Source organism: Lithobates pipiens, unplaced genomic scaffold, assembly GCF_037356315.1.
Source record: "Lithobates pipiens isolate NorthernLeopardFrog02 unplaced genomic scaffold, aLitPip1_a1.2 Scaffold_10, whole genome shotgun sequence".
NCBI lineage: Eukaryota > Metazoa > Chordata > Amphibia > Anura > Ranidae > Lithobates > Lithobates pipiens.
The window spans coordinates 193,310,597-193,598,954 of record NW_027507686.1 but is presented as its reverse complement, the minus strand read 5'-3'; the positions used below and the strand labels follow the sequence as shown (position 1 = coordinate 193,598,954).

Genomic DNA, 288,358 nt, shown 5'->3' with positions numbered 1-288,358 from the left:
GTCTGAAAGATCGTGGGCATTCCCGGGTGCGTGCCCCAGGGGGAATGCGAGGGGGTGCGATTCTGAGAGGACGTTATATGATGCCCTCCCAGAGTTATTCGACCACGCTGTAGCCATCATTCAGCCATGGCCTGCTCGGCAAATGGTTAAGGTAAAAAAAATGTCTCAGTAGTTATATGGCCCCCCACTGCCCTTTATACTCCTGAGTTCTATCTTGATCCAGCGCTGTGCCCATCTGCAGCGGCACAGTTCTCTGATCCTCTCCTCACAGGACACAGTGGCATCAACAGGGCCTATTGGCTCCTAATGTTGTAATCTAAATCCTGTAAGAATGGATGAGGGGGGCAGGGCCGAGCCATGCTGCCTAGGTCTATGGACACACACAACAGGATTCGGGAGATTGCCCGCTTGTGTGCCTCCATAACACACAGAAGAGGAGGAGACAAGAGCACCTTCAGGTAACTCCAGAAGAGGAGGCAAGGGACAACCCTGTGCAGGTAAGTATACCAGAGGGACAACTCTGTGCGGGTAAGTATATTTTAGGGAAAAAAAATAAGCCTTTGTAGCGCTACCCCCATAGAAGCCAATTGTTAGAATGGGTGCTCTGTTCTTTGCCTCAATTTCTTTAAGAACTTCAGTCCCTCTGACACACCAGGTTGTGTGTACAAAGTATGCAATTTCACAGAAAATCCTTGAAAGTAATGCTTAGTACCTAGTAGCAGTACTATATGAAAGGAAACAGGCACCGAACCAGTTAGTAAGACCCCTTTCATACTGAGGGTGTTTTGCAGGCGCTATAGCGTTAAAAATTACGCCTGCAAAATGCCCTAAAACAGCTGCTCCATGCACTCCAGTGTGAAAGCCCGAGGCCACTGAAATAAATGGGGCAGCGCTACGATACCGCCGGCAAAACGGTGCTCCGGCTGCATTTTGTGGGTGGATTTGACCCCTTTTCAGCCACTAAAACGATGGTAAAGCTAGTAAAAGCTAAAAATAGCACCACTTTACCACTGACACCCTAGGCGGTGCAGTGTGAAAGGGCTCTAAATGCAAACGTAATACATTGGTAATTAAGTAAGCATAGAAATTGATTAACGATGGCAATAACACAATTTAGCAGGGTGATTAAGCAGTATTAAACCCAAAAGCAAACATTATATTGCAGATTACGAATTCTTAGATGTGATGGCTGCATTCGTTTTATTAAAATAGATTTCTTCTATTTTCTAAAACTCAAGCTCCCCAGCAGAATGTATCAATTTACATGGATAAGACAAACCATTTAATACTGGCACGGGTCGTAAAAATGATCACCTTTTATTTATTCATGCAAAATCTTTATCCCAAAAACAATGCTTGCTGTAACTGATTATAAAGTGTTACCTGGAGTTTGGCTTCAATTAGTAAATTTAAAGTGGTTGTAAAGCTTCTAGGTTTTTTTACCTTCATGCATGAAGGTAAAAAAAACTTCTGTGTGCAACAGCCCCCCTAATACTTACCTGAGCCCCATCTCAAACCAGTGATGTGTATGAGAGCCTTGGCTCTCCAGGAACTCTCCCTCCTCATTGGCTGAGACAGCAGCAGGAGCCATTGGCTCCCACTGCTGTCAATCACAGCCAGTGGGCCAATGAGGAGTGAGAGGGGTAAGGGGAGAGCTGCAGCTCTGTGTGTGAATGGACAAGCAGAGCCGTGGCTCGGGAGCGAGCCTGCTCAGATGTTCTTTGCAAGCTGCTTGCTCTGGGGGCACTCGGCAGGAGGGAGTGGTCAAGAGCGTCAGTGGGGGACCAGAAGAGGAAGTTTGGGCTTCTCTGTGACATGTTTGTTATTAAAAAATTAAATAAAAATACCATTAATATCACTTTAAATCTGATAATACATTTACCCCCCCCCCCCCCCGCCTCCTGTGCTTATTCAAGGGTGTCTCGCTAATACAGGAGGTGTATTACTGGCCAGATGATCAGGCCCAAACAGAGGTAAAAAGTCAAAGAAAAGAAAACTGTTGCAGCCACCATATATAATGACCTGTAAGCGGCAATATATAACATTTTTAGTTTTTGGGTTTAATACTGTTTTAGTAATAAGAAATAAGCGTAAGATGACACTTGGTATCCAGATCAGCCTAAACAGTAGCAATGTCACACAAAATACAGTAGTGGGCAGTAATAAAGCTTTTTTTAACGAACACAGGAACTATACTGCCAAAGTGCATTAATGGCGACATTGCTAGGCCTAGACCAACTGAATGTACACTGTGTAGAGAAATTAAGAGAAGGGGACAAAGGAGATTTGCAGGATGGTTTTACAGGAGGAGCAGTCCTTATGTTGTTACTCTGCCAGCCATCATTGGAGCCCTTTAAGAAGCGTTGGTGCACCTAACAACAGTTCTAGTAAACCCGCGTACAGTATAGGTGCAGTGAAGATGTAGAAAAGTTGTGATATAGGTACAGTATGGGTGTCATACAGTTGCAGTGTATAGATGGCATGAAGATGCAGTAAAGGTGCAGTATACTTAATGTCATGCCTCCAGTATCTCAGTCCCTTCTAGGAGTTTGAACAATAGGCAGTGAGCCCTCTCACCAGTCCCTGTGGTGCAGCTGTGAACTCTCGCTGTAGAAAGGGGCCCCCCTCAGTCTCTCCATAGAATGCCTCCAGTGATCAGTGGTGGGAAGAAGAGGGTGAGGCAACAATGCAGATGTGATCGCTGTAGTCTGTGCTGCATTGCCTGGGGTGTTTCTGCCCCTAGGTCTCAGTCTCTGGTCATTCATGTTCACCAGGACCTGTGTACATCTTGGTTTCCGCGCTGCACAGAGATTTCCAGTGTAGTCTGGCAAAAGCTGTTCCACCAGTACCCTTCCTCCTCAATGTTTTATGGGAACTGTATTGTAAAGTCCATAAGTCCCATTCTGTGATTAATGTTTCAGACTACAATTCTTATGATACTCAGTGTCATGAGATAGAAGTCCATAGGCTTTTCTGGCTATAGTTCTCCCTCTGCTGACTGGAAGAGATGCACTGTGCAACACAACAGCCAACATACTAGGCAGAAAGTGAAAGTAAACTGATAGTAAAGAGGGACATTTTTCCTTCTCCGTGTTTCTGTAGTCCGGCACCTGGCTTCACCTTTACAATTGATTTACAATTGATTTACGCTCATTTAACATTCAATGAAATTAAGCATATTTGTAACCTTTTACCTCTTTCCATCTACTGCTGTTCACAAGGAGCTTGGCTGGAAACCTCAATGCACTTGCAAGTTCAAATATCAAATCTGAAGGCTGCTCTGTGGATATCTTCAAACAGTGGTGGAGTCATGTCACATTATACAATCCCAGAATTCTTAGATATGAATTCCCTAAATCCCTAGTTCGGGGAGGAGCAAATAAACAAGAACATCAAGAGAGTTTCATGAATGCTGTATAGGTATGAGCCCATGGTTCGACTCGAACATCGAGTGTTCATTTGTTCTATAATGAACCGAACATATGGGACATTCGTGTAAAATTTGAGCGCTGAGGAACACCCCATAATGCAAGATCACAGTGCATTGCTGGATGATGATTGGCCAAAGCATGCACCTGACCTGCATGCTTTGGCCAATCACAGCGCACTTTGCTGAGAAAGCCATAATTGGCCAAAGGCAAGGTGCCTTTGGCCAATTATGGCTCAGGGGGACTAAGTCAACGCCCCACACTATATAAGGCTGCTTACATAGTGGCCATGTGTAGTGTTGTTGATGTGGACAGAGAGATAGCTTGAGTTAGATTAAGCAGGCAGGTTATTGAGTTAGTGGCAGTGTAGTTGATATATATATATATATATATATATATATATACACACATATATACAGTCAGTCTAGTGTATATATATATATATATATATATATATATATATATATATATATATATATACACACACACACACACACTTCAGGCAGTGTATTAATATATTAATATATATTATATGCATTCAGTTCAGCCTATATATATATATATATATATGTGTGTGTATGTATTCCATAGTGTACAGTTGCTAATACAGTGCAGGCGGTGTACACAGTATCTAATACAGTGTGTACACTTTCTACTACACTTCTGGTGGTGTAAACAGTATACAATACAGTGCAGCCATTGTACAGTTGTTAATACAGTGCAGACAGGGTACACAGTATCTAATACAGTCAGGGCAGGACTTAGGGTGGTGGGGGCCCCTGGGCTTGAGTCACTTTCGGGCCCTACCTTCTATACATTATCGTATTTATCGGCGTACAACACGAGCCGGCATATAACACGCACCCCAAGTTTAGGCCGCAATTTTAAGGAGAAAAACTTTTAGGAGGGAAGTTTGAGTAAAACTTACATTTAAATGCCCATCAATGCAGCTTGATCAGCATCCATCTGCAGCCTTGCCCATCCATCTGCAGCCTTGTCAGTGTCATTTGCAGCCTTGTAAGTGTAGCCTTGTCATTTACAGCCTTGCCCCAGTGTCATTTGCAGGTTGTCATTGCATTCTTGAAGTTTAATGGCACCGCCGAGATACAGAGTCCTGTGAATCTCGGCAGCTCTTGGGTCCTCTCGGCGGCTCTAGGGTCCTCTTGGTGGCTCTCGGGTCCTCTCGCAGTCCCGAGCGGAGCTAAGAGTAGTATACTCGGCTCGGCTGACAGTCACGCCCAGTCCCTGTCCATGTGTTATGTCCATCATAGGGCGGGACTAGGCGTGACTGTGAGCAGAGCTGAGCCGAGTGCACTCGGCTATGTATCTCGGAGGGGCCCCCTATTGGGCGGGGCCCATGGGCTTGAGCCCAGTCAAGCCCAATGGTAAGTCCTGCCCTGAATACAGTGTGTACACTTTCTAATAGATGGGCGTGTATTCATTTATACACAGTCTAGTATATACATATATACTCTGCATTCAGTGTAGCCTATATCTACAGTACATTCTGTGGTGTACTGTTTCTAATACACTTCAGGCAGTGTACACAGTATGTACAATTTCTACTATACTTCTGGTGGTGTGCACAGTATACAATACAGTGCGGCCATTGTACACTTTCTAATACACTTCAGGTGGTGTACACAGTATCTAATACAGTGTAGCGGGGTGTTGCAAAACAATCAATGCATCATGTCCGGAAGGCCACCAAGAAGAGGTAGATGCTCACAGGCCACTAAAAGAGGGAAAGCAGCCTCTGTGTCTACAGTAGAGATGAGCTTCGAGTTTGAATCAAACTCATTGCCTGTTCGCCTGTTCGCCGAACAGTGAACAATTTGGGGTGTTCGTGGCAAATTCGAAAAGCCGCAGAACACCCTGTACAAGTCTATGTGAGAAATCGAAAGTGCTAATTTTAAAGGCTAATATGCAAGTTACTGTCCTAAAAAGTGTTTGGGGACCTGGGTCCTGCCCCAGGGGACATGGATCAATGCAAAAAAAAGTTTTAAAAAGGTCCATTTTTTTGGAGCAGTGATTTTAATAATGATTAAAGTGAAACAATAAAAATGTAATATTCCTTTAAATTTCGTACCTGGGAGGTGTGTATAGTATGCCTGTAAAGGGGTGCATGTTTCCCATGCTTAGAACTGTCCCTGCACAAAGTGTAATTTCTGCAGGAAAAAAAAGTCATTTAAAATCACTCGTGGCTATAATGAATTGTCGGCTCCCGTAATACAGAGATCACTCATTGAAAGTCATTGATAAAAATTTTTTTAAAAAGTGTGGGGTTCCCCCAAATTCAATTACCAGGCCCTTCAGGTCTAGTATGAATATTAAGGGGTACCCCCACGTCAAATTTAAAGAAAAATTGCAGTGGGGGTCCCCCTAAAAATCCATACCAGACCCTTTATTCAAGCACGCAACCTGGCAGGCCACAGGAAAAGAGGGGGGGCGAGAGAGCCCCCCCCTCCTGAACTATATCAGGCCACATGTTGATGGGGACAAGGGCCTCATCCCCACAACCCTGGCCGGTGGTTGTGGGGGTCTGCGTGCGGGGGGCTTATCAGAATATGGAAGCCCCCTTTAACAAGGGGACCCCCAGATCCCAGCCCCCCTGTTTGAAATGGTAAGGGGGTACAAAAGTACCCCTACCATTTCACAAAGAAAGTGTAAGAAATAGTTAAATAAGACAAACACACTTTTGAAAAAACCCTTTATTAAAAATAAAAAAAGATTCCAGTGGTGGTAATCCACTCTTGCTATCCAGCGACAGGTGATCATCTCTCCGGGGTCCAGCAATGGCTGATCTGATCCAGCGATGCGTGATCTCTCAGTCCAGCGCAGCAAATCCATCTTCTGTTTCCACGGAGGAGACACTGCGGGATCCCAGCGGCCTGACGTTTCTTATATGAGGAGGGCAGGGCCAACCGTCACCTGACCCCGCCCCCTCTGACGCAGATGGGGAAGCCGGGCTTCCCCAATGATGTGTGGGTGACCCCGCCCCCCTCTGATGTAACGCAGGTTTCCTTGTTAAAGGGGGCTTCCAGATTCTGATAAGCCCCCCGCCCCCAGACCCCCACAGCCACTGGCCAGGGTTGTGGGGATGAGGCCCTTGTCCCCATCAACATGGGGACATGGTGCTTTGGGGGGACCCCAAAGCATCCTCCCAATGTTGAGGGCATGTGGCCTGGTATGGTTCAGGAGGGGGGGCGCTCTTGCCCCCCCTCTTTTCCTGCGGCCTGCCAGGTTGCATGCTCGGATAAAGGGTCTGGTATGGATTTTTAGGGGGACCCCCACATCAATTTCTTTTTAAAATTTGATGCAGGGTTCCCCTTAATATCCATACCAGACCTGAAAGGCCTGGTAATGGAATTTGGGGGACCCCCACCCTTTTTTATTTTATTTATTTTTTTATCAATGACTTTCAATTAGTGTTCTCTGTATTACGGGAGCCGACAATTAATTATAGCTGCAAGTGATTTTAAATGACTCTTTTTCCTGCAGAAATGACACTTTGTGCAGGGACAGTTCTAAGCATGGGAGTTTTACATTTTGGAACTTGAAATATTTTACTGCCTCTACTCCCTAAGTAGTCATCAATTTCAAATTTCACATTTTAAATTTACCTAGTAATAGTTTCAAAATTTTTTCAAAGGTAAAACTATTACCGGTAGCCCTTGTACACACGGTCGGACATTCCGACAACAAAATCCGTCAGATTTTGTCCGAAACTTGTGTTGCATACACACGGTCGGGCAAAGCTGTAGGAAAATCCGATCGTACGTAACGTGATGACGTTATTTCCTTATGACGGGACTACGTTCAGGCTAGTAGCCAATAGCTTTGGTCTGGGAATTTGATCTGAGCATGCGTGACACTTTGTCCGATCAGAATTCTCTACACACAATCGGACAAAGCCCACACACAGTCGGATTATCCGACAACACGGTCCGATCGGACATTTTCCGTCAGAATGTCCGACCGTGTGTACAAGGGCAAAGGGCTAAAACAGATTTGCAATAGGATGCATTGTGGTTACTGAAACATACATGTTTCACCCTGCGACAATTCATACCTTTAAAAACTTTAAAAACTGTTGTGGAGTGTTGTACAGTTTAATATTTTCTTAGACCTCAATGCCATCTAGTGGTACAATTGCAATAAAGCATGGCAATATTTGGTTCAATCTATTTTATTAGAAATATATATTTTTCCAAAATACAGGAAAACAAAAATACAATGTTGCAAAGGCAGTGGAATCATTCTATCAGCAATCATGTAACCATTGCAACTGACACAATATACAAAGGGAAGGTATCTCAAGATCCCATTTCAAAACATATTATAAGATGATGCATCCCAAAGGTGAGAAGTGATATAGCAAAAAAGATCATTCATCAAGAAAAATATCACTTGGTATATTGTAATGACTAGATAATTCACAGTCTGTGTAAAGAGTGAATGGAAAGACTCTCAATGTCAAAGTCTATTCAAAAAATTGCCAAAGGGTATAATAAAGGGAAATTATATATATATATATATATATATATATATATATATATATATATATATATATAAAATAAAGTATCCCACAAAAGTAAGTACAGCCCTCACATTTTTGTAAATATTTTATTATACCTTTACATGTGACAACACTGAAGAAATGACACTTTGCTACAATGTAAAGTAGTGAATGTACAGCTTGTATAACAGTGTAAATTTGCTGTCCCCTCAGAATAACGCAACACACAGCCATTTATGTCTAAACCGCTGGCAATAAGTAGTAGTAGTAGTGAACCCTTAAGGGAAAATGTCCAAATTGGGCCCAGTTAGGCATGTGACTCGTTAGTGTTACAAGGTCTCAGGTGTGAATGTGGAGCAGGTGTGTTAAATTTGGTATTATCGCTCTCACTCTCTCATACTGGTCTTTGGAAGTTCAATATGGCAACTCATGGCAAAGTACTCTCTGAGGATCTGAAAAAAAGAATTGTTGCGCTACATAAAGATGGCTTAGGCTATAAAAAGATTGCCAAGACCCTGAAACTGAGCTGCAGCACTGTGGCCAAGACCATACAGCGGTTTAACAGGACAGGTTCCCCTCAGAACAAGCCTCGCCATGGTCGACCAAAGAAGCTGAGTGCACGTGCTCAGCGTCGTATCCAGAGGTTGTCTTTGGGAACTAGATGTATGAGTGCTGCCAGCATTACTGCAGAGGTTAAAGGGGCGGGGGCAGCCTGTCAGTGCTCAGACCATACGCCACACACTGCATCAAATTGGTCTGCATGGCTGCCATCCCAGAAGGAAGCCTCCTCTAAAGATGATGCCCAGGAAAGGCCGCAAACAGTTTGCTGAAGACAAGCAGACTAAGGACGTGGATTACTGGAACCATGTCCTGTTGTCTGATGAGACCAAGATAAACTTATTTGGTTCAGATGGTGTCAAGCGTGTGTGGCGGCAACCAGTTGAGGAGTACAAAGACAAGTGTGTCTTGCCTACAGTAAAGCATGGTGGTGGGAATGTCATGGTCTGGGGCTGCATGAGTGCTGTCGGCACTGGGAAGCTACAGTTCACTGTGGGAACCAAGAATGCCAACATGTACTGTGACATACTGAAGCAGAACATGATCCCCTCCCTTTTAGAGACTGGGACGCAGGGCAGCATTCCAACATGATAACATGACAACCACTGCCTTGCTAAAGACGATGAAGGTAAAGGTAATGGACTGGCAAAGCACGTGTCCAGACCTAAACCCTATTGAATATCTGTGGGGCATCCTCAAACGGAAGGTGGAGGAGCGCAAGGTTTCTAACATTCACCATCTCCGTGATGTCGTCATGGAGGAGTTGAAGAGGACTCCAGTGGCAAACTGTGAAGCTCTGCATAGATACTGTATAGTGGGGAAAAGTGGGTTCGAAATACACTAGAATGCATAAGAGAGAGAAGCAGAAAAGAGAGGGAAACACAGAGGATTGAGGGAAGCTAAGAAATTATCACCTAGAGCACTGAAAGAGCACTGAAAAAGATTAGGGCAGATACATTAGGCATTTACTTACAGAGAAAGTCCTTAAACTCTTGTGATTCTCTAAATACCTTCTGGGAAATCCAGGCTCTACAGTAACATTTATAGGTTCCCATTAATTGGGCCAAGAGTGTAAGAAAATGTTGCAACACGCCTCTCTTAGCTTTTTTTATGGCGCCAGAAAGCATAGACAAGAGTACCACCTGTAGGAACAGAAACTCGGTGACCTTAGTATAAAGCTGAATGATCTGGGTGCAAAAAGCTGTATTGCGGGAGCAACTCCACCATATATGAACCAAAGTGCATGCATGAAGAGGGTAGCACCAACATTGATACAACATAGATGGGTAGATTAAATGAAAAAGAACCAGACTCCTGCACCGGCAGGTTCGATGTTTAACACTAGTCCTGTAGGCCTTGCTAGATAGGGAAAGACAAGAGGTTAATATGAAACATTTAATTTCCCAATCCTCAGTCAAATAAGTGGCATCAAGTTCAGCAGCTCATTTATCGACGTATTCCAGTAAATTGAGGTGTACTTGAGATAAAAATTGAATTTTCACCTATTTGATCCAATATATTGAGAAGGTGTTGCGTCATCAATAGGGAAACGGATTGTGATGAACTCCAAGAAAGAGTTCAATCCAGGGAAGCTCCTTAAAGTGGAGCTCCAGGCTCCTTCTGAAAAGAATGAAAAGTCAGCATCTACAAATACCTTGCGGCTTCACAGCCAGCTCCCTATTACACATGTGCAAAGCACGCTGTGCTTTGTAAATGGACCGGCGGGTGGGGAAGGGGGCCGAACTTCCAGATAAGTTTGCCGAACTGAAGTCAGCCAGAAATGTGAGCGGGCACCTGTCAAAACCAGATACCCACTTCCCCCCTCCCCCTAAAAGTGGCCAAATGTAATAGCAGAGGGGGGAGGCAGATAAGCGGAGCTTCCCCTTTTAGGTGGAGCTCCACTTTAAGGTCAAATGTACTGTAAGTAGAGTCTGTTCTATAGCTACGCATTGTTTAGATTGGACATGGTGAAACCAATTAACTAATCTGGTCAAAAGAGCATCTGTATGATACAAAAAAAGGTGGGGAGCTAGAGCACCGCCTTTGAACTTAGGTAGAGACAGGACAGTTCTGAGTGTTGTCGCAAGCTTCTCATCCCTGAACAAGAGTGTATGAGCTTGGGGAGAAGTGGCTGTAAAAGGGATGTTAACATATCAGAGAAATGGGAACTGGAACAGTTTAGAGGGAGCCTTACCAGTGGTGGTGCGCCCATAAGGGTGCATGGGCACTGCCCCCTCTGTTATGCCACCCTTCTATATGTAAAATGGATAGATTCATGCATTGCAATGAATCTTTCCATGGTGGCTGTAGCCACCCCCTATTCAGGCATCTGGCCCCTTTTCGGATGCCAGGCGCCTGAATTCCAGCGGCGGGGGGGGGGTGTTTTTGAAGCACATGGCTGATTAGAGCCATAGGCTTTGAAAAAGGTTGACTTGTGGTGCGGAGCATTGCGCTACGCGCCCACCAAGGTGTGTTAGCAAAGCAAATGAATATTTGCTTTGCTAACACTAAACTGCCTCTCAGCTCAGGTCTAATACTCGTCACCTGATTGGCTGAAGGACACCTAGTGAAATGGAAGAGGAGACACACAGGAACCATGGAGGATGCAGGAGCAGTCACCTGCCCATTCCACAGCTTGCCACGGATGGGGTAAGTGCCGATCTGATGGCGGGCGAGCAGGGGGGGTCACAGTAACTGCATATTATGGGCACAGACGCTGCATATGGTGGGAACAGAGGCTGCATATGAGGAGCACAGGCTGCATCTGATGGGCACAGGAGCTGCATATGGTGGGCACAGAGGCTGCATATGATGGACACAGAAGCTGCATATGGTGGTGTTACCCGTTTACTATATTTGAGATTTAATATCTCTCAGAAATTATTTGGGTTAAATGAGAGAGTATATAGTATATAGTAAAGTATGCCTAGACTAATACACAGCAATCTATCTACCATATTTATCAGTGTATAACACATGCCGGCGTATAACACGCACCCCAAGTTTAGGAGGGAATTTAAAAGAAAAAAAACTTTTAGGAGAGAAGTTTAAGGAAAAAAACTTACATTTAAATGCCCATCAATGCAGCCTTAGGATCCTTTCACACGGGGCGGATCAGTGCTGATCCGCCAAGTGGATATCCGCTTGCTCATCAGGGATCGCTGGAGCGATCTCCGCTGAGCAGGAAGATGACAGGTCCATCTCTGCACACTGTACAGGGATGGACCTGTCACAGTGCCGCTCTCCCCTATGGGAGATCGGGTGACGACAGACCGCAGTGTCCGTTGTCACCCGATCCGATCTGATGATGGATGGAAAAATAGCTTTTTCCTCCGTCACACTTTTTCGGATCGGAGCGGGTCGGATGTCAGCGGACTTGTCACCGCTGACATCCGACACTCCATAGACCTCTATGGAGCATCCATTCAGGTCCGGCTGAATAACTGACATGGGGACCTGAACGGATCGTCCGTGTGAAAGGGGCCTTATCAGTGTCATTTGCAGCCTTGCATTGCAGCCTTGTCAGTCATTTGCAGCCTTGTCAGTCGTATGCAGCCTTTTATTTGCAGCCTTGTCAGTCGTTTGCAGCCTTGTCAGTCATTTGCAGCCTTGCATTTGCAGCCTTGTCAGTCATTTGCAGCCTTGCATTTGTAGCCTTGTCAGTCATTTGCCTTTTAAAAATGGCGCCGGTAGTTCTCGGCCGTTCTCAGACGCTTTTGGGTATTTTCGTCCGCACTCGGCCGCTCTCGGCTATTTTCGGCCACACTCGGCCATTCTCGGCGGCTTTGTGCGGCCGAAGATAGCCGAGAATGGCTGAAGATAGCCGAGAACGGCCGAAGATAGCCGCGAGCGGCCGAGTGCGGCCAAAAATACACGGAAGCCGCAGATAGCGGCAGAAAGCCCTAGCAACAGCGGTGGATCGGCGTATAACACGCACCCCCGATTTCCCCCTGATTTTAGGGGGGAAAAAGTGCGTGTTATACTCTGATAAATACGGTAATTGTACAGAAAAAAGGGTAAAAATCATGGATCACATGAAGGAATACAAAGTATATTCCTTAAAACATTAATCTACAAACAGTAGGACAGAAAAGACATAAGATAAACATATTTAGTTCCAATAGTTACCAAGCTATGACCCACAAAGGTTCCATTCGGGTGATCGCTCCACCAGCGAGTGTGTGTTTCCCTCCCATCTAGTCTGTGTAGATCATTACAGGCTGATACCTCATTGGTTGGCATGGCGTGGCTCTGATTGGTGGGATATTCTAATCCTGGGAAAGGACTGTCTACATCTCCAATCCCTATACTTTGCATAAGTCAGCCCCCTTTAATGCAAATCGTTGTCCCAGACTATTTGGAGCAGGAAATTTAACCTTGTAAGTAGATAGAATTTTCAGGGAAATTAAGTATACATGATGGACTGGCCATGGCCCTTGATTGGATATTTAAACGTGGGATCCTTTGAAGTGAGTATGTGTAGAACAATGAAGTTTGGGCACAGAGGCTGCATATGGTGGACACAGGCTGCATATGATGGGCACAGAGGCTGCATATTATAGGCACAGTGCTGCATATGTGGGGCACAGTGGCTGCATTTTATGGGCACAGCGATGTTTCAATTGATGGCACAGTGAGGTTACAATTGATGTTTTTTTTCTCAGTGTTTTTCAGAATTTTTTGTTTGCGCCCCCAACATTTTTTTTGATCTTTACCTAGATTGTGCCACCCATTTCCAGGTTGTGCTTTCTGGCGCACCCGTGACCTTGGGACGTTATTTCTTTCTGGCTCCCTGCTGTCCACACAGCTTTGGTGGCCACGTCCACTGGTTGGGATGACTACCGTGTCGGGGGGTTCCGAGTGCATGGCGTTGCCCTGCACACCACTCCCCTCCTCTATGGGGCAGTGTGGGGCAACACCGTGCACTCCATTCCCGGAGGATTGACCATAACTGCGCCTTCATTGGCCCTGAGGATGGCAGGGAACTGTTTAGGTGAAGCTTCCCTCCCCCTTCCTCATTAGTAGCGGCTCCAATTGACACAGAGGTGTCTCTATATATACTGTATACATACTTTCTCCTCCCTTCCCCTCCCTCTACATTAGGTGATCCCTGTGCACCCCACGTGGTTTGCCTTCAAGCCAAGAGGATTTCATACTTTTCTGCATATTTGTATTATCCTGACTGGATTCATTACAAATATTGTTTTTACCATTGGTTGATCATGCGCTCTGCATCTATGCCCAGGCACTGTGAGTATTTCCTGTCATGTTTCTCCTTCCCCACCCCTTTCCTTTTCTGTTCTTATCATGCTATGCCACCTATGATCAGCAATGAATGCTCTACTATGTGTTCTGTTATAGACTGTATTTGTCAAGATTGTTAAAACCTTCCCTGAATAAGGAGCTCAAAGGACTCTGAAACGTGTTGATGTTTGGTTTTCTGTATCAATCTCCAGTACCACCATTGAGTGTCTTCATTTCTGTCCCGTGGCTTTTGACCAGTCATTTGTAACTGTGTACCTGTAATATTTTATATCTTTTAAACTACTATTGATAATAATAAATACTTTATATTCATACCTTGTTTTCTCCATGTTTGTACATTCCTCAGAGCCCTAAAAGTCCCAATTGCTAGGGGAATTCTTTTTCTCTCAATCTACCAGGGATGTGGCCAATTTTTAGCAGATTTCAAACCTCTTTTTTTCATACCTAGATTAGGAAGCAGTGGGATCTGAGCTACAAGGGTCTGGGGTAAAATTTTCCACTAAAATCGAACCGTGAGTAAGAAGGGTACAAGGATTTTTGGTTGAAGCCAAGTCTTTTACCAGCTGGAGTAAATGTGATATTATATATATATATATATTATTACTGTGCTTATAGAATGCAGTGATACTATTACTAACTACGCACCACTATGATAGGATGCAATAAAGTGAAAAAAAGTTAGTGAAAAGGATAAATAATAAAAGTACATGTAGCAAGGTCCTGGTCCCCCAGAGGCCTAATGGTGACTTCTGTGCAGAGTGGGTTACGATGCATGTAGTGCAAGGTAGATTGATGGGTGCCAGACACTTCTTGAATGCAAAGAGATTTATTGTCTCTTAAACAGAACTGGAGAGAGGGTTAAGGCCAGGACATCCTTTAGTAGTTGCAATGTTAATTGGCAGACTCCGAGACCTCTGTAAGCAGACAGCCATGCAGGGAAAGGCATCCAACTAGACACCACATCTGCATGAGTAGGACCGCTGTCTCCTACGGCAACAATCTTGTAACAGTTTCTAACAAAGGTTGCTCCTTCACTTGAACTTCACTACGCTGAGCTCCCAGTCTTTTACTAGACTAACAGATCCACTGGATCTCCTGAGCTCTTCCAATCTTCTCAAGTATATTCCTCATTCCATTTTCCTGATGATATGTGCATGAGCGTGAAATGCATTGAAAGTGAAGCTTGACACACATGATACATGAGCTCTTCACTTCCATTGTACCAGCTGAGACGCACGCCACACTTTTCGATTCACTCACTAGTGATGGACCGGCCTCTGCCTTTCTTTCCTAGCTGTGCTACATCCTGCTGTACTTACACAAGATTTGTAAGTAGTTTTAGGGTCCTTTCACAGGGGGCGGATCAGTGCTGATCCGCCCCGTGGATATCCACTTGCTCAGCGGGGATCGCTGGAGCGATCTCCGCTGAGCAGGAAGATGACAGGTCCATCTCTGCACACTGCGCAGGGAGGGACCTGTTACAGCGCCGCTCTTCCCTATGGGAGATCGGGTGACGACGGACCGCAGTGTCCGTCATCACCCGATCCGATGACGGATGGAAAAATAGCTTGTTCCTCCTTCACACGTTTTCAGATCGGAGTGGGTCGGATGTCAGCGGACTTGACACCGCTGACATCCGGCGCTCCATAGACCTCTATGGAGCATCCGTTCAGGTCTGCCTGAAAAACTGACAGGTGGACCTGAACGGATCGTCCGTGTGAAAGGGGCCTTAAAGTTGTTGTAAAGGTAAATATTTTTTCACCTTAATGCATTCTATGCATTAAGGTGAAAAAACATCTCACAGTGCTGGTGCCCCCAGTCCCCCCATTTTACTTACCTGACCCCTCGAAAGTCCCGCGCTCGCCCCCAACATCCTCTTCACCTCTCACCCTGGCCACTGATTGGCTGGAGTGGATGGATTCAAAGCAGTGCAGCCATTGGCTCGCACTGCTGTCAATCACATCCAATGATGCGGCACGCCGGAGGCGGGGCCGAGTGATATAGCGAGCGGCTATAGCCGCTCGCTGTATCACGGGAGCACGCCCGCAAGTGCTTCTCACCATGCTAGGGAGCTTGCATGAACGTGAGAAGTACTTGCGGGAGGAAGCCGAGACAGCCGCCGAGGGACCCCAGAAGAGCAGGTTCAGGGCCACTCTGTGCAAAACGAGCTGCACAGCGGAGGTAAGTATAACATGTTTGTTATTTAAAAAATAAAATAACTTTACAACCCCTTTAAGCTATTAAAGATTATACTACACTATCTATGCTTTTCTGTGGCTCATTTATGGTCGAGCCATATTTCACAGATTAAGTAGAAGGGAGCTGAGGATATATATTCAAGATTATATCTGAATTAAGATCCTACTATTTGATGCCATTTATGATTGGATTGAGATCTGGGCTAATTTCTGGAAGCAGTTGGATAAAGCTGTGTGTCCTGAAGGAACTTAGCCAATGGAGGAAGGAATCCTTTGATTTATATGCCTGGGGGTCACTTTGTGGCCAAAGACATCTGGTGAGCACATTAATTTGTCACTTCGGGTGAAGCACTTTTTTTTCAAGATTTGAAACACATTGCACTTTAGGAGGCACGGTGCTGGAGTTTACATAATAAGACCAGATTTAATACACTGCTATATATTTTAATATTTTGGCTTGTTGTTGGACACATACATATGTTTGAATAGATGATAAGATTTAATATGCATGAATGTCTTGGCACCCACAGATACTTCTCAAGTGTCACCCCGCGGGCTTGCTTGGTCCCTGGCTTTGCACACAAAAATGCTCTGCAAGCGTCACCTCCACTGGCTGGGTCCCTGGCTTGGCACTTGCTGAAGTTTTCCCAATTCTTTGCCATCCCCGGCTGGTGAGAATACTGCTCTGGTACTTGCTTCAACTACTCACAGTGGTCCCCAGTAACAAGGTGGATGGTCTGACCACAACTGGTACTCCGGCCAGCAGAACCGTTACTTATGGTTGGACTGCAAGCCAGTATCCATCAGTATTAAAGAGTCAATCTGCCCAAAAGTTACAGTATATTTTAATTAAAGTGTATGTCCATTCAAAACATTTTTTTCTTAGTTTTAGTAAGATTGGGGAAGGATTAGAACCATTGTCAGGTTTTTACTGCTATTGGGGGTGGGGCTACAGGCTGGGTAGAGGGTTAAAAGAGAAGCATGGGCTTTTTTTGCAGAATCATACTTACCTAAGTGGATGCCACATTGGTCCAATGTTGCATCCTACCCCTACCGGCTCTAACACTGAGAACCAAGTGATCAAACACCACCAATCGCTCGGTTCTTAGAGCTCTGTGAGCAGAGAGCTGGTGACTGTCACTCACCGCTCTTTCTGCTCTGTCCCCGCCCTTGCTCACTGGAGTGCTAGGCTGTGGAAGGGGAAGGAGTGGTCGGCGCAGTCTCTCAGCGGCTCCCTGAGAGGCTAAGCCAGCTGCCAGTCCAGGCATGTGGGCGGATGCCTTGCCTGAGCCTGGACCAGCTCTGTGACATCAGCCGACAATGGGCTTCAGCTCGCTGTCAACTAAAAAAAAGGGGTCACAGGAGTGCAGAATGAGTGCAGTTTTGGCTGTACTTCCCCTTTAAGTGTTTCTTGCTCAGTTACTGGGCTTTTGGTCCTAGGCAGTCTACTTGTACTATAAAAAGAGGATGGCTGAGGTCCAAAAAGGCAGGTAGTGGAGGGTCCAGGAGTTCCAGTATCACCTGTGAGTGCAGTCGTGGGCACTATCAAAGAACTGGGATTAGCAGAGAACATCCAAGTCATGGACAATGCCGTAATGGACTCTCACCTCATGGAGGTATGCCTGGGCTGGGCCACTATGTTATCCTATTTAGGATTAGAGAAAGGACGTTGTTCTTATTGAACTGTATGCCGTCTCATGTTTAGTAAAGTTACATTCACCATTCTAAGCCTGGTCTGAGGTTACTCAAAGGGGTTCATGTTGGTTCTGGCGTACGCCAAAGAATCTATGTCTGTAAAGCGCTACAGGATATGAAGTAACACTACTACAAAAGGTTAACTCAGTAAGGCAAGAAGAGGAGAGTAATTGCTATGGGTAATCAAGTGAAAGAACAAGCTGCAAGCAACCAGACGTTAAGCGTAGTACCTGGTGAAGGTGACAGGTCCTCCAGTAGTGAGGAGATCGATGTTCTGGCTCCCTCCCTAGCAGTTGGTATCCAATAGCAGCCAGATCAGAACCTGTGTTACAGAGATCCAAGGCGTGGTCACGGTACGGAAGGAAATATTTAAGTGAGAGTACGCATGAGGGTCATGCTAGGTGCTCAGCGGAACCCAATTTTGTTCCTGGTAGTGAGGTAACAGAATTACATTAAGTCAGGAGAGTCGGCGCAAGCTCAGCACGTCTCTTCTAATGCAAACATACAATTTACAATGTGTAGTGGCATGGGATGAATTGCTGTTAAAAGGAACTCTGTATTATTGCTGTACACAGTGAGGCCGCGTACACACGGGCGGACTGTTCGCCCAACTTTGTCCGCTGAACAGTGTTTCAGCGGACAGTCCGCTCGTGTGTGGGCTTTCAGCGGACAGTTTCAGCGGACAGTCTGACGAACAAAGTTTTTCGCAATTTCCGTAAAACTGTCCGCTGAAACTTGGTTTGAGCGAACAGTCCGCCCGTGTGTAGGCTTGTTCGTCAAACTAAGTTCCGCGCATACTCAGAAAGAATTTACAGGGCGGAAGCGCTCGGTCTTGTAAAACTAGTGTTCGTATTGAAGCTAGCATATTCGTCATGCTGCTAATTTTGTGTTTTTTTTTAATATAGCCCGTTCTTTTCTTCTTTGTAATGCAAGAAAAGTGAAGTAGCTTTGCTGCTTATATTCACACAGAGTTATACTACATGTTTTTATTCATCCTCATCCTATGATTAATCTTCCAATTATAGCAAAAATATATTCCCAATTTATATAAAAAAAAAAACAACCCAAAAAAATAAAAATAAAAATTATATATATATATATATATATATATATATATATATTTATTTCAGAAAAAAAAATAAAAAACTATTACTATATATTTTTGGAACTACTATTGTTTTTTTTTTTTTTTTTTTTTTTTTTTTTTTGGGTGGGGGGTTTGAAACAAGATGGACTTGCATTTTTTTGGGCCAAGCAGGACTATGCAAGTAGAGATAGATAGATAGATAGATAGATAGATAGATAGATAGATAGATACCCAAACCATCATTTTAGCCTACACATGATTGCATGTTCAAAATCAGCAGAGCTTCCCCTCATTTCAAATGTTAAGCCTCAAATTTACAGCGAATGCACTTCCAAGTGCACTTGCAGTGCTTTAAAAATTGCACTTGAAGTTAGCATATTTACATGAACATGTGTTTTGTAAATAATCCCCAGAGTCTTTTGACATGTATCTGCCTACTCACAAATAAACTTTGTTTTTTTAACCCAAAATTATACAAAAATATTGATAAAAAAAAAAAAAAAAGAAAACATACAAGATTTTTTTGAAATAATAAATTTTTATTTTTCCTCAGAACCAAAAACAAAAAACAAAAGGGAGGCAACACTGGAGACAATTTTGACGTTTGTGAAGCCTTTTGTCCCCCAGGCACACATCAAGTGAGTGGACACCAAAATTCCGAACCTGCGTAGCATGTACATAGGGAGCACAACCAGGTCCTAGAATCCCAAAGACCAGGAACAGCAGCAGATGAGATCTATGTCCCCAGACTGTGGTACTACAACAGCCTGCGTCTTCTTTCAGAGCAGACTGAAGCCAGGCAGTCACTTGTGACTCTTCCGTCTAGCCTTCCTTCCACGCTTCGCTGGAGGCTGTGCCTCTGGTGGTGGAGTTGTGGTAGGAGGAGGAGGAGGAGGAGCAGTAGGGTCTGTTTTGTAGAGCTTCGTGGTGGGTGTGAGCTCACCCTTCAGACCCAGTTGTATGGCATCAAAGAAGATTGCCTCACACATGTTTCTTTGGGGTTTGTCCATTTCTTGGAGCTTGCTAGCCAGATAAGTGGCATAGGCCTCCTGCGGATTGGGGGGTTTGGACAAAATCTGGGTGGCTTGCCGTATCAGCACCAAGGACTCCTCCTCTGTACGGCCCATCCTCCTGGGCCTTTTGCTGGCTAGGCGGAGGGGAGGGACCTGGCTTTCGGTCCGACTCCTGCTGGGCCCAGCTAGCTCCTGCGTGTGGCTGGTCCCGGCCTCCTCCTCCATACCACTGGTCCCGGCCTCCTCCTGGGTGAGCTCATCCTGTGTAAAAAAACAAAGCAATCAATAACTAAAATATGTCTATATTTAGAAATCATCAATCACTAACAATTTTACAGTTCTCACTTGCAAATACATTTGTCTTGAAATACAAAAGGCTATCATTTTGACACCATCATTTTTCCATCAGTTCATTAAGATTTGAGCCACATTTGTGTAAACTACTGTATCCTTCTATCTAATTTAATTTGTGATGAAATCCGAGATTTGGAAGCAATTCAAACATTGAACTTGACATCATTAATATTTGAGCAATCCAAACGTTAGAAACTAAAATATACCTGGCTCCAGCTGGGCGCATCAACCTCGTCCAGCAAGGAAGGGTCTGGATCTTCCAGGGATGGCTCACCTGAGGCGGAGGGAAGGGTGGAGGGAAGGGTAGACGGAAGAGTCGAAAGTGACGGCCTGGCTTCTGACGTGTCATCCAGAAAACGCAGCCTGTCATAATACCACAGCCTAGGTACATAGACCTGACCTGCTGCTGCTCCTGATGTTTGGGACTCTAGGATCTTTCTTTGCTCCCGCCTATACGCGCTACGCAGGTTCTGAATTTTGGCATTCACAAAGACAGTGTCTGCCTGGGGGACTCGGGTTTTCACAAACGCCAAAACTGTCTCCAGTGTCTTCTTCCGGGCAGCACGGATTGGGTATTGGGGGTGTTTTGTATCCCACAGATTGCTGTGGGACTCCACTAGATCTATAAAGGTGGAGAGGAAGGCCTCCTCTTTAAAGGGGTCTGCACTATACTTTTGCATTTTCTGAAAAGAAAAAAAAAAAAAAAAAAGTCAGACCAAATGCACACTATATTGTGACAATGTAGGCGAGACACACACTACTACACATGCTACCCCCCCCCCCCCCACACACACACACACACACACACACACACACACACACACACACTACCCCTCCCACACACACAAACACTCCCCCCCCCCACACACACACACTACCCCTCCCACACACACAAACACTCCCCCCCCCACACACACACACACACACACACTACCCCTCCCACACACACAAACACTCCCCCCCCCACACACACACACACACACACTACCCCTCCCACACACACAAACACTCCCCCCCCCCCACACACACACACACACACACACACTACCCCTCCCACACACACAAACACTCCCCCCCCCCACACACACACACACACACACTACCCCTCCCACACACACAAACACTCCCCCCCCCCCCACACACACTACCCCTCCCACACACACAAACACTCCCCCCCCCCCCCACACACACACACACACACACACACACACACACACACACACTACCCCTCCCACACACACAAACACTCCCCCCCCCCCCCACACACACACAACACACACACACACACACTACCCCTCCCACACACACAAACACTCCCCCCCCCCACACACACACACACACACACACACTACCCCTCCCACACACACAAACACTCCCCCCCCCCCACACACACACACACACACACACACACACACCCACACACACCCCCACACACACCCCCACACACACACCCCCACACACACTAGCCCCACCCCCTATACACCCACCCCCACACTACCACACAAAACACCAAGCCCACTCAACCACCAACCCACATAGAAATCAATTAAACATCAATAAGAATAAAATTCAATATGGATATCCCTAACGCAGGCTTTAAATTAACCGAAAATAAAATGATAACTATCTTACCGTCGCGTGTAGCACTCGCTGCTCCCGTTCGGACAACCGTACGGCCTCGTGGTACCGCTTTATATACGGCGCATGCGCTCAGGCTCCGCCTGCGTCGCCCGCCCCTGACGTTCCTTGCGACCGTGTTTCCCCGCCCCTTTTACCCTCCTTCCGCTGTGGGTGTATGAGAGTGGAAAATGGCGGATGCAAGTTCAATTAGCAGCGTGAGCAGCGCGGAGGAAAGCCATGGGCCCCAAGCAAGGAGGAGATATAAGGCCACCAATATGGCGTTCGAAGAGATGGTGGAGATGGTAGCTATCCTTAAGAGGGATGATTATGATGGGGAACATGGCCCTTACCCAAAACCAAATATAAGGAAAAGCGCCATCTTGGACGAGGTGGTCACAGCCTTGGAGTCAAAATTCGGGGTACGGAGAGGAAAGGACCAGCTGCGGAAAAGATGGTCGGACATCAAGTCCAGGGAGCCGGACCAATATGACCGCATCAAAAAGGTCCTGAAAAAAAGTGAGTAAACTCCGCGTTTCTCGTGACTGTCGGACATAATCGTTTGATTTGATCGTAATCGTTCGTGTAGATAGTGTATGTAAAACTGGCGGATTTGATCGTAATCGTACGTGTAGATAGTGTATGTAAAACTGGCGGATTTGATCGTAATCGTTCATGTAGATAGTGACTGGAAATCTGGCGGATTTATATTAATCGTTCGTGTAGGCGGTTTAAATCTGGTGGATTAGATCGTAATCGTTCGTGTAGGTAGTTTATGAAAATATGGCGCATATGGTTGTTCGTATATGTGGGCGTAAATAGCATGAATTTGTGTATGGTGTAAATTTATCTGGTGTTGGATTAGATTTTAATTAGTTATTTTTTTTTTTGTTCATGATAAACTGAATTGTCACGCTCAGTTTAAAGGATATAAATTTTTAATAAAGTTTCATAAATGTATTCAGTGCAATGTAGACTCAATTAAAAAAAATAGATAGATAGATAGATAAAATGCTGGTTCAACATCTGGACTAGGAAACATTTATAAGTGTAGTTTGGGCCTTCATAGAACATTTTTGACATAATCACACACAGGTACTCCAGGCGTTGATTCGAGTGTGTCCGTCTGTGAAACTTGGACAAAAGATATACAGTATCACAGTTTGGTTAAAGGCTAGGTTCACATTGCTGCAATGTACGAGATCAAATGTGATTTGCACCGCACTGCAGTGCAAATCACATGTGATCTCTGTGTGATGCGATTTCAGCCATGCATGTAGTATGGCTGAATTTACATCGCATCCGGACCAAACTTGTACATGGCCCTTTTTTTAGTCCACAGCCGAATCGGATCACATGGGTGTTCACACCATGTGGTCCGATTCCTGTCCGAGTTTAAAGATTGCACTGTGAAATGATAACTAATTTGGAGGTGTCAATAAAACTTTACACTGATACTCCCAGCAGGTCACATAGGGCAGTGCGAACTCCGCATGCGATGCGTGAAACCACAGTAGATTTGCAGCGTTCACACATCGCAGCAGTCTGAACACAGCCTAACTAAAAAAAAGTCATTTTAAGGATGTATTAAACTAGGATCTTGTAATAACCAGCTAATAATTTTACACCACTTCAAACCAATGTTTCATATTCAAATTTCTGAACTCAAATATCACTATGCTTAAAAGTATTTTTTTTCTTTTTTTTTTTTTTTTTCATTCTCATAGGGAAACAAAGACTCAGACAAGAGGCGGAGCAGCCCAGGACCCCCCGACCTCGCCAGCCTGATTGGGCAATTAGCCCCAGCCCCAGCCCCAGCCCCGTGTCGGTGATGGAGCCATCCAGCCCCGCGCCAGTATTGGAGCTGCCCAGCCCAGTGTCCTCGAGGGAGCAGCCAAGCTCGGTATCCTCCGCTGGACCAAGCTCCGTAGCTCCACTGGATGAGCCCAGCCCAGGGCTAGATGTGGAGGAGGAAGAGCAGGTGGCGTTACACACCCCACAAAGTGAAAGTGAGTGTCTGACAACCAAGCTTAAGGTAAACAATTAATGGCTGTATATTTTAACCAATTTTTTATCTACACATGTTTTTAGGTGATGATCTGGTGGTGGTAGGAGAAGCTGCGGAGCCCTTTTCAGCGGACAGTGCCCAGAGGCTGATAGGGCAGATCATGGCCTGGAATGCCAGGATCGACTTAATGGAGAGCAACATCCAGGCCATGCAACAACAAATCCTGGGCATTCAACAACAGCTGGTCCCTATGAGGCAGGAAATGAAGGACATGATCGATGTTTTAGGGAGACTATAAGCCCCTTTTCCCCTAAACCACAATCGATCATGTCCTTCATTTCCTTGCCCAAAAGTTTTTAAGGTTTTTACAAGATTTTTAGAGGCCAAATTTTGAAGATGCACACGGTGTGTCAACATGTGCTATGTGCCATCAGAGGATCGCAATGGACGCATTTGGTGTTTGCAAACCCTTCCTCCTTCTAGTATGAGAGAGGAAGGGATTGCACACACCAAACACGTCCATTGATCACTCATGATGGTACATAGCACATGTTGACATTACCAATTTTTGGTGTGCATCTTCAAAATTTGGCTTTACCCCTTGTTTTATGTAAATAGTTAAAAATCAGATTTTATTATTTTAAATTTTTGTGATAATTGTATTTTTGATATATTTATATATTTCTATGTTTACCAAAAAAAAAAAAAAAAAATTTTTAAAAACAAAAAAATATATAAAAAAAAATAATTTTTAAAAACCAATTTCACAAAAAAAAAAAAAAAAAAATTAAAAAAAAAAAACACAAAAAAAAGATCTAAATAAGAGCCACTGGTTGTAATGTGCACTATTAAAAAATCAAAAAAAAAAATAAACAAATGTGTGTGTCTACTTCTTTCAATACTCAATACCAGTTTGTAAAGTCATTTTGTGTTTTCTGTCACAAAGGGCCTTATTTCCTATTGTCAAAAACCACTTTGCTATACAAATGCACTAGGACAGGAATATGCAATTAGTGGAAATCCAGCTGTTGCAGAACTACAAGTCCCATGAAGCATAGCAAGACTGACAGCCACAAGCATGAGACCCAGAGGCATGATTGACTTGTAGTTTTGCACCAGCCGGAGGTTGGCCAATTGCATATCCCTGAATTAGGTCAATGTAGGATACAAGCAACGTGAAAAGCAAACAAGAACCAAACTTAAAAATTTGAACAGACAAGACATATTTCAAGAAAAAGATTTTTTTTATTGGTCAGCTGGCATTGGAATAGCCCCCCTACCATTAAAATAGCTGACATAGCGGTCACGCACCTCACGTGCTGTTTGGGGGGCTAAGCCAGGAAGGGCATGATCCAGCCCTGTCAGTTCTGGAAGCCTGAGTCCGGCCTCAGGCCCAATAGGCTGCAGGTACTGGTTACCAGAAAATTTCCTTAAAAAATTGTGAAGAATGCAGCAGCACATAATAACATAGTTGAGTTTATATTCTGCCAGGTTGATGGCTGTCAGCAACAGACGGAACCGGCTGGCCATAATGCCAAAGGCACTCTCCACAACCCTTCTTGCTCTGGCCAGCCGGTAATTAAAAATCCTCCTCTCCGGGGTGAGGGTCCTTTGGGGGAAGGGTCTCATGAGATGTTCACTCAGACCAAACGCTTCATCAGCCAGAAAAACAAACGGGAGCCCCTCCACATTTTCGGCATCTGGTGGCAAGTCCAGGCCACCAGTGGTAAGACGGTGGCAGAACTCGGTCTGCCTAAAGACTCCTCCGTCAGACATCCAGCCGTTCTTCCCCACATCCACATAAAGGAAGTCAAATTGTGCCGACACCACCGCCATTAGCACCACACTATGGAACCCCTTATAATTCCAATAGTAGGACCCCAAATGGGGTGGGGCCACAATCCTCACATGTTTCCCGTCGATGGCCCCTCCGCAGTTGGGGAAGTCCCAACGGGCAGCGAACTGGGAAGCCACAGTCTGCCATTCCTGTGGCGTTGAAGGAAGCTGAAACAAAAAAAAAAAAAAAAATTAGTCATTAAAGAAAAACAATTCATAACAAAGAAAATTCAAAAACATTTTGGAACAACAGTTAAACAGAAATCTTGCTAATTTGTTTTCTGCAAAGAAAAAAAAAAAGTAGGCGGACCAATTCACAGATTAATCAGCCCTCTGATGGACCAGGGGACATAAATTAGGTGGGTAAGTGGGGTGGGGGGGGACTAATTACTAAGTATACAACACATGAACCTAATTTGAGTGGGGTGGGGACTAATTACTAAGTATACAACACATGAACCTAATTTGAGTGGGGTGGGGACTAATTACTAAGTATACAACACATGAACCTAATTTGAGTGGGGTGGGGACTAATTACTAAGTATACAACACATGAACCTAATTTGAGTGGGGGGAATAATTAATGAGTTGACAATCCATATCTCTCTCTATATATCTCTCTCTATATATCTCTCTCTATATTTCTCTCTCTATATATCTCTCTCTATATCTCTCTCTCTCTCTCCACACAGGGTGTATACACAAAAAAGGTAAAAAGCTAAAAAAAAAAAATGACACAAAAAAAAAAAAAAACACATTTAAAGAAAAAAAAAATGACACAAAACAAAAAAACATTTAAAGAAAAAAAAAAAAGTAGGCGGACCAATTCACAGATTAATCAGCCCTCTGATGGACCAGGGGACATAAATTAGGTGGGTAAGTGGGGTGGGGGGGGACTAATTACCAAGTATACAACACATGAACCAAATTTGAGTGGGGGGAATAATTAAATTAATGAGTTGACAATCCATATCTCTATCTATATATCTATATCTATATATCTCTCTCTATATATCTATATATCTCTCTCTATATATCTATCTATCTCTCTCTATATATCTATCTATCTCTCTCTATATATCTATCTATCTCTCTCTATATATCTATCTATCTCTCTCTATATATCTATATCTATATATCTATCTATCTCTCTCTATATATCTATATCTATATATCTATCTATCTCTCTCTATATATCTATATCTATATATCTATCTATCTCTCTCTATATATCTATATCTATATATCTATCTATCTCTCTCTATATATCTATATCTATATATCTATCTATCTCTCTCTATATATCTATATCTATATATCTATCTATCTCTCTCTATATATCTATATCTATATATCTATCTATCTCTCTCTATATATCTATATCTATATATCTATCTATCTCTCTCTATATATCTATATCTATATATCTATCTATCTCTCTCTATATATCTATATCTATATATCTATCTATCTCTCTCTATATATCTATCTATCTCTCTCTATATATCTATATATCTCTCTCTCTATATCTCTCTCTCTCTCTATATCTCTCTATATCTCTCTCTCTATATCTCTCTATATCTCTCTCTATATCTCTCTCTCTATATCTCTCTATATCTCTCTCTCTATATCTCTCTCTCTATATCTCTCTCTCTCTCTCTCTCTCTCTCTCTCTCTCTCTCTCTCTCTCTCTCTCTCTCTCTCTCTCTCTCTCTCTCTCCACACACAGGATGTATACACAAAAAAAAAGGTAAAATGCTAAAAAAATTACACAAAAAAAAAATAATAAATACATTTAAAGAAAAAAAAATGACACCAAAAAAAAAAATATAAAAAAAAAAGTGCATGCATTCATATAAAGGGGACATTCACATCATATTCCTGTCATGGATATTAAAAGTCATGATGAAATTAATACAAACATACAATGCAATATTAAAATAACAAACTTACCTTAATATAGTCCTTCTGCAGGACCCGAATAATGGCAGAACAGGTCTCTGGAATAATGATCCCCAGAGCCTGGGGGGAGATGCCTGTCGAGAACTTGAGGTCCTGAAGGCTTCTCCCTGTCGCCAAGTAGCGCAACGTGGCGACGAGCCTCTGCTCCGGAGTGATGGCTTGCCGCATGCAGGTATCCTGCCTGCTGATATAAGGGGTCAGCAAAGCCAGCAGACGGTGAAAAATGGGGTCCGTCATCCTGAGATAATTCCTGAAATCATCAGGATTATTCTCACGGATCTCACGGAGTAAAGACATATGAGAGAATTGGTCACGCTGGCGCAACCAATTCTTTGTCCATGAACTCCTCCTCACCCTGTTCACAGACTGGGCTCGGGTCAAAGTATTAACCCCAACACCAAGCCCCCATATAGCACGAACTCGTTCCCGAGTACGTCCACACTCCATGGCTTTGAAACGGTCGGCTGGACAGACAAGCTCAACTGAACGCACTGAAGAACAGCCAGACCTATGAAGAACGACCTGAAACCCAGAAACGAGCGGACCAGAAGCGCCTAATAACAGGTACAACTGATCCACGCGTACCGAAAGACAGATACAAACCTCACAGGTAGACTGCGCCGCAGTAAACGGACAAATTAAGCTGAAGTCTGAAAAGCGCGAATCGTCTCTAACCAAACTTCTACTAACGCAAAGTCAGCAGAAGGAGCCCAAAGGGTGCTTTGCTGTGTCTTGGACCTCCTATTTCTAGTCCCGTCGTATGTGACATACGTCATCGCGCACGGTTTCAGCAAACTGTTCGTTCGTCGTGTGTGGCCATGTCCGTCCATGCTAAGTTTGAGCGGACTGTTTGCCGAAACTGTTTGACGGACAAAGTTGGGCGAACAGTCCCCGCGTGTGTACGCGGCCTCAGGGAACTGCCATAATGTTAGATTTTTCACATAACTGCAGTCTCCGCCTGTTCCCAGGCATTCACGAGTGCGGTCCACGTGTGAGGTACCCCCATGTGCACGGGCTCAGATGACCCTACCCAACAACTTGGTAAAGTCAGCTGGAAACACCCACTTCATGCACTTGAAGACCACCCCTACAGAGACCATGGCTGTTTAGTTTGTTTCTAGAACTTGCTCAGAGATTAAAAACGTGACTCCTGCTCTGTGCTTTGGATTGGCTGCCCAGATCTCCACTTGGTTTGCTACTCCTCAGCGTTACCGTATCGTAAAAATTTTGTCCTGGAAGAAACCGATTCCCGTGCTGGTCACAGGCCTTGTGTACTGGCCTTCACAGGATTTGCCCAATGTAGGGTGCGAGGAAGAGATGAGCTATGGGTCATCTGCCCATCTTGCCTCCCTCAATGCAAGGAGTATTACATTTGGACTACTTTCTTAGGTTGTGGCTCCCATATTATTTATATTAATATTTATATTACCGATTGGAAGGAACGGAGGAACAATCCCATCTCAGCTCTGATGAACTGTCAATCTCTCGGTTGTGACTCCTTCCAGCACCTTCATCTCTACAAGGGTGTCAGAAACCATGAAATCAGACCGAGACAGATGTACAGTTAAATCACACTAGTTTAATAATAAAAGTAAATAGAACAAACGTAGTCAAAACATAGCCAATAGTTCTGTAACTGGAACGGATAGTCATCCAAACCAGTTCAGGGATCAGTGTAGTGAAACAGCAAGCAGAATCTGGAGCCAGAAGGGATGTCAGCTAAGCAAGTCTTTAAACAGGAATGCAGGAGATAGTGTCTGTGATGTTGACCAAGATGAAGGCAGAGATCCTCTGGGCTGGACGGCTTAAGTAGGCAGGACTGACGAGCAGGATATCATCAACAGCTGAGTAACTGTATAGAGATAGGAGCTGGCAATTAGCCGACAGCTGAGCAGCCAGCTTAGAGAAGGAAGTGCTGAGCCCAGCCCTGACAAAGGGTTCTGAGCCCACCTGCCTTGCTCACCTCTGATGTTGGCCAGAAAGCATCTGGGTTGGCCTTCCCCAAGGTACCCGGAGTTGAGCTGCCAACTGATCCACCCGTTGCAGGACAACTGCCCATCCAGGCTGCAGAACAGTCTACCACCTGTCTGTAGGAATCTGCCAGCACTTCTGCCGCTGCTCTCTTGGAGCCTACAGTGGCAGCGATACCTTCTGAGTCACTCCTGGATGTCACCAGCACTGTGGTCACGCAGAACGCTGACAAAGACGTGCCATTACCGCTACTCCCAGAAGCTCCGCCTGCTGCAACTTCACCAGGAGTTTCCTCAGCCTTCATCTTCTCGCCCAGGGAAGTTTTAAGGTATCCTGGCGCACTCCCATGTTTGACAGTATAAGAAACTTCCCTCATCCCCTGAGGCTGTCATGTGCTTGCCAATGCCTTGGGTCCCCGAGCCAGCTGCAGCTCCAAAATCAACTGTTCCTACCTCACGGAGCAATTGGCCTTCCAAAAAAACACACATTCCTCCCTCCTAATACAAAGTTACAGTGTGTAGTGACATGGGATAAGTTTCAAAGGAACTCTGTATTGTTGCTGCACACAGTGAAGGCTCATCTCAAAGTCAGGGAACTGCCTTAATGTTAAGCCTACTACACACGATCAGAAAATCGAATGAAAAATACATCTTTTGAAGCGATTGTGTGATAATCTGACCATTAGTAAACAGCTTTTGAGAGTCGACCACAACAGTTCATACGAAATTATTTGAAGGAACAAACACAAACATTTTTATCGTACGATACCAGATCATATGATTTTCGCTTATTCAGTACAGTTTTCATCCGAAAATACATTACAAATACAGTGCAATACATTACATCATTTCTGAATTTTTATGCTTTCGTATGGGAATATTCGTAACTTTAGTCACTTCTTCAATTTCGATATGAGACTAGCTGTGCCAAGGAGGAGACCCAGGGGAGGCCTCTGCTGGAGAGAGCCAGGAAGAAGGCTGGTTTCTCAGAAGGGTCTGGTGACTCACTTAGAGGACGCACTGAAATTTGGGAACGCGCTTACAGTGTTGCCAGGTCAGCTGAAAGGTTATGACACTGTAGCTGAACATTGATCTGGACCTGGAGAGTCTCGTACACACTATAAGAAAATCGGGTGAACATTTTCGTCCAAAGAATTTTTGTACGATTTTCGTATAGTGTGCACTCAACTTTCGACAGCCAATTTCTGAATTTCCGTATGGAAATTCTTGAAGGGACAAACTCCAAAAATGTTCTCCTACGGGAACAGAACAAATGACTTTCAGTTAATGTGTACCGTTTTCGGACGATTTTCGTACAAGAAAAATCTGAGAAGAAAGACTATGCATGATCACAAACAATAAGTGAAAAAAAAAAGCCTTTGGCATATGAGAATTTTCATTCATCAGTTCTGATTTCCTGTAAAGCATTGAGAAAAATTGGACGAACATTCGTCCAATTGTATTATTGTGTGTACAGCACTTAAAGTGGGGTGCCACCTAAAAAAAAACTTTAAAAGTCAGCAGCTACAAATACTGCAGTTGCTGACCTTTAATAATCGTACACTTACCCATCCCAGGGTCCAGCGATGCGGGAGAACAAAGCCCCCCCCCCTCGTTCCCCGCTTCGCTCGCGGCGCCGGCATTCTTACTGTAGGCACCTGGCTGTGGCTTCACAGCCGGGCACCCACTGCGCATGCGCGATCAGCACGTGACAGGTCCCAGATGACTGTGCGGCGCGAGGGGAAGTGATGTCACTAGCCCGGGCATTAAAGAAGGCAGACCACGAGGGACCCCCCAGCAACAGGCGAGTAAAAATTATTATTTTTTTCCAATTACTTATTTATTTATTTTTTTAATGAATTTTCAGCTTTTTTTTTTTTTTTTGGTGGCAACACCACTTTAAGTGATCTGCTATGGTATCTGGGACCCCTAGCCCTCAGCTACTTAAAGTGGAACTACATTCAGACCCTAACTAACTCTAAACCTACTCTCTACCACATTTTAAGCCCAATCTATCTAACCCTGTAAAGCAAAAATCGCTGTACTTACCTATAGCGTCTGCGGTTCAGTCCCAAGTATTTATAATTGAAGGTTGAGTTTAATGCATGTATGTTAATTATTATATACAGTATATTCACAATAAAAGAGCTGGCTTTGATGTGGCCCTGCAGTTTATGCATATTTGCATATGTGTGCAAACTAAGCACCTGATTTAAACAAACTTTTAAAAGGACAATTCAGTTTGTTGCAGACTGGTTGGTAAGTGAGATGGGATTTTTTCCTTGTTGTTTTTTGACATGCATCTGCTTCATGTGCTCCATGCTGCAGAGACGACTAATAGGTGGAGATGAATATTAGTCAGTGGCAGCTGGTGCTCAAAATTTTTGGGGGGGCTCAAACAAACTGAAAAAAAAAACATAAATTGCAGCCACTGTGCCATCAAATGCAGCTATTATGCCCATAAATCGCCATTATTGTGCCATCAACGCAGCTACTGTGCCCATAAATTGCCGTCACTGTGCCCATCAAGCGCAGCCACTGTGCCCATCAAACGCAGTCACTGTGCCATCAAACGCAGCCACTGTGCCATCAAACGCAGCCACTGTGCCATCAAACGCTGCCACTGTGCCCATCAAAGCAGCCACTGTGCCATCAAACGCAGCCACTGTGCCCATCAAACGCAGCCACTGTGCCATCAAACGCAGCTACTGTACCCATTAATTGCTGCCAGTGTGCCCATGAATTGCCACTACTGTGCCCCCTCAAATGCTGCCAGTGTGCTCATCAATTGCCGCTACTGTGTCATCAAACGCAGCCACTGTGCCCATCAAACGCAGCAACTGTGCCCATCAAATGCTGCCACTGTGCCATCAAACGTAGCCACTGTGCCATCAAACACAGCCACTGTGCCATCAAATGCAGCTACTGTACCCATAAATTGCTGCAAGCGTGCCCATCAATTTCCGCTACTGTGTCCTCACAAATGCTGCCAGTGTGCTCATCAATTGCCGCTACTGTGCCCCATCAAATGCTGCCAGTGTGCCCATCAATTGCCGCTACTGTGCCATATCAATTACTGACAGTGTGCCCATCAATTGCCGCTACTGTTCCATATCAAATGCTGCCAGTGTGCCCATAAATTTCCGCTACTGTGCCCCATCCAATGCTGCCAGTGTGTCCATCGATTGCCGCTACTGTCCGAGACTTACCTGTCTCGCAGCGGGTCAGCAGCGGTGTCCTGCACGCTCCTCAATGTCTTCTTCCGTCCTCTCTATCAGGCATCCAATCAGAGCACCTGACGTTTCAGCCAATCAGCTGACAGGTAACAGACTCGAACACCTGATTGACTGAGAGGCGGTTCAGTGTTAGCAAAGCTAATTCCTTTGCTTTGCCAATGACACAGCTGTGTGAACAACGAATGCACAGCATTTTGCCCGCTGTTCATCTTTTTGGGCGACTAATCAGGCGCCGCTGTAATTCAAGTGCCCGGCGCCTGAAAAGGTCCTGGACACCTGAATAGGGGGTGTCAGCAGCAACCATAGATAGATTCATGCAATGCATGAATCTATCTATGGTGATAGAGCAGTGCCAGGAGAGAGGGTGCGGCGCTCCTGCGCCCTTTATGGACACATCGCCACTGTTGTTGGTACTGTTGGTGAATTGGTGAGGAGACACACTGGATACCTTTGCTGCCATTGTGGTGATATTGCTGGTGTCTAGTGAGTTCCTATAAGGGGTGGGCTCCCTTCAGGCAAACCTGCCCTCAATCTATCCATTATTATATATCTGCTCCGACTTTTGGTGGTTCTCAAAATGTATAAAGTTAGGACTGCAGTACTCTAGGGTGCCGTGAAGTGGCCCTGCAGCTTACGCATATATTTGCAAATGTGTGCAAAATAAACCCCTAGCTCTAATGTGAACTATTAGCCCTTGTACACACGGTCGGAGATTCCGTCAGAATGTGTCCGATCGGAGCGTTTTGTCGGATATTCCGACTGTGTGTGGTCTGCATCGGACTGTTTTTCAACTTTTCCAACTTGCCGGAAATATTTTCCGACAAAATGCTCCGATCGGACATACTCCGATCATGTGTAGAGAATTCCGATCGGACAAAGTGCCACGCATGCTCAGATCAAATTCCTACACCAAAGCTATTGGCTACTAGCGTGAACATAGTCCCGTCGTAACGAAATAACGTCATCACGTCGGATTTCCGACAACTTTGTCCAACCGTGTGTATACACAACAGTTTCGGACAAAATCAGTCGGACAAAATCAGTCGGACAAAATCTGACGGATTTGGTTGTCGGAATCTCCGACCGTGTGTACAAGGGCTTAGATAGGACAATTAGGTTTGTTGCAGGCTGGTTGGTAAGTGTATAGGTAAAAGAAAGCTGGCAGCTTGATCTACTATGGATGAGTTTATTATTCCAGGTGTAGTACAAAATAATACAGGGCTTGGGAAGATACAACAGATATGTTCTGCATTATTTATGGTTGGTTAGAGAGCTGGGAATTTTTCCTTGTTTTTTGTTGTTGTATATTAATGAATTTATATACATATATATATATATATATATATATATATATATATATATATATATATATATTTTTTTTTTTTTTTTTTTTTTTTTTTTTTTTACTTAATAATTTTTTTATTCATTTATCTAATAATTTAACACCAAGACCATAGCAATAACAGAAATTACAGTATAAAAAAATAGCAATTATGAAAAATACTTTCTTCACAACATAAATGTTACAATATTCTAAATTATATCAGATAACAATACTATTTCCTCAGCTACCCAAACCCTCCCACCCTCTTCCTAACTTCCCCCCCATTCCTGCACCATATAAGTGTACTTATATCCACTAAATATATTTTTTTGCTGTGAGCCGGGTCATTCCTGCTACTCATCCTGCCTCTTTGTTTACGTTAGCTGTGGGGCAGGAAAGACTGGTGTCCTATCATATAAGGTCCCCCATCGGATAGTGTCTGCTGTGTACTGCGCATGCGCAGTACACAGCAACACAGATTCCGAAAATAGCTGAGGATGAACGGCGCCTGCGCCATGAGTCCAGGTTCTATCCCCACCATCCAAGTGAACATAGAGCAGGAATATAAAAGAGCTGAGCGCAGCGAGGCCGAGCCCGAAGCGTGGCGAGTGAAGCTCGTCTGCGAGGGGCCCTCTAATTTTCCCAACCCTATGTCCGCTTGGATGGTGGGGCTACCACCTCCACTGACGGCGCAGGCGCCATTCAGCTTTGGAGATTTTCCGAAGCTTCTTCTGCCCCGTACTGCGGACACTATATGATGGCAGGACACTATCTGCCAGAACACCGGCCCTCAGATAATTAAAAAAAAAATAGGGCAAGTTCAGCTAGAGGTGAATTTGGAGGACACCCAAGTTCATTTCTAGTCCTTAGGAGAGGAATTCAAGTGTACTCTACAGAGTGCACAGCCTAGCCACTCAATTTTTAATCCAGCCATTGCTATACTACATCAGTCTACTCACTTCCCTTTGTTGGCAATCTTGTGATCTGGAAGTCCCTTTTGCCTATGTATGTGTAATACATAAGGGCCTTCCCAATCAGATTTAAAAGAGAAGTATGGCCAAACCTTTTTTGGCCCTATGTCTCCTATGGATCACAGGAGTGAAGCTCATTCTGCACTCCTGTGATCCAGTTGCAGCTGACAGTGGGCTAAAGCCCATTGTCAGCTGATGTTACTCAGCCAGCCCAGGCTAGGGAAATGCCTGGACCGGCAGCTGGCATAGCGTTTCAACAGAGCCAGCCACTCTATTCCCTCCCCAGCCTAGTGCTCCAATGAAAGCTGGAGGGACAGAGCAGAGAAATGGTGACCAGTGCCAGGACAAGGTCAACCAGTGCCCAAGGCAAAGATGCCAAACTGTGCCCCACCCCTCCCTGTTCATTATGTGGAATCTAAGGGGATCCTACACCCAGAGGTCACTCACTAATTAAAATACCTGCTTCTGTCACTACCCTGTCAGCCTTGCAACAAATTGAAGGCACTCCCAGTAAACCATTGCACCCAGAGCAGCTGCCCCTCCCACCCGCCCCTTGTTCGGGCCCTGCCAGTAAATGACAGTTATGGCTCTCTGCTCAAAGCAGAGGGAGAACTAATCAATCAGTGGTGTTTGATCGCTCAGTTCTCAGTGCAGAATCGGTGGGGGACAGATGCAGCCTTGGATCAATGCTACATTTACCTAAGTGAGTGTAAGGTTTGTTTGTCTTTTTTGTTAACCCCATACTTCACTTTAAAATGTGCCTTGTAATTTTAAATAAGATTTCTGTTACAGCAAGAAGAAAGAGAAAGAAAGCATGGGCTTTAGTATGAAGATGCCTTACCTCCTCATGTACAGAGTCCTCTAGAATTTGGCAGCAGTTGAATAGAAATAAATCTAATTATTTAAAGAGGAAGTAAACCCTGATGGGTTTACTTCCTCTTTGATTCCCTGCAAAGGTAAAGCATAATGGACTACTATGCATCGCATAGTAGTCCATTATGTGTCACTTACCTGACACAGGAGCCAGCGAAGTCACCGCTGTCCCCTGTAGTTCCGACCGTCCATCTTCTTGGTGGGTCTCTGTGGGTCTCGCTGCTCCGGCACTGTGATTCGCCAGAGCAGCGATGACGTCACTCCCGCGCATGTGCATGGGAGCCGACACTCGCGGCATATCGCCGCAATCTGCTGCTTACCCAGTGCGCCTGCGCGCACTGTAGACAGCGGTGGCTGCCTTCAGGTAAATATCTCCTAAACCGTATAGGTTTAGGAGATATTTCTTGGACCTACAGGTAAGCCTTAATCTAGGCTTACCTGTAGGTCAAAGTGGTTTGTAAGGGTTTACAACCACTTTAAAGGGTTGGTTTATCTTTTCACAAAAAAATGGCAAGGTGTAATAACTCGCAACAACCTCTCCCTCGCTCTCGTCCCAGAAAATAGAAGGTTCAGAAGGGATTCCCAGTGGTCCATTCTTCACCAAAGTGCACTCACCACTGCAAGCATTATGTTGCTGCATAGCCCCTGGGGCTGTGCAATAAAGTTTTCAAGTGTCAGGACCATTACACAGGCTGGTATGAGTGACAGGAGATGGTCATCACAGCAACTAAGTGCAGTGAGACTCTTTCCGAGCGTTAATCTCCCAATGATTTGCCTTGTTTGTTTCTTTTCACTTTTGGTGACTTTTCGGGCACTTCTCAGATAGTTCACCCCCCCCCCCCCATTTTCTTCCCTCTATCTCATCTCTCTATTTGCGCACGTTCAAATGCTTTGGTTACAGCAAAATCTAAGTAAATGCAAGCAACGTAAATGCATTTGCATAGATTGAACGGGCGCACCTCTAAACTTGACTTTGATGAGTTTTTTTAAGGATATTTGCACACAGGTCATGTTAGCATTAGGGATGAGCCGGCAATACATATAAAAGTCCATTGTTAAAAAAACAGCATTAAGAATAAAAACAAAATTAAGAAAAAAAAAATGCGTGGGGGTGCCCCGAAATTCCATACCTTGCCCTTCAGGTCTGGCATGGATTTTAAGGGGAACCTCGTACCAAATTTTTTTTAAAAATGGCATGGGGTCCCCATCAAAATCCATACCAAACCCTTATCCGAGCAGGCAACCTGGCAGGCCGCAGAAAAAGAGGGGGGGGGCGAGAGAGCGCACCCCCCTCCTGAACCTACCAGGCCACATGCCCTCAACATTGGGAGGGTGCTTTGGGGGTAGCCCCCCAAAGCACCTTGTCCTCATGTTGATGGGGACAAGGGCCTCATCCCCGCAGCCCTTGCCCAGTGTTGTGGGGGTCTTATCGGAATCTGGAAGCCCCCCTGTGTGAAATGGCAAGGGGGTACATAAGTACCCCTAACATTTCACAAAAAAGTGTCAAAAATGTTAAAAATGACAAGAGCCAGTTCTTCACAATTCCTTTATTTAAAGTCTTCTTCTTTCCATCTTCTTCGGGTCTTCTTCCTTCCTTCATCCTTTGGTTTCTTCCTCCATCTTCTTCCTCTGCTTCTTCCTCTGATCCTCTGCTTCTTGCTCCGGTGTTCTCGCCCGGCATCTTCCTCCGCGGCGTCTTCTTCCTCGCTTCGTTCTTGGGCCACTCCGCATCAATGCGAGGCTCCCGCTGTGTGACGCTTCTCTTCTTCTGACATTTTTATAACAGAACCGTGCGCCAGAGCGGGCGGGGTCGCCCTCCGTTATATATGAACTGTCAGAAGAAGAGAAGCGTCACGCAGCGCCGGTTCACACGCTCAATTAATGATTTATCTGGCGCACCAATTAAGGTATGAACCGGCAAAGCGCATTCATCTTAGTAAATGACCCCCACTGTGTATTTAAAGGGATAAAACATGGGAAATGTGCATGTATTGCAAAGATGTACTCCATATGTTTATTTTTATTAATTTTTTATTTTGCCCAAACATGCACTTATGTGCTGGTTAGAGAGCTGCTCTATTTGCTTATTATTTATATAATATATTCATTAAATATGACATTTATATCTACACTTACTTAATAAACAGTGTGCTGCATACATCAATATAAAAATATCTTCCTTAATTAAATACGTTTATCACCAGGAAGATTACTTATTAACAAAATGGAAATAAAACAGTTGATTGACAGGTGACATGATGAGTTTACAAGATTACCTGAGCATTGACCTTGGCAGTGATGCTGAAGAGTGGCATTATAGCTTTGATTATATAGAGTAATTTTTCCCCAACAGGGAATTTCCCAGCAGCAAAATATTATTTTTAAAAACATTATCCTCCGGGGGCGTCGCGGGATTTTCGAGGGGTCCGGTAAGTAAAACGGGGGACTGGGGGCACAGGCAGTGTCAGATGTTTTTTCACCTTAATGCATAGAATGCATTAGGCTGGGTTCACACTGCTGCGGGGGGAGATCCGGATGTGATTCGCACCGCACTGCAGTGCAAATCACATCCGATCTCCGTAGCGATGCGAGTTCAGCCATACAGATAGTATGGCTGAATTCGCATCGCTCCCGCAGCAAACTCGCACGGGACCCTTTTTTTGGTCCGCAGCAGAATCGGATCGCATGGGTGTTCACACCATCCGATTCCTGTGCGAGTGTGCAGATCGCACTGCGATATGCGGACGGATCTGGGGGTGTCATTAACATATCATTGACACTCCCAGCCGTCCGCATAGGGCAGTGTGAACTGCCGGCGGGAGGTATGCGATGCGGGAAAACGCCGCGGATTTGCGGCGTTCCCGCATCGCTATAGTGTGAACCTAGCCTTAAGGTGAAAAGACATTTACCTTTACGACCCCTTTAATTTTAGGTAAGTTTCACAGAATGCATACTAGCACTTGCATAAGGAATTTGTTTGCTTGTTTGTTCGTTTACTGCTTTAACCACTTGACCTCCAGAAGATTTAACCCCCTTCCTGACCAGGCCATTTTTTGCGATACGTCACTGCGTTACTTTAACTAAAAATTGCGTGGTCATGCAACACTGTACCCAAATAAAATTTATGTCCTTTTTTTCCCACAAATAGAGCATTTTTTCTTTTGGTGGTATTTGATCATCTCTGCGTTTTTTTTTGTTTTTGTTTTTTTTTGCTCAATACACAAAAAAAGGCAGACAATTTTGAAATTTTTTAAAATAATTTTACTTTCTGCTATAAAACATATCCAATAACAAAAAATTGGGAAAATCAAATGTCTTCATAATATGTATTCAGCTACATATTTTTGTTAAAAAAAAATCCCAATAAGTATATAGTGATTGGTTTGCGCACTGAGGCTGCATCTGATGGGACAGTGAGGCACTGAGGCTGCATTTGATGGGACAGCGAGGCACTGAGGCTGCATTTGAAGGAGAGTGAGGCACTGAGGCTGCATTTGATTGGACAGTGAGGCGCTGAGGCTGCATTTGATGGGACAGTGAGGCGCTGAGGTTGCATTTGATGGGACAGTGAGGCACTGAGGCTGCATTTGATGGGACAGTGAGGCACTGAGACTGCATTTGATTGGACAGTGTGGCACTGAGGCTGCATTTGATGGGACAGTGAGGCACTGAGGCTGCATTTGATGGAACAGTGAGGCACTGAGGCTGCATTTGATGGGACAGTGAGGCAATGAGGCTGCATTTGATGGGTCAGTGAGGCACTGAGGCTGCATTTGATGAGACAGTGAGGCACCGAGGCTGAATTTGATGGGACAGTGAGGCTGCATTTGATGGGACAGTGAGGGAGTGAGGCTGCATTTGATGGGACAGTGAGGCACTGATGCTGCATTCGATGGGACAGTGAGGCACTGAGGCTGCGTTTGATGGGACAGTGAGGCTGCATTTTACGGGACAGTGAGGCACTGAGGCTGTATTTGATGGGACAGTGAGGCACTGAGGCTGCAATTGATGGGACATGGAGGCTGCATTTGATGAGACAGTGAGGTACTGAAGTTGCATTTGATGGGACAGTGAGGCTGCATTTGATGGGACAGTGAGGCACTGAGGCTGCATTTGATGGGACAGTGAGGCACTGAGGCTAAAATTGATAGGACAGTGAGACTGAGGCTGTATTTGATAGGACAGTGAGGCACTGAGGCTGCATTTGATGGAACAGTGAGGCACTGAGATGTCATTTTATGGGACAGTGAGGCACTAAGGCTGCATTTGATGGGACAGTAAGGCTCTGAGGCTGCATTGATGGGACAGTAAGGCACTGAGGCTGCGTTTGATGGGACAGTGAGGCTGCATTTTATGGGACAGTGAGGCACTGAGGCTGCATTTGATGGGACAGTGAGGCTGCATTTGATGGGACAGTGAGGCACTGAAGTTGCACTTGATGGGACAGTGAGGCTGCATTTGATGGGACACTGAGGCTGCATTTGATGGGACACAGTGAGGCTGCATTTGATGGGGCACAGTGAGGCTGCATTTGATGGGGCACAGTGAGGCTGCATTTGATGGGGCACAGTGAGGCTGCATTTGATGAGGCACAGTGAGGCTGCATTTGATGGGGCATAGTGAGGCTGCATTTGATGGGGCACAGTGAGCAGGACCGTGTTTAAGGCAGGGCAAAAGGGGCAGCTGCCCTGGCCCCTGTCATTGTTGTGGGGCCCAAAGCAGCTGCCTCATACCTGCCAACTATCCCAGTGAAAATTCCCCTGTCCCTTGAAGTTTTAGTCCTGTACTGTGTCCTGATATGATATCTGATATCCCGATTTGAAGTGATGGTACTAATGCTGCCCAGCTCTGCCTTATTGTTGTGTAGAGGTGACTCACCTGCAGACCCTGTGTTTACATGTAAATAACCGGCATTCATATGTAAATATTGGCAGCATTACTAAGTAAATATATCTGCCTGTCAGCATTGATATGTAAATGAAGGTGGCATTCATATGTGTATCATGCTCCCCTGCAGTGAGGAGATGATATGCTGTAACCTCTAAAAATCAATCAGTGAGCAGTATTACTTAACGGTAATCTCTAGCAACCAATTAACAAGCAGAACTCATTTGCTGTAACCTCTAGCAACTAATCAGTGAGCCTTAATGTGTGCTGTAACCTCTAGCAACCAGTCATTAAGCAGTAATGATATGCTGTAACCACTGGCAACCAATCGTAATTTCTAGATGATCTGATACAGTAAACTGATTTTAAGTCTAGCTGCTATTTATTGTATGTCTCAGAGCAGGTGGAGAACAAAATTGCATGGGGGGGGGGCCAAAAATTTTTTTGCCCAGGGTCCAATCAATATTAAAGACGGCCCTGAGAGTGAGGCTCCATTTAATGAGGCACAGTGAGGCTGCACTTGATGGGCACAGTGGCTGCATTTGATGGGCACAGTGGCTGAAATTGGTGGCACAGTGGCTGCATTTTATCGGCACAGTGGCTGCGTTTGATCGGCACAGTGGCTGCATTTGATCGGCACAGTGGCTGCATTTGATCGGCACAGTGGCTGCATTTGATCGGCACAGTGGCTGTGTTTGATGGGCACAGTGGCTGTGTTTGATGGGCACAGTGGCTGCATTTGCTGGCACAGTGACTGCGATTGATGGGGGTTTTTTTCTGAATTTTTCCGGTTTGTTTGTGCCCCCTCCAAAAAAAATTTAGCACCAGCCGCCCCTGGAGCTGAGGCTGTCATTTACAGGCTCCTGCTAAAGATTCATCCCTGTCACTCTTTTCTCTTGGTGTCAGGAAAACTTGTCAAAAGTGACTCATGCTGATAGCAGAGGAACAAGAGAGCAGACAGAAATAACACTTAGTCCTTTGGATTGAGACAAGAACACACTATAGAGGGATATGCTTTGTTTAGAGGTTTACAAACACTTTAAAGTGGAATTAAACTCCACTTTTGAACTTGATCCTGCAGGTAAACCTATAATAAGGCAAAGTGAATATCTCCTAAATTTAAAAACAACATGCAGCCGATGATGTCACCGGCGCATATGCTCTGAAGGGACGGCATACCATGCCAGACCTTCAGAGCTCCGTGCTGGATCTGAGGGTTCCCGTGCGCATGCACGGAAGTGCTGTCATCGCAGCCCCAGCCAAACATACAACCGGAACCTGCAAACCCAGAAGGCAGACGAGGTGAAGATGGCGGTACTAGGGAGCTGTGACAGCGCTACGTGTACAGGTAAGTCTGTCATAATGTGCTAGTATGCTGCATACTAGTTCATTATGACCCAAACCTGTAAGGGGGCCCATTTTTTAAAACATTTCTGGCAGTTTACTACTGCTTTAAAGATGAATTCCAAGTGCATACCTCCCAACTTTTTGAGATGGGAATGAGGGACACCTATCAGAAAAAGTATGCAGGCATAGGACACACCCCTTGCCACGCTCCCTTAACTGCTTAAGGACAGCCTCCTGCACATATACGTCGGCAGAATGGCACAGCTGGGCACAATCACGTACCTGTACGTGGCTTTTTAAGTGCCCAGCCATGGGTCGGGAGCTCGGTACTGAGCTCCGTGACCGTGGCCGCGGGACCAGCAGGCCCAATTGCCGCTGGTGTCCCGCGATCGGGTCACAGAGCTGAAGAACGAGGAGAGGCCTGTGTAAACAAACCTCTCCCCGTGCTTCCTACGGTGGCTGTCACCGATCGTCTGTTCCCTGTTATACACACATAACCCCTCCTCGCCCCCTAGTGGTTAACTCCTTCACTGCCAGTGTAATTTACACAGGAATTAGTGCATTTAAATAGCACTGATTGCTGTATAAATGACAATGGTCCCATAAATGTGTCAAAAATGTCCGATGTGTCCGCCGTAATGTCGCAGTCATAATAAAAATCGCTGATCGCCGCCATTACTAGTAAAAAAAAAAATTATAAAAATGCTATAAAACTATCCCCTATTTTGTAAACGCTATAACTTTTGCGCAAACCAATCAATAATTGCTAATTGTGATTTTTTTTACCAAAAATATGTAGAAAAATACGTATCAGCCTAAACTGAGGGAAAAAATTTTTTTTATATATTTTTGGGGACATTTATTATAGCAAAAAGATATTGCATTTTTTTTTCAAATTTGTCACTCTATTTTTGTTTATAGCGCAAAAAATAAAAACCGCAGAGGTGATAAAATACCACCAAAAGAAAGCTCTATTTGTGGGAAAAAAAGGATGCCAATTTTGTTTGGAAGCCACATCGCACGACCGCGCAGTTTTCAGTTAAAGCGATGCAGTGCCGAATCGTAAAAAGGGGCTTGGTCCGTTGGCTGCAAATTTGTCCGGGGCTTAAGTGGTTAAAGGAGAATTGTACAAAAAAACAAGATTGGTTAAATCAAAAAGTGTTTTTTTTTTACCATTACTATTCCTTTATATTTATATTGGCTTTTGGAATTTACAAATGCAGCAATTTAGAAATCAGATAAAAGGTTTAGCGCTGGAAAACACTTTTTGATAGATAAAAAGTACATTTTATATACATCTATATAGATCAGACCAATGAGGGACAAATGAGGAGGACTGAGGGACAGAGAGACATTGCTCAAAATCAGGGACAGTTGGGAGCTATGAGGGTGTGATATATTTTGTATCCTTACTTAGGGGCCAGCATGTTCCAATGTAAGTATGCCTATGTGATATCCAACTGGCCTCCATGGAAGCTGTAGCACTATTTCTATGAATGAAGGAGGGGGCAGAAAAGGTGGGCATAGTTGACATTCTTGATGAGTGCCCAAGAGGGACCAGGAGCGCTAGTGAGGGACCCAAGAAGAGGAAGATCTGGGCTACTCTATGCAAAACCAGTGTACAAGCAAGTAAGAATAACATGTTTGAAAAAAAATAGAAAAAAATAGAAAAAAAAAACTAGACTTTAGTATCACTTTAATCCCTAATAGCACTGGAAGATTTACCACCAGGGGTATGGGGGGGGGGGGGGGGCAGAGTACAAAAGATTTCAACTAACACAGAAGCCACCAGCACATAGGACACTCTGTTATATGTAAATTCCAACCCTGATGCTGATTTAAAAAAAAACAAAAAAAAAAAAACTTAAAGGGGTTGTAAACCCTCGCGTTTTTTTCACCTTAATGCATCCTTTGCATTAAGGTGAAAAAACTTCTTCTAGTGACTGGCCCCCCCAGGCCCCTCATTTTACTCACCTGAGCCCTGTAATTCCCACGCCAGAGACATGCTCTTCCTCTGCCCAGGGAAGATTGGATAGATTGATAGCATTGGCTTCCGCTGCTGTCAATCATATCCAATTACGCGGGGCAGGGCCGAGTCCGGCTTTCTGCATTTATGGACGCAAATGCTGGACTCGGAAACGGACCCACAAGGTAACCCCCAGGGGGAGAACTTCTCCTAGGGGGTTATACGATCTGGGGAGGAGCTACCAGCGCCGCCGGGGAACCCCAGAAGAGGACGTTCGGGGCCACACTGTGCAAAATGAACTGCACAGTGGAGGTAGGTACGACATGTTTGTTATTTATTTATTTTTTTAAACATGAAGCTTTAATCATTTACAAGGGTGTAAATGAAAGTGAAACTACAGCAGAAATAGATCAGGTCTGGTAAAACTTGAGACTGGAGGGACATAACTACAAACCACTTGACAAGTAAAACAGCTAGCTCTCATTCATATATTTCATCTGTGTAGTAAAGTGGAACTAAAGTTGGAAAAAAATTCAAAACAACCTGGCTTTTTATTGCAGAAAAGACATGCAATGTCTCTTCTGCAATAAAATACACTTACCTGCCTGTTACTAATACCCTGAAAAGTGTACATGGAGCTGCGCCAGGATGACTGTAGTCCTATGGGAGTACATTATTCTGCACTGGCCAATCAAAATGACTGAAGACCGGCGCTTGGGCACACCCTGAGAGAAGACGAGGGACCTCGCAGGCATCGGACAGTTAGGGTTGCCACCTGTCCAGGTTTCACCCGGACAGTTTGGGTTTGGAATCATGTGTTCGGGTTTCAGACCGCCTGAAACCTGGACACATTATGTAGACTGGACTATGGCTTCCCAGCAGGGTTGCTGGCTTCAGTTGTCTAAGCTGAGAGTGTCTATTACACTCTTTCACACTGCCCAAAGCCAGCACTAACAATTCCCCTCCCCCCCCCAAACACACAGAGATGGGAGAGAAGAGAGGGCTCGACCTGCACCTCTTCCCCCCACCCCTACCCCTCTGTGTCTTCCCACACTCCAATCCCTGGTGCTGTGCCTCAGAAAAGGAAAGTTGGGTCCGGAAATTTAAATCCACCAGGCTCAGATACATCTGGATTAGAGATGCTGACTGCCAAGGGGTGAGTGAGCTCACCATCCATCCCTGTCTGTGACTGAAGTCTCCTCTCTTCTCTCACCTGCCTCTGAGTGAGTACACTAAGGTAAATCAGGGTTTTCAGAGCACCCCTTTACATCAGAGTTCCCCTTTACACCAGAGGCCAGTGTTTCCCCTTACATCAGGGTTCCCAGAGGATGTGAGAATTATGTTAGAGTCCCCAGAGTTCTCCCTTACTTTAGAGTCTGCAGAGCCTCCCTTACTTTGAAAGGGAGCTCTGCAAGTTCAGATGTAAAAGGGGAACTCTGTGGACTCTGATGTAAAGGGGAACTCTGTGGACTCTGATGTAAAATGTGATCTCTGTGGACTCCGAAGTAAAGAGGGACTCTTGTTATTAACTTCATATGATTAGAAATGTTATTTAATAGCAAAATATATGTATAGTTTACACTATATATAAAAAAAATGATGCGCTGCTAAAGTGTTCGGGTTTGACTTGAAGAAAAGGTGGCAACCCTACGGACAGTTGGAATAGACGTATTACCGCCTTTAGTTCAGCTTTAAGCGGTTTGCCTAGAAATCAAATTATTAATATTATTATTATACAGTATTTATAAAGCACATGTTAGCACAGAGATTATTACAAAATAAAGGAAGGCACTAAAGTTACCGTACAAGCCAAGACAGTAAGATTATGAGGACCTTGCTCATAAAAGCTTACAATCTAGAATGCAAGTTTTAAAGCTGAAAAAAGCTTTGATTACACAAACATTCATGATATAGGGCAACCAACCTGAGAAAACTATTAATTGTACCTGTTAAGCATTTTTTAGGGTCAGTCCACTTTTGCCTAGTGCTTAAAAGAGGCAATCCTAATTTTATATATAATGTATAAATATTTATTGAGCCTCGTTAAAAAAAAATATTAATGGCAGAAAAAGAGGAAAAGTATAAATGACATTTTCCGAGCCAAAAACTGGTGCACTGATAGCGGAACATGAACCTCACACTTGTAATATCATAGTTTGCCATGACAACAGTCTACAAACTTTGAAAGGTAACCAAGCAACAGCAAGCCAATAACAATGATCTAATAGGATGAGTTAGCAACCAGATAAACAAACCCTTATTGTAAACAGCATATTACACATTTGCTATAATCCCACCACAGGAAATTGCATCTATCAAAACATAAAATATTTTATTTCATGTCCTTTTAGTTGGCATGATTTGTTATTTATGTCATAATCAGATTCAAAAGGAAGTTTGGTATTTGATTGTGGTTGCTAGCAATCAGTAAACTTTCGGATGGGAAAATAGAGAAGTGTTCCTTTTCAGTACAAAGAAACAAACAAAAACAAGGCTGCTTATACAATACAATGTAAAACACAAGTATCACGCATGTAGGACTGTTTTATTTCAAAGCAGAACTCAACTGTTTTCTGAGCACCACAAGCTGATAACATTAATCTATTCATTTTTAATATTCGTGTTGTGTATTTACTAAGATTGGAGAGTGCAAAATCTGGTGCAGCTCTGCATAGAAATCAGCTTTCATTTTTTTTTTTTTTTGCCAAAGCTTAATTGAGCAAGCTTTTTGGGAAAAATGTTCAAGAATTAAAAAAAAAAAGCAGTAAAGTTAGCCCAATTTTTTTGTATAATGTGAAAGACGATGTTACGCTGAGTAAATAGTTACCTAACATGTCTCATGGAATGGCGCCAAGATGAAAAATCTCCATAGGCGTGTCTTTAAATTTTTTATAGGTTACATGTTTAGAGTTACAGAGGAGATCTTGGGCTAGAATTGTTGCTTTTACTCTAACGCACGCGGCGATAGCATGCATGTGTGATTTGAAAGCCGATTACACATGTGGGCATGACTTATGTATGCGTTCGCTTCTGTGCGGGGACAGGGGCGCTTTCAATTTTTTTATTTTTTATTATTCTTTATTTTACTTTTTTTTTTTTTTTTTTTTTTTACACTTTCTCTTTAAAAACAAATTTTGTGATCACTTTTATTCCTATTACAGGGAATGTAAACATCCCTCGTAATAGGAATAGTGTTTGACAGGTCCTCTTTATGTAGAGATGTCGGGTCAAAAAGACCCCACATTTCTCCTTCAGGCTGGAAAGGCTGAGATCAAAAAATAAATAAACTCTTTCGGCCTTTCCAGCCGCATCTTTGGCTTTGTTTACTTCTGCCGGCCCAGATGTGACATCATAACGTCACGCCCAGGCCTCCGAAGGTCATAGAGCTGACTGGGGACCATGCGGTCCCCAGAAATCTTTATGTTAAACTTCTGGCGGTGACTGGTTCTTTCTCCGGGTCGTAGATCGCAGGGGCGAGCCGGGAGAAGCACCGGAGGGTGGTGGGAGGGATTTCCCCTCCCACCGCCTGTAAGAATGATCATACGGCTGAACTGCCGCTATGATTGTTCTTACAGTGCACAGAATCACTTACTGAAAAAGATGATACCTGGATGATGCCTGTAGCTGCAGGCATTATTCAGATATCCCCACTATTCAGATATGTTGTTGAGGATTCACTTTGAAAAATACCCCTTGGCATTTCTAGCCATGGCCACCTTGGCCACCAACAAATAATTTAAAGTGAAAAATAAAATAAAAAAGTGGGTAAAAAATGAACTGTCCCTGATTTCAAGGGACTGTCCCTGATTTGGAACAATGTCCCTCTGTCCCTCTTCCCCAGCATTTGTCCCTCATTTTGGTCTGATCTATATAGCTGTATATAAAATGCACATTTTTTTATTTCTAAAAGTGTTTCCCAGTGCTAAAACTTTCATCCAATTTCTAAATTGCTGCATTTGTACATTTTAAAAGCCAATATAAAGGAATAGCAGTGGTAAAAAAAAGTCCTTGTGGATTTGATTAACCTTTTTTTTTGTTAATCCTCCTTGAAGGGGGTGTGGCGGGGGGTGTGTCCTATGCCTACATACTTTTGTTAGTAGGTGTCCCTCATGCCCATCTCAAAATGTTGGGAGGTATAGGTTTTGTATATACTGAAAACAGACAGAGAGCTTAAAATAGAAGATTATGAAAGTGGTTGTAAACCCTTACAGATCACTTTGACCTACAGGTAAGCCTAGATCAAGGCTCACCTGTAGGTCCAAGAAATATCTCCTAAACCTACACGGTTTAGGAGATATTTGCAAAAAGACAGGCACCGCTGTCATCAAACAAATGTTGGATGACAGGCTTTAAAAGTTTCCATGGACAAATGTCTGTTGTCAGATTTTCCGAGCGTGGGTACATAAGTCCGTCGGACAAAAGTGAAAAGTACAAACACACATGAGAGATGGGACATAGTAGGAAAGGCACATCGTGCCTAGGAAAAATTAGACCAGCTTTGGTCTCCAAAGGTTTTTCTTTTTATGTTTTTTTCTGTTTAAGTCTTGTGGTATGTTTAAGTGCTGTCGGTGTTAATTGCAATATAACAGAGATCTTGCTGCTTATAGGGTACTCCCGGGTATGCCCCCAATTACATCCTTGTTTTTCCTTGCCCTCCTTGCTTAATAAAAAAACCATGGATACAGCGAATACATGCTATATACTCTACCTATGCTAGGGGTGTTTTGATTCTTATCCATAAAAACTTCCCATGTACAATTGAAGAAATCCATACTGATCCCCTGGGGAAATTTGCAATAGTAGTGTTCACCCTATGGTCCCAAAGATACGTTGTAATTAACCTATACATCTCCCCTCCTTTTTCACAAGCTATATTGTATGATGTATTAGAAAAAAATCGCACCTTTCTGCCCAGGGAAGGTTTTGCTGATAGGTGATTTTAATGCCACCTTGTCGCCGGACCTAGATAGGCCTACAACGTCTAAAAAACAGTGTACAGACCTCTCTGCCTGGGCTCAGTCGATGGGTCTGGTGGAGGTTTGGAGGTGGGGACACCCCGACACAAGGGCTTATTCCTGTTTTTCAGCATCTTACAAAACGGCATCACGGATAGATTTCGCTTTCTCCAACCCCGCACTGTTAGCGGACGTATTGGAGTCATCCTATCTTTCCAGTGGGCTGTCGGATCATAGCCCTCTGGTGGTGGTGTTTTGCTCTCCGGCTTCCCGGAGTGCTGCGCTTTGGAGGTTGGGCACGCATTGGGTCTCTCACCCTGATCTCTCCGACAAATTACCAACCCTGCTGGCTGAGTATTGGGAAAAGAATGTAGGGTCCTCCTCTCCTGATTATGTCTGAGATGCCTTTAAAGCCTTCACCAGGGGACAGTACATTTCCTGTATTGCGGACATTAAAAAGAAACAATTGAACACGACTCAAATACTGCAACAAAAAATAGCTGAACACACTGACACATACGATGCAGACCCCACCCCCGCCCATTTTGATCTGCTGATGGCAGCTCAAAGGGAACTACAGTTACATCTGAAGTCACACGACTTGAAATGTACAAGGGGAAGCAGAGGGCTTTTGAGCAGGGGGACAGGAATGGTTGCCTGCTGGCCATGTTGGCTCAGCACGACCAGCCTCTTACTCTTGTGTCTACCCTGCGGACCCCAGGAGGTGGAACAGTGTCCTCCCCCTCAGACATTCTACGGACATTTAACACATTCTATGAGACCCTATACTCCTCTAGCCTGCTCTCTGACTTCCAACCAGAAACGCTTGACAGTCTACTAGACCCGTTGGCGCTTGGGTGACTGTCTGACCCTGAAAGGGAGACCCTGGTTCAACCGTTTATGGCTTTGGAGGTCGTTAAGGCCATCCGTCCTTCCCTCCCAGGACAGCCCGTGACCTGACGGGCTCCCGATTGACTTTTATAAGGCTCACGAGGACCTCCTAGCTTCACAACTAGCACAACTGTATACCACATGCCAGGCAGCTGGAGGCTTACCTGCATCCATGTGCCATGCCTATTTGACATTGATCTATAAGGCCCCCAAAGACCATACTTCTTGTGCATCATACCGGCCCATAGCATTGCTCAATTCTGACTTTAAAATCGTGACCAAACTTCTGGCTCTTAGGCTCTATTCCATGCTGCCCTGACCAGACTGGTTTTATGCCCCGTAGATCAATAGATGTAAACCTCAGACGACTTTATACTAACTTACATGCTCAACACTTAAACATGGGAACACGAGCAGGGGCCTCTCTGGATGTGGAAAAGGCCTTTGATACGGTCGAGTGGCCCTTCCTGTGGGAAACATTATGCAGGATGGGTTTCCCTCTGCTTTTTATCAATTGGCTCCATGTAATTTACAGAAGCCCTAGCCCTACCTCGGTGCACTTGGGGGGGGTCTGTCTACACCCTTCAGGCTCTTCAGGGGGACCAGGCAGGGCTGCCCTCTTTCTCCAACTTTATTTGCCCTTGCTATCGAACCAGTGACCTCACCATATGTCAAGGGCCTTCGTATTGGGCTGCTGGAGGAGAGGGTGGCCCTATATGTAGAAGACATGCTGCTTTTTCTTAATGATGCCAGCCCATCATTACAGGGGGGCGCTGACAATCATGGACACTTTCGCTGAGGTCACTGGTCTTAGGGTAAACTGGTCCAAGTCCCTCCTGTTCCCGATTGATCAATCGGCAAAATCTACATCCTTCCCCAACAATCCCCTCACATGGGTAGACTCCTTTAGATACCTAGATACATTTCTATTTCGGCATCAGATTTTGTAACATTAAATCTTACCCCCGTACTCCTAGAGGCCCAAACAAATTTTAAATCATTGAGTAACCTACCATTGTCAGTATGGGGATGAGTAAACCTTCTTAAAATTAAGATTGTTCCCAAGCTCACTTACCTTTTCCGCCATTCCCCACAATGGATACCCAAATTGTTTTTTTTTAAACGGAATCAGGCTTTCTCCCCTTTCATATGGGGCCCCCTACCACCCAGATACCATTCGACAACCTTAATGAGACCACGAACACAGGGGGGTATGGCATTCCCAGACTGCTACAAGTACTACCTTTCTGCACAGTTGGTGACAGCGGCCTGGTGGCTACAACCGGAAAAAACAAACTCATCCACCGTGCTGGAAGCTACGGTTGTTGGTTCCTTAGAAGCTCTCCAGTATCTTCTCTATCGGGGGCCTTGGGCCCCCTACCCACTGACCTCCTCCATGCTTACTACTCTGCGAGCATGGCGGGCAGGACTAGCCATTGAAAAATGTAAACAAAGTGAAATTTCCCCAAATGCCCCGATTTGGTTGAACCCTAGTCTACCTCATATATATAAGATCCCTGACCTATACATATGGACAAGATATGGTATCAAACTCATGTCCCATATAGTGTCACAAAACTCCCTACTTCCCTTCTCTCACCTGTCCTCCCAATATAATTTGCCAAATCACTACCTATTCCAGTATATCCAATTATCTCATGCATTTGCTGTGCAATTCCCACACTCCTCGTGTATCATGGCACAGTTGGAACTGGAGAAGACACTTAGATCTAACTGTGCTGACAAACCCACCTCACATTTATATTCACACCTAATTTACGTGTCGCTACCGACCCTTGACAAACTTTGGACTAGCTGGCAGACTGATATTCCCACACTAGACAATGACGACTGGGATGATGTGTAGGACCTCCCAATGCCTTAGTCTCCATTCATGACCTATTAGTACAATATAAAATCGCCCATAGGGCTTACTATACCCCGCACCGACTTCACAAGATGAACCCCTCCTATTCTCCGGAGTGTTGGCAATGCGGTGCCTTACCTGGAGACTTCCTGCACATTTTTTGGCGATGCCCAATGGTCCAGAAGTACTGGGTAATGGTCCTAAGAGCTAATCAGCAAGGTCACCTTGATCACGGTGCCTTTGGCTATGGAAGTCTGCATACTGGGACTCATAGAAACCATAGTGCCATCAGCTTCCAAGCACACGATGATTAGCCTGCTGCTTTTCTACGCACGTAAGAATATTGCTATGCGATGAACAAAGTCGGAGCCCCCTTCCATAGTGCAATGGAAGTGCCTGGTGAACAGTCTCCCATTATACAAAGAAACACACTCGCACAGGGGCTGCCCACTGAAATATGACAAAGTCTGGCGCACTTGGTTAGATGAGCCCGAAACGGCATGAACAGTTGTGGGTAACTGGGACAAATGCCGGAGTTTCGCCCCCTTCTCCACCACTGAGGGCCCCGAACATATCCAATTTTAGTTGGTCTCCGCAGGGGATTACAGGCCATCTCGCATCAGCTTGAACTGGGGCAATACGAGGTATACCCTAATAATGCAATATATTGTATTGTAACATCTGTTTGCTTTGCAGAAGTCTATTACTCTCTTACAATGTTCCTTGTCCACTTTAAGCACTTAACCCCCGTGGCGGTATTCCCGAGTCTGGCTCGGGGTGGAAGTTCTATACCAAAAACGGTAACCCCGAGCCAGACTCGGGACCGCATTGCTGTATGCAGGAGGAGGTTTACTTACCTTCTCTCCTGGATACAGCGATGTCCCCGCGCTGTACGAGTGGCTCGTCCTCCGCTCGATACATCACAGAGCCGATCTCCGTTCCCTGCAAGCATTGCGACGCACGGGGACGGAGATCGGCACCAAATTCAAAAAGTGAAACACTCACTATACATACAGTATAATGTAATCTTACAGATTACATTGCTGTATGTAATCATTTCACATCCCCTTTGTCCCTAGTGTCCCAGTGTCCTGCATGCAGTTTTATAATATAAAAACTGTTCTTTATGCCTGGAAACTGGAGATTGTCCATAGCAACCAAAACTGTCACTTTACATCAAAAATTATTTTAGACCAGCTAGAAAACAGCGATAATAAATTGGAATCACTCGCAGAATTGAGGGATAGCGATTTGTGGGGAGATCCGTCATCAAATATTGAAAATTAATGACAGTGACAATTCTGCAACTGAGCAAATTTCTGTGTTTTTGATTTGATTACATTATTGAATAATTTTTATAATTGTTATATTATTATTTGGTAAAATTATTTATAGTTATTTATTATATTATAATTTATGATTTCATTTTTCAAACTTTATCATACCCGGGATGTCTGCTAGACTCTCGTTTGGATAGATTTAAGTGAGTTATTCCTAAGAATTACAGGCCTACAATATAAAACGCCAAATTTTCATGCAAAATAATTGTACCGCTTTCAGCACCTAAAATCTGAAATAATCATACCGCCAGGGAGGTTAAGCTGTGTATGTTCTATGTGATGTTAAAACTTAAATAAAAACAATTATATATAAAAAAAATACAAACACGCATGCTCGGAAGCAAGAACAAGCCAGAAACGGTCCGTCTTGTAAACTAGCGTTTGTAATGGGGAATTAACATTCGTGATGTGGCAAATTATTAAATCTCAAAATGCAGCGCACAATTCTCTTTTTCTTTCTTACTGCTTCAGCCCCGGAAGATTTAACCCCCTTCCTGACCAGAGCCTTTTTGCGATTCGGCACTGTGTCGCTTTAACTGACAATTGCACACTCATGCGACGTGGCTCCCAAACAAAATTGATGTCCTTTTTTCCCCACAAATAGAGTTTTCTGGTATTTGATCACCCCTGCATTTTTTATTTTTTGCGCTATAAAAAAAGAGCAACAATTTTGAAAAAAAAAACACATTATTTTTTTACATTTTTCTATAATAAATATCCCCCAAAAATATATATAAAAAAAGTTTTTTTTCCTCAGTTTAGGCTGATACATATTCTTCTACATATTTTTGGTAAAAGAAAATCGCAATTAGCGTTTATTGATTAGTTTGCGCAAAAGTTATAGCGTTTACAAAATAGGGGATAGTTTTATGGCATTTTTATTAATATATATATATATTTTTTTACTACTGGTACTAATGGCGGCCATCTGTAATTTTTATCCTGACTGCGACATTATGGCAGACACATCGGACATTTTTGGGACCATTGTCATTTATACAGCAATCAGTGCTATACAAATGCACTGATTCCTGTGTAAATGACACTTGCAGTGAAGGGATTAACCACTAGGGGCAGTGTAATGGTTAAGTGTGTTCTGGGGAGTGTTTCTAACTGTGGGGGCGTGGCTATGTGTGACACGTCACTGATCTCTGCTCCTGATCACAGGCAGCAGAGATCACTGATATTGTCACTAGACAGAACGGGGAAATGTTTGTTTACATTAGCACCTCCCCGTTCTTCCTCTCCATGAGGCTATCGTGGGTATCCCCACGGCTATCGACTCCGCAGGACCCGCAACCCGACTCACGGAGGACCCGGCCATCGCACACACGTGATGGCACGGTGGCAAATTTAAAGGGACGTACAGGTACGCCCATTTGCCCAGCCATGCCATTCTGCCAACGTACATCAGCGTGCGCCGGTTGGGAACCGGTTAATGGGATAATAATGAAGCTGCTTTGCTGGTGACACTGATGGAGTTCTGCCAAACGTATTTTAAAAGGCTTTTTTTTCTAGTGATATCAAGAATATTATTATGCTTGTTATTTTATTTTTTTGGTGCAAGTTACCACAGCACCATTATCCCGTAGTTTTTAAGATCAAACATACAACTATGTTGGTGTCCCTTGTTAGTTTTGCATTGTGTTTTTTTAAATGTAACTGCCTACTCCCAAACTGTCATTTGAAGTAAAACACATAGCCAAGTATTATTCTACACAATTTTTTTATTGTGCATTAAAAAAAAAAATTAGACATGCTATCTGCTAATAGAACTTAACCAAAAAGTGCATTCTATGCATCCAAAAATATAGAAAATATACCAAATCAAATCATTATTCAACCAAAAAATAAAATAAAAGCTTCATGCATGTGTCTTGCTACTTAATATAGGGGGTAAACAATGCCAAGAGTTGGTGAGGGGGTCCGTCACCTGGAGATAATTCAGAAAATCATCTGGGTTATTCTCCTGGAGCTCCCGCAGCAAAGGCATATGACATAATTGGTCACAATTAATAAAGCAACCAATTTTGGGTCCAAGAACTCCTCCTCCTCCTGTTCCTGGACTGGACTTGGGTCAAAGCAATAACTCCAAGGTCAATAATAAATAACACGTTATCTCCCCCGATACCATAACATGTCTGGTTGACGAATAGCCGTTCAGAAACAAAATGAAAAGCGCAAATCAACACTCACCAAACTTCTACTAACACAAAATTAGCAGAAAGAGCACAAAGGGTGACACCTGACAAATGGATTTCCTTTTTTTCAGCTCGTAGTACGTCTATTACATCACTACATTCATGTTTGTTGGCCGACAATTGTGTACCTTTTGTATGCAAGACGAAATCCAGGCGCACGCCTTCGGACAAAAGTCTGAGGTTTTGTCTGCAGAAAATAAGATTGTGTGTACGAGGCTTTAGTATCAGATTTGTCCGCCAAAAAAAATAGCTGATTGCCACCATAACTAGTAAAAACAATAAAAAAAAAAAAAAAAATTCCATATAAAATCCCATAGTTTGTAGACGCTAGAACTTTTTCGCAAACCAATTAATATACACTTATTGGGATTTTTTTGTTTACCACAAACATGTAGCAGAATACATATTGGCCTAAACTGATGACAAAATTCGATTTTTTACATTTTTTTATTGGATATGTTTTATAGCAGAAAGTAAAACATATTAGGGCTGTTACTGATTAAAATTTTCGTGTTCGATTAATCGTGGACGGAATGTCCGGCCGTGTGTACAGGGCATAAGATTACATTTTTGTGTTCAAACACAAACTACTCACATAAATATGATAAATACACAGCATGTAAAGCCAACAATCGTGTTAGTTCCGTAGGGCAGCAGCGGGTGATGTCATGCGTCGCTCCTCCCCGCTACGTGTTATGTTCTATCAGAACTTCACCACCACTGGGGGAGGAGTCCAGTGACATCGATGTCCGTGACGTCACTGGATCTCCGACGGAACTCCCAGAAGACCCGGAAGCCAGCGGAGAGGTGAGTACCGATTAAAAGAATTTGGATCGATCAAAAAAAATTTATTGATTAATCAAGGAATTAATCTTTAATTTCCACAGCCCTACAGTGTCGCACGACAACGCAATTGTCAGCTAAAATAATGCAGCGCTGTATCGCAAAAAAAATGGCCTGATCACAAAGGGGGGGAGGGGTAATAACCTTCTGGAGCTGTGGGGGTACTTTTTCCTGTAAATTCGTGTTTAGGACATGGCTGCGCAAATATTAAGTGACAGTAAAAAAAAAAAATTGAAGCAGCCACCATTTTATTCTCCAGGGCCTCTGCTTTCAGAAACTATAAAATGTTGGGGGGGGGGGGGTCTAAGTTATCTTCTAGCAAAATATGCTGTATGTGAGAAAGGTCAAAACCAGCCTGGACAGCAAGGGGTTAATCTAAAAAAGTTTGTGTAATATATCTACAGAATAGGAAATGGCTAAAATAAAATAACTGTATTTATGAAGTTTTTTTTTTTTTTTTTACAATTATCACATTATGAAGCCTCATTTAGACAAAAACATAAAAAAACACAAATCCTAATAAAATAAATATAAAAAAAGACTTGGAGAATGCGGGCATCGATCCCGCTACCTCTCGCATGCTAAGCGAGCGCTCTACCATCTGAGCTAATTCCCCGCACTGTAGTTCTCGGAGTGGACCAATCAGACCACGGTATTCCTCATACATTCGATTCACCAGATTATCATCGTCAACCTTCCTTTTCTAGAGAGGAATGGAATACGCGTGTATAATAATAGAATACAGACGTCATTTTGCTCCATAGTGACCATAAAGCTTTATTACTGCCCGGCCTCACGATGAATAAAGCGTTGTCTCACAGCGACCATTCAAGCGGTGATGAAGCGACCCTCACCATCCCCCTTCACTTCTGCCCCGAAACAAGGCAGCCACAGTCCCGCCCTCCCGTCATTTCATTCGCCTACATCCACATCCGGCCGCTAAGCGCCCATTGGACAAGCGCCCCGAGTCTCCCTCGCCCATTGGCTCCTCCAAATGTCAATCCGTGTGACGCACATTTGTTGCTAAGGCCTAGGAGGCTGTAGCTGCGCCAGCCCCAGCCCTTCATTGGAAGAGTTGAAGTTGCACTCCGTGGAAGTTCAACCAATCCTGAGGCGGTGCTTTTTAGTAACGCAACTTTCTTGACGGACGGCCAGGCCGCCCAACCGCGAGCCGAGCTGGGAGCACAATAAGGCGTGCTTTAGAGGATGACAACCGTGTCACCCAATCAGCTCCCTCCATGGTTAAACGAAGGCCTTATGTGTACGCCGATTGGCTGAAGGCTTCTCCTGAAGGAGGAGGGGGAGGTTTGGAAGAGTTGATATGTCCACCATCTTGAAAAGTCGCTTATAGTGCTGAGCAATTTTCCCGCCTGACTGGATTGGGTTGTTTCCCCGATATCAGGTAAAGCTTGTGGGGTGGTGAAGTGTGAGCGGCGATCCGCGGGTCCGGAGGTGGGGCGGGGGCCCGGCGGCGGCCTTTTGTGAGCGGGCGCTGTGCAGGCCGTGGAAGTTGTCCTGTGAGGGGCGCAGGGCTCGGTTTCGGTAGTGGTGCTGGGTATGGAGGCGGAGGGAGGCTTGCCTCTAACGCAGCCAGTGAGGAGCCATTCTTTCCTGTGTGTGGGAGCGCTACTAGGCCTCACTTCAGGGAAGGGACCTCCTGCTGGGTCACAGGTCACCCCCGGCCCACTCTCTGCACTCGACTCCCCGGCCTGGCCTACTCACAGGCCTACCTCACACCTGAGCTCTACAAGGGGCCCTCATTCACCATACCTGACAAAGAACTGTCTGCCCTCACTGCTCACAGCCAATCACAATAAAGCTGCTCTTGTCAGGTGACTGCAGGACTTCAGTAGATCTAAAGACAACTTTCTGTATTAGAAGTATTGTTTATTATTAATAGCTGGAGCAGGAAAGGGTTAAACCTGTCTGTGTTTTTATTTTCTTTATTTTTTATTATTTTGTGTCCCATTGAGAAGATTTTCCTTCAAGTTATAGAACGCTGCAAAAACTGTTGGCACCATATAACTCCTGTATATTAAAGCGGAGGTTCACACAAAAATGGAACCTCCGCTTTTTGGAACCCCCCTTCGTGTCACATTTGGCACCTTACAGGGGGTGAGGGGTGCGGATACCTGTATAAGAAAGGTATTTGCACCCACACGCCTCTACCCCCCCCCCCCCTCCCCGGGCTTTTTGCTGGGAAACATAGGGGTGCCAGAGACAGCAGGGACCACCCTGATTGCGCAGCGTAACTCGCTCATGCGCGGTAGGGAACCAGGAAGTGAATCCACAAGGCTTGACTTCCTGATTCCCTTACCGAAGACAGTGGCAGCGCTAGAGAGCCGAGCAACAGATCGTCTTCGGGCGCTGACATCGTGGGTGCCCTCGTCAGGTAAGTGTCCATATTTTATTTGTAGCTGCTGACTTAAAAAAATAAATGGTGGACCTCCGCTTTAATAGGCTTCATTCTTCGGGGTATAAATAAGAGGTTAAAGCAGTTGTAAACCCTTACATATACCCAGTGATGGGACTTTCCTCAGGTTATACACAGGGAACAAATCCTCCTACATCAGGCCCCTTTCACACTTGTGCGACTCAGGACTTCGAAGCGTGTCACCCCCCCCCCCCCCCCCCCCCCCACATGATTTCCAGTGAGTGCCATTCAGCTCTGTGCCAATCCCTGTACTACTTTGGTCTGACTTTGATGCAAGTTGAGGTCTATAGACCACGTTTACACAGGCTTTCTCTGAAATTGCAGGCAAAAATCATGTGACTTAAGTCACAGCAGTGTGAAAGGGGCCTAAGGTGTACCTGTTTATCTGCAGTCTTCTCTGCATCTCTTAAAAACGAAGAATTTTTATAAAGCTTGTCTGAGATGTCAGAAAAAATAAAAGGGTGATGGAGAGCTGAAGTTGCGCTGCTGAGCTCAGAGGAGAGCTAATTGTAGGGAGAGACGCACACCCCCCTCCACCAAGGAACAGAGCTGATGCTGTCAATCTGCTGGAGGTCCCTCTCCTGTCAATGTTTTTTCTGTTGGTGTCAGGAGTTACTCATGCAGATAAATGACTTAGCCTGGGCTCATGCTAGTGCATGCGGAACACAGCAATGCAATTTCCACAGGAATCAAACATGTACTTGCCTGATTTTGTTTAGTGGTTTTGCATGGAGCACGTCCGATCCACCTCTTCTTGGGTCCCTGGCATGAACTCCTGGCCCCTCCCTCCTTTTTATTCCCCTACAGCAAGCCCAAGCTCCGTGTATGTATTCAGACAGAGCTGTGGTCTGGCCCCTCTCTCTCCTGATTGACTAACTTGAGTTTAACAGCAGCGGGAGCCAATGGCACCGCTGCTGTGTCTCAGCCAATCAAGAGAGAGTTCAGGGTGGCTGAGGCGCTCATGCACATTGCTGGACAGAGATGGGGCTGAGGAGACAAACTGAAGGTTTTTTTTTTTTCTCTGTGCATAGAATGCATGCAGATAAACCACCTGCCTTTTAAAATTCCTCATTTTTTTTTTTTTTAATGTGGTTGTTGGGGGCGTCTTGTGTGGGGTTTTTTTTTTTTTTTTTTCCCTCCTAAACGCCCCTGTATGTTGGGCTGTGTCCATGTACACCTAGGCGTTTAGAGGCAGAACGCTCCCCCCAAACCCCCCCGGCAGCATATTCATGAGCAGTAGATTTTTGGCAGGAAAAAACGTGATGTGTCTAAACGTGTTAATGCTAGGTGTGTTAAGAGCATGAGTGTTAATTTTGGTGGTCAGAATAAATTATTGTGGTGAATTAAAGTCCAAGAGCTTGACACACCTATATTCATTTACAAATGTGTGTTTTATTTTTATTTATTTTTTTGTTTTGTTTTTCTGCCAAAACGCTGCTGCCAGGATGAAAGGCATCTAGCAGAGGTGGGCAAACGTTCAGGGTGCGTGTGGCCTTCCACGTAACCTGTCCTGGACAGAGTAGTCCCTTCCCTTCCTTCTGTCAGATTCTCTGGATGCCCCCTCAGCAAGCTGGGTGCTAAGGGAGCGCACTCCTAGTCCAGGCTGTGTACGTCCATAGGCGCAGACAGTGCAGCTTGGCCGCTCTTCCCGCTCCCTCGTCAGATTTTACTGACAGCTGGGAAAGTCTATGGCCCCCGCTGCTCTGTGTCTCCTGTTAAAGGGGGTGGAAAACCAGTACAACAGAATGCATTAAGGTAAAAAAAAAAAAAACTTGGACAACCACTTTCACTTCCTGTCTTATAGAAACAAGTGATGGGGTATCTACTTAACAAGGGGGACCCCCTCTTGGACAGTGGCCTCATTTTAGAAAATCCCCCTCTTCCTGCTCTGGCATTGGCTGCAGTATTCAGGTTTTTCCTCATTTTTAGTCCCGGTGCCAGTGATCACCAGAACGAATAAAGAGTGCGTTTCCCAAAGACAGCAATAAAAACCTGATGGGGTTCTAGCCTCTCATCACTCTAAAACAAATGAAACAAAAATTGACCCAGGGCCCTGTCAGGTCCACCTGCCTGTTTTTGAAGGCAGACCTGATTGGAAGCTTGCTGTAGATGTATGGGCAGGCTCATGTGAATGGACTACTGCCAAGTTCGTCCAGGTCAAGTGAAAGGAACGGCATCCTTTTTTTGCTTTTCCGGCTCTAAAAGTTATGTATCGGAGGTACCCTGGTGTAAACAAACGCTAATCTGTTTACATCTGGCCACTCGAGCTATCATGGGTAAGGATGAGCTTGAGCGTGTTCGTAACCACACATGGAGAGCCCTCCAGGAAGTCGGCACATCGCTAATCGCAGGCAGTGAGGCATTTCCCGATCTCTGCAGATTGGGAAAAATGTCTCCCTGCTTGTGATGAGCGCTCTGCAGTGCTGACTTCCTGGGGGACTCTGAATCTGTGGTTGCGAACACGCTCAAGCTCATCCCAAAGATTTCAGCAGGGGCATTTGCATAAAAATAACCTTTGCATTGGGGGCCAAAGGGTTAAAGGCTCACTAAAACCAGCCATAGACAGTGTTTTTTCTTTCCCCCGTGGAATCATCATTAGTGCTAGCATCTATAACACCCGCTAGCAATATTTATATGTAAAATCCAGCAAGCTGGTTGTACCCAAGCTAATTGATCAACTTGGGTACATTCAGCCTGCCCAAACATGGTTCCAATCTTAGCTGGTTCCCACTGGAGCCGGCCAAGATTTGAACCGTCTATGGCTGATTTTACTCCAGGGATAGAGGAATAAGGCGTAAAGCCTAGTACACACAGGATGAATGTCGGCTGCTTCATTAGAAACCGATAAATTAATTTAAGGGAAAAGGGGGGAAAAAAAGTGCAAGTTTGTCCACTAATAAAGGATCGCTTTCATTTGACCACAATTGAGTCATTCATCCTTAATTAAGGTATTGGTACCGTAACCTAATGGCATATAGAAAAAAACGCAGTTCGATAGACACGGACTGCAAAAGGGGTTACTTTGGGCACCAAAAAATATTTCAGAATAAGGTTAATTCATTCAAAAATTGTATTTTTATTTTTATATGTTTAATTTCATTATTAACCACAATTAAATTAATAAAAACCAAGAGCAATTCATAAAGAATATCCATATATAGACCATACATATACCATAGTACACACACAACAAACACAAAAATGACGCTGGTCCGGTGTTCTGGCAGATGGTGTCCTGCCATCATATAGCGTCCGCCCCGTACTGCGCATGGGCAGTACGGGTCAGAAGAAGCTTCGGAAAATCTCTGAAGCTGAACAGCGCCTGCGCAGTGAGTGGAGGTGGTAGCCCGACCATCCAAGCGAAAATAGGTCTGTGAAAATTAGACGGCCCCTCGCGGGCAAGATTTGCTCGCCACGCTTCGGGGCTTGGCCTCGCTGTGCTCGGCTCTTTTTTTATTCCTACTGTGTCCACTTGGATGGTGGGGCTAGAACCTGGACTCACGACACAGGCGCCCTTCATCCTCGGCTATTTTCAGAATCTGTGTTGCTGTGTACTGCGCATGCGCAGTACACAGCGGACACTATCTGATGGGGGACCTTATATGATGGGATACCGGACCAATTGCTGTTGGCTGCTGTAACCGATCAATATATATTATTAAACATTGAGAAATACTCAATTGTCTTATTTACCAAGCAGTCAACAGCAAGCTAGGGGGAGAAATGGGTAATTATGCTACATCTGTTGCTATCAGCCTGGTTTCTAACTAGATTTGTAGCAAAGTGTTCATTTACTATGTATAAATATAAGGTGCAAGTTGATTCACCGGCATTAATTTGCCCAAGTCCTGTTTTAATATATTTTCCGTTTAAACCATGCTACTTTGTTTCAAAGAGTTTTCCATGCAAATGTCAGTTCCTACTAGCAGGCTATAACTAAAGCCACACAAGACAAGTGTATTGCAATCAGACAGTCCTTTTCGAACCAGGAGGCTATCGATTTCAATTAAGTCTATAGATGCCGCTATATCCAAATGATTTATCAGCAGATTTTAGCTATTCAAATATGTATCCAATACGTTGCCACAGCTCTCCAGGACGCTATTGTCTGATTCTCTGTTAGGATAAAAAGATCCGGCCATTCAGAACTCGCTCCAGCGGGCATATCGTAAGCGCTATGATCCAATACTTAGCAAAGTCCGCTAAGTGTGCCCCACACAGGCCAACCGCGATCTTCTTGTCCGAGAAGAAGCTACGCTAATAGCCAACGAAACGCGTTAACGTCACACCGTGACGCTGGACGAGCCTTGCATAGGTGGAGATAGGGTATGCAGCTTGGATAGCAGAGTGTTCTTTTCCATAAACCGGCTACAAAGTATCCCATCTCTAAACAGATGACCGGAGCTTCTGACGGCTCATGCGGAGCATATTCAGTGAACTTTGACTACACAGGAATATAGTGCTGATGAAAGCAATCCACTCTGGAAATAAGCGACCGGCGTCACGGTCGGCCTGTGTGGGGCACACTTAGTGGACTTTGCTAAGTATTGGATCATAGCGCTTGCGATATGCCCACTGAGCGAGTTCTGAATGGCTGGATCTTTTTATCCTAACAGAGAATCGGACAATGGTGTCCTGGAGAGCTGTGGTAACGTATTGGATACATAATTTAATAGCTAAAATCTGCCGATAAATCATTTGGATATTGCGGCGTCTATAGACTTAATTGAAATCGATAGCCTCCTGGTTCGGAAAGGACTGTCTGATTGCAATACACTTGTCTTGTGTGGCTTTAGTTATAGCCTGCTAGTAGGAACTGACATTTGCATGGAAAACTCTTTGAAACAAAGTAGCCTGGTTTAAACGGAACTTGGGCAAATTAATGCCGGTGTCCCATCATATAAGGTCCCCCATCAGATAGTGTCCGCTGTGTACTGCGCATGCGCAGCACACAGATTCCGAAAATAGCTGAGGATGAACGGCGCCTGAGCCGTGAGTCCAGGTTCTATCCCCACCATCCAAGTGGCCATAGAGTAGGAATAAAAGAGCCGAGCTCAGCGAGGCTGAGCCCGAAGCATGGCGAGCGAGGGGCCCTCTAATTTTCCCAACCCTATGTCTGCTTGGATGGTGGGGCTACCACCTCCACTCACGGCGCAGGCGCCGTTCAGCTTCGGAAATTTTCCGAAGCTTCTTCTGCCCCGTACTGCACATGCCCACTATCTGCCAGAACACCGGTGAATGAACTTGCACCTTATATTTATACATAGTAAATGAACACTTTGCTACAAATCTAGTTAGAAACCAGGCTAATGGCAACAGATGTAGCATAATTACCTATTTCTCCCCCTAGCTTGCTGTTGACTGCTTGGTAAATGTTAAAAGACAATTTTGAGTATTTTTCAATGTTTAATAATGTATATTGATCGGTTACAGCAGCCAACAGCAATTGGTCCAGACCAGCGTCATTTTTATGTTTGTGTGTGTTTACTATTTATGTATGTCCTGTTGGTAGTCTGTCTTTTATGGTATATGTACTGTCTATTTTATATATGGATATTCTTTATGAATTGCTCTTGGTTTTTATTTATTTAATTGTGGTTAATAATGAAATTAAACATATAAAAATACAATTTTTGAATGAAATTAACTTTATTCTGAAATATTTTTTGGTGCCCAAAGTAACCCCTTTTGCAGTCCGTGTCTAACTGCGTTTTTTCTTTTTCATTAGAAACCGGCTGACATTCGGCCCATATGTACTGCAGCTGGTCTGAAAAAAAGCTGTCTGAAGAGGGCGTGACTTAAAAAAGGTCTGCTGAACAGCACTCCCCTGTCAGAACACAATAGTACAGCAGGGGAGACCACTATATTAACATTGCTTAGTACATCTGCTCCTCTTGCACTGTTAAGTATTTTTTATTTTTTTTGTTTCAGCGCTACAGGCTTAAAGTAATAGTAAACTGCATTATTTTTTTTCCTTTAACCCTATGTCATGGCATAATGTGCTAGTATGCATTGCATGCTAGCACATAATGAAATGCTTACCTTAGAACGAAGCCCTCCTGTGGTACGCTGTCAGTGCTGAAGGCATTTCAATCTTCACCTGGTCTTCCAGGTTTGTTTGTTTTTGTGAAAGTAATTATCGCAAATAGGGAAAACAGGCAATAGACTCCAAACAATTGAGGTTTACGGTGTCGCATGAAAAGGCAAACTTGACCCAACTAAAGAAACCTTAAGGGCGCTTTCACACTGAGGCGATGGCTGCATTAGCGGTAAAGTGCAGCTTGTTTTAACTGTGCTTTTCGTCCTCTAGAGGGGCACTTTTAACCCCTGATAGTGGCCTAAAAAGAGTTGGAAGCGCTTTGCAGGTGCTTTGGCAAATCTTGCCTTTGATTTCAATGATAGGGCGGTTTAGGAGCACTAAATGCAGTGCCCCTCCGCACCTCCCCGAAGATGTCCTGCCCTACAAGTGCATTGTGAAAGCACTTAGGTTTTCACACTGGGGCTTCAGAAGATGCATGTTCACAGGTGATTTTTATTTATTTTTTTTTTTTTTTTTTGCGCAAACGCACCTGTAAAATGCCTGTGTGAAAGTAGATGGATGTTTTATTAACTTATTCCTCCATACACACTATGGATCCTTCCGGCTTGTATTCTGACAGCAGGTACTCTGTGCTGTCAAACGCTGATCCAAGAGAAGAATTCCAACAATCCTTTTTGACAGAAGTCAATCGTTGGATCAACTTTGAGCGGGAACGGCCACAACATGGTTTTAAATTCAGCCAGTCCCTGCTGAAACGGACAAATTTCGGTCCAGCTATTACTAGAAGAGAACTATAGGCCCTTCTTGCTAAGAACTTTAGCGGGATTATAGTTTTGTTCGGTAACCTTGTAGCCCATGTTTTTATGATTGTGTACAGAAGTGATCATTTTGGTGTAGTTCTTTTTATGTACAGTGCATGGAGTAGTATAATGTATGGGTGCATTTCTGCATCCTGAGGATCCCTGGATGTTACAGGACCTTCTAATCATAGCATGTCTGACAGATATCTGAAAGTTGCTGGGACTTGCAGCGCTGCAGTAGCCAAAAACCTGAAGAGGGTCTTAAGAAGCCAAAGCCAATTTATTTGTATAAAAATAAGAGTTTTATACTTAACCTGCTCTGTGAAACAGTATTGCACAGATCAGCCCCTCACCTCTTTAGTGGTCACCTGCTGGTGCTGTCTGCATCTTCTTCCTGTGGGTGCCCCATAACAAGCTGTGTTATGGAGGCACACATGGACAGCTTGGCAATGCTCCCTCCTCACAGGATTTGACCGACAATAGGAGCATGGCTACCAATGCTACCTGAGGCTCCCGTGAGAGCAGCAAATGACGGAAGAAGACCTGCAGCTGAGACGGTGCTGGAATAGTCGGAGGAGAGGGGTAAGTGTTTGGGTGTAGGGGAGGATAGAGAAGGTGGCTAAACATGTTTTACCTTTTTTAACCACTTGCCGATCACTGCACGCTGATATAAGGCATGCCGTGGGAAAATGGGCGTACCTGTACGTCCCCTTTACGAGGCAGGAAACCGACGGACTTGATGTTCCCGGCAATCGTATCTCTGAGCCACAAAATTGTCACTCCTTTTTTGTTTACAGCGCAAAAAATAAACTGCAGAGGTAATCAAACGCCAAAAGAAAGCTCAATTTATGGGGGGGGGGGGGGAAGTACTTCAATTATGTTTGGGTACAACATCGCACGACTGTGCAATTGTCTGTTAAAGTGACGCAGTGCTGAATCGCAAAAAGTGCTCTGGTCAGGAAGAGGGTAAAATCTTTCCTGGGGCTGAAGCTGTGAAAGAGGAGCTTCAGCCTCTTGACAGCCCGTTCACACCTGAACGTTTTGTAGCCCTACGCCTGAAGCTACAAAACGCTGGAGGGGAAAAAAATCCATTATTCTCAATGGAGGTGGTTCACATCTCCACTCCATGTCGCCTGAAGCTCAAACAAGTTCCGGGCCCTTTTTTGTCGCGTGAATTGGGCTGATTTGGGCGTTTTCATTCCCATAGAAACTAATGGAAACGCTCGATTCGAGCGTTTAGCGCGACAACGAGCGTTTCTACGGGCGTTTTGACGCTGTATCTGCTTAAGAAAAAAATAAGCAGATGAAAAATATTTTTCCTATTGGCTGAAAAAAAACGCCAAAGTTAAACGCTCGTTGTCGCGCGTTGTAGTGTGACAAAACGCTCGTTGTCGCGCGACAAAACGCCGGTAAAAACGTTCAAACACGCTACGCTCAGGTGTGAATGCAGCTAAGTGAACATTGAAAAGTTGGCAGCTACAGAAACTTTTTTTTTTTTTTTTTTTTTTTTTTTTTTTTTTTTGTTAGCCACTCACCTTTCCCACAGTCCAGCAGTGTGCTCACCTCAGCCACTTTCTCCCCTTGTCCACTGTTCTCTCTCTCCCCAGCATATTTGCTATGTGACTGCTTGTGGCTTTACAGTTGGGTGCCCACTGTGCATGCGTGAGTGGCATCGTGAATGGTCCTGCAGTCTTTTGGGACCTGTGATGTGCCTAGATGGTGGGAACGGGTACCTGTCAAAATCTGGTAAACTGGGGCCCCCCTTTTCCTCCCCAAAAGCTTTCACAAGCTGGAGTGGGGAGGAGGCCTTAAAGCAGGACTTTAATGCAACGCATGCATTACCCACTTGCTCTTCGAAAGATTTTACTTCCTTCGTGACCAGGCCTTTTTATTTTATTTATTTATTTTTTTAAGCAATGCTGCTCTGCGCTACTTTAATTGGTAATTTGCGTGGTCCTACAACTGACATCACCAGTGACATACAGTGATTCAATATGCTGTCACTGTACTGACACTAGCTGGAAAGGGGTTAACATCTAGGGTGACCAAGGGGTTATCAGTGCCTAACTGTAATTTTGCAGGGATACAGAGCTCTGATTGCACATAGCTGATCATGATGTGCTGGACAGTGAGTCACTTGCTGGCAGGCTCCCACTGTGTACAATCGCAACAGGAGCAGTGTGCGCCGTATACCCGGAAAGCGGTTGTGACATACGGGTACGTCGCCACAGTACTATACATGTCAGGTGAACAGGCAAGGATAACAAAGTTCATAATTTAGAACCACTTTAAAATCAGAAGCATAACACAAACTGAATCAAAATGTGAAATGTAGAGAGATTTGATCATAAATGTGTCTTTTAGCGGTATTTGACTTTGAGTATGTTTGTCAGATCAGATTATATGACGGATCTAATATTTAAGACATCCCTGTATTAGCTGGCTGTTTTGGTTGCAATGTGTGGAGGTGTTGTGTGAAATGTACAATCCAAACGAGAAACTAGAAGAAATAGTAACATGGCTGCTGTAAAGTCTTAAGGCCAGTGAATGCGATCCAAAAATCGGATCAAAAATACCAACGTGATCATACGATAATCGGATCGTTGGTGCAGAGCTTTTTGAGAGCCAATCACTATGATTAATCCGGAAAAAATTATTTTATTTTTTTAGATTGGACAAGCTCAAATTTTTCCTCTTGCGATACCAGAGCGTATGATTTTCGTTTTGGTCAGTACACTTGTCCGAAAATACAAATACATTACTACACATGACGTCACTTCCGATTCTTGTTTTTTGGCCGTCGTACAAGAATTATCCTGAGTTTAGTAACCTATTAAATTTCTACTTGAGTCTATTAAGCGAAAAAAGTCATACGATATTTGGATTGTGTGTACGGCCATTATTTGCAGTTGCTCTCATGCTGCAGTCATTTGACATTGTTGTGCTAGTTTCAGGTGTTTGTGTTCAGTTTTGCCCGCACATGTGATTGCATTTTATTTTTTTTATTTTTTTCGCCAAGTGTTATTGCTCTTGTAAGGCTGGATTCACACCTATGCATTTTTAGTGATTTTTGTATCTTGTGGATTTGCACTACAGTCCATTTAACATGGCTTCCTATGGAACACGTTTTTGTAGTGCAAATCTGCAAAATGCAAAAAACCCTAAATGCATAAGTGTGAATCCAGCCTAAGACCCCTTTCACACCACACCGTGGGCGGTAAAACGCCACTATTTTTAGTGGCGTTTTACCGCCGGATTTGTGGCGCATTTCGGCAGCTAGCGAGGCGCTTTTACCCCGCTAGCGGCCGAGAGGGTTAAAACCGGCGGCAATACGCCGCAATGGCGGCGTTTTGCCGGCGGTATTACAGCGCTGCCCCTTTGATTTCAATGGGGAGAAGTGGTGGAGGAGCGGTAAATGCACCGCTCCAAAGAAGCTGCTGGCAGGACTTTTCCCTGACATTCTGCCAGCGCACTGCTGTAGTGTGAAAGCCCTCGGGGCTTTCACACTACATACAATGGTGCAGCTTTTTTAGGGCGGATTGCAGGCGCTATTTCTAACGCTATAGCGCCTGCAAAACGCCCTGGTTTGAAAGAGGTCTAAGTCATGGGTGGCTGTTTTGCTTGTCTATCTAGCAAGGTTACTTTGCAGTATATGCAAGAAAGCTGAGACCTCTGCCTTGCGTAAATGTGCTTTTACTGAACAAAAATGCTGTACATACAAAAATATTACCTTTTCTGACCGCTCTACCAGCGCACCGCTCCAGTGTGAAAGACCTGGAGTGACTAGAGCCACATGTGTGTGTCTGTCTGTCTGCTGGTCCACTGTGTTTCATCAAGTCCAAATCAGAGTAGCTCGATGGATACTAGATTCCATAACTTTTTACACAGACTAAATATATTCTGATTGGTAGTACAAAAGATTTGTAGCAGAACCCCCTTTTTTTTTTTTTTTTTTTTTTTTCCGTTTTTATATAACACACAAAATATGCTAAAAATTTAATTTGGGTACGTTGTTTTATGCCTGAATAATTGTCGTTCAAAGTGTGACAGAGCTGAGAGATGTAAATTGAGCATTTGGTGCATTACGGTGGTTATGCATTCAGTGAATTAAGATAAAGATCCTTCTGTAACCAGTCACTGCCATATGGCTCACGGCTTGACAAATGCCAGGTCGCAGTTGCGACTAGAAAATGCGGCCTGGCATCTGTGATGTTGTCAGCCCCAGTGACTAGCATGGAGCGTGCAACGTTGCCGGGCGGCCGGGAAGTGTTTTCTGATGCCAGGCATGGAGAATTGCAGTCTCCTCCCTCCCCCGCTGGATACAGGTCTATCGAGCTGTGTGGGGAGATTCCCTGCAGCAGGAACTGATGGCTCTGAATGGACGCAGCAGTAGCACCAAGCCGGTTACTGTATTGCAGAGGATCCCCCCCCTTCCGAGTCAGGTCTACACTTTCTATAACCAATATGTATTTAGAAAAAAATAAAATCCCAGTGGTGATTAATGATGTCATTTGGGTACAGCGTCGCATGACCGCACAATTGTCATTCAAAATGTGACGGTGCTTAAAGACCAAAATTTTTGTCCGGGGCAGGAAGGGGATGATGGTAATCAGCAGGCAAAAAAACTGGCCCCTAACTTTTATTTTTTTTTTTTTTTTTTTTTTGTCTGGCTCCTAGATTCAAAGAATTTGTCTAGCCCTGCCTCTAGCCCAATCTCCATCCAGCACTGTGCTTATAAGCCACAGTGCTTCTCTGTCCCTCTGTCCCTGCAAGAGGCAGGAGCCATTGGCTCCTGCTGCTGTTGATCGCACTTCCAGTGCACTACCACCATAACCATTTATTAAAAACTTTAAATATTTTACTTGCACAAAGTAGAAAAATAAGTAGTAAAATAAAGCTTTTCAAATGTATGGCTCCAGCAGGCAGGACTGGCATCTGCATCTGATGCTACAGTGAAGAAGCTTGCATGTTTTTAGGGGGGTAGGCCCCCCTTAGAGGCATCGGATGAGGATACCTGTCCCAGGAACCCACACAGATGTCAGTCAAATAACCCTTGAAGTCAGACTGGATTGCCGGTTTGAAATCGTGCGAGTTCAACTGAACCCGTACAGTTTCTAACCTGCAGTCAGTGGGAACCTAGGCTGGGTCTGCACATGTCTAGTGCGACTAGTATGTCAGTTTTTTTTCACTGCAAATAAAGCATTTGTTCAATGGTTCTGATGCAAATTTGCAAGGCTCAGGACTGGATTTGTCACAGCATCGATTTTTCGTGCTGGCCAATGCATAGTAGGTAAAGGGTGTCAACTCCTGTAGTAGGAGAGCAAAAATGCACCTGAAATGCTGAACATGGTTCTTCTCACTGTACTTGTGTGAACCCAGCCTTAACCACTTCAATACCAGGCACTTATGCACCTTCCTGCCCAGACCAATTTTCAGCTTTCAGCACTCTCACAATTTGAAAGACAATTACCCAGTCATGTTACACTGTATCCAAACAAAATTGTTATCATTTTCTTCTCGCAAATGGCTTTCTTTGGGTGGTATTTAATCGCCACTTTTTTTTTTTTTTTTTTGTTTCTATTGTAAAATTTTGCAAATAATTTTTCTTCATAAATTTGTGCCAACATTTATACTAGTACATATATTTGGTAAAACCCAAATTGGTGTATATTTGGTCTTTGTGAAAGTTAGTCTACAAACTATGGTGCCAATCACTGAAAATTGATCACACCTGATGTACTGAAGGCCTATGGCCTTTTTCACACGGACTGTGCGTTCAGATCGGCCTGTCAGGTATTTTATTTTATTTTTGCGGACCTGAGCGGACACTCCATAGACCTCTATGGAGCGTTGGATCTGGTGAGGACGGACTCTACGGTCCGACCGTATCCGATTCCCCCAATAGGTAGAGTGGCGCTCTGACAGGTCCGTCCCTGCACTGTATGCAGAGATGGACCTGTCATCTGTCTGCTCAGAGGGGATCCACTGAGCTATACCCCGTTTTACACAAACTGGGCATATTAACAGGTTATTGCTCACGCAGCGTATGCATAATTGCAACTACAGCCCAAAATGCATTCTGCTACTCCTGAGTATGGCGATACCACATGTGTGAGACTTTTACACAGCCTAGCCACAGACAAAGGCCCAACATTGAAGTAGCACTTTCAGGCGTTCTACAAACATAAATTGCACATATCCTTTCTCAACCACCTATTGCACTTTTGAAGGCCCTGGAGCACCAGGACAATAGACTTGTCCACAAAATGACCCCATTTTGGAAAGCGCACACCCTGATGTATAATCTGAGGCATAAGGAGTCTTCTGAACGTGTTTATTTATTTTTTGCACAGTTGTCCATTCATAAGATATTTCTAACACATAGCATGTACATGGCAAAATATGACACCCCAAAATACATTCTGCTACTCTTCCCGAGTCTGCCGATACCACGTGTTCGAGACTTTTACACAGCCTGGCCACATACAGAGGCCCAACATCCAAGTAGCACCTCAAGGCATTCTAGCAGCGTTAATTACACACAACATTTTCTGACTACCAATCACATTTTTGAAGGCCTTTTATATTTCTAACACATAGCAGGTACATACCAAATAACAAAATATTACTTGTGGTCCACAGAGGAGCGTATCAGTCCAGGCAGCAGGCAGGAATGAGGTCAGCAACGGCAATCATCCAGGCAGGAATGCTGTCAGCACAGCAAAGCACAGGTCCAGGTAGCGGTGTCCCTGCAGAAATAGCACTGATTGCTGTATAAGTGACAATGGTCCCAAAAATGTCCGATATGTCTTCCATAATGTTGCATTCACAATAAAAATCGCTGATCGCCACCATTTAACCACTTAAGGACTGCCTTATGCCGATATACGTGGGCAGAAGCACGTACATGTACATTGCCCTTTAAGAGCCCAGCCGTGGGTCGCGCACGTGGCGGCGCATTCACAAACCGGTCCTGAGCTCCAGGCCCCTGTTTGCCTGCGGTGTCTCACGATCGGGTCACAGAGCTCAAGAGCGGGGAGAGGTAAGTGTAAATAAACCTCTCCCCGTGCTTCCTAGTGAGCTTGTCCCTGATCGTCTGTTCCTTGTCATAGGTACGACGATCAGTGACGTCACATGCCAAGTCACGCCCCCTACAGTAAAAAAAACACATTGGGTCACACTTAACCCCTACACTGCCCCCTAGTGGTAACCCCTTCACTGCCAGTGACATTTTTACAGTAAATGCATTTTTAATCACTGTATTAATGCCAATGGTCCCAAAAATGTGCCGCCATTACTAGTAAAAACAAATTATTAATAAAAATGCCATAAAACTATCCCCTATTTTGTAGATGCTATAACTTTTGCGCAAACCAATCAACAAATGCTTATTGCCATTTTTTTTTTTTTTCCCCCCAAAAAAATATGTAGAAGAATACGTATCTGCCTAAACTGAGGAAGAAAAGGGAGAGATAAAAATTTGGGGATTTATTATAGCAAAATGTTAAAGCATATACATTTTTTTTTTTTTTTATAGCGCAAAAAATTAAAACCGCAGGGGTGATGCAATACCACCAAAAAGCTCTATTTGTGGGGAAACAAAGGAAGTCAATTTTGTTTGGGAGCCACGTTGCATGACTGTGCAATTGTCAGTTAAAGCGACGCATTGCTGGATCAAAAAGTGCTCTGGTCAGGAAGGGGGTTAATTCTACCAGGGCTGAAGTGGTTAAAATGGAAATGAAAGGCAAAACCTTTTATGTATAGATAAAAAAGAATAAAATCGTATTTATTTTTAGTGATCACATTCCCTCTGTTTTCAGCTGGGGAGGAGAAACTGCAGCACACGGAGCGGGGAGTGTCAGGGCAAGTCTGATTATTGCACCCTGGGTTCCCAGCAAGCACAGCTAGAGAACTAACCATGGTGTGCTCTCCTGCTTGGAGTGGTCAGGTGTGTTTTTTTGTTTTGTTTTGTTTTTGTTTTTTTTTATATAGGAAAGCAGAGGGACTGGCAGGGACTTTGCTAGGTCTACAAAATATCTGGGGCTATATTCCAATGCTGAGAACCTACACGTAGTACAACGTTTGAACGCAGTCCTCTTAAGGGAGATTCTCTCCTTTTGGTCTTGCTCATTGGTCAGATCTATGGTTTTTGCTGGTTTAGAAGTTTCCCTCATTGTTCCGGTGAAACTACAGGATTAAACAGGAGCACCCGAAATGGTATCTCCATTTATGTACAAAAAATGTTTAACCACTTACCGACCGCCGCGTGATGATGTACGTCCCCTTTTAATTTTATTTTTTTATTATTTTTATTTTTATTTTTTTTGAACAGGGATTTCTCCGTAACGGAAGCAGCTGCTGCCACAACCATTTCATCCATCTCTTCAGTAAACGATAATGGTGGTCTCTGCGGCGAATGCGCGAGGCGATCGGGTCCTGGCGCTTCCTTGGTATGGAGACGAGTGAGGCTAAGATGGCCCCCACCCGTCTCCATACCATAGCAGGGCGGAAGCGACATCAAAACGTCACTTCCGCCCATGCCTCTTAAAGAGGAAGTAAACCCTGATGAGTTTATTTCCTCTTTCATTCCCTGCAAAGGTGAAGCATAATGGATTACTATGCATCGCATAGTAGCCCATTATGTGTCACTTACCTGACCCAGGAGCCAGCGAAGTCACCGCTGTCCCCTGTAGTCCGGTGCATCCATTTTCTCTGTGGGTCTTGTTGCTCCGCCATGACGTCACTCAATCGCATGGGAGCCGCCACGCATGGCATATTTGCCGTTGATGGTGCCGCGCTCAGTGTGCCTGTGTGCCGCTGTCTATGGCGCATGCACTGTAGACAGCGGTGCCTGTCTTTTGGCAAATTTCTCCTAAACCGTGTAGGAGATATTTCTTGGACCTATAGTTAAGCCCTAATCTAGGCTTACCTGTAGGTCAAAGTGTTGTAAGGGTTTACAACCACTTTAACCACTGGAGATCCGCGCTATAGCTGAATGACGGCTACAGCATGGACCTGCTTTGCCGGGGCTACGTCTATTGACGTCCCGTGCACGAGCGGTGTGCTCTGTGATCAGAGAGTGAGACTCGCCTGATCACGGATCTGAGCAAGGGGTTGATCCCGACCCCTTACCACGTGATCAGCTGTCAGCCAATGATTATGTGACACAACAGAGCCGGTAATCGGCTATATATTTTCTCTATCTCTCTCGCCCCTAGTAGCTCGGGTGCAGAAGTGAACACATACGTGAGTAGTGCCCGCATATAAAACTGGTGGTCAAACCTCACATGTAAGATATCGCCGCAATCTTTAGAGCAACAGCCCTAGACCTCCTCTAACTCAAAACATGCAACCTGTAGCATTTTTTTAAGGGTAAAAGTTTGACGCCATTCCACGAGCGGGTGCAATTTTGAAGCGTGACATGTCGGGTATCAATTTACTTGGAGTAACATTATTTTTCACAATATAAAAAAATAAAAATAAATTGGGCTAACTTTACTGTTGTGTTTAAAAAAAAAAAAAAGTAAATTGTTTCCAAAAGTGCGCTTGTAAGACCACTGCGCAGATATGGTGTGACAAAGTATTGCAATGACTGCCATTTTATTCTCTAGGGTGTTAGAAAAAAAAAAGTGTTTGCAGGTTCTAACAAATGTTCTAGCAAAATAGTGTTTTTAACTTGTAAACACGGAGTCTGAAAAAGAGGCCCAGTCCTTAACCACTACAATACAGGGCACTTTCACCCCCTTCCTTCCCAGCCCAATTTTCAGCTTTCATCGCTCTAGCACTTTCAATAACAATTGCGCGGTCATGCTACACTGTACCCAAATGAAATTTTTATCATTTTTGTTCGCACAAATAGAGCTTTATTTTGGTGGTATTTATTCACAACTCCGTTTTTTTTTTTTTTTTTTTTTTGCGATAAGCGCAAAAAAAGCGGAAATTTGGAAAACTATTTTCTTTTTCCATTTTAAAAGAAATCCAATAAAATCTAATTTTGTCATAAATTTAAGCCAAAATGTATTCTGCTACATGTTTTTGGTAAAATAAATTCCATTAAGTGTATAATAATTGGTGTTTGTGATCACGGACATATGTACACAAATGATCATGTACATATGGTGTGCAGGTGATCACGTACATTTGTGTGCAGATAATCATTGGAACATGTGATTTTAGTGGGACATATGTGTGGGGACGTGTGTGTTTACACTGTAGGTTTACACTAGACTGGTGATCAGTTAGTAAAAAGCTTTAAAAAAAACAGCTCACACTCACTGATCACCAGCCGGCTGCAGCGATCTGCTCTCCTCTCCTCAGCGACGACTTCCGTGTGAGGAGAGCCGATTGCCTAGCAACCGGCTGTTTGTTTTAGGGCTGAAACAACGAATCGATTATGAAAATAGTAATCGATTAATTTCATAATCGATTAATCGGCCAGTAACAAAATGGGGTTAAAGTTAATGAGTCTGATGATATTTACCAGATTGACCCTTTAACCACTTTCAGACCGGACCAATTTGCTGGTCAAAGACCAGACCACTTTTTGCGATTCGGCACTGCGTCGCTTTATCTGACAATTGCGCGGTCGTGCGACTTGGCTCCCAAACAAAATTGACGTCCTTTTTTTCCCACAAATAGAGCTTTCTTTTGGTGGTATTTGATCACCCCTGCGGTTTTTATTTTTTGCGCTATAAACAAAAATAGAGCGACAATTTTGAAAAAAACGCATTATTTTTTACTTTTTGTTATAATAAATATCCCCCAAAAATATATAAAACATTTTTTTCCCTCAATTTAGGCCGATACGTATTCTTCTACATATTTTTGGTAAAAAAAATCGCAATAAGCGATTATTGATTGGTTTGCGCAAAAGTTATAGTGTTTACAAAATAGGGATAGTTTTATAGCATTTTTATTAATAATTTTTTATTTTATTTTTTACTAGTAATGGCGGCGATCTGCAATTTTTATTGTGACTGCGACATTGTGGGGGACCCATCGGACATTTTTGACACATTTTTGACACATTTTTGGGACCATTGTAATTTATACAGTAATCACTGCTATATAAATGCAGTGATTCCTGTGTAAATGACACTGGCAGTGAAAGGGTTAACCAGTGGGTGGCAGTGTAGGGGTTAAGTGTTCCTAGGGGTGTGTTACTAACTGTGGGGGGGTTGGGCTTTCATTTAGTGTACACTGATCTCTGCTCCAATCACATGGAGCAGAGATCAGCGTCACTAGTTGCTAGGCAGAATGGAAAAATGTTGTTTATACAGCATTTCCTCCATTCGGCCGCTCCGTGAGACGATCGCGGGGATGCCCGCGGCGATCGAGTCCGCGGGTCCCGCGACCGGACTCACGGGGGTCCCGACCAGCGCGGGAGCGCGCCCCCGGCGGCGCGCTCCCGATGGCAGGGCGGCATCGAATATTGGACGTACATGTACGCCAATATGCCTGCCCGTGCCATTCTGTCGACTTACATCGTCGTGCGCTGGTCGGGAAGTGGTTAATAGTATATCTCTCCTCTAATAGTATATACATTATATTGCTCCTCTCAGTGCTCGACAAAACCCGGTCGCCAGGTCGCATTGGCGACTAGAATCAGCGACCTTGCGCCTGGGGCAGCATAGCTGGGGGTATCCCGTCTCCGTGGACCCCCCCCCCGCGCGATCGCGTCGGGCCGCGCCGCAGGTGGCCGGTAATTGAGCCCCCGGCTTTGAGGCCTTCTGTGATCCTATGGTTCCTTCTGGAATCTGGCGCCCTCTTGTGGTGGCCGTTGGAATTACAACCAACAATGCTAATGGGATTGCCTGCCAGTCTTTCTCCATCCCTTTACTTAGAACCCCTAAACAAAACAAAAAAAAAAAAAAATATATATATATATATATATATATATATATATATATAACACCCTAGAGAGTAAAATGGTGGTCTTGCAATACTGTCTGTCACACCGTATTTGCACAGCGGACTTACAAGCGCACTTTTTTTTGGGGAAAAATTTTTTATTTAATAAAAAAAAAGACAACAGTAAAGTTAGCCCAATTTTTTTTTTTTTTAGATTGTGAAAGATAATGTTACGCCGAATAAATCGATACCCAACATGTCACGCTTCAAAATTGCGCCCGCTCATGGAATGGCGACAAACTTTTACCCTTTAAAATCTCCATAGGCGACGTTTAAAAAATTCTATAGGTTGCACATTTTGAGTTAGAGAGGAGCTCTGGGGCTAGAATTATTGCTCTTACTCTACCGATCGCAGCGATACCTCACATGTGTGGTTTGAACACCGCTTTCATATATGCGTTCGCTTCTGCACGCAAGCTTGGCGAGACAGGGCGCATTTAAAACATTTTTTTTTCTTATTTTAACTTTTATTTTTATTTTTTTCACTGTTCTTTTAAAAAATAAAATAAAAATGTGTGTCACTTTTATTCCTATTACAAGGAATGTAAAAATCCCTTGTAATAGAAAAAAGCATGACAGGTCCTCTTATATATGAGATCTGGGGTCAGAGAGACCTCACATCTCATATTTACACTAAAATGCAATTTAAAAATGTCCCTCTAAGAGCTATGGGCAATGACTTGGAGACAGGTGGGGGGATGGGGGCTATCTTCCCCTCACTCGTCTCCATGTCAGGCCAGGGACAGGTCCAGATTGCCGTCACGGACCTGGCTCCTAACTTTTTTAGCTGGCTCCTAGATTCCAAGCAAATTTGTCAACCCCTGGCTCCTCTAATGGTATATACAGTATATCGCTCCTCTAATAGTATATACACTATATCTCTCTTCTAATGGTATATACAGTATATCTCTAATAGTATATACAGTATATATCCCCTCTAATATATACAGTATATCTCTTCTGTCTGTTATTCTCAGAGTGGATTAGATATTTTGCTCCCTAACCCAGGGCTTGACAAATTAGCTTGGAATCTAGGAGCCAGCTTAAAAAGTTAGGAGCCAGGTCGGTAACGGCGATCCGGACCTGTCCCTGGCCTGACATGGAGACGAGTGAGGGGAAGATAGCGCCGCAGCCCCCCCCCCCCCCCCCCCCCCCTTTTTTTTTTTTTCCTTAATTAAAATAAATTTTTTTTTTACTTTTTACAAAAATTTATATATATATATATATATATATATATATATATATATATATATATATATATATATATATATATATATATATATATATATATATATATATATATATATATATATATATATATGTATATGTATATATGTATATATGAAGCCATTTACCAGCCACCACACTCACCGTTGGGCAAAAGGCGCCAGATGACGCCCGCAATCACTTCCTTCTCTTCACTTTGGGAAGGAAATGGGCGGGCAGTGAAAAACAGGCAGGGGAGCTTCACTCCATTAGGAATTAGCATTATTGGAATAGGGTGTAATTTCTACATCCACCACAAGATGGCGCCAGACTACCGAAAGATTTTAGAAGGCCGCAAAGCCGCGGCCTCAATTACTGGCCGGCGCGGCCCGATGCAATTGCGCGGCGGAGTTCGGGGTCCAAATGGAGACGGGATACCCCAGCAGCGTTGCCCCAGTCGCCAGGACACGAATTCCTATGCGCAAATGCGACCAGGCGCCCGGGGTTTGTCGAGCCCTGCCCTAACCATATAGTTGGTTATTTATATTTACCACTGCATAGAGATATTTAAGAATAAAATTGCCTTTTTTTTTTTAGACTTTACATATTAACTAAATTATACACCACACTTTTTTAAGGTTATTAACCGATTAACCGATTAATCGAAACAATAATCGGTCAACTAATCGATTATGAAAATAATCGTTAGTTGCAGCCCTAGTTCGTTTACATCACATGACGGCCAAGATGCGCTGATCCCCCTCCTTCTGAAGGACGTTCCTGAACGTCCTCTCAGAAGAAGAGGGCTCCCACCCGGCCGTATATGTACATTGGCCGGGTGGGAAGTGGTTAAAGTGGTTGTAAACCCTTACAACCAGCTTTGACCTACAGGTAAGCCTAGATTAAGGCTTGCCTGTAGGTCCAAGAAATATCTCCTAAACCTATACGGTTTAGGAGATATTTACCCGAAGACAGCCACTGCTGTCTACGGTGCATGCGCTATAGACCGCGGCTCACTGGGCAGGCCGCAGATCACAGCGATATGCCGCAAGTGTCGGCTCCTGTGCGCGGGAGTGACTTCATCGCGGCTCCTGCAAATCACAGCGCTGGAGCCGTGAGACCCGGAAGCCACTCCGGGATACATGGCATCGGCGAAGAGGAAGACGGAGGACCGCTTCAGGTGCTTCGTTCTCAGGTAAGTTATTCATAATGAGCTAGTATGCTATGCATACTAGCTAATTATGCCTTTGCCTTACAGTTTGCCTTTACTTCCTCTTTAAGTGATTGAGTTCTTATCATTGCTTAGTATTGGAGGTTAAATGACATGCTTGACCTTTCTTTTTGTATAACCTGCAATCCTTTAAGATTAAAAAAAGAAATCTGGGGCTAGAGCCCATAGCAACAAAGTTAAGACTCATACGCTTGGATAGATTATTATTATCCGCACAACTGAGTGCGCCCCTCCACATTTTTGTAACTATTTTATTATCTTTTCATGTGACAACACTAAAGAAAATTGCACTTTGCTACAATGTAAAGTAGTGAGTGTATAGAACAGTGTAAAGTTGCTGTCGCCTCAAAATAACTGAACACGCAGCTATTGATGTCTAAACTGCTGGCAACACAAATGAGTACACCCCTAAGTGAAAATTGTCCAAACTGGCCATTTCCCTCCCCGGTGTCATTTGACTCGTTAGTGTTACAAGGTCTCAGGTGTGAATGGGGAGTAGGTGTGTTAAATTTGGCGTTATTGCTCTGTCTCTCATACTGGTCACTGGAAGTTCAACATGGCACCTCACGGCAAAGAACCCTCTGAGGATCTGTAAAAAAGAATTGTTGCTCTACATAAAGATGGCCTAGGTTATAGGAAGATTGCCAAGACCCTGAAACTGAGCTGCAGCACGGTGGCCAAGACCATACAGTGGTTTAACAGGACAGGCTCCACTCAGAACAGGCCTCGTCGTATATAGGGCTTGCCATGGTCAACCAAAAAAGTTGAGTGCACGTGCTCAGCGTTATATCCAGAGGTTGTCTTTGGAAAATACATGAGTGCTGCCAGCATTGCTTCAAAGGGTGTGTGTGTGTGTGTGTGTGTGTGTGTGTGTGTGTGTGTGTGGCGCGCGCGTGGGGGGGGGTGTTCAGCCTATCGGTGCTCAGACCATTTGCATCAAATTGGTCTGCATGACTTTTGTCCCAGAAGGAAGCCTCTTCTAAAGATGCACAAGAGAGCCTGCAGACTAAGGACCCTGTGGTCTGAGACCAAGGTTAAATTAGTTCAAATGGTGTCAAGCGTGTGTGGCAGCAACCAGGTGAGGAGTACAAAGACAAGAATCTTGCCTACAGTCAAGTATGGTGGTGGGAGTGTCGTGGTCTGGGACTGTGAATGCTGTCGGCACTGGGGAGCTACAGTTCATTGAGGGAACCATGACTGCCAACATGTACTGTGACATATTGAAGCTCAGCATGATCCCCCTCCCTTTTGAGACTGGACAGTATTCCAACATAGCGGCCCCTAGCACCACCTCCTAGAGGACCACTGCCTTGCTAAAGAAGCTGAGGTTAAAGGTAATGGCCTGGCCAAGCATTTCTGCAGACCTAAACCCTATTGAGCATCTGTGGGGCATCCTCAAACAGAAGGTGGAGAAGCACAAGGTCTCTAACATCCACCAGCTCTGTGATGTCGTGGAAGAGGACTCTGGTGGCAGCCTGTAAAGCTCTGGTGAACTCCATTCTTTGGAGTGTTAAGGCAGTGCAGGAAATGTTGGCCACACAAAATATTGACACTTTGGGCCCAATTTGGACATTTTCGCTCAGGGGTGTACTCACTTTTGCCAGTGCTTTAGACATTAAAGTGGTTGTAAACCCACGAACAAATAAAAACCTTGCAAGACAAAGGCATAATGAGCTAGTATGCATAGCATACTAGCTCATTATAAAATGCTCTCCTTAGATGGAAGCCCCCTCAGCGGTCCCGGAACACTGCTCTGCCTGGCGACACGTCTCCCGGAGCCTTTTATGGATATCGCGGGCTCCGGTGGTGTGATTGGCTGGAGCTGCAAATATGGAACTCCTTCCCATGTGCGTGGGAGCCACTGGTAACAGCACACCAACTAAAGAAAAGTCATGAACGTGCCGTTGCTTCAGTGCACATGTGCTGATGTCAGGGACATCTAAACCACGCAGGTTTAGGAGATATCCACAGTAGCTACAGGTAAGCCTTCTTATAGGCTTACCTGTAGTGAAACTTTGTTTGTAAGGGTTTACAACCACTTTAATGGCTGTGTTGTTTTGAGGGGACAGCAAAGTTTACACTGTTATACAAGCTGCACACTCACTAATTTACATTGTAGCAAAGTGTCATTTCTTCAGTGTTGTCGGAACAAAAGAAAAGATATAACAAAAATGTGAGGGGTGTACTGAGATCTGTACCCACGTATGACTGAGGAATATAGAAACTCAACTGTTAGGGCCGCCTTTACCATATGAGAGCCTCCTCCTTGCATCAATTGGGGCCCCCAGAGCTGCTGCTCCTCTGGCATTAAATATAGGCCTCCTAAAGTTTCTTGCCTTTTTAAATTCACAAGGGGGAAGGGGAAGACTGGGCACTGGCAGCAGTCAGAATGAGAAGGTTCCACCACTAGGAGGGAGCAGAGTTAGACAAACTGTGGTTGATGGCAACCAACCACTCAGACAGTGGGCTGGGAGGTGTGGCAGCAGCCAGGACAGGACTGCAAGCCAGGAAAGTTCTGCTGAATGCCAGGGGTCAAGTGGCCTCCCTGTGGCTTCACAGCCAATTTCCTTGTGCGCATGCGCAAAGAGTGCTGTTTCCTGACTGGCCCGGCGGCAGGGAAGCAGGGGGACCCAGACTTTTGACTATGGACGCACACCCTGGATAGCGAGCTTGCATGTCTGCCCCCGTGGAATTAAACCTGAAAAATTAAACAAAAAGCTGAAAAGTTTTATTTTTATGACCGAAGAGACCCCATTAGTCTCTTCTGTCATCCCTTCTTCTTGCCTGTCGGCGTTTGTATACACTGAGCCATGCATGCACGGCTCTTTGTATGCTTACAGCACAACTGTCATGACGATGTGACTGCGGCACATGTGAGTGAGGCGTCATTGCAGCCTGGCTAATCCAGCAATTGGAACAGCTGAACCTGGAAAGACTGATAGAAGATGGACGTCCCCTTGACAGATAGAAGTACTGACACCGTAGCGCTGGAGGGTAGTGCATGCCAGGCAAGTTGCCCATAATGTGTGACTATGCTGTGCAGACTTGTACACTGTTGAATAAAGCCATATGTGTAAAAAAAAAAAAAAAAATACAGGTCAATGGTTTTTGCGCAGAACCGTCTTGATTATCTTCATCTTGGTTCCCCTGCTGGCACTGCAGGCTCCTCTTTAAGAGACCATAGGAAGCCACATGCTATGGAGGCAGAGGCGTATCTAATGAAAATGGTGCCTATGGCAAGCACTGAAACCGTGCCCCCGTCAAAACTTTTGAAACCCATCTTTTTTAGATGGGGGGGTTTTTTTTTATTTTTTTTTATTTTAAGGTTAACAAAGCTACAAGTCAAGCTCTTCAATTACCCCTTACAACAGAGTCAATAGCGTTCAATCTTATATCGCGTTTCCCCCCTTAGGCGGCGTACACACGCGGGGACTGTCTGCCGAAACTAAGTTCGTCAAACAGTCCGCTCAAACTTTTGAATGAACGAACACGCCCACACACGGCACTTTTTGAGCGGACAAATACGGCAAACTTTGTTCGTCGTACTAAGTCCGCGCAACTTTTGAAATGAGCGGACTCGCCCACACACAAGGCAACAGTCCGCTCATTTCGAGCGCGTGTCAAGGTAGGCGGGGCCCGCGACGGAGACGTCGCGGGCTCCGCCGCCTGGAATGGACTTAAAGGGGAACCCCAACGCCGAAAAAAATCGGTGTGGGGGTCCCCCCAAAGTCCACAACAGACCCTTGTCCGAGCACGCTACCCGGCCGGCCAGGAAAGGGGGGCGAGCGAGCGCGCCCCCCCTCCTGAGCCGTACCAGGCCGCGTGCCCTCAACATGGGGGGTGCCTTGGGGAAGGGGGGGGCCGCGCGGCCCCCCACCCCAAAGCACCTTGTCCCCATGTTGATGACAAGGGCCTCTTCCCGACAACCCTGGCCGTTGGTTGTCGGGGTCTGCGGGCGGGGGGCTTATCGGAATCCGGGAGCCCCCTTTAATAAGGGGGCCCCCGGATACCGGCCCCCCACCCTATGTGAATGAGTATGGGGTACAATGTACCCCTACCCATTCACCTGTAAAATAAAAGTACCCAAAAAAAAAAACACAACACACGAGATAAAATATTTTATTGCACAGCTCCGGGGGTCTTCCGTCTTCGGGGGTCTTCTCGCCGGACTCCTCCGCTATCTTCTTGTAGCTCTTTTGCTAGCGGAGGAGTCCGGCTTTCTTCCTCCCCGCCGCCGGCCTCTTCTCCCGACTTCGGGGGTCTTGTCCCTCTCTTCGGTTCTTCTGCCGGGCCACCGCGCCTTCTTATAGCTCTTTTGCAGGCGGTGGCCCGGTCTTCTGTCGCCGCCGCCTTCCGTTCTTCTTCTTGTTCTTCAGGAGATGTTGACACGTCGCTCTCTCCGGCCGGAATGCCAGAGCCGCGCTGAGCGGCCACTTATATAGTGACAATGGGGCGGTGTCACATGGTATGTCACATGGGTTGGTCACATGGTGACCCCGCCCCATTACGATGTCATAGTCCCCATGTGACATCAACCCATGTGACATATACCATGTGACACCGCCCCATTGTCACTATATAAGTGGCCGCTCAGCGCGGCTCTGGCATTCCGGCCGGAGAGAGCGACGTGTCAACATCTCCTGGAGAAGAACAAGAACGGAAGGCGGCGGCGACAGAAGACCGGGCCACCGCCTGCAAAAGAGCTATAAGAAGGCGCGGTGGCCCGGCAGAAGAACCGAAGAGGGGGACAAGACCCCCGAAGTCGGGAGAAGAGGCCGGCGGCGGGGAGGAAGAAAGCCGGACTCCTCCGCTAGCAAAAGAGCTACAAGAAGATAGCGGAGGAGTCCGGCGAGAAGACCCCCGAAGACGGAAGACCCCCGGAGCTGTGCAATAAAATATTTTATCTCGTGTGTGTTTTTTTTTTTTGGGTACTTTTATTTTACAGGTGAATGGGTAGGGGTACATTGTACCCCATACTCATTCACATAGGGTGGGGGGCCGGTATCCGGGGGCCCCCTTATTAAAGGTGGCTCCCGGATTCCGATAAGCCCCCCGCCCGCAGACCCCGACAACCAACGGCCAGGGTTGTCGGGAAGAGGCCCTTGTGCTCATCAACATGGGGACAAGGTGCTTTGGGGTGGGGGGGGCCGCGCGGCCCCCCCTTCCCCAAGGCACCCCCCATGTTGAGGGCACGCGGCCTGGTACGGCTCAGGAGGGGGGGCGCGCTCGCTCGCCCCCCTTTCCTGGCCGGCCGGGTAGCGTGCTCGGACAAGGGTCTGTTGTGGACTTTGGGGGGACCCCCACGCCGATTTTTTTCGGCGTTGGGGTTCCCCTTTAAGTCCATTCCAGGCGGCGGAGCCCGCGACGTCTCCGTCGTGGGCCCCGCCTACCTGCACACGCGCTCGAAATGAGCAGACTTCCCTCCGAGCGGGAACAGTTTGCTCATTTCGAAAGTGGCCTACACACGGGCGGACTGTTCGCTCAAACCAAGTTTCAGCGGACAGTTTTTCGGAATTTCCGAAAAACTTTGTTCGTCAAACTGTCCGCTGAAACTGTCCGCTGAAGCCCCACACACGAGCGGACTGTCCGCTGAAACACTGTTCAGCGGACAAAGTTGAGCCAACAGTCCGCCCGTGTGTACGCGGCCTTAGAGTTCCCAGAGAGCCCCCCTTACATCAGAGTCCACAGAGTTCCCCTTCACACTGGGAAATCTGATCTAAAGAATGCTGTGGACTTTGGTGTAAAGGGGAACTTTGATATAAGGGGAGATCTCTGGTCACCAGAATCCCCACTTACATCAGATTTACCAGCATTCCCTCTTATATCTGGGTTCCCAGAGTCTCCACTTACATCAGAGTCCCCCTTTTTATATACACTGTCTGACACAAAGGGGATCTCTGTGGACTGGGATGTAGGGGGGGGGGGGGTGGTCTCTGGTTACCAGAGATCCCATACACCAGAGTTACCTTTTACCCCAGAGTCTGCAGAGTTCCCCCATAAAGCAGTGAGCCAAACTATACATATTTCTAGAAAGGGGACAGCGCTCTAACAGTACAGAGCCCCCCCCCCCATAGTGTATGTGAGCATTTCCTAGAGCTGCACGATTCTGGCTAAAATGAGAATCGCCATTTTTTTTGCTTGGAGGATAGATCACGATTCTCGCGGCGTAACATCATCTTTCACATTAAAACAAAAAAATTTTTGCTAACTTTACTGTTTTTTTTTTATTTTTTTTATTTTTTTATTATTGAAGTGTTTTTTCCCAAACAATTGCATTTGAAAGACTGCTGGGCAAACAGTGTGACATAAAATATTGCAGCAATTGCCATTGTATAAAGCTTATATATATATATTTTTTTTTTATTATTATTTGGGTGTTCCAAGTAATTTTTTAGCAAAAAATATTTCTTTTTAACTTGAAGTGTCAGAAAAAGATTTAGACTTTAAGGCTAGGTTCACACCAGAGCGATGCGGGAACGCTGCGAATCCGCGGCGTTTTCCCGCATCGCATGCCTCCTGCCGGCAGTTCACACTGCCCTATGTGGACTGCTGGGAGTGTCAGTGAAATGTTAATGACACCCCCAGATCAGTTCGCATATCGCAGTGCGATCTGCAAACTCGGACAGGAATCGGATCGCATGGTGTGAACACCCATGCGATCCGATTCTGCTGCGGACCAAAAAAGGGTCCCGTGCGAGTTTGCGGCGGGTGCGATGAATACTATCTGTATGGCTGAACTCGCATCGCACAGAGATCGGATGTGATTTGCACTGCAGTGCGGTGCGAATCACATCCGGTTCTCGCTGCCGCAGCAGTGTGAACCCAGCCTAAGTGGTTAAACTTCCTGCACTTGGTTGAAAGCTTGGCAGACTACCCAGATTATTTGTTTACACAAGAAGTTCTATGCCTTTGATCTAAGAAGTTAGTTACAATGTTTCATGCAAGTTCTAAACTTGGCAGATTGCCCAGGATGCTTTATTTTGACAGCTGAGTGAGCAGATAATCTCTCCACTTCTTTATATGAAAGAATTGCCTATTCTCAGTGGGAGAGATCGTCAGAGTAGAGAATCGAGATTGCGGTTTTATAACGATTAATCGCTCAGCTCTAGCATTTCCTCATCTCCATGGGATTACAAATTCCAGCATAGTTGGCTGTCCTCTTATTTCTCTGCTGCTCCCCAGTGCCCCTCACAGTGTGACTGAGTATGATGACTGCACTAATATACAAGAGGACACCCTCTCTCCCTGCCTGCTGCACATACACAGCCACTGCCAGAGTGTGTGCCCCGACTCCTGCCCCCCCCCCTTACCAGAAACCAGGGCTGCTGTTGAATATCATGGGGCCCCCTACAGCCTACTTGATGTGGCCCCTCCCCAAGCTTAAGCCAATCCCTGGCCCTACCCCAACCTCAAAAAATAAATTCAGCTGTCTTCAAGTGATATTTATCATCCCTTGTGATTCCTTGGGGTAGTGAAAGATCCTCTTGTGAAGACATCTGGGGTTTATTGGACCCCTGATTCCCTCCAATGCTGATTGGCTGCTTTCTTAGCTGGTACCAGCCAGGTAAATGCAGAACCGATACCGAAGTGGTTGGGGACAGTAAAACACATGAAGTTTTTACCACCCTCCCAAATCAAAGTGTGAGGGGCGGGCACATTCACACAGGGCACAGGCATCCATGTCTCATGCAGAGAAACAAGAAAAGCCGCTCCAGGTGTGTGAGTCTCTGGTTAATCCCCAACTGACATGCTGTGCAACATAAGAAAATGATTCCGGATGGCTACACTTCCAAAAATCCTCTTAAGTGGTTGACCGATGAAGCAGAGAACAAAAAGGTAGACGCATTTTGTGCAAATGTTAGCGCTTAGTCGTTACCTATTGAAACTAATAACCTATATAACTACTGTCATCCATTAGGTTGCAGGTTGGCTAACATTTGCAAGAAAAGCGTCTACCTTTTTGTCCTCTGTCAATCTGTCAACCACTTGTCATATGAAACTTCAATAAAATGATTTTTGGTTTTCTTTCCCTCGATGCTGAGAAGGCGCTCGACAGGTTGGCTTGGGACTATATGCAGACGGTGCTGAAGGGAGTGGGACTCCTTCCATGCATGTGCTCACATAGTGACGCCTTGTATACGAACCCTTTGGCCAAAGTAAGTCAATGGCCTCCTGTCGGGCGCCTTCTCAATCGGCAACGGGACGCGGCAGGGTTGCCCCGTATCGCCCCTAATCTTTGTTCTGTCTCTTGAACCCCTACAAAACAGATTAAGAACCAACCCTGACATAAAAGGATGCTTTATAGGTGATAGAGAGTTTAACCCCTTCCCGCCGAGCGTACGCAGATGTGCGTACTCTGCTTCTGAGGGCTATACCGGGATGATGCCCACATCTGCAGGCATCATCCCGGTACTGATTTTTTAGAGCCGGCGATCAGCTTTCCAGCTATAACAACCGATGCGGTTAAAAGCCACTCGGCTGTTATGCCGGAGGACCCGGCATAACAGCAGTGTTTGCAGCTGCTGACTTTTACATTTCTTTTTTTTTTTTTTTTTTTTTTACTTGTAAACACCAAATGTCAAAAATATGCTTAGTCATGAAAGGGTTAAAGTAGCAGCCTTCGCTGACGATATCTTATTGTCACTTCAATCCCCACGTATTTCCCTACCTAATCTTCTCAGTGATATTAAACATTTCAGGGATTTATCAAACTTTAAAGATCAACTATTCGAAATCATATGCCTTCAACATCTCACTTCTACCACAAGAGGCTATGCACTGTCAGGAGTCCTTCCCATTTAGATGGCAAAAAGATAACCTAACAGATCTAGGTATCCAAATTAGACGAAAAATGTCAGATTTATATAACGGAAATTTTCTACCCGAGCTCACCAAAATTCAGACCTAACTTAAGGACTGGACCAACCTGAATGTCTCATGGTTCGGTAGGGAGGCCTTAATAAAGATGATTGTCCTCCCCGACTCTTATACTTGATGCAGACAATCCCGATTCACCTCCCTCCTTTCTTTGCTTCTTACAAAAAGACTTGCACCGCCTTTATTTGGAAGAACTTGGCCCCACGTAATACTCCTGCTTGAATCAGGCTAAAACTAAGGGAGGAATAGGTCTTCCTGACCTCCCTAAATACCACTTAGCCTGCCACTTAACCAGAGTAGTAGATTGGCGGATCCACAAATCCGGGAAGGCTTTGATTACTCTGGAGGATCATTTTACAAATGGCCGGTTGCACTCCCTTCCCTGGCTTACCCCAAGCCATTGGAACCAGACCGTTAAAACACATCCCCTTATCTTCACCTCACTAGTGGCTTTTAACCAAGCTTTATGCCTCGCCAAAGTGTCCTCGCGTCCAGGTCCTCTGACCCCCCCTTTACGCAACAACCCAGATTTTCACCTGGGGGAATCCTCCTCGTTCTTAAAAAGGGAATGGGGACATGAGGAGGTTTTAGCCCACCACTTTTTCCACAAAGGTTGACCGCGCTCTTATGAAAACTTGGTTGCACTCTCCCCAACTCAAAGCTTCCCTTTCTGGTCTTATAGACAATTGAGACATTTCCTAGCACTTTCCCCACTTGAACGCCTATGTACCAGCAACACTTCTCTGAGAGACTTCATTTCGAGCATATATGTGATACTACAAGACGATTCTGACCAGACAGTCGATACCCACACTTAGCTCCTGGGGAAAAAAAGACTTGCAGATCAACCTTACAAAAGAACAGTGGGAAGACATTTACTTAAACTCATAAAGGTTCGATGAATGTAGCAATACAAGAAAATGGATACAAAATAGCAACTAAATGGTACAGAACCCCTGCTAGGCTACACCAATTCTCCCCCACAATTTCCAATACTTGCTGGAGATGCAAGTCAGCGGTAGGCTCTATGATCCATGTCTGGTGTGAGTGCCCCTTAATAAAACTTTTCTGGCAGGAAGTTAACTCCATTATCTCGCAGGTCACCACTTGCACTTTAAACTATAACCCCGCACGATACCTCCTCCATCATAAAACTCCCTAGACAGACCTACTACAAATTGTTAGCCATGCATATTATCAATGCAGCCACACTCTATTCCTACACACTGGCTATCTACTAATGTCCTCTCCATTTGGGAAGAAAGGCATCCCCCCCCCCTCCAATCAGGGATGCATAACTCACAAAATAAAGGGGTGCGGTGTTGGCGGGAGACATCGCATTATCACCTTTCGGAACCCAAGTTAGACCTGATAATGGTCTCACGGGTTGGGCAGTCATATTTAGCACTACCTGGCATGACTTGAGTGCACCTCTAATACATCATTATATCGGTTATACGTTTGTTAAGTTATGACTATCTTTTTATAGCAATGTCCTATTAACCACGGCCAATGTAACTTTGTTATAGTGACACCTTCTCCACGATACAAAAGAGTCGTGGCAGCACTTTTTGTACTTTATTTTTTTACCTGTCTCACATGTCTGCATAATGTGAATCGTTTAATAAAATAGTTTATGGAAGAAAAAAAATTTTTTTGAAAGTACAGCCGTCAAGAATAATTTTCTTATGTCTCAATCATAGACTTTTAACCGCACAATGTGTGCATCCTTATGCCGATGTTCCATTTCTATTTGGACGTGCACCCTCAAGACATATTGGGGCACAGTGTCTTTGTCCATGCAGCTACGTGTCCTAAAAAATAAATGGGACACTGGCATGAGGATGCATGCAACACTGTACCGGTAAAAGTCCCTGCATGGCAGATGGATGTCTGTGCCTTGTGTGAATGAGGCCCAAGGATGCATTTCACTGTCATCATCACACACAGTACAGGTGATGTGGCTTAAAGCACCTGTACTGTGTGACTATCATAATGAATTATATAGCAACCAAATGTGATCAACTAAGATGATCACATTTAGCTGTGTATAATTGAGCCATGCGCTACAGCCAGGGCATGGCATAGGTGATGGGGGTCTTGACTGTGACTACCTTTTTTGGAGAAAAATAATCCTCTGCAGTTGTCTTGATGGTTCAGACACTGCGCTGCTGATTTCCCCTCAGTCTGAGCCTGCCGTCCTCTCAAACTTATTTGCTGGAGGAATCAGGCAGTGAAGTGGCTACTCGGCATAAGGCAGTACAGCCGTACCTTCTGCTGGGCAGGTGGCTGAGCCCTGCTTTTCCACTGATAGGGCCAGGGCCCAGTACAGTCCCAGCAGGCCCCCCTCACATCATTTGCTTCCATTGACTTCAGGGCAGGAGCAGGGAGGAGAAAGTTACATCATCCTCCTCTGCCAGGGGGGGGGGGCAGACCTGGCAACAAATTAATTTTCAATTTCTCTGTGGTGGACATGGACGCATTACAGTGGCGCATTACAGTGGCAGCGGGCAGGACTTTTTTTTTATGCTCAAAAAAAAAATGGGGTTAATCCGGTCCCAATGCCAGCACTCTAGTCGTGGCTACAGTCAGTGGAATGATATTCAGCTGTCAGAGATGCTATAGCTGGGACTGTAGAAGTAGCATCGGTAAATGCGACCACCTGCCTGCTTACTCCGGAGCCAGTGACTGCACTTTCAGGCGTTGCATAGCCATATGAGAAATAGTCTCACTCACACTGCTGCCATTGTCCATTAGAAAATGTGCTGAAAAGGGGGCCCTCCCTATGCTCGGGAGCTGGGAGGGAGGAAGCGACCCTCAGACCCTGGTAAGTGCCTTGCTGCTCAGCTACCCACCAGCGCCCCCTTCATATGGCATTCATGGCACTTGCCATATGTGCCATACCGTGGATACGCCACTGCATGGTGGCACTCCTGCAGGCTCAATCCCTAGCTGTGCTGTCTGCGTCTATAGATGCAAACAGCATGGCTTGGGCCTGCCTCCACTTCCTCGGCAGTTTGATAGCTGCAAGAGCTAATGGCTCCTGTTGCTATCAGTCTGCCCTGTAAGGAGGGAAAAAGACCAGAGAGCCACTACACTTAGGCACAGTGCTGGCTTCAGATCGGGCTCAGGAAAGTTATAAGGGGGTGGGGGAATCCTGCAGCACGGTATGGGTTTTACCCTAATGCAGAGCAAGCATTAAAGTGGATGTAAACCTGAAAAATTGTTTCTAATTAAGGCTTGCACCTTGTACAGCATAGGATTTCATGTCATCTGTGCCCAGTCTTGCCACAAAGCGTTAATCCAGCTCTGAGCAGTCCTCTTTTCATTATGATTAAAAATTGGCATTCCCGCCTGTGTTGTGAATGACAGGTTATTTTACATACCTCATGCAGGAGTCTGAGAGACCTTCTGTGTACTTTAAATCCCCTCCTCCTCTCTTGTCTAGCTCTCCCAGGATTGGCTGCTCCACCCCTCAGCATGATTGGACATGCTGAAGTCATGTGGTGCCCTTTCTGGGTTTTGACTGGATGTTGGTGACCATAGCAGAAGTTCAGTGTAAGAAATACTCTGGAGAAAATGCATGTGGGCGGGGAGTCTACTGACCTCATAACTCCACCTACCGAGCTTTGGACAACAGACCCATCCACAGAATCTGCAGGTTTTTTGGGTCTCATAACAAAGGGGAGACATTTGACAGGTAAGGATAAATGCAGGAGGCATGTATATCCTTATAGATAATCATTATGGCAGTAGTTTAAAGATTTTACCTTAAAACTCACTCTCATCCTTTCTTAAGTGATATTAAAGGCAATGTTTGTGTGTGGTGCTTGTTAACCACATGCCGACCAGGCCATAGCCGAAAGACGGCTACAGCGCAGTCAGCTTATTCTGGGAGGGTGTCCATGGACGTCCTCCCAGAATGTTGTTCCCGCGCACCTGGGAAAAGAGGACCCGGTGCATCACGGTAAACGGCCGCTGATCGTGGCCATTTACTACGTCAAATGACGGATCGATCACTTGTAAACCGGCATCGCATCATGACACCGGTTCCTCCCTCCCCTATCTGACCAGACTTTTTTGATGGCGCAAAAAAAAAAATCCCAGCAGTGATTAAATGCCACCGAAAGAAAGCTCTATTTGTGTGAAAAAGGACAAAAATTACATTTGGGTACAGTGTTGCATGACTAATTGTCATTCAAAGTGTGAGAGCACTGAAAGCAGAAAATTGGTCTGCTTAGGAAGGGGGTTTAAGTGCCCAGTGGTTAAAAAAAAAATTTCTCGCTCTGTGCAATCATTTTTGGCACAGAGCAGCCCCGTTCCGCCTCCTTCTAGGGTCCTCCCTCTGGCGTTCCTGACGAGTGCCTCCAGAGCAAGCCACTTGCTGTGGGGGCACACAAGTGGGATTGCTCCCAAGCCATCCACACACAGCTGCGGCTCGGCCCCGCTCCTGCTACTGCCTCAGCCAATGAGTGAGTCCCCAGAGAGCCAACAGATTGTTGTTGTATGTGTGTATGTTTGTAGACTATATGGAATAAGTGGCAGACACCTATGAGTTTGCAGGACTAAACTGCCTGTCGGGAACTTCCTTGGCGACATCCATCCAGCACTTTTCAAGTTTTTGGTGGCTTTAGTATTTTAAATATTTGCATCAGTCATATCTATTTATTCATCTATTTTTTATTTTTATTTTCCCTAGAATACCGGCCTGAAGAAATTTTGTCTTTAATGTAGTCGGGATACCCTGTAATGGGCCAGAAGTTGAAGGAGCAAAGTGTGGTTTTATTTTCTTTAATATTTTAACTTTTATCAGGTGAGTGGATTTTTTTTTTCTCTATACTCAATGAGGGAGCATGTCATGAGGTTTAGTATCCTCTTATCTTGTAAGTTGTATCAAACAATTGTTTGAATATTGCAAAGAAAATCTTTCTCTATTCATTAACCTGTCATATCCATCAATTAGTCTACTAATCACACTTCTAGTAATGCATGCATCATTCTAACATATGTCTAGGATATGTAGAGTGGAAAACCCCCTCCTGCTCTGCCAAATTCTCTCTTTATACTACCTATCCCTGACGAGCTGTTTTCACACCGAAAGCTGTTATGAGTCTGCCATGCCTGAGCTTTGGCCACAGAATCCCCTTTTTTAAAACTTATTTTTGACACCGAAGCTGTGCCACATAGGAGAAAATTTAGTAGACATGCTATTACTAAACTGGTCTGAAGATGGTGTGCAGGGTGAGCTGTGTGCTCTTCAAAGTGAAGTAATGTTTTCTAATCGCAGACAAAAGCTGTCAAGCAGGTACCATTTTTAATGCAACGTTTGTTTTCCTGGTGCTACCTGCTAGAGCCCTGCCATACAAATCAAATAGTTAACTCTTATTGTTGCGTGCATTCACTCACCCTTAGACCCCTTTCACACCAGGGCGTTTTGCAGGCGCTATAGTGTTAGAAATAGCGCCTGCAAAACGCCCTAAAGAAGCTGCACCATTGTATGTAGTGTGAAAGCCCGAGGGCTTTCACACTACATCGGTGCGCTGGCAGGACGTCAGAAAAAAAGTCCTGCCAGCAGCTTCTTTGGAGCGGTGTGTTTACCGCTCCTCCACCGCTGCTGCCCATTAAAATCAATGGGGCAGCGCTGTAATGCCGCAGGCAAAACGCCGCTATTGCGGCGTATTGCCGGCGGTTTTAACCCTTTTGTGGCCGCTAGCAGGGGGTAAAAGCGCCCTGCTAGCGGCCGAAATGCGCCGCAAATCCGGCGGTAAAAATAGCGGCGTTTTACCGCCGACACAAGGTGCGGTGTGGTGTGAAAGGGGTCTTACATGAGAGATTGTGTGATGATAGGTCTAATGTTAGGCTCTATGTATGTATTAAATTGTTGGGTGGGACTTGGGGCTGTGTGTTCTTAAATCAGTTTTTGAATTGGCTATAGGCGGCATTAAGAGGCAACAATGTTCGAGAAGGGGACCTACTGACAACTTATATTGTCAGCTGGTAGTGATTTTATCCTGGTCCGTTTTGCTTCCAAAAAAAAAAAAGTTTGCATAAAATATGGTTTCCAGTTGGATGAAAAGGAAGACTCTTTTATTGGCTCATGTATGTGAGTATATTGCAGGTTTACGATTTTATGAAAAAAAAAAAAAAAAACTTGTGCATGCTTGGTTCTCAAGACTGCATATTTATAACAATAAAGGTAGCAAGGGAGTAGAATGACTACATAATTTCTGACATTTCTTGGGGAAAACAATACAAATTGTCAGGAGTTGGGCATCACACTTTCCCTCTGTTTAACAAGTAGTTTTTAGACCTGCTGGTGCCCATAGACAGAAACTTAAAGCGGTTGTATACCCGCTGACACTTTTATTATTTTTTTTTATACCCGTAAGACAAAAGGCATAATGAGCTAGTGTGTACCGCATACTAGCTCATTATGAAATGCTTACCTTTAGAATGAGGCGCCAGCATCCACGAGGCAGCTGAGATGTTCCTCGGTGTGTCTTCCGGGTATCGCGGCTCTGGCGCTGTGAGTGGCCGGAGCCGCGATGTTGTCACTCCTGTGCATGCTCGCAGGAGACTTCTTTCTGGCAGGGTCCGGCTGACAGGCTTTCAGCCGAGAATCCCCTGTACGCATGCGCCGCTGCAGTCAGCTGCTCATTGCGAGGGGGGAACATCTCCTAAACAATACAGGTTTAGGAGATATTCTTTTTACCTACAGTTAAGCCTTTATTATAGGCTTACCTGTAGGTAAAAGTTACAAATTTGACTATACAACCACTTTAAAGCCCAATACAGCTCAAAAGAATCCTTTGGAGTAGGAAATGTGGAAACTGCTATTGACGTCTGGGGGATAGTTGACTCGCTGGAGAGGACAAGGATGATGGTCAAGAATTAAGCCTACACCTTCAACAGATTGGCAATAGCAGCTCCCATTTTCCTTTTTTCACAGGCTACATTAAAGTGTAACTTTGGAGGATAAAAAAAATAATCCTGCCTGGTTCATTAATGTACATTGCAATGATTTTGACTATCTTTGTTGGCAGATTCCTGACTTGGTCTATTGTGAAGAAATGGCTGCTTTACCAAGTCCTTTGCAGAATGATTGTTGACTGGAAGAGTCTGGTTCCTATAACCTGGTCCACTTTCAGTGTTTGAGGAACCTCATTCCTTTTAGTAGTTAACCCTTAGCGTATAATGTCAAAAACAAAACTCCTATGGCAGGGTATGCCTACAATGCTTAATAAAAAAAAATAACATCCATGCAGACTGAGAAATGTTTTAAAAAGCATTCAGAATCGGGTATTTGCCTCAAAATAATTGGCGCTACGTTATTCAATTTTATGACATAAAACATGTTGGCTTTACTGTACTGTTAAGTCAAAGCTAATTTCTCTAAAAGTCTAAGATGCCCAAAATGTTGCCTGTCTTAGTGCAGACATCTGAGAAACTTGGTGAGCCAATCACATAAGCAGGAAATTGCATTTCTGGAGGCATTGTGCATCTGCACCAGCATTGTGCCGAATGCCTCCAGGTTTTTTGTCTGTTTTTTTAGAACCTTGCAGGAGCTATACATTTTAAATGCAAAGGGTCATTTTTTTAAATTACAAAAAAGACTTTTGTGAAGCAATATATACTATATTTTTTAACAGTTTAGGCTTTTAAAAGCATCCCACATAGGTGACAAATCTTATTTCTACAGCCACTGTTTTATCTTCCCTATTTAGTTATGTGCTGAGACAAGTTCTAGTATTCAGGGACAGTCTCTTGCCTCGCTTACAGAACTGACCACGTGGTTCTACTTTTCACAGTTTTTGTTTTTCCTTGTTCCAAGGCACCTGCTTTCTGTTGGAATTTGATGGACTAATCTTTGCCTCCACCTGCCCCCCGTTGACTGAGAATCCCCTAATGTCATCTAGCTTCGGAGCAACATTCTGACATTTCACAGTAACATGTTTGCCGCAGTACGAGCCTTTTATTTCTCCATTTTCATTTAATGTCCTTGTTTTTTATAGTGTTTTTCTAAGTCCGATTGTTCCCTCCATATATTAGAATCAATCTGCTACTTTCCTTTGCACTCTGTATAAGTCATCTATATGCTCCAATGTCATGTGCTTTCATAGATAAGTGAACATTTTTAAGAGGCCATATTAACTCCACAGCTGATTATTCCTCTTATCTTTTGTTTTCCCTAACTAACACATTTTATAGTGATCTTGAATTTTGCAGCAAACATTACCTGTTCTGTTTTGAGGGATCATTCTGATGTTGAAAATGTATACCTGCAGTCTTATTCATGTACAAGATGTACTTTCCTTTTTAGGACCCTATTTGTTTAAAGCTGGACTCCTGGCAGATATAAAAGACAATTGAATTTTTTATTTATTTTTTGCCAGAAAATTACTTGTAGAACTCCCCCCAAAAAATATAAATGTATATCTATATATTTCATGCACTCATGGAATGGTGACAAACTATGGTACTTTAAAAAAAAAGAAATCCATAGGCGACGTTTAAAATGTAACGGTTACCTGTTTAGGGTTACAGGGCTCTTTTTGCTTGAAATTATTGCTCTGATTGTGGGGATAACTCACGTGTGATTTGAACACTGTTTACATTTTGCCGGCACGGCGTGCGTATGCGTTTTTCTTATAGGCAAGCACGTGGGGGTGCTTTAAAAAAAGTTTTATTACTGTCAAAAATTTGGAATGTAAACAATCCCTTGTGAGAGTAATAAGCAGTGACGGGTACTCTTTATGGAGGGATCGGGGATCTAACAGACTCCAAATGCCTCCTTTGCACTTCAAAGTATTCAAAATGCCTAAATTGGCGTTTTGGAATAGACTTTTTTTTTTTTTGGCAGCTGAGACATGACGTCACTTCCAGGTTTTTGCTTCGGGGACACGATCGAATTCCGGCTTTGTTTGTGGGACTCCACACAGTCGGCGGTTGTGGCAGGTGGTCGCTCCAGTCTCCTGGTGGGACGGGAGACCTCGGCTGAGCGACTCATTAGCCACATCAGTATATCATGAGAGAGCCGACCGCTAGCTCTAAAAAAAAAAAGAAGAAAAAAAAAAAAAAAAAAAAAAACTTGGATGATGCCTGAAGATGTCGCCCCCCTGGTATAACCACTTCAACCAAATGACGTACAGGTATGTGATTTGGCATGAAGTGGTTTAATATCATGTTACATCAGATAGCCAAGATTGCCTTCTGTTAAAGCTACCCTCTGCCTCCTGAGGGGAAAGTGTTTCCCCAAAAAGTCCTTTCCTGCTGCTGAGAGTTGCTCTAAATTCTGCTGAGAAACCAACATTTCACGTTTTGTCTTTGATCTCCCACTTTGCTCAATGGTTCCTCAAACTGATATGTTTCACAAGTAGATGTATGCAGTCAGACATATTAACATCCTCCAAATTTCATAGTCTTGCCCTCACTCTTTGTGTTGCTGCAGGATTTCTGGGTGACAGGCTAAGTCATATAAAAAATAAACTTCTGATACCCATGTCTGCTGATTTTGTCATGGCCTGTATTGGGCAGCATGCTGATATGTAACGTAGAGAAGGAAAACACAGGATCTCTGCTGTTCATGTAAATGAGCAAAATGGAATCCCCCATCTTTCTCAAACAGCTGTTGTCTGTCATTTATCAGTGACATACTTGGAAAGTGCTGTATACTCCTGCCATGTGCTTTTGTTAGTGCAGTGTAAATGCTTATAACAAATGTGCTACAAAAAATCATTCACAAGACCACCCAGACATCTGATACTGGGTGTGTTTGTATACCACTGGCTTTCAAAGCATTTTAGGAGTCGGTGGGTTATTTCAGCCAAAATGGAGCCACTATACCAGCCAATTGTGTGGGGTGTATGGTTCCCCCCGGTTCTTTCAGTTTTAGATCGGTTAGGGAAGTAAAGTAAAATGGAGAAATGGGAGGAAGTTTACCCAACCAGAAAACAGTGGTAGGGTTTTACCCCACTCTTTTCATCGCTCCAGAACTTCGGCTGAACTAGAGCGTTAGCTATGCATTTCTCAAATTTTAAATAAATCCTATAAATTAAATTTTTAAAGGCAACAGGCTCACCCTTAACCCTTGTTGCCGTTTCTGTTGTCACTTTGTAATTATGCATTGTGTAATATCTGTGTGTAAAAACTGCTCAGGACTCGGCTAGGAATTGGGTTATGTAAAAGGGCTCCTTCAAATGAAGTTGCAAATACTATAGGGTAATGAACTATGATTTACATCAAGTATATAAGCCTAATCCCACACTTTTTTGTTTTTCTACAGGTTTGGAATTTTGTTTGAAAAAATGTTACTTGCACATTTACATAACTTTTATTTTAGGTTTATTTTCATATGACAAAACCTCTTTCAAATAACTGCATGCATTGACTAACACTTATACATAATTTTTTTTTCCTTCTAACTTGTTTTAACAATAAAATTGCTATGCAAATGCCGACTCATTATAACACGCTTTTATTCTTATTGCAGTTATGTTTACCCCTTAGTTGACCTTATTTCAGTTGGTTATTGACTGTAATTTTAAAGTAATAAGGGTATTTGCAGAGCAAAAAACGATCTGTTTTTGGATGGTCTTACTATAACCTGCTAAAAAGTCTTAAATATTGGCATCTTTTGAGAGGGTACTAGTTATTGGAACTCATTAAAATAGGCATGTTGTGTCAGCCTTGGTAATTAAAGCACAAATCTTGACACCAGAAAGTCCCTCTCATTATAGCCATGGTGTGGGTTGCAGGCTTCAGAGCTCTCACTCACTGAGAGCTACTGAAATCACTGAGATGTACAAGATACTAAGAGCATTGAAGCCTAAATAAAATTTGTTGATAAGCTAGATGGAGATTGAGGGCCCATTCGCACGTTGTCATTCCTGTGCATTGCAACACGTGTTATGATGCGTTAAAGCGGAACTATACCTTCCTGCCTATCCCTTTCAAGAAAGCTGGCACCTTAGCCTCTGATCTGCAGCTACCATGTTGCTGCACATGTCATCTTTTGACCCCAGTCATTTGATGGTTTGACAGTTTGGTTAAGACCACAAGCAAATGGGACAGTTGGCATTCTGGGAATGAAACTGTTTTTGAAACCGTTAAATTGATGGTTTAGTTCCACTTTAATGGCTTTGTGTTTTATACAGCCCGTTAATTTTGAATGAGCTGCCAGTACACAAGAACAGACTGAAAAGGTATGTGCAGCATGCTGACGCTACACAATGCATGGTAGTGTTACTGTTGCAGCTCTCTACAATGCCTGTGCAGTGCAGCTGTGCTCCCTTAGTGCACTTGGGTACCATTCAAAAATAATGGCAGTGCAATGTGCTAATGCATATAATGTGCCATCCCACAGCACAGTAGTGCATTTTTAAAACCATGTGCTACAAGCAAGTTTTAGAAACTTCAGTTGGGCTTGTACTATACAGAATGTACTAAAAGTGAAATGTTTGTTTTGGTAGTCTGGCCTTGTTTACTGTCACTGGTTTTCATTTTAAAACAAAAGCCATGGCCTAAAAAAAGTTAACATTTAACCCTATGCGCTGATATCTGCTGTTTTTAGGAGTTGCACTAAGGCCGGCCATAGACTGTGTTCAAATTTCTGGTTGCAGGAAAGAAATTTGCACGATTCCCCCATCAACACACACGGTGCTTACAAGGGAATCTCTCCTGGAGAGCAGTTGTCTGCTCCCGGCAGGGGAAGCCGTCTCCACTGGGAGAACGGTGACTATTGCTATAACCCGCGCAGTATACAGAGGCAGCGGTTGTACTTGTACGTCAACCAAAACCTTTATTTACCTCATGTCAATGATTGGAAATTTACATATTTAGATGTGTATACTGATATATTACAAATTTTCAGCTCCTTTTCCATCTTTTTATGATTTTCCTTTTGGAAACCTACACCGTTCAGCTATATTATGACCACTCGCCCAATATTTAGTAGGTCCCAGAACAGCCCTGAATCATTGAGGTATGGACTTTAAAGTAATGTCCATGTGAATGGAAGGACCCAAGGTTTCCCAGGAGAACATTGCCCAAAGCATCATACTGCTTCTGTCTGCTGGCAGCCTTCCCGTAGTTTATCCTGATGGCATGTCTTCACCAGGTAAATGACGCAAACGCACCTGGCCATCCATATAATGTAAAATAAAATGCGATTCATCAGGCCAGGCTACCTTCCATTGTTCTGTGATACAGAGCTAATGCTCGAGTGCCCATTGTAGTTACCTTTGCCTGTGGAGACGGTTCAGCATGGGCACTGACTGGTCTGTGTCTATGCAACCCACTACGCATCAAACTTGATGCACTGTGTTCTGACCCTTCCATCAGAACCAGCATTAACTTTTTCAGCAATTTGAGCTACAGTAGCTCTTCTATTGGTCAGACAAAACAAGCCAGCCTTCGCTCCCTATGTGCATGACTGAGCCCTTGTACCCCATGAGCCTTTTCCTTCCTTGGGCCCCTTTTTGGTAGGTCCTGTTCACTGCAGACTAGGAACATCCCACAAGCTGCAGTGTCAGTTTTAAAATAAAAGGTGGCTCTCAAACGACTAAAATATTCTACCAACACTAGAACAGATTTATCCTAAAGAACGTGGTTCCCCCCACAACTGAATGCCAAAAAGGGGGGAGAAGGACCTCTAGGGTCACCCCTACCATGTCCAGAGTTGTACAAGGGAGACCAACTATGGTATAATGAGCCGGTGATGACACTTTATTGAAAAATACAAAATTCTATATATTAAATTGTGTAGGCACAATGGGCCTGCCCTTTCAGACACAGTTTAAAATAGTTTAAGTGACAACATTGTCTGTCTTTTTAACCAAACACTCAGGACGTCCCTCACACATACAATTCATACTGCAAACAGCCTATGCATGGCTTCCAAATATCTGAACCTAGAAGTCCAGGTATGGGGTTGTCAGGCGCCAAGCAATACTTGTCCCAATCAGGGCTAATGGCATCATAGTACCCCCTAAACCTTAAGACCCTTCCAGAATCTTGCAGCACTAGGCTCAATGATGCATATTGGAAGAGCAACTCGGTATGTTGTGAAGTGGTGGTAAAGGGCTCTAGCTGGGTGGGTACCCTGTAGGGTTGCTGCATACCACCAAACGGTGTCCAATATACTGCCTCCAAGATGGTTTGGTAAATGAACATCTGTCCAGAGAGAAAATGCATATAGCAGTGATGGACTTCAAAAATGCCATAGAGTTAACTTCATGCGCATGTCACTTCATCAGCTGAGGATCCACAGTCGTTCTTCAACTTTCAAAGTGCACATAATCGGTGATATTCATTTGGAGTCCTAAATGACTGTACATACCCCCCAGTGGGATCAGGAGAGGGTAGTGGGAAACCACCCCCTGGAGGCTCTCACTGCTCCTGGATATGGGTAACCTTGTTCCACTTGATTCCCAATATCTTTCAGACCACGATTGGCCACAGTAACATAAGTTGGGGCTGTCTTCCCTGATGGTGGTCTATGATCTCAGCATGGACATCTTGTAGTATAGCTTATGGTCTCAGATTGCAGCTGCCCTCTTGCAGCAGTTGCGGTTTACTAGGGCCGTGTGACAAACACCACCGGTCCACTAGAGTGCATGGTGAGAACAGACGTCCTTTAGTGTTGCAAAACATCAATGCATTTTGGATTCACAGCGTATGCTTCATCAGTGTGCGTTGCTCTGACCCAATCATCTAGCCATTACACTGTGTCCCTTGTCAAAGTCGCTCAGATCCTTACACTTGCCCATTTATTTCTGCTTTTGACACGTCAACTTCAAGGGCAACATGTTCACTTGCTTCCTAGTACACCCCACCCACTTTAATGCCATTGTAAATGTTCACTTTAGCTGTGAGTGGTTATAAAGTTATAGCTGATCGATGTGTATCTTTAACTATGTATCAAATGCCTTACTAAGCAAAGTGGTGGCTACATGCACCTGAGGAATGTTTTGTCACCTTTTTAGGGTTTGCTAGAAATTGTAGATTATAATCCAGTAGTGGAGGCCCACCATAAAATATTGAGCTGCCGTTTTGTTGGCTTGTGTTATTTAAAAGTGCAAGCTCAAAGGCTGTCACACGTCTTTCATTTGCTGCACTTAAATGATAAACGGGACAATCAGTTGTTGGTGCCTCTTGCATCCGTGTGAATAAATCATAGCAGCTAGAATTCGGTCAAGAGAGCTTTACAACTAGTTCATAAAAGAGCAACAAGTATAAAGCACATTGCGGGGTACACATTATTTAAAACTGTACATTGTACAACCCAGTAGGTAAAGTTCATCAGGGGGGATAAAAAATTCTTTAATTTCTGATCTAGAAAGCTTGGAACATAGCTCTGAAGTATGCTGACTCTGTCAAAGTAGTTGTCAGGTGCTCTTCCAGGTTTTGTTAACACTACTCCCCCCCCCCCCCCCCCTTCTTTTTTTTTTTTTTTTTTTTTTTGGTTTAATGTTCCAAGGTATGCCAGTCTTTCTCTTATGCTTAAAGTACAATGAGGCATCACCACAATGTAAATGTAGGCACTTGCGTAGGTGGTGTACAATATCTGTTAGATGTTGAAATGTGACTTTTTCTCATCAGCCAAGTATGTTTTGGAAGTTCGACCTGCATTCTTCATCTCACATAGACACCCTCTTAGAGAGAGATGAAGTGACACTAAAGGAGTTGATGGATGAAGAGGATATATTGCAAGAATGCAAGGCGCAGAATCGTAAACTTGTGGAGTTTTTATTAAAATCCGAGTGCTTGGAAGACTTGGTGACCTATATTACAGAGGAGCCACCCCTAGACATGGATGAGAAAATTCGTTACAAGTAAGATGTGCATTAATCATGTTTACTGTTTCAAAGGGTTGTTCTGGTATACATTGATGGGTATTTCCCAAGATTGGAGCAGACAGAATCTGGAGTAGCTGTGTATGGCAATCAATAAGCTTCTATATTTTTTAAAATTTACTTGAGTAAGCTGAAGTTGTTGGCTGGTTACGTTGCACAGCTATTTCATGATTCCTGCACTACCTTATTGTTTCGAGACCACAAATGTACCTGTCTTATTTATTTATTTTTATTTTTTTTATATATGAGGCTGAATAATTGCATGCCAAGGCTTCCAGCTCTACTGCTGACAGGCAGTGAATGAAGGAAAATTTTCATAGTATATTTAAAAGGCAAAGGTTTCACCTAGAAAGAATTGTATACAGCAATCTAGTCTAAAGACAATGCAACATATTTCCTGAGCAGATTCTTAAAAGGAAACTCCATGACATTCCTGACCTAGCCTAACATTACACAAGGCTTGTGGGAGAGACTTGGTGTATGTAAGGGCAAAAAAAAGACTTCAGTACATCGCTACAGCGCTTGCACATTTTCTTCATGTGTTATCTTTTTAAATGCTACAAGTACACAACAGTTGTTTGTGCCAGAAATCCGGTGTTTCTAATTTTTTAAATTTTTTTTTTTTTTTTTTTTTTTTTACTTTTTGTTCTACCCTCCCTATGCAGCAATGCCTCAGTTATAGGCGGATTACAAACATAAATGGATCCATATTCATATTGTTTGCATATGGGGGTGGGATGAGGAGTGCTTTAAGTATCTAAAGACTCCAAGGGTTACAATGGGGGTATTTGCTTTGACACGCATCCTTCTCCACAGTGACATTATCAGATTAGTAAGTGGCCAGTGGGACCCTTAGAGATTCTCGTGGGCCAGTTCCCAATTTAATTAAATCAACCAAACAATATTTCTTACTTCCAAAATAATTAAAACACACTAATAGCTGTGTAATCTAGTTTGATGAAATTGTTTGCCGTCTTGCTGTGTTTTTCTGCTTCCTTGTAATTTTCTTTTGGGCGCTCCAGAACCTTTTCCCCCTCACCCAATGCACATTGGTTGCGGTCATTGCTCTGTCCACTGCAAACCCCAGTGTACATGCCAGGAGCAAAGAGGGGGGGCTGCGTTCCTACATACTATGGGACTGTGGAGAATGAATGTAGCCATTCTCTGGCAGGAAACTGGATCACCGTACAAATAAAAGCATTTGGAGGAGAATAGGCACTTTTTTAGCAGTTAAAAAGGAGGTAAACTTCCATCACTAAATTGTACCTGTAGAGAAGGTTGAGGCTTGCCTAATGGGTAGTGTAAATGTCTCCTAAACATGCACTGTTTAGGAGATATTTACTGTGCATGCGGCCAGTAACATCACTGACACACATGTACTCTGGAAGATTGGCCACCTTTTTGCCGTTCCTTCAGAGCCCTGTGCTGGGACTGGTGGCTCCCAAACGCATGTGCGGGAGTGAAGTCACCGCGGCTCCAGCCAGTCAGAGCTGCAGTCAGCGAACCCGGAAAGCAAGATGGGTGAAGGTGGAAGCGGCCTCCAGCAATCGCATTGTGGAAAGGCTTAACATAATATGCTAGTGCGCGATGCATACTAGCGCATTATGCCTTTCACAGTGCAGGTAAGGGGGGGGGGGGGTGTGTGTGTAACATCCAGCGGTTTACAACTGCCTAGTGTTATTGTGGTTATTCTGGAATTGATCTACCCTAAATTTACCACATAGATGTTTTTGTAGGACCTGCTGACTTTAAGCATACCTGATAGAGATCAATGTCTCTACCTTGAACAGAAACCAAAAGGCAATTAACCTTTCCCATCCCCTCATCCTCAATTGTTTTGTGTCTTTTACAGAGTAAAGTTGTTCACCCTGGCTCTGGTAATTGTAGTTATCGGGGCTCCCTCGGTGTAGTCGGGGTTACTGTCATACCTCCTTTCCTGAGAGTGTCCTTATATACTTCTGCTTGATCTTGCCTTCCAAAGCGGTGTTTAGCAGCAATGCTGCCAGTACTGCATAGCAGTGTGTCCCCTCTGGCTGTGACGGGGAGCTCTGGAAATTGGCGCTAGCATGCGTTTCTCCTGAGGTCACCACAACCTGCAGGAGAAGGTGTATTGGGCCTGGGGAACCAAGATGGCACCTGTTTTATTCCTGGCACCAGGAAATGTATGAATTCTGGCATGACAAACACGCCTTTCAGCCAGTAGCAAGAGTTCAAGTGCTCTCATCTATATAATTCTGGTCCAGACTTTTAAGCAATTGTGAAGGAGAATCTGCTCACACAAATTACATTTGGTTCCATCTCTGACTGTAGTCTCTGGGTTACTGAATATACACATCATAGTAGAATATACCTTGCAAAAAAAAAAAAAAAAAAAAAAAAAAAAAACTTCTAAAAATGATTTCCTCTGTGAAAAGGAAAAGTTTCTATCTGGCAGTTATTGCAGATTTTAGGATTTATGATGGTGGCAGTCCTTGGTTGTAGTATGGGTCTAGATGCATTCCAGAAGTGTTTAGTGCAGGGGTCTTAAACTAGAGGCTCTCCAGCTGTTACGAAACTGCAAGTCCCATGAAGCACTACAAGGCTGACAGTTACAAGCATGAGTCCCAAAGGAAGAGGCATGATGGGAAATGTAGTTTCACAACAGCTGCAGGGCTGCCAGTTTGAGACACTTGCTTTAGAGTTTCCTGCTGGGGAATGGAATCGCAGGCACAATTTGCTAAATGCTGACCGTAGTACTGAGGGGATTTTATGGGTCTTACTTGGTGGGAAGATCCACAGAATCTGAGCAAATGACCCTTGGCTGGCGTATACCCTTACAGAAAAACTAGGCACCAGTTCATGGGAATAGGGGCTTATTCAAATGGCTTACAGGCCTGTGAAATGTGGAAGCCAGTGTTAATTGGAAAAACCCTACAATTAGATTGCTTCTAGCAATGGGAAGAGTGCTGTTATTCAGAGGAAAACTTTTTTAGAGAAGATGATCTAATGTGTTTTGCAATCCTCCCCAATCCTCTCTAATCTTGGGGTCTGATGTTTACACCCAAATACTCCGCTAATCTGCCTTACCGCTTGGAAGTTGAAAGGGTGATTCTCAGAAGCAAAAGCTTCAAAGACAATAGAGTCCCTTCTCTTCAGCTGTAAGAGTACCAGGAAAATATACGCTAAAGTAGGAAAGACCTTTTGTTGCTGGTATAAACTAGGCAGCTTTGATTCCCACAGTTCTAGATTTTATTTAGGAGGGTGTTTGAAAGATTTTTTATTTTTCTACCTTTAAAGCGGTAGTAAACCCGCATTTTTTTATTTTATTTTTTCTTAACACCTGCAAAGCAAAAGGCATAATGAGCTAGTATGCACCGCATACTAGCTCATTATGAAATACTTACCTTAGAACGAGGCCCCGACATCTGGCCCGATCCACGCCGAGGGAGCTGACATGCTCCCTCTGCGTTTCTTCCGGGTATCGCGGCTCCGGCGCTGTGAGTGGCCGGAGCCGCGATATCGTCACTCCCGCGCATGCGCGCGGGAGATTTCATTCCGGCCGGTCGGCTACTGCCGGATTTTCAGGCCGGGAATCCCCTTGTGCGCATGCGCCGCTGCAGTCAGCGGCGCATACCGAGGGGAATATCTCCTAAACCGTACAGGTTTAGGAGATTTTTTTTACCTACAGGTAAGCCTTATTATAGGCTTTCCTGTAGGTAAGTTTAAAAAATTAGTTTACAGCCACTTTAACCCCCCTCCCCCCATCCTAAGGTACGGGCGACGGCTTTTCTTTTTTTTTTTTTTTTGCAAACCAGGCCTGGGAACTTGACCAGGAGATCCCTTAGATTTCTCGTGGGTAAGGAACTTTGCATGCTTAAGAGGAACCCTAATTGGTTTTACTTCCTTTGTTCCCCTGCAAAGTAAAAGCATAATGGGTTAGTATAAATCACATACTAGCCCATTATGTGTTGCTTGCCTGCAAATGAAGCCCGTGATGTCTCCACTGGTGGTTGCATCCACCTTTTGCCCCTCTTCCTTCCATTGTCGCAGACTCCGGCTCTGTGACTGGCCGGAGCCGTGTGATGTCCCTCCCGCGCATGCGAGATTGAGCCGTCAGTCACGGCACTTACAAGTGAAGAAATGGCAAGGAGGTCCGTTTATTCAGCGCATGTGCCGATGATCTCATCGTTACACTACAAGGTAAATGTCTCCTAAACGGTGCGCGTTTAGGAGATATTTTCACTACCTATAGGTAAGCCTTATTCTAGGCTTGCCTATGGGTAAAACTTTAAAAGCAGATGTTAACAATCTCTTTAAAAGATTTACTACTGCTCCCTGGGATTTGTCCTTGGTACTGAATGCTAAAGAACCTTTAGAACCAATCAATGACTGGGCTATTTAAGCAGAACTAGGGAGGGTACTCACCTTCCCAATGCTGGCATCTTCTCCTGTGTGCAGGGATTTGACCATTTTCTTTGGCTGGTGCGGGATGATTCTTCTGCAATAAAATGCCTGCCAGCTCAGTGTATCATAGTGGAACTTTATTTCAGCTTGTGTTTCTTATGCTTCAATGGTCATTTTGCTGGTGTAACTTCAGTTAGGAGTATTAGACATGCAAACTTTGTCCTGCAAGGATTCCTACTTGACAGTTTAGAAGAGTTATACTTGGATTCTTATTCTCCTTCTCCTCCTTCTCCTTCTTATTCTCCTTCTCCTTCTCGGTGGATTAGAGTGACTATTTCAGCAAACGTCCCATACAGGACAACAATCACTTGCTGAAATTACGGCTCAATCTACCAGGTTGAAGCATCAAGGGCAGATAGCTCAGATGCTTCATGGAAAAGTCTTAAGGCTTCGGTATGGTCTACAAGCCATACTTTTATGCAACGCTATGTGTAGCATGCCAGTTTCTCATTCGTTCATTGACAGACACAGCCTTCATAACGATAGGGTTATACCACCTCCACAGGAGTAGGGCTAGACAGAAACGAAAAAAAAACACTTGGCCACTCCCATGGGATGTCCATAGTCAGTATATAACCCCCTCCCTGCTCCAGGTATTGTGTGGGGGTTGTGGGGTTTTTTTTATTTATTTATTTTTTTCTGCCTAGTCAGGAGTAAGGACTTGGTTCCTTGCTGGGGTCGCTAGTCCTGTGAATATTTGTGGGTTTTCAGGATTTTTTTTTTTGTTTTTTTTTCCAGTAAGCGCTACAATTAACTGGCAGGCTGGGCGACGGACTTGATACATCCAGAGGCTCACCCCAGTCTGGCCAGCGAGCGCGTGCGGACTGCTACTACGCCCTAGGTCGGCCACGGCATAGCCCAACTAGGCAGGGACTGGCCCTGCAAAGCAAGTCTCGTGAGGTCGCATACGACCAGGTCTTGCCCTGTGTCGCAGCGCCCCCCCCCGAGGGCGCATTGCCTGCACAGTTCGCTGTAGAGGTAAGGGTGTCCCCTCCTCTCCTTCCCTGGAGTGGTGAGGGACACGGGACAGGGGCTGCATGCTCACGGTGGGCGACCAGAAATTTGGCTTGCGGCCTACCATGGTCCCCCTGCAGGCCACCAGAAATTTAGACCGTGGCTTCGGCGGCCTGCTAGGCCTTGTGGTGGCTCTGCGGGGGTCAGTGCCCCCTGTGAGGGGCCATGGTCTGTGCGGGCTTGGGTCTGTCTCCCCCTGTGCAGGGCCTCAGTTGACACCCTCTGTGGCCCCCTGTTTTTTTGGTATTGCATTTAGGCTGTTAACCTAGTATAGGGCACTCCTGCCCTCCCCTCCTCCCCTGTTGAACAACCCTATCTGACTCTGCCGCATAAAGGTGGCCACCTTGTGGGCTGGTGGCCATGCTCCCTATCCTGTCAGGGAGTGGGAATGATGGCAGAAGGGCTCAAGGGGGTGCTGGTTGTCGAACTTACATCTGTGCGGGAACCTTTCAGGATGGGGGAGGATACAGCGGTGGCTGCAGGAGAGGGATGGTACCTGCTTGGTTAAGCTGTCTCGCGTGGCAAAAGCGTTCCCCTTCCTTATTTTGACACATTTGTCCAGGAAGGCTGTCAAAAGTGATTCTTGCGTTTCCAAAAAACACTGGCTGTAAGGTACCCCTTTGGGGAGTCCCCCCTCCAGAAGGGTACTGTTAACACCAGTGGCGAACCCCTCTGTTTCTAGGCTGCTAGAGGCAACCAAGGCTCTAATAGAGGAATTTCTGGCTTCTAAGAGTTTAGCTGGCATACCTGGAGGGGGAGCAGAAGTCCCCTGCCTTGCTGCACTTATTGCACTGACTTCATGTCCGGTAATTTTTTTTATTTTTTTCTGTCTGTGTTCCTCCAAAACTGTTTGCTTGTTTCCAATAGTCATCTTTTGCCAGACTGGTTGCTGACCTCTGGGGGGGGGGTCTGTGCATTCCCTGTTGCTACAGAGTGTGATTGTCCTGGTTCTTGTGCTTTAAATGGTCTCAGGGGTTTTAATTGAACCTGGGCACAGTCTAAAAGATGGAGATGGATGGGGGACATCAAATTCGGGACCTCAAGGCCCTGACCTGCCTTGTGTGGGTACAGGAGTTCAGGATGGAGTTCGTCCACGCAGTGGTGGCACTCCATCATGGGGTCTTTCTGACTTCTATGACTTTACGATTGCTTAAGCATTCTGTTATGTGCTCAACTACAGCACTTTCTCCATCTGCTGGGGGTGCGGAGCATTATCGACGCATGTGGTGGCCAGATCAAAGGAACACTCCTCATCCAGGGATTCATGAGGTGTTGATCCTGGATCTGGCATGGTTGCGTCAGTGGGGGTTGACTGTCCTGGGCTGACAGGGCAATCTGCTGTGCAGAATTCTCGTTTAGTGTTCCAAGGTGCAATGTAGTTTCTAGACAGACTTCTCCGATTTCAGTTGGCCTCTATACGATCGGAAGAAGTCTTTGGTCCGGCCAGAACGTTTGCTTTATCTGAGCCTGACCGGACAACAGACTCCAGGAGTAGCATGTAGCGTTTGTTTCATTTACTATCCGGCAGGTGGGATCCTTTGCGGATCCCCATGTGGATGTCAGGTCTGATGATATCTACCCTTTTTTTGTTTTGCAAGGCATTTGCACAATTCCATGTTGGCTCCCTTCGGGAAGATCCTGGCTTAATGGGACATATATCCAAGGTCTTTGAACAATTTGATTTGGCTGAGTCAGGAAAAGGTTTTCTACACTTTATCCTATGGAGGAAAAATTTACTAAGATGTGGGATATACCGGCAGTTGATGCTGCCATTTCCTCCGTAAACAAATGCCTGACTTGTCCTGTTGACAACGCTCAGATGCTTAGGGATCCAACTGATAAAAAATTGGAATTCCTATTAAACGTTTCCTTGGCAGGTTCAGTAGATCAACCTACAGTGGCAGCAATTTGAGTCTGTCAATATTTCAGAGACCATGTTAAAAAGCTGCTTAACCACTTTCAGACCGGACCATTTTGCTGGTAAATGACCAGAGGTCTTTTTACACTTTGGCACTGCGCTGCTTTAACTGGTAATTGCGCGGTCATGCAATGTTGTACCCAAACAAAATTTGCGTCCTTTTCTTCCCACAAATAGAGCTTTCTTTTGATGGTATTTGATTGCCTCTGCGATTTTTATTTTTTGCGATATAAACGTAAAAAGACCGCAAATTTTGAAAAAAAATGATATTTTCTACTTTTTGTTATTAGAAAAATCCAATAAACTCAATTTTAGTCATACATTTAGGCCAAAATGTATTCAGCCACATGTCTTTGGTAAAAAAAAAGTCAATAATTGTATATTTATTGGTTTGCGCAAAAGTTGTCACATCTACAAACTAAGGTACGTTTTCTGGAATTTACGCAGCTTTTAGTTTACGACTGCCTATCTCATTTCTTGAGGTGCTAAAATGGCAGGGCAGTACAAAACCCCCCCAAATGACCCCATTTTGGAAAGTAGACCCCCTAAGGAAATTGATAAGAGGCATGTTGAGCCCATTGAATATTTTATTTTTTTGCCTCAAGCGATTGAATAATGACAAAAAAAAAATTTTTATTTTTTTTTTACACAAAGTTGTCACTAAATGATATATTGCTCACACATGCTATGGGCGTATGTGAAATGACACCCCAAAATAAATTCTGCTGCTTCTCCTGAGTATGGGGATACCACATATGTGGGACTTTTTGGGAGCCTAGCCGCGTACGGGGCCCCGAAAACCAAGCACCGCCTTCAGGCTTTCTAAGGGCGTAAATTTTTGAGTTCACTTCTCACTACCTATTACAGTTTTGAAGGCCATAAAATGCCAAGATGGCACAAAACCCCCACAAATGACCCCATTTTAGAAAGTAGACACCCCAAGCTATTTGCTGAGAGGCATGTTGAGTTCATGGAATATTTTATATTTTGCCACAAGTTGCGGGAAAATTACAAACTTTTTTTTTTTTTTTTTTTTTTTAACAAAGTTGTCACTAAATGATATATTGCTCATGCATGCCATGGGCATATGTGAAATGACACCCCAAAATAAATTCTGCTGCTTCTCCTGAGTACGGGGATACCACATATGTGGGACTTTTTGGGAGCCTAGCCGCGTACGGGGCCCCGAAAACCAAGCACCGCCTTCAGGCTTTCTAAGGGCGTAATTTTTTGATTTCACTCCTCACTACCTATTACAGTTTTGAAGGCCATAAAATGCCAAGATGGCACAAAACCCCCACAAATGACCCCATTTTAGAAAGTAGACACCCCAAGCTATTTGCTGAGAGGCATGTTGAGTCCATGGAATATTTTATATTTTGCCACAAGTTGCGGGAAAATTACAAACTTTTTTTTTTTTTTTTTTTTTTTTTCACAAAGTTGTCACTAAATGATATATTGCTCACGCATGCCATGGGCATATGTGAAATGACACCCCAAAATAAATTCTGCTGCTTCTCCTGAGTATGGGGATACCACATATGTGGGACTTTTTGGGAGCCTAGCCGCGTACGGGGCCCCGAAAACCAAGCACCGCCTTCAGGCTTTCTAAGGGCGTTACAGTTTTGAAGGCCATAAAATGCCAAGATGGCACAAACCCCCCCCCAAATGACCCCATTTTGGAAAGTAGACACCCCTAAATTTAGGGGTACACTAGTGAGACTAGGTAATAAATGGCGGGTGCCCTGAAACTATAAAAAAATAACTAACCAACCAGCGTCACCTGTAACAGTTATATGGTGATCACTGGTGAAAGGGTTAACTAGGGGGCAATTAGGGGGCTTTATGCGGTAGTATATGGGGGTCCCTGGCGCTATAAAAAGCTGCAGCGAACCTAAATACCTACCTGCCTAACTAGCGTCACCTGTGACACTAATACGGCGATCAGAAAAACGATCGCTTATTAGGCTGGGTTCACACTGGAGCGATGCGGGAACGCCACGAATGCGCGGCGGGTTCCCGCATCGCATGCCTCCCGGCGGCAGTTCACACTGCCCTATGCGAACTGCTGGGAGTGTCAGTGAAATGTTACTGACACCCCCAGATCAGTTCGCATATCGCAGTGCGATCTGCAAACTCGGATCGCATGGTGTGAACACCCATGCGATCCGATTCTGCTGCGGGCCAAAAAAAGGGTCCCGTGCGAATTTGCGGCGGGTGCGGCGAATGGCTGAACTCGAATCGCACAGAGATCGGATGTGATTTGCACTGCAGTGCGGTGCGAATCACATCCGTTCTCATAAACCGCTGCAATGTGAACCCAGCCTTAGTGACACTGGCGACGGGGGGTGATCACGGGGTTAAACCTTTATTGGGGGGGTTAGGGGGGTACCTTAGAACTAAAGGGGGCTAACCCTAACTGCCCTAACAGTTATTAGTCACAAATGACACCCGCCGGGTGATCAGGGGGTTAAACCTTTATTAGGTAATAAATGGCGGGTGCCCTGAAACTATAAAAAAATAACTAACCAACCAGCGTCACCTGTAACAGTTATATGGTGATCACTGGTGAAAGGGTTAACTAGGGGGCAATCAGGGGGCTTTATGCGGTAGTATATGGGGGTCCCTGGCGCTATAAAAAGCTGCGGCGAACCTAAATACCTACCTGCCTAACTAGCGTCACCTGTGACACTAATACGGCGATCAGAAAAATGATCGCTTATTAGGCTGGGTTCACACTGGAGCGATGCGGAAACGCCGCGAATCCGCGGCGGGTTCCCGCATCGCATGCCTCCCGGCGGCAGTTCACACTGCCCTATGCGAACTGCTGGGAGTGTCAGTGAAATGTTACTGACACCCCCAGATCAGTTCGCATATCGCAGTGCGATCTGCAAACTCGGATCGCATGGTGTGAACACCCATGCGATCCGATTCTGCTGCGGGCCAAAAAAAGGGTCCCGTGCGAATTTGCGGCGGGTGTGGCGGGTGCGGCGGGTGCGGCGAATGGCTGAACTCGAATCGCACAGAGATCGGATGTGATTTGCACTGCAGTGCGGTGCGAATCACATTCGTTCTCATAAACCGCTGCAATGTGAACCCAGCCTTAGTGACACTGGCGACGGGGGGTGATCACGGGGTTAAACCTTTATTGGGGGGGTTAGGGGGGTACATTAGAACTAAAGGGGGCTAACTCTAACTGCCCTAACAGTTATTACAGTCACAAATGACACCAATGCAAAAAAAAAAAAAAAGACATTGGTGTCACTGTGACTGGGGGGCAGGGGTAATTGGGGGGGTGATCGGGGGGTAAAGGGGGGGTGTGAGTGTGCCTGGCATGTTCTACTGTGTGTGTGAGTGTTGGTGCAACTTACTGATCCGCTCTCCTCCGTGTCGGAACGAAAAATACCGACACGGAGGAGAGAATACATCACTTCCTCTCCTGTGTTTACATTACAGGAGAGGAAGTGATGTCACCGGGGATTTCTATTCGTCGGGAGCGATCGCGAGGGGGTGGCCATGAATGAATGGCCGTCCCCTCGTCCGGGATCGCTCCCGTACGAATACCGACCGCCGCAGGCACCGGGCGGGGGCCCGATCGGGCCCCCGACCCGCGGGAGGCAAGGGACGTACATGTATGTCCTTATGCCTGCCCGTGCCATTGTACCGACGTACATCGGCGTGCGGCGGTCGGCAACTGGTTAAAGCTTTACCTGAACAGCAAGCCCGGGGGTTAGCCAACCTACCAGCGGCTTTTGTATTCAGACCTCTTGCCTTACACTTGGGTTGGTACACATGCGTAAAATCTTATGACTGAAAAATTGGTCAGCCGAATCACCTTGTAAGAAACTCCTGGCAGGATATCCCTTTTGTGGTGCAAAACTGTTTGGAGGGGATTTGGACAATTTTATATCCATAGGATCTCTAGTGGGAAAAGCACCCTTTTTTACCAGTCAAGAAAAGGAGTAAACGTCCCTCCTTTAAATGGGCGCTTTCTCCAGTGCCAGGGTCATCAGCCTCCAGGCAGTCACAACGGCCTCCTCCGTCAGGCTCAAAGGTTAAAACTCGATCAACCCCAGGGACAAAAGTCCTGGGGGAGAAGGTCTTCAAGACAAAATGCTAAGACCTCCTTATGAAGGGGCACCCTTCATAAGACTACTAAAGTTCTCAGGGCTCTGGCAGGAGGAATTTCAGGACAAATGAGTGGTCTCCACAATAACTCTAGGTTACCAACTAGAATTCTGAGAATTCCCTTCTCCTCATTACCTCAGATCAAATGTACCCAGAGAAAAAGTCTCTCCTTCTAGCGTTGGAGCGACTATTGTCGTGAAACGTTATCATGGTAGTTCCTACACAAGAGCAGGGAATGAGGTTTTAGTCCAACCTTTTCACAGTACTAAAGCCAAACGGATGTAGATCTCTTTTGCGTCCAGGTTCAACAAAAAGATCGACAACTTTGTGTCAAGAACGAGGGATCCTCTTGCATGCGGGACAGATGCGTTGGTAACTCTGTGACATCAGTTCCTAATTTATGCATTCCCTCATATTCTGCTACTGCCACAACTTCTTTGCAGGATCAGGCAGAAAGTCTGTGCTTCTGGTGGCCCCAGCATGGCCCAGGAGAGCTTGACATGCAGAAATATTGAAGATGGCGGTAGGCTTTCCTTGGACCCTACCGTCCCGCCCACACCTGCTTTCCCAGGGACTAGTATTCCATCCTACCTTACAAACGCTACATTTAACGGTTTGGCTATTGAAGCCCACATTCTGAAGAATCGTGGGCTTTCGGGCCCTGTGATCTCTGCCTTGATTAATGCAAGAAAGTCAGCTTCCAGAATGGATTTTATCAGAGTCTGGAAAGCATGTCTCCTGGTGTGAATCCAGGGGTTGGCATCCCAGAAATTGTCATGAGCAGAATCCTTGAATTTCTGCAAAATGGGTTAGAGATTAAACTGGCCTTGAGTACCATCAAGGGTCAAGTCTCGGCCTTATCAGTTCTGTTTAAACTTCCACTTGCTTCGCATTCTTTGGTCCGAAGCTTTTATACAAGGGGTAACGTGCCTTAATCCTCCAGTTAAGGCACCTCCTGAACCCCTGGGATCTGAATTTGCAGAAGCAGCCTTTTGAACCGACACATCAAATTCCCTTATGAGGCAAAAATTAAAAACAAGAGCTCACGGGACTTTATATGAAGTACGGGATTAAAAAAGATTTATTATTGTCTATCAAAGCATGATTACATATTAATAATAATAATAATAATCTTTTTTTAGTAGCTTTTTTTTATTTTTTTTTGCCTCATATTGATAGGGATGGAGGCTATGACCTCATTTAAAGTACCAATTTTTCCCTTTTCCCTTTCCCCATTATCTGATTATCAAATTCCCTTAGTTCTGTTGACAAGGAAATACATTTTTCTGGTGGCCATTTCTTCTGCCAGAAGAGTATCAGCATTGGCGGCCCTCTTGTAAAGAGCCGTATCTGATAATGCACAAGGATAGAGTGGTGTTACGCCCTCATCCTAGTTTTCTACCGAAGGTGGTCTCAAATTTTCATCTAAACCAAGATATTGTTCTGCCTTCCTTTTTTTTTTTCTTCCCAAAATCCCCGCTCTATGGAAGAGAAGTCGCTACATTCTTTGGATGTAGTGAGAGCAGTCAAAGCCTATCTGAAAGCGACTGCTCAGGTTCGCAAAACGGATGTTTTGTTCGTTTTGCCAGAGGATCCTAAGAGGACAGGCAGTGTCAATCTACCATTGCTAAATGGATTCGACAAGTAATTGTTAAAGCTTATGGTTTGAAGCAAAATATTCCGCCTTTTCACATCAAGGCACACTCCACTAGGGCTGTTAGTGCATCGTGGGCAGTGTATCACCAGGCCTCCATGGCTCAAATCTGCAAGGCCGCAACCTGGTCATCAGTCCATACATTCACCAAATTTTATCAGGTGGATGTGAGAAGGCATTAAGATATCGCCTTTGGGCATGGTGTGCTGCAGGCAGCTGTACAGGGTCCTCAGGTCTGATTACACCCTATGCTGTGTGGTTTCCCTCCCCTCAGATAGCATTGCTCTGGGACATCCCATCAGTAATTACTGAGTCTGTGTCCCGTGATGTACGAGAAAGAAAATAGGATTTTTATAACAGCTTGCCTGTAAAATCCTTTTTCTTTTGCGGTACATCACGGGACACAGAGGTCCCTCCCCTCTTCTAATACACTTATCTTGCTTTGCTACAAAACTGAGGTACCTCCAGTTGGGGGAGGGGTTATATGGAGGATTGAACTTCCTGTCTAGAGTGTGCCAGTGTCCAATCGCCTAGTGATTACCCTATAACCCATCAGTAATTACGGAGTTTGTGTCCCGTGATGTACCTCCAAAAGAAAAGGATTTTACAGGTAAGCTGTTATAAAAATCCTATTTTTTTTAAAGTTCCGTGGATTTCATTTGAATAAGGACATTGGAGTTGGCTTCTTGTGTCCCTGGTCAGCACATCCTAAGGAATTTGCTTTATCTGGCCGGGATGTAGTTTGGGGGATTCGGCTGTACTTGCCAGCCACTGGGTCTGTTGGTCTGGATGGATTGGACAGAATTTCTCTGTATAAAACAAAACTGGCGCTGGAGAAATAATGAATGATTGAAATTTTGCAGCTGCTGCTAAAATAAAGTGCTAAAACTTCAAAATTTGATATACTAGATTTCACTAGTATATCAGATAATGTCTCTGGGCTATGCTGTCAGGGAGTAGTTCTTCCTTTCCTGGTTATGGTGCCTTCTTCTCGGGCAGTTAGTGCTTCTTGGGCCTTCTGTCATCAGGCGGCCGTTTTGCAAGTTGACAAGGCGGCCACTAATTGTGTACATTTTCACAAGTTCGATGAAGTGGGTGGTTTGGCATCTGCAGGTGCCTCTTTTGGCCGCAAGTTTTTTTTGCAGGCCACTGGTTAGAGGGTCTATTCCCTCTGGAAGGAGCATCGTTCAGGTTGGGATTCAGCTTGTCCTGGGTGAAGTTCCTGTTACCTGGTTGGCTCTTGTATTAGCCTTGGGGATATTTAGTTTTTTCCCACCCCTCATGTTGGCACTGCTTTGGGACGTCCCTATCATTATGAAGGCTGTCTGTGAACTCTGAGAAATTGATTTTACGGTAAGTAAAAAATCCTATTTTTTGGCAGGACAAGTATGATTACGTGTTTATCCACTCAAGGAGCTGTCCTTTAAATATGATTTGGGGACATCACATTTTCCACGGTTAGTCTCTAGATGGAGGTTTTTATCTTGTGGTGATGGTTGTTTTGGTTCCTTATTTCTTTGTGTAAATTGATGATTTTTTGTGTTTTTTTTGTTTTTTTTATCTGAAGGGGGCGGGTTGGACTTTTAAAGTGGTTGTAAACCCTTACAACACACTTTAACCTACAGGTAAGCCTAGATTAACCACTTAAGCCCCGGACCAATTGTCAGCCTAAGGACCAGAGGTCTTTTTACAATTTCGCACTGCACTGCTTTAACTGGTAATTGCGCAGTCATGCAATGTTGTACCCAAACAAAATTTGCGTCCTTTTCTTCTCACAAATAGAGCTTTCTTTTGATGGTATTTGATTGCCTCTGCAATTTTTTTTTATTTTTTACGATCTAAAAGGAAAAAGACTAAAATTTAGTAGAAAATCTTTTTTTTCCTTCAAAATTTTCAGTCATACATTTAGGCCAAAATGTATTCAGCCACATGTCTTTAATAAAGTCAAGCGTATATTTATTGGTTTGCGCAAAAGTTATAACGTCTACAAACTAGAGTACATTTCCTGGAATTTACACAGCTTTTAATTTGACTGCCTATCTCATGTCTTGAGGTGCTAAAATGGCAGGGCAGTACAACCCCCCCAAATGACCCCATTTCCCCAAGGAAATTGCTGAGGGGCATGTTGAGCCCATTGAATGAGGATTTAAATCTAAAACGCTACCAAAAAAAACTGTTAGCGATCGCAGGGATCAGGCCTGACTCTGCGAACGCTGCAGTTATGTGTTTAGTGTTTTGTAAGTGACGGTGATCGATCGATACTGCACTTGGGTGGGCTGGGCGGAGGGGCAAAACGCAGGTGTTAGCAGGTATCTGGGCTGATCCTGCTAACAATGCCTTTTTTTGGAACCCTAAACTGCTGGGGACGCTAGTATAGATCTGATCAGATATTGATCTGTTCAGATACTATACCACTACGGGAAGTGTATGCTTTGCACGTGGGTGTTAGCGGTACTGGCACTAACCTAGCGCTGCCTGGGGCGACGCAGACCCTAAAACCTAATTGATATCACCCGCTGGGTGATCAGGGGGTAATAAATGGTGGGTGCCCTGATGCTATTAAAAAAGCTAACTAACCAGAGTCACCCGTAACACTTATACGGTGATCACTGGTGAAAGGGTTAACTAGGGGCAATCAGGGGGTTAAAATCTTTATTAGGTAGTATATGGGGGTCCCTGACGCTATATAAAAACCTGACAGGGAACCTAAATAACTGGCTAACCAGCATCACCAGTGACACTTACAGTGATCGCTGGTGAAAGGGTTAACTCTAGGGGCAATCAGGGGGTTAAAACCTTTATTGGGTAGTATATGGGGGTACCTAACGCTATAAAAACCTGTCGGTGAACATAAAAAATAACTAGCTACCTAGTGGCACCAGTGACACTAATGCAGCGATCAGAAAAACGATTGCTTAATGACACTGGCAAAAGGGGTGAAAGGGTTAACTCTAGGGGCAATCAGGGGGTTAAACCTTTATTGGGGGGGGGGGGCTACCCTGGACCTAACACTAACTGCCCTGACACTTTTTACTGTCACAACTGACACGAAATGCAGTGATCAGTAAATGATCACTGCAATCGGTGACACTGTGACTGGGAGTGGGGGGGGGGTGATCGGGGGGTGATTTGTGTGCCTGTGTACCTACATGTCAGTGTAGTGTTGGTGCACTTACTATCTCTGCTCTCCTCGCAGTCCGGTCAAGCCCACCCAGAGGAGAATGACATCACTTCCTCCCTGCCTGTGTTTGCACTACACAGGCGGGGGAAGCTTGTCATTCGCCAGGAGCGGTCGAGAGGGGATGGCCAGAAACCAACGGCCATCCCCTTATCCCGGATCGCTCCTGAAGCGAAACGGACCGCCGCAGCCAGCGGGAGGGGGTCCGATCTGACCCCCCCCCCCCCCACCCGCTGGAAGGCAAGCACGTACGTGCTTGTGCCTGTCTGTGCCATTGTGCCGACGTACATTTACATGCGGCGGTCCTTAAGTGGTTAAGGCTTACCTGTAGGTCCAAGAAATATCTCCTAAACCTACATGGTTTAAGAGATATTTGCCGAAAGACAGGCACTGCTGTCTACGGCGCGCACTGAGTGCGGCATAGTCAACGGCGAAGATGCCGTGCGTGTCGGCTCCCGTGCGCATGCGCGGAGTGACGTCATCGCGGCTTCGCCGAATAACAGCGGCGGAGCAGCGAGACCCCCACCAAGAAGATGGCTGCGCCGCACTACAGGGGACAGCGGTGACATCGCTGGCTCCTGTGTCAGGTAAGTGACACATAATGGACTACTATGCGATGCATAGTAGTCAATTATGCTTTGCCTTTGCAGGGAATGAAAGAGGAAGTAAACTCATCAGGGTTCACTTCCTCTTTAATTTCATTCTGGTTTGTTTCCTGTTGAAGGTGGAGCCAGTAATCATTTAAGTAGCCGTCCTGAAGGATCTTTGAAATTTACTGGCATCACTAACATTATTCATAAAATATTTTGAAGTAAACCCCCACAAAGTTGGCGTTTTTCATTATGGTATTTTTTGTTGTTCAAATCTGACTGCAAACTGCATTAGTCAAATTTTTAGGCCCTCATATTGCTCTTTTGCACATTCTAAACTAGCTTATACATGATAGATGGTTATGAACTTTTATTACTGTGCTTTCAGTCAGCATGTTTAGCTTCTGATCTGTTTTCTTCTAGGTACCCCAATTTGTCTTGTGAGTTATTAACCTCAGATGTATCGCAAATAAATGACAGATTAGGAGAGGATGAATCTTTACTAAAGAGGCTCTACAGCTTCCTTTTAAATGACTCTCCGTTGAATCCACTGCTTGCTAGTTTTTTCAGCAAAGTATTGAGCATTTTAATCAGCAGGAAGCCAGAACAGGTATGTGTGAAGTTTTTATTCACCTTGTCCCTTGCCATGATTTTGCATTTTTGGCATCACATGCATACCAAGAAAAAATGATCTGTGTAACTTAATGGAAAAATGATGGCTTCAATCAGCTTTATGATAAATGTGTTTATTTTTATTTTATTTTTTAAGGGTTGCTTTAACAATGTTTCTTGGGTTTATGCTTTACACGTGATTTACATGTAAACCTTTTTGCTTAATTTTACAGATTGTAGCTTTTTTAAAGAAAAAAGATGACTTTGTCGACTTGATAATAAAACATATAGGTACCTCTGCAATTATGGATTTGCTGCTAAGACTTCTCACATGTATTGAGCCACCACAGCTAAGGCAAGATGTCTTGAATGTAAGTTTCGGTAACTTCTGTCCTTTTAGCCAATACTAATGCATGTGTATTAATGCAGGGTGTATGCACCAATTTCCCATAACTTTAAGTATTCAAATAACTTAAAGCAGAGTTCCACCCAAAAGTGCAACTTCTGCTTTAAGCAGTCCTGACCCCCCCGAGATTATTATTTATTTATTTTATTTATTTTTTGGTGTAGGGGAGCAGGTACTTGGATTTTGACAAATCTTGACTTCTGCCTAGGCAGCCACTCCCTCCCACGTCATTGCCTGGCCATTCAAGACATGCAGTGCACACCCGGCTGTGAAGCCGCAAGCTGTCAGACATGTGCCCACAGTAGTGACGCCTATGTTGCAGAGGGAAAAGGAGAAGCAAGGCTTTGGGTGGCCACATTGCTGGACCATGGGGCAGATGGGTGTGTTTTAAGTCGGAGGCTACACTTTTTGTAGCTGCTGACTTTTAATAAACACAGTAACGGGTGAATCACCGCTTTAAAGCGGTGTTCCGCCTGGGGGAAAAGAAAAATTGAAAACCGCTACAAATACTGTAGCTGCTGACTCTTAATATATATATATATAGACACTTACCTGTACAGGGAGCCCGCAATCTGAGCACCCATCCAATTTTCGGATTGGCTGTCTGGTTCTGCCACTTGTTGTATGGGAACTTATTCTTGGCCTTTTATAATGGTGGCGGAGAGGGGGGAAGGGGGGGCGATGAACTTCTGAGGGGTGGCAGAGTCTCCCAAAAGTGAGGAAGGGAGGGTACATGTCAAAACGGGTACCTGTGGAAGTTCCACTTGAACACCGCCTTCTCCCCCATTTTTGAAGGTTTGTTTTCTTTTTGGTAGCGTTTTACATAGTTGTAGCATGTACTTGCTCCCACTTCTTCTCAGAGTAGAAGTTCAACCCAAACAATACACAACACCCCAAATTAACTTTATTTTAATCATTTTTAAAGGGCAACTGTCATCTCTGTCCCGCAGCGGCTCCTCCTCTGACCCGCTGTTAACTCACTGACAGTCCCATTCACTTTACTGGGACGGTGGTGTGGCCGTGACACAAGGTGAGGGACGTGGGGGCAGCAGGTGAGTGGATGCCCGCTAACAGGTGCTTGCATGATGGATCTGAAATGACAGGCGCTCGTTAAATGTAAGGGCTCGTTCTTGCTGGTAGATAAAATATTTAATATTTGCAAACAAATTGAAGTTTTCCCATTTAGAATAAGCTGTCAGGTTAGTAAATATTCCCAAACTGAGTCGTTTACGGCCCGCTGCCATTTTGCTCCTCAAGAGAGGAATAAAGCACTTCAAGCTATGTACAGAAAGATCACAAGGTTTATAAGCTGCTTAGAAGGTTTCACTTTAAAGTGGAGGGCCACCCTGAAAAAAAATACATTAAAAATTTTAAAAAATCATTAAAAAAAAACAAACTTTTAACTTGCCAGAAATGCCTGTTGCTAGGCACATCATCCTAATCTGCCTCTTCCTCCTCCGCGGAGATCTTCTTTCTTCTCTCCCCCGTGCGGCGTCTTCTGGGTAATAGGGCGCTGTGTGTTCTGGGAACTGTGTCCCAGAACACAGCGCGCCCCATTCACAAAGCGCTGCTCGACTCGTGCATGCGCAGTAGGAAACGGGCAGTGAAGCTGCAAGGCTCCACTACCTGTTTCCCTTAGTTGAAATGGCGGCGCGGGCAGCCGAGGGACAGGTCAGCCTCGGGCGGCCATCATTGCGGGCGCCCTGGACAGGCAAGTGTGTTAAGTCAGCAGCTACAGTGTTTGCAGCTGCTGACTTTTAATTTATTTATTTTATTTATTTTTTTAAACCGGCCCTCCTCTTTAACTTTTAATGCTTGCCCTTCCTCCTCACTTACAGCCTGGTACAGATGCATTTCTCTTCAATTGTACAATTTTTAATTTTTTTTTTGTAGTGTACATAGATTTGCAAAACAATGGGATAAAGGAATATTCTTGAACTTTATCTCATATTGTTACTGTGAAATTGTGAGAATGCATCAATGCAGTGCATGTTATGTCAGCTTGTAGAGCTCTCATTCAGTGAATGAGTTTAACAAAAATTTAAAGATTTGCAGAATATACAGCCTCATTCTATCTACATAAGTAAGCTAAATTATTAATGTATCTTAAATGGGAATACTATCTTTAGGTTTAGATGTATAATTTTTTTTTTTAATACTCCAAAAGCATTTTATGAAAAAAAAAATCAAATTTTGATTTTTTTTTTTTTTATTTTTTTTTTTTTAAGTGCCAACATGGCCAAAACTGTACTTGTGCAAGCATATATTCTCTCCAATGTGTGGCAGGATGTTGATCTTTGTACATCTGTTCAACAGATATTTTAGTGCTTTTTTTTTTTTTTTTTTTCTTCAGTGCCGAGAAGAGCTTGCAATCCTCATTGAACAAAGCTTTCATTCTAAGTTATGCACTTTAGGCCAGTAGCTAGATATTTTTTTCCCATTTGTCTCTTCCTTTTTTATAGTGGCTAAACGAAGAGAAGATTATCCAGAGACTTGTAGAGTTAGTGCACCCTTCTCAGGATGAAGATGTAAGTATGACATTCACTTTCCACAGCACTTGCTGCAAAACCCCTCCTAGATGTCTTTATTGTTTTGATAGGTACTTTTATTGACTGCTAATGTTTTTTTGTAAATTAATGTCTTGAAGGAGAAATTGGCATGTTTGCATTAAAACTGGTTATGTAATCCCTATGCCTTTTTGTAAACAAAAAAAAAACTGCAACCTTTTTCTGTGGAAGGAGTCTTATGTGTAGCTGTGCAAGACTAACCTAGGAAAAATGTTATGTGAAAGGAGTTCCCCATGTAGTTCTATGTGTTGGGGAGGAATGGAGATGATGCAAATATACATTACTAGTCTCTGACTGCAGCTATCCTCAGGCCAGCCTTGGAGTGTTGCAACCAGGCTCTTATTGTTTCCGCTCTTATTGACACTACTGATCTGGTCACGGTCCAATAAATGGGAACAACTGGCGTGTGTGTGGAGGGCTCTGTATGTGCGATTTCTCTGGGAGATGGTCTTTTGCAAATTTTATGGTTTTTGAATTTACCAATTTTTAAACATTTACATATAATTGTGTGTTTTTATTTATTTTTTTGACCCAAACTATGACTTTGTCACTTGAGTAACTGCTTTCTACCCAGGTAACCTGTTTACCAGGCTGCTTTTTTTTTTTTTTTTGTGTGTGTGTGCAGTTGTTTGGCTATTTTGACCATGCCGAATAGGTGAGTGGTTAATTGAGTGACAATATTCATTAATAAAACTTGTTGCCTTATGTTTGTCACTGTGGATTGGGCAGTGTGCCATCTTATAGGCCACCAGACCAAAGGAAGACCTCTGTCCTTAAAGCGGAACTTTACCCATATTTTGGTAAAGAGGTTCTTTAGTAAGGAACATATGTTCCACAAGAATAATTGTGCTATAAGTTTCCTCTAGCATTGTTCCTTTTTCTTCTTGCTAGAGGCCACCATTTTGCTAAAGCCTTGAGCCCCAGCAGTAATTCATAAAACGGATCTAAACCATTTGATTTAACAATTTGAAAAAAGTTGCATTCCTGGAATGCTGAGATTGCTAACTTTCACATTTTGCTAGTGTCCTCAACCAAACTGTCAAATGTCTGGTGTCATAACTGATCGAATGTGCAGCACCATGGCAGTTGCAGATCAAACAGAAGCAGCTTCCTTTGCTGTAGACAGGAGGGTTTTATTCTGCTTTATAGTTGTAAGCAGATCAGCCTCTACAAACTTGGCAGTGCCTAAAGAAATTGAAAAAAACTGAGCATGTGCAGAGGTGAGACAGTGGTATTACTGAATTTTAAACTGTATAGACACTTTTTTTAATGTTTTACATAGCTTTATCTGAAAAATGGACCAGCCTGAAGTGATCTCACAGGACTTCATTTTCTGACTAAAGTTCCACTTTAACCTCCCTAGCGGTAATCCCGAGTCTGGCTCGGGTTGGGATTTTAATTACAAGAGCGGTAACCCCGAGCCAGACTCGGGTTTGCACCGCTCGATGCAGGGGAGGACACAGGGATCGTTACTTACCTTGTCCCCTGGATCCAGCGATGTCCGCCGCGCTGTGTGATCGAGCTGTCCTCCGCTCGATTCACAGTGCCGAATGCCGCCGAGCTCCGTTCCCTGCGACGTTACGACGCACGGGAGCGGAGAACGGCGGCAAATTCAAAAAAGTAAAAACACACACAGCACTGTAATCTTACAGATTACAGTGCTGTAGTAAAAAATACACACCCCCTTTGTCCCTAGTGGTTTGTGCAATGCCCTGCATGCACTTTTATATTATAAATACTGTTTTTTTTTTTACTGCTTGGAATTTGGAGATTGTCCATAGCAACCAAAACATGTCCCTTTTTTCATTTTTTTTTTTTGGATTTGATTACATTATTGAATAATTTTTATTATTCTTTATTATATTATAAACTTTATCATACCCGGGATGTCCGCTAGACTCTGGTTTGAAGAGATTTCAGAGCGTTATTCCTAAGAATTGCAGGACTACAAAATAAAAGCCAGATTTCCATGCAAAATAATTGTACCGCTTTCAGCACCTTATTCCAGACTGAATCATACTGCCAGGGAGGTTAAGGAACCAAACAAGCAGTTGGAGACTCTCTAGAGCTCTGTTCTTGCTGGCAGGTCATGTTCGTGTGTCTGTTTATAGCTGTGACTTTGACCAGTCAGCCAAAAGCTTGAAAAAAAAAATCAAAGGCTCTTGGAAAGAATCTGGTCATTTATTGCAGTTGATCCCTTGGTCATAAGACAACTGGAGCAAATGACTATAGCTTTAAACTACAGTTACTGTATGTTGTAAGTAGGGATGAGCCGAACACCCCCTGGTTCGGTTCGCACCAGAACTTTCGAACGGACCGAAAAAGCGTGCGAACTTTAGAACCCCATTGAAGTCTATGGGACTCGAATGTTCAAAATAAAAAGTGCTAATTTGCAATATATTGTCCTAAAAAGAGTTTGGGGACCTGGCTCCTGCCCCAGGGGACATGGGTCAATGCCTAAAATATTTTTAAAAACGGCCGTTTTTCGGGAGCACTGATTTTAATGATTAAAGTGAAAAAAAAAAAAAATGAAATATTCCTTTAAATATCATGCCTGGGGGTTGTCTATAGTACCACTTCACAGGCATACGTGTTTCCTGTGTTTAGAACAGTCCCTGCACAAAATGACATTTAACGGAAAGTCATTTAAAACTGCTTGCGGTTTTAATGTAATATCTGGTTCCGGCAATATGGATTAAAATCATTGAGAAAAATGGCATAGGTAGCCCCCCCCCCTGCCCTGCCCATTACCAGCCCCTTTGGGTCTTGTACGGATATTAAGGGGAACCCCGTACCCATATTAAAAAAGGAAAGGCGTGGGGCCCCCCAGGCCCTATATACTCAGGAGTATACAGGCGGTGAAAACAAGACGGACTGTGTAGGTGTGTGTGTGTGTGTGTGTGTGTGTTAAGTAGAATGTTTGTAATTTTGAACTGGTACATTTTTAAAGTGTAGCTCCTGTCAAAAGATCTATTTTTAAGCTTTTTGGAAAACATAGGGAAGGGTTATCCCTGTATAATTTTTGCCGTCTGTCTTTTTTTTTTTTTTTTTTTCATCTCTCTTCCTGTTGTCTCCTTCTGGAGACTTTGTAAGTTGGATGTTTGAAAGTAGGGGCCTGCCCTATATGCTCTGCAGAAATGGCGGAACAAGGTTTTGGTGTTGTCACAACACTGTAAGCCTTCAAAGTGACTCTTGATGGGCCCTGGAGTGCCCTGCTGTGAATGATTATATCAAGAATTGTAATTACATGCCATTGTTGAACAGTGGTAGAAAAATTGGGCCTTTTGGTGGTTGTGGTGGTGCCACAACACAAGTCCTCAGTTACACTCGGGCACGGGAACAGGCCCTGCTGTGAAATATTATATCAAGAATTGTAATTACATGCCCCTGTTAAACAGACGGTGAACATTTTGGGCCTTAGGCACTGCTTGCTGGTGCCACAACACTGCAACCTCTCCCAGATACTCTATTTGGAGTGCAGGAATGAGCCCTGCTGCAAAGCATTGCATCAAAAATTTTAATTGTTAAACAGGGCTGAAAAATTGGGCTGGTGGCATCACCCAGAACCAAAAAATGTTCTTCCAAGATATCAGTGGAGGAGGAAGAGGATAGACAATCAACATAATAGGACAGTCACTCGGCATCAGCATAGGCAGTCTTGGAGGGATGTGATATTTCAAAAGAAATTAGTCGGTTACATCAGCTTCAGGTGCTTGGTAGCTGGTGGTGATCCAAGACTGATTCATTATGAAGGTCAGTCGATCAACCGAGTCGGTGGACAGGCGCACCCTGTGATCGGTTACAAAGCCACCAGCAGCACTGAAGGTGCGTTCCGAAAGAACGCTGGATGCAGGACAGGCCAGTAGCTCAATTGCATACTGTGCAAGCTCTGGCCAGTGATCCATCCTCAAGACCCAGTAAGCCAGAGGATTTTCGGTGGGAAAGGTGTCCAAGTCTGACCTTGCCATTAGGTATTCCTGCACCCCACGTAAATCAGACGCTGGCAATGGTTGCTGGAACTGATCATACCTTGGGGCTGCGCACTAAAAAATTGTCTGAACTCATCGGTCAGATGGCCACCTTTTCCACCGCTCCTTCTGTGATTGACCGAAGCCTCAGTAACATATTTTCCAGGACCAGGAGTTTGTAACCTCCCGGTCTCTGGGAAACGCATTGCACAGACCTTTCTGCAAGGCCTCCCGGAGATGTCTCATCCTCTGCGACGGCAAGATAAGGTCGGCAACCTTACCCTTGTACCATGGATCAAGGAGAGTGGCCAGCTAGTAATGGTCCCTCTCCTTGATCCGAAGAATACAAGGATCCTTCCGCAGGCTTTTCAGGATCAGGGAGGCCATGCAGTGTAGGTTAGCTGAGGCATTCGGTCCGGAGTCCTCTAGGTCACTAAGGACAACATGATCCACAGCTACCTCCTCCCAGCCACGTACAAGTCCACGGGTTTCTTGGGACTGTAAATCATCCCTACAAAACTTCTGATGCTGAGTGCCAGCCTCCTCCGACAATAGGGGCCCTTGAGAGGCAAGGAAGTCCTCCTCCGATAAAGGGCGCCTTGAGAGGCAATGAACTCCTCCTCCGATAAAGGGGGCCTTGACCACTAGGTTAAGAACGTGAGCCACACAGGGCACATGGATCAGTTGTCCCTGTCGGAGGGCGGAGGGGTTGGTGCCATTGTAAGCCAATCAACCACCTCTCGGCCTACCCCTGCAGAGCTGACAAAATATCTTCCACAGTGTGGCTCCTGTCCCCCAAACAAACTAGTGCAAGCACGGCATGGCATTGTTTTTCCTGCGTACTTGCGTAGCCCCTTGAACGCCTACGGAGCACCGCTGGCTGAGGACAGAGCACTGGAAGAGGCCATGGAGGAAGAAGAGGGGGTGGAGGAGAGGGGTGTGTCACAACCAGTAGTAGCATTTTGGAGGCGTGGTGGCAGAACAACCTCCAACACTCCTGCAGCTTGTCCTGCATCCTTCCCGGCTGCCAGAAGAGTGACCCTATGGGCCGTGAAAGACCGGTAACGTCCCTGTCCATGCCTGCTGGACCATGAGTCAGCGGTAATATGCACCTTACCACTGACCGCCCTGTCCAGCGAGGCAAGGACATTGCCTTCCATATGCCAATAGAGAGCCGGAATCACCTTCCGTGAGAAAAAGTGGAGTTTGGGGACCTGCCACTGAGGAACTGCACATTGCACAAACTCACGGAAGGGGGCAGAGTCTACCAACTGAAAAGGCAGCAGTTGAAGTGCTAGCAATTTAGCCAAACTAGCATTCAACCGCTGGGCATGTGGATGGCTGGGAGTGAACTTCTTTTGACGGTCCAGTAGCTGGGGCAGGGAAATTTGCCTGCTACAATCGGACGTGGGTGTACTGCTAGCAGAGTGCCCGCAAGCACTTGGCTGTGACGCACCTAATTCTACACCTTCATTCCTCTCAGTGCAGGTTTCAGAGAGGACTGAAGATCTAGTGGGGTTTGAGATCCCAGCTGATGAGGAGCAAGGAGAAGTCCGCTTTGTTCTTTGTGGGTCTTTGAGGTAAGCTTGCCAATGAGTTGCATGGCAGGTCAACATATGTCTGGTCAAGCATGTAGTGCCCAAGCAGCTGATGGTTTTGGCCACGCGACATACGCTTGAGACATATGTTGCAAATAACAGCGGTGCGATCTGATGCACTCATCTCAAAAAAGCCCACACCAAATAACTTTTAGAATAACGCGCAGATGCAGCGCCCTGCACAGGCGGAGCTCTGCGGTGTGATTCAGTCGGTGTGCGGCCCCATAAGCTGGCCCCCGGAGGGCATCCTGCCTCATTGGACACGTGCCTCCTCCTCCCTCCTACCGGGCACCCACGTGGAGTCGGTCCCCTCATCATCCCCTACCTCTTCATCACTGGAGCAAACCTGGCAGTATGCTGCAGCTTGTGGAACATGATTGCTGTCCTTCAGCATCCCCTCTCTGCTCTCACGCTACTGCCTTCCTCTGAGTATCCTCATCAGAGCCTACAAAACACTGGGCATACTCCTGGAGCATGTACCCAACACTGCTCAAACAGTTCGGGGGACTCCTCAGGAGGACGTGGTGGGTCTAGGGAAGGAGTCACTGATGATGACATTCAGATGAGGGAAGAGGATGCATTGGCAGCTACTTTGCTAGTACCCTGAGCCTCGGTGGGAGAGGAGGAGGAAGAGGGCTTGGTCACCCACTCTACCAAGTCTTCGGCATGATGCGGCTCAACAAGTCCAGCTGCCGAAAATAAGGACAAGCGTGTCCCATGGCCACATATTGATTACGATGCACCGTGTCCACGACCAGCACTGTTGTCTCTAGACACAGAGCCCGCTTGCCCTCTTTTATTGGCTCGTGCCCGTCTGCCTCTCCTTGTTGGCCTTCAGACATGGTAATGGCCTGCAGGGAGATGGGAAAACCAGCAATTGGGTCGTGTATATTGTGCTGGAAGCACACGACGCCAACTAACTCCTGCAGATGCCTGTATGATAGAACACCAGCAATTAAAGGGTAGATACCGGTGTATACTGTGCTGTGCTGGAGGCACACAACACCAACTAATTCCTGCAGATGGCTCAATTAGAGAACAGCAATAAAGGGTAGATACAGGTGTATTCTGCGTTGAAGGCACACAGACAACACCCACTAACTCCTGCAGGCGCCGAAGCAATACACAAGGCCGCTGCACTGGCGGCCTTGTATAGTGTGGGGCGTGTACTACACAGCCTGAGCTATAATTGGCCACAGACATCCGGCCTGTGGCCAATCATGTCTCTTCTCGGCGCTGTGATTGGCCAAGCATGTGGGGTCACAGTGCATGCTTGGCCAATCATGAGCCAGCAATGCACTGCGATGGCGCAGTGCATTGTGGACTGAGTGCCACGCGAATTTGGCACTAGCGGCCCACAGAGTTCTGGCTTCGCCGAACGGGCGAACAGCCGGTGTTCGAGTCGAACACCAAGCTCATCCCTAGTTGTGAGACACTGGTTAAAGTGTTGGCCTGCAGAACCTGCTTGCTAGAGGTGCTTGCTCTGCATGGTCTTTTGAAGGACATTTCTTTGGTTAAACTCCTTGATGCCTTTATCAAGGATGGCAAGAGCACTTGTTTTCAGCCAAAGAAGCCCAAAACACATGCTCAGAAGTCTTGCTGGAGGCTAAGAAAAGTCCTTTTTGCAGTACAGGACACGGGCAATGTTTTTTGACCTTGGGTTATAGGATCATACCGTTTCGTGACTTGACACTGGCAGAGCTTTGGAGAATATGCCCCCCTGGGCACCTCCCATAGAATGCTATATTTAATAATTTTTTTGTATCCCAAGTTGACTCTTAGTCAGAGAAATCACTTAACTAGGTATTTACCATTCTCTTTCAATTCTTCAGTCAACTCAATGTCTTCTAATGCCACAATATCCATATTGGTGCAACATTGGGAGCCAAACGCAGACCCCATGCTGTGGGGCGGCCGGTAATGTTGCTCCAGGCACTGGATCCTGCATGGGCACTTACTTTGCACTTAGTGCAACATGTGTAATCAGCTGCAGGATGCTATACAGGTCCTGGGCTGTGGTCCATCCCTATGGAACCCACTCCCTGAAGACTCATTTGCGGGTACGACAAGAGGCTGATACAGATAAAGCTTGAACATTGTATACAGTCCTGTGTTCTGAACAAGTCGTGGTCACCCTGTATGCTTCTAAACACTACTGTTAAGACTTTGGCAATATTTGACTTGTCTTCACTACAGTGGAAACTTCAAACTTTGGCACTAAGTGTCACTCAAAGCTTAGTCTGAGATGGATGACCAGGTTTTAAATCGCAACAAGGAAAAAAAATCACTATTTTCTGCCATTTTCTTCTAAAGCCCTTATATGGTACTCGGGCTCTTCTCCCCTTTTACCATGCCACAGGACCATTTACACACTGGGTTGATCCATTCTCCTGGACATGCTTGCCTTTTTTTTTTTTTTTTTTTTTTCCACACCATACTCTGAGTACCTAACAGGAGAATGCCCTCACATGTAGCTATGGAGGAGACCAGGCAAAGGGGAGCCATTGCATAACAGCAGGCAAGTATTCTGCCTGCTGAAGTCTTCCATAACGCCTAGGCCTTGTGCACACTGGACGTTTTTTTAGATGTTTTTACAGCAGCTGTTTTTGGCTTCAGACATTTTTTTACAATCAAACTCCCCATCGTGTTATCCTATATGTCCATGCGCACACAGGCTGTTATCGGCAGTTTTTGGCTGGGGTGTTTTTTTACTTTAAAAAACAAAACAAAAAAAAACTAGTGGGTTCATAGAGGTTTTTCAGCTGTAAAAACGATTCAAAAGCAGATTTTTTATTTTTTTTTTTTTTTTTTTTGCATCTGTATTGCAATTCCTTAGGCAAAAAAGAGCTTTGATACAGCCTTCTCTGACCAGGGCTCAAAAACTCCTCCTCTTCAACACCCATGTCTGTTGTACCTGAATCCAAACCTGATCTGCCTGCCCTAGATGAGACCAGCATAAGGGACTGAAGAGGGTGTTGAGGACTTCTGAGTGATCTATGTACATTGTAGGTATTCTAACAAACTTTGTTGCAGATTCCTAACGTGTTCTGAAAAAAATGGCAGTTTGTCCATGTGCAAATCTGTATGGGAGTGATTTAACCACTTCAGCCCTATACGATTTTACCCCCCTTCCTTACCAGAGCACTTTTTGAGATCCGGCACTTCGTCGCTTTAACTGACAACTGCGCGGTTGTGCAATGTTGCACCCAAACAAAATTGAAATTTTTTTCCCCACCAATAGAGCTTTCTTTTGGTGGTATTTGATCACCTCTGCGGTTTTTATATTTTGCGCTATAAATGAGAGAGCGACAATTTTGAAAAAAAAACACACAATTTTTATTTATTTTTTTTGCTAAAAATATCCCATTTAAAAAAAATAAAAATTCCCGCAGTTTAGGCAGATACGTATTCATATTTATTTGTGGTAAAAATTGCAATAAGCGTATATTTATTGGTTTGCGCAAAAGTTATATTGTCTACAAAATAGGGGATAGATTTATGGCTCCCCCCCTCGTGACTGCGACATTGTGACAGACATATTGGACACTTGACACACTTTTGACACATTTTTGGGATCATTTACACAGCGATTGGTGCTATAAAATTGCACTGATTAATGTGTAAATGTGACTGGCAGGGAAGGGGTTAATATGTTCCCTGTGAGTGATTTCTAACTGTGGGGGGAGGGGACTCACAAGGGGAGGAGACCAATCGGTGTTCCTATGTACTCGGAACACACCATCGGTCTCCTCTCCTCTGACAGGACATGGATCTGTGTGTTTACATACACAGATCCACAGTCCTGTGTTCCTGGGCAGCCGCTGGGCACGCGCGCCAGGTCCCGAGTGACTCCGCTGGTGCCGGCGGCGCGTGCCCCCCCCCCCCCCCCAGGCGACCGGGAGAACTTCATATGACGCCTGCCCAGGATGGGAGATCCCATCTGTGGGCGTCATATTACTATGGGTGGGTAGGGAAGTGGTTAATGGCAATCAGCTGCTGCACCTGCAGGTCTCTGAGAAACTTGGCACGGTCTGCATTCCTATTTAGATATGATTTTTCTTTTAGGAGTATCTCACCAAAAACATTTTTGTTGCAAACCTGATTTGTATCCTAGTGCAGGCTTCTGGGAAAATCAATGAGTCAATCGCACAAACGAGAAAGGACATTTCTGGGGGTCGTTCTGTAAACCATTTTTGTACAGACTGCTTCCAGGTTGCCATATTGCTTTGCATTTTATATAACATTACAGCGCTGCAAATTTAAAAGCAAAGGTAAATTTTATTAACATTCAATTACAATCTGACTGGGTTGTTGTACAAGGTCCCCTCCCACTGCTTATGAAAGATTCAACAGCTAATGAGCCTCTTGGGTCGCTTTTCTGAGAGCCAGCTGAAAAATAAAATACCTGGGTGATGGCTGATGGCTTCAGCCATAACCCTGTTAAACCCCACGTGTGTGTATTTATAAGTACACACCTTTTCTCATGTCCCTGTGTTTTGCAACTATATTGAATCGTTAATTTGTAAGGGCATTCTACAAAGTTCAGAATGGATGTAATTGGTGTGAAGGTTTTGTTGTAGAGCAGGCTGCTGTGCTCCATCGTACATCCTAATTTATACCCCCATCTATTTCCAGAGGGCTTTTTAAAGATACAATTGTTATAGCTTGCATTTGTTTGAGGATCTACAGGAATATGTGTAACTGTTCTTTTCTCCATTCAGAGACATTCTAATGCATCACAGTCCCTTTGTGAGATTATACGTCTGAGCAGGGATCAGTTGTTACAAGTGCAGAACAGCCCGGAACCAGACCCTCTGCTGGCCACGTTAGAAAAGTATGTCTTTTTAGCTCTGTATGTTATTTTAAAAAGAACATTGTGCTTTGTGTGCATTTGTTAGAAGCTTGCCCAAATGGGGAATGATCGGTGCTGATGAAGCTATTTTTGATGCACAAAACTTTGACTCTTAGTTACTATGCAGTACAGTGGCAGTAATTCTACTTTACTGTGACAATATCTCAAATGGCACTCTGGGTGCAGAAACTTCCAATGAGATCCATGCATTTACCTTGCTGCCCCCCCTTGTTACTAAAGCTGACTGAGTTGCATTTCCCTAGATTTCAGAGCCTCTGTTGCAATTCAGTCTTCTAGGCTGCAGCTTTTGAAATGAGAAGCAGGATGTTACGGCTGACTGATTTTTAGAATGATACCATGCGGTCAATTTACTAACCTTTCCCGCATGCGATAAGTAACGTGACTCATTTACATTATCGCATATGATGGTCCAATTCACAAAAAATATATTTACCGTAATATAATTTAAAACCTTTTTTTATTCTTCACCAGGGCTCTGCTGCCGATTTTTATTTTAGGGAGGTATTTGTCAAACAGCGTGGGAATTACTTTCTGAATTAGGCCAAATCTATATATCTGAATTCAGTTCTGATCCCTAATTATGATGGTTTGGGGTTAATGAGGATTTTTATAGTGCCAACAGTTTACGCAGAGCTTTACAACATAAGGGCAGAAGGTACAATTACAATACAGGTTAATACAGTAGGCCCTGCTTGATAGAGCTTATAATCAAGTCTTGGGTTTTTATTTAAATGTATTCTCTGCTGCCCCTCCTAGGAGCCTCATTAGAGATGCAGAAGTCCAGTCCTTCAGTTACATGGTTATGTCTGCTGTTCTGTCTTCCACTAGCATTGTAGGTTTGTGTTTATGGTTTGCGTTCCACAGTGGTAAATAAAGCGGAATTCCACCCAAAAGTGGAACTTCTGCTCATTTGTTTCCTCTCCCTGTCCGGTGCCATAATTGGCACCTTTCAGAGGGGATGGGGGGGGGGGGACAGGATACTGTCTTTTGATACCTGTCTTTTGACAGGTATCCTATTCTCACTTCCGGGAGTCCATGCCGCGGCACTTGAGGTCACCTCGGGGCTCCCCCCTGTCGCTGGGCCAGTAGAAGTGGGGTCTTGCGCATGCGCAGTAGGGTTCCTGGTGTGAAGCCATAAGGCTACACTGCCATGTTCCCTTACCCACAATGGCGGCAGCAGCACCTGAGAACTGATGGAAACATCAGCTGTGGTGCCGACATCGCTGGACTCCAGGACATGTTCCATTACAAACCAGCAGCTGCAGTATGCGTAGCTGCTGGCTTTAAATTTTATTTATTTATTTTTGTGGACCCCCGCTTTAATGTATCAACTACTACTATGGCACAGATGCAGAATGTTTAAAATTTGGTTCTGATTTTGTTTCCTCCTGATCCTATTTATTTTTAGGCAAGAAATTTTAGAGCAACTTTTATCAAATATATTTTTAAAAGAGAAGAATGAATCTGCAATTGTCAGCGCTATCCAAATATTGCTGACTCTACTAGAAACCAGACGGCCAGCGTAAGTGGAAATCTAACCTCTTGTTTCCATGATCTTGTGGTACTGATTTTTCATAAAGACTTGTAAAATTATATAGTTTAGTTGAAAAGGACACAAGTCCATCCAGTTCAACTCACAGGGAGAGAGGGAGAATACACATTTGAAAACCTTTTTCATATACAAAATCTTCTACCCACGGTTGAGCCAGAGAAAGGCAAATAAAAAATAAAGCATGATCCAATGTGCTTGGATCCGATATTCCCTGGATCAGCGTTGCCTAATAAATATTAGTATCCAGTTGTATTTTGTGCTTTTAGGAAATAATCCAGGCTTTTTTTTTTTTAACAGAGCTGGACAGGACTATCTCCTGAGGAAGTCTATTCCATATTTTCACAGCTCTTACTGAGAACCTTTCCATATTTGGAGGTTAAAGCGCTTTTCTTCCAGATGTAAAGAGTGCCCCCTGTCCTCTCTAATGACCTTAAAGTGAATGGCTATGCTCAGTTCACTATATGGACCACTTGTGTATTTATACATGGTGACCATATCCCCCCCCTTATTTTCCCCTCCCCATAGTGGAGCTCCTAAATGCCCCCCTTTGCACTTTCTCCTGGTGCCCAAAACTGAACTGCATATTCCAAATGAGGTCTTAATGCTTTGTACAGGGGCAAATGCTATCTCTCTGAAGTCAATACCTCCTTTGTATTTAAAAAAAAAAAAAAAAAAATTGTTCTCTCTTTGGAAACTGCAGCTTGGTTCTGCATGCTATTAAGCTTGCCTACCAGAACACCCAGATTGTCTATGCCATTGATTCTCCCAGTTGCACTCCAGCCCAGTATGTGTGATTGCTTTGCTTGCATCTATCTAGCAAGGTTACTTTGCGGCATAAGCAACGACGGTGAGATCTCTGCAGTGTGTAAATGTGCTTTCACTGAACAAAAATGTTGTGCATACAAATCTATTAACTATTGGGAATACAGTGCAAGACATATAGAGAGAGGTATGTGTGTGTATATATTACTTTATAGCAAAAATACTGATTTTAACTTTTAAGCAACAAAAGTGAAACATAGGCTTAGGCATGAAAGGGTTGACAAACATAACACAATCATGCATAGTCTTGGCCCCCAAGTGCATAACTACATTTATAAACATCAAATGTCATTTGCTGCATAGTTGCCCAATTAAACAGTGCATTGCGGTAGTCTAAGTTGGAGACCTTCTGTAAGGACATTATTCCACTCTACCCTGACGATATAGGTCCAGGAGACACTGCAACATGGTGCAAGTGGTAATTGTAAAATATGATGTAGTTACAGTGATCAGATTTTATATCACATTTTGTTTTTTCTTGCATGTACTTCAATTTATGCTACTACTTTTTACAGCGTACAAATCTTAAAGTGGGGTACCCCCTAAAAAAAAAAATTAAGTCAGCAGCTACAAATACTGCAGCTGCTGGCTTTTAATAATCGGACACTTACCTGTCCCGGGTTCCAGCGATGCGGGGGAACGAAGCCCCCCCTCGCTCCCCGCTCCGCTCGCGGCGCCGTCATGCATACTGTGGGCACCCGGCTGTGGCTTCACAGCCGGGCACCCACTGCGCATGCGCGAGCGGCGCAGGGCGCCGTGATACGCCGTACAGTCACCTGGGACACGTGACAGGTCCCAGGTGAATGTGCGGCGCGAGGGGAAGTGATGTCACCAGCCCGGGCAATGAAGAAGGCAGACTACGAGGGACCCCCTAGCAACCGGTATTTAGAGGTGAGTAAAAATTTTTTTTTTTGCAAATTATTTTTTTTTTAAGAATTTTAAGTAGTTTTATTTTTTGGGGGGCAACTCCACTTTAAGTCCTGACGGTGTCGAAACGCGTCAGTTTACAATTATTGTACATTATATGCTGCAAATGCTCCCACTTGCGCTGGTGCTTTAATGTTTATATCCCCTGTACCACAGCTCTTATATTAACCAATTATCCTCCCACATTCACTATTTAAAAAAAATCGCAGTTTTTTATTTTTTTTATATTTTGTCTAATAAAATTGAAGTCTATTCTTCCTTCGTATCATATTTTTTTTTCTTTAAATTTCTGCCTAGAAAACCCCATATGGAAGAATTTCCCTCTGACGATTTTCAGGGGTGTGCAGCGTTGTCCTTTTTCTCTGAATTGTGTCCCCTTTTTTATGTTTTGATTATTCCACTACATAGCTTGGTGTCATCTGCAAACACTGAATTGGTACTTTTAATCCCAGACCCAATATCATTTATAAATTAAGGCTCCCAACACTGAACCTTGGGGTACATCACTGATCACCTTAGACCATCCAGAGTAAGAATGCTTAACCTCTTACTCTCTGAATTATTTGGTCTTTTAGCCAGTTTTCTATCAATGTAGAAACAGATCCCCCCCCCCCCAGCCTGTAGACTTTACCTTGCACATTAGCCATGTGTGGGGAACTGTGCCAATATTTTTGCAAAACCCAACGATCTACACAGCTACTCCTTTGTCTAAGGTTTTGCTTAATGTCTTTCATGAATCCTTGCTGTCTATTGAGTTTTGCCTTGGGGGGAAATAAATATATATATACAATTTTTAAAAAGCTTCTATGTGATCTTTAATTTAAACTCTGTAGTTACTTGGTAAAGACTGAAGTTATATAAACTGTCTTCAAATATTGTATAACAAAAACCTAAGGTGGTACTAAACATGAGTTGTAACTAATCTGGTTATCCTCAAGTAGATCTGGATATCCTGGAGTACCTTTTTTAATATGACAAATACATCTTGGCTGCCATTTTTCAGACTTCTGGACTGTGTAATTTTCCTATTATATGTGTCCTTGCTTATATTGATGCTTTTTTTTTATTTTACAGTTTTGAGGGTCATATTGACCTATGTCCACCTGGTCTCAATCACTCTGCATTTTCAGTTAACAAAACGGTCTTGACTGCTATTCAGGAAAAACTTCCATCCTTTCACCAGCTACTCCTGGACCCTCCAAAAGTAATTGCGCTTCCTTACTATGATCTAGCTATGAAACTGCAATCCCCCTTTATCTTATTTGCTGTATTTGTGTTTATTGACCTTATTAATCGTTGGGCATGGGGGCCCTTTATTATGGAAAGCTCAGAGTAAAGTATGCAGTTGTCATTCACCAGGAATATTCTTAGATGGAAATCCAACATTTCATATTCCTGATATGTGCTTGCTGTCCCATGTACTTTTAAAAAAATGTATCCTGTTTTCTTTGTATTCCATTGTGTGAAGTCCCTGGTGTTCCGGCCAGTCCTCCTTAAGTCCTAATAAAACAGACCACACTAGGAATGAGACCAGTGTGGTCAGTTCTCTAGCTTTGCTGAAAACTTGGCTTGCTCTCCTCCAAGTCATCAGTCTTGTTCTGACGTGCGCCCTTCCCTGCACAGCCATTCACTGGGAAGATCATGATGCTGTTCCTCCTCCTCAAGCTCCTTGTGCAGCAGAGAACTGCGCTTGTGTGAGCACTTGTATAAAAAAAGTATTTATAATGTGAGATGGGTATAATATGAAGGGTGACATTTTGATCAAGAAAAATTGGAACTCTGGCCTGTTAACAAAATGTCTAGGATTGATTAAAATTCAGTCAGGTACTTCCTGGAGTTTGGCTTGTATACTTTTGAATCCCTGAACACCAACTAGTGTATATATGTGTATATCGATAGATGGATGGATAGATAGATATATAATATTCTCTAATCTCTATCAAAAGTGAGTACACCCCTAAGTGAAAATGCACAAATTGGGCCGAATTTGCCATTTTCCCTTGCCGGTATCATGGGACTCATTAGTGTTAAAGGGTCTCAGGTGTGAATGGGGAGCAGGTGTGTTAAATTTGGTATCGCGCTCTCACACTGGTCACAAGAAGCTCAACATGGCACCTCATGGCCAAGAACTCTCTGAGGATCTTAAATTGTTGCTCTACATAAAGGTGGCCTAGGCTATAAGAAGACTGCCAAGACCCTTAACCCCTGTTCACACCTATGCGAATTACATGTACATTTCCCCGCATCTAATTCGCATAGTAGGAGAATGTGACTGGCTCCCTATGGAGCCGGATCACATATCTCCGGGGCTGCTGCAGAGCGCACTGCAGAAAAAAACGTGCGTGTCTTTGGCTCAGTTTCAGGGCCGAATTCAGGCATAGAATTAGCCCTGATTCGTCCCTGAAACGGGGAACGGGAACGCACAGCGCTCCTGTGCGTTCCGCAGCAGGATATAGTGTGAACCCAGGCTTAAACTGAACTGCAGCACAGAGGCCTAGACCATACAACGGTTTAACAGGACCGGTTCCACTCAGAACAGGCCTCGCCATGGTCGACCAAAGAAATTGAGTGCACGTGCTCAGCGTCATATCCAGAGGTTGACTTTGGGCAATAGACATATGAATGCTGCCAGCATTGCTGAAGAGGTTGAAGGGTTGGAGGATCAGCCTGTCAGTGCTCGGACCATATGCTGCATCAAATTGGTCTGCATGGCTGTCATCCCAGAAGGGATGATGCACAAGAGAGCCCACAAACAGTTTGCTGAAGACAGCCTAAGGACGTGGATTACTGGAGTACAGACAAGTGTCTTGCCTACAGTTAGCAATGATGGTGTGTGTGTGTGTGTCATGGTGTGGAACTGCGTAAGTGCTGCCGGCACTGGAGAGCTACAGTTCATTGAGGGAAACATGACTGCCAACATGTACTGTGACACTGAAGCAGAGCATGATCCCCTCCCTTCAGAGATTGGGCCGCAGGTTAGTATTCCAACATAATGACCCTAAACACCCCTTCAAGATTACCACTGCCTTGCTAAAGAAGCTGAGGGTAAAGGTGATGGACTGGCCAAGTATGTCTGCAGACCTAAACCCTATTGAGCATCTGTAATGCATTCTCAAACAGAAGGTGAAGGAGCACAAGGTCTCTACCATCCACCAGCTCTGTGATGTCGTCATGGAGGATTGGAAGAGGATTTCGCTGGCAACCTGTGAATCTCGTGTGAACTCCATGCCCAAGAGGGTTAAGGCAGTGCTGGAAAAAATGGTGGCCACACAAAATATTGACACATTGGGCCCAATTTGGACATTTTCACTTAGGGGTGTACTTTATTTTTTACCAAAGTGTAATTTCTTCAGTGTTGTCACATGAAAAGATAGAATAAAATATTTATAAAAATGTGAGGGGTGTACTCACCTTTATGAGATAGTGTGTGTGTGTGTGTGTATATATAATTTTCCTTGTCATTCAATTGTTTTGCATTGAAATAGCTGTGTAAGCTCCCTGTTTCTGTCAAATGTACCCTTCCCTGTGTTGTGCTCATACGTTTACATACTCTGGCAGACTGTATGATCTCTTGGCCATTTTTCAGAGAATATGAATAACACAAAAACAATGTTTTTCACTCAGTTAATGTTTGGCTTAAGCCATTTATTATCAGTCCACTGTTTTTACACTTTATTTTCATATCATGACGACAGGAGCTACCCAAAATACCCTGATCAAAAGTTTACATACCCCAGTTCATAATACTGTGTATTGCCCCCTTTAACATCAGTGACAGCTTGAAGTCTTTTGTGGTATTTGTGGATGAGGCTCTTTATCTTAGATGGTAAAGCTTCCCATTCTTCTTGGCAAAATGCCTCCAGTTCCTGTAAATTTTTGGGCTGTCTTTCATGAACTGCACATTTGAGATCTCCCCAGAGTGGCTCAATGATATTGAAGTCAGGAGACTGAGATGGCCTCTCCAGAACCTTCACTTTTATTCTGCTGTATCCGACAGGTCGACTTGGCCTTGTGTTTTGGATCATTGTCATGTTGGAACGTCCAAGTACGTCCCATGCGCAACTTCCTGGCTGATAAATGCAAATGTATAACCTACTGCATTCGTCTTGCCATCAATATTGACCAAATTTTCCTGTGCCTTTTTTGTAGCTTGCACATCCCCAGAACATCAGCGATCCACCTCCTGTGTTTCACAGTAGAAATGGTGTGTGCCTTTCATCAGGCCTTGTTGACTCCTCTCCAAATGTAGCGTTTATTGTGGCCAAAAAGCTCCATTTTGGTCTTATCACTTCAAATGACTTTGTGCCAGAAGTTTTGTCTTGTCTCTCTGCAGTTTGCCATATTGTAAGCGGGATACTTTGTGACATTTGGGTAGTAATGGCTTTCTTCTGGCGACTCGACCATGCAGCCCAACTATCTTCAAATGTCTCCTTATTGTGCATCTTGAAACAGACACACCACAAGTTTACAGAGTTCTACATTTCACCTTAAGTTTGTGGGTTTTTCTTTGCATCCTGAACAATTTTCCTGGTAGTTGTGGCTGAAATTTTAGTTGGTCTACCTGATCGTTTTTTGGTTTCAGCAGAACCCCTCATTTTCCACGTCTTGATTAGAGTTTGAACACTGATACATTCTGAATTCCTTGGATATCTTTTTATAGCCCTTTCCTGTTTTATACAGTTGAACTAACTTTTCCTGCAGATCTTTTGACAGTTATTTTGCTTTTCCCATGACTCAGAAGCCAAAAACGTGCAGCACTGGATGAAAGATGCAAGGGTCTGTCAGGAGTCCATAAACTCATTTACATTTTAGGCCGGGTTCACACTGGTATGGCAAACACGGACATTGGGAGCTCATGTCGTATGAAAATCAACGTTTCCCTATGGGAGCCTTCTTAACTGGTTTGACACAAGTCGGTCTAACTTTGAAAATGCTCCCTGCACTTCTTTGGTCCAACTTTGATCCTACTTCAGCCCGTTGAATATCAAAGGGATCGCCGTCTTAACTGATCCGGCAAGCGACTTGTGCTCTCATCTTGAAGGGGGAACTACACGCCAAACTTTTTTTTTTTTTTTTTTTTTTTTAACGGCATGGGTTCCCCCTCTAAGAGCATACTAGGCCCTTTTGGTGTGGTATGGATTTTAAGGGCCCCCACCCTATGTGAATGAGTATAGGGTAGATTGTACTCCTACCCGTTCACCAAAAAAAAAAAGTCTCAAAACGCATTACACGTATTTATTAAGTAATTTATGAAGGCAGCTCCGTTGTCTTGTCTCCCCCCCTCTCCAGCTATTCTGCCTCTGTCGGTTCTTCTAGCCCTCTCCGGTCCTCCCCCTGTCCACTGCCTTCTGCCTCTGCCAGGTCTTCTCCGCTGTCTAATTGCTCTTTTGCTGGGTCTTCTCCACTGTCTGCTAGCCCTCTCCGGCTCTTCTCGCTCTTTTTTTTTTTGCAAGGTCTTCTCCCTCTGTTCCTCCGATGCTGACTTGGCGCTCTCTTCTGCTCTAATGCTGGTTGTGCGGTGTTCCCCTACTTATATTAGTATGAGGCGGGGTCGCCGGTTGATGTGACCCGGAGGCCCTGCCCCATATTATGTCACCACCCGGAGCATGATGGACAGTGATGTCATAGGGCACAGGCTCTGTGATTGGCGAGTCTACGAGACTCTCCTGATCACCGATCCGTGCAAGGGGTCGATCCCGACCCCTTATCACGTGATCAGCTGTCAGCCAATGACAGCTGATCATGTGATATAACGGAGCCAGTAATCGGCTATTATTCCTCCTCGTGCTGTCAGCGCGAGGAGAAAAAAAAAAGCCGATCACCGGCGGCCGTGATCGGGACATCAGTCCCCATCACGGCCAGCCCTGCCAGTGCCCACCTGCCCCCTGCTTTGCCTGCCTAAATAAAAAAAAATGTGTCCCCCCCTGTCAGTGCCACCCAGCAGTGCCCACAGTCTGCCTCAACAAAGGTGCTGCACCCCAGTGCCGCCCATCAGAGCCACCTATCAGTGCCCATCAGTCGTACCTATCAGTGCCCCTTAGTGCCACCCATCCGTGCCATCTTATCTTTGCCCATCAGTGCCGCGTTAACTATGCCTATCAGTGCCCACCACTGCAGCCAATCAGTGCCGCCTCATCAGCGCACTTCAATGAAGGAGAAAAATGACCTGTTTGCAAAATTTTATAACAAACTAATAAACATGATTTTTTTTTTTTTTTTTTTGCATCTTTTTTTGTTTGTTTAGCAAAAAATAAAACTCCCAGCTGTGATTAAATACCACCAAAAGAAAGCTCTATTTGTGGGAAAAAATGATAAAAATTTCATTTGGGTACAGTGTTGTATGCCCGCACAATTGTCATTCAAAGTGCATCAGCGCTAAAAGCTGAAAATTGGTCTGGGACTGAGGGGGGGTTAAGTGCCCAGTAAGCAAGTGGTTAAAGAGAAACACAGGTGATTGATAATGGCTTCAGCCAAACGCTAACCATGAGTGAAACAAATTTTTTTTGTTATCATTCATATTCTCTGAAAAAAGGCCAAGAAATCATAAATTCTGCCAGGGTATGTAAGCTTATGAGCACAACTGTACATCAGCTCACTCTAGCATTCTCTCCAATGTACTTCACATGAACTTAGTGTTTTTGTGCAGAGTACACAATTTGTGTGCAAGTGAATTTTAAATGTTTGTTTTTTCTTTTACAGACTGATGTCATGAAGACAACTTGGGGAGTCCTAGATCCTCCTGTAGGAAATACTCGGTTACATGTTATCAGATTGATAGCAAGTTTACTGCAGACAAATACGCACAGCATTAATTTAGAGTTAATTGAGCTAAACACTATAGGAGTCATTCTGGTAAGTGTCCATTAGTTTTATGTTCGATGAAAATATTAAGATGTATAGAGCTGAATACAATTTTAACAATGCTTACATGCTCTGATCTCTGCCTGTTCAAAGGCACCTAGTACATAGCTTTAAATGTTGATGTAGGTATCCTTGTCTAGGTGGCAATTGCCCTTTCTACTTACTGGTATATAATATGTATTTTTAATATATAAATATATATAATTTTTTTTTTTTTTTCTGTTTTCTTTTCAAAGACACGCAAATGCATGCAATAATACCAATTTGAGACACAAATTCTGTGCCAAAAAGCTAACGGTGTAACGGTAGAGGCAGGGATGGGAAAGGGAGGAAGGACCAGGATAAAGGGGGGGTTTGGAAATGGTATTTAAACCCTTGGAGCGGGTGTCTCCCGACCCTTTTAAGGGGTTTAGGATGCTGGGAGGTGGGGCAGGCTTTATGATCATGTGAACACCGTGATTGGCTGTCACATGATTGGAAACGTCTGCTCTGCTTGCCTAGGTAGAGTGCAAGTGGGAGCAAGCACCTGTCAGAAATCTGTACCCATTCCCAGGGGAAAAGTTGACAATGATGAGGAGGTGATGGAGACGGATGAGCAGAACTTCCCTTAAGTGAAGTAACAATTTAAAAATTTTAGCAAATGACTATAGCTTTTGTTCGTGTGTTACTTGTGAAAGAAAAAAACAAATGAATGGTTGCTGTCCATGTTCTAGTGCTGCTAATCTTGGCTCTGTTGCAAAGTTTAGGTAGCCAGTGTTTTCTGCATTCAACATTTTCTGATGGTGTCGGATACCTGGTCCCCCTCTGCATGCTTTTATTTCTTCGGCCACTTTATCGGTACAGGGAACAATAGTGACTCCTGTATTATACCACCCACTCCACAGTTTTGGTGTGCGCTCCATGAAAGTGATCAATGAAGAACCACCAAATGTACTAAGTTGTTGTATTCCCTTGTGACAGGTATTGATGAGTTGAGGCTAGCCCCAAAAATATACAGAGCTGGGAAAAAATCCCTCCATGAGCCCTGTCGCACAAAATATACCTAATATTCGCTGGCCACTTTATTAGGTACACCTTGCTAGTACAGGGTTGGGACCCCCTTTTGCCTTCAGAACTGCTTTAATTCTTTGTGGCATAAATTGAACAAACTTTTGGAAACCTTCCTCGGATTTTGTTCCATATTGACATGATGGCATCACACAGTTGAGGCAGGTGTCAGTTGCAAATCTCCAGTTCCACCACATTCCAAAGGTGTGCTATTTGATGGAGATCTGGTAACTGGAGGCCATTCGCGTACAGTGAACTCATTATCATGTTCAAGAAAAACAGTGGTGAGATAATCTGAGCTGTGTGACATGGTGTATTATCCTGCTGGAAGGAGCCATCAGAATATGGGTACACTGTAGTCCTAAAGGGATGGACAAGGTCAGCAACAATACTCGGGTAGACTGTCATTTAGAGGATGTTCAATTGGTACTAAGGGGCCCAAAGTGTGAAAAACAAATACTCCCTCACCATTATACCAGCACCACCACCAATTTGAAACATTGATACAAGGCAGGATGGATCCATGCTTTCTTGTCAGCTTCTGACCCTACCATCTGAATGTCACAGCTAAAATTGAGACCCTTAAGACCAGACGACGACGTTCCAATCTTCTATTGCCCAATTTTGCTGAGCCTGTGCGAATTGTAGCCTTCGTTTCCTGTTCTTAGCTGACAGAGGCACCCAGTGTGGTATTTGCTGCTGTAGTCCATCTTCAAGGTTCAATGTGTTGTGCATTCAGAGAATGGTAATCTGCATGCCTTGGTTGTAACGGGTGTGTTTTTGAATTACTGTTGCCTTTCTATCATCTCTAACCAGTCAACCCATTATCCTCTGACAGCAAAATTGCATTTTTGTCCACACAACTGCCACTCACTGGATATTTTTTTTTCTTCTGACCATTCTCTGTAAACCAGAGGTGTGTGTGTGTGTGTGTGTGTGTGTGTGTGTGTGTGTGTGTGTGTGTGTGTGTGTTAATCCTAGTAGATTAGTAGTTTTTGAAATACTCAGACCAGCCGTCTGACACCAATAAACATGCCACAGTCAGTCTATTAAAGTGGTTGTAAACCCTTACAAACCACGTTGACCTACAGGTAAGTCTAGATTAAGGCTTGCCTGTAGATCCAAGAATATCTCCTAAACCTACATGGTTTAGGAGATATTTACAAAAAGACAGGCACCGCTGTCTACGGCGCATGCGCCGTAGACAGCGGCGCACAGGCGCACTGAGCGTGCTGCTGTCAACGGCGATATGCCGTGAGTGGCGGCTCCCGTGTACATGCACGGGAATGATGTCATCGCTGCTCTGGCGCTGTGAGTGGCAGGATCAGCGATACCCGGAAGAAGATGGACGCTCCGTGCTACAGGGGACAGCGGTGACATCGCTGGCTCCTGTGTCAGGTAAGGGACACATAATGGACTACTATGCGATGCATAGTAGCCAGCCCATTATGCTTTACCTTTGCAGGCAGACAAAGAGGAAGTAAACCCATTAGGGTTTACTTCCTCTTTAAATTCAATTTCTTCTCCATTCTGATGCTTGGTTTGAACTTCAGCAAGTCGTCTTCACCATGTCTAGATGCCTAAATGTAATGAGTTGCTGCCATGTAATTGGCTGATTAGCAATTTAACAAGCAATTGAGCAGGCGTACTTAATAAAGTGGCCATTAAGTGTATATCTCAAAACACAAACCAGAAGCCCTATAACCACACAATATCTGTCTAATACTGTGAATAACTAAAAATGCAGTAAATGTGAATGATCACAAACAAATCAGGTTTTCCTTTTTCATAATGTGTAAAAAGCCCCAAGAGTAGCACAATCACTGCTTTATATAGACCTAAACTCGGTAATATTTGTTGCCAAACTCAAAATAAAACGTTTAGGCTCGGTTTAGCAAATGCAGTGCGGGTTCCCTCATCGCATGTCTCCCGGTGGCAGTTCACACTGCCCCATGCGAACTGCTGGGAGGAAAAGTTAATGATGGTGTTCACACCCATGTGAACTGATTCTGTTGCGGACCAAAAAAGTCCTGGTCAAGTTTAGACCGAATGCAATGCAGATTCAGTCCTATCTCTGGCTGAAATCGCACAAAGATCACATGTGATTTGCACATCAAACCAGTGAGAACCGGCCCTTGCAGTGTAATACTATCAAAGGAATCCATTTACTAAGTAACTATACTCGCAAATGGGCTTAAAAAAAAAAAAAAATGCACAGTAGACCAGTGTGGTGTTTGGTTACTTTTCAGAGCGTTTGATACATTTTCATTGAAGTATAAATAGGCTACATGGATGATCTGACAGCTGCAGGATTGAGGTCTTCTGAGGGATTTGTCATGCTTGAGAGAGTTTAGCAACATATGTGAGGGTCTGTAGAAGCGATGGTGCACAATTGTGTGAAAAGAGACCTGATTTGCTTGCGCAGAAGTGGATAATAAAACTATTCATCAATCACATTTTGTTTTGTTTGAACTGCATATTTTGGCCATGTATACATGTGTGGTTATTGGGCTTCACATCCTATGTTTTTTTTGAAGATTTTATTGTGTTTTGAGATGTATATTTTGTGTGACTGTCACTGAGGGTTTTTTCAGCTCTGTATATTTTTTGGGACTCGCCTGACTTTATTTGTAATAACTTGTGGATGGAACCACAGAGTGCATTGGGTACCAAGCATCTGACATTCCTGGAAGTGTCAGATGGTGGTGGAGCTTTTTGAGCCAGCTAAGCCTTGTAACAGACTGAAGACAAGCAGCAGTGCAGGTCAGTATTTATCCATTGGGGACACCGTTATTTGGATACAGTGGGGTCTATATTGGTACCTTCAGGAGGTTTGTAAGAGGCCAGTCAGGCTGAAACACTGGGAGCTACCTGACTGCACTGAAGGGCACCTTTTACTTTGTATTCCCAGGGGGGTGGGGGACCCTTAGTGTATTTTTCATCTGAGTTGCCCTCAGGTCCATCAGGTAAGGCAGAATCGCCAGGATTCTCAATTTCTTTGGGATGTACCTGTGCTTTGTGTCTTTTGTTCACCCTAGTGCCCCTTTCTGGTATCCCAATTGCTAGTGCTTGGTATACCTCTGCTATAATTTCTCTTTAGTTCATTGACAGACGCAGCACCTCCTTATTCTTGACCATTGGGTTATATTGCCTCTGCAGGAGTAGGACTAGGCAGAACATAAAACTTGGATACGCCCCATGGGCTGTCCTCAGCCATGGGCTGTCCATCAGGTCCCCTACCTGATCTATGTTTTTTTTTTTTTATTTTTTTTTTTCATGTCTAGTCAGGCGTAAGGACCTAATTGCTTGCTTGGATCTTTTCGTCCTAGCACTTTATTTTTTTCTCCCATCTACAATCAACTGCCCGGCTGGGTGATGGGCAGGATAATCTAGACCCAGTGGTCTCCCCGTCCAGCCAGTGAGCACGTGCAGACCACAGCTATGCGCTAGGTCAGCTGTGGCATAGCCTCAATGGATGGAAGTTTGCCCACAAGTTAAGTCTTGCAGGGTCGAATATGACTAGGCCCTGGTCTGAGTCGCAGTGTCCCCCTGGCCGACAGCCCCCCTACTTAATTTGCGAAGGGGGAAAGTTAAGTACAGTCCTCTCTCCTGTGCAGTGGAGTGGATGCGGGTCCTCTCCAGGGACGGTCGGACCTGCCTGCAGGGTCCCTCAGTTAAGCTGGCTCCCCCACAACCCCCCCCCCCCCCCCGTGCAAATGTTCTCTGAGGGGGGACCCGTGTGCTGCCTTGTTAGTAAAGTTGAGTCTGGTGGGGGTCCCAGTGCGGAGGTTCTCCCCTCCGTCCCGTCTTTTTTGTTGTCCCCTCGGGGGGAGGGGGGGATTTTTCTTGTGTGCCAGTGTGGGTACAGGACCTGGAGGAGGTCCCAATGCTGAGGCTTCTGTGGACTCCAAACGATTTGCCAGGGTTTGGTGTCCGTCTTCCCTTAGTCTGGCTTGGTATTTGGCCAGTGGGCATCTTGGTGTAATCCGTGACATCACAGCACCCATTTTCCCTTAGCATCGTTGGACTATAGACAGGCTGAGCACGTTGCGTGATATACAGAGCTTCCGGGCCCCTCCGTTTTTCCTCCCGGGTTATATACTTGGGGGAGACACTGCCCTGCTGAGTGTTCTGACCTGCCGTTCTCAAGTCTGGTAGTGGCAAGTCCCTGGGGGTCCCTTCTGTTTACTAGCAAGTACCATGGGTAAAAGGTGGGGTGGTCCATAGCAGTGCCAAAACATTTTTTGCTGCAGGGTTTCCCTTATTCCATGGAGCCACAGGGTCACATCCCCCCCCCCCCCCCTCTTGGGGGTGCCTGGTCCCTCAGCACCCCAGCTTCCTGCTAATGTGCTGACAGCGGTCCTAGAGTCACTATTATCCCATGTGGAAGTGGCGTGCAGGCAAAGGCCTGGCAGGAAGCATCCCCCCAACATCTCCTGCTCAGTCTGATTTTGATGCTGCTGTAGATATGGCCCATCCAGTGGGACTTGATACCATGCTCCCTGATCTGTCCGATAGTGACGACTCCTCTACGGTTGCAGCAGCAAAGGAAAAAAATGCTGGTGGATGCACTTGCTACTGCAGGGTGAGAGACTGTCAAAATGGAGGATGTATCTGTCCCTTTTGGTACACACAAGGCACCTCGTGCAGCTAAGATGTTTCATGATCTGCCACATTTTGGCAAGTTTGTCTATAAGGAGTGGGGACAACCAAAGCGACCTTTTTGTGGTCCCTAAATGGTTTGCAGTATGTTGCCCCTTTGAGGAATCTATTTTTCAAAAAGTAGACCAGTTCACCAGTGATGGACCCCCTGGTTTCCAGGTTGAATAAAGCAGGCATGATTCTAGTACAAGATTCCCCATCCTTTAAAGTCCCGCCCAATAGGAAAGCTGAGTCTGCAGCATGCACCAGGTTTGGCATGTGGTCCTGGCCTCGGCCCTGCTGTCTCAGACTTTAACCGAATGGGCCAAGCTCTTGCGTCAATGTCTGGGGAATGAGAACGTTCCTGCTGCTTATGTTGATCTGTGGTGCATCTTTGGGTGAGGCTCCCATGCTGTCCAATCTGTTTCTGTGGTAGTAGATAACATGTGCTATGGCTTGAGAGCTGGTCGGGAGACCAAGCCTCTAATAAAGCTCTCATTGCCCTTTTCAAGGCGATCGCCTGCATGACGTCACTAAGGGTGTCACAGGGGGAAGACACCACAGTTTAACCACTTGCAAAATGACGGCAATAGCGCGGACCCACATTTTCGGGACTACGTCTATTGACGTAGTCCCGGTTACGAGCGGCCTGCGCGCTCTGTGATCGGCGAGTCCGTGAGACTCGCCTGATCACCGATCCGTGTAAGGGGTCGATCCCGACCCCTTATCACGTGATCAGCTGTCAGCCAATGACAGCTGATCATGTGATAAAACGGAGCCGGTAATCGGCTAGAAAAAAAAAAAGCCGATCGCCGGCGGCCGTGTTCGGGACATCAGTCCCGATCACGGCCAGCAATTTAAAAGGACACCTGCCCCCTGCCAGTGCCCACCTGCCACCCGCAGTGCCATCCTGAAATAAAGTAAGTGCCCCCCTGTCAGTGCCACCCAGCAGTGCCCATAGTGCCCACAGTGCCACCCAGCAGTGCCCACAGTGCCACCCAGCAGTGCCCACAGTGCCACCCACAGTGCCACCCACAGTGCCACCCAAAATCTGCCTCAGGTGCTGCACCCCAGTGCCGCCCAGCAGTGCCGCCCATCAGTGCCCAGCAGTGCCACCTATCAGAGCCACCTATCAGTGCCACCTATCAGTGCCCATCAGTCCCATCTATCTGTGGTACCTATCAGTGCCCATCCGTGCCACCCATCCGTGCCATCTTATCTGTGCCCATCTTTGCCCATCAGTGCCGCCTTATCTGTGCCCATCGGTGCCGCCTTATTTGTGCCTATTAGTGCCGCCTTAACTATGCCTATCAGTGCCCACCAGTGCAGCCCATCAGTGCCCACCAATGCAGCCCATCAGTGCCCACCAATGCAGCCCATCAGTGCCCACCAATGCAGCCTATCAGTGCCGCCTAATCAGCGCACTTCAATGAAGGAGAAAAATGACCCGTTTGCAAAATTTTATAACAAACTATTAAAACATGATTTTTTTTTTTTTTTTTTTTTGCATCTTTTTTTGTTTGTTTAGCAAAAAATAAAACTCCGAGCTGTAACTAAATACCACCAAAAGAAAGCTCTATTTGTGGGAAAAAAATGATAAAAAATTCATTTGGGTACAGTGTTGTATGGCCGCGCAATTGTCACTCAAAGTGCATCAGCGCTGAAAGCTGAAAATTGGTCTGGGACTGAGGGGGGTTTAAGTGCCCAGTAAGCAAGTGGTTAAGAAGGGGAAGGGGCCTCGTAAACATGGGCCTTACTACTTGGCCCATAAGAAATGTTTTATTCCGGGCTCCCAGAACTGCAGACAAGGGAAACGGATCTCAATTCTTTCCTGGGAGGTTCCAAGCAATCTTGGTCTGGTATGCCTAAAGCTGGCTTCTCTAGTCCCACAGACGAGACCCCTTTAGCATGAAGATCAGCCCTTGCCCACAAAAGGGGTGGGGAGGATTTATTCACTGGTTTCTGGCTTTGTGGACCCCCTTCGTGAGCATCAAGGGGAGCCACAAATTGATCATTTTGGGGGTTCCAAAGAAGGAGGCAGAGTTGGTCTTCGTGGGCCCTGAGTAGTCTTGTGCGTATATAGTTCCTGTCAAGGTTTGGGTACGTCTGAACCACCTAAAGTCCCCTCTATCCCCGTCCAGGAAATTGAATTACTTAGGCCAGACTCTAGATTGAATACTGACCAGAGTATTTTTTTTATACTCAAACTTCAGCTCCTTCAGTTCAACAGGAAGTTACCGAGACATGTGGCAATGACTCTGGTGGACACCGCAGTAGTCCTAGTGCTGCTATTGGGCAAACCTCTTCCTCTTCTGCGGTGCATGTAAAGGACAGAGGGCAAGTCTTTGGGTCATTCTGGTGGCCACAAACGTCCCTTGGGTGCTACCTCTGAGGGTCAGTTGTCTAGGGGTAAGGCTTTCATCCTGCTTTACAGTTGCTGATTTTGGTGGCTTGGCTGTTTGAAAGTCGGGTACTGAGGGATAGATATTTATCTGGATCAGTGATCCCTACTTTGTTAAAGGCGAGGAACACGGCTTCTAGCAAGATATTACCATCGTACGTGGAAAGCCTTTCTTGGTGTGAGTCGATTGGCGCTAATCCTCACTCCTTTTCTATAGCGCGGATCTTGGCCTTCCTTCAGTGGGGCGTTGAGCAGAGGTTGGCCTTGAGTACCACCAAGGGCCAGGTGTCTGCCTTGGCAGTCTTCTTTCTATGACCCCTAGACACTCGTTCTTTCTTTTTTACCTTCATCCAAGGAGTCTGGCATGTGACTTTGCCTGTGGTCTCTTTTGCTACCATGGGGTTTGAACTTGGTAGAAACCTCCATTCGAGAGAATATTTGGGAGATTCCCTTACCTACGTTGTCCCAAAAGGTGGCATTCTTGGTAGCTATTACATCTGCCCATAGGGTGTCTGAGTTGGCGGCATTAGCCTGTCGTTGTCCAGCGATAAGGTGGTTCTTTGTCCCTGTCCATCGTTCCTACAAAAAGTGGTCTTGGACTTCTATTTAAATGAGGACATTGTGTTGCCTTCCTTGTGTCCCAAGCCAGCTCATCCCAAGGAATTTGCTTTGCATACCTTGGATGTGGGTCATGGGATTCGGGTGTATCTGGCAGTCATGGAGTCCTTTTCGCAGGTCAGACTCACCTTTTGTGGTTACATAAGAACCAAGGAAATGGCTGGCTGCTTTGTCTCCATCTGGAGATAGTAGCCAGACAGTAACTCAGGCCTATTCTGTTAAAGGTCGGGTACCTCCTTTCCCTGCCACAGCGCATTCTACTCGGGCGCTTGGTATTTCTTGAGTACCCCGTTTATCAAGCGTCCATAGCAGTTAAGCAAGGCAGCCACTTGGTCATCCAATGTATACATTCACTAAATTCTATAAAGTAGATATTTTGGCATCTGCGGATGCTTCTTGTGGCCACAAGGTTTTGCAGGCTACTGTTTAAAGAGGGTGGGGTGGGGGTTCCCTCATGATGTGTGGGTTCTTTTTTTTCCTTAAAATTTTTATTTCAAGTGGTGCTCTTGTGTTTTTAGCCTTGAGTTATTTTCCCCACCCCTTATTTTTTGCTGGCACTGCTTTTGGCTGTCCCCACTGGTTAAGATTAAGAAGGCGCTGTGCTGTGTCCATCGAACTAATGAGAAATGGGATTTTTGTTCTCGCTGTGAAATCCATTTCTCCAAGTTCATTGATGGACACATCACCCACCCCTCTATATGGAGTTTTTGATACTTCTATTACTGCTTGCTTCTAAACTGAATACCTAGAGTAGAGAGGAAGTTTAGACTGAGGATGGCCCATGGGGCTGCTTTTTTTAAAAAAAAATTTTAATTTTTTTTTGCCATCCCTGCAAGACTAAGTTTTTAGGTTTAGCAGTATTTCAAAAGTCTGTGAATAGCTACCGTGTTTCCCCCGAAAGTAAGACAGTGTCTTACTTTCTTTTTATCCCCAAAAGCCCCACTATGTCTTACTTTCGGGGTATGTCTTGGAAAAAAATTGTCGAATTTTTTGTTTTAACCATAAAATTAACATTTATTAACAACCTGAACAGTATTGTATTCACCACAAAACAGTTTTATAAAAGGAAGTGCCAAGAATGTCTTGTTACAACATTGCATAACATGTAAAACAATGAAAAATGGTAAGAACTAACAGTGGAATACTGGAAGATAAAACAGATTTATGTGTGATACAGTACCACCTGCTGTATTTAAACCAGTGTGACACCTGCTGATACCCACTGGGTTACATACAGCAGATGATACCCCAGTATGCCAGTGTGTATGTTTTACTGATGTATGATTAATACTGTGTGCATTACCGTATTTTAAGCAGGAGGCGGCAGTGACAAGTGCAGGGGACGGCGCGGTGACGTATGGAGAGGGGGACGGCTCAGGCGTGGGTAGGAGGCGGCACTCATTAAGATCAGAGGGAAATGGCAGATGCGGCGACGTATGGAGAGGGGGACGGTGCGGACGTGGGCAGGAGGCGGCGCGCAGCTAGATGAGAGGGAGGCGGCAATACTTACGACAATCTTACTTTCGGGGTACGGCTTATATTAGCCGACCCCTCTGAAACTCCCGATACGTCTTACAATCGGGGGTGTCTTACTATCGGGGAAACAGGGTACCTATCACTGATGAGTAAGGCTGTGCATCTCAAGCTTCATCTCAACACATCATGCTGAGCATTTCGCCAACAGAAACTGCTCTCCTAAAACTCAGACTTACTAACAGCTAAAACAAACGGTCATTATTAGTGCTGCTCTTACATTTGGACCTCTCTGCTGCCTTTGATAGTTGATCACCCCCTCCTCAAAAAAAACTCAATTTTCTTGGTATCCATGGCTGTGCTCTCCATTGGATCGAATCTTGCCTATCTCGCTGCACCTTTAGTGTTGCTTACAACTCTTCTTCCTCCTCCAACCCCCTCTTACTGTTGGGGTCCCCCCAGGTTCTGTCCTTGGACCTCTACTATTCTCGATCTACACATCCTCCCTGGGTCAGCTGATAGCCTCCCATGGCTTCCACTACCATTTATATGCCGATGACGCCCAAATCTATCGCTCTACCCCTTAGCTCACCCCATCAGTCTCCTCACACATCACTGATTTACAGACATCAGCCTGGATGTCACACCACTTCCTCAAACTGAATCTATCTAAATCCGACCTCCTAATATTTCCTCTCCCACGTGCCCCTTCCCCTGACTTCTGTCAAGATCAATGGCACAACTATCAGTCCATCCCCACATAACTGGGTGCTAGGGATAACCATAGACCCTGAACTGTCCTTTCAAGCCCACATCCAGTCCCTGTCTAAATCATGCCACCTTAACCTTTGCAACATCTCTAGAATACTCCCCCTTTTTTTTTAACTGACACCACCAAGCTTCTACCTCACTCCCTGGTAATCTCTCGCTTTGACTGCTGCAACTCGCTCTTCATTGGACTGCCTTTACATACTCCACCCTCCACCCCCCCCCCCCCCCCCCCCCAGTCCATAATGAATGCTGCTGCAAGACTCATCCACTTCACCAACCATTCAGTGTCCTCCACCCTTCTCTACCAATCCCTGCACTGGCTTCCACTTGCCCAACAAATACAATTCAAAGAACTAATGATAATTTACAAAGCTGTCCAACTCTGCCCCCAGCTACATCACTAACCTAGTCTCAAAATACCAGCCAAGACCTCCTGCTCTCTAGCGCCCTTGTCCTCCCATGCTTGCCTACAGGATTTCTCCAGAGTTTCTCTCGTCCTTTTGGAACTCCCTACCCCAATCTGTCCGCCTGTTCCCTAATTTAGCCATCTTTAGATGATCCCTGAAAAGCCTTCTCTTTGAAGAAGCTTAGCCTGCTTCTAATTTGATACTGTTGTATGTTCTCCATCAGCTCATCCCCCATAGGTATTACCTTTGTATGAATTGACCCTCTCTGCTAGATTGTAAGCTCTAGCGAGCAGGGCCCTGATTCCTCTTGTTGCAAATTGTAATGTAATGTCTGCCTTCATTTTGTTAAGCACTGCGCAAATTGTTAGCGCTATATAAATCCTGTATAATCTCAAGGGCTACTCCTTGGCACTTTGGCAGTAGGCAGATAATTCCCCCATTCAGGCTGTGTTCCTTCAGGTGAAGTTATTTAACACTGGTGGCGCTCTACTTTCATGGTCTTGGCCATCAGGTTGTTCCCTCATTTATTTCTCTCTCAGGGCCGTACTTTGCTGGTGGAGAGGGGGGCCTGTCTCAATCATTTCAGCAGGACAGACTGTACAGCAGCGGTGGGCTGGCGCCGAGCATTGCTGCTGGCACTGCAGAGCCGCTGATGGGGGACAGGGGGCGTCTCATCTCCCTCTCCCTCCTGTGTCGGCTTCAGATGCTGGAGGGAGAGGGAGCGCTCTGGCGCAACTACAATAGGCTGAGCTGTGTGTCTCTCTCACACACAGCTCGGCTGACAGTTCCACTGCTCCTCTTCTTCCCGCCCCTCTAATCTGTCTGCCCCGCCCACACATCCCCGGGGAGATGTGAAGGAAGATTTAAGAGCTGCAGGCAGCCTGGCTGCTCCTGAGCCTCATCCTGGGGTGAGTAAGATCACCCTCTCTCCTGCCTTCTAGTGTGTATAGAAACGTATTTAAGGGGTGTTCTGTGGACTCGTATGCAAGAAGGGGGCTTTGGTGAGCAGAGACCCCCCCTTAAATCAGCGTTCTCCTTTACGTTAGTCTGTGCGGACTCTGATGTAAGGGGGCTCTGTGCGGACTCTGATGTAAGAAAGCAGGGAGCGGGAGTAGCTGGAGATGTGCACAGTGAGTAGAGAGTAAAAGTGTGTGTGTGTGGGGGGGAAGCATGATTGCAGAGATGCTAATATAAAGGGGCACTGTAATCATTACAGTGCAGTCCCCTTTATATTTATATCAGCGCTCCTGCGCATTACAGCGTGGTGGACCAACATCACAAACCACAAACCTCCCGGTCCATGGAAAAATTGGCTGCTCAGTCTAAATTAAAGAAAATTGATGTAAAAAAAAAAAGTTGAAATCCTAACTCTTTAATGAAGGGGGGGGGTGCGCTGATACAGATTCTCGCCAAGGGTGCTGGAGAACCTAGGCTGTGTGTGTATATATGTATGTGTGTGTGTATATGTATATATATATATATAATTAAAAATAATGTCCCACCAACCCCTTTTTGCCCCGATTAGTATTCTCTTGTCTTTGGGTTACATTCAGGTGTTCCTCAGTTGCAGACAGTTTCTGGTCCCCCTTTGAGGACCTGTCTATAGCGCGTTTTTTATTTTTTGTGACCCTTATTTATTGGTGAAGACCATCTGGTGGCAGTATAGCCCAACGTGAATCTAAATCACTGTAAGGTTTAACAGCAGGTAACACTTTTCATGGAACAGCATGTTTTAGTGACATTCATGTTCACCTTAATAAACCACTGAAGTTTTTTTATTTTTTATTTTGAAGGATATGTTTTTCAAATACACCTGGAATAACTTCCTTCACACGCAAGTTGAAATCTGCGTTGCCTTGATTCTTGCTAGTCCTGGTGACAGTACAGACAGCTTGATCAGCGAACAGAACTCCGTAGGAGAGCATATCTTATTAAGACATGTAGGTTCTCCTCTTTCAATTATTATATATATATTTTTTTCTCTTCTATTGTGACTAAATGGTCAATGCAATATTTGTTTTGTAGCTCTTTTTGAAATGCCACTTAATAGACAGAATACTTGAAGCATGGGCCTTGAATGAAAAAAGACAGTAAGTGTGTTTTTTTTGTTTTTTTTTTGTTTTCCCCACCGCCCCTTTCAAATTGTTTGTCTCCTTATCTTAAAGCGAGTCGCGTGCTTTATTCTGAGACTGACAACAGTACTAAACTTTACAAAGTTTAACAGATCTAATATTTCACAGTATCAAGCCTAAATTGTAATATTGGTGTTTCTTCTTGTGCTTAAGGTCTGAAGGCGGTCAACGATGTGGATACATGGGACACTTAACAAGAATAGCAAATTGCATAGTTCACAGCATTGAAAAGGGGCCAAACAGTACACTAGCACATCAGCTTATTAAAGGTACGTAGAGCTTCTGTTCAGTTTTTTGTTTGCCACCTCTTTTAAGATGAAAAATACATACACTCCTATATGACTGCGGCATCATTCCAATGCTGCAGCTGTCCCTGCCAGCTTGAAGACCAAGAACCTGGGCAGTTGTATGACCGCTCAATTCTTTGACAGTCACCACACTCTGCTCAGTGAAGACCATCACCAGCTCGCTACTCTGCCCCTCCAGAGCTCACTGGAGCTCTGCACTGTGGAGGGGGTGCGAGTGGCTGGCTCAAGCTCTCAGCAGCATTCAAATTTAAATGGGGGTGGAGGGGGAGGGAAGGAAGTAAGGAACACACACTTTATCCCACTGCCCACATCTCCTATCTTTGCTCTCATAAAGTAATCCATTGATTGAAGACTCTACAGCATCCTACACTTCAGGGATCATAGGATGCCTGCTCCACCTCTATGCAAAAAAGTGCACTCTGTGACCAGAAAAACCTTTGGCCATACTTTCTTTTTAATATCCTGGTCTAGTTTCAATTTTTGCGTTCTTGCTAGCATTTTACACCTTAAACATAAATATGCTTAGCAATTTCTTGAAGGTTTCAGAAATTCCCTTGACAGATATTATGCATCACCACACGTGACCATGCATTGGTGAAGTGAAGATATTTGCAACATTCATGCGTAATTAAAACTAGACACTAGTAGACAGCCTACAAATTTGCTCTTTGGGGGAATATTTATTTATTTTTTGAGACTTGTAAGTGTGAAGCAGACATTTGATCTGCAAGAAGATAAAGCATCTGTTGTGCATTGAAGGTAGTTACCTAGTTTCACAAGCTTAACGGTACCAACCCCCTTATTTTGGCCCAAAACATCTCGGTAATCAAAGACAACAAGCTATGATGTTTGTTTGAAGTTGCTTATCTTGTTCACAGCTTCATATATCAGAGTAGCTGATTGCACGTTATTTGGGCTTCAAAGAATTGTCAAATGATGTTAAAGGATCAGTCAACTGTAAAGTTATTGGTGGTGCTGGGTGTGCCTGTCGCTTCCTTACTCTACCATAATTCCAGACTGTTTTGCTCACCTGAGAATTGTGTGTTCCTACCCAGCTTTGCATGTATTTCACCAGTTCTGTTACATCTGCAAATTTTATGTGTTAAAGATGCAGTTCACTATACCCCTCAATAACAACTACAGTAGCTCTGCAGACACAGTAGTAACGCAGATGTCTTTCCATTAGAACAGGGTTTTACATATTTTTTTTTTTATATAGGTTTTATATATATATATATATATATATATATATATATATATATATATATAGAGAGATAGAGAGATAGAGAGATAGAGAGATAGAGAGATAGAGATATATAGTCCCTCTCCCTCGGTTTACTTGCAATTTCTAAGGACTACGTACCAAATGGTACCCTGCTGCCCCTTACCTACTATAGTTTAGACAGGAGGCTCTGTGAGAGTGATACAAACAGTTGCATATTCACTGGGTGTGGTAAATGTTCAAGTAAATTGTGGCATTCTTAACGTGTGTTTTTCAAACTTGTTCAAATTAATAGGAGTAGGGGGAAAAATACATGAAATTTAATGAGGAAATTGGTGTTCTTTTTAAATTTGACCTTAAAAATACTTTAATATGTATGTTTCTAAATTGCAGAATTGCCATCTGAAGCTCAGGAAAAATGGGAGACTTTCTGCACAAATTCCTTAAGTGAAACAAACAAGAGGAACACTGTAGATCTAGTAGGTTTCTGCTCTACGTGTCTGATTGTTCATCGTGTTTATGCCTCCAAACACAAGTCTGCAAGGGAGCCTTGCACCAGGCACATAATACTGCCTGAAAGATGGCGCTCTGCAATTGTCATCTCAGCTGATTTATGTCATATCTAAGGAAGGTTTATTTATTTTTTGGATCAATATACAATTACAATTCTTCCTGGTTTGTGCAATAATATACAAGAATTTTAACAAACCTTGTAACATTATAATTTTATAAACTGGGATGAGGATGAATGTAACTATTTCAGAACCCCCCCCCTCTACATAGGCTTTTTTTTTTCTTTTACTGAAATACACTGCGTCACTGGTCACGTACAATAATTTCAATCCGCTCTGTAAACCACCAAAAGTGATCAAGTTGACCTGCAACTAGATAATTTTACAATATCCAAACCCTTGTTAAGTTCATCAATTTTGATCATTTCTGCAGTGGAATGTAGTAGAAGATTGTCACTATTGTCCTGTTTGGTCCCAGCATTATTAATCTTCTGCCAAATAAAAATGAGTGGTAATTTCTAATGTATCCTAAACACTGTTTCAAGGTACTTAGCATTTCTAAAGTGCTAATACAGTTAATATACAATCCAGTTACAGAGATCACCTCTGATTTCCAAAGTTTAATTTTAGTTACGATTCTCAAACCATTATAATGGTTGATACTTTTTTGACCTAGCAAAATGTTAGCTAACCTGAGTGCTTTTGTACAATTACTATTTAAATGACTTTCACCCTATAAGATCTTACACTCACCTGTCGTCAATTTTAGCAAATCTACTCTGTGGCACATTGGAAACCACAAGTCCACCACTGAAAACATTCTGGACACGTCGGTCTTCTGCACATGCATGCACAAAATTCCATTATTTTCCTTTTGGAGAATCTGTCCACCTGGGACTTAATTACTCCCTCACAAAACGTGTATGTATATGTGTGTATGTGTATATGTATGTATTAGGATATCAAGTCCTAATCTGAGAGGAGCTGCATCCACTTTACCTGGTGTTCCCTACCACTCTCCTGGCCCTCTTATGTGCCCTGTTAAATGATGGTTGGGTTCCAGTCAGCGCAATAGCTTTTTCATTTTCTATTCCTTCTCCTGTGAAATGTGTCTATGCACTCACAAAGGCTGTGAGTGATCAGTAGTGTTTTCTGCAGAAACTGTAGTTCTGTGGGCCAGGCTGCTGGCAGCATTGAGTGGCATGTACAAGACCTTGGACAGGAATCCTTATAATAAAAAAAAAAAAAAAAAAAAAAGCTTTTTTGAAAATACTAAACTGGTCTGGTGTTAATTGCAATCACAGCTTGGGAGGAAAATGTTCCATCCTAGCTTATCATTGTTGGCCTGTTTTTAAACCAGGGATCCTTTTGCATTAGGTCCAAATTATTAAAGTGGTTGTAAACCCTTACATCACACTTTGACCTACAGGTAAGCCTAGAATTAAGGCTTACCTGTAGGTCCAAGAAATATCTCCCAAACCTTACACGGTTTAGGATTTGCCGCTCCGCCGAATGACAGCGGCAGAGCGGCTGGATGCGCCGGACTACAGGGGACAGTGGTGACATCGCTGGCTCCTGCGTCAGGTAAGTGACACATAATGGGCTACTATGCGATGCATAGTAGTCCATTATGCTTTACCTTTGCAGGGAATGAAAGGAAGTAAGCCCATTAGGGTTTACTTCCTCTTTAAAAGAGATTCCACTGCAGCACGGAGCTTCACTTTGATAGCTCTCCATCTATGATGAATGGATGCACCAGTGCTCATGGCCTCTGAAAGTAGGAAAGAATAAGTGTCTTCTCACACGTTTCAAGGAGTTCCAGTGTAATTGAACAGATCATAGAAATATAGTTCTTCAGGAAAGACGTTGCTTGGGATGTTTGTACTTGCATTGGAACAGTACTGCGTTCCTGAAGCAGAGATCCTTATAGAGTTAAATAATCTAGTATCTCAATTGAATTTGCTGTTTCATTTGGCTGTAGAAGCCTCATTCAGTTGGCTTTAATTGTTAATGGTCAGTCATGTGATTTTTTTATTTTTTTTGTTCCTGACCTGGTCTTCTTTGTTAGTAGATATGTTGAATGACTTGATGCCACAACTATAGTAGCCAAATGGTTGTCTGGCAGGCTCTTCTGAGGGTGCTTATGACATTTCCAGTTTGCATGGAATCAATATCCCCCTTTAATTTTCTACACGTGGGTTTAGTAAAACCATTTTAAAGAAATGGAGGTTAATTTGTGAAGGAGATAACTGATGGAGGAAAGTGCCCTGAGGTAAGGTGACCACTGTAAATGCAGGCATAATGGAGATGAGATGTAATTAAAAATATATAGAGTAGTACATTACCCATAATATTTAGGACCACTCCAGTGCCGCTCCTAATATTCACCATCAAAAGCACACACACACTTTGCTAAATTTTAATAAAAAAAAAAAAACACACAATGAAGTCTGTTACTGGCACGGAAAGAAGTACAAATTGTATCTTTTAAAATGTCACAAATTTATTATCAAAAATTACACCACTTTAGACGGAAACAAGGTCATAAAAACATCTCTGTACATATTCGTTTCTGCACTTACCTGCTACAACATACACTTGCAAAATTATTCTTAATTTTATTAACCACAGTAATTCTCTCATGTAGAGTCCTCATCGGTCTATGCAATTTCCTATTGCTTCCTCAGGACGTACAGAGGAGCAGTGATGACTAAATAGAAAAATATAAATTATATCATGTTACCATATACAATACATATAATGTAACCTAACCTTAACAGAATGTTAACTTATTTGGATAGAAATTAGTTATTCATGTGTCCAAATTATTATTTCACCGTATAATGGATAGCTGCCATTTTTTATTATCTAAGATACCGTTTGGATATTTATAATTGTTTTAATATTTATTACAACTCAATATAAAATGTTTAGAGGACTTGACTTGATGGGTAAAAAAAATTGCATTTACATAATTTTTATTCTTCTATCCAGACAAAATGGAGCTTTAGGCTCATTTCACGTTCTGTTGTAAAAGGCCTATTACACAAGCAAGCGCGCGCACACACGCGCACGTACATATCAGAGTACGCACTTATCTCCCTTTCTCCCCCTTTACTCTTGCCTTCATGAATGAAAGAACTGAAATCTTAGTACACATGAAAGTGTCAGGAAGTCAGGTTGGAGAAGCAAGGGCTCCCCAGCAGGTTTCTCCAAACTACGGCTCTCCACCTGTTGCAGAACTACCAGTCCCATGAGGCATTGTAAATCTGACATTCATAGGCACGATGGGAATTGTAGTTCTTGAACTGGAGGGCCATAGTTTGGAGACCCCTAGCTTAGATGATGCAGGATGTCCTCCTCCAAATATGAGGTAGGTTCTATGTGATTTGCTACATAAATCATAGTCCTTTCAGTACAGGAAAAGGAGATTGTGCAAGACTTGAGGTAAGGCTGGAGCTCACCTTTAAGCACCAGAAGCTGCATGTTCTGAGAAGTAATTGGATGGGGCCACCTGTTCATGTAGTCCCACAGCAGAAGGTTCAGCCTTGGAGTGAAACTAGTGGTGAAATGATTGGTTAAAAAGACAGTTGAATGTTTGAGCTCTGCGTATAATGCACACTAGTAAAAACTTATCACAAGTTCCTTTTACTAGACCCTGATCCAAAATGAGCCTCTACACAAGGGGTCTGCATTTTAAAATTCAAAGTGCAGTAAAATGATCTGACAGATCCAACACTCAGGTTTGCTCTATAGGACATAGCCTACCCTTCACATCATGGCCCCCTTCACATCAGTGTCCTCCATCTTTTCCTGCTTTACCTTTGCATCATAGTCCCCACCTTAAATCCTTGTCCTGAGCCTTCCTTCCACATCAAAGCCCCTTCTTCAAATTGGTGTCCCCAGTTTCCCTTACATGTCCTCCCCCTTTAACATCAGTTTCCTCCCTTTTCAGATCAGTGTTTACAGTCCCTCTTGAGGGCTAATTCACATCTCGGTTACATAGGAGCACTGTCAACATTCCTGTGTGTTGTGTTTTTTTTTTTTTTTTTTTTTTTTATTTATTTTTTTCTAGCACCTTTATTTGAATAATAAAATTGTGAGTCTTACCTGCCAGTAAAACCCAGTGCAATAAAATGGACAAGTTGGTTGTACTGAACTCGGATCAAGGGATCAACTTCAGTACAACAGGGCTGCCCATATATGGATCAAAATCTTGCTGCCATCTATGACCAGCTTCAGTGTATATTATAGATCTCTGCTTTTTGAAGTGCTGCGATATTCCTGACTTAGAGGAAAAGGGAGTTTTTCCTTAACCTTTTGGAATCCCCCCCCCCCGTGGGTTTCGGTATAACCTGACAGTCTATGTAGTTTCAAAAGTAAACTTTTTTACCTTAATACATTCCCTGCATTAAGATAAAAAAAATCGTACCCCAAATCCTGTATTGATGCAGTCGTTTTCTCTCCTTTCTGTCCTTGCTCTTACAAGCTTGGCTGAGAGCAGCAGGAGCCATTGCTGCCTTCAGTCAAGTGCTGAAAGCAAGGGTGGGGCGGAGCCGCCGCACTGTGTGTCAATAGATGCACACATCACGACTCGGGATCGAGCCTGCACATCTTCCTCCATAACAAGCTCTTGCTGTGGGGGCAGACACAAGAGGGGGTGCAAAGATCGCTGGCGAGGGACCCCAGAAGATGTGGTTTGGGACTGTTCTGTGCAATACAACTTCACTAAATGTCCTTTACAAACACTTTAGTGATGACTTGTGTCCCTCAATGGATGCCAAGAACAGGGCCTTAATGGTGATGGTAGAAGCCTAATTGCACAAGTTTCCTTTACAATCTCTTGCAGTTAATAGTGTAACCCTTAAAAACTTGATAAAATTCCCTAATGCATAAATATAACAAGCCTTACAATCAATAAAAAGAGCAAAAGCTTTATACATGATGATCAAGCAGGACACTATTCATAAACTAAAGCTCAACAAATCTCAAATGTGTGGTTTTTATTTTATTTTTTTACACGGGACACTGGCAACCTCTTCTGAACAATTTTTTTGACAGCTTGAAACTGGGGTTTAAAAATGCCAGTTTAGCTGTTTGTGTGCAGCGTTTTAGATGCGTTTATTTAAGATGACAGAAGACCCTCCCAAAGCACAAAAACTATTTATTACAGCCATTCTGTGAGACCAGAGTGAGTAGCAGCAACAGAGAGCAGCAGTGTATTTGTAGCTACCTCAATTTCGGTGCTTTTGCTATGCATCCCGTAATGAGCATATGTGAGGAAATGCTCCTGACATTGCTATTGAGGCTGGAAAGATGTTGGAAATTGCATGCGAGGGCCAGAGTTCGTTGCTACTGGAGTTTGATGCTTTTTCCAACATATATGTACAGCAATGCTAGTGGTGTATTGGATTCGATCATGGGCTCATTTGGGGTATAGAAATGGTCTATGAAGCATTGCAAGCAAATACAAGTGTGTGTAAAAATTTTTTTTATTTTTTCATAATTTTTCTATCATTAAGTTTTGTAATGTAAAGACACCTTTTTAAACACTTCTAAATGAAAACGCGGCTAAATGCCAGTACCACAATTAGACACGTTTGGCATCTGAACTGAAACATTTTTTTTTTGCCTTCAAAGAAAAGCCTCTAAACACAACTGCCTAAAAACGACAAACCTCTGTACATGTACACATAAGATAACATTGGGTGAGTTCAGGGGCAGCTGAAAAAGCAGCCAACTGCCTCTGAACGTCCGTTTACCAGCAGCAGTGTACATGAGGCCTTAACTGCAATCCTCACCACTGCAGGTGCTAACCTGCAACGCTGAATAGTCTATTCAGACGGAGGTCAGCAAGAGGTTTCCCACAACTTTATAACAATAGTTTTCTGTGTCTCATGTTCATCCCAGAATCCTGGGTTAGGCAGGCCATACACTGTTCAAATTTTTGCCTGTTCAGCAGGGACTGGCCATGATTCGAAACAGCGTATGAGCAGGCTGAATGTACCAAGTTGATCGATCAACTTTGGTACAAACAGCATGCCAGGTTTTTTACCTGGGATTATTGCTAGCGGCTGCTACAGCCATTAGCAATAATTACTGTCTTTTCCTGCATCAACACTGTATGTGTTTCTGTGGTTGCAGGAAAGAAATTTGCTCTGTGTATGGCTGGCCTTAAGCCCCTTTCACATGGGGTTTATTCTGTTTGATCAGCAGGGGATCAGCTCAGATTCCCTGCTGTTGGGAGCAGAGGGGGTGGATGACATGTCCATGTTTGCTCAGTTTCTGGGCGACCAGGAGTAAATGGACTTCGTTGTCTGTTTTACATCCAATTACCCTCTGATCTGCCAGATCGGACTCTGAAATAGGCAAGTGTAAACTGACACAAATGCAAGGACCTTCCGATCAAGTCCACCTGAAAACTGCGTTCCAGGGCTGTGCGATTTATTATGCAACATATTTGCATGATATTGGCTTGCTCTACATGATCCGGCATTTTACTGCACAGCGCACTGTGCTGCTGTGCAATGAAATAAATGCAGTGGAACTTTTTTACATAGCATATAAGTTCTGTCAAAATAAAGGATCCACTTCATGCAATAAATGCGCACCGCACTGCCCCACGGCTCAGATTAAAGTGGTTGTAAACCTAGTTACACCGCTTTTTAGGTCCTCGAAATATCTCCTAAGCCTGCATGGTTTAGGAGATATTTACCATGTACGCTTGTGCTGACGTCATCTGAAGAAAGGGCACGATCATGCCCTTTCTAAAGGGCTGTGCTGTGACCAGCGGCTCCTGTGCACATGCGTGTGAGTGACATCATGGGACTTCGGCCAGTTAGAGCTGGAGTCCGCAGCCCCGGAAGTAAGAGGGGTGAAGATGTCCCAGCCACCAGCAGGGACATCACGGGCTTCGTTTGCAAGCAAGTGCAACATAATGGGCTAGTGTGCGACTCATACTAGCCCATTATGCTTTTATTTTGCTGGGGAGGTTAAACCCATCAGGGTTTACTTCCTCTTTAATACGCTGTGTGGGCAACAGTGTTTTGGGCTCCCGGACAGTTCTAATGGGCTTTTTTAGAGTGAATAGCCTCAATAGGGGAGACGGCAATAAAAACCTGAATAGTTTTAACTACTTTAATTATAACTCCTTCACAGCAGGCATATTGAGCGTCTGAATGCAAGGGAGTATATATAGAGAACAATTGTTTCCCATTTACCCCTTTTAACACCATACTGGTGCACTGTAGTGCACTGCGTAGTAATGCATTTCTGAGCAACACAATGCACCTCACCACTTATTACCACACACTGATGCATAGTTGAATGAACTGTCCTTTTTTTGCAACCTAAACAAAATGTTAAAAGATCCAGAAAGTCGACAAAACAAACAAAGATGGCACCGCTCCAAATCAAAACCACTGACAGGCTGCTAGCTCTCCAAATGGGGTTCCAGGTGCAGGCTGATTGCATAAGCCAAATGTGTAGAAACAGAACGAAACTCTGGATAGCCGCACTCCGGATTGTGTAAAAATTAGATGCCTTTATTTCTTCAGTAAGCGCTGTTTGTAGCGTGAAACGCGTTGGCTATTTTATTCAAAAATCCTTTTTTGTTCCCTTTTTGCTGTGACGTTTTGTTCAATGAAGTTTTGCACTTGCATTTTGAAGAAATAAAGGCATCTAATTTTTACACAATCCGGAGTGCGGCTATCCAGAGTTTCGTTCTGTTTCTACACACTAAACAAAATGTTAATAGGGAAAAAAAAGTTTGTAACAGCTCTTCACAATGCACACCCCAGCGGGCATGTGCTATGCACAGGATTAGTCAGTGCTATAGCCGAATGATGGCCTCCCCTTTGCACACTCCCTCTTCAGGGCGTGCACTGTGATCACCGAGATTTGGGTGATCAAAGATCCGAGTAAGGGGCCTCATCCCAATGACAGCTGATCACATGATATAAACAAAAGCTCGGTAATCTTTTTTTCACCGGCTTATCTGCAAGGGACCTCGGCCCCGAAGAGGAAAAGGCAATTCTGCCTCATCTGTGCCAACAGTACCCCCTGCCAGTGACATGTCCACGAGTGCCACCTATCAATGCCCACAAGTGGTGCCAATCAGTATAACCAACCAGTGCTGATCAGTGCCCATCACTGCCACCTATCAATGCCAATCAATGCTTCCTCATCGGCATACATCAATTAAGGAGAAAAAGTTTATAACAAAATATAAAAAAAAAAAAAAATTTATTCGGTCTTTTTAAAATTTAACAAAAAGATAAAAACCCGCAGAGGTGATCAAATGCCACTGAAATACAGCTATTTGTAGGAAAGAAAATGATAAAAAAATTTCATTTGGGGAACAGTGTTGCATGACCGTGCAATTGTCATTCAAAGTTCATCAGAGCTGAAACTTGGCCTGGACCGGAGGGGGATTTAAGTAAGAAAATGGTTAAACAAGCCCCTAATTTTTATTTTAAATACCATACTGGGGAAAGGATATATTTCTAGGCTCACACATGTAAGTGAAAATAAGTGTCTAAAGCCAGCCATACGTGGATATATATTTGGCTGGTTCAGCAGGAACTGGCTGCATTTTGATCCATGTGTGAGCAGGGAGGTTGTACAGAGGGCAATCTATCAATTTGAACAAAATATAACGAAGCATGTATAGCATGCTTTACACGCTGTCTAACTGCTATCTGACCCAATTTGGGGTATATGGAAGCCTGTGTAGGGAAGTTACATTTTTAGCAGACTTGAAAAAAATCGATCCATTTACTTAAATTTGGCAGATTAAAGATTAGTGAAATATAAACCATGACACCCATCTTTGCCTGTTTGCCCTTTCTACATGTTTGAATACATAAACAGCAGCAGTTTAAAGGCACAAAACCTGCTGTGTTTATTTTGCCCGTAACAAAAGGATGTCCATTGTCAAAAAGCTACCATGTGGCTTTACCTGTTGTATTGTGGCAATCCTGATGTTTTGATGAAGTGTGGGTTGTTGAAGAAAAAAAAATCATCCTCTCGCCTCCAGCTGCCTTGATTAACCACTTTCAGACCGGACCATTTTGCTGGTCAATGACCAGAGGTCTTTTTACACTTTGGCACTGCGCTGCTTTAACTGGTAATTGCGCGGTCATGCAATGTTGTACCCAAACAAAATTTGCGTCCTTTTCTTCCCACAAATAGAGCTTTCTTTTGATGGTATTTGATTGCCTCTGCGATTTTTTTTATTTTTTGCGATATAAACGTAAAAAGACCGCAAATTTTGAAAAAAGATATTTTCTACTTTTTGTTATTAGAAAAATCCAATAAACTCAATTTTAGTCATACATTTAGGCCAAAATGTATTCAGCCACATGTCTTTGGTAAAAAAAAAAGTCAATAACTGTATATTTATTGGTTTGCGCAAAAGTTGTCACATCTACAAACTAAGGTACGTTTTCTGGAATTTACGCAGCTTTTAGTTTACGACTGCCTATCTCATTTCTTGAGGTGCTAAAATGGCAGGGCAGTACAAAACCCCCCCAAATGACCCCATTTTGGAAAGTAGACCCCCTAAGGAAATTGATAAGTGGCATGTTGAGCCCATTGAATATTTTTTTTTATTTTTTTGCCTCAAGCGATTGAATAATGACAAAAAAAATTTTTTTTTTTTTTTTTACACAAAGTTGTCACTAAATGATATATTGCTCACACATGCTATGGGCATATGTGAAATGACACCCCAAAATAAATTCTGCTGCTTCTCCTGAGTACGGGGATACTACATATGTGGGACTTTTTGGGAGCCTAGCCGCGTACGGGGCCCCGAAAAACCAAGCACCGCCTTCAGGCTTTCTAAGGGCGTTACAGTTTTGAAGGCCATAAAATGCCAAGATGGCACAAACCCCCCCCCCCCCCCCCCCAAATGACCCCATTTTGGAAAGTAGACACCCCTAAATTTAGGGGTACACTAGTGAGACTAGGTAATAAATGGCGGGTGCCCTGAAACTATAAAAAAATAACTAACCAGCGTCACCTGTAACAGTTATATGGTGATCACTGGTGAAAGGGTTAACTAGGGGGCAATCAGGGGGCTTTATGCGGTAGTATATGGGGGTCCCTGGCGCTATAAAAAGCTGCGGCAAACCTAAATACCTACCTACCTGCCTAACTAGTGTCACCTGTGACACTAATACAGCGATCAGAAAAAACGATCGCTTATTAGGCTGGGTTCATGCGGAAGGAGCGATGCGGGAACGCCACGAATCCGCGGCGGGTTCCCGCATCGCATGCCTCCCGGCGGCAGTTCACACTGCCCTATGCGAACTGCTGGGAGTGTCAGTGAAATGTTAATGACACCCCCAGATCAGTTCGCATATCGCAGTGCGATCTGCAAACTCAGATCGCATGGTGTGAACACCCATGCGATCCGATTCTGCTGCGGACCAAAAAAGGGTCCCGTGCGAATTTGCGGCGGGTGCGACGCAAATTCAGCCATACTATCTGTGTGGCTGAACTCGAATCGCACAGAGATCGGATGTGATTTGCACTGCAGTGCGGTGCGAATCATTCGTTCTCATAAACCGCTGCAATGTGAACCCAGCCTTAGTGACACTGGCGACGGGGGGGTGATCACGGGGTTAAACCTTTTATTGGGGGGGTTAGGGGGGTACATTAGAACTAAAGGGGGCTAACCCTAACTGCCCTAACAGTTATTACAGTCACAAATGACACCAATGCAAAAAAAAAAAAAAAATGACATTGGTGTCACTGTGACTGGGGGGCAGGGGTAATTGGGGGGGGGGGGGGGGTGAGTGTGCCTGGCATGTTCTACTATGTAGTGTCGTGTTGGTGCAACTCACCGATCCTCTCTCCTTGGTGTCGGAACGAAAAATACAGACACGGAGGAGAGATTACATCACTTCCTCTCCTGTGTTTACATTACAGGAGAGGAAGTGATGTCACGGAGCATTTCTATTCGTCGGGAGCGATCGCGAGGGGGTGGCCATGAATGAATGGTCGCCCCCTCATCCCGGATCGCTCCCGAACGAATACCGACCGCCGCAGGCACCGGGGGGGGGGGCCCGATCGGGCCCCCCACCCGCGGGAAGGCAGGGACGTATATATACGCCCATATGCCTGCCCGTGCCATTCTGTCGACGTATATCGTCGTGCGGCGGTCGGCAAGTGGTTAAAATAAAATGAAGCACTCCTGTCCACACTCCTGCATTTACGGGTGTGTTCCTCCCCCACTCCACCACTTATCAAATGGCCTTGGGCCTAGCTCCTTGATTCTGTAGATTGCAGAGTTTGTGTGTGACAATCTGTTGTGCCCCCCCAACTGTTTACTTGTTAAAGCGGGAGTCCACCGGGACTCCGCGTTTTTTGTTTGTTTGTTTGTTTGTTTGTTTTTTTTTTTTTTTTTTTTTTTTAAAAGCCAGCAGCTACAAATACTGCAGCTGCTGACTTTTAAAATAGTGACACTTACCTGTCCAGCGCGCCCGCGATGTCGGCACCCGAAGCCGATCTCTAGGTCGTCTATCGGGTCCTGCCGCCGCCATCTTGGGTATGGGAATCAGGAAATGGAGCCTTTCGGCTTCATTTCCCGGTTCCCTACTGCGCATGCGCGAATCACGCTGCGCAATAAGGACGCTCCCCGCTGCCTCTGGGATCTGTGCGTTTCCCAGCAGGCAGCGGGGCACTTGCGGGAAGGGGCGGGCACTTGCGGAAAGGGGCGTAAGTTACGCCCCTTTCCGCAGAGAGCTATCCCGGAAGTGGGTGCAGTTACCTGGATTATCCAGGTAACTGCACCCCCTCCCCCCTGAAAGGTGCCGATTGTGGCACCGGAGGGGGGGAGGGTTCCGATGAGCGGAAGGTCCACTTTAAGTCCACCTATGCTTGGAATGTTTATATTTCGATACTTTTGTTTTTAATGGGTGTGGTTTGGAATGTTTGCCTGATCATGCTAAAGGTGGTCAGTCCATTTTACATATATATATTTTTTTCTCTTTATATTCACTGACTGACACAGCTCCTCTCTGTAGCTAAATGGGTTGTATAGCCTGCCATTAGGAGAACTAGGCAAAATTGTTACACAATACACACAACTTTTAATCCCACCCCGGGGGGGTGGACCCGGTGCTATCAACCCTCCTCACTGCTCCCAGCAGCTTCAGTTTTTATTTTGCCTAGTAAGAATGACCTAGGAACCCTGCGGGCCCTCTCGGTCCATGGTTTTTGCTGCAGGTTTGCTGTTTTTTGCGCAAGATAGAAGATCCCAGGATCTTTCATCAACTGCCGGCTGGGTGACAGGCTTGTTAATGATATCCTTGTAGTCTCCCTAGTCCGGCCATCAAGCGTGAGCAGGCCGCAGCTAAGGCTCGGCAGGCCACGACATGCCTCAGCTCCAGAGGTGGTCGGGGAGCTTCAATGCCCTGCGGCATACATATGACCAGGCTACTGCTGTCTGGATCACAATATACCGGGCCAACAGCTACCCTGTAACTGCGCAGGAGTAGGTCTGTGATGAAATGTCTCCCAGCTCTTCAAGACTGGTAAGTACGGCTCTCCCTGCCTCGGTGGGGTGAGCAGCTGGGCATTCCCTGGGGGGTTGATTCGGGGGGCCTCCTCATCTCCCTTTCTTCTCTCCCAAGTCTCTATCCCCCCTCTGAAGTGTGTGTGTTCGTTCGCTGGTTTCTCACCTGTGGGGGCTCTGCGGCTGGCGTTGGTCCCGGTCTGGGGGGATCCCAAAAAGTTTGCGGAGGTTGTTCTGGCTGTAGGCAAGCAGCGCATTTCTAGTTTTGTTCTGTCACCGCATGGCGCTGTCCGGCGGCCATCTTGGAGTGGGAAAGCCTGTATTCCCCTGGTGAGCTTTAGAAGCCACCATCTTTAGGATCTCCTATTTGTTTCATTGGCGGCCATTTTCTTGAAGCCTGAGTGCTCTTTTTTTTTTGCCGCAGTTCTCTTGTGGCAGCATTACATGTGCTCTCACTTGCTGTTTCCTGTGTCCACTGTGTACAGAATGCTGGATGGCTCTTTGCTGAACGCTGAAGCTAGTTCTGCAGAACGTTTCACCTCTGTTATAAGCAGCTGCTGCTGACAGTTTTCTCCTCTCTGCAACTGGGAACCTCCTAGGGACTACAGGCACTGCTAGTTGCATTCACAGAACGCCCCAGCGTGGTGAGTCTAGTGCTAAGTACCCACCCCCCCCCAAGTGGCGGCAGGAGGAGGGTGGGGCCTTCTCTGTCCTAAGTCCCCTTGCAGGTGGCAGACAGGCTAGGGTCAGCATGGCTTCAGAAACTGGTGTTTCTTCCCCCGAAATCCAGGCTACAGCAACCGGCTCACCTGCGGTTAGCGCGGTGCGCATGGACACCCTGACTGCGGTCCTTGACTCCTATGTTGCCAAGATAGAGGCGGCACGTGGAATGAAAGGTGCACGTAAGAGACCCCTGCCCCCCTGTCCTCTGGGGAGAGCTCTGACACAGACTCGGGCCCTGCTATGGCTGGTGACCCCTGCTCCGACCTGTCAGACAGCTGACCAGGACCATTCGGACAGTGAGGATGATTTCCCGTCCGGGTCCTGGGGGCTACAAAGCACTTGTTGGTGCACTCATCACAGCTGTGCGTGATACCCTGAAGATTCAGGGGCCAGCGGATCCCTCTGCTGATGTTCCGGTCCCTTTTGGGTCCCACAAGCCAGCACGTTCACCTAAGGTGTTCCTGTATTTGACTTATTTTGCCAAATTCATTTACAGGGAATGGGGTCGCCAGCAACGGACCTTTTCGGTCCCCAAAAATTTGGCGGTGCGTTACCCCTTTCAGGACAGCCTTCTCAAAAAGTGGTCTGCTCCTGTAGTCGTGGTCCTCCCAGTATCTAGGTTAAAAAAAGTAACCACAATCCAGGTTGAGAGGACTCCTGCATTCAAGGATCCCACGGACAGGAAGGCTGAGGCAGTGGCTCGTTTACAGTTGTGGTGTAAGCAGAGCGACCTGTACTGGCATCTGCACTGGTGTCGCAGACACGGACTGAGTGGGCAAAACTTTTGCACCGCGATTTGGGAGAGCAGAACACCTTCCCTGTCTGCGCGGAGCTAGCAGACCAACTAGTGCAAGGCCTTAAGTACGTTTGTGACACGGCCCTGGATACTCTCCCTCTGTTATCCAAGGCTTCCGTGTCAGCTGTGGTGCTGAGGCGCCTAATTTGGTTGAAATGCTGGTCTGCTGACCAGGCATCCAAGAAATTATCTGTGCGGATTATCTGTGCTGCCAGATGCTGGACCCAGGAGAATGGTCGTTGCATCTGGAGATATTCCAGCTGCTGTGCCTGAAATGGGGCATGCCAGATGTGGATCTCTTGGCCTCCCGTCTCAATCGGAAGGTGCCAAGATTCGTGTCCAGGACGAGAAATCCGTGGCCAGATGAGTCAGACGCGCTGGTGGCTCCGTGGGATCAGTACCAGCTGATATGCCTTTCCTCCACTAAAACTGTTGCCACGTCTACTTCGCAGAGTGGAAGCCAAGGGGATTCCAGTAATCCTGGTTGTCCCAGATGGGCCGCTGAGGCCCTGGTACGCAGACCTGGTGCATCTGGTGGCAGTCGCTCCCTGGCGACTGCCACTGCGGAAGGACCTCCTATCTCAAGGTCCAATCTTTCACCCTGCTTTACCATCGCTGGCTTTAATGGCATGGCTATTGAGAGCCAGGTGCTGAGGAACCGGGGTCTGTCGGACTATGTGATTCCAACTATGCTGAGGGCGTGGAAGTCTTCTTCATGGAAGATATACCATCATACCTGGAAGACCTACATCTCCATGTGTGAGGAGAAAGGGTGGCATCTGCGTTCCTTTTCTATATCCAGGATCCTACTGTTTCTTCAGCATGGGGTGGACCAGAAATTGGCATTGAGCACCATTAAGGGCCAAATTTCAGCCCTGGCTGTTTCTTTTTTTTTTTTTTTTTTCCAGCGACCCCCTGGCGTCTCGCTCATTAGAGAGTACCTTTGTTCAGGGGATACGACATGTAGTCCCTCCGGTGCGTCCTCCGTTACCCCCCCATGGGATATGAACCTGGTGTTGGCGCTTCAGAAGCCGCCGTTTAAGAATATCAGGGAGATTCCCCTGTTGACCCTTTCACAAAGTGGTCTTTCTAGTGGCCATCACATCGGCCAGGAGGGTTTCGGAATTGGCAGCTTTTTCCTGCAAGTCGCCTTATCTGGTCATCCACAGGGATAAGGTGGTGTTGCGTCCACAACCGTCCTTTCTACCGAAGATGGTTTCGGCTTTTCATATCAATGAGGACATTGTATTGCCATCATTGTGTCCTAAGCCGAAGCACCCCAAGGAGGTGGCCCTTCACACCCTTGATGTGGTTAGGGCTCTGAAGGTGTACTTGTCTGTCACAGCTCCCTTTTGGAAGTCAGACTCACTGTTTGTTTTCAGTGGCTGGTCCTAAGAAAGGCGTGGCGGTCTCGTCGGCCACCATTTCCAGGTGCATCAGACAGGTTGTAGGCCAAGCCTACGCCTTAAAGGGTCAGGTGCCCCCTCCCCTTTCCAGTCATGGCCCACTCTACAAGAGCAATCGGAACGTCTTGGGCCTTCCGACACCAAGCGTCTGTCACTCTGGTGTGTAAGGCGGCGACCTGGTCGTCTGCCCATACGTTTACCAAGTTCTTTTTTTTTTGTTTTTGTTTTAGATCATCTTTATTATTTTCTTATATAAATTCACCATACAATTACAATTACATTCAGTCCTGAGGCATTGAGGTTTACACAAGTCCCCCAATGTCTTCACATTTACATATATACTTTCCACTGCATATCTATAACAATATTAGGTGGTGGCCCGAGAGGAGGGGATATTTGGAGTGGAGTCAACCGGTGTGTAGGAGAGGGAGAGAAAAAAAAAAATAAGAAGTGGATGTGGAATTTAAATTTCTCCCCAGTGTTATTCCCCTTCTTTATGTGTTTTTTTTGTGCCTTTGTGGTTCCTTATATATATATATATATATATATATATATATATATATATATATATATATATATATATATATATATATATATATATATATATAAAATAAATAATAAGAAGTGGGGGGGAATTTTAAATTTCTCCCCAGTGTTATTTCCCTTCTTTATGTGTGTTTTGTGCCCTTGTGGTTCCTTTTATATAAAAAAAAAAAAAAGAAAATAATTATTTTCTTATTTAATCATTATTGCGTGCTTTTATTCAGTTTGTGACCCCTTGATGTGTTGTTTGTGTTTTGTGCTTAGGAAAGTCCTCGGCTTTCCTTTATGTTTCCTAAAAATTGTGTTGTTTGTTTTGGTGTCTCCCCCACTGGTTGTCTCCCCTCCCATCCCCTTCCCTCAGGCCCCCCCTCCAATTACATTTCCATCATTTATACACTTCCCATATGCCTTCAACCATACTACAGACAACAAAATTTATAAGTTGTGGTTTGGGTTCGTTTTACCCCTTGTACGATGTACCTTTGGAGTGCACGAATTTGCTCAGCAGCTTCTTAATTTTTTCTCTTTCCCTTCCTTTCTCCCTCTCCCTGTCAGGGATCTCTGGGAGACTCCGGAGGGGTTTTTTAATCTGGTATAACTTGCTCTTTCTCTATTTCTCGGGAATAGTGCTTCCAGCCTGCCCATACATTTTTATATTTTTCTTGTTGTTCTTTTATATCGTATATCCATTTTTCAGCTTCCATTATTTTATCTACCTCCCCCTTCCATTCCAATAGAGTGGGACATGTTATCTGTTTCCAATATCTAGGTATTAATATTTTGGCTGCATTCAGCAGATGTGGTATGACTCCTTTTTTGTAAGATTTAATGGATCCTTCTGTCCCATGAAACAGAAATTGTAGGGATGTCATTTCTATTGGTTTTGCTGTTATCCTCCCTATCCATTTAGCCACTCCCTCCCAAAAAATCCCAATTTTTGGGCAGTCCCACCATAGATGAAGGTATGTCCCCTTATCCTTACATCCTCTCCAGCAATGCCCATCCGCTGTTGGATATATCTCTACTATTCTGGCTGGGGTTCGATACCATCTAGCTATAAACTTATATGACATTTCTTGTATTGCTGCGCTTATTGATGTCTCATGCGTCATTTCCATAATTTTTTTTATTTGTGTTGATCTAAATGTGCATTTACCAAGTTCTACAAGGTAGACGTCAGTGCATCAGCTGATGCTTGTTTTGGCCGCAAAGTTTTGCAGGCGGCCTTGTAGTTGCAATTAAGTTATTTTTTATTTATTTTTTTCCTGGTTTTTCAATAAAAACACAGTACTGTTTTGTTAATGCTCTGTTGCATTACCTCTGCACTGTTGCGGTCTTGGGGTTCGCTCCTGTTGAGTATACCCGGTTATATGGTGGAGTTTTTCCACATACTGCTGTTTTGTGTGGGTTTCGTTTCACTAGTTCCCACTTGCCATGGTGGATGAAGTTTTTATGCTGGGTTTTTTTTTTTTCCCCCACCCCTCATTTGGCACTGCTTGGGGACGTCCCATTTAGTTAGAGAGGAGCTGTGTCGGTCGGTGAATATAAGAGAAAATAAGATTTTTGTATTCACCGTAAAATCCTTATCTCTCTAATTCACCGACCGACACAACACCCACCCCTCCTTTTTTCTTCGTTCTACTTCTTGTTGACATACTGAAGCTGCTGGGAGCAGTGAGGAGGGTTGATAGCACAGGGTCCGTCCCTCTGGGACGGGATTAAAAGTTCTGTGTATTGAACAATTTTGCCTAGTTTCTCCTAATGGCAGGCTATACAACCCGTTTAGTTAGAGAGGAGCTGTCGGTCAGTGAATTACATGGAAAAGTATTTTATGGTGAGTACAAAATTTTATTTTATTTTTTTAAACTGTTGTCAATCAAATCAAGACTAGAGCTGGTCATAGATGGATTGCACAGCCGATTCCTGCTGAACTGGCCAGATTTTGTATTTTGTCTATCCATCTGGCTTTGATTTCATGCATTGATTGGGATTATCAAGCTGCTTCTGCAGTGTGAGATGGAGGTTATCGGAACCTTGGGCAGTCAGAAGCCCTCAACGGTCAAAGTATTTGCATATATAACCTCTTAAGTATTGCAGGAAGTACTGGTGCACAGGAGACTTTGTCTTCAAATCAAAAAAAAATAAAATTTCCCCACCTGCTGGTCTCAAATGGTATACCTGTGGTACGTTAAATTCAAGGGTTGTCAGGGCTGCATTTGTTGGGAATTGCTGGGATACTTTTCAAACATCAAAATGCTCTGAAATGTCAGTGAATCTCAGGTTTGTCAGTCATGCATGAACAGGCAGACATCTCACCTGTTTTGATAGATTGACAATAGATGGATTGCCCTCATAATGGCAGGTGAAGACAACTTGCTCATTACTAAACCACTTACCTGCAAAACGGGGCCTAATGCTGTTCTACGTCAAACACATGCACAGTACTTTGATCTTTCTGAGCACCTCAGATTGCTGGATAGATTGTCACATTTGAAATTGCCCAATTGCCATTAATGAACTTGGCTTGTAATTTTTTTTAATCTTCTTTTTTTTTTTATCTTTTTAACAAATTTTTAGATGTTTTAGCATACATTGGTTAAAACTTTAGCATGCATATGTTGTAAGGGTTTTTAAACATTTCCTTATTTCATATTTTTCTGTGTCGGTCTGATGGCAGCCATAGACATAAAGAACTCTGCCAAGTCTATCAGACATCTTGCATCAATGATTAACTTATTTATGCATGCCGTACAACTTTTTTCAGACTTTTCAATGTAATTAGTGTTGTGTTTTTAGAATGAATCACATTTTAGCTGTGTTCTGGAAAGAGACCCATATGGCTCATTCACCCAAAGTCTTTACAAGGATGCACAGAGAACCATTTTATTAATTGTAAATCACAGGACTCCGAGTTGATTCTTGGACCCCCATACACACACACTTAAATTTTCTGCAGATTTTTGTCTTCAGATTTGCCCAAACCATATAATATGAGGTGAAACTTTGAGTTTCAATTTGTATCCAATCGGGCAGGCCCTTGCACTACATGTTTTTGGTAAATCTGAAGCCAAAAATCTTCAGGAAAAATAAGTGTGTATGGGTTATTAGACAATTGGGTTATTCTCCAACTTCTGATAATTTGACTAAGGCAAGGGCTTAACCCCACCCACTCCCTGTGTTGCAGAGAGAGCGGCTCATCATAGACCGACCCTGGCAAAAAGTTACATTACATGAAAGTTAACTTTGTTCTGCTTCTGAGCCTCTGTTTTAAGAACTGCAGTTTGGATCGGTCCCTAAGGATTTTAGTTTTCCTAGAGGAACTGTACCTGATCACTAGTGTAAAGAATGGGGACAGCCTGTAAGCTGCAGCTTTTACTGGATCCTGGGACAAGCGCTCACATTGGCAGGTGGTTGCATCACATGTTAGCTGGAGGGGTGCTAGGTCTAGGTCCATGGTCTGTTACAACATAGCCCAGTTCCTGAGGACCCTGTGGGGTATGCCTAACCTGGAGATTGAGCCCTTTAAGATTGAGCCTTTTAGGGCTCTGTTGCCTTCAGAGTAAGTTTTTCCTACCTGGGATCCTTCATGTTCCTGACATTTTCATGAGGAACATTGTCAAGGTTAGTGTTGTGTCCCCCCGCTGTGCCTTTTGAGGGGGCAGTTGGGTAACATTGCTGGAGGGCGCTGTACTGTGCCAGACTCTATTGGGCCTTGTCTCTATGGCAGTTTTGTAAACTGTTTTTAGGAGCTGGGCATATGTGTCGCCCAGCCTGTGGTGCTTGATGGCCAACAATGGCCTTCAGAGATGTGTCCCTTCCTACTGTGCGTGCATGGCTTGTCCACCTGTGCTATTGCAGTGTGCCGTTCCATGCTGCACATGCGCAAGTGTGTGGGGGCGTCTTGAATCTGTCCCTTTTTGGAACTGGGAACCAGTTGGACAGGATGTACTCCAAGGAAACTGTACGTCTATACAGCAAGGATTTATGGCAGAGCGACAGATGCCAACTTTAAGTTTTCCTTCCCACCCCTTCTATGGTTGAAGGAGAAGAAAAGGTCACAGGAAGCAAACACCTCTGACACAGAAGAATCCCTTGGGGAGCACACTTCAGCCTCCAGCAAATCCCGGGCACAAAGGTCCATAGTGAGCTTAAGTATGTGGTCCAAAAAAATATGAAGCTGTCCTGCCAGAACCTTTCAGGAACTCGGACAACAGGGTTAGAATCATGGAAAGCACCCAAGCTGCCAATCCTTCACCATGCACGATAACGTTGAGATTCTGTGCAAGAACTTGGGCCCATCTGGATAGGGTTTGTGTCTCCCAAGTTGTTTGCCAAACACTATCTGATAAGACTGCTTATGCAAAAAGTGGACTTATTTGAATAAGGCGTATAGTCCCAGTGAACAATGTGCCAGTATTTAAGGACCCGACAGACAAAATGTTTGAAACCATCTTGAAGGTGGTTGTGCAACTCTCCTTTGCGTTCATGATTTAATAGCTTGTCAAGCCTTGCTGGTCAGAGCTAAACGTATAACAAAAGGACCTGGGACCTGAATTTATTTCCTCTAGATAGCCCATAGAGCTCTTTCTCCAAGCCTTATACTTTAGTGGGCATGAGCCTACCATACACGTGTTTGAATCTTCCTGCTTAACTAAGCGAGACTTGAACCATGTATGGTCAGGCTGAATGTACCCAAGTTGATTGCTCAACTTGGCCAGATTTTATATGCAATTAACGGCTAGCAATAAACTGTGTTGTCCCAGCAGGCACTGCGCCCCCCTCTGGGGGGGAATGTAAAGGTGCTCCAAAAGAGGGGTTCACCTGCCAACACTGTCTGTATTTGGGGGAATGGACCTGTGGTTGCAAGAAGAAAATTTCTCAATTTATGGCTGGTCTTAGACTCTCTCCAACAACCATCTAGTCTGGAACTTGTTAGTCCTTATGAGCCTTGTACTATGGCTAAAATGCTGGTCAGCAGCACTCCCCTGCAAGAAGCAGCTGGATTGTACGTTTTTAGAGGACAAACGCATCTTAGGCAATGCCTTGGATACATTAATCAAAAAGCTTATGGGAGGACAAAGCACTCTTACTACTGATGAAGCTGCAGAAGCCTGTGAAGCAAAACCAGGGTTGCCTGGGTTAAAAAGAAAACTCCTTTCACAGCTTGGGCGCTAAGCTGAAGCCATTGAAAAGAAATTTGGGAAACCCAGAGCCCTGTAGACAGCAAACTTTTTCAATGGAGGGGCATCCTCACGTCTACAAATGGTTGTATAACAGCCTTTGCAGTTAAGTAGACCCAAGATGGCTCTGTCTGGGTTCATAATGGTGTGTCCAGAGACTACAAGCGTTGGAGTATCAGGTCTCCCCTCCTTCACACTCCAGCCCTGTTTACAGTGCACATTTCAGGTGCTAAAAATTGCCACGTGGATTTTAAGCCACAAACGACTGGTTCCTCCTCCACCTGGAGTTCTCACGCTTGTCTCCAGTGGGTGACTCCAAACGCTTTCTGGCATCCAGGTTCAACCACAAACTGGATAGGTTTGTGTCCAGGTTGATGTTTGGGCCTCAATGGAGCCTGGTCTTGGTCGTAAGGTCCTCCAGGTGGCCCTGGATGGACTTTTAGTACCTCATTTTGTTGCTTTCAAGTTTCTTCTTGGTGCATCCACAATTATTTTGCTCATGTCTCAGTGATCCAAGAATGAACTGTCCTGTTGTAATCAAATATTAGTTTATGGCAAACTGAGGAAATGCTGGGAATGGGTGGGTCATGCAGGGTTGAGTCGAGCGTTATTTGCCAGTGTCCAATCACTTGAAGGTGGTTCACAACCCAGTGGTTTAAGAATTCATTCTTGTGTTCTGTTTTTTCAAGGAAAGATATTTTTACAGTAAAAAAACCTGACTTTCTATGTTCCCCACTCTCATCATAATGGAGAGGTGTGGGAAAATGAGCAGGACTGCTCCCCCCCCCCCCCCACATCAAAGCTCTCCTGAAGTTGTCATGCATTTCTTTGAACTACTATTGAGCTGCGGTACACAAAATAATGAAATGCCACTATAGCATTTCAATAAAGTGACAATGTAAGGCATAGATTACTATTTAAAACAAGGTAAAGCTATATATATATATATATATATATATATATATATATATATATATATATATATATATAAAAAAAAATCCTCTCTCCCATTTGCAGGTCACAACACGACATATCCACTCCTCCAGCGATGATGAGATTGAGTTTAAAGATCCAGGCTTCTCGCAAGATTCTTCCATACAGCAGGTTAGGAATAATTATAGTTTCAACATCTATTGTGAGGTTGTCTTTTTCAAAATCGTGTGTGTTTTTTTTTTTTTTCCCCACTTATAACCCTGGGCCTAATTTCAACATTGCCTTTTGAATGGGTTCTTTTACAGTAACAGTTTGGAGGCTGGTAAAACCACATGGGTGAGCTGTGTTTTTTACTTTTCTCTCCCTTAGCTGCAAAGGTAGTGGCCAGGGTTGTACACATGCCATGGCAGGGGTTCTACCTCCGTTTGTGTTGGGCACCATCACCTGCCAAACATGATCTACTCAAGTGATTGGATCCGCAATGCACGCGGTTGTGGCATGGTAGTGTGGCATTTAGGGGGTTCGGAAAAGTGAGATGGTTTTATAAAAAGCGATCCCAGCATGATTCCCTTTTTCAGAGGAGGTAGCAGTACTTACTGCTAGCGTAAACAAGCCTTAAAGCAGCAGTAAACCGCCAGAAAAATAAACAATGGGCTTCCCCACTAGTTTTAAGTCATAATGTACTAGCAAGCACTGCATACTAGCACATGGATAGACTTGCCTGTGCACGGAACCCTTCAGCGCGGTGCAGTGGCAGCGTCGGGAGCTGTTACTGCACATTTTCACCTGGTCTTCCTTCCAGGTTCACGGGCTCCAGCTGTACGAGTGGCCGGGGCTGCGATGACGTCCCAGCCGCGCATGCTCACAGGAGCACTCAACTCCAACATGTTATGCCGTCCCTTCAGGCTGTGTGGATATCTCCTAAACTATGCAAATTTAGGAGATATTCACTGTACCTACAGGTAAGCCTTATTATAAGCTTACCTGTAGGTACAAGTTCAAAATTGGAGTTTAATTCCACTTTTAGGAGTGTTATTTATTCACATTTCATTACAAGAGCAAAAAAAGTGTATGTGGTCTGTAATGGTGGTTCTAGGCTGATCTTTATGTACAAGTCTATTATGTGTTGTATGATGAACTCCAGGAATATTCTGTTTTTAATGTTTACATTGGGCCAGCTTGGTTACCTGTAACTATCGATATGTCACATCCAGAGGACAGCAAGAGTCCCCAAATCTTATTCCTGCGGTGCTGGAGAAACTTCTACTCTGGTAAAGTGAATACGGCAAGTCGCTTGTTCGGCACCTCATTTACAAAAAGGTTTTTGTTTGGTTCAGTGAATAATAAACAATTTAGTACTTTCCATGATACTTTCTTTATTTGCACTAACATACAATTTTTCTGGACCAGCTTTCGGCATGTCCCCTTCAAGGACCAGCAGTACTCATTGTTCTGATTGGATGGGGTTGGATTGATGTAATCTTCCCATCCTCGCCACCTTGTCAAATCTGAACACCTCACAATATTATCATTGTTATACAAGATTTACATGTGCTAACAGTTTACGTAGCCCTTTACAATATAAAGGGTAACAGTTCAATTACAATACAGTTCTGTTTATAAATCTTTGGCTTTTACAAGTATTGAATATGCAAAAGATCAGCCCACACAGGGGCTAGCTGTGACTATTTATAACCAGTGTTGGCTTGTAAGAAAAGTCAAAAATTAGACTGTGTATACATATACACATATATCACCCCCACCCCGAAAACTGGCACAACAGCAGTAAATAGACAGTTGAGAAGCTGTAAATGCCAAAGGGTCCTGGAGAGGTTTCGCACAACAGGGCTTCCCCCTGGGCCCATCATTATACATACAGTGGTGCAGTATACAGCTTACACAGGTCTAGGATAAGATCAGACTGGTAAACCAAGGGAAGATGGGCAAGAAGGTGAGACTACCCAAAAGGAGACTGCAAACCTAACAAGCAGGGAAACTTAGACAGGACAAGGAAGACGCATGAAAAGGTCGCCAGAGGCGGTAGTTTCATTGGCAGCCCAAGCTGGCTGGAAGGAGGAGAATGAGTAGAAAAGGCATATGACAGCCATGGTTCCCAGATTTCAAAGTGGATGTAAACTGGATTCATGAAATTTGAGATCTATATTTTGTGTGTGTGTATCCTGCAGTGTTTTTGTAATCTTTCTTCAAAGCACTATGTCCCGTAGCTTTGCCATGCTCATTTTTGGGGGAGGTTGCTATAGATTAGCAGATGCTAAACTATTCACAGGCAAGCTCTGTATGCGTGGGGAAGAATGGGTAAAAGGCACACCCCATCGGCTGTCTCTACGTATACCAATAATCTGCTCCTGCAGATGAATGAGGAAATTAAAAATCTAACGGGATGTGCACTTTCTAAAAAGTATATGAAGGTGAAGACAGCAGATAAAAATGTGAAACTTGTATAGGGAAATTTGTTTCATCCCTGTGTATAATCTGAGGCTGTTCACTTCAATGGGTATATGAGGGTTTACATCCACTTTTTAGGAACTTGTCATGGGAGTCGTTGCGGATGGTGGACATCGGTGTGCAGGTCACGCTATCTCACAACCTGAAGGGGGGATGAATTTTTTTATTTTTTTTCCTTTGGCTTGGGCAAGTGTTTAGGCTGACAGGAACAGATGGGCGCATTTCCACTGATGAGCGTACAGACTGGGATTTGGGCAATATAATAGGGCAAACTTGGCTTTTTGTATGGGCAGGTGGAACAAAGTGAATAGGAGGCCAAATACAAAGGACCAAAACCCAAAAAGTGTAGAGCACGTCCACCATGTGTGCACATCACCCTGATGGCCACAACCCTGGAAACAGCAGTCTCTGTAGAACTGATTAGCATGCACAATGCGGGCAGGCACCCAATACCTGTGTAAAAGAACCTTATATGCTGTCTCCAAGGCTACTGTAATAAAGGAGCCTTTGGCAACAGAAGACTAGGCCCCGCTTCAGTGCGCCAAGTCTGTTCCAGTTGACAAGTCTAGTTTCCACTGAGCTACATATAACAGTACAGCTCAATATTGGAATGCCCTGCTCCATTTAGCTTACAATCTAAAGATAGGGGGTGAGGTTGTACAAAAGGTAATGGCTGCAGGAGATTATATGATAGAGGTGACTCAAGTACATTTGTTTGTAGATGGTAGGTAGACTTCCCTGAATAAATAAGTTTTCAAGGATCGCCTAAAGGCAGATAGGGTAGGAGCTGACTGGACATACTGGGGCAGGGTGTTCCAGAGAATTGGAGAGGCTCTGGAGGCGAGCGTGGGAGAAGGTAACAAGGGAGCATGCATTTAAAAGATTACAACACGTCTGAAATGGCAGAGGTGCCAAGCGAGTAACTCTGCGTTTTACTCACTGAGCACTAGCATCATAGAAAAGCACTTCCGGTTTGTGGCACAGACTACTCTAGTGATTTTGAGATCCCCCCTCCCTGCAGGCCTCTTGAGGATGTGACATATCAGTTAGCTGGCCCAATGTAAACTGGTTATTTCCTAGGGTTCAACTTTAAAATATGTTTGGACTAACCGATAGAAAAACTCAAGCAGAAAGTTCTGTCCCGTTAATTTATGATTTTAAATTGGACTTGTGAAATTTGAAAGAACTGCTTGGTGCTGCTAAGGTTTTGGGAATGTGGTGCAAACTGCATTGCTTTGCTTTATCGGACAACAATTAATCAAGTTTTTCATTACAGTGCACCATAGTGATTGTATTAGGGTTAAAAAAAAAATGCCTATAGGCAACGCCCTCCCGAATACCTGATCCTCTCGATCAGCGCTGCTCACTCGTCTCGGCACTGATGCAGGAGCCATTGGTGTCAATCAAATCCTGTGAGGGTGCAGGGGCGAGCTGCGCTTTTTGTTTAAGACAAACTGCCCGGCTCAGGAGCGCACCTGCACAAGTGCCCCCATAGTAAGCGGCTTGCTTTGTGGCACTCAGTAGAAAGGAGGAACCTAGATCGCTGCCGGTGGACCCCAGAAGAGGAAAACCATTGCACAGCGCTGGTAAGTATAACCTAATAAGAAAATAAATCTGTTTACAGTCACTTTAACGCAAAAATGTAACGACTAAAGATTGTTAGTCTTAAAACCCATACTAGATTATTATTACCCTGTGCTAAGGTCATCAACAGTGCTGTTCTTTATGGATCATATGATCCAGTGTGATGCAACGGCAGGAATCTTTAGTTAAGATGGACAAAATCCATTGAGTTGCCAGAAGGCACATGACCCTAGTACTAGCTTTAGTGACACTATTTTTGTTGCATCGGAATGGTACAATTTTTTATTTTAGATTGATTTCTACCATCCGTAATGCTTCCCAGATTGTGTCAAAAGGGCCTAGTGTCTTTATTCCAGTCTGGTTTTAAAGCTGAACGCCAAAATAAGGAGATATTGTGTAAATACAACAGTCGTGTATTATTTGAATCTTGGTGTGCTTAGTGTATGTCTTCCGGTTCTGTGCAATAATCCAATGTGAAACCTTTCCTTTGTACAGGAGCTTCCTGTATTAAAGATCAGTCTCTGTGGTGCGCTTTCCTTGTGCAGGGTGATTGATCTTGTATTTGTCCCCCTCACAAAGGTCTTTGTAGGCAGTCTAAAGTGGGTGAGCCTGCTGGGTCCCTCCTACAGCTATGTTGCATAGTGATGATAACCATGTAATGCCTGAAGTTGCAAAGATGCACACAATTGTTTGATATAATTTTTGATTGTGGCTATTGTATTTAAATACAGTTGTGCTCAAAAGTTTGAATACCCTTGGAGAATTGGTAATGTACAGTATGTACCATGTTTAAAGAAAATGAGTGAGCAGAAAGTGTTATGAGATTTTAAGCTGTAGGTCATAACAGAATGGCAAGATTGTAAAACCTGGCAACAAATTAAGTGACCCCTGTTCAAAAGACTGCATACCCATAGTTCTTAATGCTGTGTGTTGCCCCCTTTAGCATCAATGACAACGTGAAGTCTTTTGTAATGGTTGTCTGTGAGGCTCTGAATTCTTGCGGTTAGTATAGCTGCCAATTTGTCTTGGCAAAATGCCTCCAGGTCATGCAAAGTCTTTGGTCGTCTTGTATGAACCAACATTTAAATCTCCCCAGAGTGGCTCAATTATATTTATTTAGGAGACTGTGAAGGCCACTCCAGAACATTCACCTTTCTCCTGAAACCACTGGAAGGTCAACTTGGCCTTGTGTTTAGGGTTATTGGCATGCTGGAAGGTAAAGGGGCATCAAATACACAGCTTTCATGCAGAAGAATGCAAATGGTCAGCAAGTATTTTCTGTGAACATGCTGCATTCCTCTTTCCATCAATTTTCACAAGATTCCCTGTGCCTTTAGCACTCACACAGCCTCAAAAACACCTGTGAGCCATCACCATGCTTCAGTGGGGATGGTATTCTTAACCGCTTGATGACCACCCACAGTACACATTAAAGCGGAGGTCCACCCTAAAGTGGACCTTCCGCTCATTGGAATCCTCTCTCCCCCTCCCCCTCCGGCGCCACAATTGGCACCTTTCAGGGGGAGGGGGTGCAGGTACCTGTACAGTACAGGTATCTGCACCCACTTCCGGGATATCTCTCTGCGGAAAGGGGCCCCTTTCCGAAAGTCCCACGCTGCCTGCTGGGAAACACACAGATCCCAGAGGCAGCGGGTCCATCCTTATTGCGCAGCGCGACTCGCTCATGCGCAGTAGGGAACCGGGAAATGAAGCCGATGGGCTCCACTTCCTGATTCCCATACGCAAGATGGCAGCGGCAGCACACGAGAGACGATCGAGAGATCAGCTTCGGGTGCCGACATCGCGGGCGCGCTGGGCGGGTAAGTGTCCTTATTTTAAAAGTCAGCAGCTGCAGTATTTGTAGCTGCTGGCTTTAAAAAAAACAAAAAAAAAACGGCAGAACTCCCGGCGGACTCCCGCTTTAATGTGACACTAAGAACGGTTGTTATAGCAGCAGCTAGCTGCCATAACCCAGGTATCTTGTTCTGTGGGCGATTTGTCAACAAAATAGGTGGTCTCAGCAGTGCATTCGCTGTAAGATCACTCTTACAGGTGGCAGGTGAGGTGCCCGCCGCTTCCCCGGAGATGTAGATAGATACATATATATAGAGAGAGAGAGGGAGATTTAATGTGTGTGTAACACTTGCCCCCGAAGGAGCGGCTGCAATTTTTTGGGCTTACCGATTACCTCCTCCAGCTCATACTCATTGTTCTTGTCTAGGGGTTCTCGGGGTTGATGACCCAGTAACTGTAGAGACCGACATTTGAATTCCTTGTTAGGATTTTTATTTTGCATAAAATGGTTGAACAAACTCAGTCTCCAAGTTGAGAATAGACGGTATCGGGGTAGTGTTTAGCCCAGGTGCTTGAAACTGTTGACTTCAGTAAAAGTCTCTCTATGTACACAATCCAGGGAACAGCCGCTCGCAACTGGACTCTTTAAAGTGGTTGTATACTAATTTTTTTAACTTTTACCTACAGGAAAGCCTATAAGGCTTACCTGTAGGTAAAAAAAATCTCCTAAACCTGTACCGTTTAGGAGATATTCCCCTCGGTATGTGCCGCTAACTGCAGCGGCGCATGCGCACAAGGGGATTCTCGGCTGAAAGTCCGGCTGTGGCCGGACCCGGCCGAGATGAAGTCTTCCGCGCGCATGCGCGGGAGTGACGATATCGCGGCTCTGGCCACTCACAGCGCCGGAGCCGCGATACCCGGAAGAAACGCCGAGGGAGCATGTCGGCTCCCTCGGCGTGGATCGGGCCAGATGTCGGGGCCTCGTTCTAAGGTAAGTATTTCATAATCGGCTAGTATGCGGTGCATACTAGCTCATTATGCCTTTTTGCTTTGCAGGTGGTAAAAAAAAATAATAATTTGCGGGTTTACTACCGCTTTAACTGTTGGATAAATCCTTATGTTTTGGGTTTAGCAGCCAACAGGTATTTCTAGCTTTTCAAAGTCTTTCACGCAGACTTGGTTGGAAACTTAATTGCAACTGGAAGGGTAGAAGTAGGAACTTTTCTTACTGTACCAGAATCTTTCAGCCGGTCCGGCGATACCATAAGAATTGTGGATTCAATCAATGTGTGTGGCAGCTCTGCTTCCAGGCTCTTGCTGAGCAGCCAGCCTTGTGTGTGGCTCTTACAGAAGAGTCTTCCCCTGGTCGCGTGTAAAGTTGCTGGGCCTCTCCAAAACCCGAGACTGCACCGCCTCGAACTAGCCAGTTCTGAGGCTTGGAAACAGATAGATGAGGGCCCCTGGGGGCTGGTCAGGCGAACCAGGACTATGGAGTCAGCAACAACTTCTGGACCGGAACCCCGAACCACGTGACTTCGGCACCTTAAGTACCCCTTCATGGATTACGCAGTGAGACAAATTCGCCCCAAAACTTATTACAGTTTTAGGCAAAAAACTAAATTTAACATATAGTGCATACTTGTTAGTAGTACCATATATATCTCTTTCCTCTGTAAAGGTAAATGAGACCTGGGATCCTTTTGACCCCAGATCTTGCAATAGAGGACCTGTAAGGGATGTTTACAATACTTGTAATAAGAATATTACAAGTGCCCCCAGGGAGAGCAGCTTTCCATAGGGACACTCATGCAGGCGTGCTCCCTAGTCCTCCTGCTGCGTCCACCGACAGCCCCGTGCCCAGGTCACTGGATTTGATTGACAGCAGCTGGAGCCAATGACAGCTGCTGCTGCTATCAATCTATCCAATGAGGACTCGAGACAGTGGCTGGAGCTGCTGGGCTCGTTCTCATCGCTGGAAAGTTCAGGTTTTTTCATCCTAATGCATTAAGTTTCAAAACATCAAGGGTTCAAAACCTCTTTAATATGAGCACCATCTTTAAAACAGTTTAAAACTGTTTTTTGAAATGATCTATTTTCAATATCCAAAAATTAGCAAATTCTGCCAGGGTATGCTAGCTTTTGAGCACAAACATGGTTGTGGGGCTGGAGTTCAGCTTTTAAGCTTCAATTATCCCTTTTTGACTTTTTTTTTTTTTTTTTTTAATAAACCTGCAAAAGGGGGTTTGGTCATCTGGGGTGAATGTTAAACTGCATGAAACAATGGTGAATGCGACATTTTTGTTTCCCAGCCTGCATCTGACTTTATGAAAGGGCATCATCACATTTGGCTGAATTTTGCATTGGTTTTTAAATAGCCCAAACATTTAAATTTCTTGTATCCTAGCCAGTAATCTATGGTTCACCAGTGTTAAAATGCTCAGTTCATCTCATACTTCTGCAAAAACGTTAATCCTTCAGGTATTGCATATGTAATGGAAGACACTTTCACCAGTGTAGAAGCACCTTTTTACAAAGTTATTTTCAGGAGCAGTTTAGAATACATGTTATACCACTGTTGTTGGTCCTGGGATTGCCAGGCCTTTTCTGATTATCAGATGCAACAAATGACGTCCAATTTTATTGACCAGTTTGGCTTCAACGATGAGAAGTTTGCTGACCAAGATGACCTTGGGAAGTGAGTATGCCTTCTTGTGTGTGTGTTTTTTTCTTTTTTTTTTTTTCTTTAACATTTTGCTGTTTGTGTCTGCTGGTGATTTTTCTAAATACACTTAGTCTTTCATTCTATTTTAAATCTCTGTTGTGATCACAGCACAATAACCTATTGACTATCGATTCGCTTGGGATTAATTGGGCTTTCACGCAAAACCTAATTTTGTGAAACACAAATCTGTTAACCATAATTCTAGGGCATGTTACTGTAATTTACCTTCCTCTTTGGATTTTTTTTGTCTTTTCTGGAGTTGGTGGTGGGTAGTACTTAGATTTTAAAAAGGTCACCCAATGGGTAGCTAGTGTTCAAGTATCAAGTGAACATTATGCTGTAGATGTTGTACTGGTCAATGTTGCCATGATTGTGTACAGTTTTTAAACTGGTTTTCCACTCTCAGCCCATTAGGTCATTACATGTACTGCCTACCAGTTTGCTGTGCAACAGCATGTACGACTCCCATAATTAAATGGCAATATGCATGCCCCACTTAATCTCTTGCCCGTCCTGGTTTTTTACAGTACCAGGGCTGCTGCTTTGCCTCTGTGTGAATTTTCTTGAGGAAAAACTGGTGTTTTATCAGTTTTTCTTGTCTACACGTTCCTCAGAGTTAGCGCTGTAGCTGGCTGTTCTGTACCATAGCACGATATGTGCTTTAATATCAGCTGTTATTTTTATGCATACAATTTTGTCATTTTACAGTGTCTCATTTGATCGTGTCTCAGACATTAACTTCACTCTCAACGCGAATGAAAGCGTGAGTATTGAACAAATCGCTGCATCCTGGTACTTTGTGTACATGTTTTATGCATGTTGGTGGTTTTCAACTTTGCTGAAAAGTCTAAATTGTTTGGTTTGTTAAACAAGTTTATATCTGCCATGTTATAAAACCAAACAATACTAACGTTTCCATTGTCGTATAAGGTTTAGTTTTTGTTGTGGTTTTAGTCTCGGTTCACACTGGTGCGCTGAGGGAAACCCTGCTATTCAGTGCCAGTTCCAGCATTGCTCCTGAATCGCACACTGCTTCACACTGAGATCTGCGAACCCCTGGAGGTGATCATGTAACATTGACACCCTCAGATCGGTTCACAGATTGAACTGTGAAATGATGCAGGGATCAGAACGCATTGGTGTGAACACCTAGCGATCCGATTCCCGTGTGGACCAAGAAAGGGTCCTGCACCATTTTAATGCGATTTCAGCTAAAAAGTTTGTATAGCTTAATTTGCATCGGACATTGCATGAGTCGTACTGCATTGCTGTACAGATCACATGCGCATAAGTGTGAACCTAGCCTTAGACTGCACTCAGACTTCTAATGTGGGTAAATGGATGCATTTGTAAGGCACCATATTGAAATGGGCCACCAACAGACCGGAGAAAAAAATGCAACTGCACTTTTTCCCCATCCAATTCTAATACAATACACTTTAGTTTAATGCTCATTTTTACATGTGCATCAAGGTGCCTGCACGACAATGCAAAGGGCCATGCAATGGTGTATTGCAGTGATGCAAATGTGTGAAGTGGGATTAATGCCCGAAAAGCTATCTGACCGTTTTCCATAGTATGTCTTCTTTCTCTGAAGGTACATTGAGGTGACTACTCCTTGTTCCTCCTAGGTTGCTTCCCCAGGTATCCCTCCCTTCATTAGGGTATCAGTGCAAAAAATGCAACACCTAAACAAAACCCTTATGTACTTTTATTTCTCAAAGTCATCTACAATAGCTTCTCATTCATCCTTCTTTTTTTTTTTTTTTTTTTTTTTTGTTTAGGCCAACATCGCTTTGTTTGAAGCTTGCTGCAAAGAAAGGATACAGCAGTTTGATGATGGCGGATCAGATGAGGAAGATATTTGGGAAGAGAAAAATCTTGCATTCACACAGGATACTCAAAGAAGATCCAGGTGCATATAACAGTTTATAACTTGCCCCATTCATGTTGGTCTTGCAGAGCTTTAGGCTTTGCTTTTGTCTTATACCCATAATTGTGCACATTTGGCATATAAATTATTATAATTGGGAACTCATTTGCAATTTATGGGGTTAAAGACTTTTGTGAGCCAGAATGGCCAGAGTTCCTGTGATTGAGATGCAATGAAATGTGCAATATTGGTACGTGTACTTTTTATATCCATTTTTGCTGTCGCTGTATAGAACGGTTTAACAAGGATCTCACTTTTGACAAACAGCCCCATGCTGGGGCTACAGCTGCTGCTGTGGAACCTTCCTCTTGTGCGGTCATAAGCAATGTACTGCATGGTATAATGTTTTTTGTTTTTATTCATTTTTTTTGGACACATTTTTCTGTGCAGTGAATTTCTGTATTTGAAAAAGACAAATGGAGGAACGGCGCCTTCTAAGTGCAGTGAAACCGTGAATTTTAATAAAAAAAAATTCAAAATCGATATGCTCACAAAAGTGGTACATAGGTGGGCATGTAATAATTTCAGCATCCGCTAGTCACTGTCACAGAGGCCATCTGCTGTGGATCCGCCAGAGGAATAGGTGATGTGGATGGTTTCTGGTGGTCGTGGAGCGCAAACACTAGACACCAGCGCTGGCGGGGACCGGCGTCACTTCTGAGTTAGCGGGGAGGAGCTCAAGTTCGGTACATGCGTGTCCCTTGTCGGGCTTTGTGGCGGCCATATTAGATAGGGTCTTTATATACCCCCTAGGTAGCATTAGGATCCATGTTTTGATGTGAATGACAATCTATAGGGGTTGTCGTTGCAGTGTTGAACAAAAAGGGGAATCTGATCAACTGCACCATCCCAGATGATCACATCATCAATGTATCTCCCGAAAAAAAAAATGTTTTCTGCATAGGGATTATTTTTATGGATAAAACGGGATTCCCAAAAACCCATCGCCAGATTCGCATATGAGGGTGTAAAATTAGCTCCCATCACCGTTCCTTTAGTTTGTTGATAAAAATCTCCATCAAAGGTAAAATTGTTAGACAGAATCTAACTGCTTCAATAACTAATTTCGCCTGGTGCATATTGATTAGGGGATCATCGGATATTGGTCATCTGCCATGAGTCCAAATGTGTGTGGAATGGATGTGTACAGGGAGCAAACATCAAGCGAGAGCCAAACATATGAAGGCTCCCATCGGTAAGGTGCGAGGAGTTCCAGAAGGTGAAGACCATCACGGATAAAGGACTGAAGTTGTACCATTGGCTGTAAAAATTGATCAATGTATAAGCTGAAACCTGTTGTAACACTGTCCATTGCGGCCACAATTGGTCGACCAGGAGGATGTTCAGTGTTTTTGTGTGTTTTTGGCAGGTGGTAAAAATATGAAATCTGACATTTTTACATAGGAAGGAATCTTCCACTTAAGTAATAATTCCATCCTGAAGGGCAGATGTGATCAGGACATCAGCTTCCTTTGCAAATGCTGCTGTTGGGTCTTGAGTCCGCTTTATATATCTAGTTTTATCTGAAAGTAGTCGACGGGATTCCGTTATATAATCAGACCTATTTAGCAGTACTATTACTCCCCCTTTGTCTGCAGACTTGATTACTAAGTCTTTTGTCTGCATAAGGCGGCCTAGTGCTTTTATTTCCAAGGGTGAGAGGTAATTATCCTTGGATTTTGAGGCAGCATTACAAAGTTTGACTAAATCCGCATAAACCACTCTATAGAAGCTTTCGATATAGGGTCCTTTCGATTGAGTGGGAAAGAAAATTGTACATTTTGCTGTAGATTGTATATTATCAGTCTTTTGACTTACCTATGATAAGGTATCAATAAGCCCCAAGTTGGTAGAACATTCTCCTGCTTGGTCCATTGATATTGGGAATGGTCCTTTATTTATATTTATATTTTTTTTTTTTACAGGCGGTCAGGGCTTCATTCTGTTTTTGTGCAAGTATTGGTGTTTGTACTCTATTGATACCCGTAGTAAAGTGTGTTACTAATGGTGTATCAGAGGGCCTATTATAAAATTGGTTCAGGGACTAAATTAGTCCATAAATTTTGCCTTTATTTTTAATTTGTTTCTCAGTGAAATGTTGTGGATAACTTTGACATACAGAAGGTTTTTTCAGATGGTTATTGTAAGCCTCTAGGAATAATTTTGCTTAAGGGATTAATATTCATCAGGGCAGGAAGGGCTCTATTAGGGAGTGCAGAATTTACTTTTGTTAGGTTCTTATCACCATGAGATGAAGAGATAGAAGGTTGGGGGGTAGAGGGATAAGGAACTGGAAGATCAGTGGGTAGGTGCTGGTGTCCTTTTTATTCCAGGAAAAAACATGATTCAAATTGTAATCCTCCAAATCGCGTTTAAATTTTCCTATTTTTATGTTAAGGTCGTCGTCCTCCCTTTTTTTTTTTTGGTATTTTTCTTTAGAATATGAAATACTTGTGTAGCGCACAATTCGAACTGAATCGCCTCTAGGCGCTGTGGCGAGCTTTAATCATCTGCTAAAAGAGGAAGGTCCTGAGTTTTTTCCTAAAAGCCGAGTGATTTTCTTCCAGGCGGATGTTGATTGGTAGAGCATTCCATAGCCGAGGCCCTTGGACAGCGAGTCTCCGACCCCCCCTGGATTTATACCGGGCTTTGGGCACAAGGAGAAGGTTTTTGCTGATCGAAGACTGCGGTTTGGTGTGTAATGATTTTTCTTCATCAGGAGCTTCTCTGTGCACGCATTTGTGGGTGAGGGAGGCAAAGGGTCTTGACCATGATCCGTTTTTTTTTTTTACAGTTAGCCAATGTAAGCTCCTCAGCGAAAGAGAGATGGATTCCTAGGGTTTTTTCCTGTTATCAGCCTTGCTGCCGTGTTTTGGATGAGTTGTAATCACGCAAGTTGATATTGCGGTAATCCTATGTAAAGCGAGTTTGCGTAGTCCAGTCGTGAATTAACGATTGTTCCAACTACCACTGCTTTGTCATTCTTTGGGATAAAAGGGATGAGTCTGCGAAGCATGCGCAGCAGATGGTGAGATCCACTGACTACTGCTCCTATTTGCGCATCCATTCACATTTGTGCGCCTAAAATAACTGAGACTCTTGGCTTTGGTCTTTGGGAAGATAGTCTGCCCAAAGACGGTTGGTGGAGACCAGGAGGTTTTGGTTACGGGATTATGATTTGGGTGTAAGATGAGAAGCTCTGTCTTTGATTCGTTCAGCTGGAGGGAGTTAGTGGTCACCCAGTCCTCTATTGATTTGAGGCAGTTTTCAAGTTGTTGTTGTTAGTTTTATTTTACTATTTTTTTTTCCATTGATCCGGAAATAAAGTTGCGTGTCAGCGTAAGAGTGGAAGCAGAGATCTGAGCATCTGATTTGAAGGAGTGGGCGAATGTAAATGTTGAACGGGTGACGAAGGAGAGCCTTGAGGGACTCCGCAGGTGACTGCCCGAGTTTCGGAGAAGAATTTTCCTAGTTTCACTGTCTGTGACAGATTTCCTAGGAAGGGCGCGAACCATTGGAGATCTAGGTCTTGGACTCCGGCTACTTCTGTGAGGCGGACGAGTAGAGTAAATCTTAAGGAGTGCTGTTTCTGTTCCATGACCTGGGCAGAAGCCTGATTGCAGCGGGTCCAGGAGTTTGTGAGTATCCAGGTGGAGTTGTAGCTGATGTACTACAGCTTTCTCCATGATCTTAGAAATGGTGTTGAGGCTTGTAATTGGCCTACAGTTGTTTGGATCCTGAGGGTCCAGGTTTGGTTTCTTGAGTAGATGTTTGATGATGCCTTGTTTGAGGATGCTGGGAACAATCCCTTCGTGGAATGATCGGTTTGAGGTGGGTTATGGTTGGAGCCACGATGTCGGAGCATTCTTTCAGTAGTTTTGTGGGGATGAGGTCAATGGGTGAGGTACTGTCACGCAGTTTATTTATCATGTTTTTTGTGGTGTCTACGGTAATTGGGGATAGTGAGAATTTCGGCGGTTAAGGTATGTTGGTGCAGACATCCTCTTTATGTATTTGCTGGCTGAGGTCGGATGTTTTCTTCTGACAAATTGTTTCCCTGATGGTTTTGACTTTATCAATGAAAAAATCCCACAGTTTGTCACAGTAATCCTGGGATTCATTTTCTGGGGGTTCTAGGCACACTGGATTAATTGATTGACTCGTTTAGACAGTTCCCGTGGTTGGTTTGCGGCTGTTGCGATTGTATGAGAAGTGGTCCTTTTTGGCTTCGAAGATTCTTGAATAATACTTTGAACTTGAGTTCAGATGATTAAATCTCTCGGTTCTATGGGAGGTAAGAACCCACTTTACTGTGCAAAATTCTGCCACCCCAACCTATTCTTTTCTACCTACATCTAAAAAGAGGGGGACATTTTTCATAACCCGTAAGCCTCTGGGTGAAATTTTGGTATCAATATATTTTTCTAAAAAGAATCTATCCCACCATTGTGCATTAGTCATGTGGATGGTTCTTTCCAGCTGTTTAAATTTGCCGCAGAGGCTATGGCGCGTTTTTCTATTTAAAATTAATTACTGATAATGAAGTATATCTATGATCTGTTATAGCAGAAATAATATCCATCATGAAAAAAGTGTTGTTTTTTTTGTTTTGTTTTTTTTAGAGGAATTTCACAATAGTATTATCTAGTATGCAACACAAACCGTTTCATACATTAGACATAAGACAAGTAGAGGTGCAAAAAACCTAGCGCAATACACACAGTAGGGAAAAGGCTATTTGTTGACACTATCATCTTTATGGAGATAGTGCTTGCAGGCTTCATCTGTTATCTGGGTATCCTTTTTCTTTAAATGTAGTTTTGAGTAGCTTACTGTGGGTGATGTAGTCTTGTTCACGGGTGCAATTATGTTTCAATCTACAGAACTGGCTTTTAGGGATGGTGACAACTCATGAAGTGTAAATGGGAATTTCCAGCAGAAGTTTTGATGTAATTCTGCACGCAGATGGTGGTATCCTGATGAAACAGGTCTAGATCTAGAAAGGAGAGGTAACTGAGGTGAAGGACAATCCCGTGCTATTGTCGTTGCAATATTGCAGGAACTCTGGGATAAGGGTGTCGGGGCCATCCCAGATCACCACGTCATCAATATAACAGCCGAAAAAGACCACTTGGGAGGTTTAGCGGTTGTTGGAGTGGATAAATGTATCCTCCCACAACCCCATCGTTAGGTCGGCGTAGCTAGGGCCAAAATTTCCCCCATCGCCGTGCCTTTGGTTTGGATATAGAACTGGCCGTTGAACTCGAAATAATTGTGTGTAAAGCAGAATTGGAGCATCTCCAACAAGAATTCTGCCTGACATGGATTAAGCTGGGGATCAGAGTCAAGGTAATGTGTTAACGCATGTAGACCCACTGTGTGGGGAATGGAGGTATAGAGCGAAACCACATCAAGTGATGACAAACGATACGTTTGTTCCCAAGTGTAATGTTGTAGCGTCTCGAGTAGGTGTATGCTGTCTTTGATGTATGAGGGGAGATTCCTAACGAGGGGTTGAAGAAAGATGGAAAAAAAAGATGGAAAAATAACTGGTGATACTCTCCATGGCCACCACAATTGGTCTGCCTGGAGGGTTGAGGGGATCCTTGTGCACCTCCGGTTGGTGATAAAAGTAGGGTCTCTTATAAAAGTCATGTATTAAAAAGGATGCCTCGGATTTGGTGATGCCATCTTTTAGAGGCCCTATTAACCAAATCATGTTCTTCTGGTAGAAAGTTTGACAAGGGATCTAAAGGGAGTTTATGTAGATGTATCAGACAGTAATCTATTTGCTTCCATAAGGTAATCATCACGCTTAAAAACAACTATGCCGCCTCCTTTTGTAGGCCGGCCTGATGACCACGTCTGTTGTCTGAGAGATCTTTCAAAGCTTTGCGTTCCGACATGGTTAAATTGGAGAAAGTAGTGGTAGATTGTTGACATAAGGGTAATATATCTGCATATACTACCTGATAAAAAAAAAAATGAGGATATAGGGGCCTTTAGCAAAAGTGGATCTCGTACCGATGGGGGGTATGGAATCATGTGTGATCTTAAGGTGCTTAGTAGACGGTGTGGGGGTGTGTACCAGGAAGTAATCCTATACCCACTGGGTATATACACTGGGTCAGGACCTTCCTACTTCCTAATAATATTAAAAGGTCTAAAGTTCCCCACAATCAAAATAAAATTTGAAATGTCCATGCCATCATTCGCATGAAACATAAGCATTATCTATATTCCACTATATCCATATTTCTCTTATGGATTATTTCGCTTATTTTGTATTTTTATACGCATTTTTTTTCTCATCTTTATATTTCCACTTATTTTTATTTTAGTTGATACTCCCATCCATTTTACCTTTTTTTTTCAATAAAATCTACATCTTAGTTATTTGTATGCTCATGTAATTTTATGTATCGCAATAAGCCCCATTGCTCTAAATCCACCATCAGAGTTGCTTTCTTATATACAGCTCTTCCTGTTACTTCCTGTTCCTAGTTGACCTAGGGGGTATATAAAGACCTTATCTAATATGGCCACCACAAAGCCTGAAGAAGGGACACACATGTCCCAAACTCGAGCTCCTCCCTGTTAACCCGGAAGTGACCGGTTACTGGTGTCTAGTGTTTGCGCTCCATGACCACCAGAAACATCATATCCAGCGGTGTTTCCGGACCTGGGACCAGCCACATCACCTATTCCTCTGCCGGATCCACAGCTGATGGCCTCTCCTCTGACGGCAACTAGCAGATGCTGAAATGATTACAATCCCACCCATGTACCACTTTTGTGAGTGTATTGATTTTTAAAAATTATTAAAATTCACAGTTTTACTGCACTTAGAAGGCGCCGTTCCTCTCCTATTCGTCTTTTTTTCGGAGCACTTTTTACATTTCTACTCTGTACTGGCAGCCCCCTATGAACATTCTTCTATTTACCATTTAACTTAATACTTTATGGATATTACTGACTGTATCAGCCTATTGCGGTTAATACTATTTATATTCTATATTTAATCCAATTTAACAGTATGAGCTTTAGTCATATTCAGAGTGCGCTGTATTAACTTTTTTAGCAAAAAAAAAAAAAAAACTTAATACGGACTAACAGTGACATTCATTTATTTTAGCATTGCCTTAAAGGAGAAGTCCAGCCTGAGCTCATTTGGCTGGGCTTCTCCTATTTGCACTCCTGTGACCAGTTTTCAGCAGAGAGTGGTCTAAAGTTTGACATCGCCAAGAGCTTTCCAGGCACCACGTAATCCCTACCTCCGAAATCTGGATCTGACAGGTGCCTGGACTGATGGCAGTTTCAACCTCCCAGCGAGGTGCTGAGACGGCCCTTCACAACTTGGCGCTCCAGTGAGTGTGGAGGAGCAGAGCAGGAGAGCTGCTGTTTGACAGACAAAAGAACCAAGCCATCGGTGGTGTTCGGTTGCTCAGTTCTCGGTGAAGCAGGGGACAGATTGGCCAGTAAAAAAATTTAAAATAAAATACAATTTTTTTTTTTTTTTTTTTTATGTGCATTTTGAAGGTGAGAATTGTAGAATACACAGGTAATTGTAGAACATTTTTAAGAGGTTGGTTTGTTTGCATCCTGGCTTTTTATTTTTTTTTTATTTAACATGCCTTGTGTTAATACAGCTCAGGAAGCACAGACAGTGAAGAAAGTACAGATTCTGAGGAAGAGGACTCTGTTAAACAGGGATTATTTGAATCAAGCACAGTCAACCAAGAAGATAAAATGGAGGTGGATGCTAATGAAGGCAAGTCTTATGAATTTACAGTTTTGCATGTTATACTGTAGATTTTTTTTCTTCCCAGCATTTAATCAGGCTTTAGTGTCGGATAATCTAAAATTGATCTCTAAAAGTAAACTTCACTTGAAAATCAGAACTTGCAGCAGTGTTTGCTGTATGGCACTTGTCTATCCTGTATTTTGCTTCAGAAGGTACACGGTTTGTGGTACAAGTCTGTATAGGCTCCATTCTCGCCTGCACATTTTTTGTTTATGAAACGTGCTAAGAAGGGCATGTCGCGTTTGTGGTGACAGCGGCAGCGCAGATGTGTGTTTTGCCACTTTCAAAAATGCAAAATAAGCGTGAGAAAAATCTACATGAGCTGTTTACTGCATTTGTTGCGTGCTTGGCAGGGCACATTACAATAGTTTCCCCTCACAGGCAGAGTAGCGAAGGGAAGCTGCTGTGATGATCCTGTACTGGTGTTCTGATTCCCCTGATGGCCCTTGCCTCTTGACCACCCTAAGTGCCGTCATACAAGTGCCTGGGATGGGCAGGGAGGAGTGGCAAAGAACAGCGCAGACACTTAGGATGTTGCTTTCTTGTGCTGCTTTGCATGTAAAGGAGGTGCAATTTAAGGTCAACTAGGTGGGGACACAATCTACCTATCACCTGTGATTGATAGGTAGAATGCAGCAGAACTTGAGAAACCCTGCTTCTTGTGCTTGCATTCTTGGAACCTTATCAGTATAGTATTAAAATTTTAAGCTGAGATGGAGAGTGTAACTCTACAAACATCATTAAGTCCATTCAGTGAACCTATGAGGTGCTCTGTGGATACTTGACAAAGGGAACTATGGTCTTGGGTAGGTTCAGGTAACTCTTTTTTGGCAGAACTGCAGTGGCCACTGGATAGCTTTAGTAGCTTGCTTATTGGCTTAAAGAGGTACTGCAGTCTGCTCACGTATTCTTGTAATAAAAGCATCTTTGCCTCTCTCCAACCACTTTGCATATTTTATATACTATATATCTTGTGATTCTGTACTTGCCAAATCTGCTGCAGAAATCTCCCTCCATTGAGTCTGGCTGAAAACATTTTAACTCTGGGCAGCTGAAGCTTCTGCCTGTTCACTTCCTGGATTTACACAGGGGCACACCTCCAGCCCTGCAGCTCTCACTGGCCCTCTTATGACTATTCCCCCCCCCCCCCTCCCTTCCTAGCTAACTCTCATGAGAGAGAGCTGTGAATTTCCTAAGGCTAGGCTTATTACCAGATAAAAAGTGGTCTGTATAATTACTGGCAGGAAAAAATTGTTATACTATCCAAAACAACAAGGACAGAATATTTAATAGATGTAAAGATGAAAAAATTACTTGAGGTCAGTTTTACTATGTTGGTTGCAATTGCTGTTCAGGTTTGCGTCTCTGCACCGGAGTCTGCTTCTATAGCAGCCACAATAAGTCTGTCATATTACTTGGAATGTAGCAAGAGATGTCGTTCCGTTTTCTTTCGTTCATTGACTGACACAGCTCCTTTAAATCTTGACCTTAGTGTTATCACGCCACCTTCAGGAGAGGACTAGGCAGAACATGTAAAAACAGCAAGACTGCACCGCCCAGGTGGTCCCACTGGCTATAACCCCTCGCCCTGCTTCCTGTAGCTCAGTTTTTTTTTTTCTTTCTGCCCAGTGTAGAAGGACCGACTCCCTGAGGGGACCATTGGTCCTGGAATTTTTTTCTGCGATTTTTGAGCCTGTGATCTACAATCAACAGCCGGGCAGGGTGACAGGCTGAGTAATACAGATCCTTGTGTTCTTCCCCAGCCTGGCCATCGAGCGTGAGCAGACCCCTGTTACGTGCTGGGTTGGCCACGACATGCCCCTTCTAGTCCAGGGACAGCCGGTAGGCTGTATGCCCTGGGGCACACATGACGAGCTTCTGCTGTCCGTGTCAGTGTGCCGTGGCCAACAGCCACCAAGTACTGCTCGGGTGATGGGTCTGGTGGAATGCGTCCAGCAGTCCCGACAGGAGGGGCAAGTACGGCTCCCCCTGCCTCGCAGGATGGCGCAGCTGGGCATTCCCTGGGAGGTCGACTAGGGGGTCTCACTCTCACTTTCCTCTCCCTCTCTCCCTATCCCTCATTCCCTCCTCCCTCTGCTGGGCATGAGGTGCGGTGTATGTACCTGGCTGGGGGCCTCCGGGTCTTATCGGGGGGGGGGGGGGGTGCTGCACTGGTTGTCGGGGTCTGTTCGTTCTTTTCCTGCTTGTTTGTCAGTGTGGTATTCAGGCTGCCATGAGGGGAGGCTGCCGCACGGGCCTCAGCGATTTTCCGGTAGCCTTATGCTGTCAGCCATTTTCTAGAAGGTTCAGCTGCCTATTTTATTTTTCTCTCTAGAATGGCCGGTGGCCATTTTCTTGTAGCCACAGCACGGTTTACCTCTAGTGCTGGTGTCTACTTCAGAACAGCACGGTTTTTACTCTGAGCACTTCATGACTGACACAGCGCAGTACTCGGCCAGGGTGGCGAGTCCTGTGCGGGGCACTTCCAGTCTGCGAGCAGCTAGGAGGGTGGAGTTTTGTGTATCTTGCTTAAGTGCCTGCCTGAGTTGTGGCAGGCGAGTGAGGGTCAGCATGGCATCAGGCGCTTCTTCCTCAGACATCCCTGCTATTGCAACCGGCTCACCTGCACAAAATGCAGCGCCTATGGACGCTTTGTCGGCAGTCCTTGAGACCTTTTTTGCCATGGGGAAGCAGCGTAAGTGGGGGTTAAAAACGTCCCCAGCCCTTCAGTCTTCTGGGGAAAGCTCTTATTCAGACTCAGGCCTCGCGGTCACAGGCGGCCCCTGTTCTGACGTGTCTGATGTGGACCATGATCGTTCGGACAGTGGGAATGACTGTCCAGGTTAATGTGGGGAAAAAGCGGTAGTAGAAGCACTTATCACAGTGGTGCGGGGATACCCTGAAGATGCAGGATGCAGCAGGGACATCTGCAGAGGTGGCGGTCCCTTTTTGGTCCCGCAAACAGGCCTGCATGCCTAAGGTGTTTCCGTATTTGACTTATTTTGATAAGTTCATCTTCAAGGAATGGGGAGGCCCGCAACGGACCTTTTCAGTCCCAAGAAGAATGGCGGCGCATTACCCCTTTGAGGAGAGCCTCTGGTCGTTGAACCAGGTAAGGGGCAGTTGTACACTGCCCTCTTACTGTGGGGTCTCTATCATGAGGCGGGTTAGTTCTCACTGTGCACCTGTGGTGAGCCTCCTTGTAAAAAGGACCAGTTGTCTCACTGGGATGGTTCCCCCCCCCCACACACAGCTCCTCCCTTCTCAGAAAACACCACCTCCACCAGAGTTTTAAGCCACGCCATGCCTCCAGCCTGTCAGCTTCGGTGTTTCTCCGGAAGGGAGACACTGCTAGGAACCAGGGCCATGTTTCAGCTGGGGAGGCTGGGGCCGGTATTTTCCTGAAAGGGAGACACAGAGGTGTCTCAATGCACTGCAGCTGGGATGGGGAGACCTTGGTCTGCCTAGTGTACTAAACGCACCCTGTCCCACCCTGGAAGTTTTGAGGCCAGGGCGCTTGCTTTACAGTACCATGGGGAGAGGTCTGGGTGGTCTGTGATGCATTCCCCTTGTCCTAGGGCCACCAGTGTGGAGCTAGATGCTGGGCTGGGTGACGTCAGATCCGGCGGGGTTAAGCACTTCCGCTTGAACTGCGGCTTCTGGTTCCGGCCGCAGGAAGTAAAACGAGCAGCGTGACTGCTGGTGAAAGCTTTGTTTTTGCTGTAGTGTCAGCAGTAGAAGCAACGTTCATGACCACTCTTCATTCCGGCCTCAAGGGATGTCTGAAGCGGGCGCTTCCCTTTCGGTTTCGGGTGACGCAATCACCAGCCACTCTAAGGTAAGTGAAACCCTGGGGTGGTGTTCCCTTACAGTTTTTTCCCATTTAGCTCCACAGGTAAATTCCCCTCTAGGTGGTCAGAGGGAGGTACTGTGTACTTCTGGCACCCCGGTGGTTGTCAGTCCTGGGGGGGGGGTGCACTCCTTGTGTTAAGTGTGGTTTGGTTAATTGTGGGGCTGGCAGTTTTGCTGACTCACAATACCAAGAGGAAGTGTCCATCATTTTGTGTCTGGACTGTATCGAGGGGCTAGTTGGAGAACATTCTGCTGAGCAGGGTTTAGACCTAGCAGCGTCCGTTAAGGAGCTTTCCAGCACTTTCCAATCTTTTAAAACGCTATTTGCGAGTTTCCAGCCCCCACAACCCCCAGCTAATCCTCTGCCAGCACAGCAAGTTGCTGCATCGGTCCTTCAGTAGGTCCCTCTAGCAGTGAAGGGTTACCTGGGGAAACCAGACAGGCTTTTGTGGATGAGCCTGACAGCGCAGCCTCAGGCTCTTCAAGGGAGTCAGACGGTGAGAATGTGGATAGTGTGTCTATTCGAACCTCTTGTTACAAACTCTCCATGGAAGATCTCTTGGCAGCCATCCACACCACCTTAGGTATCCAGGATGAGAAAAAACTGCTGTCTCTCCATGATCAGATGTATGAGGGTCTTGGAGAGCAGAAGAGGAAGGTCTTTCTGGTTGACTCTATCAAAAAGGAATGGCAAGACCCAGAAAGGAAGCCTTTCTTTTCCAGAGCATTAAAACGCAGATTCCCCTTTGCAGAGGATGAAGCCGCTGTATGGAACAAATCTAGACTGGATGCTGCCTTTTCTTAGGTATCCAGAAAGACCGATTTGGCTTTTGAAGATATGGGGGCGTTTATCAGACCCTATTGATAAGAGGAAGGATTCTCTACTCAAGACTTGGGACTCCACCTTTGTGAATCTTAAGCCTGCCATGGCTGTCAGTGGTGGTGCGTAACATGGAGCATTAGCTAACTCACACAAAGGCACATATTGAGGCTGGGACCGCAAAAGACGTTTCTTTCCTCTTTTCCAATGCTTTTAAAAGGGATCACATACATTGCGGATGGCTTAGCAGAATCAGTCCGCATGTCTGCAAGATACTCTGCTTTGGCAAATTCAGCCAGGAGAGCTCTCAGGCTAAAAACCTGGCAAGGGGACAATGCTTAAAAGACCAAGCTTTGCAGAGTCCCTTTCATGGGGGATTTATTGTTCGGTCCGGACTTGGAGGCTATAGTAGATCAGGCAGCCGAAAAAAGGCCTTCCCCCTACAGTGTACAGTCTAAAAAGAAGGCTCGTCCGCAGAAAAGGTTTAATTTTCAGAGGGCAGAGTCTCAGAAAAAAAGTTTGGACTAGCAAAGGTAAAGGGCGTGGGAGCGATTTTTCGCCCTCCAGAACAAGCCCAAAAATCCCAATGACAAAATAACCCCAGTGGGAGAAAGGCTGGGGGGGGCAGTGAGTCAGTTACCTCCCAATCCATTTATTCTAGGGATTATAAGGAGGGGGTACAGACTATAATTCTCAAGCCCTCCCCCACACAGGCTGCTAATGACAGACTTGCCAAGGTGTGCAGAAAAGGCGCCAGGCTTGCTGGCTTCTCTGGAGGAGTTGGAACAGCAGAATGTAGTCTCACGAGACCCACCTGGGGAGATGGGCAGAGGGTTTTAGTCCCACATTTTTGTGGTCCGGAAGCCCTCAGGGAAGTTCAGGCTCATCTTGAACCTGAAACCTCTGAATCTGTCATTCTCTTACAGGAGGTTTCAGATGGATTCAATTTTTTACGTGAAAACTGCTTCCAAATTGTTTCATGGCGTCCATAGATCTAAGACATGCCTATCTGCGCATTCTGATTGTGGAGGACAGTCCGAGGTTCCTCAGACTGGCAGTAAGGTCAGGTGAGGGAATGGTATATCAGTTTCATGCCCTCCCCTTTGGGCTATCCTCTTCTCCCCGGATATTCACAAAGGTGATGGAGGCTCTGGCCTTTCTGTGACTTCGGGGAATCGCAGTCATTCCATACCTGGGCGACCTGCTCCTCTTTGCTCCTTCACCGGACCAGCTGGTCCGGGATTTGCAGGTAGCAAGGAATGTGTTGGAGCAAATGGGAGGGCTCTTAAATTTAGAGAAATCCAATCTGGTTCCATCCCAGAGGGTTAAGTTCCTAGGTTACATTCTGGACTCAACCCAGCAGAGTGTTCCTTCCAGAGGCGAAAATCTGCAAAATGGACCAGGCTTTGGCAGTTCTACAATGCAATTGACCAATCTCCATAAGAGAGGCCATGTCAGCCTTGGGTCTACTGACATATGCTCTCCCAAAGGTAGGATGGGGGGGGGGGGGTGCATTTCCATCCTTTACAGTTGTTCATCCTGGAAGTTTGGGACTGCACTCGGAGGTCCTTGGACTCATCGGTTCTCATTCTCATATGGGTAAAGAGGTTTGCTGCCGCCTTCCACCACCACAGGGACCTATCGCAGGGTCTGGAATGGGTACCGCCAGTATCCAAGGTCGTCACAACAGACGCAATTGGCATAGGTTGGGGAGCACACCTGGGGACGAGTCTGGTGCAGGGATGCGGGGAAGTCCTCAAACTGGAGGCCATCTTCCTGGCTCTCAGAGCTTTCCAACAGGAGCTCCAGGGACATCACATTCAAGCCCGCTCAGACAATTCCTCAGCAATTGCTTGCATCAACCAGCAGGAGGGCACCAGAAGCAGCTCCCTTTGGACAGAAAGAATATTCAACTGGGCAGAGGTCACGGTGCTGTCATCTGTGGTACACCTGAAGGGGGAATTGAATCAGATGGTAACTTTCTCAGCAGGAGGAAGCTGAGAGAGAGCGACTGGGTCCTGAATAAAGTCATTTACAGGATGATTGTCCAGAAGTGGGGGGTCCCATGTGTGGACCTTTTTGCTTTGAGGGAGAACGCAAAAACACCTCCTCTTCTCTCTGAACCGTTGGGATGGGGCAATAGGGGTGGACGCTCTTTCTCAGAGCTGGCATTTTTCCAAGTGTTCTGCCGTGTTCAGAGTGGGGTAGATAAGGGACTGGCCCTTAGTACTCTTAAAGGTCAAGTTTCTGCTTTTGAGTGTGATCCTTGAACAACTCCTCGCCCATAAATCCTTGGATATCCAGGTTTTTTTAAAGTCCTAGGTAGGCAGAAACCAGTCTGCTCCCATGCCTTTCTGGTCTGGGATCTCTCCTTAGTATTGCAGGCTCTTACAGGGGATCCTTTTGAGCCTATTGAGTCTTGTACTGTAAAATTTTTAACCCTCAAGAGTTTTTTTTGGTAGCAATCACTACCGCAAGGAGGGTTCGTGAGCTAGAAGCTTTCTCAAGGAGGGCGCCTTTTCTTCATGTTTTTCCGAATCGGATTATTTTTAAAACCGATCCGGCCTTTTTGCCCAAAGTGGCTTCAAAATTTCATAGGAGCCAGGAGATCTGACTACCCACTTTTTGTTCAACTCCTGTGAGGGAACAGGAGCACATCTTCGACGGGTTAGATGTCAGGAGATGTGTGTTGAAATACTTGGAGGTTACAGATCAATTTAAGAGATCAGATTCCTTTTTTTTTTTTTTTTTTTTTTCTGGGGCTAAGAAGGGGTCAAAAGCTTCCAGAAATACTATAGCTAGGTGGTTAAGGTTGTCTATTAGTCAAGCCTATATAGCAAAAGGGGTGGAAGTCCCGGAAGGTATTAGGGCTCATTCCACTAGGGCCATGGTGCCATCACAAGCAGAGTGGGCTGGTGCTACATCCAAACAGATCTGCAGAGCAGCAACGTGGTCAAGTTTTAAGACTTAAGCAATACAGATTGGACTTGTCTGCCCAGGACCAGGCCTGTGGGTGTAAAGTCCTGCAGGCAGTAGTCCCACCCTAGGGTAAGTGCTCGCTTATCCTCTAAGTGTGCTGTCCTGAAAGACATAAGGGGGAAAATCAAAGTTACGTACCGGTAACGTTTTTTCCAAGAGTCTTTCAGGACAGCACAGGTACCCACCCAAATTTTTTTGCCACTAGGATGCGTGTATGAAGGTTGGTATGATGTGTTCGTGTCTCCCTAGACTGGCCGCAGGTTCTCATGGAAAAACTGAAGGGATGGGATGGCTTAAAACTCTGGAGGCTGTGTTTCCTGATAAGGGAGTAGTCGAGGTCTCAAATGTGCTGTCCTGAAAGACTTAGGGAAAAAAACATTACCGGTACGTAACTTTATTTTTTTATTTTTTTTTATTTATTTTTTTTTGTCTCATGGCAGGCCAAGAGATGGCAAAAAGCAAATGCCCCTCCTGTAAGGCAAAATTACTGGAGGGATGGAAGAAGACTTTGTCAAACCTGTATTGATTCGCTAGTTAAAGTAGAAGCTTCTTCCGCTTGTAAGGACTTGATTGCATCTGTTAAAAAGGAACTTGATGGGACTAGTCATTTAGCTCTTCTCTAGCAACCCCATCCCTGAGTTGGTCAGCTACCTCAGTCCTCTCAAGGCTCACCTATAGTTCCAACGGAGACTGAAATATCTCTTACCCAAGAGGGACATTCTCCCTCCCAGTCTAGAGAAGAATCTGAGGAGGAAGGTGAAAATTTGCATTCAAAATATGTTGCCTTTATAACAGGTTGATGGCCTGTTGAAAGCAATCTATACCACACTGGGCCTAGAAGAGGAGAGAAAGGAGTTATCTCTGCATGATAAAATGTAAGCAGGACTCTGCGAACCAAAAAATTTCCCGGTACTCAGTTATTTCTGAGACTATTAAAGAATGGGCAGGCCAGAGAGAACCTTTGTTTTCCCCCTAAAGCCTTAAAAAGGCATTTTCATTTTGACGAGGACCCAGCAGCGATTTGGAACAAAAATTCCAAACTAGATGCGGCTTTCTCCCAAGTCTTGATCAACAGATTTGGCATTTTGAGGACATGGGGGTATTAAGAGACCCCATGGATATGAGGATGGATCAGCTGCTTAAAAGGGCTTGGCAATCACATGGGAAATTTTAAACCTGCTATGGCGACTACTGTCTCCAGGAATATGGAGTTTTGGTTGAAAAAAACCAATCATATTTCAGCAGACTCTCCAAAACAAACAAAACATTTTGGACTCCTTCTCCACCCTGTCTGCCCCTGTGGCTTTTATCTCTGATGCCTCAGCGGAATCTATCAAAATGACTGCAAGATCAGCAGCCTTCACTAACTCGGTCAGAAGGGCTCTGTGGTTGAAAACTTGGCCGGGGGACGTGGCATCCAAAAATAAGCTGTGTGGGACAGTTTCAGGGGGATTTGCTTTTTGGTCCTGACTTGGATGCAGTTCTAGATGGGACAGCTGATTGTTTGTTTTTTTTCTTTTTTTGATAGTAAAAGACTGCCAGTTAAGCTTTTTTTTTTTTTTCATTCCCAAATGGCTCAAGAACAAGGTAACAAACCCCAGGAGAAAATAAAAAATTGGTCTTCACAGAAGGGAGGGAAATGTCCTTTTCCATCCTCCTGCAAAACGCAATGACTTGTACCTATCAGTGGGGGGAAGGCTTCAAAGTTTCCTCCCCTTTGGGCCAATACATTCTAGACATGCTGTCCCAAAGTTACAGAAGAGTTTTCAGATCACCCTCCAGAAAGATACTTTGTGACAAACCTTCCAAGGAATGTAACATAGGCCCTGGCTATGAAGAACCTTCTAAGGGCCGGTTCACACTGCGAGCCGCGGCGAGGCGTCTCCGACTTCCTCGCCGCGACTTGCAGGGGGGGTCAGCGGCGACTTGCAGAGGACTTCTGCATAGAAGTCAATGCAAGTCGCCCCCGAAGTCGCCCCGAAGTAGTACAGGAACCTTTTTTCTGAGTCGGAGCGACTCGAGTCGCTCCTCTCAGAACGGTTCCATAGTACTGAATGGGGGCGACTTGCGGGAGCGAGGCGAGGCGAGCCGTGTCGCCTCGCCTCGCCTCGCAGTGTGAACCGGCCCTAAAGGATCTGAGACACCAGAGGGTTGTGATACCAGTATCTCCAGAGGAACAGGGTCAGGGATTCTATTCTATCATTATTTTGATAAGAAAACCATCCGGAAACTACCATACTCAACCTGAAACCATTAAACAAGTCAGTCCTGTACAAAGATTTTTTTTGTATGGACTCAATTTTTACGGTCAAGGAATGCTTTATGGAATCAATCGATCTAAAGGATGCTTACCTGCATATTCCTATAGCACCTCAGTCACAGAAATTTGAGATTTGCGGTGAATATGTGCAAGGAGATTTTACATCTTCAGTTCAGGGCCCTTCCCTTCGGTCTGTCATCGGCTCCACGTATTTTTACGAAAAAAATTACAGAAGCCCTCGCTCCTCTTCGACAACGGGGGATTGCAGTAATCCCATATCTGGACGACCTACTCCTCTTCGCCCCATCCAGGGAGAAGTTGCAGGAGGATCTGGACAGAGCCCACAGTCACTGGGGTGGATAGTGAATGTTCAAAAATCGAATTTCATTCCAGCCCAGCAGGTAATTTTTCTGGGATACCTGATAAATTCAGTAGAACAAAAGATTTTTCTCCCAGAAGAGAAAAATATCAAGGTCCAGAGGGTAGTAACGACTCTTCAAACAAATAGGCAGATTTTGGTTCGAACGGTTATTTCAGCCTTGGGGATATTAACATAGTCTATGCCAGCCATCCAGTGGGCAAGGCTGCATTTCAGGCCTCTCCAGAGGTTCCATCTGAGAACGTGGAACCACAGGACAGTCTCGATACAAAGGTAAGGGTCCCCACCAGAGTCAAATGCTCACTTTAGTGGTGGAAAAATAATGAAGTTTTGCAAAAGGGTGGTGTTTGGTCCTTTCCAACCGAAAAAGTGGTCGACAAATTGGAGAGCGCTAAAATCAGTCTCCATAGCATTTAACTGTCTCAAAACCTCATTGTTTGCCATGTCCAGATTCTATCGGACAATGCCACCACCGTAGCCTACCTGAACAAGGAGCAGATCTCTTCACTTTCTGTCAGTAGGGATTCTGGAATGGGCAGAGAACCATCTACTATAGCTATCTGCAGTCCATCTCCAGGGCACATTAAACGAGGTAGCTGATTATCTGAGCTGACAGAAGGTTCAGGAAGCAGAATGGAGCCTGAACGCAGAGGTGTTTGCTTTGATCACCAGGACTTGGGGCCTTCCACAAGTAGACCTGTTTGCCTCAAGGCAGAACGCACAGCTCCCACATTTTTTTTTTTTTTCCTCCCTTCAGAGAGACGATGGCTCTCGGGGACAGACGCTCTGGCACATGAGTGGAATTTTTGCCTGGGGTATGCTCTTTCCCCCTTTCCAGTTGATTACATTGTCTCTCTTTATATTTTTCTCAACACCAATAAGTAATCTTGATTACCCCATTTTGGCCAAAGAGCTTGGTTTTCCACAGTTCTACAGTTAGCAGTCAAACCATGTTGGCAACTTCCGCTAAGTCAGAATTTGTTGACTCGACCCAGTACATCATCCGGATGTAGCCAGATTAAAGATCACTGCCTTTTATCTGAAGAGCAATTATTGAGAAGCAAGGGTTTTTCTGAACACGTAATAACCACGTTACTTTCTTATTGGCATAAATAGCTCGTTACCTTTTTCCTATGTATGGAAAGTCTATGCTTCTTTCTGTCATTCAGAACATAGGGATGTAAAAAAATTTGTCTCAGTATTGGAGTTTTTGCAAAAAGGTGCAGACTAAGGTCTTGCAGTTAGCACTCTTAAAGTACAAGTGGCCGCTTTTAGGAGTTCATCTGGAGAAATCCTTATCTTCATAAACCCTGGTCATGAGATTTTTTCAAGGCACGTTCCAGGTAAAGACCGGTCCCGGTGAAGCATTTTCCAAATTGGGATCTCTCTGTGGTTCTGCAAGCTCTTTGAAAACTATCTTTCTTATAGCAATTCATTTGGCAAGAAGGATTAGTGAACTGCACGCCCTGTCAGTGAAAGAGCCCTTTTTGTCAATTTTCTCAGATAGGATTGTCCTTAAAGTTGACCCAAGTTTTTTGCCGAAGGTGGCAAGTTTTCGTAACAGGTCCCAGGAAATTATTCCAACCTTTTTGTTCTAACCATTCAGGAAAGAAGGAAGAGCAGTTTCACAACTTAGATGTGAGACGTACCCTATTACATTATTTTGGAAGCAACAGGAGGTTTTTAGATCTTCAGATTCATTATTGGTTCTTTTTTCTGGGAACAAAAAAGGCCACCAAGCATCAAAGATTTCATTGGCTAGATGGCTTAAGACCGCTATTTCTGTAGCCTATTCTCAGATGGGTCTATCTCCCCCGCTGGGAATTGGGGCTCATTCAACAAGGGCCCAGGCCACTACATGGGCAGAAAGAGCTGGACAAATTTATAAGGCGGCTACATGGTCAAGTTACTTAACATTTGTCCATCGTTAGACTGGATCTCCTGTCGACAGGGAAATCAGGCTTTTGGCAGAAAAGTTCTGCAGGCTGGGGTCCCTCCCTAGGGGGTGGGGGGTGGGTTAATAAGTCTCTATTATCCTTCCTCTCAAGTGCGAGTGTGTGTGTGTGTGTGTGTGTGTACATCTCTATATATAACCATATCTTGATTGTGTTCCAGTTAAGGGCCGGAGGTTCTCTACTACTGTGTGGGAAGGAGCCTTTTTATTTTTATTTTTTATTTTGTTTATGGAAGAGGTGTTTCCTATTGACAAGGGGAGGAGCCACTCTCAAGTGCTGTCCTGAAAGACTCTTGAAAAACAAGTTAACGCTAACTTGAATTTTCGCCCATCCGGGTCGGCAGGTATGTGTTCCCAGTCCGACAAGGTGCCGGCTAAAGGACAAAAGCGTCCCTGGTTTCGCAAGCTAAACAAGTCTCTGAGCAAAATGTTACTGCATGACTCTTTGCCCCATCTGACTCTCGGGTGGGGGGTTGGGAGTTTGCAGTTCGGTGGACCTCCTACTTTTCGACCAATGGGTCTGCAAACTGGTTTCATCGGGATACAAGATAGACAAGATTCTTTCTTGTCCACCAAGCAGATTCCTTCCCTCCAACCTTCATCTCCTTCTGGCTTGTCAGGAAGCCCGGTTTGGGGCAGTACAGGACCTGCTGCTGTGTGGGGTGATAGTACCTGTAATAACGCTGGAAATGTTTCAGGGATTCTACTCCAATCTGTAGTCCCAAAGAAGGGGTACGTCCAATCCTGGACCTCAAGGCTTCAACAGCTTGGTAAAAGTGCAGTTTCAGGATGCAATCAGTTCGCTCCGTGGTTGCTGCACTCCATCAGGGGGACTTCCTAGCGTCCTTTGATATCAAGGAAGCATAATTACATGTACCCATGTGCCTCAGGCATCAGAGGTTTCTGCGATTTGCAGTCTGTGAAGAGCACTAACAATTTGTGGCTCTCCCTTTTGGACTGGTGTCGGCACCCCTAGTCTTCACCAAGGTGTTGGCCCCAATTCTGGCATTAAGGCAACGTGGGATCGCAATTGTGGGTTACCTAGATGACCTCCTTCTGAGGGCAGCTTCCGCCTCAGAATTAAGGAAGGATGTAGCGATCACCATACCGATGCTCCGGGAGTTTGGGTACCGAACCTAGAAAAGTCGGTGTTGGTCTCCTCAGATGCAAGTTTTTCTCACTTCAGACAAGCTACAGACACTTCAAGCTGCAGTGAAGTTGTTGAACCGCAGGTGGTCGTTGCAGCGCTTCTGCATGCAAGTCCTGGGCCTCATGGTAGCCACTTTCGAAGTGGTACCGTATGCTCCATTTCACACTCAAGTCTTGCAAAAGGAGATTTTGTCAAAATGGGACAAATCTCCTTTATCCCTGGATTATCAAATTTGGGTGATCCAGCTAGTCGGGGGATTTCCTTCTCTGGTGGCTGAGGTCTCCGGCTCTTTGGTCTGGGAGATCGTTCCGTCCTCTCCATTGGACGGTGATCACAACGGACACCAGCCTGACCAGTTTTGGGGGGGGAGGGGGGTTCTGGGCATACAGTCGGCCCAGGGCCTTTGGACGTTGGAAGAATACCAACTGCTGATCAATGTGTTTGAGCTTCGGGTGATCAGACGGGGCCTCTCCACATGGTCATGGAGACTGCAGGGGCTTCCGGTCAGATTCCAGTTGGGCAACGCCACGGGGTGGCATACGTCAACCATCAAAAAGGAACAGGGAGCTTGGCTGCAGCATGGGAGGTTGCGCACATCCTCCAGTGGGCAGAGCAGCACATGCAAGCCCTGTCGGCCATATACAGTTCGGGCGTAGAAAACTGGTGGACAGACTACCCAAGTCGTCAGATACTGGACCAACGGGAATGGTCCTTGCATCCAGATGATTCCAGCTCATTTGCCTAAAGTAGGGCAGACCAGATGTGGATCTCTTGGCCTCAGCTCAATTGAAAGGTGCAGAGGTTTGTGTCCAGGACCCGAGACACCTGGGAGGATGCATTGGTGGCTCCATGGGGGCATTATTGATTGATTTATGCCTTCCCTCCACTAAAGCTCCTGCTACGCAGAGTGGAGGCCGAGGGAATTCCAGTAATTCTGATTGCCCCAGATTGGCCTCGGCATCCTTGGTACACCAACCTAGTACGACTGGTGGCAGATGTTCCTTGGCAGCTGCCGATGCGTGAGGACCTTCTGTCGCAAGGTCCGATACTTCATCTTGCTTTACCGTCGCTGGTTTTTAACAGCATGGCTGTTGAAAGCCAGGTACTAAGGGACCAACTGTCAGACTTGGTAATTTCCACTATGCTGAGGGCAGGGAAGTCGTCTTCTTGGAAGATTTACCATTTTACATTGAAGGCTTACAGCTCCATGTGAGATGGAGTGGCGTCAGCGCACACACGCAGTTTCCAGGATCCTGCTGTTTTTACAGCGAGGAGTGGATCAGAAACTTGCCTTAAGCACTATCAAGGGGCAGATATCAGCCTTGGCTTTTTGTGATAGCGGCCATTTAAGGTGGCAACTTCTGTTTTTTGAGGAGTTCCTCTTGTTGTGGTCAAAATTTGAAGTGTTCTGCCTAGTCCTCTCCTGATGGTGGCGTGATAACCCTAATGTCAAGATTTAAAGGAGCTGTGTCAGTCAATGAACTTCAGAGAAAAGGATTTTACAGTGAGTACAAAAATCCCATTGTTGCAGGGAGGACTGATCGAGGGGGCTGTTTGTGTAAACAAAATCTTGAGCAAAGGCTTAGGAGTATTACTAGAGCTTGTATTGCAACAGAACATGGAGGTAGCAGTGGAAGCCATTGGCTCACAGCAAGCTATGCAGGCAGTTTAACGTGATTGAAAATGTTTTTTTTTGTTGTTTTTTGTTTTTTTTTAACCTTGTATATATACCTGCTCTGGGCAATGGTTTTGCACAGAGAAGCCCCAATTCTCTTCTGGACTCATCCCATCTGGCGCTCCTGGCTCCTACCCCCTGCCAATGTCCCCCATAGCAAGTGGCTTGCTATGGGGGCACTCATGTGGATTCAAACCCGAGCCACGCACAAATGACACACGCAGTGGCTCTGCCCACAGGCATTCACTGCTGCCTCCTTGTCCAGTGAGGAGAGAGCAAAGCAAACAACCTGCTTTTGGGCAACAGTGTTGGATCAAGATTGGGCTCAAATAAGTATATGAAAGGAGCTGCACACAGGATGTTTCTTACATTGGGGGAGAAAATGCAATGGTGTAAAGTACAGCATACTGCATTTTTTTTTCACACGTAATGAATTCGCCTCAATTGCATGTAAATGCAGTTCATTTAAAAAAATCATAAAAATGCCTAAACAGGAAAGAAAGTGTCAAATGCACCACAGTTGCGTTACAAATTTAAGTGCACAAGCAGAACTGCACACTGAAAGGTGGTATAAAGACTTTTTTTTCAGATGCAGTGACTATCAGCAGGGGTTAAAATTTCTACTGCCTAATGTAGTTTACCTGAAGAAAAATATATAATTTAGACTTCTATGCAAAACAAGCTCTGATTAGTTGCTTTTGTTCAAACATATTCCATCATTTTCGATCTGTTTCTATTTCTTTTAGCAAGCAATTGGCCAGCAACCTTTGATATCCCAATGGAAACTGCACATGTAGCCAATTTAGATTCAGTGGGATCAGATGTGTGGAGCACAGAAGAGCCATTGTCTACGAAAGAAACGGGCTGGGCCTCATTTTCTGAATTCACTTCCTCGGTTAGGTAATTATATGTTAGTTGCTATAATCCCTTCTTAAAAGCAAATGTATTTCCTGCTGTAAGACGCAAGCTGAAACGGTTGTCTTTTTGGCTCTTTCATTTGATTTCTGAAGCAACCTTAAAGCATATTAATGCGCCTGTAAGTTTAAAGAGCATTTTGGATTGTTTGTACAGGCATTCATTTTGTTAGGCAAGGCTCCTCAGACACCCTGTGAGATGTGTGGGAGTTTTTTTATTTATTTAATTTTTTTTGTACAAGGCTAAAATGGGAAATGATCACTTATGATGATTTGCAATTGCATCTTAACCACTTCGCATCCAGGCCAATTCTGACATTTCTCTCCTACATGTAAAATTCATCATTTTTTTGCTAGAAAATTACATAGAACCCCCAAACATTATATATGTTTTTTTAGCAAATACCCTAGAGAATACAATGGCGGTTGTTGCAACTTTTTATCTCGCACGGTATTTGCGCAGCAATTTTTCGAACGCGTTTTTTTTCTGAGAAAATTTCATGCAAAAAAAAAAGTAAAATTAGCCCAATTTTTTTTGCATAATGTGATAGATGAAGATACGCTGAGTATATAGATACCCAACATGTCATGCTTCAAAATTGCACACGCTCGTGGAATGGCACGAAACTTTGGTATTTAAAAATCCCCATAGGCGACGGTTTAAATTTTTTTACTGGTTACATATTTTGCGTCACAGAGGAGGTCTAGTGCTAGAATTATTGTTCTCGCTCTAATGTTTGCGACGATACCTCACGTGTGGTTTGCACACCGTTTTCATATGTGGGCGGGACTTGCGTATGTGTTCGCTTCTGCGTACGAGCTCACGGGGACAGGGGCGCTTTAAATTTTTTTACTTACTTTTATTTTTTTAGTTTGACACTTGTAATGTAAACATCCCTTGTAATAGAAATATGGCATGATCGGACCTATTTACAGTGAGATATGGGGTCAATAAGACCCCATATCTCACCTCTAGGCTGGGAAGCCTAAAATAAAAAATAAAATAAAAACGATCCTGGCTTCCTAGCCAAATCGGTGCCGTTATTTTGAATGCAGAGGCCGGGCGTGACGTCATAACATCGCGCCCGGCCTCCGAACAATCATAGAGACTCCGGGGACGATCTGGTCCACCGGAAATCTCGGTGGTATTATCCGGGAGCCGGCGGATCCTGTGACCGACTCACAGATGGAAGCGGTGAGTCGGTAGAAGCACCGGAGGGCGGCGGAGGGGGGGTACGTCCCCTCCCGCCTCCCGTAAGAACGCTCAAGCGGCGGAACAGCTGCTATGATCTTTCTTATGGTGCAGGGAATCGCCGGCTGAAAATGCTGATATCTGAATGATGTCTGTGGCCTCAGGCATCATTCAGATATTCCCCGGAAAAGTCAAGGACGTCCCTGGACGTACCTTGGGCGGGAAGTGGTTAAATGAACTGTAGACGTTATAGATGTGTTTACAGTAAGTTCTATGGCGCGCTTGTGGTGCTTTTATAGAAGTTAATGGAGGCAGTTGCAAAGAGTCATTGCATTCCAAACTGCAGCTTTAGCATTGTGGTGAGGCAAAAACGTGGCCTGCAGTGTGAACACCTCCCTTCTGCTACCTAATTGTAAAGATTTTACAAGCCATTGAGAAGTGTTTGGTAAGCACCACTAAAAACACAACCCAACTACCCATTTCCAATGTCTGTGAAAGAGCCCTCGAAGCAATCCAGCACTTCTCTGCCTAGTTGAAGGACACCTGTCAGACAAACATCAAGGCTGACATTTGTGGCCTCTCCTATATACTCACTGTCCACTTTTTAGGTACACCTGTTTAATTGCTTGGTAGCACAAATGGCTAATCGGCCAATCACACGGCAGCAACTCCAATGCATTTAGGCATCTACACATGGTGAAGACTTGCTGACGTTAAAACCGAGCATCAGAATGGGCAAGAAAAGGCATTTAATTGACTTTGAACGTGGCATGGTTGCTGGTGCCAGACAGGCTGGTCTGAGGATTTCATAAACTGCAGATCTACTGGGATTTTCACGCACAACCATCTCTAGAGTTTACAGAGAATGGGCGAAAAAATAAAATATCCAGTGAGCAGCAGTTGTGTGGATGAAATTTTGAGCTCAGAGGAGAATGGGCAGACTGTTTTGAGATGATAGAAAGACAACAGTAACTCAAATAACCACTTGTTACAACAAATGTAGGCAGAATACCATCTCTGAAAACAAAACGCATCAAACTTTGGGGATGGGTTCACACCTGTGTGAAATTGGATGTGAGTTTTCCCACATTCAATACGCATAGCAGGAGATTGTGACCAGCTCTCTATGGAGTTGGTTCATACATCTCTGCTGTGAATTGCACAGGTGTCCTGTGCGTCTTTTGGTCCATTTCGGGTCCGAATTCAGCAAAAATTTGGGCTGAAACTGTGGAGACACATCGGACTCATGCTGTGAGTCGGAGCGTGCTGTTTGGGTGAACCCATCCTGAAGCAGAAGACCACACTGGGTGCCACTCCTTTCAGATGAGAACAGGAAACTGAGGCTACAATTTGCACAGGGTCACCAAAATTGAACAATAGATTCTTGTCTTCGAGTCTTGATTTCAGCTGGGACATTTAGATGGTAGGGTCAGAATTTGGTGTAAACGTGAAAGGATGGATCAATCCTGCCTTGTATCAACGGTTCAGGCTGGTGGCGGTGGTGTAATGGTGTGAGGGAAATTTTCTTGCACACTTTGGGCCCCTTAGTACCAATTAAAAATCCTTTTAAATGCCACGACCTACCCAAGTGATGTTGCTGACCTTGTCCATCCCTTTGACTACAGTGCACCCATCCTCTGGCTCCTTCCAGCAGGCTAATGCACCATGTCACAAAGCTCAAATCCTCTCATCACTGGTTTCTTGAACCTGACAATGAGGTCACTGTACTCCAATGGCCTCCACAGTCACCAGATCTCTATCTAATGGAGCATCTTGGGTACGTGGTGGAACGGGAGATTCGCATCATGGATGTGCATGGATGTGCAGCTGATCTGTGCAAATCTGCAGCAACTGTGTGATGCCATCATTCCAGTATGGACCAAAATCTGAGGAATGTTTCCAACACCTTGTTTAATCTATGCCAAGAAGAATTTCGGCAGTTCTGAAGGCAGATCAGGGTCCAACCCAATACTAGCAAGGTTTTCCTATTAAAGTGGCTGGTGAGTGTCTATTACATGTGTGCTGCAAGCTGAATCTTTCCTACTGAATTCCATCCATAACAATTATATATATATGAGGTTCTGACTTGGGCTTTATGTACACAAACTAGGTTGGCGCCGGAAAGCTGCAAAATCTCGCCTCGATTTTGCAGCCGGCTGTCAACTTTCCTATCCTGAACACAATTCTTCTGCATTCAGAAGGTTGAACCTCCCCTAACCGCAGAAGCTTCTAAACTCTTATAAAGGCCTATGTGTACATTGACACACAGGCTTATATGGAGTTGAGTTTAGGAGCTGTGGCACAAAAGCTCCTAAACTAAGTACATGAGCCGTAAATTGCAAGGGTTTTTACAACACATTGCAGCCAACTGGTCAGTATAGTGGCAACAGAATTTCCATTTTTGGTAGGTTTACATTAAAATATTTGCACTTTTAATGAACTGGTTTATCCCTGCCCCTAGAGTGTCCAGTGATGAACCTTGGCATCCCAGATGTTTTTGAACTAAATTTCCCATGTTGCTCAACTATACTTTAGAGTGCATGAGCATCATGGGAAATGTAGTTACAAAACATCTGGGGTGCCAAGATTTGCCGTCACTGCAACAGACATGTAAATGTATTACTAGATGATACTGTTACTTATCAGTGTGTTGCAAAAACAGTCCTCTATTTATCCCTTAATACCCTAGTGGTTTTGTTTTTTTGCAAAAAAAAAAAAAAAAAACCTTAATCCTCTAAAATTTGCTTTGTAAAGCAGATGTAAAAGTGGTTGAAAACCTGTAGCGTAATGGATTTGTTCTTTTGATAGCGCAAAGAATACGGCAAGAAGTAGTTCTCCGGTTGAAATGGAAACCAGTACAGAGCCAATGGATCCACTGAGTGTCAATACCTCTGCACAAACTGAAAGTAAGTGTATTTTTTGAACTTTAAAATAAAAGTTTGCGATTGTAACAAATACTGGCCTAGTACCCTCCAATAGCAACCCATACTACGGGAGTAGTAATCACTTCAGATCTATAGGAAGTTAATGTACAGGCATGGCAGTCCCAGCATTAAATGTTTACTTTATGGGCTGTAGATAATTTTAAGCCCCAAAGGGTTTCAATGTTGAAGCAACATTAACCACTTCAGCCCCGGAAGGATTTACCCCCTTCCTGACCAGGCCAGTTTTTGTGATGCGGCGTTTTTAACTGACAATTGCACGGCCGCGCAAAGCTGTACCCAAAATTGTCAGTCCCCCCCCCCCCCCCCCAATAGAGCTTTCTTTTGGTGCTATTTGATTACCTCCGGATTTCAGAGGACACAGAGCCATAGTAGTTACTGTGTTGGTTAATAGGCCACCAATAGGTGATGGAGACTGGCACGCCCCGCCCTAAGACCAGAAGTGCACTCCCTATATAAACCCTCCCATTTCCGGGAGTTTTGTAGCCAGTGTCTAAGGTGTTAGTCACAATTTAAAGATGTGCTCTGCTGAGCGCCACTGGAGCAATCCTGGCTGGGGCTGGCCATGCTGACCAGATCCATTCAGAGTGTCCTTTAATGGGCCTAAGGAATGGTACCCGGGCTTCGTGTCTGAAGAAAGGAGGTTTTGCTTGCTAATGCTTCTCTTTTTAGAGAGCTGCATCCTGGGATCCAGTACTTTTTGGTAGTAAGGCCATAAGATTTTTACTGGCAGGGTGCTGTTGCAGGTTCAGGATTGTGGGTAGCCTCAGATAACCCTGTGGCGGGAAGGTAAGTGGAGTTTTCTAAGAAATATCTTTGGATTTTCTTATGAATTTCTGCTTTAAGTATATGTTGTCATGCCTATGTGTCACCACTGGGGGCTGTATTGAGCACTCACTGCCTTATGCTGGAAACAGCGCTGTGTCAGGAGCCATCCCTTCCTCCTTCTCCTCCGGCCAAAGCAGATCCTCCAGTAAGAAAGGGGGGACTGATCTCTCCTCCTGCGCCCCCCATGTTGAAATTACCCCCTTCAGGGGAATTGTATGCCGAAATCATTCTGTTTAAAAAAAAGAGAGAAACGCGCGGCCCCTCAGCTGTGGTTTTTACCCCCCGCCCCCATGTCAGCTGTTTGCTGGGCGCCTAACATCCGCCCTTCACGCGGGAAAGCCAGCGGCATCAGGTGCCAGCTACACGTGGAGGAAGTTTTTAAAAGGAGCACTGTTGCTGCTGGCTGTGGAGGGATACATGAGCAGAGGTGCCTTACTTCAGGTTTGGTGACACAGGCATTTTCCTTTGGCACATTATTACTTTACCAGACTGGGCATTAATAGCAGCTGGTACTATAACCTAGCAGTGTACATTCTTTTTGGTAGTGCCTCTGCTTTGTGCTTCAGGCTGAGTGGAAGAGGATCCAGGAACTCTTCCGGGGGTTCTAAGGGCTCAATGGTTTCACAACAATCTAAATCCATTTCCAAAAGAATGTCATCCTCTGAGAGTGATGCGGCCGGTGAGATTGAGCAGTCAGGGGAAACTGTTGCAGCTGTGCTGGACACTTCAATCTCGAGATATTCTATATCACACAGGAGGTTTTCTCTTCTACCATTTCTAATTTGGAAAAGATTGATGCTATGATCACTCTCCATAGTGGGTCTAAACATAGCAGATCCCCATCTAGTGCTCAGAACCATCATAGTGAGGTGCAAGGGATTAGGGAGTTCTTCCAAGAGATTTGGAAGATACTAATGTATCCCCTTCTGAGGCTCCTAATATTGACGGAGCAGCATCATAAGGTTGCTTGTACACTCTTCCTAAACTGATTTGTTCAACCTTTTTGCTACCTGCAGCGCAGGCTCTTGATGAACCCACCTCTGGTTCGGGATCACTAAAACTTCCCCCATCTGGGGATGCTTTTCCTATTCATTCATGGCTAAAAAAGCTTATATATTCTTAATGGGAACATCCGGATAAACAGTATTATCCTCCCCAAAAAAAATTCTAAACTATATCCTGTGGAGGAGTATTTCTATAAGAAATGGGTTCTAGCAATTGATGCTGCAATCGCCTCAGTGAACAAGAGTCTCATGTCTGGTGGATAATGCGTGTAAAACTTTTTGGCAAGTTTCCCCTTTTATGGTGAACGGCTATTTGGGGTCGATCTGGTTAAATGCAGCCAAAGTATCTCTAATGGTAAAAGCTCTCTTACCAGTAAAGAAGTTTAAACATTTCTCCTTTTAAGCGTGCTTCCTCACCTGTGCCCGGGGGCATAAGTCTCAATGGCCTCCACTGTCAGGTTCAAGGGGAAGACCCCAAGGGCAGCACCAGGGTCAAAAAGATCTTGGGGCAGAAAGCCCACAAAGCAGAATGCTAAAGCCTCCTTATGAAGGGGCGCCCCCGCTCGCTGTGGTGGGGGGAAGGCTCCTGCAATTTTCAAAGATCTGGTGGGAACAATGTCAAGACAGATGGGTAGCTTCAGTTTTTCTAGGTTGCAAACTAGAGTTCCGAGAATTCCCGTCTCCACGTTTTCTAAGATCAAATGTTCCCAAAGATCCAGAGAAAGTCTTTCTAGCTCTGGATCATCTTATCCCAGCTGGTGATATCAGAGGTTCCCTTAGAAAAACAGGGCACAGGTTTTTATTCACACCTTTTCACAGTTCCAAAACCAAACAGAGGTAAGACCCACTCTAGATCTCAAAAATCTGAATCGGCACTTAAATATCCAATCCTTTCGCATGGCGTCAATCCGATTGGTTGTTTCCGTCCTGCAAGGAGGGGAGTTTTTGGCATCAATCGACATCAAGGATGCATATCTCCACATGCCAATATTTCTCGCTCACCAGAAATTTCTTAGCGTAGAGATAGAAAATCATAATTTTCAGTTTGGCCCTGCCATTCAGTCTAGCCAGCGTACCGCGGGTATTCTCAAATTCTGGCACCTCCTTTAGTCGGATTAAGAGCTCAGGGCATACTTTACCCAGAAAAATCCTCCTTAAAACCATCAAGGAGATTGCAGTACTTGGGGCTTGTTATAGATGCCGTACAGAAAATGGTATTCTTACCCCAGACAAGAATCGGTTCCATTATAGGACTAATTTAACTTGTCATGGCAAAGAAAAGTCCTTCCATTCGGCTGTGCACGAGATTGTTGGGAAAAATGGTGGCCTCCTTCGAGGCCGTCCCTTACGTGCAGTTTCACTCAAGACTGCTACAAAAACGCAATCCTCTCGGTCTGGAACAAGAAGGTTCGGCTTTGGATTTTCCAATACGCTCATCTCCCGTATGTCAGAGCCTAAATTGGTGGTTATCCAGCAACCTCCAAAAGGGGAAATCCTTTCTGCCAGTAACCTGGAAAGTGGTGACAAGATGACAGCCTTCTAGGCTGGGGGGCAGTCCTGGAAGAAAATTCTGTCCAGGGGAGATGGTCGAAGTCAGAAAGGACCTTGCCTGCCTATCAACATTTTGGAGATTCAGGCAGTACGTCTGGCCCTAGAATCCTGGATGCTCAGGCTACGGGTTTGCCCTATCAGGATTCAATCCGACAATGCCACGGCTGTGGCTTGCATCCATCACCAGGGGGGCACGAGAAGTCATGCAGCACAAAAAGAGGTGAATCATGTTCTAGCTTAGGCAAGGAATGTTTTCTGCCCATCGGGGATTTTCATTCTAAGAATAGAAAATTGGCAGGCTACTTGAGTTGCCAACAGTTCTTTCTGGGGGAATGGTCTCTTCACCCGACATCTTTCTAGCGATATGTCAGAGATGGTGTATTCCAGATGTGGACCTGTTTGCGTCCAGATTCAACAACAAAGTCGGCAACTTTGTGTCAAACGAAGGATCCGCTAGCATGCAGAACAGGCACATTAGTCTTCCCATAAGATCAGTTTTCACTGATCTGTGTTTCCTCCAGTTATGCTACTTCACGCCTTCTCTGCAGGATCAAGCAGGAACGAAAGTAGGTGATTCTGGTGGTCCAGAAGATCTTGGTTTGCCGAGATCATAAAGATGGCAGTAGGAGTCCTTTGGACTCTACCATTATGGCCAGACCTTCTCGCACAAGATCCTACCTTACGGACGCTAAATTTAACGGTTTGGCTATTGAAACCCACATTATATAAAAAAAACTGTAGGTCATCTCCTTCAGTAGTGTCTAATTTGGTTAATGCCAGGAAGCCGGCTTCCAGTATCATTTACTATAGAGTCTGGAAGGCATATGTTTCTTGGTGTGGATCCAGGGGTTGGCACCCCAAGAAGTGTGTCATGGATAGGGTCCTTCATTTCCTGCAAATGGGATTAGAAATTAAGCTGGCTTTGAGTACTATCAAGGGCCAGATCTCGGCCTTGTCAGTGTTTTTTCAACGGCCTCTTGCTTCTCTGGTGTGTAGTTTTATTCAGGGGGTAACACGGATTAATCCCCTATCAAGGCACCTCCTAAATCCTTGGGTTTTAAATTTAGTCTTAGCAGCTTTACAGAATCAGCCTTTTGCGCCTTTACGGGAAATTCCCTTGGTTCTTTTGACAAGAAAGATAATCTTTTTGGTTGCCATTTCTTCTGCTAGAAGAGTATCGAACTAGCGGCTCTGTCTTGTAAATGGCCATATTTGTTCATGGATTAACTGGTTGTGCATCCTCACCCTGAATTCCTATTTCCTATTCTTCCTTTTTTCCCCAGAGCCTCAATCTAGAGAAGAGAAGGCACTACATTCCCTTGATATAGTAAGAGCGATCAGAGTCTATTTAAAGGCAACCACTTAGGTTCGCAAAACAGATGTTTTGTTTGTACTGCCAGAAGGTCCAAAAAGGGGAAAGGCAACATCAAAATCTATTTCCAAATGGATTTGTCAAGTGATTGTTCAAGCCTATGGCTTAAAGAAGAAAATTCCTCCTTTTTCTTGTTAAAAGCACACTCAACCAGGACGGTTAGTGCCTCTTGGGTGGTGCATCATCGGGCCTCTGGCTCAGATCTGTAAGGCTGCAATTTGGTCTTCAGTTCATATATTAACCAGATTTTCTCAAATCGATGTTAAAGATCATGAGGATATTGCCTTTGGGCGCAGTGTGCTGCAGTAGGAGTCCTCTAGCCTCTTTCTGCCCTCCTTTTTTGTTGCATCTCCCTCCCTTCAGTTGCCATTGCTATGGGACATCCCACATAGTAAGTACTATGGCTCTGTGTCCCCTGATGTATGATAAGAAAACAGGATTTTTAAAATGGCTTACCTGTAAAATCATTTTCTTTGATGTACATCAGGGGACACAGAGGTCCCTCCCTTCTTGGTATACACTTGTATTGCTTGGCTACAAAACTGAGGTACTCCAGGTAATGGGAGGGGTTATATAGGGAGTGCACTTCTGGTCTTAGGGTGTGCCAGTGTCCATCACCTATTGGTGGCCTATTAACCCACATAGTAGCTACTATGGCTCTGTGTCCCCTGATGTACATCAAAGAAAAGGATTTTACAGGTAAGCCGTTTTTAAAAATACTGTTTGTTTTTTGTTTTGTTTTTGCGCTATAAACAAAAAGCAATTTAGAAAAAAAACTTTTTTTTTGCAATTAATACCCCAAATTTAAAAAAAAAAAAAAAAAAAAAATTCTTCCTCAGTTTAGGCCAATATATATTCTTCCTCATATTTTTGGAAAAAAAATGGCAATACGCGTATGATTGGTTATAGCGTCTACAAAATAGGGGAAAGATGCTATTTGTATTATTTTACTTCGGTCAATTAATTTATTGCGCTGCACTTTCTGAATGTCCCGGTGGTAGAAGGGGGCCGGACTTCTGACGTACCTCACCGCGGTGGGTACCTGCTCCCCCCTTCTCCCTTAAAGGTGCCACGGGGGAGGGGAGTACAGATCAGTGGAGTTTCCAATTTTGTGCATAACTCTGCTTTAAAGAGGAAGTAAACCCTGATGGTTTTACTTCCTCTTTCATTCCCTGCAAAGGCAAAGCATAATGGACTACTATGTATCGCATAGTAGTCCATTATGTGTCACTTACCTGACACAGGAGCCAGCCAAGTCACCGCTGTCCCCTGTAGTCCGGCGCATCCATCTTCTCGTGGGGTCTCGCAGCTCTGCCGCTGTCATTCGGCGAAGCAGCGATGACATCACACCCGCACATGGGAGCCGACACGCGCGGCATCTTCATTGTTGACGATGCCGCGCTCAGTGCGCCTGCGCTCCGCTGTCTACGGCGCATGCGCCGTAGACAGCGGTGCCTTTCTTCGGGCAAATATCTCCTAAACCGTATAGGTTTAGGAGATATTTCTTGGACCTACAGGTAAGCCTTAATCTAGGATTACCTGTAGGTCAAAGTGTGTTGTAAGGGTTTACAACCACTTTAAACACTATAGGTCGGGGATATGCAATTAGCGGACCTCCAGCTGTTGCAGAACTACAAGTCCCATGAGGCATAGCGAGACTGACAGCCACAAGCATGACACCCAGTGGCAGAAGCATGATGGGACTTGTAGTTTTGCAACAGCTGGAGGTCCGCTAATTGCATATCCCTGCTATAGGTGTTTAAATCAGAAGCAGACTTTCTGGGAATTTAGCCACAAAACATGCTGATGAGAGCAGGTCATTGCATGTAAGTTTGGAGCACTATCTTATTACAGTAAAGTTGAGAATGTGGAATTTAACTTGTTTCCAGTTACTGTTGCAATGGATGCCAGTTCTGATGGAGAAGAGGAAGTGGAAAACTCTGATCAGATGACAGAAACTGTGATGAATGGAAGCATGAAGGAAACACTCAGCCTTACCGTAGATGCAAAAACAGAGACTGCAGTTTTTAAAAGGTAAAATGGCTTTGATGAGAACCTCAATTCGCTTGGTTAAGTTTTACATTACATTTGTTTTTTTAAATATTTTACAAATCATATAAAGGTAAACCCATAACACTGATGTAAACATAAATCACGTTTTTTCTGAGCGAATCGGAGAGGCTTTTTATTTTCAGGATCTCTGATTGAAGTTTGCAGTCAGTTAGAAATCATCCAGGGCTTGTACACACCATGTTCATTGAGCTGCATTTTTTTCTGCACACATGTATGGCATGAACAGGGCACAAAATACAGTTTGTGCCATGCTCACGAAATTCATGTACAATGGTCTGCCCAAAAAAAATAAAGCAGCTCAACGAATAGGTTTCGAACAAGATTATCTGTGTATGTGTACAATTTCAACTTGAGCTGCTGAGCACTATAAACAGGTTTTAGAAACCCTGGGCCACCAGCTTTTGGCTGGATTGAATGTACAAGATATTTATATAGGAATTTACAATGTGCCTTTTCTAAATTACGCATGCGCCGATGTTATCAGTGCTCTGCTTTTTCGTAGATATCTCCTAAACCATGGAGGTTTAGGAGGTATTTCCAGCACCTACACGTAAGCCTTAATATAGGCTTACCTGTAGGTAAAAGTGGTTGTACAGGGTGTAATGGCTTTATTACAACTTTTTGAGGAGCCATGGCCCACCTTTTTCAAAAGCCTTTAAAAGGCAGGCTGTGACTTGTTGAAACCATGCAATAAAGCTATTTTACCACCCTGTTCACCCATGGAAGCCCTTTGATTAGCTTATTTGTAAGACCTCTTTCACACTGAGATATTCAAAAACTTCCCATAAAACGTTGGGCATTTTGTGGTGCATTAGCGATATTTTTGTGGTGCGCTTTTTAAGGGTCACTTAATAACGTCACCTAAAGAAAAAGCCATTTTTAAAACACTTCCCATTCATTTTAATGGACATGAGCATTTTTAAAGTGCTCCAACATGCCCCAAAGATGCTGCTTGCTGGACTTTTTGCACTGCCCCAGTGTGAAAGCTTCCATTGAAATGAATGGGAAGTAGTTTTCAGACAATATTTTTAGCGCAAAAGCGCCTTACTGTAAAAAGGGTCTAACTTGCGCTAGAAAGAATGTGTGTGTTTTTTTTTTTTTTGTTTTGTTCTGGTCAGAAAAGTCATATATTTCCTTGTTCTTAGTCCCAGCCTATGGGGAAGTTTAAGCCCACATGCACACTGGGCTGAAAAAAAAAACTCCCCTTACAGGTATTTGGCATGTTTTTTCAGCCTGTAAAAGCATCTCTGCTAACCAATGAGTTTCTGCGCACACAAGTGTTTACAGGCTGCAAAAAATCCATCAAAGGCGTGTTCAGGATAGGAACTAAAGGGCAGAAAAAAACACTAAACACCTGTAAACTTGCATAAACACTAGACAGTTCTCTGTGTATTTGTATTCCTGTGGCAAGAATAAATTATTCTGGCCAGTGGAATCCAACGCTTAAATGCTTGATGAGCTTAAACGCTGGCGGCACAGTGGCACAGTGGTATAGTGGTTAGCACTCTCGCCTAGCAGTAAAAATGTTCGCTGGTTCAAATCCCAACCATGACACTACCTGCCTGGAGTTTGCATGTGCTCCCTGTGCCTGCGTGGGCTTCCTCCCACACTCCAAAGACATGCTGGTAGGATAATTGTCCAAAATTGGCCATGGTATATGAATGGAGACCATGGGGTTGTGTGGGCTCCTTGAGGGTAGGGACCAATGTGAGTGTTCAGGGATAGGGACAATTGTAGACACTCAGGTTGGACTGTTGTCTTTATTCAACCTTACTATGTAACTATGTGCAATATACATGGCTTTAGTTGCAATTTTTAAGCCGATTTTCTCCTGCCATTCTGGCGTACAGTGGTAAAAGACTCTAACACCTTGTGTGCATGAATCCTTTTTCTTTCATCTCCCTTTTTTGTATATATTCTGCTTTGCTCAAAGAAATGCATTTCCTCTGTCTCATGCCAAATAGAGATTAAAGTAGATCTCCGGCTGCACAGCTAACCAATATATGTAAATTACTGTATAATATGCCAAACTGTTTTTGTATTTCTGTTCAGCCAATTCTGTCATTCACACACATCTAGAACACAGGGTTACACCAGTATTTCCTTTTGCAACTCTGCCACCTCACAGCTTACTGGCCAGGGAGCATAATCACACTGCTGAGGGTCCTCTGTACTGTTTTTAACAACTTCCTGCTCATGAAGTTGTGGATTTTGAGTGAAGATATCTGCAGCAACAGGCATCCTCCAGATAGAAATAGATATCTATCAGCTGTTAATTCCTTGCAATGTAAAGGCCATCCTAGCAGCTCGTTAGCAGCTGGAGTGCTTTTGCAGGCAGCAGGAGGGGATATAATCCCCCTCCAGCCACTCTCCAGGTTCTTCCATGCAGTCGGGAAACCGTAGATCTGATCCGGCGGTGGCACCGGATTACCACAGAATTGATCAAGAACCCAATGGTCCCCGGCCATCTCTATGACCCTGAGAAACCAGAAACTACGCCTTGACTTCACTTCCAGTTCTGGCAGATGTAAATACTGACATTTTTCCCCCTAGAAAGCCGAGATCTTTGTAGTGTGTGTTTTTTTTTTTTTTTGTTCCCCTCATGTCTTCCAGGGTAGAGGTGATATAGCCATAGAGGGGACCCTTCATGCCTCATTACTATCACAAAGCATGTTTACATTTTTTTTTTTTTTTTTTTTTTATCGCTTTTATTCCCATCACAAGAAATGTAAAGGGGACAGTGTTAAAAAGAATAAAATAAAACAAATATAAAGAAGCAAATGAATACATAGGTCACTCCCACATATGTAAAGGGTGTTCTTTGCAATAGTGCTAGACCTCCTCTCTAACTCTGAACTGTTAACCTGTAAAATGAAGTTGTTGCCTATGGAGTTAGTTTGGGTTTTAAGTACCGTAGTTTGGCGCCATTCCACGAGCAATGTGCAATTTTAAAGCTTGACCTGTTGCATATCTATTTACTGTATTACATCTCATATTTTACAAAATATATTGTGGCGTTTTTTTTTTCCCTTTGTTTGAAAATTCGCTGTGCAAATACCATGTGACATAAATTGCAATGATCGGTATTTTATTCTTTAGGGTCTCTGCTAAAAAAAAAATAATAATAATAAAAAAATGTTTGGGGTTTTGAGTAATTTTTCTAGAAAACACTACAGAATTTTTTACATGTAGTGGAGAAATGTCAGAATTGGCCTGGGTGTGAACTGGTTAAACTGCCTTAATATGTCTACTGCTAGTGACTGAAAACAAAATAGACTGTCAGCACTGTGAATTGCAGTAGGCACAAATTGTCTCACTGGCCACAACCTCCCAGTTCAGGTAGCCTTTTGATACACTTGTTATCTTTGCGCGTATAACTTTATTGAAGGTATGTTCTAAGTGTACATTAACTGCTCAGTTTTATGGGGCTGAGGCCTGTAGTTGCTGCAATAAATGATCACTATGCTTTATGCAGCTCTGTCCACACCACACACTACCTGTACTAAGTAGCATTCTTTTTATGCCTGCTTCTCCTCCTCTCCCTCTTCATTGCACACTATTGGCTTCAGAGTGTTGAAATCCTATTGGTATGTATCTCTTGTACACTGTGCAGGTTTTTTCATATATATATATATATCTCCCTTATACCAGATCTCCCTTCTATATATTTTGCATCCTCACTTTGTTTTTGTTTTGTTTTTTTTGTGTTTTCAGTCCATGGAACATGCATTTTATTTTATTTTTTTGTGTAAATCTGCCAGAAATTAACTTCCTGATTCCAACCACTGACACCCATTGCATGAATTCATCATTTTCAATACTTTATTGCATGATTCTATATGGTGTTACCCCTCACCAATGACTTCTTCTTTTGCAGTGAGGAAGGGAAACTGTCTACCTCTAATGACCCGGCCTGTAAATATGTTGTGGAGAGCTTCGATTCCTCTATGGAAAATCCTCCAGTTTCTCAGCCAAACAGTAGCAACCAAGAACAGAAGTAAGTAGATGGATACGTTAACATCCTGGTAAGCTGAAGTGATTATAAATGTGCCTGAACTTAAAGCGGAGCTCCACCCAAAAGGGGAAGCTTTGCTTAACTGCCTCCGCTGCCACATTTTGCATCTTTTTGGGAGAGCGGGTACCTGGCTTTGACAGATACCCACTTCAGCTGAGTTTGCCATGGCTCCCCTCCCTTCCCCCCCCCCCCTGCAGCCGACCCAGTTAGAGTGCAGCGTTCTTCACACACGCAAAGTAGGAAACCACAAGGCTTCACTGCTGGTTTTCCTTAGTGGAGATGGCAACATCTATTAACTGGCCCTCTTTTTTTGTTTGTGTTTTTACAGTGTATACAGTCAGCAGAAGGTTAAACCAACAATCAAACCAAAGCTGGGTATACACGTGTCTTTTTTTTTTTTCTTTTTCTTTTTTTTTTTTTTTCCACCCAGCGGGTTGAGCCAAAAAAAAAATCCATTTGACAGAAGCTGGTTGTTAGACAGCAGTACAGAAAGTAGACTGGTTCCTGCTGACATTTCCAGGCTTAAATCTGAGCTTTTTATAATTTTCCATGCCTCTGCTGGTCGATGAGGCACAGAAACAGACCAAAATAGTGTTTTTTTTTTTTTTGCTGAACTTTGTATTTGCCAGCAGAATGTAAATGCTTTTGAGAAATGCAGTTTACATTAAGCAGGTGTACTTTTCCTGACATGTCGGCACACCTTGGCCAGCCGCCGGAGGTCTCGCACTCGCTGTGCAGAGGGACCACGCCTTGTGCGAGTTGCTACACAGATGACCCTGCCCACACTTTTTTTTTTTATTTATTTTTTTTTATATTTATTTTTTTTTTTTTTTGTGGGAGAGCCACAAATTGGTAGTGGGCTTCCCCAACTGCCAAACGCAGAAATTTTTGATGCCGAAGGCATATGGGTATGTGCAGGTCTGGTAGACGCAAAACCGATTGCGCCAAGTGTCCAGCCCCCCCCCCCCCATCTGATTTTGTGGGGGGGGGAACCTGGCGCGATCGGTTTTGCGTCGACCAGACCTGCACATACCCATATGCCTTCGGTAACAAAAATTTCTGCGTTTGGCAGTTGGGGAAGCCCACTACCAATTTGTGGCTCTCCCTTTTGGCCTGGCATCAGCCCCCCCGAGTCTTTACCAAAGTACTGGCTTCAGTGTTTGGCATTCATAGGTTACCTAGACGATCTCCTCCTGATGGCACCTTCTTCCTCAGAATTAGGGGAGGATGTGGTGATCACCATGCGGACTCTGAGAATTTGGATGGCTGTTGAACCTAAAGAAGTCGGTGATGGTACCGACCCAGCATCTGGAGTACCTAGGTTTAATATTGGACTCCAGGGAAGCGAGAGTTTTTCTCCCTTCAAATTGCAGACTCTCAGATCTGCGGTCAAACTACTGATGAACCATAAGTGGTCGTCGCTCCGCTTTTGCATGTGAGTACTGGGGCTCATGGTAGCCTCCTTCAAGGCCAGTACCTTATGCCCAGTTCCACACCAGAGTCCTGCAGAAGGAGATCTTGACAAAATGGGACAAATCTCCATTGTCCCTGGATCGGCAGATCCAGGAGAGTCAGTCAGGGACTCCCTGATCTGGTGGTTGAGGTCCCCGGTGATTCAGTCCGGAAAATCGTTCCTTCCTCTGAAATGGACGGTGATCACTACGGATGCCAGTCTATCTGGCTGGGGTGGAGTGATGGGGATTCAGTCAGCGGAGGAATCAAAGTTGCAGATGAATCTGCTCGAATTGAGAGTGATCAGGTTGTGCCTCCACACATGTTTGATGAGTATTTAAGGGCGTCCGATCAGAATACAGTCAGGCAACGCCACGGCTGTGGCGTACATAAATCACCAAGGAGGAACAAGAAGCCGAGCAGCTACTCGGGAGGTCGCTCACATACTTCAGTGGGCAGAGCGACACGTACCGGCCCTGGACCCAGGAGAATGGGCATTGCATCCAGAGATGTTTAGGCTGTTGTGCCTAAGGTGGGGCACACCAGATGTGGATCTATTGGCCTCCCGTCTCCATCGGAAGGTACCGAGATTCATGTCCAGGACCAGAGATCTGTGGGCAGACGAGCTGGTGGCTCCGTGGGATCAGTACCAGCTGATCTACGCCTTTCCTCCACTAAAACTGTTGCTGCGCAGAGTGGAAGTCGAGGGGATCCTGGTTGCCCCCGATTGGCCTCAGCGGGCCGGGTACGCAGACCTGTTGCGTCTGGTGGCAGACGCTCCCTAGGCGACTGCCGTTGCGGGAGGACCTCCTATCTCAAGGTCCAATCTTGCACCCTGCTTTACCATCGCTGGCTTTAACGGCATGGCTGTTGAAAGCCAGGTATTGAGGAACCGGGATCTGTCAGACTCTGTGATCCCAACTATGTTGAGGGCATGGAAATCTTCTTCCAGGAAGATATACCATCGTACTTGGAAGGCCTATATCGCCATGTGTGAGGCGAAAGGGTGGCATCCGCGCTCTTTCTCTATATCCAGGATCCTGCTGTTTCTTCAGCAAGGTGTAGACCAGAATTTGGCGTTGAGCACCATCAAGGGGCAAATTTCAGCTTTGGCTGTTTTTTTTTTTTTTATTTATTTTTTTTTTTTTTTTTCCAGCAACCCCTGGCGTCTCACTCAATAAGAGAGTACCTTTGTTCAGGGGGTGTAACATGTAGTCCCTCCGGTGCGTCCTCCATTACCTCCGTGGGATTTGAACCTGGTGTTGGCGCTTCAGACACCGCTGTTTGAGAATATCAGGGAGATTCCCTTGTTGACCCTTTCACAGAAAGTGGTCTTTCTAGTGGTCATCACATCGGCCAGGAGGGTTTTGGAATTGGCTGCCTTGTCTTGCAGGTCGCCTTATCTGGTCATCCACAGGGATAAGGTGGTGTTGTGTCCACAACCGTCCTTTCTACCGAAGATAGTTTCGGCTTTTCATATCAATGAGGACATTGTATTGCCATCATTGTGTCCTAAGCCGAAGCACCCCAAGGAGGTGGCCCTTCACGCCCTCAATGTGGTTAGGGCTCTGAAGGTGTACTGGTCTGTCACAGCTCCCTTTCGGAAGTCAGACTCGCTGTTTGTTTCGGTGGCTGGTCCTAAGAAAGGCATGGCGGTCTCGTCGGCCACCATTTCCAGGTGGATCAGACAGATTGTAGTCCAAGCCTATGCCTTGAAGGGGCAGCTGCCCCCTTTTCATTGCTTTTCAATAAAAACGCAATACTGTTTTGTTAATGCTCTGTTGCATTACCTCCACACTGTTGCAGTCTTGGGGTTTGCTCCTGTTGAGTGAGTAATACCTGGTTATATGGTGGAAGTTTTCCACATACTGCTGTTTTGTGTCGGTTTCGTTTCACTAGTTCCCACTTGCCATGGTGGTTGAAGTTTTTATGCTGTTTTTTTTTTTTTCCCACCCCTCGTTTGGCACTGCTTGGGGACGTCCCATTTAGTTAGAGGAGCTCTGTCGGTCAGTGAATATAAGAGAAAATAGGATTTTTGTACTTGCCGTAAAATCCTTTTCTGTTATTCACCAACCTACACAGCACCCACCCCTCCTTTTTTTTCTTTTCTTTTTTTTTAATATACGTTCTACTGCTTGTTGACGTACTGAAGCTGCTGGGAGCAGTGGGAAGGGTTGATGGCACAGGGTCTGCCCCCCAGGGGTGGGATTAAAGTTCTGTGTATTGTGTAACAATTTTGCCTAGTTTCTCCTAATGGCAGGCTATACAACCCATTTAGTTACAGAGAAGTGCTGTCGGTCAGTGAATTACAGAGAAAAGGATTTGACGGGGAGTACAAAAATCCTATTTTTCAGTCCCGAAACGCATGGCGTGCATTACCCCTTTGAGGTGAGTTCCCTGAAGAAATGGACATCTCCAATTGTTGAACCCCCACGGTATCCAGGTTAAATATGGTAACCACGATTCCGGTGGAAGGAAATCCTGCTTTCAAGGACCCGGCTGACAGAAGGGCCGAGACGGTTGCCCAGTCCATGCTTACGGTGGTGGGTTCAGCGTTGCGGCCAGTGTTGGCCATGGCCCTGGTGTCGCAGATGCTTACTGGATGGGCTAAATTGTTGCACTCTGAATTGGAGACGCAACAGGCTTCGCCGATCTGCGTGGTGCTGACAGACCAGTTGGTGCAAGGCCTTAAGTATGTCTGTAATGCGGCCTTAGATACAGCCCCCTTGCCTGCTAGAGCCTCAGTATTGGCAGTAGCGCTACGTCGCCTGATTTGGCTGAAATGCTGGTCTGCGGACCACGCATCTAAGAAAGCACTGTCCTTCCAGGGAGAGAGGCTATTTGGAGCCTCGCTGGATGACATTAAGAATTTTACTGGGGGTAAGAGTATATTTCTCCCACAGTCCAGAAAAGGGAAGGAGCCACGCCGTAGGCAAGGGCCCACCTTTTCCACTCGGTAGCGGATTTTTCGTCCGCCTGGGTCGGCAGGTAAGCGTTCCCAGTCAGACAAGGTACCTGCTGAGGGACAAAAGCATCCCTAGTTTCACAAGCCAAATGAACCTGTGAGCAAATCTGTTACCGCATGAAGGTTTGCCCCCACCCGACTCTTGGGTGGGAGGTCGTCTTGGGAGTTTGCAGCCCGGCGGACCTACCTACTTTCTGACCAGTGGGTCTGAAAACTGGTTTCATTGGGATAAGTTTATTTTTTGTGAGCAAAACAAATTTTTTATTTTTTTTCCCCCTCCAACCTTCATCTTGGGAGGCCCTGTTTGGGGCAGTATAGGACCTGCTGCTCCACGGGGTGATAGTACCTGTACCGACGCCAGAAAGGTTTCAGGGATTCTACTCCAATCTGTAGTCCCAAAGAAGGAAGAGGGCCTTGAGGTCCAGGACTGGGCGGACCTAAACAGCTTTGTGAAGGTACAAAGGTTTAGGATGGAATCAGTTCACTCAGTGGTCTCTGCATTCCATCAGGGGTATTTTCTGATATCCCTGGACATTAAGGACGCATACTTACATGTCCCCATATGCATCAAGCATCAGAAGTTTCTGCGATTTGCGGTCATAGATGAGCACTACCAATTTGTACCTTCTTCAATAAGGTGCTAACCCCAATTTTTGTTTTTTTTAAAGCAGCGAGGGATCTCAATCGTGGGTTACCTGGACAACCTCCTACTGAGGGCAGCTTCTGCCTCAGAATTAAGGAAGGATGTGGCAATCTCCATGAAAACTCTTCAGGCGTTTGGTTGCGTACTGAACCTATAGAAGTCAGTGTTTGTGCCAACTTAACGCCTGGAGTACCTGGGCCTGCTTCTGAACTCCTCGGAGGCGAGTCTTTCTTCCTTCGGATAAGCTGCAGACTCTTCAAGCTACGGTGAAGTTGTTGGTGTCCCGCAGGTGGTCGTCGCTGCATTTTTGCATGCGAGTCCTGGGTCTCATGGTAGCCACTTTCAAGACGGTACCATATGCTCAATGCCAAACTCTTGTCTTGCAAAAGGAGATCCTGTCAAAATGGAACAAATCTCCGTTGTCCCTGGATTGTCAAAATCGAGTGAGCCAGCTAGTCAGGGACTCCCTGCTCTGGTGGCTGAGGTTCCTCTTCATTGGACGGTGATCACAACTGACGCCAGCCTGACCAGTTGGGCGGTTTGGGGCGTACAGTCAACCCAGAGTCTGTGGACCCAGAAAGAATCCCGCCTGCCAAACAATGTGCTGGAACTTCGGGCAATCAGGCGGTGGCTCTCCACATGGTCAGAGGCCTCCGGCCAGGATCCAGTCTGACCACGCCGCAGCGGTGGCATATGTCAACAATCAAGGAGGAACAAGGAGCTTGGCTGCAGCACTGGAGGTCACTCACATCCTACAGTATGCTTTTCCCCCACTCAAACTTCTACCACATCAGCTTTGCAGAGTGGAGGCAGAGAGGATTCCATTCATTCTGATTGCTCCAGATTGGCCTCGGCGTCTGTGGTACACAGACATAGTGCGAATGGTGGCGGATGTTCCTTGGCAACTGCCAATCCGAGAGGACCTTCTGTCGCAAGGTCCAATCCTTCATCCTGCTTTTCGCTTGCTGGCTTTAACGGCATGGCTGTTGAAAGCTGCATCTGCTGTTTTCTTATCGCCACAGCTCTCGTCTTTCTGTTGATATACCTCCTATGGAGACTCTGCTAGGATGGTCTCTCATCTGTTTTCGGCCAGTCAGCATGTAAGCCAATCCCAGAAAGGTGCTTCCTAAAAGGCCTTTGATGGGAGACTGCCTCTTGGTGATTCTCTGAATGAATCCTCAACATACATCAGTGTACATCCCAACACAAAAGTTGCGGCTTAGAGTTTCAGGGTGCTTTTAGCGCAGTGGTGATACACAGGTGACAGGGGGAAAGTTAGTGTATTATTGGTTAACATACATCAGTGGCAAGAGTTCTTCCTCTAAGCCAGGGCGATTAAGGCCCCTTCTCTAAGGACAGGGCTTTTCAGGTCTTCCATCTCCTCTGAAATTAACCCTTTCATGACTAAGCCTATTTTTGGCATTTGGTGTTTACAAGTTAAAATCCATATTTTTTGCTAGAAAATTACTTGGAACCCCCAAACATATATATTTTTTTTTTAGCAGAGACTCTAGAGCAGTGATGGCGAACCTTGGCACTCCAGATGTTTTGGAACTACATTTCCCATGATGCTCAACTACACTGCAGAGTGCATGAGCATCATGGGAAATGTAGTTCCAAAACATCAGGGGTGCCAAGGTTCGCCATCACCGCTCTAGAGAATAAAACGGCAATTGTTGCAGTATTTTATGTCACACGGTATTTGTGCAGTGGTGTTTTAAACACAACTTTTTGGGAAAAGGGACACTTTCACGAATTAAAAAAAACTGTAAAATTGGCCCAATTTTTTTGCATAATGTGAAAGAATGTTACGCCGAGTAAATAGATACCAAACATGTCACACTTTATAATTGCACGCACTCGTGGAATGACGACAAAGTACGGTACCTAAAAATCTCAATATGCGACGCTTTAAATTTTTTTACGGTTACCAGGTTAGTGTTGCAGAGGAGCTCTAGTTCTAGATTTATTGCTCTTGCTCTGACGATCGCGGCGATACCTCACATGTGTGATTTGAACACCGTTTACATATGCGGGCGCGACTGCGTATGCGTTTTCTTTGCTTGGCGGGGACAGCGGGAGCTTTAAAAAAAAAAATTTTTATTTTAAAATGAATAAATTGTTTTAAAAAAAAATGATCACTTTTATTGCTGTCGCAAGGAATGTAAACATCCCTTGTGACAGTAATAGGTGGTGACAGGTATTTTCAGACCCCTGATCCCTCCTTTACACTTCAATGTATTCAGATCACCGAAAACTGCGATTCTGAATAGTGTATTTTTTTTTTTAAACCGGCGCCATTGGCAGCCGAGTAAACGGGAAGTGACGTCATGACTCCCGATTGAGCGGGAGCCCCGGTAACAGTGGCAGGAAGGGGGATGTCCCATCCCGCTCCTCCGGCATAACAGCCGATTGGCTTTTAGTCGCATCGGTTGTTATGGCTGGATAGCCAATCGCCCTTTGTAAAAAACAGTACCGGGATCAGGTGCGAACATCATCCCGGGTATAACCCCCAGGAGCCGAGTACGCACATCTGCATACTCTCGGCGGGAAGGGGTTAAACATGCAGGCAACTTTAGGCTTCAAAGCTTGCAAAGAAGCCCACTTCCACGTACACTGCCTTCATCACCTTTAAAGTTGGGGGATGTTTTCAGTAGTTGCAGACTGCTGGCTAGAATTCTACTGTTGAAGGGCTCCTAGCTCGGGGAGCAGTAGCGCTAGTACCTTCCTCCATTAAGTTAAAGCATTTCCAATCCTTTTTCAGCTAAGTACCGCACCCTTCCAATTCTGAATTGAAGCTGCTTGAATGCTTTCTTAACCTCCCTAGCGGTAATCCCGAGTCTGGCTTGGGTTGGGAATTTACTAGCAGGAGCGGTAACCCTGAGCCAGACTCGGGATCGCTTCGCTGGATGCAGGGGTGGACACAGTGAGACTTGCTTACCTTGTCCCCTGGATCCAGCGATGTCCCCCGCGCTGTGTGATCGAGCTGTCCTCCGCTCGATTCACAGTGCCGAATGCCGCCGAGCTCCGTTCCCTGCGACGTTACGGCGCACGGGAGCGGAGAACGGCGGCAAATTCAAAAAAGTAAAAACGCACAACACACAGCACTGTAATCTTACTGATTACAGTACTGTATTAAAAAATACACACCCCCTTTGTCCCTAGTGGTCTGTGCAATGCCCTGCATGCACTTTTATATTATAAATACTGTTTTTTCTGCCTGGAATTTGGAGATTGTCCATGGCAACCAAAGTGTCCCTTTTCAGTGTTTTAGGATTTGATTACATTATTGAATAATTTTTATTATTCTTTATTATATTATAAACTTTATCATACCCGGGATGTCTGCTAGACTCTGGTTTGAACAGATTTAAAGTGGTTGTATACCCACATTTTTAACTTTTACCTACAGGAAAGCCTATAATAAGGCTTACCTGTAGGTAAAAAAATATCTCCTAAACCTGTACGGTTTAGGAGATATTCCCCTCGGTATGCGCCGCTGACTGCAGCGGCGCATGCGCACAAGGGGATTCTCGGCCTGAAAATCCGGCAGTGGCCGGCCGGGAATGAAATCTCCCGCGCGCATGCGCGGGAGTGACGATATCGCGGCTCCGGCCACTCACAGCGCCGGAGCCGCGATACCCGGAAGAAACGCCGAGGGAGCATGTCAGCTCCCTTGGCGCGGATCGGGCCAGATGTCGGGGCCTCGTTCTAAGGTAAGTATTTCATAATGAGCTAGTATGCGGTGCATACTAGCTCATTATGCATTTTGCTTTGCAGGTTTAAAAAAAAAAAAATTGCGGGTTTACTACCGCTTTAAGAGCATTATTCCTAAGAATTACAGGACTACAAAATAAAACGCCAGATTTCCATACAAAATAATTGTACCGCTTTCAGCACCTAATTCCAGACTGAATCATACCGCCAGGGAGGTTAAAGGTATGTGAGCCTTGCAAGAAATTGGTGCATTCAGTTGTAGTTTCCTTACATCGTTGACTTTCTAGCCTCGCTCATCATCTAGGTTGCTGGTCTCCATTATGGTGTTTTTTTTTGTTTGTTTTGTTTTTTGCTACTTGTTTGTTAGCCAGTCATGTTAAGCTCCAGAAGAAGTGTGATGACACGTGAAGCATGTCGAGCATAGTATCGTTCAATCATCTTTGATGTTCCGCAATTCTGTTTCTATACCAATTTTAGACCATGAAATATTCAAGACTTTTTCCTCATTACCAAATATACGATGGTTATATTACAATAGCGGTAACATCTTTAGATGGATATTATGACGGTCTAACTTTTAATGTTTTTGTCTAGTATATTTTTGGTATATATGGAAATAAAATTATATTTTTAATCAATTTTTGTAATTGTGCCGGTAAAGACCATAGCCCTTTTCATTCCTATACGATTTTCAATTAAGTCTGATAAAGATTTTATGGCGAGTGCAAAAATCCTATTATTGCTCTTTACCTAAATCATGGTGAGATTCTCAGTGTATTGTGATTGATCCCTAATAAAGAATTTTCCCCTTACCAGTGATGAAGGGTTTTAACCCTACATCACTCTAAAAGTTTCTCCTGCAGTTTCATTTCGTTTTTATATCTATTTTTACTAGTTCTCTAGCATGTTTCCTGAATTCCTTGCACCACCTGGATTCTAGTTTGTTTACCCAGCTTTTCCATGTTTTCTGTTTTTGTCTTTTTCTTTATTCTGGTCCAACTAAACAACTGATATTTTATGGCTTCTCTAGGACACCAGAGCAAATTCTTCTAGACGGCGCTCCTGCAAATGGCCCAGTATGATGTGCAATGCCTATTGTTAGTGGAAGATTGCAGACTGATATCCGTTGGGATTCTAAGTGGTGTTACTTGAGGATATTGGCAAAGGCCTGCCGGCGCCAGTCACTGCTGCACTAACTTTGCAAGGGATCAGGACCAGCAACATTTTATTTTTATTTTTTCTTAGGTTTTAAGGTGTTGTACAGACTTGAAAGTGTAAAAAAAATATTGCACATTGCAAAACAAGACTTTTGTGTATGTTTATATTGTATTGTATTCTAAACAAAACCGGTGCCCTATGACTTAAGAACTCACCACTTCAGTAATAGTGATACTATGGTTAAAATGGTTGTAAAAATAGTTTTATAAAGTGTATACAACAAAAAAAATCTAATGTATTTGAAAGCATAACTATTTGACAATTCGTGTGACCAAAGTATTTACCAGTTCATGCATTTAACTTTATTTTTTGTTCCACATTGTACAATAGTCTGTTTTCTCTCAAAAATATTCTTTGATAGAACTCTTCCTGTAAATGTAATAATTGTATTTAGGTTACCAAAAGCGATCCAAATATGGGTATTTTTTGTTCCAGTGTTTCAAATTTTGCAGCAAATCTTATCTGGTTATCCATTGCTGTAATTTTTAAATTTTTTTTTATTTTTTTTTATTTTATTTTTTATTTTTATTGAACTCAAATGTTTATTGGTAGATTTAAGTATTTATTACTACAGTTGACAGATTGTTATTGTAAAGCCATATGTTCTGTCTTGGTTTGCGCAAGTCACAGGTGAAAAAGTTTCAGTACCGTGTAATCTGCTCACCTGCCAATTTTTAATTTGGGAGTTTCTTTTAATACATGTTTTCAGTTTTATGCTGCTCCCATATGACAGCAGGGAAAGCATTTTTCTCATACGTTTTTAATATCCAGATCAAACTTAAATTTGCATGTCAGGTGTTTTCTGTGCCGATCTGTGAATTATTTTTCTATACAAGTTAAAAACCAGTTATTTTTATTTTATTTTTTTTGTCCAAAACTGGTTGTACATAAGTAGTGATTACAAAAAAAGCTAATTCTATGTAATTTATAATGTTTCTATATTCCTCCAGTTCGCCTTCTTGAAGCAGGAAAAGCAATGTTCTGTTCCCAGTGCGACACAAGCGTTGCCCACCTCTTGCACATCTTTTTTTGTAGATGTAAATCTAATTTTCTGAATAGATTCTTATTGGTTGTGAGACCTCTCCTAGACAGGTATTTTGAGAGAAAAAGACTCTACACAGAGGCCACCAAGTTTTAGGCGTAGTCTCCCATGCAACGTGCCTAAGCATTACATTGCATATTACAATAAAAAGGAAAATATGCTTTTTTTTTTTCTGGGTGTCTTTTACCTTGTTCAGTTTGATGCACATTTTTTTTTCTAAAGCCAAACTTCTAGCTCTGCCTCCTCAAAGCATAACTAAATGTAAGAACAAAAATTTTATTTTTTATAAAGGATACAGTAATTGAAGGCAATACTTTTTATTTTTTATTTTAGAGCAGAAAGGGATTAAAACACCTCACATTTTTGTTGTTGGTCTTTGTTAGGGAGATTCGCCCCCATCCTGATGATGGGTAAAAGAAAATCCCAAGTTTTGAGTGGTAATCAAACAGGAATTAAGGCGAAATCTTCCAAGGGGGGGTACTAATTTCTGGTGACTAAGGCCCCTTTCACACTAGGGTGACTTCAGCGGTAAAATGGCGCTATTTATAGTGCCGCTTTAGCGTCAGTATTCTGCTGCTAGAGGGGCGGTTTACCCCCCCCGTTGTATACACTGCTCCTAAGATGTTGCTAGCAGGACTTTTTTTTTTTTTTTTTTTTTTTTTTTTTATAACCGTCCTACCAGCGGGCTTTTCACACTGGGGAAACAGCATCTGCAAAGCACCCAGAAAGAGCCGCTGCTATTTTTAGCTCTGTAGCGCCTGCAAAACGCCCCAGTGTGAAAGGGTGTCAGGGATTTCCTATTGTGGCAATTGGATAGGAAGTGAAAGGGGAATCTCCCCATTGTGATACAGAGCAAATATCTAACAGGGGTTATAACCCTCAATTATGCTATCCAAAATGAAAAGTCTTGCCTTCAGTTCTACATTAATCATTTGTGGTACACAGGGTCATGGCTTATACTGCCACCTTTAGCAGAATGGGACACTTGCATTACATTCAAAAAAATTGTTGAATTGGTAGTATACCTCTTACACTCCCATCATGCTTCAATTTTGAAGCTAGTGGCCTAGGAGAATGTGTGCATTGTTTTTTTATTATTATAAAGACAGTTTTCTTCATTTTTCATTCATTACAGAGCAAAGAGCGCAGCTTGCAGTTTTTTTCTCCAGGTCTGGTAAAGGTGCAAGCCTGTAGTTTGATGCTAGGGCATTGGCTTTTGGCATTTTCAAGGCACCTAGTGATCTGCGTCTGTGTTTGCAACAGAGTGCTTTTACAGGTCTAGGGGTTTGATTCACCTATCTGTGAAGGCCTTTACCTGAAAACTCCTTTTGGGGTATGCCCATTGATGGGGGCAAAAACTATATGGAATGTGATTGGTTGTTTAGGATTTCCAGTTTGAACCTGGCATGTGTACTTTCCTTCTGTGTCTCCTCCTTACAGGTTAATACTTTTTATATGCTCCAACACACTGGTGTCACAAGTACTTTGGGTTTTCCACTGGGACAACCTTTACTGTGTTGCATAGCTCCTTGGTCTGTGTTCAGTTCCTAAGGAATCTCCTATTGGGCGGAAGCTGTGAGTTCCACACTGAGACACAGTGGGAGTTATTTACAAAAGGCAAATCCACTTTGCACTACAAGTGCAGTCGCTGTAAATCTGAGGGGAAGCTCTGCTGATTTTATTATCTAATCACGTGCAAGCGTAAATGCTGTTTTTTATTTTCCTTGTATGTCCCCCTCAGATCTACAGTGACTGCACTTCCAAGTGCAATTTCAAATGCACTTGTAGTGCAAGGTGGATTTGCCTTTAGTAAATGACCCCCAATGTATTTAATGCAAGCACTAGGGAACATGGCTACATTAAAGGCAAAACACAGTGGGGGTTATTTACGAAAAGCAAATCCACTTTCTAAATCTAAGGGGTAGATCTGAAATGAGGGGAAGCGCTGCTGATTTTATCATCCAATCGGGTGCAAGCTAAATGCTGTTTATTTTCCTTGCATATCCCCCTCGGCTCTACAGCGACTTTACTTTCAAGTGCACTGGCAGTGCGAAGTGGATTTGCCTTTAGTAAATACACCCCATTGTGTTTCATATTTCCTGTGTTTCATATTTCCTGTGTTTTTTTTCCTCTAACCCTCTCACCCTTTCACTATAGTATAAACCCCCCTCTGCTATAGGTAGCTCAGTTACTTTTGCCTATTTAGGAGTAAGGACCTAGTTACATGTTGGGGACCTGCAGTTCCATAGCTTTTTTTTTTTATATATTTGAATTTTTTTCCTGTGGACATATTAAATCAACAGCTGGGCGACAGCCTGCATAATCTAGATCCCTTAGTAGCCATACACACTATTAGATTTTCTGCAGATGTTTGTCTTCAGATTTACCAAAACCATATGAGGTCAAACCTTAAGGAGTTTCAATTTGTATGCAATCGGGCAGGCCCTTGCACTACATGGTTTTGGTAAATCTGAAGAAAATTGAATGGTGTGTATGGGGCCTTAGCTGGGAACACACCGCTCAAAGCCACCTGTGAAGTTCCGATGAGCTGCAGAAGAGATCTGGGTGCCTGCCTTGTCCACAGCAGCGGGAAATCCAATGGAGACAAAGAAGAATGGTGGCATATCCAGAAGTAAAATCAAAAGAATTTATTGAAAGGCCCTAAAATCAAGTGAACATGATAAGTATCAATCCAAAAAAGGTGCTCGGTGGACTTGTTTCACACAAAGGTGCTTACTCATCCAGTAGTCTCCATAGTCTGGCCAGCAAAGACCCACACCTTTTTAGCTATGCGCTAAGTCAGCTGTGACAGCCACATCCTGCCCTGGGGCGGCCATCAAGTTGAACCTCTTTCGGGGACACACATGATTGGGCACCTGATATTGTGTGAAAGTGCTAACCTGGCCAACAGCTCCCCGACGTGGGTGGGTGATAGATCTGTCTCTGGAGTGTTACCCACAACCTCTGTGGATCGGTATGTAGATGCTTCCCTCCCCAGGCATCAGTACTCCCTGGGGTGGTTGGTAGTGGTGAGTCCTACTGGGGTACACTCCTCCCTTTCTGCTCTGGCCATTTAGGGGCTGTTTGGTGTTATCATTCTCTTTTTGCTTTGTGAAGGTGCAGAAGTTCAAGATAGAATCCATCTGGTTGGTGGTGGCCTCCCTTCAGCGGGGAGCTTTCCTGGCCTCTATAGACTTGATGGATGTATACCTGTGCATTCCCATCTGTGCTGGGCACCAAGTCTTACACTTTGCGGGTTGGGAAGCACATTACCAGTTTGTGGCGCTCCCCTGTGGTCTGGCCTCTGCCCCCAGAAGTTTATTTTTCCAAGGTGCTGGCTCTGGTCCAGGCATTGCTGAGCCAACAGGAGGATGGGTGTGATTGGATATCTGGATGATCATAATAATGATCATGTCTTCTGCAAAGACTCAATTCTGTACTGAAGTACAAAGTGGTGATCACAACGTGCACCCTGTGAGACATGTGCATGGGTTCTGAACCTCAAGTCTGCTTTGACCCTGACCAGGAGGCTGGAGTATCTGGGTCTGCTCTTCAACTATTCAAAGGCCAAAGTGTTCCTCCTGCTGGACAAGCCCCTGGAAGCTTCTGTTGCCAATTCAGCTGTTTCTGCCCTGCAGGCAGGCTTTCTTGCAATCCTGCATGTAGTTTCTCTTATATTCACCGACCGACACAGCTCCTCTCTGTAACAAAATGGGCTGTTAGCCCTATCGCTGGAGATTACTAGGCAAAGTTGTAATACAACACTTCAGAACTTTAGTTCCGCCCAGGTGGGGGCGGTCCCTTAGGCTACAATCCCCACACTCTGGCCTAGCAGCCTCCGTTTTATTTTGCCTAGTGAGGAGATAGACCTAGGAACCCGGCGGGCCCATAGGTCCGTGTTTTTTTTTTTTTTTTTTTTTATATGCAGAAGCTTGGCTTTTTGCTCAAGATGATTGATCCTTTTGATCTTCTATCAACAGCCGGCTAGGTGACAGGCTGGTTCACTTATCCTTGTAGTCTCCCCAGTCCAGCCATCGAGCATGTGCAGGTCGCAGCTACGGCTCAGCAGGGCACGACATACCTCAGCTCCAGAGGTGGTCGGTGAGCTTTTATGCTCTGGGGCATACATATGACCGGGCTCCTGATGTCTGTGTCACAGTATGCTGGGCCGGTATCCTTCCCTGTACTGATCAGGAGTTGGCTACAATGCAATGTCTCCCAGCTCTTCAGGACTGGTAAGTATGGCTCTCCCTGTCTGGGCAGGGTTGAGCAGCTGAGCATTCCCTGGGAGGTCGATTCGGGGGGCCCCTCACCCCCCTCTCTTCTATCCCCCCCCCCCACGGGGGGGGCTGTGCATGGATGCTGAGCGGGATGTGTGTGCCCCTGGGCCCTCACCCGGGTTCTGGCTGTACTGGTTGCCCCTCTGTCAGTGCAGCGCTGTGTCTGACACATGTTTCTTTCTGCCTCTCATGGAGCTGGCTGGCAGCCATTTTCAGTGTGGGCAAGGGACAGCATGCTTCTGGGCTTCAAGCGGCCATTTTCCCGGTGATTCCCTATTCAGAACACTGGCGGCCATTTTCTTGAAGCCGGACCGCGTTTTTTGTGCTCTAGCAGCAGCTTGGCTTCCTGTGCCCTCAGCTTCCTGTTTTGTCATCACAGAACGCTGGCAGGCTTTCTATGTAATCTGGACATGTTTTTCAGATCGCTCAGCGATCGTTCACGGATCGGTCTGACGGGCTGCCACTGACACAGCTTTGGTCCCTCTGCATCTGGGAGCGCTAGGGGGCTACAGGCACAGCTGTATACAGCGCTGAACTCCTCAGGGCGGTAAGTCCGGTGGGTTAGAACCCCTCAGCGGCAGCAAGGAGGGTGGGACTGTCACTGTCCTAAGTTCCCTTTGGGTGGCAGACCGGGTAGGGTCAGCATGGCTTCAGAAACCATGGACACCCTGGTGGCGGTCCTCAATTCGTTCGTTGCCAAGATAGAGGCGGTGCGTGGGAAGAAAGGCGCTAAAAAGTGGCCCCTGCCCCCCTCCCCCCATCCTCTGGGGAGAGCTCTGATGCAGACTCAGATCCTGCTGAGGCCGGTGACCTCTGCTCGGTCTTGTCAGATTACGCTGTCCAGGACCGTTCAGACAGTGAGGACGGGTCCGTGCACGACAAAGCACTTGTTGGACCACTTATCACAGCTGTGCGTGATATCCTGAAGATTCAAGAGCCAGCGGATCCCTCTGCTGATGTACCAGTCCCTTTTGGGTCCTGCAAGCCAGCATGTTCACCTAAGGTGTTCCCATATCTGACTTATTTTGACAAGTTCATTTACAAGGAATGGGGTCGCCTGCAACTGACTTTTTCGGTCCCCAAATACATGGCGGTGTGTTACCCCTTTGATGAAAGCCTTCTCAAAAAGTGGTTGGCTCCTCCGGTTGTGGACCCCCCAGTATCCAGGTTAAAATAACCATGACCCCGGTTGAGGGGACTCTCCTGCATTCAAGGATCCCACGGACAGGAAGGCCAAGGCGGTGGCTCGTTCCTTGTTTATGGTAGTGGGGTCAGCCATGCGACCTGTACTGGCATCTGCACTTGTGTCGCAGACACTGAGTGGGGAAAACATTTGCACCGCGAATTCGGAGAGCAACAGTCTTCCCCTGTCTGCGTGGAACTAGCAGACCAATGCCTTAAGTACGTCTGTGACGCGGCCCTGGATAACTCTCCCTCTGTTATCCAGGGCTTCAGTGTCAGCTGTGTTGCTGAGGTGCCTTATTTGGCTAAAATGCTGTCCTGCTGCCGATCAATCTGCTCGAATTGAGAGTGATCAGGCTGTGTCTCCACACATGGTTGATGAGTCTTCAAGGGCGTCCGATCAGGATACAGTCGGACAACGCCACGGCTGTGGCGTATGTAAATCGCCAAGGGGGGAACAAGAAGCTCAGCCGCTGCACGGGAGGTCGTTCGCATACTTCAGTGGGCAGAGCGACACGTACTGGCCCTGTTGGCAATTTACATTACAGGAGTGGAGAACTGGCAGGCGGACTATCTAAGCCGCCAGATGCTGGACCCAGGAGAGTGGGAATTGCATCCGGAGACATTCAGGCTGCTGTGCCTGAAGTGGGGCACACCAGATGTGGATCTACTGGCCTCCTGTCTCAATTGGAGGGTGCCAAGATTCGTGTCCAGGACAAGAGATCCGTGGGCAGATGTGTCGGACGCGCTGGTGGCCCTGTGGGATCAGTACCGGCTGATCTACGCCTTTCCTCCACTGAAACTGTTGCCACGTCTGCTTCGCAGAGTGGAAGCCGAGGGTATGCAGACCTGGTGCGTCTGGTGGCAGACGCTCCCTGGTGACTGCCGTTGCGAGAGGACCTCCTATCTCGAGGTCCAATTCTCCATCCTGCTTTACCATTGCTGGCTTTCACGGCATGGCTATTGAGAGCCAGGTGTTGAGGAACCTGGGGTCTGTCATACCTGGAAGGCCTACATTTCCATGTGTGAGGAGAAAGGATGGCATCCGCACTCCTTTTCCATATCCAGGATCCTGTTGTTTCTCCAGCAAGGAGTTGACCAGAGATTGGCATGAAGTACCATCAAAGGGCAAATCTCAGCCTTAGCTGTCTTTTTTTTTTAATTTATTTTTTATTTTATTTTTTCAATGACCCCTGGCATTGCACTCCTTAGTGAGTACCTTTTTTGTTCAGGGGGTACGACACGTAGTCCCTCCGGTGCGTCCACCGTTGCCCCCATGGGATTTGAACCTGGTGTTGTCGGCGCTTCAAAAACCGCCATTTAAGAATATCAAGGAGATTCCCCTTTTCACTCTTTCCCAAAAAGTGGTCTTTCTAGTGGCCATCACCTCGGCCAGGAGGGTTTCGGAATTCGGGTGACTTGCAGGACAAGGCCGCCATCTGGTTATCCACAGGGATAAGGTGGTGTTGTTGTGTCCGCAACCGTCTTTTCTACCAAAGGTGGTCTCGGCTTTTCATATCAATGAGGACATTGTATTGCCATCGCCGTGTCCTTAAGCCGAAGCACCCTAAAGAGGTGGCCCTTCACGCTTTGGACGTGGTTAGGGCTCTGAAGGTGTATTTGTTTACCACGGCTCCCTTTCGGAAGTCATACTCCCTGTTTGTTTCAGTAGCTGGTCCCAAGAAAGGCATGGCGGTCTCGTTGGCCACCATTTCCAGGTGCATCAGACAGATTGGAGTACAAGCCTATGCCTTGAAGGGGCAGGTGCTCCCCTTTCCGATCACGGCCCACTGCACAAGGGCAATCGGAACGTCTTGGGCCTTCCGACACCAAACGTTGGTCACTCAGGTATGTAAGGCGGCGACCTGGTAGTCTGTCCATACGTTTACCAAGTTTTACAAGGTAGACGTCAGTGCATCGGCTGATGCTTGTTTTGATCGCAAAGTTTTGCAGGCGGCCGTGTAGTTGCAATTGAATATGCAACCGATATTGTATTCCTGGTTTCCAGGTAGTTTTATGTTGATACACTGTTTGCATTACTGCCGCAGTTGGCTGCTGTCTTGGGGATACTGTTGAGGTTACCCTGTTTTGTGGTGGTTTTCCACACACTGCTGTTTTTTGTGGATTTAGTTTCACTTGTTCCCACCTGCCATGGTGGATTACGTTTTTATGCTGTTTTTCCCACCCCTTGTTTTGCACTGCTTGGACGTCCCATTTTGTTACAGAGAGGAGCTGTGTCGGTCGGTGAATATAAGAGAAAATAGGATTTTTTTTTGTACTCGCTGTAAAAAAAAAAAAAATTATTTTCTCTGTAATTCACCGACCGACACAGCACCCACTCCTCCTTTTTTCGCTTTACGCTGTACTGCTTGTTGATGTACTGAGGCTGCTAGGGCAGAGTGTGGGGATTGTAGCCTAAGGGACCGCCCCCCTGGGCGGAACTAAAGTTCTGAAGTGTTGTATTACAACTTTGCCTAGTAATCTCCAGTGATAGGGCTAACAACCCATTTTGTTACAGAGAGGAGCTGTGTCGGCCGGTGAATTACAGAGAAAAGGATTTTACGGTGAGTACAAAAAAAAATCCTATTTTTATCCAAGGCATATGGCTCTGCCAGTGCAACCTGCATTGCCACCTTGGGACCTTCTCTTTAACTGCGGCTGGCCCACCAAAAGGCCTGGCTGCCACCATGTCTCATAGGAGCAGGTAGATGGTGGTTCAGGCTTCACCCTGGTAGAGCATATTCTGTAATCGGGAAGGAAGCAGTTGCATAAGTTGTCCGTTTCTCCCCAAACATCAGGTGTCTGGCTTAAGCTTGCAAGGCAGCTACTTGTTCTGCAGTGCATCCCTTTACTGAGTTTTGCAAGGTTGATATGGTTTGCATCATTGGATGTTTTGGCTGCAAGGTTTGGTAGGCTATTTGCAGTTCACTTGTTTTCCCCTTGGGATGGAGGAGGTAGAGTGTTTTTGGTTTTTGTCTTTTTGGGCCATTGCATAGTTTGCCTGTTTTTACTCTTTCACCCCTGATGAGACACTGCTTTTGGGATGTGTCTGTCTTCAAGATTAAGAAGAGCTGTCAATGCAAGATAAAAATAGATTTTTGTTTACTCCCAGTAAAAATCCCTTTCTGAGTTCAATGGCTACATTACCTCTATTTTGGATTTACCCCACCTACACTATAGCTGGTGTGTGGAATTGGTATGCTGCCTAATCTCCTCCTCCTGTGGGTGGTACTCTAAATACAGTCAAGATTAAGGGCTATGCCTGTCATTGATCTCAGAGAAAGGGATTTTCTGCTAACAAAAATACTTTTATTTCTATTTCGCCCCAAGAGGCTCTGAGATGTCAGCTGCTGCTTTGGCACATACAGCCTAGGATGACAAGGAGTCTAATCTTATGCCTTTGGTTTGGTGCCTGAGCAGGTTCAGTTGGCTGTCACAATTCCTTTGTTTTAAAGTATGTGTAAACCCTCACCTTGTATCGCAACTTAATTGGTTTTAACTAGAAATGAAAGGCAGAACTATTTTTTATATATTTATATATATATATATATATATATATATATATATATATATATATATATATATATATATATATATATATATATATATATATATATATATATATATATATATATATATAAAAAAAAAAAAAAAAAACTGTGTTCTCATTCCTACTGTCCAGCCTTTTACTAGGGAAGCAGAGGGACTGGCAGGAACACCAGCAATGTCACACTAAGGAAGCAATATTTAACAGGATATTTTTATTTTTTTTTTTGTACATGCACAGCAGGCACATATTTGCGCGAACGTATTTAGAGACGGTCACAGTTCTGATTAACATGGCTAGAGCTGCAGCAACTGCTGTCTGAACAGTATTGCAAAAACTGCATATGCCCTTTGAGGGATAACTTTATTTTGAAGGTCACTATGTGAATGGTTGTTTTTACTCCAATAAAAGGTAGGCCTATCCTGGAAAACCTTCAAGAACTGCAGCGTTCCTGTTTGTATCTCCTGGGCCTCTTAACCTTTTTTTTTTTGTGTAAATAATTGATGCCAAAACCATCCATCCTTACCAGTTAATGTGGATCAGGGCCATATTAAGAACGTCATGGGCCTAGTGCTGAGGATTTTGGTGGGGCCTTTTATAAACAAATAAATAAAAATGCAACCTATTTTTTGTTATAACAAATTTAAAGCGAGAGAGGGAAGAGGTGTGAGGGGTAAGGGAGGATGAGAGAAAGGATGCACATGAGCATGTGTGCGAATGACATCAATGCAGCCTGACCAAGGCACGTGACCAAAATCACAGAACCCAGAAGGAAGACTGGGTGAAGATGGAAGTGCCGGGACCCGCCGGATTGATCACAGCACAGTACTGGAGGGCTCAGTCTGACAATTTAAGTGTACCCTAATGTGCTAATATGCTGTGCATACTTGTACATTATGGCATAACCTACCCCAGGGCCTCTAAAAAGTAGTAATGTTAGAAAAGTTTACTACCGCTTTAAAATCACAGGCGCCTCTCATGGGGCCCCCTACTGACCCTTGGGCAGTGCCTAAGTGCATTGTTGTCAACAGTTCAAAAATATTTTCAGTGACTTTTTTTTTTTTTTTTTTCTTTTCTTACAAGTGCTATATTTAGAGTAGCTGACATGTTCCTCTATACATCGCAATAGTAATTACAAAATTAAATAAGTACTAATAATGGGGCAGAACAAATGAGGACTGTGAGATTTCCTTTAGTTGAACTGACAAAAGTGTGCCCATTCTAGAGCTGGTAACATTGAGGATATTCAGTATAATTTTAAAGAACAATTTTTGTGAGTAAGAGGCATAGGGGAGGAGTATGGATGGTATAAAAGTGGGAAGTATGTGCAGGTGAGGGAGAGGAATGTGGAGGGTCTAACAGTGGGCACTATGTACATGAGAGGAGTGTGAAGGTTATGGCAGTGGGCAGTATGCACGGCAAAGGAGTGTAGAGGGTATGATAGTGGGCACTATGTATAAGAGAAGAATGTGGAGGGTATGACAGTGAGCAATATGTACAGGAGTGTGGAGAGTAGGACAGTAAGCAGTAATTGCAGGTGAGGAGTGTGGAGGGAGGGTATGACGGTGGGCACTATGTATAGGAGGGGAGTATGGAGGGTATGACAGTGAGTAGTATGTACAGGAGAGGAATGTGGAGGGTATGACAGTGGGCACTATGTATAGGAGAGAAATGTGGAGGGTGTGACAGTGGGCACTATGTGTAGGAGAGGAGTGTGGAGGGTATGACAGTGGGCACTATGTGTAGGAGAGGAGTGTGGAGGGTACGACAGTGGGCACTATGTATAGGAGAGGAGTGTGGAGGGTATGACAGTGAGTAGTATGTACAGGAGTGTGGAGAGTAGGACAGTAAGCAGTAATTGCAGGTGAGGAGTGTGGAGGGAGGGTATGACGGTGGGCACTATGTATAGGAGGGGAGTATGGAGGGTATGACAGTGAGTAGTATGTACAGGAGAGGAATGTGGAGGGTATGACAGTGGGCACTATGTATAGGAGAGAAATGTGGAGGGTGTGACAGTGGGCACTATGTGTAGGAGAGGAGTGTGGAGGGTACGACAGTGGGCACTATGTATAGGAGAGGAGTGTGGAGGGTATGACAGTGAGTAGTATGTACAGGAGAGGAGTGTGGAGGGTACAACAGTGGGCACTATGTAGAAGAGAGTAGTGTTTAGGAAATGACAGTGGGCGTTATGTATAGGAGAGAAGTGTGGAGGGTATGACAGTGGGCACTATGTATAGGAGAGAAGTGTGGAGAGTATGACAGTGGGCACTATGTATAGGAGAGCAGGATGAAGTAATCTGGGAAGGAAAAATGTAAAGGTTTGTGGAAGGATATTTAGGGACTGCATAGTGGTTAAGCGGGCCAGACATGGATTGAAATGACACCAATTAAGCAGAGACCAGCCATAGTCAATCTATGTATGGGCTAGCTGGTTTTACACAAGTCAACCTATTAACCGACTTGAGTACAACCAGCCTGTCAGGTTTTCCCCAAAACAATCAGTGCTGCCAGCTATAGTTAGCAACACTAATCATTGTATTCACTGGCAGAACACAATAAGTGATCGCTCCATTCACAGGTCAGCAGGTGAGAGGGTGTGTGGGGGACAGGCTGGGGAGAGATACTAGTCAGTCCCTGGGTAGGCACTGGTTAGTATCAGAGCCAGATACACACAGGTTACATATGCCACGATCATTAGAGCGAGAGCAATAATTCTAGCACTAGACCTCCTCTGTAACTCTAAACATGTAACCTGTAAAAAAATGTAAAGCATCGCTTAGTACAAAACATAAAATTGTGCTAACTTTAGTGGGGTTTTTTTATGAATGAAACAGTTTCTTTCCAAAAAAAAGGTTAAAAAAATTGCTGCGCAAATATTGTGTAACATAAAAAGTTGCAAAGACCACCATTTTATTCCATAGGGTGTCTGCTTAAACAATATATAATGCTTGAGGGTTCTGAGTAATTTTCTAGCATAAAAAAAATGATGATTTTTACATGTAGGAGAGAAGTCTCAGAATGGGCCTGGGTGGCAAGAGGTTAATTATCATAAGTAATATACAAATAATTATTATAAGCACTGTGAGTTCATCCTCTCAGTCTGCTGCAGAGTGTTCATGCAGCTTGTATTTAAACTGGCCGCTCTGTATGTAGCTTCTGACAGGCTGCGCAAGGAGCCCCGTATCTCCAGAACCATAGATGATAGCAGCCCCATATACCAGTGCTGGAGTGGGTCTTTAGCTACCTAGCCCCCAAATGTGGGGTCTCTGTGACTCCTGATCGCCGAGCTACAATCCTTCGAAGTCTATCTTGAGAAAGGGGCTTGGAGCTGCAGCTCCAATAGCCCCTATGTTAATCCGGCCCTGATGTGGATAATTACAGAACTCTGGACGGCCGCACTCCAATGCTAAAACTATGCTTTATTCAAATAATATTTAGGACACAGCAAATTACATCACAGCGAAAGATGTTCTAAGGCTAGTGCTTACTCATAGCTGGTACCAGCTATGAGAAGGCACTAGCCTTAGCCTTACAGCATCTTTCGCTGTGATGTCATTTGCTGTGTCCTAAATATTATTTGAATAAAGCATCGTTTTAGCATTGGAGTGCGGCCGTCCAGATTTCTGTCATTATCCACATTATCTGCATGCTGTGGCTTGCACCCGGATCCCTTCACCTGGAGCAATTATTTCTGAGTTCCCAGGACCTGCCTTTGCGCAGTGGTGTATATCTAATCCATCCTTACCAGTAAGCCCCCACATTCAGATTATTCCCCACTTACCACAGTGTGGGGGACATTTGTTATCCTTTGCAACCACCTGGACTGAAAGATTATGAATACATGGGTTAGGAACATGATCGCCAGGGCCTGCAAGCTAAAATGTCAAACTCTGCCTCATTGCTTTTATGTAGTCTCATCTAGTAATGCCCTCTCCATGTTTCCTTGGAACAATTCCTCTACCAATGAGTTATTTCACTTGTTCTAGAGTAGCAAAGGTTTTTGGAGTTTCTACTCTGACCTGTTAATTTTTTATTTATTCCCCCCCCCCCCCCCCCCCCCCAAGTAAAAGTGGTGCATTCACCCCCATGTTGGACCTGAAACTACCTAATGCTTTCCCTTGTGAAAAAATAAATTCTGTATGAAGGGAAAACTCACACCGCATGCAGTCCAGTGTGTGTGTTTTTTCTTTCTTCTTCTTTTTTTTTTTTTTTTCTTCATCAAAAGCGCAATGAAAGTAATATTTTTTTGTTTTATATGCTCTCCAATAGTATAGTTTACTCCAGTGCAGTCAGTTTTCAGAAAAGAAAAAGTAGAACATGCTGCATTTTTCCTGCACTGGACTATACTGGTCAGGAACCAGGTTGAAGTCTCTGCATAGGAGCAAATTACCCTGTTGAATCAGTTTTTTATTTAAGAGTTTTGTTGATGAAATAGATTTGACATTAGTTGGGAGCACAGATGTTTGCTAAGGTATATCAGGCTGCGTTGATGAAGCAGATTAGGACTATGTAGCGATCGTTTGGGTCGAGGATGCTTTGCAGTTGGAATATCGTTGCGTCTATAATGGCAATCATTAATCCTCTCTTCTTTTTTATAAAGTTTGCTTTGAACATTGTTTTGAGCAATAGTGTGTTTGTGTGTGTAAAGTTTAAACGAGAACTTACCGTTAGTGGTTTTGAGTGTTGCAGGTTTCAGTTATGTGCATCTGCAGCCGCAGATTCTCCAGCCAGGATTCTACAAAGTAGGTAAAGTTGTAGTTCTGTGGAGTTTTGTACCTGGAACTATGGTAAAGGGTTAATTGTAAAACTTTCAGATTAGGTAGGTCTTTATGGTATAAAGACTGAAGTGTGAGACTTAACAAAAGGAGATAAAGAAAAATAACAGAAGCAAAGTAAATCACCTGGGTAGTTGAGTAAAGGTTGAGCTGCTAAGATGAGAATCATTGGAGGTAAAAGTTTTTTTGAGTAAGATATTGAGCCTTGCATTGGACTGGAGAAAAGGTGATGTTTAGTGGTGTCCTTGTAATAGTCATTTTGAATCCATTCTTCTTGGCATGGAAGCTGTCGTTTGCCTGTGTTGTTAGGTTAGGGGTGTTATGGGGTTGTTCAATTATGATACCCTAGGCATTTGTCTCATGGATGCTTTGGTGACTTTAGGTTCAGTTCAGCCTGATCTATACTTTTACTCCTCTGAAGCTCCACAGAATTAAGAGAGCATTTTGGAGATTGTGCTGCTTAAAAAAAAAAAAATGAAAACAAACAACCTTTTGAACCAATACAAGCTACTCCTGTGCCCTCACGCAGAAGGTGGCCTTTCTTGTTGCTGTCACCTTTGTGAGACAGGTGTCTGAGTTGGTAGTCTTCTGCAAGGAACCTTTTCTTGTGCTTCCCAGAGATGGATTTTTTTATGAGGCCTAGTGCCTTTTGCCCTAAGGTACTGCATTCCACTTTAACTGCGATATGTTCATCTATCCCTCTGTCATGATCTGGTGCATCACAAGGAACATTCCCTCCCTTGTTTGTATGTAGTACGAGTTGCTCAAATTGATCTCTCGGGCACATCTTCTTTTAGGTTGGCTTGATGCTTTCTTTATTATGCCTGATGGCCACCTCTTGGCATCACCCTGCCTCTTGCACTACCATTTCTAGATGGCTGAGGTTGCTTACCATATCAAATTAAGAGTAAAGGTTCTACAATTTATTGTAAGGCATGTTCTAGATCATTTAGGGACTTTTGGGCTTTGAGTACCCCTATTCCCAAACTTGCAAGGTTGCCACCTTGTTTTCTGTTCTCACATTCTTTTTAGCAAGTATGTTTTTCAAGTCCTTTTTTTTTTTTTTTTTTTTTTTTTCATTAAAGTTCCTTTATGCAGCTCTTTAAGCTGTATGAAATTGCTTTAGGGTGTCCTAGCTTCTAAGAATGTGCTCTGACACTCCCTAATGAACAGAAAGAACTTTTTGTCTTTTAAAAAAACCTGGTTGTAGCAGTTTACGAGCCCTGGGTTAAAAAGTGAAACCAAATGCAGTTGTTACATCTTAGAAAATTTTTAGCAAGTACAGAAAATACCTGTTGCTCATACAGTCAGGTCCATAAATATTGGGACAGCGACAATTCTAATCTTTTTGGCTCTATACACAAAAGTTATAGTGTCTACAAAATAGGAACTAGTTTTATTTATTTTTTTACTAGTAATGCCTGCGATCAGCCATTTTTATTGTGACTGCGACATTATGGCGGACACGTCGGACAATTTTGACACATTTTTGGGACCATTGGCATTAATACAGCAATCGGCGCAATTAAAAATGCACTGATTACTGTAAAAATGTCACTGGCAGTGAAGGGGTTAAGTGTGTGTTTTTGTTTTTTTTTAAACTGTAGGGGGCTTGGTGTCTGACAGCACTGATTGTCTTTCCCTATAACAAGGAACAGACGATCAGTGACAGCCTCAGTAGGAAGCAGAAGGAGAGGTTTGTTTACACTTACAGTACCTCTGCTCGGTCTTCAGCTCTGTGACCCGATCGCTGGACACCAGTGGCGCTAGGGTCCGTGGGTCCCATGGTCACGGAGCTCAGGACCGGACGTACTCACGACCCACGGCTGGGTTTATAAAGGGCAATTTACCTGTACGTGCTTGTGCCCAGCCCTGCCATTCTACCGACGTACATCGGTGTGAGGCGGTCCTTAAGCTGTTAAATTAAACTAACAAGATGTGCTTTAACTGCAGATTTTCAGCTTTATTTATTTGAGGGCATTTACATCCAAATCAGGTGAACGGTGTAGGAATTATAACAGTTTGTATATGTGCCTCCCACTTAAGGGACCAAAAGTAATGGGACAATTGGCTGCTCAGCTGTTCCATGGCCAGGTATGTGTTATTCCCTCATTGTCCCATTTACAAGGAGCAGATAAAAGGTGTGGCGTTCATTTCAAATGTGCTATTTGCAATTGGAATCTGTTGCTGTCAACTCTCAATATGAGATCCAAAGAGCTGTCACTATCAGTGAAGCAAGCCATCAGTAGGCTGAAAAAAAACAAGCAAACCCATCAGAGAGATAGCAAAAACATTAGGTGTGGCCAAATCAACTGTTTGGAACATCCTTAAAAAGAAAGAACGCACTGGTGAGCTCAGCAACACCAGAAGACCACAGAAAATTGGTGGATTACCAAAGAATTATTTTCATGGTGAAGAAAACGCCCTTTACAACAGTTAGCCAGATCAAGAACACTCTCCAGGAGGTAGGTGTATGTGTGTCAAACTCAACAATCAAGAGAAGACTTCACCAGAGTGATTACAGAGGGTTCACCACAAGATGTAAACCATTGGTGAGCCTCAAAAACAGGAAGGCCAGATTAGAGTTTGCCAAACCTCATCTAAAAAAGCCTTCACAGTTCTGGAACAACATCCTAGGGACAGATGAGACCAAGATCAACTTGTACCAGAGTGATGGGAAGAGAAGAGTATGGAGAAGGAAAGGAACTGCTTATGATCCAAAGCATACCACCTAATCAGTGAAGCATGGTGGTGGTAGTGTCATGGTGTGGGCTGCCAATGGAACTGGTTCTCTTGTATTTATTGATGATGTGACTACTGACAAAAGCAGCAGGATGAATTCTGAAGTGGTTCGGACAATATTATCTGCTCATATTCAGCGAAATGCTTCAGAACTTGGACAGCGCTTCACAGTGCAGTTGGACAATGACCCGAAGCATACTGCAAAAGCAACCAGAGTTTAAGGGAAAGCAGTGGAATGTTATGCCATGGCAAAGTCAATCACCTGACCTGAATCTGATTGCGCATGCATTTCACTAGCTGAAGGGAAAATGCCCCAAGAACAAGCAGGAACCGAAGACAGTTGCAGTAGAGGCCTGGCAGAGCATCACAAGGGATGAAACCCAGCGTCTGGTGATGTCTATGCGTTCCAGACATCAGGCTGTAATTGACTGCAAAGAATTTGCAACCAATTGGTAAAAGTTTGGATGATTGTTAATCTGTCCCATTAATTTTAGTCCCTTTAAAGAGGCACATATACAAACTCTTTGTAATGCCCACACCGTTCACCTGATTTGGATGTAAATACCTTCAAATTAAAGATGAAAGTGTGCAGTTAAAGCACATCTTGTTAATTTAATTTAACAGCTTAAGGACCGCCTCACGCCGATGTACGTCGGCAGAATGGCACGGCTGGGCACAAGCACGTACAGGTATGTTGCCCTTTAAGTGCCCAGCCGTGGGTCGTGAGTGCGTCCGGTCCTGAGCTCAGTGACCGTGGGACCCACGGACCCTTGTTCGTTTCATTGTGGTGGTGTATAGAGCCAAAAAGATTAGAATTGTCGCTGTCCCGCAGGGTCCTTTTTTTTTATATATACAGGTCACGGGCTAGCGTTGCACTGATACTAAGCATTTGCACGAGTACTTGTGCAAACGGTCCTTTACTAGATCAATACCTTCAAGGCTACAGACTGTAACAGCTGCCTTTATGAAGAGAGATGAGTGTCTATTGTGTTACCCTTGGTTCACTTATACTATATTACCTTTGCATGCACATGAACTTTAATAGCACCCTAGTCTTAGGCCTTAGGGTTCAATATTGAGTTGCCCCCCCCCCCCCCCTTTTTGCAGTTAGAACAGCTTCAACTCTTCTGGGAAGGAAGTCTACAAGGTTTAGGAGTGTGTCTGTGGCAATATTTGACCATTTTTAAAGAAATGCATTTGTGAGGTCAGGCACTGATGTGGACTAGAAGGCCTGACTCACAGTCTCTACTCTAATTCATCCCAAAAGTGTTCTAGCGGTTTGAGGTCAATACATTGTACAGGCCACTTAAGTTCCTCTACCCCGAACTCGCTTATCCATGTCTTTATGGGCATTGCTTTGTGCACTGGACCAAACCATTTGATGGAGGGGAGGTTTATGGTGTTGGGTGGTTTTCAGGGGTTGGGCTCCTTAGTTGTAGTGAAGGGAACTCCTTGAGGCATCAGCATACCAAGACATTTTAGACAATTTCATGCTCCCAACTTTATAGGAACAGTTTGGGGATGGACCCTTCCTGTTCCAACATGACTGCACACCAATACACAAAGCAAGATCCATTAAAATATGGATGAGTGAGTTTGGGGTGGAGGAACTTGACTGGCCTACACCGAGCCCTGACCTCAACCCGACAGATCACCTTTGGGATGAATTAGAGTGGTAACTTTGAGCCAGGCCTTCTTGCCCACATTAGTGCCTGACTTCACAAATGCACGTCTAGAAGAATGGTCAAACATTCCCATAGATACTCCTGAACCTTGTAGACAGTCTTCCCAGAGAAGTTGAGGCTGTTATAGGTGCAAAGGGTGGGCCAACTGAATATTGAACCCTACAGACTCGGATGCTGTTAAAGTTCATGTGTGTGTGTGTGTAAAGGCAGGTGATCCAATACTTTTGGTAATACAGTGTATGTGCGGGGCCAGTCTCCAGTGCGATTTGTTGAGGCGTCTGGTGTGGTTTTGTTCATTGTGAATTGTTAGTGTATGATATTGGAAATTGCACTTGAACTGGGCATTTACATCTCACTACAGCTGGTTTGCATGTATGTGGACCTCCATAGAAAAGGATTTTGGTTCACAGGTCATGCAAATCAGATGTAGGTCAAAACCCATCCACTTTGCATATACGTGAATTGGGTCTTACAGTGCTTCATAATTAAAAAAAAAAGTAAATGTTTAATTTTGTCTTTAAAAACCTGTCACGTGATGCTAACAATAGGGATCGATAACTGGTATCTGCATGTACTTGAGAAAAAGTATTGGTTAAAAAAAAAAAAAATCACCTGGCATCAGTGCCTTTTCAGGGTCATAGTCCATACCTATAGATCTAGCCAGATGTTGAAGACCACTTCAAGTGTATACCCAGTGTGACAGACAGAGCCTGGACTCTTTAAAGTGACCTGTGCCACGCACAGGTAAGACAAGGTCACCCTGTCTTTAATGCTTAAAATTCAACTACTTAGAGCTCAGTCTCGTGTGGATGACAAGGTATTACATCACATATTGCAGAGTTTACTGCCATTTACACCATGAGCCTTTTAAAAGATGCTCAGGTGTTTACTCCTGCACTTTTGCCACAAGGCCTTCTCTACAGGAACGTCAACACCAGGGTGCTATGTACACTCCTTAGGCATGCTTACCCCCCAGTCCTCTCTGGGAGTACTTCACAGAGAAATAGCCTCACTGATAGCAATGATGGAAACTAGGTGCAAGAGTCCAGGTGACCATTCGCTGACCATGTTTCCCTTGCACTTTAGCTGACCTGATTTTAAGGAGAAAGTAAACTTCCATCTTTTGCTTTTACCTAGTGAATACCTATAATAAAGCTTACCTTTTAGGTGGTGTAAATACCTCCTAAATGTGCACTCGTTAGGAGATATTAACATTACATACAGCCAGTGACATCACTGGTGCATGCGCTCTGGAAAAAACTGCCACCTGTGCCATTCCCTCAGAGTCCTGTGCCTTGAACGATGGCTCCTGTGCGCAGAGCTGGAGTCTGCAAACCTGGAAGCAAGATGGGTGAAGATAGGAGCTCCTGCAGCGCTGACTTCACAGTGCGGGAAGGCTTTGATTTAAGGTAAGTTTAAGAATGTGCTAGTATGTGATGCATACTAGCCCATTATGTCTTTATCTTGCAGGTTCACAACAAAAAAAAGCCAGTAGTTTAAAACTGCATTAAGCTCAAAACCAAACATTCATTAGGCATAATCTTCTTTTTTTTTTTTTTTTTTTAATCAAAGATTTTCAAAGTGCACTATAAAAGATTTCCAGAATATAAAGTGGTGTAATGCAATGCATAATATGGATACAAGTAATAAAAGCAGCACAGCTATTATACAGAGTAAGTAATGTTTGAAAGGTAGGGTTCCTATGCATAGTAAATCATGCATTTGATATTCAAAGAAGATTGTATAACATAATTTGTAATCCACATAGGGAAAAAATCCCCCATAAGAGATACTGCAAATACATAAGCATGAACCCCATGGAAATCTAGCAGGGATCTACTTTTAAAAAAGAAGAGTATGCGACTGATAACATTGTGATGAGATAACAGAAAAGAACCATGAATATCTATAAGTACATGAAATGGTGAATATAATTTTCCACATTTTGTTATGTTACAACCAAACATGTGAATGTATTTTATTGAGATTTTATGTGATAGACCAACACAAAGTGGAACATAATTGTGAACTGGAAGGAAAATGATAAAGGGTTTTCAATTCTTTTTTTTACAAATAAATATGTGAAAATTGTGGTCTGCATATGTATTCAGTAGAGATGAGCCGAACACCCCCAGTTTGGTTCGCAGCAGAACATGAAAATAGGCAAAAAATTGGCGCAAACACTGTTAAAGTCTATGGGACACGAACATGAATATTCAAATGGCTAATTTTTAAAAGGTTTATTCATATGCAAGTTATTGTCAGAAAAAGTGTTTGGGGACCCGGGTCTTGTCCCAGGGGTCATGTATCAATGCAAAAAAAGTTTTGAAAAAGGCAGTTTTTTTTCAAGAGCAGTGATTTAAATAATGTTTAAAGTGAAACAATAAAACTGAAATATTCCTTTAAATTTCGTACCTAGGGGGTGTCTATAGTATGCCTGTAAAGTGGTGCATGTTTACAACAGTCCCTGCACAAAAATTACATTTCTAAAGGAAAAAAGCAGTTTTAAAAGTACTCGCGGCTATAATACAATCGGTCCCGGCAATACACATAAAAGTCATTGAAAAAAAAAAACGGCATGGGATTCCCCCACAGTCCATTACTAGGCCCTTTGGGTCTGGTATGAATATTGGGGGAAACCCTGAACCAAAATAAAATTGCATGGGGTTCCCCCCAAATTCCATACCAGGCCCTTCAGGTCTGTTATGGATATTAAGAGGAACCTCGCACCAAAATTAAAAAAAAAAAATTGATGTGGGGGTCCCCCAAAAATCCATACCAGACCCGAGCACACAACCTGGCAGGCCGCAGGAAAAGAGGGAGGGGATGAGAGAGTGCCCCTCTCTCCTGAACCATACCAGGCCACATGCCCTCAACATGGGGAGGGTGCTTTGGGGTAGCCCCCCAAAGCAAGTTGTCCCCATGTTGATGGGGACAAGGGCCTCATCCCCACAACCCAGGGGTCTGCGGGTGGCGGGCCTATCTGAATATGGAAGCCCCACGGGGGGACCCCCAGATCCTGGCCTTCCCCCCTGTGTGAAATGGTAACGGGGTACAAATGTACCCCTACTATTTCACAAAGTGTCAAAATGGTAAGACACGGCCCCCCCCCCCCTTTTTTTTTTTTTTTTTTTTTTTTTTTTTTTTTTTTGTGTGTGCAGCGACTGTTGTAAACACAGGAAACATGCACCACTTTACAGGCATACTATAGACACTCCCCAGGTATGAAATTTAAAGGAATATTTATCCTTTATTGTTTTACTTTAAGCATTATTAAAATCACTGCTCCCAAAAAAACTGCGTTTTTTTTTTTAAACTTTTTTTTGCATTGATACATATTCCCTGGGGTAGGATCCAGGTCCCCAAACACTTTTTATGGCAATACTATGCATATAAGCCTTTAAAATTAGCACTTTTGACTTTTAAAGGGTGTTTCCGCGGCTTTCGAATTTGCCACGAACACCCCAAATTGTTTGCTATTGGGCGAACACCCGATGTGCAAGTTGAGCTTACGATCGACTCGAACATCGGGCACTCCCCTAGTATTCAGCCCCCCTGAGTCAATACATTATAGAACCACCATTTACTGCAATTACAGCTGCAAGTCTTTGGGTATGTCTCTACCAGCTTTGCACATCCAGAGAGTGAAATGTTTGTGTTACATGTTTTGTGGATTTAGGTCTGGACTTTGAGCCATTCTAACACATGAATATGCTTTAATCTAAAGTTCCATGGTAGATCTGGCTGTATTTTTAGGGTCATTGTCCTGCTTGAAGGTGAACCTCTGCCTCAGTCTTCAAGTGACACTAAAGGTTCTCTTCTTTTAATTTTTTTTATAAATATATCATACTTACCCCCACTGTGCAGCTTGTTTTGCATAGAGTTGCCCCTCTCGGCTCTACCCTGCATCAGCTAACCCCTTGGGAGAAGCGCTCTCCCAGGGGGTTACATTGCGGGCTCCAGAGTCCAGCGTTCAACGTCCATATGAATGCAGGACTCTGCTCCTCCCCCGTCAACCCCTGTGGGACAGGTTCGAGGATTCAGGTAAGTAAACCAGGGGGGCTGGGGGCCTGTCACCGACAGGTGTTTTTTCACCTTAATGCATTGGATGCATTAAGGTGATGGAGCTCCATCAATACTGCCATCAACTCTGACCAGCTTCCTGGAGCCTCCTGAACATAGCATCACCACAATGTTACACGATGGGGATGGCGTGCTCAGGATGATGTGCAGATTTAGTTTTCCACCACACAAAGCGTTTTGCTTTTAGGCCAAAAAGTTAAATTTTGGTCTCCTCTGACAAGAGCACCTTCTTCCACAGGTTTGCTGTGTGTCACCCACATGGCTTCCTGCGAGCTGGACTTATGGCTTTCTTTCAGTAATGGCTTTCTTCTTGCCACTCTAATAGTTGTCCTGTGGACAGATTCTCCCACCTGAGCTGTGGATCTCTGCAGCTCCTCCAGATTTGCCATGGGCCTCTTGGCTGCTTCCCCGATGAATGCTTTCCTTGGCTGGACTGTCAGTTTAGGTGGATGGGCAAGTTTTTGTAGGTTTGTACCATACTCTCCATTTTAAGATGATGGATTAAACAGTGCGAGATGTTCAAAGCTTGGGATTTTTTTTAACACTTAATCCTGCTTTAAACATCTCCACAACTTTATCCCTGACCTGTCTGGTGTGTTCCTTGGCCTTCATGATGCTATTCATTCACTAAGGTTCTCTAACAAATCCTCCTAGGGCTTCACAGAACAGCTGTATTTATACTGAGATAAAATTACACAAAGGTGTAACTAATTAGGTGACTTTGGAAGGCAATTGGGTCCACTAGATTTTAGTTAGGGTTAGCAGAGTAAAGTGGGCTGAATACAAATGCACGCAAAACACACTTTTCAGATATTTATTTGTAAAAAAACTGAAAACCATTTACCATTTTCCTTCCACTTCACAATTATGTGCCAGTTTGTCACATAAAATCCCAATAAACTACATTTAAGTTTTTGATTGTAACATGACAAAATGTGGAAAATTTCAAGGGGTGTGAATACTTTAAGGCACTGTTCATGAACCGCCATGCACCGCCACCATGTGTCTGAATTGCTTGGACCTATTGCATGGAGGTCCAAGGGACATCTATATCAGTGAGAGATAATTTTGTAATTGAGTTCCATGCTGTTTAGCAAAAATAGTTTGAATTAATAAAGATTTATTACAATCAGGTGATCTAGGGGTCCCCAGCTTGGATATTTATTGGGCCAAAAAAAAAGGGGGTGTCAGTATACTATAGGTAATTTGTAAATAATAAAAAAAATGGGTGTTGGTTTCTTCTCCTGTAGCAGTAGATCCTCAAAAGTCAGTGGAACGTCTAGCCAAAGATGACGTTGATTCTAAGTTCCGAATAAAAGTATTGAGTTGGTGTCTCTGTAGACAGGGCAATTTATTCGGAGAAAGCTGGTAAGTAATATATCATGCAGAGGGAATGCCATCATCAGTCAAAGTCTGGACCAATCTAGTGTTATCTGCAGATTTCCATAAGTGAAAGGATTGGGCTTCAAACGCTTGTGCTGATCCAAGAGGGCTTGTGAGCCCAAATGAAGGCATGAATGACTTTCGTAATAGAATAGATTTAACTGAGGGGGGAGGGGGGGGGGTGGAAGAGGAACAGCTTGAAAATCGTAGAGGAACTTAGGCAGAATGTCTATTTTTGTAATGCTTATTTTGCCTAGCCAATGGATGGAGGCCCTGTCATATGTTTTGATGAGGAAAAAGACCAGCCTTTGTTCATAACAAGCACTGTTTGCACAACATTGATATAACCTGGCAGCCAAGAAGAGTGGACTAGAATGCGGATGCGTGAACAATGACGACTTCACTGTACTAGTCGGTGGAGGAGCTAGATGCCGTTGAGTGAGCATGTGTACTGTGTGGCCATTGCATTCACACTGAGTAGTACAAATCTGCATCAAATTTTGCATTAAGCTTGAACATTCCTCTGTGGAAACTATTCAGATGGCTTTGCAGTATGATGCAATGAGTGCAGTGCAAACAAAATCGTTGCACAAAAGCTTTAAAGTTGATTGAGAACCTGTTGAGAGTGATCTGCATTCTTGAAGGCCTGCAACAAGCAGAACATGTGAGAATGTTAAATGTGTACGGACTGCAATCAACAAAGATAGGCAACTGACAGTGTGAGAGCTAGAAGCTGATCTGTGGATTCCGAAAACGACTGCGTTTAAGATCTTGGCAGGAAACCTTGTGGAAAAAATTAGTGTGAGGTACCAAGGGGACAAGGGCGTCATTGTACAATGTTTCTTGTATCTTATTCAATAAATATCTCTATTTTTCATATTACATGGCTGGATACTTTCCTGGACAGACCTCATAAATCCAAATTAAACATGGGAGATTAATTCAAGTTCAGCAGTTTAAGGAGGTCAAAAGGAATGTAAATTCCCAGGTATTTGATTGTGCTGGGTTGTCATTTGAACAGGAAGATCTGTATAAAATGGGTTTGTGTGGACTAGAGTAAAGAAATGTTGAGGGTTTCTTTTGTTAAAATTGACTTTTAAAATACTGAGAGCCCTTAATCTGTCTAGCTTTCTCAAAAGATTAGGTATGGTGATCAAAGGAGTTAGATATAAACAGCAAACGTTCATCTGCATACATGGACATTTTGTATTCTCTACCCTTTACTGAGATACATTGGATGTCAGGGTTTTCTTGAATGGCAATGGCGAGATGTTTAATCACCAATACATAAAGGAGCAGTGACAGGAGTTAGGACTGCGTGACTGAGCGGGCACCTGTGAGCACTGCCCCAGGTACACATGGGGCCCCATCAGGGTCGTTCAGATCTTGGCGGATCTTGCTGGCAATGCTGAGGTGGCATGGTAAACTGCACTGTCTGCACACAGTAACTTTAACTATTTTTCATGAGCAGCGCAACACACACAATATGCTGCCCACCATCTCAGACTCAAAGTTGTCGTCATTGCTGGTCTGGGTGGTGACAGCTTCACCTGCACTTGCTGCCCAACCGGGAGTCCATGACTAGGAGCAGCTGTATTGTTAATGGCTGCTTTTACTCGCACAAATCCTGTGAGATATTGAGACAAGATTAAAGGGTGACAGCACAGTGTGCTGAAGAAGTCTGGTTTTACCCCCCTTCCTTATGAGCTATCCAATCCCTGCTGTGCCTGCCTCGGCAGCCCCGCACATACCCCCTGATGTGCATACACAGTAGCTAAAAAATTGGTAAGTGACTTAAACACCACTCTCCCTCTTGTCAATGGGGGGGTCCCTTCATCTACTGCTCTCTGTCGCTTATTTAAAAAGACTGCCACTCCTCTGAAAAGCAATCAGCACATGGATTTCTTTTCAGAGGGATTTGCAGTTGGTGAGGAGGCAATAAGTGGCCTCTTCAGCACCTATTTTAAACCACCTAAATGCTGCATCACCCCCACCACAACCAAGTGCGTTGCAGGGAAGTTGCAGTGCTGACCCTTTTATTTGAATAGGTTTCGTTCAGTGAATGGTAGTGCCGGCCAAATGCAACTGGGGGTATCATTTTTGCCACAGTCAGGAAGCAAAGCATCATGGCTGCAGAATGTGTACACCCCTAACCACTGTCTTGTCAGCTAAGGGTTCATCATTCCAGCTGCTGCATTACAACATGCTGACCGGTATTAGTGCAGTGTAGATTATGGAGCATTGTACAAAAGTTTTGAGAATGACACAAATATACATTTTCACAAAGTCTGCTCTCTGGATATAAAAGTCTACACACCCCTGTGAAAATGTCAGGTTTTTGTGATGTAAAAAAGAGAGAAAGATAAATATTTTCAGAAGTTTTTCCACCTTAATGTGACCTATAAACTATGCAACTTAATAATTGAGAAATAAACAAATCTTGGGGGGGGTGAAAAAAAAAAAAAAAAAAAAATTATGTGGTTGCATAGGTGTGCCTCTTTTATAACTGTATGTGATTGCTTAATTCTGAACACAGCTACAGTGCCAAACTCACGTTAAATATGAGTCATTGCACACCTTCCATTATTTAAATTGCCTCTGATTAACTGCAAATAAAGTTATAAAGTTCAGCTGTTCTAGTAGGTCTTCCTTGACATTTTCTTAGTCACATCCTACAACAAAAGCCATGGTCCATAGAGAGCTTCCAAAGCATCAGAGGAATCTTATTGTTAAAAGGTATCAGTCAGGAGAAGGGTACAAAAGGGAATTTCCAAGGCATTAGATATACCATGAAACAGAGTGAAGACAGTCATCAAGTGCAGAAAATATGGCACAACAGTGACATTACCAAGAACTGAACATCCCTCCAAAATTTATGAAAATATGAGAAGAAAACTGCTTAGGGAGGCTGCCACGAGGCCTACAGAAACATTAAAGGAGCTGTGGGAATATCTGGCAAGTACTGGCTGTGTGGTACATGTGACAGCAATCTCCCGTACTCTTCATATGTCTGGGCTATGGGGTAGAGTGGCAAGACGGAAGCCTCTTCTTGCGAAGAAATGCATCCAAGCCCGTCTAAATTTTGCAAAAACATATCTGAAGTCTCCCAAAAGCATGTGGAATCTGTGTTCTGGTCTGATGAAACCAAGGTTGAACTTTCTGGCCATAATTCCAAAAGATATGTTTGGCACAAAAACAACATTGGACATCACCAATAGAACACCATATCCATAATGAAGCAAGATGGTGGCAGCATTATGCTTTAGGGCTGTTTTTCTTCAGCTGGAACAGGGGCCTTAGTTAAGGTAGAGGGAACAGTTCCAAATAACAGTAAATATTGGCAAGTTTCTGCTAGAAAGCTGAACATGAAGAGGAACTTCATCTTTTAGCATGACAACGACCCAAAGCATACATCCAAATCAACAAAGAAATGGCTTAAGGAAGAAGATTAAAGTTTTGGAATGGCCCAGCCAGAGCCCAGACCTGAATCCGATTGAAAATTTGTGGGGTGATCTGAAAAGGACTGTGCACAGGAGATGCCCTCGCAATCTGACAGATTTGGAGGGTTTTGCAGAGAAGAGTGGACAAATATTGCCAAGTCAAGATGTGCCATGCTGATAGACTTTCTTACCCAAAAAGACAGAGCTGTGATAAAATCAAAAGGTGCTTAAACAAAATATTTGTTTAAGGGTGTGCACACTTATGCAACCATGTTATTTTATTTATTTTATTTTTACTTCCCTCCATCTAAAAGATTTCAATTTATTGTTCAACTGAGTTGTACAGTTTATAGGTCACATTAAAGGCGGGAAAAGTTCTGAAATTATTTATCTTTGTCTAATTATTATTTTTATTTTTTCTTACATCACAGAAACCTGACATTTTAACAGGAGTGTGTAGACTTTTTTTTTTAACAGGGGTGTGTAGACTTTTTTTAATCAAAGGCTTTTATAGACAATTACATTAAAAGAGAAGTGAGGGTTTTTTTTATTTTTTTTCCCCTATTCATACTTACCTAGGTGGATACAGCATTGGTCCCTCGCCACCTCTGCACTGAGAAGCAAGCGATCGAACACCACTGATGGCTTGGTTCTCTCAGCTCCCTGAGCAGAGAGCTGCTGCCTATCAGTCAGCAGCTCTCTGCTCTGCCCCACCCCACGCTCACTGGAGCACTGAGCTGTGGAGGCGTGGGGAGCGGCCATCTCAGGCTCTCAGCGTCTTGTTGAAAGGCTGAGATAGGCATCAGTCCAGGCACCTAGCGGATCCAGACTTTATTGTGATGACACGGTGTGTGGACTGATTCCAGTGGCATCCGCAGACTTCAGACGACTCTCTGCTGAAAGTAGGTAACAGGAATGCAAAAACTTTTGCACTCCTGTGACCCATAGGAGAAGCCCAGCCAAATGAGCTTAGGCTGGACTTCTCTAAGTTTATGCAAAGAATCAATATTTTGCAGTGTTGACCCTTCTTTTTCAAGACCTCCGAAATTCGCCCGGTATGCTGTCAATCAACTTCTGGGCCACATCCTGACTGATGGCAGCCCATTTTCAGAATTTTTTTTGGGGGGGGTTGTTCACCCGCCTCTTCAGGATTGACCACAAGTTTTCAATGGGATTAAGGTCTGGGAAGTTTCCTGGTCATGGACCCAAAATTTTGATGTTTTGTTCCCCAAGCAACTTGGTTATCACTTTTGCCTTATGGCAAGGTGCTCCATCATGGTGGAAAAGGCATTGTTTGTCACCAAACTGTTCTTGGATGGTTGGGAGAAGTTGCTCTCAGAGGATGTTTTTGTACCATTCTTTATTCATAGCTGTGTCCTTTTTTTTCCTGATTAAACTTTATTGAAATGTCACACTGGCATTTCATAAAGTTCAATTGACCACTGTGCTGTACAAGGTGGTGGATTGTTGAAAAAAAGTATGCAGTACGCAGTGGAGTGAACTGGACATTCCAGATACAAGGCATTTTGCCTTGTCATGCAGTGGGACTGTACCATTTGTCCAAACTTGAGCATAGAGGCGACAGTATAAGGCCATTTATTTTTTCAGGAGTCGTGGGCCTAGACCTAGTTGTAATAGGGTTTCTTACAAAAAATACCACTCCACCCTATCAAATGCCTTTTTGGTATCTATGAAAACAGGCACCAGGGGATGTAATTCCTCTAGGCATATTCTATGAGAGTAAGAGTTTTCAGTGCATTGTCACAGGCCTCATATCCCAAGGTAAAGCCTGCCTGGTCTCGGAGTAAGTGAGATGGTAGAATAGGCATAAGCCACATTGCGATGATCTTATGAATATAGATGCAGATCGATGTTCATCAAAGAAATGGGGTGACTGTTCCCACAATAAGTGTGGTCTTTGTTGTGCTGAGATATGGGCTTCCATAAGCTGTGATGGCAGGGGTTGAATGGCGATGATCGAAGGCTTTGGTCATTAACAGTGATAGGGAGTCTGAGGTTTTATAGAATTACAGTGTCAGACTGTCTGGCCTTGGGCTTTTTCCAGGCACCAGAGACGAGATGGCTCCCTGTATCTCTTTCACTGCAAAGGTCTTGCTTGAGGTCTTCAAAAAGTTCAGGGGATGATAGGGAATGGGGTGTCTAGAACATATTGACGGATTTTGGAAAAGTTGCAGGTTCCATATCAGCAAACTTAGTAGAGATATTAGAGATTCACATAGAAATCATGGAAAGCACTAGAGGTCAGTTGGGGGTTGTGAGTAATCTTCCCTTTTGGAAGTCTGAATGGATGGAATAGAAGTCATAGGGAGCCTAGAGCGCAATGCTCTGGCTAGCAATCTCCCCAGTTATCATTCAGTCTCCAGACCAATGCGGCGTAGGGAGATCTGGGAAGTTCAGAGAAAGGAACGTCGGAGCATGGTCTGACCAAAGAGTGTTACCTATGGAAACATGTGGAGTCATCGATAAAGCAAAGGGACAAACGAGGAAAAAGTCCAATATGTGGCATGTATTGTGAGCAGGGGAGAAGAAGAAATAATCTTTTGTCGTTGGGCTCAGAATTCCCCAGACATCGACCAGCTGATGATTTTGTAGAAAACATTACCAACATAAGCCACGCTTTTGTGCTTCTATATAGATACAATAAACCGTGCATGAATACCTCTGCTATGTGCATATAAAATTTCAATAAAATAAAAAAGAAAGGTAACTTAATCCAAGGACAAATCTCTTTTGTACATAAGAATCAACAAAAAAAAAAAAAAAAAGGAATGAGCCCATGTGCACTTTTTAATGTGAGTGCAAAAGGTATGCTGTTTGAATGGGTTTATAATATGTAAAACATGTTGAGCAATGATGATGGTATGCTCAAGTCTGTGCGCAAAAACCGTGACAACGCCCCACTTGATTTTCCTCCATCACGCCAGGCCCTTTGGGTACTGAGACCTATCCAGTGGAAAAAAAACTAACGACCAACACAATACTCTATTCCAGAACTGTACCTTACCTGAGCAATTACTTTCTTTTGTGTGGATGCCATAGAACAAGTTTTGACACAAATTTCCAGAATGGCTCTAATTTTTGTACATGTGAGCAAACTGTTGTGGCTCAAAGCCTAATCAGCTGAAGCTGCCTGTAAAAGATGCCTCACATGTATGTCTTTTGAGAATGTCCCTTTGACGAGGCACTTGACAAAGTCATCAAAGATGTCACATGAGAAAAGGTTCTCTTTCCACTGAGATCCAAAATCTTCTTTAGGAGCTTCTACTTCCTCAAAGCACAGAGCACCTCAATGTCCCAGACCTGAGCACCTCAATTATAAATTTCCCAGACCTGTGGGTTTACATTGGAGATTTCAAATGGGCAAAAAATTGTTTAAATCTCTACCCCCTCACTGCTTTCCTTGCTCAAACCAGGCAAAATCTTTTCAAGGACAGATTTGCAGAAAGGCCTGAATCATATCTTATCCCAGGTAAGTTATGTTAAGGTGCTTAGTACTGATAAAAACGATATCAAATGTTAGGGGTTGGTATCCTCATCCTTATTTTACATAATATGAAAAAAGGGGGGAGAGGCATGAGCACAAAAAACTCCCAAAGTTTAAGTGGGCCGTGCCAATATATGGAAGGACTATCTAGATACCATGAATAAAATTTAATTTTTATTACATAACAAAGAAAAAAGATACAAATACACATATAGATATTAAAAAAAGGGGAAGTAACAGAGCCTGAGAATACTTCATAACATTCATATAAGCATACAACCAAAAGATATAGGCATCTCCAAATCTCTGTTGTATTGGAGGGGCCAAGAATCCAAGAAAGAAGTTTGTGCCCAAACTGATAGCGATGTTATTCTCTCTCAACTAGTTTCGCAACCGTCAGTCACTTCTTATCCCAGGACATAGTCATTCCAGTCCGCCTGGAGAACAGGATCAAATGATTCTATTCAAACCTGTTAATGGTGCCAAAACCCAATAAGGATATTTGTCATGTTCTGAACATAAAATCCCTAAACAAGCACCTCCTAGTTCCAACGTTTTGAATGGAATCCCTCAGTTATTGCCGCTTTGAGAAATATCTGGTCTTCGTAGATGCCTATATGCAGATTCTCAATAACCCATCTCTTAAGTGTTTTCTGAGCTTTGCAGTAGGAGACACTGTTATTTGCACTGCACCCTCTACACCCAGTGCATTCACCCTTTCTTGCACTCTAAAGAACTCTGGGCATTCAGATCACAGAGTATCCCTAAGACCTTCTTCTGAAGGACTCTTCTCTCTTCCAGCTACCTGCAAAAGTCCACAGGACTAGTCGGATACTTCCAAAAATCCACTCTCCAACCATCCCTTCATCTGAAGTACTTGGGTCACATTCTAGACACAGATCAAGCAAAAGTATGTCTTCCAGAAAACAAACTGGTCTCTCTGATTTTGTGCTTGGGCCTTAAAGGGTAAATCCACTTTCGTGGGGAAGAAAATAGTGTATATAATTCCAACAAGTAATATTGTAATTGAATGTTATCTAAAATGACCTTTCCTTTTCAATCTGCAGCACTGTAATTTTGACCATTTTCTAATTAATTTGACCATTTCCATTCAAGGCCTATCAAACACATTTTGTTGGCATTTAAAAACATGATCCTTCTCTCGATCTGCCTATGTGCCTATCTATGCAAGCAAGGAATTTACTAGCTTGATGGATTGGATTGATGGATTTTAATCCCAGCTTTGACAATGGGGAAGTTGTTCCTACCCTACCACTGGAAACTCATAACAACAGATGCCAGTCTCTCAGGCTGGAGAGAAGTAATCCAATTTCTTACAGTTCAGGGAACATGGTCACCAAAGGAAGCCAAGCTCCACAGCAGCCTCTTGGCGCTCAGAACAATTGAAATGGCTCTGCACCACTAGATCCCTTTCTTCACAGTGCAGTTGGACAATGCCACAGCTGTGGTCTCTTTAAATCAAACCCAGAGTCATGCAGCCTTGAAAGAAGCAAACCTAATCATTTTGTGGACAGAGAAACACTTCCGGTATCAGCTTAGGGTATCAGAGCATTTTTGCGAGTACCGATACTCGCAAGAATGCATGGTATCGGTGCAACCCTACTTAAGAGCTTACCGCATGGTTTTTAAACACTATTTACACATTTTTCATTTTGCGGTAAATACTGCATAATTTTTTTTTTAACTTATGCAAATGAGTCATGTAACCATGTTATCACATAGGGTATTCATAAGTGAATAGACCTCAAGGTTTCCTTCCCTGTGTTTGAGCTGGTGGACTTGTCCTATAAAGAACCATTTCTGGTCTTACACAAAGGAATAGGTGGTGTTGAGGCCCAGAGCCTCCTTCATCCTTAAATTGGTTTTGGTCTTTCACCTCGACCAGGATATCATTCTTCTATCCCTCTGCCCACCTCCACTGCATCGGAATATATCTTTCTGCTGCCTAAGTGTAGGCTATGCTGTGATTGTTTATTTCATTTCTTAAGAAACACTAACTCTCCCATTGTCATCCTTGATGGTCCTTAACTTCTTGCGTCACCATTTCTCAGTGACTCAGATTATCATTCAGGCCTATGGTCTTATGCATCAGGATCCACCCTTTCCTGTCAAGGCATACTCTACTAGGTCTATGGGGGCCACTTGTTTTTTTTTTTTTTGGCATCAGACAACCATTTCCCAGACTTGCAAGCTTTCAGCTTGCTTTCTGTTCACACATTCTCCAAATTCAATGTTCATGCCTCATCTGATGCCAGCTTTGGGTGTATGTCTTTTAGACAGTCCCTGGTTTTGTTTTTTTAATTGTGGGGGTTTTGTTACTGTTGTCCACCACTCAGTTGCACAGCTTTTGTAAATCCTGTCTCCCTCAACATAAAATCAATTTCTTAGAGTTCCCATAGGGACACATACATTCTACAAACCTGAGACATGCTGGAAGTGGGAGGGGTTATGCTGGGCTTGGTATTTTTTGTATGCCAATATCAAAATCCTCCTATAAGCAACAGTATATCCCGATTGTCTCAGATTTTTGTGTCCCTCAATGAACTCCAATATATGGATTTCTGGTGATTACAAAAAAACTATTTTCCCTGTTTGTCAGTAACTTCACTGCTTTTCCTAGAAACTTGCCCCCAAGTCAAATTTCAGACATCTTTTTCATTTTTAAAGATATACTTTCTGAGACATTTAATTATATTCCTTTATTTTCATTTACTTTTTCACTTATGTCTCTGTCTCTTTCTATTTCTTTGCTTCTTTCTTTCTAAAATGCTTTTTTTTTCCCACACCAGTGTGTGTTACATATGAAACTGTTTAGGAAGGGCCTACTGACACCAGAGGTAATACAATCTACTGCTTCTTGCGGTCTTAGTTCTGCAATATGTTGTATTTTCAATGTGACCACCAGATTTCCTTCAACATTTGTTTTAAGCAAGCAGTAGCAGGCAGGAAAACCACAGTGAAACAGCAAAGGTGCTATGTGACAATCCACATTATTTGCTTTATACACTGTAGATCCCTACACTGTATAATTTCTCAAATTAAGGAGACCTTTCTGTCACTGAGGATAAAAATTGCATCATTTTGCAGAAAAAAGGCAGTTGATGCCTACATTTGTTCTGTATCATGTTGTGCTGGTAGTTAATAATAACAACATTCAATGTTTTTTTTTATTAATAGTATATCTGCATATTTTTATTAGTTTTTATTTTTTCTATATTTTATCAACACAAACACAATCCAAAGACACACTGGAACACATACAAAACGTACTAACAATTGATAATTTTTTCCTCAATTTTTTTTTTTTCTTTTTTAAAGAATAACATATATTAAGTTTACAAACAGTGTGACAAAATCGGAGTGAATACATATTCGAAAAGACACATCACAGAGCAATAGTCCTTTCAACAAAAGCTTCATGACCATTCTTGTACTTGTATTTCCCACCCACCTTGAAAAATCGAGAGGCCCATCTATATCCAATTATTGAGAATTTCCAACGACGGTTACAAAAAAGTTTGCAGTTTAGGGGAGGTTGAGAATTCAATCCAGTTATACCATAGAGCCATGAATTTCACATGGCTTTCAAAAAGACAGGAAATCAACTCTTCCAATCTCATAATTTTATTTAACTCCTCTACATATTCTCTGACTGAGGGAGGGATGGTCGATTTCCAATGCCTGGGAATCAACATGCGAGCTGTTGACCCTTTTTGATCTTTGAAATTGACCCAGGGATAATGGACAGAAGGAAAACCTCTGGCATTTCAGGTCAGGTATGGCCCATGATGAGATGGCAGAGATGGAAGATGGAACTCCAGAAGGTTTGAATGTGTGAGCAAGTCTTCATAGAAGAAAAAAGGTCAAAGCACCAGCGCCATTAAGAAACGGGTGGAATTATAATATTCAGAAAAGCCAAACTTCTATATCACCGTGTTGAGTTTAAAGTTGCTCTCTTGTGTTTGAGAGGCTATGCTAGATTTAAAAGTAAGAAGGAATGCTTTGTCCCAATCTGCATATGAGATGATGTGGCCCAATTCAAGTAAAATAGATAACTTAGGAAGTCTGAGTCTTGCAAACAGCCTCATGCAATTGCCCAAGTTTCGCACATTTAGTGAGAAAATGGTGTAGTAGTAGGTAGCGGAGCCATCTCCCTTGACATCATGTTCCTGGCGTTAAGGTGATTGTAAAGTCTCTTTTTTTTTTTCAATAAACATGTTATACTCTGTGCAGTGGGTTTGCACAAGGCAGCCTGGATCCTCCTCTTCTCAGTTCCCTCTTCTGTGCTCCTGGCCTCTCTCTCCTGTTGAGTGCCCCCACTGCAAGCAGCTTGCTATGGGGGCACCCGAGCCGAGTCACAGCTCCCTTTTTCCATTCAGAGACAGAGCTGCAGCCCGGCCCTGTCCCCTCTCTCTCCTGATTGGCTGACTGAGTTTGATTGACAGCACTAGGAGCCAATGGGGCCCTGAAGGTTCTAGTTGCGCCTCTGCATATGAGAGTGATGGAAGCAGTATTTTATGTCATGGTAAAACTGAAATATGCCCTAACAATTTGTGTAAAATGTTATTTTTTTGTGTGTCCTTTCCACAGCAAATAATGAAAATAAATCTTCCAAAAGTAACAGATATGCCTCCTTGGTTGTCATTGGAACAAATGTCCCAACTCTTCCTTTAAGATTCCTCTAGTCTTCCTCTAAGCTTCTGTTCCAGCAAGGATTGTAAAATCTGGACTTCCCATCGCTTTTTGCCAAAGTGACAATGGTCACCGGGACAAAGGATGAATCTCTCCAGCCGGACAATTAGAAAAATCTGTCAGGAAATCTAGCCATTCCAAAAAATACATTTGGCTAGAGCAGTGGTTCTCAACCGGGGTTCCACGGCTATCTGACTGTCAGTTTCAGGCATCTGACAGAAGGATCGCAGACACAGGGATAGGCAGGGAAGCGGCTGGCACCCTATTGGCTGTATCGCGCTGTTCCCCCTCGGCCCCTCCTCCTTCTCCTCTCCTGTCCTTACCGAGTGCTTGTAAGTGACATCATCTGGAGTGGACAGGATAGGAGGAAGAGGAGGGGCCGAGGGATAACAGCGCACCACTGAAGAAGATATGAAGCCAGCAGAAGAAAGCAGGTAGTGTCCCCCTACAATGTGCCCAACAGTCTGTCCCCTACCCCATGTAATGTGCCATGTCCCCTGTCCCATGTAATGTCCTGTCATCTGCCCTGTCCCCTGTCATGTGCTGTCATGTCCCCTGTCCCATGTCGTGTGCTCTGCCCCATGTCATGTCCCCCATCATGTGCCCTGTCCCATGTAATGTGCCCTCTCATGTGCTCTGCCCCATGTAATGTCCCCTGTCATGTGCCTTGTCCCATGTAATGCCCCCTGTCCCTTGTAATGTCCCTTGTCCCATGTAATGTCCCCTGTCATGTGCTTTGCCACATGTAATGTCCCCTGTCCCATGTAATGTCCTGTCATGTGCTCTTCTCCATGTAATGTGCCCTGTCATGTGCCCTGTTCTATGTAATGTGCCCCGTCATGTGCCCTGCCCCATGTAATGTCCCCTGTCATGTGCCCTGTCCCTCGTCATGTGCCCTGTCCCTCGTCATGTGCCCTGTCCCATGTCATGTGCCCCGTCATGTGCTCTGCCCCATGTCATGTCCTGTCATGTGCCCTGTCCCATTGTCACAATCAGGGGTCAGGCTCGAAGAGCAATTGCTATAGCAGTTGCAGGACTACCACTAACCAGCAGGATAGGAACACAGGCAGTCACCCTGGGAGATGACACAGGCTCACCTGAGGTGCAGAGTCTAAGTACTAACCGGTTTTCACCAGAGCTCCAGATGGTAGAGATGGATTTAGCTGCGTGTTAGTACCAGGTCGCGGTCCTCAGGATCGCCCCACCAGGAGGTGAGCAAGCCGGGGTTCAGTAGTGGATGAGCAGGTAAGGATCAAACAGAAGCGTGGTCAGTAAGCAAGCCAAAAGGTCGGTAACAAGTTGTTGCAGATTGGGATCAGGCAGAAGCGTAGTCGTGGAACAAGCCAAGGGTCGATAACGAGCAGTAGCAAATATAAGCGGCAGCAGAGAAGACGGGAGCGAGATACAGGCAGGAGATAGCACAATATTCTGGCAAGGAGGAAGTGCAGAGACATGGCTTATATCAGGAAGTTCATGGGAGGGGCAAAGAGTTCAAGGTTCAGCTGAAATCAAGGTACAAGGCAGGGTTGTCAAAAGGATCTGACAAGGAACTGTCCAGCATCTCAGATAGCTCAGAGAGAAGATTCACTGCCAGACACAGCTGAGGTCCCAGGTTCAAGTCCAGGTCCTGACAGTACTCCCCTCCTCCCAGGATGTCCACTGGACGTCTTAGGGCCTGGTTTGTGAGGGAACCTCTGGTGGAATTCTCTTGTTAATCTAGGAGAATGAACATTCTGCTCAGGCTCCCAAGAATTTTCTTCTGGCCCATATCCTTCCAATTGAACCAGATATTGCAATCTGTTCCTATAGATCCTGGAATCAAGATTTTTCTCCACCACATATTCTTCTTCACCCTGTACCTTAACAGGTTTTAGGGGGTGGAAGAATTCTTCCCGAAAAAGTATTTTTGTGAAAAGGTTTGAGTAGCGATATGTGAAACACAGGGTGAATCTTCATACTGGCTGGAAGTTTTAGGCAAAAGGCGACTGGGTTGATCTGGGCCAAGATCTGGAAAGGTCCCACAAACTTTTGTCCCAACTTTGCAGATGTAACATGAACCTTCAGATTTTTAGTAGATAACCAAACTTGATCACCCACATGAAAGGTAGGAAGTGCTCTGCGATGTCTATCTGCAGCCTTTTTGTAACTTTCCTGAGCTTCCTTCAAAGTCTTGATCAATTTATCCTGGATCTCTTGTAAAGCAGTTAATTTGTTGGTAACAGCAGGAATTGGAGTTGAGATAGGGAGATCAGGGATAAAAGCTGGATGATGCCCGGTATTTAGGAAAAAAGGAGTCTGAGAGGTGGCGCTATGTTTAGAATTGTTATAAGCAAACTCCGCTGTAGGAAGATAGTCCACCCAGTCATCCTGAAGATAATTAACAAAACATCGAAGGTACTGTTCTAACGTTTGATTGGTCCGCTCAGTCTGACCATTAGACTGAGGATGAAAAGCAGAAGATAGATTAATTGTTACTCCTAGAGCTGAGCAAAAGCTTTTCCAAAATTTTGAAGTGAATTGCACTCCTCTGTCAGAAACTACATCTTCTGGAATTCCATGTAGTCTAAAGATTTCTCGAACCATCAACTCCGAAGTTTGTTCTGCAGAGGGTACCCCCTTGACTGGTATAAAGTGAGCCATCTTCGTGAAGCGATCAATAACAACCAAGATGGTGGTCATTTCTTTAGAGGGGGGTAAATCGACTACAAAGTCCATAGAAATTGATCCCCATGGTCTTGATGGGACAGGGAGTGGCTGGAGCAACCCCAAAGGAGAAGCTCGGGGTGTCTTATTGCGAGCACAGACCAGGCACAAGGCTACATAACCTTTGACATCTCTTTTGTACCCAGGCCACCAAAAAGAACGGGATAAAAGTTCCTCTGTCTTAGAAACTCCAAAATGTCCAGCAAGTTTGGAGTCATGAACCAACTTGAGGACTTCAACCCGAGCAACTTCAGGTACATAGAGGCGATGTGCTTGAGTCCAGAAGCCATTTTTGTACTCGAGGATGATGTCCATAGGAGGATTTTTGAGGAGTGGGTCATTCTCATACCCTTCCTTGAGGAGACTCAAGAGTGCTTTAGAACTTGTGGCACCTAGAAAGTTCTTTTGAGGCAGGACTGTGTATTCAGAGTTGTTTTCCTGGAGCGGTCCAGACAACATTCGTGATAAGGCATCAGCCTTACCATTCCTTGACCCAGGTTGATATGAGATAAAATTTAACCTGGAAAAGAACAATGACCAATGTGCTTGTCTAGAAGACAATCTCTTGGCAGAACGAATGAATTCCAGATTCTTATGATCTGTGAGAACGGTCACAGGATGCTTAGCACCTTCCAGCAAATGCCTCCATTCAGAAAATGCTTCCTTAATTGCCAGTAACTCCTTATTCCCAATATCATAATTTCTTTCGGCTGAAGACATTAAACGAGAGAAGTAAGCGCAAGGATGAAGCTGCATCTTTTCACCACGTCGTTGAGAGAGGATAGCTCCCACGGCAGAGTCCGAAGCATCCACTTCCACTATAAACGGTAATTCAGGATTGGGATGTACCAATACTGGTGAAGAAGTAAAAAGAGTTTTTAACTTTACAAAAGCAGCCTGTGCCTCAGATGACCACACAAAGGGCACCCCTTTCTTTGTTAGTTGGGTAATTGGAGCTATCACCTTAGAGAAGTTCCTTATGAATTTTCTGTAAAAGTTGGCAAACCCGACAAATCGTTGGATTTCCTTAATGTTTCCAGGGGCAGGCCAATCTACCACTGCTTTAATCTTCTCGGGGTCCATGCTCACTCCATCTGGAGAAATAATATACCCTAAGAACTGGATCTGGGCTTGTTCAAACTCACACTTCTCCAGTTTGATGTAAAGTTGATTCTGCCTTAATCTTTCAAAGACAGTGCAAACATGCCTGCGGTGCTCTTCCAGGTTATCGGAAAAGAGAAGGATGTCATCCAGATAAGCAATGACAAATTGGTCCAACAGATCTCGAAAAACATAATTTATGAAGTGTTGAAAGGTCGCAGGGGCATTGCAGAGACCAAAGGGCATGACCAAGGACTCAAAATGTCTATATCTGGTTCTAAAGGCGGTTTTCCATTCGTCTCCTGGACGAATACGGACCAGGTTATATGCCCCCCGTAGGTCAAGTTTTGTAAACACTTTGGCAGAACGAAGTCTTTCCAACATTTCCGAGATCAAGGGGAGTGGATAACGGTTTTTAATAGTGACCTTATTTATGTGCCTGTAATCAATGCATGGACGCAAGGTGGAGTCTTTTTCAACAAAGAATAGGGCTGCTCCTGCAGGAGATGTTGAGTGTCTAATAAAACCCTTCTCTAAATTTTCATCAAGCCACTCCCTGAGCACTTTTAATTCAGGTTCTGACAGATTAAAAAGGCGGCCGAAAGGTATTTCAGCCCCTGGGAGCAGCTCAATGGGGCAATCGTATGGGCAGTGAGGAGGTAATTTATCTGCATTTTTCTTATCACAGACATCACAGAACGCATGGTATTGTGGAGGCAAGTTGTGATATGACTGGGTAGTTACCACACCGACTTGCAATTCCTTGACCAGCGGAGAACTTGTTTGGTAAGATTCCCTACAGTGTTCCTTGCAGTGGGAAGATGTGAAATCTATGGTCCGTGTTCCCCAGTTGATAGAGGGATTGTGAGTGGAGAACCAAGGAATGCCCAAAATGACGGGAAATTTGGGTGATGTAATCAACTGAAAGCTGATGGTCTCACGATGATCAGCCTCAAACTGGGTTACCAGAGGAACTGTTTTATGGGTAACAGGTCCTGAGGATAAGGGTGAACCATCAACCGTCTCCATCTCAATAGGAGCAGATGTATTTCTGGCTGGAATATTATTGCAGTGGGCAAACTCTATGTCCAGAAAGTTTCCTCCAGCCCCAGAGTCCAGCATAGCAGAGCAGGGGATTTCACGGCCCTCAGAAATAAGCTTAATAGGGATGACAAAATGAGACAGTGGAGAATTTACTTAATTTTCTTCAAGAATCAATGGGGAGATAGACTGAGTAATAGAGTTGATTTGTTCAGGCAGGATCACATCAGTCGCCGCAATTGTTCTTCTAACCTTGTTAGGACAGTTAACTGCGTAATGCCCAGAGTCTCCACAATATAGACAGATTCTCTGAACGTCTTCTTTCTTTCTCCTGAAAAGAAATGGATCTCTTAATTGCATCAACCTGCATAGGTTCAGCTGTGTCAGAATCTGGAGAAACTCTTGGATCCTTCTGAACAAAATTGACTAGCAGGGAAACGCATGCCACCATTACTTCCAGACATTCCCAGCCTCTCCTCCCTCCTTTCTGTAAGCCTCTGATCAACTCGGATACATAGTTGGATGAAGGCTTCAAGATCATTAGGAGTCTCTACTCTGGCAAGCTCATCTTTTACCTGTTCAGAAAGGCCTTGGCGGAACTGACTTTTTTGCTCTGCTGGGTTCCAAGTGGTATCTGCCATCCAGCGTCTGAATTCAGCTGTGTATTCAGAAACAGAGCGTTTACCCTGCCGTAAACTATGCAACTTTGCTTCAGCCATAGCGCAGCGGTTGGGATCATCAAAAACTCGATTCATTGCATCCTCGAAAGTCTGGAAATTATTCAGCATGGCACTGTCTTGTTCGATATAGGGGGAGGCCCAGGCTACAGCTTCCCCAGTCAGGAGGTTGATAACAAACATTACCTTCTGTCTTTCAGAAATTAATGCAGTGGGTCGCATTTGGAAATAGATGCGACACTGGTTAAGAAAACCTCTGTAATGGTGGCGGTCGCCATTAAACTTGGGTGGGTGAGGCATATGTGCGTTAGTATCATCTCGGGAACGTAGATCCAGCAATTGTTTTGTTAGAACACAGATCTCTTCATGCTGTTCCTTCACCACACCTTCCAGTACGGAGAATTTATCTTGGTAAGTGACACCGAACTCCTGCAGCTCTGCAATTTGCTGCCTGAATTTGCTATAGCGGCCTCCATGTTTTGGGCCAGAATATTCTGTCACGATCAGGGGTCAGGCTCGAAGACCAATTGCTATAGCAGTTGCAGGACTACCACTAACCAGCAGGATAGGAACACAGGCAATCACCCTGGCAGATGACACAGGCTCACCTGAGGTGCGGAGTCTAAGTACTAACCGGTTTTCACCAGAGCTCCAGATGGTAGAGATGGATTTAGCTGCGTGTTAGTACCAGGTCGCGGTCCTCAGGATCGCCCCACCAGGAGGTGAGCAAGCCGGGGTTCAGTAGTGGATGAGCAGGTAAGGATCAAACAGAAGCGTGGTCAGTAAGCAAGCCAAAAGGTCGGTAACGAGTTGTTGCAGATTGGGATCAGGCAGAAGCGTAGTCGTGGAACAAGCCAAGGGTTGATAACGAGCAGTAGCAAATATAAGCGGCAGCAGAGAAGACGGGAGCGAGATACAGGCAGGAGATAGCACAATATTCTGGCAAGGAGGAAGTGCAGAGACATGGCTTATATCAGGAAGTTCATGGGAGGAGCAAAGAGTTCAAGGTTCAGCTGAAATCAAGGTACAAGGCAGGGTTGTCAAAAGGATCTGAGAAGGAACTGTCCAGCATCTCAGATAGCTCAGAGAGAAGATTCATTGCCAGACACAGCTGAGGTCCCAGGTTCAAGTCCAGGTCCTGACACCCATGTAATGTCCCCTGTCATGTGCCCTGTCCCCTTGTCATGTGTCCTGTCCCATGTAATGTCCCCTGCCTTTACTTCCTTTTTAAATAGTTTTATTTTCATAATAGGACAAATTAATCCACTGACAAGAGCTATAAAGATATATATTTTTATTATTTCTTGAAATGAAAATACATACAAGAGCCTATAATAAAAATCACAAAGCCGTGTTATTTCGACACATTTTCCTGTTTCCGCACTAAAGAAAGTTGCGTATACTCATTCTTCCAGCAGTGGCAGTGAGCAGTCCTTCCATTATAGTGCAGGGATATCCCATGAGCACCGTCCAGTTCTGTAATACTAAAGAAGGGCTTATTCACATCATGTCCAATGGGCTGCATTTTGCTGAAAACCTCCACACATGTATAGTACAGCAGTGATAAAATAAAGATAGTGCTGCGCTGTACAAGGATAATGTGTCTAAGTTTAAAAAATAAAGTGCAAAAGTGCTCTAAATGAGAAACCAATACTTGTCATATGGAAACATAAAAAGAAAGTAATCACAAGATAAAATAAATGAGGATAAAGTGCAAAAGTGCCCTGGATTGGAAGACACTAGTAAAACAATTCTTAGTGGTCTGTAAGCACAGATAAGATTTAAGCACAATGTGAAATAAATATATCACGCATTATTCATTGTCATTCTTCAAATAAACGTAATAATAAAAAATCGTGATACAACATTAATAATGCAAATCTTTCTCATAAGTGAATACAATTAAATTAAATGTGTCTGTAAAAGTCCTTTTAACCACTTAAGCCCCGGACCATTTGGCTGGTCAAAGACCAGAGGACTTTATACAATTTGGTACTGCGCTGCTTTAACTGGTAATTGCGCAGTCATGCAATGTTGTACCCAAACAAAATTTGCGTCCTTTTTTTCCTCACAAATAGAGCTTTCTTTTAAAGGCATTTGATTGCCTCTGCGATTTTTATTTTTTGCGATATAAAACGTAAAAAGACCGAAAATTTCGGAAAAAAATGCTATTTTCTAAAAATTCCAATAAACTCAATTTTAGTCATACATTTAGGCAAAAATGTATTCAGCCACATGTCTTTGGTAAACAAAAAATCAATAAGCGTATATTTATTGGTTTGCGCAAAAGTTATCACGTCTACAAACTAGGGTACATTTTCTGGAATTTATGCAGCTTTTAGTTTATGACTGCCTATCTCATTTCTTGAGGTGCTAAAATGGCAGGGCAGTACAACCCCCCCCATGACCCAATTTTGGAAAGTAGACACCCTAAGCTATTTGCTGAGAGGCATGTTGAGTCCATGCAATATTTTATATTTTGCCACAAGTTGCGGGAAAATGACAAACTTTTTTTTATTTTTTATTTTTATTTTTTTTGCACAAAGTTGTCACTAAATGATATGATATATTGCTCACACATGCCATGGGCATATGTGGAATTACACCCAAAAATAAATTCTGCATTAGTTTGTTTATGTTGTATGTTGTGCCCTGTTGCGGTATGTTGCCGCATCAGAAGACCTGCCCCTGTGTGGGAAAAGGTTTGGCCCCTGTGTGGGCTAATTTAGTATGCTAATGAAAAATTTAATAAAAAAGATTTTGCAAAAAAAATAAAAATTCTGCTGCTTCTCCTGAGTACGGGGATACCCCATGTGTGGGACTTTTTGGGAGCCTAGCTGCTTACGGGGCCCCCGAAAACCAATCACCGCCTTCAGGATTTCTAAGGGCGTAGATTTTTGATTTCACTCCTCACCACCTATCACAGTTTTGAAGGCCATAAAATGCCAAGATGTCACAAAACCCCCCCCCAATTGACCCCATTTTGGAAAGTAGACACCCCAAGCTATTTTCTAAGATATGTTGAGTCCATGGAATATTTTATATTTTGCTACAAGTTTCGGGAAAAATTAGACACTTTTTGCCATGGGAATATTATTATACAGGTTTTATATAGCGCCAACAGTTTGCTCAGCGCTTTACAACATGAGGGCAGACATTACAGTTACATTACAATTTGGTACAAGAGGAATCAGAGGGCCCTGCTCGTTAGAGCTTACAATCTAAAAAGGAAGGGGCAATTGATACAAAAGGTAATAGCTGTGGGGGGATGAGCTGATGGAGGAAGTAAAACAGTGTTAATTAGAAGCAGGATAGGCTTCTTTGAAGAGAAGGGTTTTCAGGGATCGTCTAAAGATGGATAGATTAGGGGACAGTCGGACAGATTGGGGTAGGGAGTTCCAAAGGATGGGAGAAGCTCTGGAGAAATCCTGGAGGCGAGCATGTGAGGAGGTGACAAGGGAGCTAGAGAGCAGGAGGTCTTGGGAGGACCGAAGAGAGCGGCTTGGTTGGTATTTTGGGACTAGGTTAGTGATGTAACTAGGGGCAGAGTTATGGATGGCTTTGTAAATTGTTAGTACTTTGAATTTTATTCGTTGGGTGAGTGGAAGCCAGTGCAGGGATTGGCAGAGGGTGGAGGACACTGAATGGCTGGTAAAGTGGATGAGTCTGGCAGCGGCATTCATTATGGACTGAAGGGGGGATAGTCTATGTAAAGGTAATCCAACGAGGAGGGAGTTGCAGTAGTCGAGGCGAGAGATGACTAGGGAGTGAATTAGAAGCTTGGTGGTGTCATTAGTTAAAAAGGGGCGTATTCTGGAAATGTTGCGGAGGCTAAGGCGGCATGATTTGGACAGGGCTTGTACGTGGGCCTGAAAGGACAGTTCGGAGTCTAAGGTTACCCCTAGCACCCTGGCATGTGGGGACGGACTGATAGATGTGCCATTGATCTTGACAGAGAAGTCAGGCGAAGGGGCACGTAGGGGAGGAAATATTAAGAGCTCGGTTTTAGATAGATTAAGTTTGAGGAAGTGGTGTGACATCCAGGCTGATATGTCTGTTAGTAGATCAGTGATGCGCGAGGAGATTGATGGGGTGAGCTGAGGGGCAGAGAGATAGATTTGGGTGTCATTAGCATATAAATGGTAGTGAAAGCCATGGGAGGCTATCAGCTGACCCAGGGAGGATGTGTAGATCGAGAATAGTAGGAGGTCCAAGGACAGAACCTTGGGGGACCCCAATGGAAAGGGGAGTTGGAGAAGAGGAAGTGGACTTGTAAGTGACACTGAAGGTGCGATGAGATAGGTAAGATTCAAACGAACGGAGAGTGCAGCCATGGAGACCAAGCAAATTTGAGTTTTTTGAGGAGGAGGGGGTGGTCAACTGTATCTAAGGCAGCAGAAAGGTCCAAGAGTAAGAGTATGGAATAATGACCATTGGTTTTGGCTGTTAGTAAGTCGTTTGTGAGTTTTAGGAGGGCAGTTTCTGTGGAGTGCTGTGGGCAAAATCCAGACTGAAGAAGTGGTTGCTCAGTTGGTTGTAGACTAAACGTTCAAGGAGTTTGGAGGCAAAAGGGAGTAAAGGGATTGGTCTTAAGTTGTTAAGATTGGTGGGGTCTGAGGCCTTTTTTGGTATGGGAGTGACTAGTGCATGCTTTAGGAGGGGAAGAAGGGAACTCATATCTTCAACCTCTCACTCTCTACTGGGGAAGACGCCAGTAGAGAGTGAGAGGTTGAAGATATGAGTTAAGGAGTGTAGGATTGAGTCAGATGGTGACCATAGTATTTGAGAAGGAACAGGTTCCAGGGGGCAGGAGGTTAGGTGGGCATTAGAAAAAAGTTTAGTGACTTCCTCTATAGTAGCTGGGTCAAAAGAGGAAAGTATTGATTGTGCAGG

The 288,358-nt window shown here is 44.4% G+C and overlaps 1 protein-coding gene and 1 non-coding gene across 9 annotated transcripts; one reads left to right on the top strand and one right to left on the bottom strand.

Moving 5' to 3' along the window:
* Positions 1-56,754: 56,754 nt before the first annotated feature.
* Positions 56,755-56,827, bottom strand: TRNAA-AGC (transfer RNA alanine (anticodon AGC)). Its single transcript has one exon. It is a non-coding gene; the product is annotated as a tRNA-Ala (tRNA).
* A 653-nt stretch (positions 56,828-57,480) lies between these two features.
* PPP6R3 (protein phosphatase 6 regulatory subunit 3) lies at positions 57,481-242,775 on the top strand. 8 transcript variants are annotated; one of them, XM_077460803.1, is made up of 26 exons: positions 57,481-57,613; positions 93,409-93,522; positions 96,541-96,670; positions 103,308-103,540; positions 120,910-121,096; positions 121,332-121,469; positions 123,967-124,032; positions 134,359-134,471; positions 135,919-136,032; positions 138,886-139,015; positions 144,511-144,663; positions 157,824-157,970; positions 158,056-158,120; positions 158,316-158,431; positions 160,086-160,171; positions 182,393-182,479; positions 190,801-190,847; positions 191,583-191,637; positions 192,659-192,789; positions 200,457-200,578; positions 216,427-216,580; positions 220,595-220,692; positions 227,373-227,517; positions 231,126-231,143; positions 231,434-231,553; positions 241,379-242,775. In XM_077460803.1, exons 3-26 carry the CDS (start codon positions 96,659-96,661, stop codon positions 241,428-241,430), a joined length of 2,589 nt encoding a protein of 862 aa, XP_077316929.1. In that variant the 5' UTR covers positions 57,481-57,613; positions 93,409-93,522; positions 96,541-96,658; the 3' UTR covers positions 241,431-242,775. The 8 variants fall into 8 exon arrangements, with proteins under 8 accessions (XP_077316929.1, XP_077316928.1, XP_077316925.1 ...); XM_077460802.1 differs by having other exon boundaries at positions 190,768-190,847; XM_077460799.1 differs by having other exon boundaries at positions 190,750-190,847.
* Positions 242,776-288,358: the final 45,583 nt, after the last annotated feature.

Bases quoted from the DNA above. Each gene is read 5' to 3' on its own strand.
- PPP6R3 (XM_077460799.1), top strand. The intron at 144,664-157,823 runs GTAAGTGTCCAT...TTTATTTTGAAG, and splicing joins ACACTATAGGAGTCATTCTG to GATATGTTTTTCAAATACAC. The intron at 231,554-241,378 runs GTAAGTAGATGG...TGGCTTCTCTAG, and splicing joins AGTAGCAACCAAGAACAGAA to GACACCAGAGCAAATTCTTC.